This window comes from Muntiacus reevesi, chromosome 1 (assembly GCF_963930625.1).
Source record: "Muntiacus reevesi chromosome 1, mMunRee1.1, whole genome shotgun sequence".
Lineage (NCBI taxonomy): Eukaryota > Metazoa > Chordata > Mammalia > Artiodactyla > Cervidae > Muntiacus > Muntiacus reevesi.
In genome coordinates, this window is record NC_089249.1 from 166,423,607 (window position 1) to 166,704,753 (window position 281,147).

General features: G+C 48.3%; 10 protein-coding genes, 1 long non-coding RNA gene, 1 other non-coding gene and 1 pseudogene across 19 annotated transcripts; 9 read left to right on the forward strand and 4 right to left on the reverse strand.

The window, feature by feature from the left end:
* The first annotated feature begins 17,833 nt into the window (after positions 1 to 17,833).
* Positions 17,834 to 20,676, forward strand: POU3F1 (POU class 3 homeobox 1). Its single transcript, XM_065930111.1, has one exon. It carries the CDS (start codon positions 17,854 to 17,856, stop codon positions 19,207 to 19,209), a length of 1,356 nt encoding a protein of 451 aa, XP_065786183.1. The 5' UTR covers positions 17,834 to 17,853; the 3' UTR covers positions 19,210 to 20,676.
* Positions 20,677 to 39,133: 18,457 nt separating this feature from the next.
* On the reverse strand, positions 39,134 to 50,146 carry UTP11 (UTP11 small subunit processome component). The gene is made up of 8 exons (XM_065916052.1): positions 49,989 to 50,146; positions 45,947 to 46,008; positions 44,643 to 44,745; positions 43,273 to 43,386; positions 42,660 to 42,753; positions 42,433 to 42,563; positions 40,103 to 40,213; positions 39,134 to 39,386 (listed from the first exon to the last, which is right to left on the reverse strand). Exons 1-8 carry the CDS (start codon positions 50,049 to 50,051, stop codon positions 39,303 to 39,305), a joined length of 762 nt encoding a protein of 253 aa, XP_065772124.1. The 5' UTR covers positions 50,052 to 50,146; the 3' UTR covers positions 39,134 to 39,302.
* On the forward strand, positions 43,400 to 44,048 carry LOC136153919 (transformer-2 protein homolog beta pseudogene; annotated as a pseudogene).
* Positions 50,147 to 54,294: 4,148 nt separating the features above from the next.
* Positions 54,295 to 55,618, reverse strand: LOC136164735 (uncharacterized). The gene is made up of 3 exons (XR_010662401.1): positions 55,504 to 55,618; positions 54,713 to 54,768; positions 54,295 to 54,579 (listed from the first exon to the last, which is right to left on the reverse strand). It is a non-coding gene; the product is annotated as an uncharacterized lncRNA (long non-coding RNA).
* A 647-nt stretch (positions 55,619 to 56,265) lies between these two features.
* Positions 56,266 to 63,902, forward strand: FHL3 (four and a half LIM domains 3). Of its 2 annotated transcripts, none has more exons than XM_065916073.1 (6): positions 56,266 to 56,441; positions 61,241 to 61,471; positions 61,560 to 61,734; positions 62,552 to 62,721; positions 62,839 to 63,025; positions 63,160 to 63,902. In XM_065916073.1, the coding sequence occupies exons 2-6, from the start codon at positions 61,316 to 61,318 to the stop codon at positions 63,312 to 63,314; spliced, it is 843 nt and encodes a 280-aa protein (XP_065772145.1). In that variant the 5' UTR covers positions 56,266 to 56,441; positions 61,241 to 61,315; the 3' UTR covers positions 63,315 to 63,902. The 2 variants fall into 2 exon arrangements, with proteins under 2 accessions (XP_065772145.1, XP_065772151.1); XM_065916079.1 differs by having other exon boundaries at positions 61,298 to 61,471.
* Positions 63,903 to 66,978: 3,076 nt separating this feature from the next.
* SF3A3 (splicing factor 3a subunit 3) lies at positions 66,979 to 90,111 on the forward strand. Its single transcript, XM_065916087.1, has 17 exons — positions 66,979 to 67,195; positions 67,473 to 67,520; positions 68,716 to 68,768; positions 68,876 to 68,981; positions 71,780 to 71,852; positions 72,219 to 72,310; positions 73,281 to 73,363; positions 74,303 to 74,441; positions 75,348 to 75,416; positions 75,844 to 75,911; positions 76,069 to 76,176; positions 77,370 to 77,439; positions 78,939 to 79,103; positions 79,196 to 79,306; positions 80,408 to 80,498; positions 88,882 to 88,937; positions 89,818 to 90,111. The coding sequence occupies exons 1-17, from the start codon at positions 67,100 to 67,102 to the stop codon at positions 89,893 to 89,895; spliced, it is 1,506 nt and encodes a 501-aa protein (XP_065772159.1). The 5' UTR covers positions 66,979 to 67,099; the 3' UTR covers positions 89,896 to 90,111.
* A 9,640-nt stretch (positions 90,112 to 99,751) lies between these two features.
* INPP5B (inositol polyphosphate-5-phosphatase B) lies at positions 99,752 to 154,517 on the forward strand. Of its 5 annotated transcripts, none has more exons than XM_065916098.1 (24): positions 99,752 to 99,817; positions 100,456 to 100,538; positions 100,946 to 101,040; positions 101,868 to 101,965; positions 102,100 to 102,129; positions 104,681 to 104,791; positions 110,186 to 110,332; positions 130,428 to 130,524; positions 132,284 to 132,451; positions 133,614 to 133,715; positions 135,166 to 135,280; positions 135,925 to 136,041; positions 136,680 to 136,867; positions 138,508 to 138,619; positions 141,034 to 141,143; positions 142,026 to 142,161; positions 143,857 to 143,967; positions 144,878 to 145,040; positions 146,977 to 147,212; positions 149,949 to 150,062; positions 151,475 to 151,559; positions 151,926 to 152,053; positions 153,334 to 153,445; positions 153,683 to 154,517. In XM_065916098.1, the coding sequence occupies exons 2-24, from the start codon at positions 100,482 to 100,484 to the stop codon at positions 153,823 to 153,825; spliced, it is 2,775 nt and encodes a 924-aa protein (XP_065772170.1). In that variant the 5' UTR covers positions 99,752 to 99,817; positions 100,456 to 100,481; the 3' UTR covers positions 153,826 to 154,517. The 5 variants fall into 5 exon arrangements, with proteins under 5 accessions (XP_065772170.1, XP_065772177.1, XP_065772163.1 ...); XM_065916105.1 differs by having other exon boundaries at positions 100,456 to 100,532; positions 100,940 to 101,040; XM_065916091.1 differs by having other exon boundaries at positions 99,756 to 99,817; positions 100,456 to 100,532; positions 100,940 to 101,040; positions 110,186 to 110,581.
* Positions 154,518 to 155,590: 1,073 nt separating this feature from the next.
* Positions 155,591 to 197,767, forward strand: MTF1 (metal regulatory transcription factor 1). Of its 3 annotated transcripts, none has more exons than XM_065916126.1 (11): positions 155,591 to 155,685; positions 157,417 to 157,875; positions 172,212 to 172,450; positions 173,300 to 173,431; positions 175,996 to 176,069; positions 176,525 to 176,661; positions 179,807 to 179,884; positions 185,948 to 186,044; positions 186,768 to 187,363; positions 190,903 to 190,966; positions 192,143 to 197,767. In XM_065916126.1, exons 2-11 carry the CDS (start codon positions 157,468 to 157,470, stop codon positions 192,568 to 192,570), a joined length of 2,253 nt encoding a protein of 750 aa, XP_065772198.1. In that variant the 5' UTR covers positions 155,591 to 155,685; positions 157,417 to 157,467; the 3' UTR covers positions 192,571 to 197,767. The 3 variants fall into 3 exon arrangements, with proteins under 3 accessions (XP_065772198.1, XP_065772205.1, XP_065772215.1); XM_065916133.1 differs by having other exon boundaries at positions 190,906 to 190,966; XM_065916143.1 differs by lacking the exon at positions 179,807 to 179,884.
* Positions 197,768 to 197,951: 184 nt separating this feature from the next.
* C1H1orf122 (chromosome 1 C1orf122 homolog) lies at positions 197,952 to 199,105 on the reverse strand. Its single transcript, XM_065916181.1, has 3 exons — positions 198,988 to 199,105; positions 198,696 to 198,897; positions 197,952 to 198,428 (listed from the first exon to the last, which is right to left on the reverse strand). The coding sequence occupies exons 1-3, from the start codon at positions 199,020 to 199,022 to the stop codon at positions 198,333 to 198,335; spliced, it is 333 nt and encodes a 110-aa protein (XP_065772253.1). The 5' UTR covers positions 199,023 to 199,105; the 3' UTR covers positions 197,952 to 198,332.
* A 28-nt stretch (positions 199,106 to 199,133) lies between these two features.
* YRDC (yrdC N6-threonylcarbamoyltransferase domain containing) lies at positions 199,134 to 202,816 on the forward strand. The gene is made up of 5 exons (XM_065916169.1): positions 199,134 to 199,637; positions 200,203 to 200,317; positions 200,439 to 200,558; positions 201,479 to 201,621; positions 201,955 to 202,816. The coding sequence occupies exons 1-5, from the start codon at positions 199,255 to 199,257 to the stop codon at positions 202,022 to 202,024; spliced, it is 831 nt and encodes a 276-aa protein (XP_065772241.1). The 5' UTR covers positions 199,134 to 199,254; the 3' UTR covers positions 202,025 to 202,816.
* Positions 202,817 to 203,017: 201 nt separating this feature from the next.
* Positions 203,018 to 209,865, reverse strand: MANEAL (mannosidase endo-alpha like). Its single transcript, XM_065916157.1, has 4 exons — positions 209,177 to 209,865; positions 207,872 to 207,981; positions 205,843 to 205,919; positions 203,018 to 205,200 (listed from the first exon to the last, which is right to left on the reverse strand). Exons 1-4 carry the CDS (start codon positions 209,718 to 209,720, stop codon positions 204,564 to 204,566), a joined length of 1,368 nt encoding a protein of 455 aa, XP_065772229.1. The 5' UTR covers positions 209,721 to 209,865; the 3' UTR covers positions 203,018 to 204,563.
* Positions 209,866 to 219,342: 9,477 nt separating this feature from the next.
* LOC136156732 (U6 spliceosomal RNA) lies at positions 219,343 to 219,445 on the forward strand. The gene has a single exon (XR_010661216.1). It is a non-coding gene; the product is annotated as a U6 spliceosomal RNA (small nuclear RNA).
* A 14,108-nt stretch (positions 219,446 to 233,553) lies between these two features.
* On the forward strand, positions 233,554 to 277,210 carry EPHA10 (EPH receptor A10). Its single transcript, XM_065930134.1, has 17 exons — positions 233,554 to 233,659; positions 235,810 to 235,874; positions 236,566 to 237,244; positions 243,401 to 243,556; positions 244,167 to 244,517; positions 261,925 to 262,058; positions 264,438 to 264,609; positions 268,773 to 268,881; positions 272,398 to 272,459; positions 273,018 to 273,143; positions 274,179 to 274,364; positions 274,813 to 274,874; positions 275,112 to 275,315; positions 275,553 to 275,702; positions 275,946 to 276,139; positions 276,765 to 276,920; positions 277,096 to 277,210. The coding sequence occupies exons 1-17, from the start codon at positions 233,554 to 233,556 to the stop codon at positions 277,208 to 277,210; spliced, it is 3,027 nt and encodes a 1,008-aa protein (XP_065786206.1).
* Positions 277,211 to 281,147: the final 3,937 nt, after the last annotated feature.

Sequence of the window (281,147 nt, forward strand, 5' to 3'; positions counted from 1 at the left end):
AAAAAAGATAGTTGGGTATCATTATTTCATTGACTCTGAACTTGGGCAGGCTTCTTCCTTTCCTGGGCTTCAGTCTTTCCATCTATAAAATGAGAGTGTTGAACCAGGTGAGCTCAAAGAGCCTTCCACGTGTCAGTGGGATTTTCATAATTACAGGGCAAGAAATCATAGACCAAAGGTGGAATTTCAGAAGACCCCAAAACACCCCACTCCTCTGGGAGCCCCCTGTCTGGAAATGTCCTGCCCCCAGAATACACGTGTCCTGAGACACAGAGTGCCTCTGTGGTTCTGGTCCTCTCTGCCTCAGTTTCCCTAGTTTGATGCAGAGACTGTAATCCCATCTTGGCTCCCTGGGGAAGGGGTGACCACAGGGCAGGAGAGAGGTAAGAGCCAGAATGTCCCTGGGAGGGAGAAGGAGCCTTGATTGTGGGTCTTCAGCAGAGAATCAGTGGGTTGGGCCTGGTGCCCAGGGAAAATTCAGTCCTTTTCACCACACTCATGCACACACTCATTCACTCATCCCATAAATACTTAAGGAGCCCCCTTGAGGTTTCAGTAGCAGTGGTCTGTCTAATTCCCCTTCTGTCTCTTTTGGCCCCTCTGAGGTTCCTTTCCAGCTCGTTTTCCCCAACTGGCCTTCTAAAGGAAGGGTCCCCAGTTCTGTTCTTGATACTCACCTCCTCTCATGCCACACACTCCCCTGGGCCTTCTCCCACTCCCACAGATTTACCTCTCTCTTTGCCAATAACCCCCAAACTCCTTCCCTGGAGCAAACTGCCCTCCAGAGCCGGGGATCCAATTGCCCCCAGGGCATTTCTATGCTGAAGCCTCACAGGCACCTCCAACTCAACCAGGCCCAAGTCCGACTTACCGCCTGCCCATGGCCTCCCTAGATCTGGTCCCTCTGACTGTCCTACCTCCACCTTCTCTGAGCCCTATGGTTTCCAGGGCTCTTCTCTCTCCCTGCTTCTCAAACCTGAGTCTCCTTGCTCACAGCCGTGACCCCCTTCCTATGCCCCACACTCAGCATCAGGCAGACAGTATTTCTTCCCCCTGGGGAGACTATACCTCTATTCCCCTGGAGTTTCCCTGTTCCCCTCCACCGTTATCCAAGGGCCTTCCTTGAACTGGGGAATCTGAGTGTACAGGGGAGGGAAGGACAAACGGGCAGCTGAGTGCCTGAAGTCTCCAGGACTCAGAAAATCAGAGGTGCCAGAAAAACAGAGTCTGCGGCCTCTCTGCAGCCAGATGCCCTCACTCCAAGGCAGTGCCTGTCTTCCCATGGATGGGACCAGGAGGAAGGAAAGAGGCTTCAGACAGAGCCTGGGTCTCAGCCCTGAGCTATTCCCTGCTCTGTTCCTGCCTGGCTCTGTGGCTTTGGGCACAAGTTCATCTTCCTGGATCAATTTTGTCATTTGTAAATTTCAATCACTTGACCAATACTCATTGACCATCTAGTCTATCACAGGCCCGGTTCTAGACACAGGAATATTTTGGTAAGTAGGACAAACCAAGTCTGTCAGACTAAGACAAACCAAGCTTTATGAAGTTTACATTCAAACTGCGGAAACAATCAAAATGTAAACACTCAAATAGATAATGTAATGTTGCACAAGGAAAAATGCTCTGCCCCAGACGTTAGAGAGGGAGGCAGCTGTTTTAGCCAGGGTAGACAGAAAAGACCACTCTGGGAGGAGTTTGAGCATGCGAAGAGGTGGGAAATCACTCCTGGCAAAGGGAACAGCAAGTGCAAAGGCCCTGAGGTAGAAATGAGTTTAACGAGTTTAAGGAGTGGCTGGTGTAGCCAGTGTGGCTGGAACAAGGGAATAAGGGAGAGGATGGCAGAAGGGAAGATCTACAAGGAAGAAGAGGGTAGGTCAGGCAGATTTTAGCCTGTGTGAGATGGGAGCATTTAAAGGGCTGTGAATTGAGGAGGGACATGGTCCAACCCAGATTTTAAAGGATCCTTCAGGCCGCCATGGAATAACAGACCATGCAGCAGAATGGAAGCCACAGATATGATTTAAAAGTTTCTAATGGCCACATCAAAAAGTAAAGAAACAGGGACTCCCCTGGTGATCCAACAGTTAAGACTCTGGTCTCCCAATGCAGGGGCCTGGGTTCCATCCCTGGTCAGGAAACTAGATGCCACAAGACACAATCTAAAGATCCCACATGCTGCAACTGGGACCCAGCACAGCCAAATAAACAAACAAAAATAAACATTTTTAAAAGGTAAAGAAGAAGGTAAAATTAATTTTAACAATACATTTTATTTCATCCAATTATTATCCTCTCAACATGACATCTATACTGAAAGATTATTAGATGGTTTGCATTCTTTTTTTTTCATACCAAGTCTTCAAAATCCAGTGTGTATTTTATACTTGCAGCTCATCTCAATTCAGACGAGTCACACTTTAAGCGCCCAGCTAGCTGCCTGTGATTACAGTAGCGGGCAGCTCCGCTGTAGAGTGGCAGAAGCAAAAGCAAGAAGACAAGGTAGCAGGCATTGCCAGGTGCAGGAGGGACTGAGAGCTGGGTGCAGACGGGGATTAGGAAGAAAACAAGGATGCCTGGCCGGGGAGCTGAGCTGAGCCCAGGTGGTGCCCAATGGCTGGAGTTAGTGTCATAGGTCAGACTCCCTGGAAACGCTCGGAGGCTATGAGATCTGAATAAAGGATGTTTACAGGAGAAGACTCTTAAGACAACTGCAAGAGAAGGAAGCAGCATTGGACAAAGGGAGACGCTGACGTGCAGTCCAATCACAGCCAGCCTGACACGGACGTCAGGGGCTGGGACGGCCCTTCAGAAAGGTCCCAAGTTGCAGCAAGGGTACCTGGCCTTTGCACAATCCCCTCCAACTGACCAGTCATTGGAGGCAAGCTGCCCCCAGGGAAGGGGCTAATTTTGGGCAAGGTGCCCCCTCTTCCACCAAAGGCAATTCCCAGACATGGATTCATCTGGAAGCCATCAACAGCCCACACTCCCATATTACAGCCAGGCAGCCAGGGGAGACAGGAGGAAGGGGACCAAGGGGAGGCCTCCTGACCAGGAAGACTTCTTTCTCGTGGGAAGAGGAGCAGTAATGCCCAGCGCCAGGAGGGCCCGGCACCAAACAGGGCCTCTGAGCACAGCTGAGGAAGACTCGGTTGCTGGAGGGACCCAGGCCCAGCCGGGGGCTCTGTCTCCAAACCCCTCACTGTCTACTCTGTAGGACCCATCTCACAGCCAGTCCTCGGGTTCCAGTTCCAGTTTTGCAGCTCCCTCTTCCCCTGCCGCTCCACAACGGGGCACATCCCTGCCCCCATCCTTGGAGGACTCCAAGCCCATCTCAGCCAGGCTATTGTGAATCTTGAATGAGCTTAAGCAAGTGGAAAAGTTTTGTTCACTGTGGGGTGCTATCCACATAGGAGGGGGCTGTTATTAAGCTCCATACTTCCTGCCTCTGGAAGAGCTCTTCCCCCTGGGCCCGCCGATTTCTCCTCTTACCCTGGACTCCCTCCCCCAACCCTCCTCTTCAGGGCCTTTGAGTCTTTCTTCTCTCACCCAGTTCGGTCTTTCTGAGTCTCAATCTCTCCCTCCCTCTCTCTCTTTCTCTCTCTGAAGCCTCATCTCTATAACCCTCAGCCTCTCTGTGTCTCTTTGTCTTGAATGTGGGTGTTTGTCTAAGCCCCTCCTCCTTCAGTTTCACCTCCTACCAGGGCAGCTCAGAGCTCCCCCACAGGTCTGGTCTGGGCAGGGAGGAGGGCAGGGAGAGTGGCCTGAAGTCTCCAGCCCACAGCAGCAGCTCAGTTCAGGGTTCGCCCACCCACTCCTCTGAGCCCCCATGAGGCTCCACCTCTTGGCAGCAAGGGCCGCCATCCCCGACCCAGTTCCCGCCTTAAGTCCCAGCCTGCTTGTTTGTTACAACAGCAACAGAAGTGTGGAGAGGCTCCGTAGCCACACAACATGACCGGCCAAAGGCTCGGTGCTGGCAAGAGGCCAACAGCCCCTGGCGGTGAGTCCCTGCCCCGGGAGCAGCAGGGCATCCTCCAAGCTGGGTCACAGTGAGGGTCACAGGCCCAGCCCAGCAGGGGTGGGAGCAGCATGCAAGATTCCCCACGACCCTAGTCCCCCAGGGTATCTAAGCCAGGCAGCTGCTGACAACCCCACAGCCAAGACAGAACCCTTCCTCCTGGCTCTATAGGGATGGGGACCCTGAGTTCTCAAGGAACTTCTGTAAGAACCAGGCGGGGAAAGAAATTACATAAACAAAAGGGTCACAAAAGTATAAACACTGACCAGCTCTCCAACATACACACTCAGTAAACATAACTGAATGGTGTCTGTGTTAGGCATTCAGTCAGTGGATGCATGGATGCATGGGTAGGTTGAGGGATGGATGGATGGATGGATGGATGGATGGATGGATTGATGGGTGTGTTGGGGGATGGATGGATGGTCTGAGGGATGGATGGATGGGTGGGGGATGGAGGGATTGATGGACTAGGGGATGGATGGGCAATCTAGGCGGTGGATGGATGGGTGAATGAATAGACAAGTGGAAGAATGAATGGGTAGATAGATGGATGGGTGGATGGGAAGACATATGGAGTCATGACTTCCAAGTTAGCATAGCCCATCAGGACAAGATCTTCCTTTTCCTTTGTGCTATCCAAAAAGCCTTCTTTCCCAGATTTCTTTATCCACCAGACTCCTTCCTCGGCCTCTGAATTTTGTGCAACTTTTCCATTTCCTCTTCTCTGTTCCTTTTCCTGCAGGAGATGTTGAAGAGCCCAGGTCACGGGCACAGATGGACGGTCAGGAACCCAGAAGCCCGCCCTGGCTGAGGCCTGTGTGCTCACCACCTGGGAAAGGGACAGAGGGAGCCAGGCCAGGTGGGCACCGTCCCTGCCACCTCCATCAGAGTCAGCGAGGCACAGCGAGTGCGTCAGGACAGTCCCACCAGGAAACAAGTACAGAGCCTTCTCTTCTCCCTGCCAAGAGCCGGTAATCCAAGCCCTAACTTGGCTCCCTGCGCAGAGCCCAGAAGACAGGGCTTAGCTAAGCAGGGAGCTGCCAGGGGACCAGGAGCTAAGAGATGGAGGGGATATAGGGAAGATGTGACTGGGAGCCCCAGGGAGAGGAAGTTCTGAGGCAGGCCTGGTTGGATGGGATTAATGTGGGCACCCCACCCTCTACTGGGTGGCTTCCAAGAGGCTCAGGGCCTGTTCCTGGGCAGGGCCTAGCCAGGACATGTAAGACTCCAGAGCCAGGACGTTCTCAGGACCACCCTGCCTCACCCATTGTGTGGATCCTGCCCTGTCTAAGAGGCAGACACTGGTGCCTGAGGTGGTTAGGAGGTGGGAAGAGTCTGAAGGAACCAGAGGAAGCCCAACTATCTCCCCAGGATTCCTTGTGGTGCGTAAAAAATACATGAAATAATATACTAAAGTGCTAAGACAAAGAGTAAGGGCTCAATAAATGTTAGCCATCGGCACTTAGTGCCTGGCACAAAATGAGCACTAAATAGTTGTTGAATTAATATACGAATGAATGAAGGAATCCTGCTCCCACTTAGCTCCTCCACCCCAAACACCAGAAGATATAAGTCAATACTGTCTCCATAACTACTGGGGAAGATACACATTAAGCCCATTCTAACCCCAGAGCCTTTGCACTTGCTATTTCCTCTGTCAGGAGTGACTTTGTTCCCTCCCTCACTTGATTTATCTCTGCTACTGGAAATGAGAAAGGGCCCTGACCTCTGTCTGCTAACAGAGCTCTTAACGTTGTTTCTCCTTTCCCAGTCAAGGACCCTCACCAAGTATGTACAGACACACACACACACACACACACACATCCAGGCAATTCTAACTAGACCACTACAGAGTCCCCACCATACCCAGGGTTAGGACGAGAGCTGGCAGGGGCTCTGGCCTGGCAGGTGCCCCCTGCCATATGCAGATGGCCAGCAGCGTCCATGCACAACAAGAGCTCACACAACCCACAGGAGAGGTTCTGCTCTGTTCCCAACCAGCCTTGGCAAGAACCACGGTACCATGCAAACAGTAGAGTCCACTGGACCATAATTTAAAATCCTAGCTCTATCACTTAATGAAAAAAACTTTTACTGAGCACTTACTGTTTGCCAGTCACCGAGCGACGCTCCCTACATACTTGAGCTCATCTAACCTTCACAACAATTAAGCAAGGTGGGTGTGGTCCTTATTGTATACATGACTGAAGCAGAATAAACTAAGTGCTCAGACTATAGAATGAAAAAGAACTGGGTTCAAATCTGAGCTCCTTCCCTCGTGGTGTGACCTTGGGCAAGTCACTGCAGCTCTCTGAGTCTCTGCTTCCTCCTCAGTAATGTGGAGATAAGACAGTCACTGCCTTTGATCCTGCTGACGATCAAAGGAGATAATGGATAAAAGTGCATGCAGCCTTCAATCAAGGCCAGGGCCCTGCCCTTCCCGCCTTATCTCACTGGCTTCCCTGCCAAGGTTTGCAGGCTGGGACTGGCCTTCCCTGTGGTGCCAGGCACAGGGCTGGGTGCCACCAGCACACACAGACTATTCCTGCTAATGAGCAGATTTTCCCAAGGCCATGATTGCAGAGAGCGCGCCCTGTCCCAGAGCAGCCAAGCAGGGGATCCCTGCCCTGGACAGCACCAGGAGGAACACTTCTGGAAGGAGGCTCCTTCCTGCCTCTCAGCTTCTGCCTCATTTTTTCTTTTTAACTTTTTATTTTGTACTGGGGTATAGCGGATTAACAAACAATGCTGTAATAGTTTCAAGAGAACAGTGAAGGGACTCAGCCATAAATATACATGTATGCATTGTCCCCCCAAACTCCCCTCCCATCCAGGCTGCCACGTAACATGGAGCAGAATTCCATGTGCTATACAGTCCTTGTTGGTTATTCATTTTAAACATAGCAGTGTGTACATGTCCATCCCAAACTCCCTAACTATTCCTTCCCTCCATCCTTTCCCCTGGCCACCGTAAGTTCATTCTCTAAATCTGTGAGTCTCTTTCTGTCTTGTAACTTCATTTGTCACATTTCTTTTTAGATTCCCATATTAGGGATGTCATAGTATATTTCTCCTTCTCTGTCTGACTCACTTCACTCAGTACGGCAATCTCTACGTCCATCCAGGTTGCTACAAATGGCAAGATTTCATTCTTCTTAATGATTTCTGCCTTGTTTTAGAAGCCCTCACCAGGTTAGACCAGGTGTCCTAATCTGAACCCCACATCTATTTCCTAGGGCTCCTAGAGTATGAGTTCCTACCCAGAAAGTCTGACTGATCCCTTGGCTTATCTAGGACCATGGCCACCTAGAGGCCCACCAGTCACCCACCCCAGTGCCTGGCACTCTAACTCTGCCCCAGCCCCTCAGTTGGATCCTGCCTTAAGCTGACAAACAGCCCCCACTCACACCAGCTGCCCAAACCACCCATTCCAGAATCCCAAGCTCCAGTCTACCTACTCAGACTCCAGGCTGCCATCCTCCTCTCCCCAGATGTCACTTTCACCTCATCCAATAGCCCCCCCATGCAGGCACATTCAGAAACTGCAGCCAGTCCACACTAGCCCATGCCCTCTACAGGGCCCTGAAGCCTGGCAGAAAAATCACCGAAACACTTTGACATTAATCAAAGACACTCATAAATAAATATGTGTAAATCAAATGCAAACCAAGGTAGGAATTTACATCTTTCACTGCTGAGTCAGCATCTCCAGACACAGGAGAAGCTGCCTGCAACTCAGGAGGTTTGGGACAAGAGCCCTCCCATCTAGGGGTCCACTGAACAACTCTAGATGTATCATCTGAGATTCTCAAACTTTCAAGCTGGAAGCATCAACCCCAACTTATTGATTGCCTACTACATGCCAGGCATTCTACATACTATAGGCATTCAACGAGATAACATGCACAGTACTTAGAATGGCACCTGGCACCTACCTAGCAAGCACCCAATGTACATGGGCTATTATTAATGTTAATAGGAACTGTTATTTCTCAGTTTCTCCATTTGTAAAATGAGAATTAGAGTTGCACCTGATTCAGAGTGCTGTGGTCAGGATGCAAGGCAGAAACCCAGGCAGAAGCACTGCACAGGGTAGCACTCAATAAATCTCAGCAATTTCATTAAACACTGTGTGTCTATGCAAACAAGTTCTGGAAAGATAGAGCCTTGAGGAGTGGTTAACAGAGGGGAGGCAGAGGGATGAACAGAGGTCCTCCACTTTCTCTTTCGTATATTTCTGAGGCCAAGAATATTGACAAATGAGTTTGCATGGCTTTCACCAGCAGTAGGAACAAGAAAGCTACTTCTATTTGGTGGAATAAAAGCCACCAAGGCAGAGACCCTGTCCTGGGAGCACCCACCTCTTAGCCACCTCCTCATGGTTCTGCATGCCTCCCTACTCAGCCTCTGTCCCCAGACATTCTCCTCCAAAAATGGTCAGGGAGAGCAGTCTGCTCTGGGCACAGTGTTTATGATAACAGCACTTTATGTGACTTTCTCTCTCTGGCAGGATCAGTAAGCCCAGGAACCCTGAAACTTCCCCAGCAAGCTAGGCCAGGTCTGCCTGGACTTAGATGGGGTCCCATCCCCAGAGCCCTCAGACAGGTCACTAGGTCTGGATTCATGGCTGCTCCCTGGCCACCACTGCTCTCCCCTGCTCCCGTCAGGAGCGTATGTTTCGAATCTTCATCCAGGTCACAAAGAGAGAATGGAATGAGATGACAGAAGCGTAACCATGTCATCATCCGACAGGCCTTTCTTACTGGCACCACCAGAGACCAGGAATTGGGCGGGGTGCTGGGGAGACAGACATGAACCAGAGCCAGCTGCTCCTCGGACCTCACAGCCCTGCCAGGAGAGACACATCTGCAAAGGGCGATGGCAATGGCACGCCAGCCCACAACCGCTAACACAGAGGTGGTCTTCACAGTACAGCGTGGAGGCAGGGCAGAAGCTGTGGCTCAGTCTAGAGAGGGAGCGAAGAGAATGGCCAGAGCAGGTGCTCCTTGAACTAGGACCTGCAGGGTGGGATGTGAAGACAGGGGAGGGGGCAGAAAGAAAGGCGTTCCAAGGAGAGGGAGCTGTGTGCACAAAGGTAAGGAACCATCAGGACCCTTACCTATGAGTCCTATGACCTCACCTCCATACTCATGTGTTTGTGGGAAAGAAGCTCCATGCTGCTGGTTCAGAGGAGAGGCAGGGGCGGGACCAGAGAGGGCTTTGGGTTGGATACTATACACCATGGGGAGCAAGGAACAGCTTCTCAGGAGGCAAGCGACATGTCCGAGTGTGTCTTGGTGTGGGGGGCGGGGGGGGGGGGCGGCACTCTGGTTTGATTCAACAAAGGGACTGGAAAAAGGAAGAATGGTCCTAGCCCAGGCCCTCCCAACTTGCACAGTAGCTAGATTTTATCACCTATCCAGTCGCCCTTATTCTTTTAACTTTGATTTCCTGGAGTGTAGGCTTTGGCTGTCCCTTGAGGTGCCCAGAGCTAGCAGGCCCATGGGCCTACAGATGGAGGTTAACTGAGGCACTCTACAGAAGAGCCCTTTCCTGGTCAAAATGAGAGCAGAGACGTGAGTCTGGCATATACTCTGTTCTCAGCCACAAACCAAAGTTGAGACTCCAGGGTGATTTTATCTGCAATGACAAGTGCACCCCCAGGCTCAGACAGGTATTGTTCTGGGCTCAGCAGACATCCCCAAGTCAGACAGATGTCCAGGACTCAAACAGACATTGCCCCCAGGCCAGGAGGATGCTGCACCAGGCCCAGACAGATGCTGTGCCAAGTTCAGACACATGTCCTGGGCCCAGACAAAAGCTTTCCTGGGGCCAGATAATGTTCTGGGTTCAGCCAGGTGTTCCAGCCTCAAACAGATGTTGTCTCCAGCCCAGGCAGATGCTACCCTAAGCTCAGACAGATGTCTGCCACCAGAGATATATAAAGATGCTAAGAGGTCCCTGGGAAAATATAATTCCTAAATTCTCCTTTGCCGCTTCCACCCTCCACCTGCTACTCTTGAGAAAGCTGAGGAAGGCCAGCACTGAGCCCAGCCAGCTCTTTCCAGGCCCTTCCAACTTGCACAGCCAAAGAGCTATATTATTCTGTCTTTCCCCCTGACTCCAAGCTGGCCTGCTGCAAGGAGGGAAAGAAGGCACATACAGTGGGGCAATGAAGGAGGCACATGGACAAGAGCACAGAGCATCTGCGCCATCTGTGGCATGGTAGACAATGGTACCCAGGCTACCGAGATGACTGGACAAAGAAAGGGGACGAGGCGGGGATCAGAGCTGATGTAAAGACTAAGCCCTCTTAGTCTTACCTCAAAACCCACACTCTGGGACTGCAGGGAAGAAGTCCTATGACCTCACCTCCATACTCAAGTACTTTGACCAACACCCTAGAAATGCCATTGCTGAGTCATTTGAAAGTAACTACTGCTCCAAAGTTGGACTGCACTAAGCTAGGGACAAAGACAGAAATTAGGAAGTGTGGACATTAAGTGAGAATGAGTCCCATTCATCAGCTTGGTCCTGGCTAGAATGACCTTCTTTCCCCAAGAGCCCTCATAGGGGCATCGCAGACCAGGAAGGAAAAAGAGCTTTCCCAGCCGTGCCGCACCCATCAGGAGACAGAGCTATGTTAACTGCAGCTTTGCAGAAGTTGAGGTTCAGAACCATGGGTTTTCCCATTCCAAGCCACTCGACTTGGGTACAGGAACGAGAGGGGTTACAGTGAGACTTTGAACTCCCCATTTCCCCATCTGCCATAAGGGGCTCCCCCACTAGACTCAGTCTATTCTGAAGGGGAGTTCCTAGAGGCAGCAGCTCATGCATATGTAAATAAGGTATAAGCCACGCCCCCTCCCGCAGGTGAAGTCAGGACCTCCCTCCAGCTCTACCTCCTCCTCCTCAAGAGCTTCCTGGAGACTAAGGAAGGGGAGGTGTGGTCTTTAAAACCACTCTCAAAGGCAAGCACTGTCCGAAACAACTACAAACACTAGTGCACACATATTAATACGAACCAAGCACAAACACCCTAACACAAGCACAGAAATACGCGCTTCTGTAAAATACAAAGAGGAATCCGCGCAGGCATGCTAACCTACAGTCACCCACCTGTACAAGCACGCCAAGCCCCCAGCTCACTGTTGTAAACACTGTAAGGCACACAGACACAAGGAACTCCCTTCCAGCTCCCTCCCTTCCAGACTACTCACCTGCCCACCCCCAGCCTCAGCCGGCCAGAGGCAACACCAGGCCCAGGAAGGCGCATCCCTTGTCTAACAATGATGACAAGAACTTAAATTATCACTCGTTGCTCCCACCCCACCCTTGTGTGGTGAATTTTGCAGCCATCCAGACAAAAAGTGTGTTAAAAAAAAAAAAAGTGAGAGAGAGAAACTCAAATCCAGCCCCAGCCTTTCAGAGTGATTAATCCCTGCTAATGATTTACCGATTTGCAGAGAGCGTGTTCTGCATAACCGGATTGTGGGCATTAACACCAGCTCAGAGGCTGCCGTTCTGCTAAAAATGAAAGTAAATTTCAAGAGCAATTGACCACCCCTAATTTGAATATCCTACTGATGCACTGGGAGGACCCTCACCCCCACCTATCAACCTAGAAGGCTGAGGCAAGGGAAAAAACACAAGGAAAGGTTCATTCCTAAAAGATATCTCACCTTTCATCCTTCTTTCCCTTCCCCAAGACTGAGACAGAGGGAAACTTAAATAAGTGAAACTGCTTCTTCCTCCTCTGCCAGAGGCAGCTGTGCCTCTCCTACTCTCCGCTCCCCTATACGAGGCTCTCAGGAGCACAAGGACGAAAGAGGAAGATAACTGGAGGGGCTGAGTTCAGAGGGAGAGAGGAGGGGGTTTGAGAGCTCAGAATAGAGTGATCTCATCCCATGTGGGAAAGATCTCTTGATGGTGGGGAGCGCTATGAATCTGTCTAGCTGGCACCAACCTGCAAGGAGGAAGTGGATGTACCTACCCAGGCTGGGCTTCCCAGGTGGTCCTAGTGGTAAAGAGCCCCCCCGCCAATGCAAGAGGCATAAGAGACTCAGGTTCAAGCCCTGGGTCAGGAAGATTTCCCCGGAGGAGGGTATGGCAACCCACTCTCTTCGTTCTTGCCTGGGACATCCCATGGACAGAGGAGCCCGGTGGGCTACAGTCCATAGGGTCACAAAGAGTCAGCCACGACTGAAGCGACCCAGCACACAGGCAGGCTGGAATCTGAGGCAGCCGGGACCCTGCCAGATGCTTCCAGTCAAAACCACATTCCAGCCCAGAAGCAGCAGGGTGTGGGCGTGGTCGCTCCCGACACTGCTCAGCAAGGACTGGTTGAGGGAACAGGCAGGTTCTGCTCCTGCTCTCCAGCCTCTTACTCACCCCTGGCAGCCAGGCAGGAAAACCAAGCCACGCTCTCCCTTTCCAAGTTTCCATCCAGGCAGTGATCTCATCCCGCCTCCACAGGTACCCAGCAGAGACCGTCCTGCCCAGCTTACAGATGAGGACACTGAGGTTCACAGAATCAGGAGAGCTGAGATTGGTGTCATCAGGCAGGTCTGAGTCAGGATGGAACCTAGGGCTCCTTGACACTGAAAACACAGGATCTGGAGCATAAGGGAAAGACTAGTGTGCTGAGAAGGGAACGGAAGCAGGCTGCCCCCATTTTGCCCCCCTTCCCACTCAGACTGCCTTGGACCAAGACTTCAAGCCCACGCACACAGGAGGGCATCCTAGGACACGAGCTCCTCCCAGCAGCCCTCCCTACCAGTCTGATCTCTCCTCTCTTTAGCTCCACCAGGCACTCCTGACTTGCGAGGAATTCAGGTAGTGTCCAGAGCCCCTTTTCCTCCAACACTGAAAAGGCCTTGCGGACTCCCCTGGTGGCCCAGTGGCTAGGACTTCACACTCCCAATACAAGGGGCTCAGCTTTGACCCCTGGATGGGGAGTTAGATCCCACATGCCACAACTAAGAGTTTGCACGCCCCAGCTAAAACCCAATATGGTCAAATAAATAAATAAAAATAAATATTAAAAAAGAAGAAGGAGAAGAAAGGACCTTAGGTCTGTGGCTGCATCTGCTCTCAGGGCTCCCCTGGACTCCGAGGACCCACTGACCCACTGCAACAAGACATAATGGCAGGAGCCCAGACACCAAAGCGGGCAAGCAGCTGGGCCCAGCTGCCCCCCCTTCCTCCCTCCCAAATCTCTCAGCACACCATTGTGCGTGCTCGCCTGTCTAGGATGTGCATCTAGAATATTACAGTGTGTGTGTGGCTGCCCTGCTGCTGATGGCAAGGATGGTCATATTCTACAGGCCACTTCTGAATCTCTCAGGCGGGAGTGTGAATATAGGTTGTGGGGTTTGTGTCTCTGACTTGAGACTTTTGAGAGAAAGGATATGGGGGCTTGTGTAGCTGCAGCTCATCCCCACAGAGCCTTCCCCCTGCAGCCCCTCCGGCTCAGAGACCCCCCACAGCGAGGGCCCCATCTGCTGGAGGCTCACTGACCTGTGCCAAATGAGCAGGCGCTCGGTCACACTCCAGGGCCTGGAGGAGGCCTCGCCACTCTGGGAAAGCCTGGCAGATCCTGGCCTGGGGGCAGGCTGGGTAGGGGCCCCCGCTGGGGAGGGAGGCCAGGGAGCCTCTGAGGCTGGCGGCGGCCTGGCTGGGAGCTGCCCTCCACAGACAAGGAGAGTGGGGGGGAAAAAACATGAAAAGAAAGGGCCTTCCTGCTTCCTTCAAATGAATGGGGCCGCTGAACTGCATGGACTAAGCTCTGGGCTGGGCAGGGCCCCCTCCTGGGCTTTCTGATCCCTTGTGTAGATGGGTTAGTTCCTACAGGGTATAGGTGTCTATGTGATGCCTGGGATAGGAGAGTGCATGCTAACGATTGTGAACACAAGAGGGTACGCCCATTTGTGTGAACTGGCATACCAGCTGACAACCTCCATGCTTGTCACCCCAGGGGCCTGTAGGTCTCCTATAGGTCTGGGTCTAGTGGGCCGAAGGAATGCCTGCTTGAGCCTATTTCAGCCTCGGTGTGAACTCTGCAAATGTTGAGACACATGTCTGTATTTATCATCATGTGTTGGTTTGTGTGACTTTGAATATCCAACCTAATGATGTGAGTCCATGTGTTCCTATTATGAATCTGTATGTCTGTCCCCAGGCTAAATTTCATGTGTGTATCTGCGTGTTATGTGTATCTGTGTGTGTGTGTGTGTGTGTGTGTGTGTGTGTGTGAATGCACATCTGCTCACATGCCTAAACCACTCTGTGTCTGCATGGGTCAGGTGGGTATCTGACTTCCGTCTTCCAGGTTTTCTCTATGGTCTACAAGGGCAGGGCTCCTAGAGAGGGGAGATGCTCTGTAGCAAGTATTCTGCCACTAGCCATGTCATTGCCCCCAGTGACCTACACAGAATCTCAAGGAGCAAGAGCAAAGGGGCTAGGACTTCCCTGGCAATCCAGAGGTTAAGACTTTCCCTTCCAATACGGGGGGTACAGGTTTGATCCCTAGTTAGGGAGCTAAGATCACACATGCCTCCAGGCCAAAAAAAAAAAACCAAACAGAAAACAGAAACAACACTGTAACAAATTCAATAAAGATTTTAAAAGTGGTCCACATCAAAAAATATATTTTAAAAAAAAAGAGTAAATGGAATACTAAGACTTCCTAGGAAAAACTTAACTCTCAAATACAAGAAAATTGTGACTCAAGACCAAACCCATATCATTGTAGAAGAGCTAAATCTTTGAAAGCAGAGAAAGAAATGTTATCTTTTCCTAGTTCACGCTGTTGTTCAACCCAGGGCAACATCTCATACGAAGAGGGCATCTAAATTACACGCTTTGTTTCATCCTTATAGCTCCAAAACAAACCTGAGAAGTAGGCATTTCTGTCCTTGTTTTTATATGAAGAAACTAAGGGTCCAACAGGCAAAGCAAAGAGCAGGGCTTTTAAAGGGATTAATGGGATTAGGACTAGATTTGCTAGCCAAGAAGCTGGTAACTTGCTTAGGAGCCTGGTTTTGCTGCAGCCACCCCTCAATTCAGCACAGACTTGGGAATTTACCTTCAGGAACACCAGTTGGCCAGAGGCAGGGCAGTAAGCCTTCTCTGCTGAGAAAGCCTCCACAGGAAACTTCCCCATTCCACAGCCTGGGGAGAACAATGGGGAGCCATGGGGAGTGGGACTTCCCCATCATTCTTCCCAGGGTGCGGCTTGTTCTGAGCCCTTGGACAGGCCTCAGTTCCTTCATCTGTGCAATGGGAGAACAACTCTAGTTCTCTCTCTTGGGGCTGAGAGTAGCAGGTAACATCATGAATGAAAAGTATTTATTTGTTAAAACATCCATTGCTCATGGTGACCATTCCAAACAACATCTTGTCCACTGTCCAGACATTTCCCTTCCTCCAACAGAAACTGAGACAGGTTCATAGACTCAGACCATCAGAGCTGGAAGGGAGGTTACCAAAGAGGTCATCTGGTCCAAACCTCCACATCCCCACTCTGCAGATGAGGGAACTGCGATTGAGTTAGAGTGGGGGAGTAACCTCTTCATTCACTGGGTGCTAACAACAGAAACAACAAGAGTAAAATCCTTTCTGAGTCCTGTTCCCTCCCACTGTCTTGTACCACCCTATGACTTACCTTAGTGAGACAAGTGGACTGCCTATGGTACTGTTATTCCCAATTTACAGGTAAAAGAACAAACCAGGAAGTTATTCTTGCCCAGGAAGATAGTGGCAGGTCCAGGTTGGAAGCCGAAGCTTCAATGTCACACCGTCCTGGTTAGCGCTGAAGTGAGAGGGGACTTCACTACAGAATTCCCAGGTGTGGTCCTAACTCCTGGGCCTGGGAGAGAGGTAAGGAAGTCCTGGGATGCTGCAACGTGACAACTTCCTTGGCCAGAGTCCAGGAAAGCCCAGAATTTTTAGCTAGGTTCAGACACCCAGCTCCATCACAGCTCTTGCAATGGAGATGGGACCTAAGCAGCTTGCTCAGGACAGTGGCCAAAGGCCACTCTCCCTTGCAGGCTAGCCAGAGGCTAGTCCTGGGGCATTCCGGGCCTGGACGAGCACATCTGTGCCCTTGTCACTGTTGACTCTGCCCCAGTCACCCCCCCCTGCAGCTGCCACCTGAGCCCCCATCATCCTTCACACACTGAGGCTTTATTCCCCTGTCCTGACCTGCCAGTAGGACCCTAGCTGGGCCTCCAGCTTGGTCCTTCAGTCTGGGGCCCTGGGGCCCTGGGATCTATGAATCCACTGGAGGCAAGGTCAGTAACGAGGTGAACTGGCAGCCGAAGACTCCCTGTGAGGCAAGCCTCCGCATGGGAAGAGTGGAGGCTCAGCTCATTCCACACAACTCCCAGCCAGCGTGTCACAGAAGAGCTGATGCTGAGGCCTACGTCCACTGAAGATCCTTCAGGGAGCCCTCAAAGACCTGGGGGATGAGGAGGTACCCCAGCCTTGCCAACAAGGCCTCTTCAATCCCAGTGCCCTTTTCAGCAGCCCCCGGGCAAGTGGGTTAAACTCCAGCCCAGGGTTCCCGGCAAAGCTGGACAGCTCCCGGCCTTCACTCCGGATTTCTGAGGCGCCAGTGCCCTTCCCCAAGTCCACGCGGCTCCTCACCTAGAGCAAGTTTCCCCCGGGCGTGACCCCGCCATGACCCAGGCAAATGAGCCATGCAGGCAGGAAGGAGAAGGAGCGAGAAGGCGGCAGCGGCGTGGGTCAGATACCCATGGGCCCTGTTTGTCCACCAGCCCTGTCAGCAGCGTTTCCCCGGAGCCAGTCTCCACCTCGAGGTCCTCTCATTCAGGAACCGCGGAATCGGCCTGGTTACAAGAACTCCGGTCTCCCCCACAGCATCGCTGCCGCCGACCGTTCCGGCGCGGAGCCACCCGCGCGGTACTCACCTGGGCCACGGTACCCTGGAGGAGAGCCCATGAGAGGCGTGAAGTCGAGCCGGTCCGACTCTGCCCACGCCGGATGCTCTCTCAGGACCGCGGAGGCCGACAGAGTTGCGCTGGGTGATCTAGAGGACGAAGAAGGGAACCCGAGACGGGCCGGGGAGGCGCGCAGAGGAGAGCTCCGCGCCCGCTGGAAGCCGTGGGAGGCGAGCCGGGCAAGGTGAGCAACCGCACCGCAGCCGAGCCGGGGACCCGCGCCGCCTGCAGCTCGCAGCCGCCTAGACCAGCGGGAATCCCGGCCCGCCGGCCGCGGCACTGAGGAGGGAGGAGCGCGGGGCTAAGCGGCTTCTCGGAGCCCGAGCGCCTCTCGGAGCCCGAGCGCCTCCCGGAGCCCGGCATCCCCGCCACCGCCTCTGGCCACCCGGGCAGGAGACCTGCGGGAATTCTGCTCGCGTGGAGCGTGGGGCCCGCCGGGCTCGGAGTCTCCAGAGACGGGGGAAAGCTGGGCCCACGCAGCCAGGACGAGAGGGGGTGCGGTCCCAGTACCACCCCCGCGCCACTCCCCACGTGGCGGCCGCGCCCCCGGGGCGTGAGTGTGTACGCGGACGGTAGGGGGGCTGTGAATGAAGCCCCAACGGCCAATCAGCGTGGCCGGCGCGCGGGACCCCGGGAGTGAGGCCCAATGGCAAGCTCTGGGCGGCCCGGCCGGGAGGCAGGCGGGCGCGGGGGGCGGGGGCCGGGGCCGCGGGGGGGCGGGAGGCGGCTCCGCGGGCAGCCAATGGGCGGCGGGTGGGGTGGGGCTCCGGAGCGCCGAGCGGGTCCCGGCTTTAAGCCGGCGGAGCGCGGCGGCGGGGCCCGCAGACGGAGAGGAGCGGCGGCGCGGCGCGGCGCGGGGCGCGGGGCGGCATGGCCACCACCGCGCAGTACTTGCCGCGGGGCCCCGGCGGCGGAGCCGGGGGCACAGGGCCGCTCATGCACCCGGATGCCGCGGCGGCGGCGGCAGCGGCCGCGGCCGCCGAGAGGTTGCACGCGGGGGCCGCGTACCGCGAAGTGCAGAAGCTGATGCACCACGAGTGGCTGGGCGCGGGCGCGGGCCACCCGGTGGGCCTAGCGCACCCCCAGTGGTTACCCACGGGAGGCGGCGGCGGCGGCGACTGGGCCGGCGGCCCGCACCTGGAACACGGCAAGGCGGGAGGCGGCGGCACCGGCCGAGCCGACGACGGTGGCGGAGGCGGCGGTTTTCACGCGCGCCTGGTGCACCAGGGGGCGGCCCACGCGGGCGCGGCATGGGCGCAGGGCGGCACGGCACATCACTTGGGCCCCGCCATGTCTCCGTCGCCGGGGGCCGGCGGGGGCCACCAGCCCCAACCGCTGGGGCTGTACGCGCAGGCGGCCTACCCCGGGGGCGGCGGCGGCGGCCTGGCCGGGATGCTGGCGGCGGGCGGTGGCGGTGCGGGGCCGGGCCTGCACCACGCGCTGCACGAGGACGGCCACGAGGCGCAGCTGGAGCCGTCGCCTCCGCCGCACCTGGGCGCCCACGGACACGCACACGGACATGCACACGCTGGCGGCCTGCACGCGGCGGCGGCGCACCTGCACCCGGGGGCGGGCGGCGGTGGCTCGTCGGTGGGCGAGCACTCGGACGAGGACGCGCCCAGCTCGGACGACCTGGAGCAGTTCGCCAAGCAGTTCAAGCAGCGGCGCATCAAGCTGGGCTTCACGCAGGCCGACGTGGGGCTGGCGCTGGGCACGCTGTACGGTAACGTGTTCTCTCAGACCACCATCTGCCGCTTCGAGGCCCTGCAGCTGAGCTTCAAGAACATGTGCAAGCTCAAGCCGCTGCTCAACAAGTGGCTGGAGGAGACCGACTCGTCCAGCGGCAGCCCCACCAACCTGGACAAGATCGCGGCGCAGGGCCGCAAGCGCAAGAAGCGCACGTCCATCGAGGTGGGGGTCAAAGGCGCGCTCGAGAGCCACTTTCTCAAGTGCCCCAAGCCCTCGGCGCACGAGATCACAGGCTTGGCCGACAGCCTGCAGCTGGAGAAGGAGGTGGTGCGGGTCTGGTTCTGCAACCGGCGGCAGAAGGAGAAGCGCATGACCCCGGCTGCCGGCGCCGGCCACCCGCCCATGGACGACGTTTACGCCCCCGGCGAGCTGGGGCCGGGCGGGGGCAGCGCGTCGCCGCCCTCGGCACCCCCGCCGCCCCCGCCGGCTGCTCTGCACCACCACCACCACCACACACTGCCGGGCTCCGTGCAGTGACCCCGCGGGCCGGGCCCCCCGCCGGTGCGCGGCGAGGCGCCGCGCGGCCTGAACTCTTTTTTTGTTCGGTTGCTTTGGATTTTACAAAAAGCCCACAAACTTTCGAATAAAACCAAACACCCGGACCACCCTCTCCTGCGAGCGGTGAAGACGGCCGACAGGCTGCGTCGCCCGAGCCCCGAGAGAGAGGAGCGAAGATCCGGAACGCGCCAACTCACCCCGGGCTTCCTGCCCGCCGCCTGCTCCCTGCCCCCAACCCCTCGACGACCCCCGCCCCTGCCCCCCGGGCTGTTCGGGGCCGGATCCCGGCAGCGGCCTCCCCACAGCGACAGGTAACGCGGTACGGGGTTAGGGATTCCCCGGGAGAGAGGACGAAGAGAGGCGAGCTCCCCATCCCTCTTCCCCGCGCGGATCCCCGAGCCTGCGGGTCGCGGGTGGGGAACTGTCACCTTATTCGCTCCACGCCTCTTCTCTCCCATAAGGATGCGCCCCATCCCCCTTACCCTTCCTCCGGGCTTGGTTTTTTATGGTTTTTATTTATTCATGGAGCCTCTCGGCTCCTGGGGTCCTTCTAACTCCGCCCGCGCCCTTAATTTAAATCGCTGTATACTGTATTTATCGGGGCCCCGGAGGGGAGGCCGCGAGAGCCGCGTCTGTGTATAAAAGCAGGAAATAGCCAAAGCTTTAATCTAGCCTAATTTATTTTCCCCCTTACCTTCCCTATCTTAGCCCTCAAAAAAAAAAAAAAAAAAGCAAAACAAAAAAAAAAAAACACAAAAACTAACAAAAAAAATTCGAGTGTTCATTTTTCGTTTCGTTTTACCCGAGCTTCTGCTCGGTTCCCGGCCACGCTGGAGGAGTCTGCGCTCCCACGCACACGCGGATGGGAAGGGGCTTCTGCCCCGCCGTTGACCGACCAGCAAGTAGCAGGGCCCCGGCTCCCCGCGGGGCCCTGCCCTCCTGGCCACAATCAAACGAAACTTGGAAAAGTTGGAGATATTTTTTAACCAGCTGTAGAAATAAGCCGTTCCCTGAGAACCTTCTGCCTGAATCCGCTCTCCTTCCAGCCCCTTAGGATACGGGATGCTGGGGGAGGCCTGGAGAGAAATTCCCCAAGTTTGGGGTGAGGTGGGAACCATGTAAATATGTGAGATATGTACACACTGGCGGGGAGAAAGAAACATTTTGTGCTTGGTTTTTATTTTTGGTTTTCCGGGTTGCCCTCCCTATCCTAAAGGATTTTGTACACTCACTAATCCGAAAAAGATATTTTAATATGATTTCCAGATTTCTGATCCATCTCTATTTATTTTCTGGATGTGTTTGGAGCTTCCCCCTTCTCCATTTCTTGTTCTGTTACCGTTTGGATTTAAATTTTGTTATTTTATTTTTATTATTTTTTGGAACAATGTTTTGGTGCATTCTCTTTGTATCCTTATTGCAAAAAAAAAAGTAATAATAATGTAGACTGGGAAGTTCCCTTTATATTTATGTTATAGTAAATATTTTATTACTCACATAAACATGTACCCCAGGGTTGTGTCCTGTCCTCCTTACTACTAGGGCCGGGTTGGTTCGTGGGTGATGTGATGGGATACCCTGGCTTGCCTCCCCCAAAGTTCTGGCATCACTATCTTGGAGGAAGGTGACCACACAGACCTTCTTGCAGGCCAGTATCAGGGCAGCTTGTTACCTGAGCACCACTTGGGCCCCTGCCTCAGATGAGTGAGGTTAGGGAAGATGAAGCCACCTCATATCCCCCTCCCATAAACAGACCATCTTGGGATCTGACCAGGGCATAAGACACTGCAGACAGTGCACCGAATTCGGATCAACCATTCCTCAGGCAAAACTCAACTGCCCTGCTGAGCCAAGGAAGAAGCCTGCCTCTCTCTACCTGGCCCACCAGCCAGGCATCTCTATATTTACATTCCCCCGATACACACACCCACCCCTGACTTTGACTTCACTTTGCACTTCCTGGGTGGAGCCCAGGCCAACTTCATCATTCCAAGTCTTGGGGCAGGTGGAAGCGAGTCAGGCCCCACCAGATCACCCCAGCTGGTGTTCCACCTTCAAACAAATGGTACCCAAACCTGCCCGGATCCACTGAGAGCCCTAGCAGCTCAGACAGGGGCCTGCAGGAGTTGAATGGCCTGGGGAGGGACTCCAATGTGTTTGTTTGAGCAAAACCAGTACTCCCTCTCTACAGGCAAACGACCTGCCCCAACTTCTCTCGGGGAGGAGTGGGGGCAAGAACATCTGTGCCACCGGAAAGTCCCAGCATCTCCTCTCCAGGGCTGGGTCCCCAAGGGAACCCCCACCCCCCCACTCCTCAGGGAGTGGTTGCCTCTGCCTATGGAGGACTCCAGGGCCGTGCACTCATGACCTGGGAAGAGAAGCAGCAATGCTCAGACATCCCCCTGTCGAGCCTTCAGCACAGCATGGCCCCCTTCCCCAGAGTCAGGATGGTGAAGGCAGCTCCGGGCTCCAGAGGCAAAGCCCCTGACTGTCTGTGTCCCAGCGAAGATCCTTTCTCCTTTAAAACAACTCCTCTTAAAAATACTAATAAAACAGCTCTTCCTGTTTCCTCCGTAGATGCGGTTCTTTTCCCATCTTAAGAGAAACCACGTGAGGTTTATCTTACTCTTGGTGGAGACAAAGCTTGAAGGCGCAATTGCTCGCCGGGGGAGAAAACTGTGTCCCTAGCAAGGGTGTGTGTGTGGTTTCCTCGTGCCGGGGAAGCTGTCAAAGCCCAGGTCTGTGAGAGGCCTTGGCTCTAGCCGACAGAATCTTGGGTGCCCAGAGAGGGGTTCCCAGGCCCCCAAGTTGGCTGTCTCTGGCAGGCTTGGGTCTCAGGATGACTTGTTCGATGCTGCGGGTTCCTGGAGACACCCAGAGCTCTGCTCCGGTCAGTCTCGGGAGAGTTGTCCCTCCAAGTACAGAGGCCACCATGGTTTTCACAGGCTCAGCCTCTCACAGGTTGTTTCTTTTCCCCCTTACACCTTCGGTCCAGCCTAGTAAGCAATTAGCCCTGCGTTGGCACCCGTGTCCCAACCATTCCATTTCCCAAATCGGCAAGCCAGGGAGCCTCCCCAGGCTTTTTACAAGGGGGGTTAGAAACTTTACCTGCCGGTGGGGTGACAACATAACCAGGAGCCGCTGGCCACCCCACCTAGGCCTCTCATCTCCAACTTTGAAGGAATCGCATGCTCCCCCACACTCCCTCCTTGTTCCTTCCTTCCTGGATTCGTCCCAGCCTCAAGGCCCTGAAATGGAAGCCAACATAGCTCAGAGCTCCCTGCCGCCTGAGCCGCAGCAGGTTTGGAGGTTGGAAAGTGCGGCCGGGACCACGGGGGGCTCTTCTCTGGCCTTTGCCTGCAGCTGACACCAATTGATTGATTGATTTCCTAATTGTCTGCTTAATCCGATCCAAGAGGGTGGATTTATTATTTAAGCAAGTCAACTCCAAAACAACCAAACAATGCGGTCCCCCAAGATCCAACAGCAGCTGAGGAGTAGAACAAAAAGAGGGGGAAAAGTGGGAAAGGGGATGGAAGAAAATCTTCCATTTGGCGGCGATTTTGCTTAATGAGACACCAGCCTGGGACAGCTACGCGCTGACCCACCCCTCGGTCCCAGAAGGCCCCAGGGGGCTCCTTCCCCCAGTCTCCAGCCTGGGCTGATGGTAGGAACCACAACATGTCTGACAGTATAAAAAGGAAACCACAGGACCTACGGAGCAATATCTTTCCCTGGAGTCTTACTCCCCAGGTAGAATAGAGTTTAGAAATGGCAGTCAGCTGTGAGCTTGACCTCGGTTTTTCCAGCCCATGTATATGGGGGTCTACCTGCTCACTCCTGAGAGCTCCAAACTTCCCTTTGTTCAAGAGAGCCAGATGTCCCTAGCATTGACCTCCCACGAAGCCCAAACTTTCCCCAGCAGATTTGGGATTTTCTCATCCCATCTTCCTCCTCTTCTCACCAGAACAAAATTCTTTTCAGAGATCAGATGGCCACCGATTCTGGTAGATAAAGAGAGCCTCCCTCTCCCCACAGGAACCTATGGGTGTTGGTGTGTGAAGGTGCACGGGTGCTCCTGTGCCTATAAATCCATAGCTGCTCCCAGAGATAGGAGCGGGGGAAGAAAGTCCATGCTACACTGCCATTGCTTTGAGCTGGGAGAATATTTGCAAGGTGGGAGTTGGCTAAAATGCAAAGAAGAAAGGTGGCCACTGTGGTTGCCTGGGGTCATCAAGGCAGATTCGGAAGGTGCCCGCCCCTGAATTTCAGGGATGCCTGTATTCCCCACTACCACTTGCCCCAGGAGTTTGCACTGGCTTCTATGTTGCATAGCTTAGAACCTGTGCCATCATCTTTTGACCCCAGGACTCCACTAGGGGTCCACAGGACTAGCTGACCCCCAACTGCAACTGCCCACTTAGGGCTCTTTAGAATCAGTTCTCCTCCGAAGAGGCTCTGGGCCAACATGGGGGAGGGTCAAGCCCCCCGTGACATGTCCAGGCCCAGGCTTTCGCCAGCAGGGCTTGAGCTCCAGAAAGGAGACCCACCTGAGCAGGGAGAGGAGAAAGAGGAAGTTAGTTACCTGGCCTGGAGGTTCCCCCTAAGCTTAGCAAAGGGGATTCATCAGGGTTTTCTGGCTTAGGGACCAGAGGAGCCATCGATGTGTCCCTGCCCAGCATGTGGGAAGGCCCTGGAGTTAGTATTTGCCCTCCTTCAAGGCTCCCCTTGCCACTTGGGAGGCCTCCGTGTGGAAGGACTGCCCTCTATTGGTCCCTGAGCTGGGACGTGGCAGCAGTCGCCAGGGCCACCTCACGACTGAGCATACCCCAAAATCAGCATTAAGTTGGCTACACGCTGAGGGGTGCCAGGTAGAGCAGAGGCAACCTGAGCCTTCGAAGGAAGCCATCTGGCTTCACACACACACAGGCTTGCCCATGACCCTTCCTTCTCCATCTTCCACCCAGCCTGTGCCTCCAGCCATTCTCAGAAACTCTCCATCACGGCTACCTCCTCTGCTTCTGCCCCACTCACACCCATCACCACCACTTCTCCTCTCAACCAGCTAAAACCCTAATGCACACTCTGCCAGCTTGCTCACTCACGCACAAGCTGACACTCGTAGGCACATCCCTACCACCGTCTGGCTGTCCGATGCCAGCTTCAAGGCCTTTAACACTGAGCTCTCCAGAGGTGCTGGGTACCTGTGCCTGTGCTTATTTGATTTAACACACGCAGCCTCCTTTCCATCCCTTGCCAGGGTCCCCTCCTCTCAGGATTTTCAAACACTCACCCCACAAGCTGCTTTCCAGACACATCCCTGCCCATCATTGTTCCCAACTCCTCCCAGATCTCGCCTGCTCCCTTCAGATAATTAAAGTTAGGCTGTGTGTTTGTATGTATGTGTGATCTTATTTTTTAAACACACACCCCCACACATACATATGCGTGTATATATACAAACACACACAGCAATTAGATCTATCTGTTCCTGCCGTCGGCCCTCTTGTGCTAAACACATGTCCCCCATCGCCACGCCATGAACCCAGCATCTCGTAGTCATGGGCTCTTGATCTTTCTCTTTCTCTCTCTCTCTTTCACACACACACACAGACACACACTGGCACTTTCACACACCCACCCCCAGCTCCTTGGTGTTTCTCCAGGGGCACGACCTATCTCCCACCCACCTCCAGGACATCTGAATGGGCTCCGCTCAGAAGAGCCAAGTACCAGGAGGACTCTGCTTCAGCGCTCCCCCCCCTACGCACACACCCCCAGTGGACATGTCTCTGGCTGAGCCTGACCAGGGTGGGTCTGGGTATTATTAGGCTGCAGAGACAGCACGGAGGCATATGGTCTCGTACACAAGAAATAATGTTCATGTTAAATCAGACCTCATGCATAATGCATGGTGCCTGATCTCACATTATTTTGGGTGTTCGTCAAAATCAGTGTTCTTTCTTGTGAGGGCTCCTGGAAAGAAGGGGGAAAGGCGTTTGCTAATTGCACCCACAGCCTGGACCAGGGAGCCGAACGTGCCCGGAGAGCCTCTCTCTAGCCCCACTTCACCCACCAGTGGGTCTCATCCCTCTGTCCCCCTCTGTCTTTCCATGTGAAAGGAGGGGCTGACTGGGGTTTGGAGCAGGCGTAAGGCCCCGTGTTATTTTTATTTCTTTTCTCTCGGCTCTCTTGTCCCCGGAGGGTTCTGGGGAATAGCAGTGCCTCGTCGTTCACACACCCGATTCATTTGCCGTTTTATGAACTCCCCTTTGATTCATCGCCTCCCTAAGTCAATGATTCACTCCTGATGGCTTTTCAGAAATCCTTCTTCAAAGGCTCCAGATTATTCAGCTCTGAGCAGGAGCAGACCTGGACCCTGCGCTGCAGCCGCCATCCCTGCTTAGGGTGGGAAGTTGTCACCATCCTCGGCCTCTCCCAGGGGCTGGCCAGCCCGGGGAGGAGGGAGTGCCCTCACAGAAGCTGCTAGGGTTGACCCCAGCAGCTCATGGACAGACCTGGCCTTCCAGCAGGGCCCCCTCCTGCCACTGTAGGTCACCTGCCTTTCCCCAGTGTCATCAAAGTCCCTGGGGATGCTCTCCATGTCTCAGGAGAGGCCGAGAGTGGAACGTGTGACACACACATCTGTCTGTACCCAGACAGATCTGGGTGCAAACCTGGCTTCACCTCTCATCAGCTGTGTGACTTTAGGCCAGCTCCTTACCCTTTCTGGGCCTGTTTCCTGATACGGTGGTGATGGCAGTCCCTACCTCACATAGTTACTTCAAGGATTAAGGGGCATGATGTACACAGAGTGCTCAGCATAAGTAGGTGATGGATGAGTGAAAGCTGTTTTAATGTGGGACCTGAGCAGCGCATCATACAAAAGCAAGTGAGCGAGGAGGACAACCAAAATGTAAACTTTTACCACACTCCCACTCTGTCTAAGGCACTCTGACTTAACACTTACCCAAGCACTGACTTTGTGCTTTGTTTTCGTTATCTCACATTAACTATTGCTATTTTGCAGATGAGAAAAGTGTTGCCCAGAGAGTTTGAGTGACCTATCCAAGGCAGCAAGACTAGTTAATTATAAGGCCTAGAAGAAAACCCATTTTATCTGATGCTCAGATATATGAACATCAACAATGACAGGTATATGTTGTTTTTAGACTCCCTGCTGAGGTGAGCAGCAGCGTCCACTGCATGGGGGGTCTGCCCAAAGCAGAGGGAGTTCCAGAACTCAGGACTGAACCAGGGGAGAAGTGGGGACCATGGGTTTTGGAGTTAGCTGGCTGGGATCTGTCACCCTCTTCACCTGTGCAACAGGCAAATCCCATAAGGCTCAGGGAAGTTGGATGAGCCGCCTAGAATCAGCAAGAACGTCGGGAAGCCTCTCGTGTGTCCGTTCAGAGCACTGCGCGCTGACAGATGACATGCATATGGTGGCTGAGAATGTGGGCCTTGGTGTCTGTCCAGATTTCTATCCTGGCCGCACCACCTACTGCCCATGGGACCTTGGGCAAGCTACACATGCTCTCCCTACCTCGGTCTCCTCGCATGTCAAAAGAAGAAGACGACAGTACCTGCCTGGTAGGATTGTTGTGAGAACTAGAGGAGAGATGATATACATAAACACTTAGAATGAGAGCCCGGCACAGTGTAAGTGCACGTTAAATGTTAGCTACAAAATCAATTTTATATGTACAATATATATTATCATGTTATTGCTAGGGCTGAAGTAGTGCAGAAAAATAATGCTTAGTGCTTCTTCTCCCCCCTCCCCAGAATTATTTTTCTTCATTCTCAGAGCCATCCTGGGAAGAAAAGTTCAACCTCTCCACTCCCCAACCATAGAAGAAGAAACAGACCCAAAGAGGTTGAGGCACTTGTCCAAAATGACCCAGAAAATCAGTGGCAGATGCAGTCTCCTAGCTTGTTCCCCCCTTCTGATTCTTTGTGTCATCACCCTGGTGATGTACTCTGAGCCCCTTCTATGTACTAAGGCGTTGTGCTGGGTTTTGGGGAGAGAGCACCCAGAGGGTCAGGGAAGACCCCATAGACACTGGTACCACTAAGCTAGGTCATGAAGAATGAGTTGGGAGTTGCCTCTGGGGCTTCTAACTCAGGGCCTGATCCCTAAGAGGTAAAACAACTCAGCCCCAATGCCCTCAGACTCCACCAGTTCCGCCTTCCTGAAACTTCAAACATCTTCCTGCCCAGCTCAGAACCCTTCTACATACCTGATCCCAACACAGAAGATTCAACTCAGGGTCAAGGCTGCTAGACTCTGGGAAGCCACCTTTCAGGGCACTAACACAACTACAGATTCCCTTAGGTCCCAACTCCTGCTTCCACTGCAGCCCTGCCCAGAGATTGACCACCAAACCATGACCCAGGGCGTCCCAGCCTCAAAGTCAGGGGCCAGGTACCTGGCTCCAGACTTCACTCCACTGTTTATCTTTAGGATGACCCAAGGAGGGTCACTTGTCATCTCTGGACCTCAGTATATAAAATGAATCATTCCCTCGCTTACCCACCCATCCATCCTGCATCCATCCATTCACCCACTCGCCAGCCACCCGTGCACCCAGGCAACCATCCATTCATCTGTCTACCTACCCATCCACTCATCCATGCAACCCTTGATCACCTCTTCAGCTACCCACTCTCCACTCACACCCAACCACTCCCCATCCATCCTCTCATCCAGTCATCCAGTTTAACAGGTCCCATGTTGAGAAGTAGGAACATGGAGGTAAATAAGACCAGTCCCCCTGTTCTTAAAACGCTCCTAAGCTAGCCTCTTCCTTCCCCACCTCTCAGTCATATAGAGTAGGCATGTGAGAGCCCAAGTGAGATCACCGACTGGGAGGAAACAATGAAGTCTATTGTTACATCGAGGGACCTTGTGTGTCAGAGTGCTGGCAACCTCCATGCCCCACTCATTTCTTCATGGCCCTACAGAAGATGGAGGCAGTATGGCCTTTGCATGGCCCTAGGACTCCCCTTAGCTCCAAATTCTCATTCCAGGGATGCCAGGTACTGACCTGAACTAGAGGAATTTCAAAGCAAGTGAGGGAGAGGAAGGAGCTTGTGGGTATAACTTCCGGCAAGGCTGAAGATCACCACTGGGTCTGTTTTTCTACCAGAAACAGCAGCAGCATCTCAGCACCAGATAGGTCTAGGGAATATTCTCGACCCAGGCCTGTCCCCACCAAGCTGTGTGATCTTGACTAAGTCCCTGCCGTTCTCTGGATCCCAGTGCAGTTGGGGTGGGGGTGGGGGTGTCCTGGGTCCTCCCCACTCTGAGGTGACCCCTCTGCATCCTCACTTCCCTTCCGGCCTGGGTGGGCCTGCCCTTCGGACAATGGAGCCTGTCTGAGCAGCCCACACACGAGGGGGAGTATGAAATGACGTGGTCGGTGTCCACAGCCCCGAGTCCTCTGGCTATTCAGCCCCGCCCTCTCCTGACACAAACAACCCTCAGTCACCTCCCCCTCCCACCCCCCAGAATCCGGGCACAGCTGGGGCTTGCTATGCCCTGGTCACCCCATGAATCACCCCTCTATGGTCCCCGGGGGAGTGGTCCAGGGCGCATCCTACGCCCCAAGCGGGGTGAGGGCCAGAACCGAGGCCCTCAAGTGGGCAGTGTCCACAGGAACAATGGGGGCCTGTGGCTGGCAGCCGGAATGTGGCCATTGTCCCGCCCTGGCCCCCAACCCCAAGGCCTCAGGTCCCCAGGCTGGGCAGGCTGGCGTGGGTCGGTGCGTCAAGCGCTCGTGTGCCAGGGCCAGGACACACAGCCTGCCGCTTGCCCTCCCTGGGCAGGCGGACGGGTGGGCCGCCAGGCCAGAGCCCACCTCCGCACCCCAGCTCACAAAAGGATCACATGCGCAGGGTGAGGAGAAGCAAGACTGGACCCAGGGAAGCCGAGCCAGCCTCGGACCCACTCATCCCTGGGGTACTTGGAGCAGACTCGGAGAAGGTGCCTCATAGCTCCAAGACCCAAGCTATACATCACAGTGGGGAGGGGGACCACATTAGAATAATGCAGGATTAGAGTGGGGTTGCTATAGCGACGTATTAGGGCAATACATCTAGGGAGCCCGGCCCCTTGGTGATGTATGACTCTGCTCAGCCGAGGGGAGCAGGGGGAGGGGACCTGTCCCGCCCCTCCAAGGGGTGAGCAGACGTCAAACATGCTCTTCACTGGAGGAGAACACCTGCCTTGGACTCCAAAAACAGGCTCCTCAGAATCATGTCAAGACTAAGACAGACACCCTGCAACCCAACCTCCAACAGCCCCCACCGGGGTCCACACTGAGCTCAGCTTCCAGTCCAGATCCCAGCTGCAGCCTCTGTCTCAGTCCCAGCCTCCATCCCTGCCCTCCAGGCCCTCTTTCTGCTTCAGTGCTGAGGACCATTCCCATACTGTGTCCCCAGCATCCAGTGGGGTCAACAGGACTATATGGGGGTGGGATGGAAGAGGCAAAGAAAAAAACAGAGGGGGGAGGGGTAAGAGCATCCAGAAACACCCCTTAATCCAAACACTCAAAGCTATCCATTTGAGAGGTTCAGGGTGCCCATGCTGGTCCCTTGTCACCCACGGGCCTCCCCATGCCAGTGTCTGGGTACCCTACCCCCACCTTATCCCAGATCTGGGAATTTAACTTCCCTCTACATACCCCCTGGGCCACCAAGGGGTATTGGTGTAGATTAGCCTTAGAGTCAGACTTGGATGAGGCTCCCAACAAAGAATGTGGTAAAACATCTCCATGTAATGTTTGTAATAAATTGCGTGACAAAGTCAGACCGTGGACTCGCTTTCCAACTTCCGTAGCGTGTCATTTGTCCTGGCTTGCCCCATTTCAGAGGCCCCAGTTCTCAACCCCCTGGGGACTTCAAGTTTCTCTTCAGATAACCTGCTTGGCTGTATCCACCTTGGTGAGGAAGAAGAGGCAGAATGGATAACCGCCTTCAAGAATCATAGCTGTGAGAGAGAGATAAATTAGGAGGCTGGAATTAACATACAAAAGACTATCTATATAAAATAGATAATCAACAAGGACCTACTATATAGCACAAAGAGCTACACGCAATACTCTATAATAACCTATGAGGAAAAAGAATAGATGTAAGAATATAACTAAATGACTTTGCCAATCACATGAAACTAACACAGCATTGTAAATCGACTACATTCCAATATAAAATATTTTTTTTAATATTTTTTTGACATTTATTTATTTGGCTGCATCAAGTCCTGGTTGTGGTGCCCAGGCTTCCCTCCAGATGTGGCATGCGGGCTTAATTGCCTCACAGTATGTGGGATCCCAATTCCCTGACCAGGGATCGAACCAGCAACCACCCCCCACCCCGCCCGCCCCCCCCAGTACTGAAAGGCAGAGTCTCAACCCCTGGACCACCAGGGAAGTCCTTTAAAAATTTTTTAAAGAAAAGAAAATGCGTTAGGACCTTTCCCTAGCTTCTCAAAAGAAAAAAAAAAAAAAAAGAATCATTAAGTGTGCGTATATCCCTATCTACCTCTCTATATATCTTGACTTTCCATCTGTGTAAACATGTCTTGTGTGTAACTCATTGTGTGGGGGTGTGTGTGTGTGCGTGCACGCGCACGCACACACCTTGCCTCCTAACTGAATGATAATTTTTGGCTAATTCAATTGATTACAATAATTACACTATCCCCCCAAAGTCTTCCTTTTTCCTTGTGAAAGTAACACTCTGGCCCAGTGCCAGAGGGTGGGGGAGTGTGGCTCCAGCCCCAGCTGGAAAGTGCTGACCTAGACTTCCCCCACTCTCACTGGAGGAGGGCATAGGTCACAGGACAAGGCAGGGTAGAGGCCTTGGCCTCTACATGCCCGCACATGCACCCCCTGTGCCCACGAACACACGTGGGCAAATACACACACACACACCTTGGTCCTACTCTGCTGGTGTCCCCACGATGGGGAAAACTTCATCCCTATGAAGGACGCTTCTTCCCTCACTGTCCTTCATCCTCTGGGAGCCTCCTTGCTCACACTCACATGGACACACATGTTCACACACAATTTATGCACACACAGAGCAGGGGGGAGGGGAAAGGCCCAAAGAAGGTAGATGAAGAGATCACGTGTGCCCAGAAGGCAGCTCCCGGCTGTGGGGAGCAGGGCGCCCGGGCTGCATGGAGTAGGAGGGGAGCTTCATGGCTTCCTCTCTTCCCCAGCCAGCAACCAAAGGTCAGCCCAGGCGGCTCGGCCACGTGCGGTCCACCCGCCCCCGTTGGGTCATGTGAGCCCAGGACCAAAGCCTCATCAACACACCATTGTCTTCCAGAGCCCAGCCTCATGCTGGAGGGAGCAAGGGCCCTTTCAGAATCTGTGGTCCCCTCCTGAAGGGACCCTCTCAGCCCTCACCTCGAGGACAAGCCGCCTGATGCTCAGACTAATCCCAACCTCTTGAGGACCTCCCAGCCACTTCTGAGACATGGGAAGTAAAGAGCCTTCCACTTGCACTGAGAGTGCCTGGGGTGGGAGCGGTGAGCAGGTGGAGGAGGAAAGGACCTCTTTCTCGTGTGCCCTCTGAGGGCTGCACACACCACCCCTGCCACCCCCATCCCCTCCCATACCCCACATATTCTGGAGAGGAGAAAGAGGGAAGTGGAGAAGGGCCCAAGAGTTGCCCTGAAGGTCATCTTGCACGTCAGCATGGGGATGGGCCCCAGAGTCCCTTGCGCTCTGGCTCCCGGCCTGGACCACAACACAGGCTCCATTGACTCCTGGGAACCCTCTTTCCCAAGATGCACGCAAAACTGTGGGCTCGTGGTTCCGGCCCACGGGTCCCGGAGTCCCACACGGCTCCACAGGGCCTGGCCCCACAGGACTAACCCTGGAAAAGAGGCCAGAGCTGGCTGGCTAGACGGCGTGAGTGGATGCACCTCCTAAGAAGCTGGCAGAAGAGAGGAAGAAGGGAGGGAGGGACACTTCGCAGGATCTTCATGATCTGGACTAAAGGTCCTTGTGGTGCACCCCTGAGCCCCACCTACCCCACCAGGAGTGAAGTCAAAGATCACAAGTACCCAGCTAGGATAGATTCTCCTCTACCCACCCCTCTTCCCTCCTGACTCCTTGCAAAAACTGGGACTGCTGCCCCTCCCACCAAGACTAAACCTGGGACAAAGCCACCCTGGCCCATCCTCTGTCTCCTGCAAGGGAAGTCAGGTGGAAAAGGATGGTTATATCTGGGGGAGGGGGACGGGAGGAAAGCCAGGCTTCAGCAAGGGGAGGGCTGCCCCAGCAGGATGACAAGGAGATGATTAAACCCACAGAGAAGATTGATAAGAGAGCTAAACAGCTGCAGCTCTGCAAGGTGGGCTGGGGACAGATCTCATCTTGTCCGGGCGTCTCTCAGAGCACTCGGGGGGCTGGGCAGTCTGGCTGAGCTTATGACATACCCAAGCTCCCCAGGACTAGGGGTTGAGGGAGGCTCACACCTCCTTCCCCCACCCCTCAGGCCTCTGGTGGTGACTTCCCGAACCCAGTGCCCACTCCCACCAGCCCGGAGTTGCCTCCCCTCTCGACACCCCTCTGCACCTAGGCAGCACACCCCTTCCCACCAGTGCCCCCTTCACCCACAGCATCTCGACCACAGCTCTCACTCTCGTTATTATTAGATGTGATTTACAGCGGAAATGCTGAGTCAGACAAACCAAGACTCCCCAGCAGAGGCAGTGAGAGAGGAGAGGTCCAGGGGAGGTGGCCCTGTCGGGCGCAGGGTTTTCAGAAGAAAGTCAGGAGACGGGGATCCGGGTTGAGTTGAAGGGTCATCTCTCCTGTTTCTCCGGTCTGTTCCAAGCCCAGGATCCTCAACTGCGTCTCTTGAACTTTCAGACCCCTTTTTCTGATTCCCCACCCAGCTTTTCAGCCTCTGATCTTCCTCGACAAGTTGGAAGCGAACAGCCCAGGGATCCAGAAGACTTGACATCAAGGTCGTTCTGCTGGGCCGTTTCTTCACACCACGGCTCATGATCCCAGAGATGGAGAGAAGCAGGAAAAGTGCATTGCTGGGGCCCCAGCCCCCCACTCTGCAGCAGAAAGCATGGGCACTGTGCGCTCCTGTGGGCATCCAAAGGCACCAGGGCACGTGGGGTGCACGGCTCTGCTCCCACCTTGCGCCGAAGAGCTCAGTGGGCAGGTCCGTCTCCGCTCCCTGGGTCTCTGACTCCCTGGCAGGGAGGAACTGGGCATTGTTGCCAAAAATAAACGTTCGCTCTCCCGCTCCCTGGCTCCCGGCTCCCGCTCATTAGGATGCGTGGCGTTTGGCTGCGGTCCCACACCTTGCAGCTCATTATAAATATGCAGTCGCTGCTGGCGCTACCCCAATCATCTCTGCAATCAGAGCTTTTAATTAGGTTAATTAAATTGTATCAAATCTCGCAGGGACGCAGTTCACTGATGCTGATGAGGCAGCCAAAACAGACCCCAGCTCCTGCGCTAATGAAGGCCGCTGCCTGCCTGCGCAGCGAGGGAGCCCGAGCGCATAATAAACGGGCGCGTCCTCTGGGAGGAGCTGCTGCTGCCCAGGCCCTGGGCTCTGGGGACCTGGCGGGGGGTCTGCCCCAGCCCACCAGGCTCCAGCTGCAGCAGAGACTCCTGCTGCGGAGGACCATCGCCTTCATTTGAGAACTAACACTCGAGAATTAACCTGGGCAGCTTCAGGAGGCCAGGCAGGTGGGCTGGGTCAGGGCCACCCTGAGAACCTGCCACCCCTACACGGCAAACTTAGGAATGCCCCCAACATCTACTGGCTCCATCTGGGATTCCCTCTTTCCCTCTCCTCCAGCATGACCCAACAAGGCCAGGGCCCCAGCCCCAGCCCCTAAACACATACACACACACACACACACACACACATGCACACACCCCTGCCACTGCCCCTCTGGATTGTCTTATTAGCCAGGGAGGCCAGACTGAGACTACAAAGCTCATCCAGTCACTGCTGGCCTAGTCTCCATCTGCCGTGGAGGCCATCTGCCCCAGTCGAGGAGGGGTGGTCATGGTTTATAACGCTACCAGCCAGTAGCAGGACAGGGTGGTGCCGGGGAGTCTCCACGTGCCAGATGGACCCTAAATCTCCCCACATACCACTCCACCTCAAGAGCTCTCTCTGAGAGAGGGACACTTGCCCTCCAACCCCCTGGGATCAAATTAGCTTGAAATGCAAGAGGGCCACCCTTTCCCCAGCCCCTGCCCATCCGCGTCCCCTGGCAATCCACAGCTGGCCACAGACTCCAGAAGCAGAGGGCCCCGCATAGGTCCTCCCCTGTCTTTATGCAGGAAGGCAGGTGCTGCCACCCCTAAAGGGACTGTCCCCAATGCTCTACGCAGCCTGGCTCCAACCCCCTCCTCTTAACCCCTCTGTCACTGGCCCCAATGTCGCCGAGCAGCTGAGAAGAGAAGATGGGGAAATTTTCAGTGCTCTCGGGACATGTTTCTGCTGTAGAAGCTGGTTTTTTGGTTTGGAAAGGTTTTTTCTTTTTTTTTTTTTTCCATCCAGTAATATGAAAACATGAAACCTGAAACCAACCCCCCCCCCCATATTTGTCACCTCAGAGAGAAGCCTTTGGGGGAACTGGGAGAGAGCTGTAAATGAGTCAGGCTGATTCAGGGCAGGGGGGGCTGCCCAGCTGCCTCCGGGGCACCACAATTCATTAACACTTATGATCTGGGCTTGGCCGTCAGGTGACAGACGACAGGAGGAAAGGAAAGGGCTTCCTTTCCACCCTCTACCCCAAAGAGCAGTCCCCCGATAAACTCCTCTTGGTGAGAAGCAGTAGGTCCCTGGCTCTGTTTGGAACCTGCCTCCATCACTACCCTCAGCACCACCACCCCACCTGGTCAGCTCGCCTCGCACCAGAGAGGGAAGGGCCATGGCCGTTACCAGGGCCACTGATGGCAGGGAGAATGAGGTAGCCCCTTCAGTTAGGAGAGATACAGGTTAGACTGCACTTTCCCAAAAGTACTGATGATGCATCTGGAAATAAGGAACAGGGAGATTCCTTACAGGGAGTCTGAAGAAGCAGCAGAGATTTTTTCCGTCTGACCAGAGAAGTCAGGAACGGAGAACAAGCAGAAGCATGAACCGGCAGCCTCTCGAACCTCCTAAGTCTAAGCACTGGACTTGGGGAAGGAAACTCTGCCTCTTGGAGTTCCATAGCTGCTCTCTGCCTCCTCCCTGCAGTTCTGCTGAGACAGACCCAGGGAGCCGGGCGGCGGGAGCCCTGCCAGCAGGGAGGCCCCGTGACCTGGCTGGCAAGAGAGCGCACCCTCTGACCCCAGGAGACAGCTGCACAAGAAAGCTGCAGGCTCAGCCCCGAGACGGTCTTTCAGGTCCGCCTTCGACTCCGCTCACCTGGGGCTCTGAGCCAGGACTCCCACCCAGGCTTCCCCCGCCTGTCTGACACCGCGTGCATGAGGCTCTGTGAACTGGCGCTGGGAGAGCTCGAGAAGGAAGGGAGGCCAGCACCAGACACCCACTCACCTCCCTGTCTCAAGTCCCAGCAGGCCCGGCCTCGCTGGCCTCCACGGGTCGGCGGAGCCAGTCTGCACCTACTTGCAGCCTCCCCTGCTGGGGAGTGCAGCTCTCATTGCTCGCTGCCCCACAGCCAGCAGCTCAGGGAGCGAGCAAGCTGTGAACACAACTGCACACGGGCAGCCCCCACAGTCTCAGTGGAACCACCCATCGGTGGACCACCTGGGACGCCGACACAGGCTGCCTCCATGATCCTCACCAGAAATGTGAGCGGAAGGCCCTTTCCTGCCCAGTCCCTTGGGGGCCACACCGATCTCAAGGTGGGGAGAGGGGAGGCGGGGAAGGAAGGGGACTGGGGTGGAGAACATCTTTTTTCACAGGAGCTCACTTACATGGCATTAACTCCAATAACCAAATGCCTACTAAGCACCTATGTAGTACTGGGTGCTTTCAACACCAGCACCCTGAGAGCTAACCTCAGCGAAGGGGCAGCAGCTCCACCTACTGGGCCCTTCCCCACTGTGTTGCCAGGGATGGGTCCAGTATGAGGTTTTCTTCAAACAAACCCAGAACAGGGGTTTATTATTATTATATCAAGGGGTTTATTATATCAAGTCCAGAATAGGGCTTGATAGGCTACTGCTTCAATCAGAAGGGCCCTAAGAGGTGTCAATGGACTACGATGGAGCTGAGTTAGCCGGTTCTCTGTGCTGGAGAGGCCTGTGGCTTCTATGTCGCCTGTGTAGCTGCTGCTTTGGAAACTTGGGTTTGTACAAGAGATCTGATTCACATGTGTTCTGCCAAGAAAAATGCTCTCCACCTCTGGAGGCTGCCACATTCTCCTTGGCACAGCTAGAACAGATGCCACCAAGAGCCCAAGCACCCTCTGGACCTGGATGGGATGGATCCTAAAGAAACAATAGTCTCTTTTCCAAGCAAGGAGCCAGGAGTCTGAGATTCCAACAGGCACGAAAATGTCAGAGCCCTTGGCCTGTTTTCAGGACCCATGAAGCTGGAGCCGCTTAGGTTCATCAGAGGGGCAGCCAATCTTTCCCCTTAGAATTCTTGGGCCTCAAAGACAGCCTTCAGTTTAAGAGCAGCTCTGGACCCCTAGGCTTCCCAGGTGGCACTAGCTAGCGGTAAAGAACCCACCTGCCAATGCAGGAGACCTAAGAGACGCAGGTTCAATCCCTGGGTTGGGAAGATCCCCTGGAGAAGGAAATGGCAACCCACTCCGGTATTCTTGCCTGGGAAACCCGTGGACAGAGGAGCCTGGTGGGCTACAGTCCATGGGGTCCCAGTCGGGACAAGCTGAGTGGCTTTCAGGATCCCCAGCTTTACCCCCGTACAGAGCTAGTGCTCCGATGACTTCTACCCGGGAACTTACTCGGTGAGGATGGACCTTCCTGCTCCATTTGACCTGTATGTATCATGTGAGGACTTGTGGGTGAGTAACCTGTGTCTAGGGGCTTCCCTGGCAGCTCGGTTGGTAAAGACTCCGTCTGCAATGCAGGAGACCCCAGTTCGATTCCTGGGTCAGGAAGATTCCCTGGAGAAGGGAGAGGCTATCCACTCCAGTATTCCTGGACTTCCCTGGTGGCTCAGAAGGTAAAGAATCCGCTTGCAATGTGGGAGACCTGGGTTCGATCCCTGGGTTGGGAAGATCCCCTGGAGTAGGGTACGGCAACGCACTCCAGCATTCTTGTCTGGAGAATCCCCATAGATAGAGGAGCCTGGCGGGCTACACACAGCCCATGGAGTCGCAGAGTCAGACATGACTGAATGACTAAGCACAGCACAGCAACCTGCACCCATGAAACCCTAGTGTTTGTGAACCAGACGGCATGCAGACATGCACACACCCGTGTTTCAGCCTGAGCGGTTGGTACCATGTGCATCTGTTAACCCGAGAGTCTACAGTGTGGGCAGCTTTGTGTGGGAGCGTGCTCCACCAAAAGCATTTAGGTGTGCTCCCCACCCTCCTCCCACCTTTCCCCCAAGCAGGGACAGGGAGTCAGAGCAGCAGGATCAAGCTGTGCCGTCCCAGGAACAGACTGCTGCTGGATCGGCCTGCTCCTCTGTCCAACACCCATGTGATGAGTCCTTTCCTGGCTCAGGTCTCAGCTCTCCAGATGCCTTTGTCATAAGACTATCAACATTCACTTAGCTCAGCACCTTTCCAGACTGGGAAGCGCTTCCTTCCTGAAGGCAAAAGCTGCTGGCTTCTAATCCCTTGGCTCTTCTTCCTGTTTTCCAGGGCCCCCAGATCTATATCCCACCGAGTACACCCTGACGAAACAGGCTTTCATTTTAAGCTTTGTACAGAACCTAACAGTCATGGAAATTAAGTTTTAACTTCTTTTTTTTTAATCTTTAGAATCTACACAGAGCAGGTCCCCCTCTGGGGAGTGAGGTGTAAGCAAGCCTCCCAGAATCCTGCTCCTCCCACACCTGCTCTAAGCATGCTCAGCCCTGTCCTGACTGGTCTCAGCCTACCACCCCTGTATGGGCAGGGAAGGGAAGGGTGAGACTCTGGGAAGTCTGTGTGTCTGATGCACACACCCTGGGGCTGGGGTCTGTTTCCAGGGCGAAGGCTTGTACCAGGCCATTTATAGCCTTGCCATCAAGAACTGGCCAGGAGGGCAGGAACACAGAGCCTGGTCTGAGTTTCAACAATAAAGAAGTGCCCCTCTGAGTTCCTGATTCCAAGGGTTTCTACCTGCAGCTGTAAAGTGTTAAAAAAAAAAAAAAAATCCTTCCTGGCCAACTTATGCAGCCACCTGAATATCCAATAAGTGAAGAATGAATGAGGGTAAAATCAGTCTATCCACTGTATAAAACACTATGCAAATAGTAAAAATATTTAATTTTTACTGTGAGCATATATTACTTTTAAAAATTTAATGATGTAACCAAATGGAAAAGAGCTAATGATTTAACAGTAAATGAAAAAAGTAGGCCATAAAAGTTTAATTACGACTCCAAAACACAAAAAGCAACAACAGTGCCAACTTTCACAAAATGGAGGAAATAAACCAGGATGCTCTTGGTAGCTGTTCACCCCAACTCCCCTGATGTCCTAGCCTGTAAGTATATGCAAGTTATCTGCTGTCCTTGAATAAGTATTGGGCTTAGGGATGAACTCATCTGTTTGCCAAATTTGCTATATAAAAGATTATACTCCTTATAAAATGAAAAAAATTAAAGTATATAAAAATAAGACTGGTGTCAGGAAGTTCCATGGTGGTCCAGTGATTGAAATTTGGCACTTTCATTGCCCTGGGCCTGGGTTTGATCCCTAGTAGGCAAGCTGGGATCCCAGAAGCTGCACGGCTCAACCCAAAAAAAGACTGAATTCAATAACCCACAATTCAGATGGGGGGAGGGGCTTTAATGTTGTTCGTATCAAATGTCAAATCTGCAAAAAAATTATGGTTACAAACAGGAAAACCAAGTCACTTCGACCAATGGAATTTGAAGTTACTGGGAAAAGAAAATGTAAACTCTGTTCCATGTGGAATGACAAGGCTTATAACACCTCAACGTTTTCGACGACTCTCAAATTTGTAAATAGCTGGGGAGTTCACTGTTTCTTTCTTCACTTTCACCTTCCGAGTTTTATCCTACAAAAGAATAAAAAAGTTACCAGTAAGTCACAGGAGAGGGCTGTGTAAAATAGAAAGTTTTATAACTAAAGCCCCTAATTCAGCCCATCTCAACATTCAAAAGAGACAAAGCCCTTCGTTCTAAGGCATCCCTGACTGGATGACTCAAGTCCTCCCCCAGGCTTCCATAATGATGTTGGCTGTGCAGAAGTTCTTGTGAAAACTGAGAAGAAAGGTCCTCAAATCATCTTTTTTTCTTTTTTGGTAGGGCTTCTCTTATGGAACCCCAGTTGAGAAAGGCAGACCAAAATGATCTGCAAAGTCAAAGAATTTGACATTTAGAGGAATGATAATAATATGAAAGGGGCATCTTATATTCCTTAGCTCTGCTATTTAACTACACGATGTTGTCTATTTTTAAATACCAGTGAATGACACGCACTGTTTTGTTAACCTGTTTAAATGTTACAGATAGCTGTTCATAAGCTATAAAGTTCACATGCCACCCGATCCTACCCTTAGCTGTTCCAAAGCACGGACTAATAAGCCCCTTATTACCTTCTTAATCAAGGAACATTTCAAGACTGTCAGAGTAACAGACACTGGCTCAAACCACTGCCCCTGAGGAGCAGACATTTTCATTGGGGTTGATTTACACACAGCTGAAATCCAGTTTCAGTTAAGACCTTTACAAGGAAAAAATAAAATGAATGCCTAAGACTCTCTCTCCTCACCAGAAGATCTTTGCGAGTCTGAATTTTCTGTGCAATAACGAACAATTTTTTCTCACGCTCAATCCGCTGTGTCAGGCAGTCATACTGCTTCTGCCTCTCTCTCGCTATCCGCTGCAGAGAAAGCACATATTTTCAGTGAAACAATTAACAGGATAAAAATGAGTAAGAAACTGTTTTTGAGTCCACTTAGGCCCAAATGCATAAATGGTTTCATCAATTCCCTCCTTACTTCAGAATCAATGTAACAAGACACTCTGAAGTTGTCCATTTTAAAAGTACCGCATTCCAGAGGCCAGCGGAAACTTGGAGACTTCCCCAGGGACACACGGTTCACCTGGAGCAGAGGCAGGACTGCGCCTCGAGACTCACAGATCCCAGGATCTTTCCACGACTACTCAGAGCTGCTTCACCCTTTGAGTGAGCATCCCAGTCACCTAATGGGACACAGTGTATAGAGAAGCAGAGAAGGGTCCCTGGGCAGTGACCGCAGAACTCAAGAGAGCAGAAGGACTCTGTCTGTAAAATTCTCACTGCTGATGACCCCTCACAGTCCAACAGTCCTTCATTCTTCCATGGTGACACCATGGACAGGAACTCCCCTGCCAGTGTAGGGGACACGGGTTCGAACCCTAGTCCAGGAAGATTTCATGTACCACAGAGCAACTAAGCCCACGCATCCCAACTACTGAGCCGGCAAGCCCTTGCGCGCACGCTCCAGAATGAGAAAAACCACCACGATGAGAAGCCCTTGCACCACAACATGAGAGCAGCCCCTGATCGCCGCAACTAGAGAAAACCCCCATGCAGCAATAAGACCCAGAGCAACCAAAAAAAAAAAAAGAAATGGTCCTTCAATACGAGGGAATTATGGACCTCTGAGAAAGCTTTGGATTCTTTCTTTTTTTGGAGATTCTTTCTTGACATAAATGTACATATATGTTTGTATTCAATTCATGCAAACATATATACCTAGTCACATAAAATTTTAAGATGGGAAGAGGATGTTCACAGACTTCCTACAGCCCATTCATGGATTCCCCAAACCCTCCAAGTTACAGACTAAAAATTCCCTCGTAAGCCACCACTAGCAGTCTCTTAATCAAAATAATTTTGCTTTAAATAAGAGATTTAAAATGACCACCACACCCAGACAGAAGGGCAAGACTCAAACTTTCCCAGCTTCTCCAAAGGTACGTTGGTGAACTATCCTACACAGGACCAGTCTCTTTAGGGACTACTGCAACACTTGAGACGTGTCAGTAAGACAGCTACTGAAAACACAACTCCCGGACAGACAAAGTGAGCACTGGAACACTAGGTCAGCCAGCTCTTCAGCTGGAAGTGTCAGCTACAAAGAGGGGGGTATCACTGGGCCTCAGACTTGAACGATCCACCGAATCTAGCACAGTCTCACAGCAGTGGTTTCAGACAGCTTTTGTTTTCACTTCATTGCACAGACTGTCAAATTTATGGGATTACCCAATATAGTCAAACTAATTAGGGGTATTTATATTACCAAAGCAAGTTTAGCTGCCTCTGAGCTAGAGAAGCTGCTGTGAAATTAAACATTGGAAGCAAAGCTGATGCGGTGTAAATGATTCAAATCAAAACAGAACAGCTGTCTGCTTGAAACACATTGACAGCAGTTTTTTAAATGAATCAGTCAGAAGTGAGAGTTCAACTCCAGAAGACTTGGAGAAAAAGCATGTCTTCTACATGAACCCAGTTATAGCAATGGAAAACACCATAAGGACAAATTGATACAAAATCTGGGCTACAAATGCAGAACATGAAAGACCTTTGGATATGCACAGGCACTGTTAAAGGTTTACTATCAAAGTATACCAAATCCCTTCATCTTCAGTGTCCACCCCCCTCCATATTTTAAAACTGTTACCATCTGTTACAGCACTGAAAGCACAAGCCCAGGGTCAGAGGTGGAGTCAGATGCAGATCTAGGGAATTCCCTGGCGGTGCAATGGTTAGGACTCCGTGCTTTGCTGTGGCCCAGATTCAATTCTTAGTCAGGGAACCAAGATCTCACAAACTTCACAGCATGGCCAAAAAAAAAAAAAAAGAAGAAAATAAATGCAGACCTAAAGACCAGAACCTATGCTCCTGACCACTATGCCACACATCCTCCAATCTCAGAAACTAAGAAAACTTCCTCCACTTCCATTCCCATCACCAAAGTCTCCTCCTACTTCTCCAAGAGAACTTAGTACTTTTTCCACAAATAATCTTATGGAATGCTGGGGGGGTAGCGGGGGAGGAGGAAAGGAACCTAGATTCCCATAAACTCCGACCTGAAGAAAAATGGAGAAACTTACCTTAAGTCGAGCTTGATTGTTAACTCCTTTCACTTTCTCCTTCTGCAAGGTCTCTATCGTGGGTCTGTTAAAGACTCTGTCAACTAGCTCTGGGGCTGTTCGCAGGTGAGTGGCAATATCAAACTGTTCAACTGCAAGTCAAGGCAATCCTTAAGGTGCTGTCTCCAACACCAAACAACACAGACCAACATGCTAGACTGTCCCAGAAACCTTCATACATTTCATACCTTCCTTTTTGGTGTCAAAAAAAAACACATGTTTATTCTGTTGCTTCCCCTGGAAATCCAGCAGATGGAGCTCTGCTTTTAGTCTTTCAATTTTCTGGAACACAGAATATAGTCTCATTTTATGTTGGGTTCTTCTAGGATATCAGAAATGAGTTTGCAAAAGTTTAGACCATTTCACATCATTGTCACCAGCTAGCAAAGAATTCTGAATTTGAAAGAATTCATTCTTTCAAAAGAAAGGACCACTAAAATGTATCAAGCACCAACCATATGTCAGCTACAAGCATAGCCAGGCACTGCACAAAACTCATTTAATCCTTACAACAATTCTATGAGATAGAAATAAGCAAACAGCCCCAGGAAGTTCATTTGTCCATAATCATGGGGTTAATAAAAGGCAGAGCCCAAATTTAAACCTAAATTTGTCTCATTCTCAAACTTGACCTCTTTCTACTCTACCATGCTAAATATACCTTTAAAACATTATCATAATCAAGTGTACTTTAAGATTAGAAATGCCAGAAGGAATCAACTTATAACTTGAGATCAATGGATTTCTATTTCTCTTCTTAACCAAGAAAAACATATCAGGATAAACATTTTTAGCTGTTACCTTTGCTTCTGCAACCCTTTTCATTTCTATATATTTGATGTCCTGAGTTCTCATTAGCTTGAGCTGCTCTGGAGTTACTTCTTCCTTTGTCTCCTTAATAACATGAACTCCATCCTAAAAATCCAAATCGAGAAGATACAGTTCATATTAGAGTAAAATCATTAACAAGTTGTTGGCACAGTTCATGGCTGGACCAAAGGCTACATATGACAGTCACTCAATGCACCAGGCCTCTAAGACATTTTCAACTCAGCACCTCCTGTCACCAACTCAGAACAGCTCCAGCAGTATTTGGATTGAACCCGCACACTACAGATAGAGGTCTAAGAGAAGTGTTCTCTAAATATGGCCCAATGACTGACACGTCTATTGCACTATGACCAGCAGTCTAGACGTTCAAGTTTGTATACTTTGAAAATGTAGATGATGCCAAGGAAACAGAGTGTGCCAATGGAATGGAGCTTGATGAACATAGGATCAGAGCTGATTACTCTACAGCAAAAAAAACACATAATCCTACGCCAGGAATCTACACGGGGAGATCTACCTGTGGGAGCTCATGCCGTCAAGATTACTACAACAGAGGATATGCTTGAGGCTATGATGTTCAGGACTGTCATAGTGGATCATACGAAGGAAGTGAAGGCAGAGGATGGGGAACTGCTCAAGACAGGGATCAGACCTACAGAAGACAGTGACTGTCTTCTCCCTACTGTAGTTGTGGAGGATACAGATCACATCCCAGATCGTGATCATATTCGCCTCACTGCTACTAAGCAAGAAGTTGAAGACTTTCTAAAGCCAGTCCTAGAGTTAGGATATTGTCTGTGGATAATATTTTTTAAAAAGTGAACAGTGACTTTTTACACCTTCTATGATAACTACTTTTGGTGGAATTGAAATGTTATTTTCATTCTGCACTCAGTGCTTTTTTCAGTGTTTTCAGAAAAGCATGTTCTGCATATATTTTTTTACAGTCTAAATTCTGATTGCTGAGAAGTTTCTACTGTACAAAATTTCATTTAAATGGTTTTTCTACTGAATCCAGGGTATTCTGAAGATTGAAGCCTGTGTGTAAAATCCTTCCAAAGGCAAAAAGCAACAATAAAGTTTGGATTTTACTTTTCTAACATAAAAAAAAGGAAAAAGAATGGGAATGGTTCCAGGCATCAAACAACTGAGATTCAGGGGCAGAAACACATGCTGCTCGTGAAAGGGCAGCTTCACCCTGGATACTGACCAGGAGCACCTGACCAACTGGAGAAGAGCTAAATAAAAGCCCAAGATCCTCTCTCTCCATCTCCTCCCTCATCCCTATTTTCCTTCTTGAGTTGGAGCTCAAAATACCAACTAATCCATTAAGCACTCACCTGGAGTTTAACCCGGGTCATTTTATAGTAGAATTCATCTGGATTTTTTTCCAGAGCCTTTTTCCGGAGAGCTCTGAGGTATTCTTGCTTTTTCCGGTAGTCACTAAAAAGTAGGTTAAACAAGTTCACAGCAAAAAAGAAGAAAATAACCACAACAAGCAAACTTTACAAGCATTTAGTGATATATACAAAGTGAAACTCAAAAGAGCCGAAGAGGTGACTAGATTCAATCCACACTCCACTGCTGCAGACCTTGTCCATCTCTCTGTGGTTTCACTCCTATCCCGGTTCTACCTGAAACTAATAACAGTCCTTTTTTCATGTAAGTTTTAGTGCCATTTACATCATTACAGGGAGAGACCCAACAAAGCACAAATTAGAACTACTCAGACAGGATCATGAGGCAAGTCTGAGCACCAAGTAACCAAATAAGTTTCAGAAACTACCCACTGCAGTACAGCACAGCAACTAAAATCGTGGGCTCTGGAGCCAGACAGTCTGCGTTCAAACCCTGACTCCACCACTGCTGGCTGAGTAATCCTGGATAAGTTAGTTAACCACTCTGCGTCCCAATTTAATTTGGGAAATGGGTGTGATAATAGTATCCCCTCAAGATTGCTAGGTGGAATAACTGAGTATAAAGATGATAACTCTTGTAGAACACTGTCTCAGTTATTATTATAATTTGCCTGAAAAACTCTGGGATCCAGAGCAACCCACTGAATCCATCACCATCTGCTCTGGGAGCATAAAAGAGGACCTCAGCTGACATGCATGGCTAACAAATAATCATAAAATACTCTGCAAATAAAGTGCTAAAGAAAAAGAAGAATGGGGATAATTGTTTTATGAGATGTTTTCAGAGTTCATTATCACCCACGCTCAGTCCCATGAATCCATCTTTCACATCTCTTCATTCCACACCACACATGGTGATGTAAGAGACGCAACAACTGGAATGTTAGATTTTTATCTTGAGCGTCAAGAAGAGAGAGAGAAAAAAAGATTCAGCTTTTGGCTCAAACACCAAGGCAGAAGCAAATCAAAGCCATCATGAGAAAACGATCTGGAACAACATAATAAAAAAAATTCACAATGCAACGACAGTTAGATAAATAATGCTCCGCCTAAACAAAGAGAGAAGTTTAGGGTCCCAGAAAAGTATCTGACAGGCTGCCAGAGCTTTTGGCCATTTTATCAATGGCAGGAAATTATCCCTTGTTGGACACTCAGGCAATTCAGCTGCAATACAGGGAGGTTGTAAGCTTTTTGGGCAGCACCTCTGCTAGAAGGACTACACTCACTCTGCACGAAGCTTGTAATCTTTCTTTTTCTCCAGCAGGCCCAGATGTTTTCGAAAGCCAGGCTAGAAAACAAAAGGGAAAAAAAAATGCTTAGTTTCCTCAGCAAGCACATATCCGAATCAACATGACACCTGCCAGGAACAAGAGTCTCTGGAGCGCTCAGTAAATCCCCGTCCCGGCAGCCAACGTGCTACCCTGTTTCCTCCCTCCCCCGACTGGGCTCTGCCAAGGATGAGGGCCATGCAGGCGTCAGAGAGGTCACAAGTCCGGCCATAGTAGGCTTCTTGGCCTATTAAGGACAGAGAAAGGCAACAATGACTCGGCACTAAGCGAGCAGTTGCCAGTTGTACTAAAATTACTACGGACTTAATCCAAGGGTTTATAAAATACTATGAAGGGAAAACATAGTAACAGGGAAGCAACTGTGGTTAAGAGAGCTAAATTTAGAGTCTGAAGAACTGGGTTCAAATCCAAGCTGCACCTCTTAAAATCTGTGACCTTGCGCAAGTCACTTCACTTCTCTGAGTTGCTGTTTCGTAACTATAAAGTGCTTCAAAAGACTGAAGACAAAGGAAAAGAGGGTGGCAGAGAATGAGATGGTTAGATAGTATCACCGACTCAAAGGACATGAACTTGAGCAAACTCCGGGAGATAGTAGAGGACAGGGAAGCCTGGTGTGCTGCAGTCCATGAGGTCGCAAAGAGTCGGACATGATTAACTGAACAACAACTCTAAAGTGAGAATAACAGGACCTACTTCTCATGATTACCCTGAGAATTAAATGAGACTTTAAAGTGGTAGCTACCTGCACACAGCAGGTGCCCAACATATGTGTACTGTTATAATTCTAATTTTGGTACAAAGCATGAGAGAAAACCAAGAATGACAGAAAATACTTTCTCTAATAGAGAACTTGGATAGCACGGTAGGTACGAGGATTAAACCTTGGTATTATCTTTCTACAAGCTATCACTTGTTCAGCACTTAACCTATTGCAAGGTCAGTGCTAGCAAATTTTGCCTACATCATCATAACAGGCCACATCTGCTAAAAATTACTATTACATCTTAGGCAATTTTGAAAACAAAATTAAAGGAAAGAAAAAAATCATTATAAAGAATTTGCATGTACTCTTACTTTAGTTTGTAACATCTAGGAGCTTTGACATTCTCAGAAGGTTTAAAAAAAAAAAAAATGCCTATTCTCCTATAAGGATGAGTATATAACATGAGTAAATAAAATTTTTATCAATGTGGAAAAAAAAAAAGAATCACTACTACAAAGCAATCTGCTAGGCTCATTAAACACAATCTCATTTATCCCCAAACAATCATGGAAAGCAAATAAAGCAGGCACAACTGTTACCCCATTTTTCCAAAAAGGGAAGGCAGTTTAACGAACAGCTTGCCCAAGAACACAGACAGAACTACTAAGTGGCAAAGCTAGAACTAGACCCATTCTATCTGGGGCCACAGTCTGCTCTTCCCCACTCTGCTACACTGCATTCTCTTCCACCCTGAATGATCTTGATCTTTGAGGAAGTACATAAACTCACTGTTTAAACTTCTATAATAACTTGGACGGGATTTTTAAGTCTGCTTTCTCATCCTCTATCCCTGAAGTGTTGCAAGAAATAACTCAGTATTTAAAATAATACCCAAGCCCTCTCGTGATCATTATTTTAATTACAGCAAAGGGAGGCTGACAGAGAGTAGAGAGAGAAAACCCAAGCGTCAAAAGAGCAACAAAGTGAGGCAGAGATCTTGAAATCTGTCATGTCCACTTGAATGTACACCTGCATTACAGGAGGAAGCATGGCATTGAATCTGAAATAGTTCACATAATTACCCCCTCCATACCAACTATCTTCCAGTGCTCCCCCACTGCCGCAGTGAGGACCGACAGGAAAGGGTCCAAACTTTACCCAAACAGGGACTGCTCTCCTCAATGTGTTTACCACCTTTTCCAGTATGGCCTTCTCACCTCTCCCACAAAGACCCTCTACTCCCACTCACACATGGCCTCTGTCTTCTCTATGAATCTAAATCAACTACTCAAAATTGTGCCTTTGGTCACACTAGTCAGGCTCTTTAAGCATCAGATTCCTCATTTGTAAAATGAGGATAACATCCTCCTCACAGGGATGTAGTAGGATTACAAGAGATAATCCTTATACAGCACGTTAGGCTGGACCTAGCATATGGTCAGTGCTCAAAGAGACAGCTATTATCATTGCCTTCCAAGTCCAGCAGATCTCATGGTGATGCTTTCTCTCATCATCTCTCCTCTTCCCACTCATGTTTCTTATTGGGAATTTTTGCTTTTCCTTTTTTTAAGAATTTTTTTTCCCTTTCTTTTCTCCCCCTCTCATTGGGCATTTTTTACACATCTCTTACAAAGCTACTTCTTTGTTCAACCTTTGGTGGCTTTTGGATTCAGAGATCTGATCCCTGACTTTGTCAACTGCCAGCTATAGATGTCTGTCTTGGGGCAAATTATTTAACCTATATGAGCCTTAGCTTCTCCATCTGCAAATGTAACATAACAGTAGTGCCTACTTTCACACACCACTGACAGCTAAATGAGATAACAGAGTAAAGCATTCTGCACTTTGTCTGGCTCTGGCACACAATAAGCACTTCTAGCTGTTATTACTTTTAGATAGATATATGTAGATCTATCTATCTGTCTGTCTGTCTATCTATCATATCTATCTTGTTTGTAGGTCCAAACAAGGTGGCAAATTACACTAGTCCCAACACACCACTGAGCACACAGCAAGTGCACAATAAATGTCTGATAAACACTATTAAGCCGGAAGACTAAACTGTGGTTGGGAGGCCTTAGTTCCATCCCATCCCATCAGTGACACAACTTTAGATACATCCTTCTCTCTTTCCCATCTGTAAAATGAAGTTGGACCAGACATCCCTAACGGCCTTTCTGGATCGGATATTGTGTGATTCCTGATTAAATGAATTCCCACTCAAGTTCCTCACACAGAGACAACCCCCACAAAAGTCCTACAACTGTTTACCTGGCCCGAATTTGGTGTTTGTGACCAGGCAAGCCAACTCTCTTCTTTGAACCTCATTTTTCCCACCTACATAATGGGCTATCAAGAAAGCTGAACACCAAAGAATTGATGCTTTTGAACTGTGGTGTTGGAGAAGACTCTTGAGAGTCACTTGGACAATAAGAGATCCAACCAGTCCATCCTAAAGGAAATCAGTCCTGAGTATTCATTGGAAGGACTGATGGTGAAGCTGAAACTCCAATACTCTGGCCACCTGATGCGAAGAACTGACTCATTAGAAAAGACCCTGATGCTGGGAAAGATTGAAGGCAGAAGGAGAAGGGGACGACAGAGGATGAGATGGTTGGATGGCATCACGGACTCAATGGACATGTGTTTGAGTAAACTCCGGGAATGCACAGGGAGGCCTGGCCTGCTGTAGTCCATGGGGTCATAAAGTACCAGACACGACTGAGCGACTGAAATGATAAAATGGGCTTGGAAAACATGAACGTTAAGGGGAAGACATAACAAAAAGCGTAAGTGGCAGATCTTCAGGGACCTCAAAACTCAGGCATGATGATGATACTGCATTAGTAACATCAATCTCTTCGGGCTCAGCCGACAGACGCAGTGGACAAAGCTGAGCATCTTTAAATGCGAATTCCAGTTTCAGTCAGGACACTTAATGGCTGTGTGAAATTTGACCTCAACTTCCCGTAAGAAAATCAAACACTTTACACACAGTATCTTATTTAACCACCTCACCGAAACCTTGCAAGATAGCTTTATCTCCCAAGAATAAGGACAGCCGTTCTTTTCCTAAAGAGAACGACCATCCCCTCCTCCCAAACGGCGAGGCTCCGCCCCAGCCACGCCGGCGTCGCTAGCATATATTTACATTTACTTATACCATTCCCCTCACGGAAAAGGCCAAGATCCGCAGGTGGAGGGGTGAGGAGGGCTGGGGTGAGAATAGCACATGGGCCCACCAGCCAGCGCTCAGTGGGGCCTGTGGGACCCTACCTGGCTTCGCTCTCGGTGTTCCCGCTGCCGGGACTTAGCCGCCTTCCGAAATGCCGCCGCCATGTCTGCCCACTCCTGGAAGAGCTCTCTACAACAACGCCGGTTTCGCACCGCTTCAGCCGCCGGACCACCGATCCTACCGGAAATAAGCCAAGACACCAGCGACCTAGAACCGCCCACTTCCTCCCTGCAGCCTATCCAGCGCCTGTCTTTCCGGAAATACGTCATCTAGTAAAGGCGTCCACCACAGGCTACTTCTGGGAAGTGTAGTTCTCTAGGTCTAGTCTCGTGATTCTACAACCTCCCGTTCTTATTCGCCAGAGCTTGTCCTCGTGTACCGAAACCTCGCCTTCGCGCTCGGCTCCGCGTTGGCACCTGGGAACACGTGGCTGGCACAGCCCTCGGGCTGAATTGGGACTGGAGAGTGCGCATGCGCGGTCTCCTACAGCTCTGCTCCACTTGCTGTATTTAAGCGGTACGTTTAAAGCTAGGAGCCTTGTGAATTTCCCGGTGTATCGGGAAGACAGCTCTAAAGTTTGCTTTGCCACTTGTTGGCTACATAGCTTCGGACAGGTTACTCTGATACTGACAAGGGTTCTTGGCCTTCCCCAATTCAACAGAAATTGACTAGAGGTATGGATGTGAGAGTTGGATCATAAAGAAGGCTAAGCGCTGAAGAATTGATGCTTTTAAACTAGTGTTGGAGAAGACTCTTGAGAGTCCCTTGGACTGAAAGGAGATCAGACCAGTCAATTCTAAAGGAAATCAATCCTCAATATTCATTGGAAGGATTGATGCCGGGGAGTTGGTGATGGACAGTGAAGCCTGGAGTGCTGGAGTGCTGTAGTCCATGGGTTTGCAAAGAGTCAGAAAGGATCCAGCGACTGAGCTGAACTGATGCTGAAGCTGAAGCTCCAGTACTTTGGCCACCTAATGTGAAGAGCTGACTCATTAGAAAAGACCCTGATACTGGGAAAGATTGAAGGCGGGAGGAGAAGGGAATAACAGAAGACGAAATGGTTGGATGACATCACCGACTGGACATGAGTTTGAGTGAGCTCCTGGAGATGTTGAAGGACAGGGAAGCCTGGCGTGCTGCAGCCCACGGGGTCACAAAGAGTCAGAATGACTGAACAACAAGAAGCTAGACAAGAAATTCAGGGAGAACTTTACTGCGGCCCTTGTCGCTCCAAGTGGGAGCAAAAAAAGTAACAGATTCCTTTTCTGGGGAAGAGCTGGGAGGGGAGGCTGGTGCCTTATTTGGGGTGAGGGCAAGGTGTGTCCAGGGTTCAGGCCAGAGGAGTGGCTTAGGTGTGTTCTGCCCACCCCTTTATGGTGTTGTGTGCAAGGGGCTACCCTGCCTTCTTAGCTCTCAACACCCGATTTTTGCTGCTGCAACCCAGGAAGGGACAGTTGGATTTTTTGGTCTTTTTATATCTTTTGGTCCAGAATTTGCACCAACTACACACACACACACACACACACACACACACACGCGCAGTTATTTAACTTTAATGGCATCAATTTTCTCATGCATAAGCCAAGGATAATAATAGCATGCACTGCTTGCCTCCTAGGGCTGTCAAAGGGCTCATAGTTTAACAGAGGAGTCATATTATGGCACTAGTTACAAAGTTCTAAGTCCCTCACACCCTCAAGGTGTGGCTGAAAGAATCTCAGAGGCAGTACAATGTAATGATTGGGACCATAAACCACGGAGGTGTGTTCTGATCCTGTTACCAGTCAAGACACAGTTAGCTTCATTGAACCTTAGTCTTCCATCCTTGAAATGGAGGTAATAATACTATACCTACAAGATTGTTATGAAGTTTAAATGAAATAACATGTTTAAAGTCCTTAATATTGTGTTCACTCATTTGCAAATTCACAGTCAATTGGAGCTATTATTGTTAATAACTAAACATACTTGTAAGAATAGAGAAAAGGTTGGGCACAGTAGGACATTCCAAAGGCATTTGACTTCTTTTCCACCACATAAAGCTAACCTTCAGTGAGTTCTGTAATTGCACCCATTTTCATGATAGGGCTCACCCCTCCAGCTGTGGAGCTCTGGAGAAAACCTCTACTCAATCCCCAGAAGTGTGAACCCAGTAAGCCAGTGAGCATATAAAAGCTGAAAGTAGCTGAGATCTGTGTGAAAAATTTTTTCCTGCCTCTGAGTCTGAGTCTTGCCAAACTAAGGCCACTATTGTTAACAAAATTCAATCTCACTTGTTACTAATCGGTGACCATCGAAAGACAAGGACCTTCATGATCTGGCCTGAACAAGCCTCACCTCAATTAAGAAGCCCAGCCATCAGGGAGAGTGACCAGGTGGCAGCCCCTTTTCCTGAAGAAGGCATTTAATGGCAGAGACGTTCAGGAGAAGGCAGCTCTGCACACTCGATTTGAATTGCACATCCACAACCTATCAGCTTGTGATCTGGGGCCACCTTGTCAAACTTTCTGAGCCATGTGTACTACTCTGTAAAATAGTGATAACAATAATAACCACCTCATATGGCTTTGGTGGGGCTTCCCAGGTGGCGCCTAGTGGTAAAGAACCTGCCTGCCAACCCAGGAGACATGAGACACAGGTTCTATCCCTGGGTCGGGAAGATCCCCTGGAGGGCATGACCACCCACTCCAGTATTCTTGCCTGGAGAATCACATGGACAGATGAGCCTGGTGGGCTACAATTCATAGGGTTGCAAAGAGTCAGACACAATCAAAGCGACTTGGCATGCACGCAGGCATGGCTTTTGTGAGAACCAAAGGAAGTAACACTGGCACTTAGCATGGTACCCTGCATATATTTGGCATTTAAGCATTGGTTAGTTCTTCCTGTGCTCTGTAGAAGTCAGTCATTTCACCCTCTGCACCCACAGACCCATTGCAAGGCTTGAGGTCATGAGGAAGGTGTTTCTGGGCAATCTGAAAGAGGGTATCTGCTCAGATAAGAGGCCTGCAGAGGCTGCAGGCAGTCCAGCGGGCAAGAATGAGCAATACAGCAGAGAAGGAAGGGAGTTTTCTCACTAGGGGGGAGGAGGGCTTGTGGTTACAAGCATCAGAGAATGATTCAGCAGCCAGAGGAAACCACGAGAGGCCTGCCAGTCACCAGGCACCCAGGGCCTCCTTTTGTAAACTCTTTCAAGGTGAGAGAACAGCTGGGAGACACTGAATAAGCCGCCCTCTATCCCAGAATAAGGAAGGTGGGGACCTCTAGGGTTGGGGGGAGGGACAACCAGATCCCACTCACCCAAGGCCAGTTGGCGTAGCCAGCGTTCAGGGTCTGCTTCCAGCCCCAGCTCAGACACACCTGTTCCTGGGAGGAGGGGTGGGGGATGGGGAAGACTGATAGGAAACAGGAACAGGGAGTCCATGAGGCTGATCCCTAGACCTCCCTGGGGCATATCCACCTGTGTCAAGGGAAATTAGAGCAAGCAGGGAAATGTGAGCCTGCTGGCAATGGAGAGGGGAAAGGATACAGGCCTGCTCTACACCAGTCTTCCTCCCTTAGGCTGGGCCAAGTCAAAAATCTCCTAACTTTCCAGGGCTTCCAGATTCCAAGAAGCAGAATCTTACCACTTGACAAGGAAAGAGAGTGTTGGGGGAGTTGGGGGGTGACTGGGGGTAGGCAGGGGGTTGAGGGTATGTCCCTCATGTTGAATAACTACTGTGTGTTCTCACCCATTCCTCACAATTATGCGATGAGACTGGGAGTCCACCACTCTGAACAGATGAGAGTTGGAGGGTTCAAGAGGTTAAATGACTACAGAGGCTATAGAGCCTAATGATTAAGCTAGCTCCCTTTGTTTGGCTGGGTTTTTTGTTTGTTTGTTTGTTTTTTGTTTTTTGGGGCATAAAGAGCTTTGACATTTGATTGTCTGGCTTTGAATCCAGGCTTTGCTGTTATTAGCTGTGTTACCCTTGGCAGGTTACTTACTCTCTCTGTGCCTCCATGTTCTCATCCTTAAAGATAAAATTACATATTTCACAAAGTTGTTGGATAGTCAAGTGCATTAATATATGTAAAATGCTTAGGCGGGGACTGGTGCAAAGTAAGAACTCAGAAAATACTGACTCTTATTCAGACTGCTCATCAGAGATTCAAACTGAGTAAAACCAGAGACCCCAAATCACTTTGCTGTACAAGCAAAAAGTAATGCAACATTGTAAATCATTTATTGTTGTTCAGTAGCTCAGTCAAGTCAGACTCTTTGACTCTTTGCAACCCCATGGACTGCAGCATGCCAGGCCCCCTGTCCTTCACCATCCCCCAAAGTTTGCTCAAACTTTGTCCATCAAGTCAATGATGCCATCCAACCATCTCATCCTCTGTCATCCCCTTCTCCTCCTGGCTTCAATCTTTCCCAGCATCAGGGTCTTTTCTAATGAGTCAGTTCTTCGCATCAGGTGGCCAAACTATTGGAGCTTCAGCATCAGTCCTTCCAAAGAATATTCAGGGCTGATTTCTTTTACGGTTGACTGGTTTGATCTCCTTGCAGTCCAAGTGAATCTCAAGAGTCTTCTCCAACACCATGATTCAAAAGCATCAATTCTTCAGCGCTCAGCCTTCTTTATGGTCCAACTTCAATTAAAAAGAAAAAAGACCCACAACGCTACCTTTGACCTAGCACCTTCCTTATTCACTCATAACCACTTCATTTCTGAAGGCTGCTCACTTTTACCTTCCCCTCAACCCAGAGCAAACCCTTTTTTACCATCTCCTCCAACCAGGCAGTCTTCCCTCTATTCGCCAGGGCTGAGTCTCCTATACCTGCAAGGCAAATTCCAAAGTCTGGACTGGCTACTCCCTCCCTGGACTCCAGGTAGTACGTGCCTGTGGACCAATCTGCAGCTTGGGGGGTCCAAACAGAGGCAGTGTCTGTGATTCATTCATTCCTCAGATATTTGTTGAGTGCTAAACATTGGAGTAGATACTGGGAATGCTGTGGTGAACCAGAATAATGCAGTCCCTGCGCACAGAGTAGGTGTCAGAACAACAATAATTAATAAGCCATTAGTTAATCTTGAAAGGAAACGTGGCCTCAAGGGTGACTTGGGACCAGGAAGGCAGATACGTGACTCAGAAGTGGGAGAGCAGGGTGCTCGGGAGCACCAGTTTGGGAGGGAATGAGTCTCTGAGTGTTTGGCCGGACCAAGGCTGGGGGGGATGGGAGCGCCTCTGTGGGCACCCGAATTTTTACTCTAGACCCTGAGGTTATTTCCAGGGTTGGTTTGTTGTCTCCTGTTTTGCAAACAGCGCGGCAGAGCCTCCTCCTCCCTCCCCTCCCCTTCAGATGGAGGCTATTTATTCCTAGTGACAAGCCTGAGGATCCCAGGGGGGGTGGCCTCAAGGACCTGGAGGGGCCTGTGTCCCTGGCAGGCGCCAGTGCTCCCTCCCAGGCAGGGCACGGGGAGGAAGTCAGAAGGTTGGGAACTGCAGAGGTCGGGGAGAAGGACTTCCCTCCACCGCCCCTTGCAAGCGCCCATCCATGCACACTCCTCATACCCCTTCTTGAGAAGCTCCAAAGTCACGGGGCCTAGGATATGAGTCTCCCCTGGGCCTCAAAGGTCAAAACTATTCCTGGGCACTGTGGAGACCAAGGGAGGTCCTCTGCTCCACGATGAGCTGGAGAGGAGGCGGCGGTTACTTCTGTTTTCGCCACTTCGGAGTTGTGAAATAAAGCCCTTTGAAGGTCAAGGCCCTAGAGAGGGGGTCCTTACTTCATTCGTTTCCAGGGAACACCTTGGTTCCCACTGACAGCAGGGTAAACACCACCCCCTCCTCCAGGATGGCCTAAGTCTTCTTTTACAAATTCGGGCTGAGTGTGATCCCTGGGGGTAAACTGGGAGGGGGCGGGAACACGAAGTGGACACGAAGGAGGACTCTCTCTCGGTCCCCAAATGGACCTTGGTCTGCTGCCTCCGGGTATCCCTTGCCTGAGATTGAATACAGCTAGCCGCTGGGGGCGGCGGGGGGAAAGGAGATGAGGGGGGAGGGAAGGGACATGGGGGAAAGGGAGGGAGGCCAGCAAAAGCTGAAGGGAGGGGACTGGGGCGGGGTCCTGGAGGCCCTGGAAGGTTGGGAGAGCCAGGTTAGGCCGAGCGGGCTGGGGCCGGCTCCAGTCTAAAAGGGAGGTGGGGGCGGGGTTTGGCCCCCAGCCTCCGGGACGCGGGCCGGGGGCGGGGTCCGCACCCCGCGGGGGCAGGGGCGGCCGGGGGCGGGGTCCGGGCGGGGCGGGCCCCCGCGCTCACTTCCTCGGGGAGGGATTGGGGCCGCGCTCCCACTCGCCCACACAGTCCGTGTGCCGCCGGCAGAGTCGCCGGCTGCTCGCTCGGCCCCGGCTCGGCCCGCTGGTTGGAGCCGCCGAGGGACGCGGCCCCGGCTGCCCACCTTCCCGCCCCCGCGAGTGAGCGCCGCGCCCCGCTCCCGCCGCCCGCTTCGAGGTGAGCTCCCCGCCGAACCTGGCTCCCCATCCCCGCTCTCTGCCCCCGCCCTCGGGCGGGAGGGGAGAGATGGTCAGCCGGGGGTTAAAGGTAGCCGCAGCCCCCGCCCTCTGCCCCGGGGCCCCGCCTGGGTCCGGCCGCGGGCGCCGGGAACACGCTGGGCTCGCCGGTGGCGCGCGGACGCCGAGCCCCGGGGGCGCCCCCCGGACCGCACCGCCCCGGGCCGCCTGGCCGGGGCGGGGGCTGCTACGCGAGTTAGGCGGGGGAGGGGTCCAAGTTTGAAATGGAAAAGCGAGAATCGAGAGAGAGGATGAGAGAAACCGGCTTCCAGAAAGTCCGGTGGGAGCAGGAGACCGAGACTGGACAGGAGCGGCGGCGAGCTTAGACCGGAGGGTGCAGAGATACCCGAAACAGGGACAGAGACCGGGGCGTAGGTCACCAGGAGGCAGACCCGAGGCTTTGGGACGGACCCAGGGTTTGAGAGCGGAGCACTTTAGGAAAAAAGCATGCAGTGACCCCAGACTTGCTGTCGGCCCGGTCTAGGGTCTTGGAGGATTCCGCGCAAATGAAGGACCCCGGAGCTTAAACTTCATTAGTCTTGTGGTCATGCAGCCTCAGAGAAACCTAGAGAGACATCCAGAGACTGGAGGCAGAGACACTCAGACATACAGAGATGCTAAGAGATAGAGAAGGGCCGTAGGTAAGAACCGAGACATTCCATCCTTTGGAGATACTGAGATGCCAAGACTTGAGCGGAGGTAGAAATCCACAGAGGCTGAAGTTGGGAGATGGCCGGTCAGAGATACAAACAAGAGAGATACAGACACGAAACATACAGACAGCTGCTGAAGTACAGACACAGACGTCCGGAGTGGAGCAGAGTTAGATGCCGAGAGACAGATGTCAGGGAGGGACGGTGACAGTTTCCAAGACAGACCCCGAGGGACTCAGGCCCCGAAAGATTGGGAGGGGAGGACATGGGGAAACAGAACTAGGGGGGCAGCGGACCTGAGACAGTAAGGCATCAAGAAGGAGCCTCACACACTGGTGGAGACAGCCCCAACTTATTTTTAAACTCCAATCTTGGACGCTCTGCTTCAGCCCTGGGGGACCTGGGGTGAATGAACTGTTCCTCTTCTGTCCCTAGAGCAGCTGCTGGATCCTGCTTCCCACCAACCCCCCCCCCCCCTTCTCCCAAACTGCTCTGACTCCCAGGCCCCATGGTGGAGGGAGAGGGGGGAGAAGAGAGTGAAGAGTTTGGGGTTGATGCCTGGTAGCAAGGATGAAGTGGGGGGAGTTTAATTTCTCCCCTCAAGTGCCCTGTCAACTCCTGAAAACTGGGGGAGGAGGGATCAGTTCTGATTGTGAGTCACAGCTGTGGGACCTGGCCTGGGTCCTCCTGGACAGTGGGGGGTAGAGGGGGGCAAAGGGGTTGAGCGGTTGGCATGGGTACTTGGAAAGACTTCTGGATGTCTTCCAGTCTCAGGGCTGGCAGCTGGGGAGAAGAGCCAGGCTCTTGTACAAGTGACACCACCCAGCATCTCCTGTCCCCCTGCTCTTAAATGTTGACCACCCCCTCCCCCACCGTTTCTAGGGAAATCAGAAAAGGCTCCCGGCTGGGAGGCAGGGGACCTGGGCTCTCTGATACCTGAGTGATTTGGGGCATGCTTCTGCCTTATCCCTGGCCTCTGTACTCAGCTGTAAAGTGAGGGTGATACCCAATCCTGCCTGCCTTATGTGTGATCTGATAGATGGTAGGGGCTTCCCTGTGACTCAGCCATAAAGAATCCGCCTGTAATGTGGGAGCTGCAGGAGATATGGGTTCAAACCTGGGGTCGGGAAGATCCCCTTGAGAAGGGAATGGCAAACCACTCCAGTATTCTTGCCTGGAGAATCCCATGGACAGAGGAGCCTGGCAGGCTACTGTACATAAGGATGCAAAGAGTCAGACACGACTGAAATGACTTAGTGTGTATGCGTAGATGGTGGGTGGGCTTTGTGAGAGGCAAAACTACATGCAGGCATGTATACCTGCACACCCATGTTGGAGCTTTCAGAGTTATGCTCACTGAAGTCAGACTTGCCCCCACTGGTCTCAGTGAGCCCCGAAGCCTGGGCCTCCTCAGTTTCCCCAGCAGAACTAGGGGGTTCCCTTTTAGTTCTCTCTCTGGGCCCACCCTGAGAAGGTCAAGGTCAAGGCCCAGCCGGGCCCCCTGACCCAGGCCTGGCTGAGAAACTGTAGTCTAACCCCACTTTGAGTAAGGGGCTAATAATATCAATAAAAACAGTAAGAACTACCATTTACTGACTACTTAGTATCTCCCAGATGCTTTCCAGGTACCATCACGTTTATTTTGTTTTCATCACATCAAAGTCTGGCAACAACCCTAGGAGGTAGGAGGTAGTATTAGATGGGAAAACAAGCTGAGGGAGCTTAAGTGACTTGCTCGAAATCACGTAAGTTTATATTTCACAGTTCAGGCCTTTCCATACCACATGCTGCAGCCATTTAACCAGCCATTCTGAGATGCAGGTTTGCGGGGAGGCGTGTCAGATGTGTGTGTCTGAGTCAGGTGTAGGGGTGTCTGTGTGTTGGTGGGGGCAGCGGCTGAGCGCCATCTGGCACACTGAGGAGTCTCCCCCGCAAACCCCTCCCAGCCATGGAGGAATACAAGATGGGCTCCCTTTAGCTCCCCAACCCTGCCAGGGAAAGGGGGCAGGGGGATGGGCAGAAAAAGGGCAGAGACAGGTGGGCCTTGAGAGTGCCCTTCACTCTGTCCTCATCGGAGCCCAGCTGGACAGACCAGGGGACCAGGGGATTCTGGGAGAGAAGCCGACGCCACGCCCATACCCTATTTGGGGTGCCCCTGTCTCAGAGTGGTGACTGCCTCCCAGGGGCGGACCTAGGACTAGTCTGGGCCTGGGAAGGTGGCTGCCAGGGGCCAAGCCAGGAAGGAAGGGGAGGCCCAGGGCTCTCCTGGAGCGATGCATGGCCACTCTCCACCTGTGCGGCCCCCGGCTGCCCAGTGGCCGACAGCCCAGGCAACCCTCAGATGTTGGGCCGGAAGAAACCCAGGCCTGAATGGTGGGGAGTGGACTCCCCCTCCAGCAAAGCCCCCAGCCCAGGAGTCGCCAACCTGAAGACCCCAGCCCCTGGTGTCTCCTGGCCTGGAGTGTGAACTGAGTGTCCTCCCGTGAAAGGAGCTCGAGCCACCCTTCAGAAGAGCCAGGCCCTCCAGGCTGGGGCATCCGCTGGTGCCTGGAGTCTGAGTAACGCTTGTTGCTAGAATTTTCTGCTGGGGGTGGCTGAGAAAAGGAGGGCTTTTCCTTCAACTTGAGCCAGGCCAGGCTCTGGGGACTGCCAGTTCCTGGGGTCTAATGGGGGGTGGGGGTGGGTCCCTTTTTGCTGCTCAGACTCATCTGCATCTGTGAGAAGATCCCCTTCCCAGGGTCCTGGTGGTTCCTCTCCACCCAGGATCCCAGTCCTCAGAGAGCGGGCTTCTTGATGGAGGAGGCTGGGGTGGGGAGCTCTGAATTTGGGCTCAAGATGGGAACCAGGGGCAGCAGAAGGGACCCGGAACCCCACTTCCTAACCCTCCCTACTCCCCAAGCTCCTGCTGCAGAGGCAGCTGTGTGGATGACCTCATCCCACAAACATGCTTTGTTCCTGAGAAAATGGAAAGTGTCTGAGGTTTGGTGGGGGGCTGGGTGTCTGCAGCAGCAGCTCTCCGTGCTCCCCCTTGCCTGACTGCCCACCCTAGAGGGGGCCCAACTGGAGAGTAAATGTCTTCAGTGGCTCCTACTCGCTCACCCTTCACTCCCCCCAGCCCCAGACCCTTAGAAAAGCTGGAGAGAGGCTGTCTTCTCCCAGAGGCAGGGGGAAGGAAATAATGACCCAGGGGATGGAAAGACTCTGGGGCTCTGCCAGGAGTGATGCCCAGCAGGAGAGAGGGCAGAGGGCACACTGCATCATCGCCTGTTCCCCTCTCTGTCCCCAAGCATCTCGTTTCCCTTTTTTTCCTCCCCTGTTGCTGGCAAAGCCTGACAGCTGGCCATCTGTGCTGTCACAGCTGCGGCAGATGTTGCAGGCCAAGGCTGCCCAGGCTCATGTGGCCAAAGATGCAGAGGGAAGTGGTGTGGGGTGAGGGCAGAGGGTCCAGCTGGGGAAGCTTGACTGTGACCAGCTTGCAGGATTTCCTTCCTGGTTAAACCTGGGCTGAGCCTCTGAAGTCCTTGTTGTTGGATTCTCCTGGGAAGGGAGGCCCAATGTTATTTCTCCCATCAGCCTCCTCCACCTCTACCATTCACTGGCCCAGCATCCTTCTTAACACTCTGCTGTTTCCTGAATGGGGTTGAGGCAGGGAGAGGGGGGTGGTGCAAATAGCCCCACAGTCATCCCAAAGCGCCTCACTCCAGGCCTCTGGCTATGTCCCTTCCTGGGAGTCAGGAGACGGTGAGAGTACTGTTCAGAGGGGAGAGAGTGGGGTGCCTCCTTGCCCCTGCTCTTACACCCTCCTGGAGACAGTAAAGACAGTGGAGGCTAAACTCAGGCTAACTGTAGGGGCAGGAAATGAGTCACTGACCCAGGAAAAGCCCCCTCCCCCCAGTTCTGCCAGGGCCCAGATAAGAAAAGAACTTCTGCTTCCTGATTTTTTCCTGACCCCCCTCACCCCCAACGTTAAATACAGAAATAAACATGCAGGACTCTTGTGTTCCCAGAAGCACCCAATCCCCATCACCATCTGCTCTGACCTGGCATTTCCTATGCCCAGTCTCTTGTTTTTTTTTTTTTAATGCAGTGTGGCTAAGCCACAGCCCCTGGGGGTGACCACTGCCCCACCGTGTGCCCCTCGCAGGGCTCACTCACAGCCACCATGAGCGAAGCCTTTGACTGTGCCAAATGCAGCGAGTCCCTATATGGGCGCAAATACATCCAGACAGACGATGGCCCCTACTGCGTGCCCTGCTACGACAACACCTTCGCCAACACGTGTGCCGAGTGCCAGCAGCTGATCGGGCACGACTCACGGGTAAGAACTGGACCACGCAGGGCAGGGAGTGGGTGGAGGCTGGCAGGAGGGGGCAAATGTGCCAGTACCCTTGCCGCGCTCCCCCCAGGAGCTGTTCTACGAAGACCGCCACTTCCACGAGGGCTGCTTCCGCTGCTGCCGCTGCCAGCGCTCCTTAGCCGACGAGCCCTTCACCTGCCAAGACAACGAGCTGCTCTGTAATGACTGCTACTGCAGTGCCTTCTCCTCGCAGTGCTCTGCCTGCGGGGAGACCGTCATGCCCGGTATGTTCCCAGGGGCTCACTGTGCGTGGGACTGGCATGCCTGGCATCTACGTAGGATCCGTGCATGTGCATGGGACTGGCATGCCTGTCTGATACATACAGGGAGGCTTGATAAAGACCTGCCCGTGCCACACGTTCCTGGAAATTGTGTGCAGGATCTGTTGTGCCTGTTTGCTCTGGAGCTTAGCACGTGCAGGGACTGACACGCGTGATACACACCTGGAGGCTTAACACGTTTGGCACACGTAGGGTACTGAGACTGTCAGTGTTTGTTGCATTGGGGCTTGTTGTGTGCAAAGACAGAAAAGACAGATACATAGGACCTAACACGTATGGTGACCTGCATGACTGATAGAATGTGACGATTTAGAACACATGGATATTGGCACGATGAGGATATGTCAGGGCTTCCTGTGTACTGAATCTGGCATGTCCAAGACATTGGACTCACTTGCCTCGTAGATGGGGGTCTTTGTGTGTGTGCTCACACTATCATATCTGGTGTATAAGGGCTTGCTTAGCATATACTGAGTCATCGCACCCATCACCTAGAGGCCTGGTAGTAGCTGAGGTCGTCATATTCTGGGACAGGTGGGGACTTCACTTAGGCCAAACCCTCAGGTCATGTGCTCAGCCAGCATGTCTGGTGTTGGGGGAAAATTAGCATGTGCAACATACGAGGTGGGGACCCCAATGAAAATGCATGGACACCACCTTCAAGGCTGCGGGAGCAGCAGGGACCCTCCTGGAGGGTAGCAGAGGGTGGCACTCAGGAGCTTGGGACACAGCCTCTGAGTGGGACCCCTGTTCCCCGCAGGGTCCCGGAAGTTGGAGTACGGAGGCCAGACGTGGCATGAGCACTGCTTCCTCTGCAGCGGCTGTGAGCAGCCACTGGGCTCCCGTTCCTTCGTGCCCGACAAGGGTGCCCACTACTGCGTGCCCTGCTATGAGAACAAGTTTGCTCCTCGCTGTGCCCGCTGCAGCAAGGTGGGGGCGGGGCGTGGCACTCCACTGCACTCAGGGGAGGGGGTGAGCAAAGCTCTGTTGCAGGGTGGAAATCCCCACGCCCCCCCCTCCCCCGGCTGATAGAGGCTGCCCCCACAGACACTGACGCAGGGTGGCGTGACATACCGTGACCAGCCCTGGCATCGAGAATGCCTGGTCTGCACTGGGTGCCAGACGCCCCTGGCAGGGCAGCAGTTCACCTCCCGAGAGGACGATCCCTACTGTGTGACCTGTTTCGGAGAACTCTTTGCACCCAAGTGCAGCAGCTGCAAGCGCCCCATCACAGGTGGGTCAGAGGGTCCAAAGACTGAGTGGGTCGGGGGTAGACTGGGGTGGGAGGATGGGGAACCTGGTCTCCGTGAGGCCAAGGGACAAGACCCACCCTCCAGATGGCAGCACTAATCCTCAGCCTCCCTCCAGGACTCGGCGGAGGCAAGTATGTGTCCTTCGAAGACCGCCACTGGCATCACAGCTGCTTCTCCTGCGCCCGCTGCTCCACCTCCCTGGTGGGTCAGGGCTTCGTGCCGGACGGAGACCAAGTGCTCTGCCAGGGCTGCAGCCAGGCTGGGCCCTGAGCCAGGGCTCCCGGACTAAGGCTCCTTCTCCAGACCGCCTCTGGGACCCAGCCTCTCCCCAATCTGGGGCTCCCCTTGGGCTCCAGGATTCAGCCTCCCCACTCCAGCGTCCTCAATCTGGTACTTCCTGACCCAGGGCCCCCAAACCTGGGCTCTCCCGGAGCCTTCATCATCATTCAAATCCACTCCCCAAACCTGAACTCCAGAACTCTCTCCTCCCCGCTTCAGGTCGGGCTTGTTTCCCAGACCAAGCCCTTTCCCCAAATCAGGGCTCTGGGACCCAATCCCCCTTCAATCTAGACTTGTCTCCAAAGACTTTAGGTCTCCTATGGGTGCCTGAGAGGTCCTCAAAAGTCGAACATACTGAGGCTTGACGCTCCCCACCCCTGTCCCACCGGGATCCCCAAGGATGGGGCTGTCTGGGCAGCACTGGTTAGGGGGTCCTCGGGTACAGGTTTTTGCCCATCCCGTGTTGTGAGTGTTTTCTGTTTTCATTTCAGCTCCATTTTGCCCAGAGATGGGCAGAGGGGTGGGTTTGGCTCGCCCCCCTCTTTCAGATTCTGCAATAAAGCAGTATGAGAAAGTGAAGGCCTCTGTTTGGCTGGGGGTTGGGGGAGCAGGCGGAGGTGGGTGGAGGGGCAAGGAAGGGTCCTTGGCACCCAGGGACTCGGAGGCTCGTCCCACCTCCTCCCTGCAGGGCAGGAGGAAGCTTCCAGGCGGGGTGGGAAACCTCTCCCGAGAAAGGGGATCCCCGCCGCTGCTACCGTCCGTCTTTGGCTTAGTCGGCCTCCCTTCCACCTCCCCCGCTTTCTGGCAAAGGACTTTTTCCTCCGGTGAGGAAGGGAGGGATTTAGGGAGGTTGCGGATCGGAGCCTGGGCGGGGGCGGCTGGTGTTGGCTTCCCCGTCAGGTACAAGTCTCTCCCGTCCCTTAATAACCACCCGCCCCGAACCCCACGAAGCATCCAATGCGAATCCCCAGTCTGGGCCCAGACCCTCAGCCCCCTTCCCCCTCTTCCCTAGGATTAGCGGAGGCGGCCCGGGATCCGCTCGCGGCCGCACGTTTTTTGCCAAAAAAGGCAAGGATGCAGCTGCACGCGCCGCGGGAACATCTGGATCCGATTCCCGGCATGAATGGGTCATGGCCCCGCCCCACCGTGATTCAAGGGCGGGGGCGGGAATAAGCCCGGGGGTGGGGGGGCTGTCCCCCAAAATGAGGCGATGGGGCGGAGCGCTGCTCCCCTCTCCCGGCGTCCGACGCCCCTGCCCCTGCGCTCTCGGCGGCCTGCGGTGTGGGCTCCGCGGTCTAGACTGGCGGAGCCGGACTCGTGCGCCCTGGCGGCCGGCGCGGGCTGAGCCACTGACGTCCCGCCCGCGGCCTCCCCTGGGTGGGGGCCCCCCGGCCGGGCGGGCGAACCTTCGGCGCCCAGTGGAGGAGGGGCCCTCCGGGCCGGCAGAACCGCGTGATTATATGTATCTGAAATGAAATCCTCCCCGAAATTCTATGGGGCGGGCGTTTTTCCGTTTCACAGAGGTGGAGACTCTACTTGTCAAGTTCCCGAAATAGGTAGATCCGGGGTTCTACTCCTTTCCACACTGCCTTCCCGGCCCAATCTGAATCCTCAACTTTGACATTTTCAACAAACCTTGATGAATGCCCACCACGTGTGCTTATCATTAATGATTGCATGTTGACATTTTCGCCTCTTTCTTCCACCAGCCTCTGAGGGTTGGATTCACGCCTGCCTTGCTCACCCCTCCACACTCAGCCTCGGGCACTTAACTACATGTTCAAAAAAGAACTTACCGAGGAAGAGTAGTCCAAGCATAGGAAATAGCTAATGCAAAGACCTGGAGGCCTGAAAAAACATATGGTGTATTTTGAGGAAGCAGCAAGTAATTTCATTTGGAGGAAGTGCCGAAAGACTAAAACAGTAGGCAGCAGCCAGGTCATGAAACGCCGAAAGCCAAGTGAAACAGACCTCACCCTGTGGGTAAACCAGGCAGTGGAAATCTTTAAGCAGGGGCGAGAGATGATCACTTCGCTGCATAGTGAATAATGGATTGGAGGGGTAAGATGAGTAGGCTGGGGAGGAGGCTGGTGCAGGGGTGCAGGCAGGAGATAATGGAACAGGTGGCAGCTGGAGTGGAAAAGACAGGACTTGGTGACCGGTCTGGAGGAATGAGGAAGGAGAAGGTTTCAGGGGAAGGAAGGCATCAGGTGAATGGTGCTCAGGTGACCTAAGAGGAAAGAGATGTGCAAGTACAATAATGGATCATTGATTTCAAGATAAACATTTTTCAGATTTATGACCTCAGAAACCAGATGCAACCATATAATCAACCATGTGACGTAGCTAAATTGAAAAAAAAATTTTTTTTTCTTTCTTTCTTAATGGACCATAAAACAATGCTGGGGTTAACACTTGATAGTGTCTCATATGTGTTGAAACATGGTGAATCCGAAACCTTTACCCTCCCACGCCCACCCCTCAAAAGATACACACACTGAGTCTGCAATCCAGAAGAGGAACTTCTTACCTCTCTCCCAGAGGTGCAGGAAAAATTTCTGGGGATTTGTTGTGTCTGGGGGTCCTATCCCTAAGTTGGAGGTCTTGCTTAAATTTTTAGACACTAGCAGCAGGCAACCACTCACCTACTTTCTATCTGTATAGATATGCCATCTGAACACACACTAATGTGATTTTCTTTCCGTGTCTGCCTTCTTTCACATAACATGATGCTTTCATGGTTCATCCGTATTGTAATATTCCTTCATTGCTGAATGATGTTCCATTGTATGGATACATCATATGTGGTCTGTATATTTGCCAGTCAATGACTTTGGGGGCTGCAGCTTTGTTGATAACCAGTAGTGCTGCTCTGAATGTCTGCACATATGGACATAGGTTTTCATTTCTCCCCTAGATGTGGGCATGTAGAGTTGTTTCTTTTTTTTTTCTCCAGTTATATAGTATTTTACTGCTTGAATGCACTATATTTTATTTAACCAGTCCCTTGGGTTTCCCAGATGGCACTAGTGGTAAAGAACCTGTCTGCCAATGCAAGAGAAATAAGAGATGTGGGTTTGATCCCTGGATGGGGAAGACCCCCTGGAGGAGGAGATGGAGACTCACTCCAGTATTCTTGCCTGGAGAAACCCTTGGACAGAGGAGCCTGGCGGGTTATGGTCCATACGGTCGCAAGGAGTCGAACATGACTGCAGCGACTTAGCATGCACGCAGCACTGCTGATAGACAATATCAAAACAAAGGAAGGGAAGGAGAAAGAAAAGAAGAAAGGAAAGGAAAAAACCCGCGATCATCCTCATTTTACTGAGGGAAAAACGTTGTCACAGGTCACACTGAGCTGGAGACTCAAGTTCCGATTCTCCAGCTCCCATCCGTGCTCCTCAGTTACTCAGTCCAGCCTGGCCGCACAGCTAGGGAAGTCCCCGCAAGCCAGGTCAGATTTCTTACCGCCAGGCTGTTGGAGTTCTGTGTGCCCCCTAGAGGCACCTGCAAAGCGTTCGGTATCGCGCCACACACCCTCGGCCGGCAGGGGGCCCTGCAGCCGTCTCCATAGCACGGACTGGGTCTCTAGCGGTGCTCACTTTCCCTCGGGTCCCCGAGGAACTTCCGGCAACCGCGGAACTTTGCCGCCGCCGGACTCGTAGCTTGCGGACGCGGGCGCGCAAGGCGGCAGGGGTTGTTTCCGGTCGTGTCGGTGGTCTGGCTTGGGTTGCGGCGGCAGCGACGGCGGCGGCGGGGGAGGAGGAGGAGGGAAGATGGAAACGATTCTGGAGCAGCAGCGGCGCTATCATGAGGAGAAGGAACGGCTTATGGATGTCATGGCCAAAGAGATGCTCACTAAGAAGTCCACGGTGAGTGGGCCTGGGCAAGGGCTACCCTGAGGCCGGACCCCTGCCCGGGTTTAACCGCAGAGCTTTTTTCAGCCCTCAGACCCGCCCCGCTCTGAGCCCTTCGGGAGATTCCCTCCCCGAGCTCAGGCCTAGGTAACCATTCCCCGGGGCCCAGCGCCCAGAGGCCTCTCTGCTTGGGCCGCTAAGACCCTAGCGGGTAAACTCCGCCCTCGGGCGGCCTTCCCCCACTCCAGAATTCCGACTAACGACGTCCATGTCACCGTTTGCCTTTCTTCAGCTCCGGGACCAGATCAATTCTGACCACCGCACACGGGCCATGCAAGATGTGAGTGTCCCGCTGTCCGCTTCTCTTTGGGCGCGATGGACTGGAAGAGGAGGGAGGGGGTGCAGGGACAAAGGTAGCCGATTGGCCAGTCGAGGGGTTTGTATAATTACTAGAGATCCCCTTTATAGCATCCTGTGTCCCATGGATGTGCAAAGAGTAGTTATGAGGTATCAATGCTTCGGGCTTAGAAGGTACTCTCCTCCCGCATAGAAAAGAATAAAAGACCCTAATCAGAGTTTCTGATTTAGGGTAGATAAATGAGTATTACAAGCCCCTAATCCCTTATCTAGATTCCCAAATCCAAAGTACTCTGAAAACAAAAAGATTTGTTAATTTGTTTTGGAAATTACTTGGTGGCAAAAATCTGACTTGATCTGATCAGATGAGAGGTTTTTTATGGCCTTTATTCCATTTAATAAACAATATAACTTTCAGTGCAGAACTAATTAATGTGTTTTCCAGATCTCACTAGGGATATTTCATGTAGTACCTTCCTGAACTTAAAAATTCCAAATTCTGAAGCAAACCTGGTCCCAAAAGTTTTGGAGAATGGGCTGTGTACTTGTGCCATCCTGAATTTGAACCCAAAGGAAGCTGTGTGATGTTTTACTTAGCCTGAGCATTCCTTAGTCAAGCCTTTTGAAATAGTGAAAGTCATCTTGAACTGCCCTTTTATCTTTGAGGGTCTTTGATGGGAACTGCTGTTTTCCAAAGAGTGACTCTCTTACATGACTCTCTTTTACAATACTTCTATTTTTAGTCGATAACTTGTATCAGACTCTTGCAGCCCAACAGACTGTAGCCCATAAGGCTCCTCTGTCCATGAGATTTCCCAGTCAAGAGTACTAGAGTGGATTGCCATTTCCTTTTCCCGACCCAGGGATCCAACCCACCTCTTGTGCAATGGCAGGCGGACTCTTTACCACTGACCCACCAGGGAAGCCTGTGACTTTTCTAGGGAAAGTTAAATATAGGAACTCTCTGTCACCCCTCAAAACACATCACTTAGGTAATCTTCAGAGTGACCTATTTTAAAAATTAGCTAGGAGCCAGTGCTCTGTTTAAGGGTACCAGAAAGCATAAGAACTTTTAATATTGATATTTTCTTGGGATTTGACTAGAGAGCCCTTGCTGGTTGCTTGGGTCTCAGTTGTACGGATTGCTTCATTCTGATGGATTTGTGTTTGCCTTTCAGAGATATATGGAAGTCAGTGGGAATCTGAGGGATTTGTATGACGACAAGGATGGGTAAGTGACAGTCACCTCCAGTGACAGGAATTATTGCTTTTGAGGGGCCATGGTTAAAGGACTGACTCTGTGCTCCATGTTTTCTGGATTTTTTTCTGAAATTGCAGGTTACGAAAAGAGGAGCTCAATGCCATTTCAGGACCCAATGAGTTTGCTGAATTCTATAACAGACTCAAACAAATAAAGGAATTCCACCGGAAGCACCCAAATGAGGTATGACCTTGGAAAGTTTTTTCTCCAGACCTGTCCAAGGAGCAGACAAAGGACATGTGTACGGAAAATGGAGACTGCCACTTAGATGTATGGAGACTGTCACTTAGATGTCCTTTCAAAAAAGAACTTAGCAGTTAGCTATAAGCAGTATAGTTAGGTGGCATCCTGCAACTCCCAAGTTCTTTTAGAATCTCCCTGAGCTTTAAGCTAAAGCCATTCTCTTTGGGCTTCCCAGGTGGCTCTGGTGGTAAAGAAGCTGCCTGCTAATTCCCTGGTGGCCCAGTGGTAAAGACTCTGCCTGCACTGCAGGAGCCACAGGTTCAATCCTTGGGTCAGAAAGATCCCCTCGGGGAGGAAATGTCAGCCCACTCCAGTATTCTTGCCTGGGAAGTCCCATGGACAGAGGAGCTTGACAGGCTAAGTCCATGGAGTCACAAAGAATTGGACTCGACTGAAGCGGCTGAACGTTCATGTTCTCTTCTTGGGAAGCCTGTAGCCAGTGGCTGAGCCTGGCGGGAGGGAGTGTATCACAGCTTGGTATTTCTGCCCAATGTGAGACTTTTAGTGAGTAATCTTTGCTCCTCACTGAACTGGTCAAGACTTTGTCTTATCTGCATCATGGTCTAGGCTCTCCTGCTCCATCGTTCCATCCTGCTCTCTTTCTCTTATTTTTTTTTTTTTTTGTGGCCGCACCTCATAGTACATGGGATCTTAGTTCCCCGCACAGGGATCAAACCTGTGTCCCCTGCATTGGAAGCATGGAGTCTTAACCACTGGATTGACAGAGAAGTCCCCCTTTCCTTTTTATCTTTCATGGGTAATCCCTCTTCCCCCCCACCACACCCCACCCCACGGGCCAATAAACTGCTTGTGTTCCTATCTTGAAATCTGCTACCTAGAGGAACTGACTAACACAAAGAGGCTTTACTCACTTCCATTGATCATTACCCCTTCATGATTCAGCCCAGAGACCCACTCTTTCATGAAAATTGCTTCCTAGTCTGTCTCACTCCCCTAGTTAATCCCAGTTAATCCTTCCTTTATGATCCTGTCACGCTCTACGACAGTGAATGTCTGCCCCACTGTATTGAAAGATTATATGGAGCAGGGATTACATCTCAGTTGTTGAGAACTCATTAAACATCTTGCACAGCTGACCAAAGGAATTCTAGGGGAAAGTGGGAGTGAGGCATGACTATAGAAGTGGAGAGATGGGTCAGTAATTGCACTGAACTTTTATGACTCTGTACCTGAAAAGTTGTTTTTTCCCTTGATAGAAATAAGGAAGAAAGAACCCATATGCACTGGAAGTGGATTTTTATGTATGTAGATTTTCAGGTGATGATACACCTAGGTAGAAGTGTCCTATGAGCAATTGAAGTTAGTGACTGGGGCTTGAGAGTCATCACGTGGACTTGATGGTTGAAGCTGTGAATCATGGAGTTCTGGGAGGGAGAGTGTGAAGGGTCAGCTTCTGTGCCCTGGGGCACACTCACAGTAAGGCACTTCACGGAAAGGGGGCCTGGGAAGCCTTACAGCATAGGTCAGTTGGCAGCTCCAGGTAATGTCTTATGGAAGCTCAGCAAATGAGCCTCAGAAAGGAAGTGACTGCTATCAGCTGTTACTGATTGGTAACTGCCAGGATTGCTGCTCGGTGGAAGTGGCGGGAGTGGAAATTTGGGAAACCTGGTCACAGGGAGCACTTGTGATTAGTGGGGAAACGGTAGTGTGTAGTGTTTTAACATGCATTTGAAAGACTGGCAGGAAAAAGGAGAGGAGAAGTAGAAGTAGGATCATAGGGCAGATAGGAAGGTGTCCATATGTAAAGGAATGGGTAGAAAAATAAGAGACTGAAAATACTAGGCAGGAGAGGTTACTTAGTGGAGGTACATAAATGTCTCCTCACTCCCTTTGGAAGGTAGAGTATTCAGTCTTTTGCTAACCAAGAGAGAAGACGTGAGTACCATTTTGGTGTGTTAACCTTTTCCCAGCTGTGGTGGGAAAGTGATAAGGGATAAATGGTTAAATAAATGATTAGAAGGATGCTCAGGATATACTAAGGGGAAAAAAATTAAATCCAATTATGTGAGAAGCAAAGTAATAATCTTGGCACTTGTCAGTGTTATGGTTGCACAAATACATATATATAAATGCACAGAGCAATGGTTTCCGAATTTTGCTGTGCATTTGAATCTGAGGGTCTCTAAAAAGCGCTGGTACCTCCCCCCAACTTCTCATTTAATTGGTATCAAGTATGTCAGGACTTTTTTAGTGTTCTCTCAGGTGATTCTAATATGCAGCAAAGTTTGAGAATGGCTGACATTTAAAAATTTTTAAATGGTCTGTACACAGTGGTTATCTATTTGCGGTACAATTTTTTTTTGGTGGAGGAAGGTTGGTGCCCACAGGGTGGGAGTGCTCTTCAAGACATGCGGGATCTTAGTTCCCCAACCAGGGATCGAACTCGTGCCCCCTGCATTGCAAGCGCCGAATCTTAAACACTGGAGCACCAGAGAACTCCCTCGCAGGAGAACTATTAAAGGGGAACCTTGATTTGTTTTTTCATTCTGTCTTTTTATGTTATTTGAACTTTTGTGAATGTTATTTTAGCAAATTTTAGTTAAACAATGGCAGAACACAAAGGAAAAAGCAAGGTAATTGAAAACAGAAGTAAACTCCTAATGAAAAATCCAAGCCAAGTAAAGCATTAGAAATCCAACTTTCTCTATAGCCCATTCTGTGGTATTGCAACTTTTATGTTGAAAAATCCGCCTGAGCTTTTCTCTTTTTTCCATCAGATCTGTGTTCCAATGTCAGTGGAATTTGAGGAGCTCCTAAAGGCACGAGAGAATCCAAGTGAAGAAGCACAAAGTAAGTAGGGTTTAATGCTTCTCTCCAGCACTAATAGAAGTTCAGGTAAATAACAGAGCTCAGATTTGCCCTCAGAGCCCTGGGAAATGGCCCCACAGAAATGTATAGCTGGGTTCTCCTACTGATGTTCAGTTAGACTAAAGAAAAGCCTGGACTAGATTGTCATCCTAAACTGTCGTTGGACACAGTATTCATTTTGTGCTCATCCAACGTAAATGCATTGGCCGAGTCCCTTTTCAGTCTGCGAGCAGAGACAGGGTGTTTGGGTAAAGGGCTGCATTATGAAACAGTGCAGTCCACCTGAAAAGCCAAGTCCAAGAAAGTGGTCTTCAGTATCTGAATCATTGATACCTCTAATTGCTTCAGACTTGGTGGAGTTCACAGATGAAGAGGGATATGGTCGTTACCTGGATCTTCATGACTGTTACCTCAAATACATTAACCTGAAGGCCTCTGAGGTAAGACCCAGGATAGGGGAGGGTGGCTCTGACTCTCAGGGTGAGTCAGGACACTGGGCCGGGGCTATTAGACATGAAACAGTGTCTTCCTTGTGTTCTGGAACTGTTACATAAATATTAAAGTGGTGATGTGCTTTCTTGGAAGGAAACCATTTTCAAAGTGAAAATCGGGTTTCTGCAGTGAACAAATAAATCTGTTCTACTTACTAATAAATTTTGTCTTATTATTACAACAATCCTATTTTGCTTTTGTAAAAATAAATTTTTAAAACTCCCAAGTACACATCAAGCATCTGTGTTAGGTACACATAGTAGTAGATACATAAAGATACAAAAACATAATTTCTTCCAGGAATGACTATTTAATATCTTTAAAAAGATGCCTAAAAATAACTTACCATAAGAGATGAGATTTAATGTGACAGCCTCAGGAAAGTCGCAAGGAAGTATGTGATGAAATTCCTCTTGGAGTTGTAAGGACATGTCCCAAAAGTTGTCTCAGCTATATAAACTCCGTGAGTCCAATCCTGCTGCATTGGTCTTGTTCTCATGTGTATCCATGCACTTGGTCCAAAGATATTCAATAAGTGATTAAATAAGGGGGAAAAAAGGGCACCTTCCGGGACCTTATTTTAAGATGCAGTGGATGTCAGTCTTTAAACAAGTGGCCTGGTATGTAGTAATGTTGAAGAGATGTTTCTTTTAGCCTATGGTTTATTGATTTGATCTTTATTTTTCCAGGTTAATTTTGTGTCTCATATTCTACTTAGTCCAGTGGAATTAACACCTAGTTAATATAGGAATTAAATGATAGGGGGAAAAAAAGGCTAAAGTGAGTTGGGCTCAATTTTGATCTCATTTATCGGAGATTATGTTGTTAGCCTCAATTTTTATCTCATTTATTGGGATTACGTTGTAACTTGGTGCAGACACCTAACTGAATCTCTTGTCATTTCTTTTCTCTTTTCAGAAGCTGGATTATATCACTTACCTGTCCATCTTTGACCAGTTGTTTGACATTCCTAAAGAAAGGAAGAATGCCGAGTACAAGAGGTAGGCATCACTAGCTTCCAGGCCTCTACTGAATGTGACTAGGAGATTATTTTAACAAGAAGATTTGAGGGCAGTTTTGAATCTTGTTTACGAAAGGCATATGTGAATGACTTCCAGGTTTATGGGAGAATATGAATTTTAAAGATATGGTTTTAAAATCATAACACTTTGGGACTTTCTTGGTGGTAGAGTGGATAAGAATCTGCTTGCCAATGCAGGGGACATGGGTTAGATCCTTGTTCCTGGAAGATTCCACATGCCATGGAGCAGCCCCTGTACCACAAGTATCGAGCCCACCCTCTAGAGCCCAAGTGCCGCAACTAGTGAGTCTGGGCACCCTAGAGGCCACACACCGCAACTGTTGAGTCTGTGCTGCAACTGCTGAAGCATATGTGCTTAGATCTTATGCTTTGCAACAAGAGAAGCCCCCACAATGAGAAGCCTGTGCACTGCAACGAACAGTAGCCCCCGCTTGCCGTAGCTAGAGAAAGCCCTCACAGCAGTGAAGACCCAGTGCAACCAAAACAATAAATGATTAATTAATTTAAAAATACAATTAAAATCATAATACTTTGGCTCTGGAAGAATATGTGGTTCTCAGAGGTGCCTGGGTCTGATGTATAGATGTTACGTTTTGTTTGTGTTGTTTTGCCCCGTTAGTAATCTGTACTCTGCCTTCCTCTCTTTTTCTCATTTTCTTTTCACCTGAAATCTTTCTTATGTGTGAGTTAAAACTATAGTATTTGGAATTGTATCTTGGGGATGAAAGAAGATAGGAAAGGTCAGAATCAAGATGACATATTAGAAGAAAGCCAATTGTAAGCTCATTTTTATTACTTTAAAAGACTAGTACCACTGGAGTTATAAGTATATTTTGTAGGGCATAACAGTATATCAGAATTAGAAACCTTGCTGTCTCTATTACTTATTCCTCTATAGATATCTGGAGATGCTGCTTGAATACCTTCAGGATTACACAGATAGAGTGAAGCCTCTTCAAGATCAGAATGAACTTTTTGGGAAAATTCAGAATGAGTTTGAGAAGAAGTGGGAGAATGGTACTTTTCCTGGATGGCCGGTGAGCTTCAGTGGGGGGTTTGGGTGGAGGACATTTCAGGGAAGTGAACTATTTTACTTTAATCTTGAGCCTCTGCTTTAGGCATTCAGATGCTGGTCCCTTGGGATCAGTTGTAGCCAGGAGGTGTTCTCTGCCAAGTATGCCGGGTTTTCCCTGTGTACTTTGGAAAGAGATCTGTCAGGGCCCACTCGCCGTTGGTTGGGTCCAACATTTTCACCAACCGTATCGTTACTGCTCTGTGGTCCCTACTGACCAAAGGCTGATATAATTATGTGCTAGAAATCTTTACTACATATTTTCATTCCTGGGGACAAACGTGAATTTTTTCTGAAATCTGGGAGAGTTGGACCATCTAGTTTTAGTTGGTTTTTTTTTCTTCTTCTTTTTGCTCTTCTCTTATAGGCATTTGATTTTCACTTATACATGTTTATAAGGGGCCAACCAGCACCTGGTACACACACACCTCGTCTTACTGCACTTAGCTTTCTTGCACTTCTCAGATGGTGCTTTTTTTTTTTTTACAAATGCAGCAACCCCCTCCATCAGACAAGTCTATTATTGCCACTTTTCATTTTGTTATGGTGGTCTTTGATTTTTATTACTACCAAGACTCAGATAGTAGTTAGCATTTTTTCACAATAAAATTTTTTTAATTAAGACATGTACATTTCTTTTTGGACATATTGGGATTGTGCAGTTAATAGACTACAGTATAGTGTAAACATAACTTTTGTATGCACTGGGAAACCAGGAAGAATCATGGGACTCACTTCATTGTGGTAATTGTTTTACTGCAATGGTCTGGAACTGAACCTGCAATATTTCTGAGGTATGCCTGTAATTGAGATGACTCCCTTGCCTTTGTTCTAATCCTGGGTCTTAATAAACATCATATTGCTTTTCCAGAAAGAAACAAGCAGTGCCCTGACCCATGCTGGAGCCCATCTTGACCTCTCTGCATTCTCCTCCTGGGAGGTATGTTTTCTTTAGCCTGTGCTGGTCTTGCCTGTTCACGCCTCAGAGGGGTCACTTGATCTCCTAACACTACAGACTTATTATGGTAAGACATCAATCCTTGAGGCAAGCATCTGCGAAGAATGTAGAAAGATGTAAAAGGGGAAAAAAAGCTTATCCAATTTCTTTGAAAACTGTTAACTAAAAATTAACCATCCTAAGCTATAGTGGAAGTAGTGGAACACAGTAAATATGGTTACCTATGAACTTAACCGCAGAGTCGGTCCTTTGGAGAGTTGGAGCATCCTGCTAGGAGACTGGCCATGGAATGCGCGGTCTTGCCACTGTTTTAGAAACACCCACACACCAGCGTGCAAACCTAAGTTTGAGCATTTGTTGTTTCTCCAAGTCTATTTATATAAAATTGTAATTTGTTTCTTTCATATAGGAGTTGGCCTCCCTGGGTCTGGACAGATTGAAATCTGCCCTCCTGGCTTTAGGCCTGAAGTGTGGCGGGTAAGAGGCTTTTTCTGTCAGGACTGTCTCGTGTCCTTTGTGTTTCACGATCTTAAGTGGCTCCAGTTCCATTCTTTCTGTCACTGCACACTGCAAAGAGAAGCAAGCCTAGATGGTAAAGTAATCCTGAAATCCTTTGCCCCATGTGTCTCCTTAGGACCCTAGAAGAGCGAGCCCAGAGGCTATTCAGCACCAAAGGAAAGTCCCTCGAGTCACTCGACACCTCCCTGTTTGCCAAAAATCCCAAGACAAAGGGCACCAAGCGGTGAGTGGGGGGGCGGGGGCACCTCTGCTTACACTTTAAACTTTTTATACATCACCACTATTGATCCATCGAGCTCCAGTCTGCTCTTTTTCTCTGCTAATGGCAGACAGTTCTCTCATTGTTATTGTAAACCAAGGGCAGTCTGTACTCAGGTGTCTGAGAGTAGGTGACATTTCTAAAGTTGGAACTGTGCCTCAGCTACATTTTGTTACCTCTGTAGGTTATAGAGGGTAGATTGGTTCAAAAATGTTCATTTAAGTGCATTTTTGCTAGTAACAGTTGAATCCTTTCCTGAGCCACATGCTCGTACTGCTGCTGCTAAGTCGCTTCAGTCGTGTCCGACTCTGCGACCCCATAGCTGGCAGCCCACGAGGCTCCCCCATCCCTGGGATTCTCCAGGCAAGAACACTGGAGTGGGTTGCCATTTCCTTCTCCAATGTAGGAAAGTGAAAAGTCAAAGTGAAGTCACTCAGTCATGTCCGACTCTTAGCGACCCCCATGGACTGCAGCCCACCAGGCTCCTCCGTCCATGGGATTTTCCAGGCAAGAGTACTAGAGTGGGTCATCAGTGCCTTCTCCGACATGCTTGTACAGTGTATTTTTTTTTATATGTGATTTTGCTAATTCTCAAAACAACCTTGAAAAGTATTTGTTATCCTCATCTTTGACAGATAAGGACTTAGAAAAGTTATACCTGTTATCTCACAGTTACTAAGTAGCAAGGTCAGGATTTGGGCCCAAGTCTGCCCATTCCAGAGCTTCCCTTCTGTACCACATTTCCTTTGTATAGGAAATTGATAGGAATTTAAATACGTGAATATGCCTTTCACTCTCTAGAATGAGGTCGAAGAGGAAGCTTCCTTGCATTCTAAGAAATAATCTCAGGGGAATTGCCTGACAGTGCAGTAGTTTAGACTCCTCACTTCCACTATAGGGGGCCTGGGTTTGATCCTTGCTTGGGAAACTAAGATCCTGCAAGCCACATGGCATGGCCAAAAGTATTTTTTTAATTAAAAAAAAAAAAGGAAATATCAGCAAGTCCTGAGCAGAACAGAACATTTGCTTTCACAACATGGTATTTCTCTTGTGCTTGTAATTTTAAATGAACCTATGGAATAAATGTTACCAGATATAGAGAACATGGCGTTGGGTGAAAGAACCCTTGAGTGATATGGTTTGTTTCTTATTTCCAGAGACACTGAGAGGAACAAAGACATTGCTTTCCTTGAAGCCCAGATCTACGAATATGTAGAGATTCTTGGGGTAAGTGACTCTTCTGAGGGCTATAAATGCTCCAAGTTATGGAAGTAAGAGAAATATGAACTTGTAGGATATTTTTTAGGATTGCAAGAAAAGAGGTACATATCAAACTACTTCAGCAGAAAATTGGTGTTCTCCCAGGGTACTTAGCCCTTCACTGAGACCCTGTTCTGTTGTTAGGGGTCTGTTGTTAGGTGACGTTCCTATTTGCCCAATCCCCTGAGGTTAGGTGGGAGAGTAGACTCCCCTCTCAGGTTCTTTCCCTGAGCTCCAGAATATAGCCAGGGGTGGCCTAGGAAACAGACACTCAAAAGGCAAGTAAGGTATGACAAGAGTCATCCGTTGGCTCCCTGTGTTACAGCTGCTTTGGATAAAAGGTTAGCCAGACTTTGGGTACACGGGTTACGTATACTCTCCACAGTGAACTGGGACTGTGCTAGTGTGGGCAGCAGCCTGAGTTGCCAGTCCTTTGAAACGAACGCAAGGCTCTCTGTGCCCCTGACATGAAGTGTGCCCACGACTTCTAACTTTGAGAGCATTTTGCTTTCCCTGCCAGGAGATGGCAGTATTCTCCTTAGAATTCCAGCCACTTCCAGCCAAAGTGATTTCCAAAAGTTGATGTTGTTATGAATTGGTATTATTTTTACCATTTCTTCACCATTTACTGACACCTGTTGGTTTCCAGATATTATGCTAAATCTTTGAGTACAGTTGTGAATGTGACAGCCTCTTACCCTTGAAAAGCCCAGTTTGTGATTGAGGGCTACAGATAACTGCAGTATAATGTGATGTTTACTATAATACATTGAGATTGGGTGTTCTAAGTAGAGAGAGGGAGATTAAGATGTTCCAGGTAGAGGAAACAGCGAGCATGAAGGTAAAATTACTGTCAAAGGAAATAATGAGAAAACAAACTGTTGTCCTTGGGTGTGTCTGGTGAGGGATGGTGTAGTCAGAGAAAAACTTGGGAAGTTATTGTATGTTGGGAGGTTGGACCTTGTCCTTTAAGTAGCAGAAAGCAGAGTAAGGCTTTTTTAAGCAAAGTGTGCCCCTGGATTGGTTTTCTCCAGCTGATAAATCTGGGGACAACATGGAAGCTGGACTGGAGTGAGGACAGACCCTGGACAAGTTAGAACGTTGTCCTCTTGGTGAGGGTGATAACAGTAGGAAAGAGAAAGGAAGACTGGATCAGGGAACGGTTTAGGGGCAGAAGAGAGAAGACTTCTGTTCTGCGATTGTCTCCGGCCTCAGTGAGGAACCTAGGCGAGTGCTAGGTTTAGCTTTTCCTTTTTTTTTTTTTTTTTTTTTTTTGACTTTTTCCTTTCAGGAAAGGTCTACTGAAGAGGAATTCTATTTGAAAGCAAGACTTTCCTTTTGTTCTGCAAGAAGGAAAACTTGATCCTTAAAAGGGAGGGATCAACAAGGGTTATAGGAAAATAGGAAATTTTCCTTCTTCTGCACTATTCTCTCACCTCCCTTTTCATTCATGGACCTGCCCATAGGAGCAGCGACATCTCACCCATGAAAACGTACAACGCAAGCAGGCAAGAACTGGAGAAGAGCGAGAAGAGGAAGAGGAAGAGCAGATCAGTGAGAGTGAAAGTGAAGATGAAGAGAACGAGATCATTTACAACCCCAAAAACCTGCCCCTCGGCTGGGACGGCAAAGTAAGTCTCCCACTGCCATCTTTCCCCCTTCTCATTTCGGCAGCAGATGCAGACACTGGTCTAATACTGTTTTTTTGTCTGATTTCTTCTAGCCCATTCCTTACTGGTTGTATAAGCTTCATGGCCTAAATATCAACTATAACTGTGAGATTTGTGGAAACTATACCTACCGAGGTCCTAAGGCCTTCCAGCGGCACTTTGCTGTAAGAAATTCGGTGCTTCTCCTGGACGTGGAAGTTTGAAACATGAGTCTTTTAGAGAAGAGGATAGGAGCAGCCTGAGAGGATCACTAGTGTCCAGAGCTAAAGAGAATCAGAGGAGTGGACATAAAGTCCAGCATGTGGCCTTTGGCCTCTGGCAGCGGTGCCAGCCTCGGGTAGCACCTGAGACAGTTTCTGGAGGCATTCCACCACTATTATTTGAACCTCGTTTCCGTTTTCTCTTGCTTGCTTTTTCTCTCTGCCTTTCTGACTCCTTGGTCATTTCTCTCTCCTGTTGCTAGTACTTAATACCAAAGAAAGGGCTGACCGCCTTCTTCTTTGGGTCTTAAATGGGCCTTTGCCTCTTGAAAAAAAAAAAAAAAGAGGATGACATTTATCAAGCTATTCTTGAGAGAAGGCATTATCTGGGTGGTATTCCAGTAAGTGAACTCACGCTTGTTTTGTTTCTGCCTTCAGTTCTTAGTACTTGGAGGGAAATTCTACAGAATAGAAGGCATGCTAGATGTAGCCAAGAATGGAGAATGTATGTGAATTCCTCTTTCTCTTCCTCAGATGTGCGTGTTACTGATTCTGGGGTCTTTTCTGCCAAACTCCAGTAGTCTCTCAATCTTTCTCAGTACCCCCTCCAGTGAATTGGAATTGGCATCCAGGGCCCGTGCCATCTGCCATTCCTGAGCCATAGTGTCATTGCATCACCATCCCTCCCTGGTCTCTTTCATATCCTTGCTTGTACCTGAGAAACACTCTTCTCCTTTACTTCTAAAGATGACACTGACTTGCCATCAGTAATGCCTACGCATGCTGGTGGGGGTTGCATAGGAGCTAAGTGATGAGTTAGAGCTGTGGCCTTGACTCAGATTGTGTCTGGATCTGGGTTTTATAAACCTGCCAGTGAGGCAGACAGTACAGTGCTGCTTTGAAGTGACTGCCTCTTGTCAGTCGTAGCCAGCTGTCTACAGACAGGAGCGTCAGAAGGAACACTGTCTTTAGGTGGAGCCTTTTGCAAAGGATTAGGGAATGGGGTTAGTGCTGAATGTTCAGTCAGTCCTATTTCATGTTGTCTTCTTGCTGCTTTTCTCCCAGGAATGGCGTCATGCTCATGGCATGAGGTGTTTGGGCATCCCAAATACTGCCCACTTTGCTAATGTGACACAGATTGAAGACGCTGTCTCCTGTAAGTAATTATTTATTGTTCCCGAGGCCAGAGCTACAGTTCACTGTCCCAGTATTGTCATGTGTCCAGGCCTAAGGGCAGCAGGTTGTGGGTACATACAGACTACTACAGTCCTATATTTGTTGCTTTTTCAGGGGATGGATTAGCCAGGAGTACTGATTGTTTCCCCCTTGAGAAAAGCTCTGTGCTGAGTATAACACTGCTTTTAACTGGGGTCTGTGAACTCCTGGATATGCAAGATTTTGAGTGAATGAGTGTATGTGTATTTTCTGAGTTGATTTTACTGTGTTAAGAACTGCAGATACAAAGGAGGAAATAGAAGTGATCTCAGTAAGCTTATTTCTGAGGTGACAGCAACATGTCAGCAAAGTACCTCTCAGAGAAAAAGCCAAGTTCAACGTGTGTCCAGAAATGTGTTGTTGAAGCTCCCAGGAACCTTAGGCTTCCTGGCTACTTGGCCATGATAGATTTTTCCATCTTCCTCACAGTTTTATTTCTTTTCTTTTTTTTTTTTTGGTCATGTTTTCATTGTCAGTGGGTTAGACTGTTAGGAAAAGAATTTTACCACTCCGCTTTGCTAAATTTCATGCACTGCCTCTTAGCATACCACACGACGCTGTTGCCTGGTCAGCTAACTGATTTGGCTTCCCCCTCTGGGGTTCATATCCTCCATGGTAAAGCCAAGTAGAAATGACCTTCTAATGAGTTCCCCAATCCCTGACTTAACCCGTGAGTTCCAGGGACTCTTCCATTGAGTTTCTTGTGCATGGCAAGCTTTGGGGACTCCTTTTTGCTGTTTGTTTACGCATTTACAAGTCAGGGTCATACAGTTCCTCTGATCAGAATTAATATATATCCTATATCAGATTATCCAGTTAGCCTCTTTTCATTTTTGACCTTCAGTCTGTTCGGAGGAAATTAAAATAGTAATGAAATTTCATAGAATCATAATGCTGCATTTTGAATGCTGTCACATTTTTAGATTTGTTTTCTAGCTGTATATAGTTAATAAGTAGATCATGATTGGGGTTGGGGGCGTATTTTCTTAAAATACATGCTGCAAATTGCCCGAGTTGATTTATTACTTGATACCTTGAAGTTGTAATGTAATGTAATACCTTACGTTATTTTAGGCTTGCAATCCAGTTCAACTGCAAAACATATTTAATTAATTTTGTTCCATGTATTTATTTTTCCTAAGTGTTACCCCCAAATATTAAATGTTAAATAGAAGCAGGCAATAAGTCTTCCTTGCCTGAATGCTGTTTTTAAAGACCATGTAATTCAGCCTCACTAATTTTAAGGTTGGCTTATGATTTTATTCGGAGAAGGCAATGGCACCCCACTCTAGTACTCTTGCCTGGAAAATCCCATGGACAGAGGAGCCTGGTAGGCTGCAGTCCATGGGGTCGCAAAGAGTCAGACATGACTGAGCGACTTCACTTTGACTTTTCACTTTTATGCATTGGAGAAGGAAATGGCAACCCACTCCAGTGTTCTTGCCTGGAGAATCCCAGGGATGGGGTCGCACAGAGTCGGACATGACTGAAGTGACTTAACAGTAGCAGTATGATTTTATTATCATATTCCACGAAAGAAAGGTGGCAACATTTTTACTACTTTTGATCAGGCCTTGGATAAAACAGCATTTCTGAATTATTTCATACTGAGCGGTAGTTTTTTTAATGTAGTTATTTATCCTGTTAGAATTCTGTTTAGAAGTTTTGTTTTTACATTCATAAATAAAAGGTGTGCTTTTTGCTTTGCTTTCAGACGCTTGTCAGATTTAGGAATCAAAACCATATTTATGTCATGAAGTTGATCTGATTACATGCTACATTCTCTTCTGTCATTTGAAACTTTAGATGGAGATTACGTCCTCATAGAAAGGGACTGTACTCTGAGAAGACTCTTTAGTTAATAGCCCATATGATTCCTTGATTTAGTGTGACAAAGTAGAAAACTCAATATTTTTATTCTGCATTTTGCTATTTCCTTTTTCCTATTAATACTTCCTTTGATCCTGTTACTTTGTTCCTTTTTTAAGTCTTTAGTCAAAAATTTACTTTTTTTGAAGATACGTTGATATCGTATTAGTTTCAGATGTATAACAGTGATTCAAAATTTTATAGATTGTGCTCCATTTAAAGTTATAAAATACTAGGAAATTCCCTAGCGGTCCAGTGACTGGGGCTCCCTGCTTTCACTGCAGGAGGGCCCAGGTTTGACCCCTAGTCTGGGAACTAAGATCCTACAAGTCACACAGGAGGGGAAAAAAAAAACTTATTGCTTGTACTGTACAACATATCCTTGTAGCTTATTTATTTTATACATTGTAGTTTGTACCTCTTAATCCCCTGTCCTTATCTTGCCACTCCCATCTCCCCCGCCCTTGCCTTTCCCTGCTGGTAACCACAAGTTCTCTCTATCTGTGAATCTGTTTCTGTTTTGTTATATTCATTTGTTGGTTTTATTTTTTAGGTTCCACGTATAAGGGATAATATTTAGTATTTGTCTTTTTCTGCCTCACTTATTTCGTTAAGCATAATGCCCTCTAGGTCCATCATGTTGTTGCATATAGCACAGTTTCATTCTTTTTTTATGCCTGAGTTGTGTGTGTGTGTGTGTGTGTGTGTGTGTGTGTGTGTGTGCATGTATATCTGTGTATCTATCTGTATACACCACATCCTCTTTTGGGCTTCCCTGGTAGCACAGATGGTAAAGAATCTGCCTGCAATGCAGGAGATCTGGCTTTGATGTCTGGGTTGGGAAGATCCTTTGGAGAAGGTAATGGCAACCCACTCCAATATTCTTGCCTGGAGAATCCCACGGACAGAGGCCCCTGGCTGCTACAGTCCACTGGGTTGCAAAGAGTTGCACCTGACTGAGCAACTGACACATACTCCATCTCCTCTGTTCATTCGTTGGTGGACATTAAGGTTGCTTCCCTGTCTTGGCTATCGTAAAGAATGCTGCTATGAATGTTGGGAGTACATGTATCTTTTCAAATGAGTGTTTTTGTTTTCTTCTGTTATATACCCAGGAGTGGAATTGATGGATCATATGGTAGTTCTGTTTTTAGCTTTTTGAGGAACCTCCATACTATTTTCCATAGTGGCTGCACCAGTTTACATTCCCACTAACAGTGTAAGGGTACCACTTTTCTACATTTTCATCAGTATTTGTTATCTGTGGTATTTTTGATGACAGCTATTCTGACAAGTGTGAGGTGACACCTCTTTGTGGTTTTGATTTGCATTTCTCTGACGGTTGGTGATATTGAGCATCTTTTCATGTGCCTGTTAGCCATCTGTATGTCTTCTTTGGAAAAATACCTATTCAGATTATCTGCCCACTTTTTAACCAGGTTGTGTTTTTTGTTGTTGTTGTTTGGTTTTTTTTTCCCTATTAAGCTGTATGAGTTGTTTACATATTTTGAATAGTAACCCTTTATCTGTCATATCATTTATAAATATTTTCTCCTATTCAGTAGGTTTCATACTTGATGTCTATCTGTTTTGAATTCTGGTATGGACATGTTGATTCCAGTTGTAATTAAACTTTGTGTCTTGCATTTCTGCCAGTTTTGTGTTATTTGAGCCACATAAACTCAATATTATATTGTAACCTTATTTATCACTCCCATTTTCTTTTTGAAATTCCTGTTCTCTGATAGCTTGTTTGTTCTACTGTAATAGACCATTTACCCAGTTATCAAAATATTGGCAGCAAATGTGGGCTCTTTTTTACCCTAGTTGTCAATATTCATCCTTGTATGGGGTAAGCTCTTTACACGCAGTGTATTAATTGATCTATTTATTTCTATTTAACTCCTTGTTTTCTTGTTGGATTTCTCACAAAGATTATATAGTAAATTGGAATCTGTTCCTTCCATACAGGTGTTTTCTAACATTTCTAACTTTAATGTTTCATCTAACAGTTTATTTCTGCTACTAGTTTCTGTTATCTATTATTAGTATGTGTCATTCTGTTGAGTTATTTATAGAAGGTGATTATATTGGTGATCTGAAACAGTAAATTCTATACATCTTACTCATAATGATTCAGTAGACTAAGTGTTTATTCTTATATGAATATTCTTATCACCTTGTTTACAAAAAGTGGTTTTTCTGCTTTCAGATTCCCATTATCTCCTTTTTTTCACTTTAAAAAAATTGTAGTTGACTTAAAATATTACATAATTTTCATGCATACAATGTAGTGATTTAAAATTTTTAAAGATTATACTCCATTTATAGTTACTTTAAAATATTGGCTCAATTCCCTGTGTTGTATCCTTGTGGCTTACTCATTTTATACATGGTAGCTTTCACCCCCATTATGTCTTGTCATATTGTTTTTACCCAAGGACTTTGTTGATGGATTCCCTCAAGTTCTTTATGTTTTCATCTGTTCTGCTTCAAGGGTAAAGTTGGTTCAAAACCACATTCCTAGTAGTGAAGACTCTGGAGAAGCCACCTGTTAGGGTCCAAATTGTACCTCCACCACTTCCTGGCTAGGGGACACAGGGCAAGTTACGTCTTTTAGTGCCTTGGTTTCCTTTATCTATCAATTATAGGTGTTAATAGTATATCTACTTCAGAGAGTTGTCTCAAATGAAATAACATATAGATTAAATGAAATAATATAGGTGAAGTGCTACAGCATGCCTGACCACAATGTGGAATGTATTCAGTGAGAAAGCATGAGCTGCCATCAGCAGCAGCTTCCCTTGTGGGCTCCTCTACAGAGTCCGAGGCATGAGATCCAAAGTCACCTTTATCTTTCATGTGGAGTTTAATCTTCCTATTGCTAGCTACCATATGCCAGATGCTTGGTATATGCCAGGCAAATGGGAGATTTTTACACTCATTTAATCTTCAGAGCAATCAGTGAGGTAGAAGATCACCCACACTTTCAGAGGAGGAAAAATGAGGTAAGTCTTCAAAGGTCATGTAGCATAAGAAAAGAAAGCCAGGGACTTCCCTGGTGGTCCAGTGGCTAAAGCATTGGTCCACTTCCCAATGCCCAGGGCCCAGGTTCAATCCCTGGTCAGGGAACTAGATCCCACATGCTGCAACAAAAGACCCCACACAGCTAAATAAATAGCTATGTATAAGGAAATAAAAAAAAAAGAAATTATCTTAAAAAGAAAAGAAAGCCAGGGATCAATCACGTGTCTGTTCTACCACAGTCTTTTCTCTTCCCATAATCCTATACTGCCTTCTTTAAATTACCCCTGTAGATGTTTTTGAGTTGATCATTAAGGGCATTTCATAAAGAAACTTTATAAATTGTCTCTTTAGTGATACAAATTTTTAGAAAAGAAAAAAAGTTTTTTTCCAGAATATTATTGGCAGCTTCACCATTCAAAATGTTATCCACATGTATCTCCTTGTTCAGTTGTCTAGGTTTATCACTTTCTCTCATATTATTATTGCCACATCTTTGATACGGTATGTCGTTTCCACCCATAATGACCTCCCTTGATACTTGCAGGTCATTTGTGTAGCATTTATAGTTTCACTTCTATCTCAGTATCACTTTCTCTTTTCATCACCTCCCCTCTCCTTTTTTTCCTCAGGGATTATTCCTCCTTTTTAAATATCTTAGATTAACTCTATGGCTTCCTTTCAGACTTTCAGTAACAGGTAGTTACATACATCTTGACGCCCACAGGATCATGACAGACTGTTATCTCAGGTATCTCACTACTAATAGGCATCAATTAATTATTTTTTAAATTAAATTTATTTTTAATTGAAGGATAATGACTTTACGATATTGTATTGGTTTCTGCCACACATGAACATGAATCAGTTATGGGTATAATCAATTAATTATTAAATTGAATTTAATTCTATTATTCTGTAGAGTGTGTGCAATTTTTCTTCATTTCCCATTGGTAGAATAATTATTTTTTATTAAACCTGAATTTCATGTGTGATTTTTGGATTTGGGTTTTTTTTTTAAGCATCTAAACTAGACATCTTAAGGATTTTTGGCTGTGAGGAAGAGAGCCCCTTAAAACCTAACTCCGTGCCCTCCCTTCCATCCTGTGAGGAAGAGCATGCTTTTCCAGCTGTGCTTTCGTCTGCGTGTACGCCTTCTCCACTTTGCTGTGTCTTCTCTCTGAGCCTTAGCTCACAGCGAAAGCAACTCTAGCCCTTGCGCTGTGTGACCTGTTTCAGTGTTCAGAGCCTACATTCATGCAGTTCATTCTCTCAGTGTCTCAATTTCTAATATCAGGGAAGGACAGTAGGAAGATGCACCTGGGTTAGGTTCCATCTGTTGTACAGTCAGCTTTCACTTTAGTAACTGGCAGCAGAAGTAGCTCCTTGTTAGATCAGGATTGCTGCTTCCAGAGCACCTTGGGAAGACAGGTGCCCTAGTGGGAGTGGGCAGGGAGCAAACCACGGGCACAGCTGTCATGCTGGGTTTCCTTGTCTTTGTTTTAGATCATTCTGTTGAAGTTTTTCTTTGGCATTTTTAGCAGGAGGGATTCAGTACAGTAGTTTTTTATTTTTTATTTTTTTTTTTTAACTTAAATGAAAGATTTGACGTATGAATTCATTATTTTAATCATTCCATTGTTCCAGACTTATGAATCATAAGTTGAACAAAAGACAGCTAAGAAAGAGCCCTGTGGAACTTCTCACAAGAGATTTCTCATTTAGGTGGTTAGTCACAATTGACCAAAATTCACTAGGTATAAGTCTACTAAACTTAATGAACTAATGGCATCAGCTTCAGATATCATCATCTTGTTTATGACAATATCATGAGAGATACATTTTCATGGATTCAAGGGACATTGCCTATGAGAGCAATCACTTTTCTAAAACCATGATACCCTGTGTCTATAGCTTTTATTGTATTGGCTATTCCATCAAAAATAGGAAATTCAGGGACTTCCCTGGTGATCCGTTGTCTCAGAATCTGTGCTCCCAATGCAACAGGCCCAGGTTCTATCCCTGGTTAGCGAACTAGATCTCACATGCTGCAACTGGAGATTCCTCACGTTGTAGTGAAGGTCTGAGACCCATGTGGCACAAATTAAGACCTGATGCCAAATGAATATGCTTTTAAAAAAAAGATTTCAGCTAATTTAAGGCAATTAGCAAGGAAGGAAAAGATGATTAGTTGAGTGCCTGTACACCAGGCAGAGTTAAGCACTTATATATTGTCTGATTTACTATTAATATTTCTTCACCCATCTTAGACTTCAGCTTTCTCTATGATATTTCTTCTAATCTTGTCACATTTAGAGATTGTTCTACTTGATGAGAAATGGGAAAGCTTGTAAGACTCGAGTGGTTGTTCCGTTTCACTGTAATCTTACCTTTGTAGCAGCGACCTGTCCCATCTGTCATACATAGCCCTTTGTTCTAAGGGTGCACCTTCTAAACAACATTCTTACAAGTTTAAGTTGTTCTTTCCCTAGTTTTGTGTCTTGTGTCTGTCCTATCTTTGCACATGTCTGATCCCTTCCTCTGGAGCTGTGGTAGTGTCTGTAGATGTCTTTCCCTCTTTGTGTTCATTAGACTTGAACTGTCAGAATTATTCTTCTAATGTCTTCAGTGTTTATTGAGCCATCTTATCTTTCAGACTCTTTGACCATGATATTTCAGTGTTTTTTTTTTTCCTCTGAATTTTTTGAAATACATGCATCAGACCCCAAGTAGACATATTTGACAATGTCTGGTGTTCTCTTGGACCTTCCCTGATTAACTCAGCTGGTAAAGAATGCGCCTTCAATGCAAGAAACCCTGGTTCGATTCCTGGGTTGGGAAGATTCCCCTGGAGAAGGGATAGGCTACCCACTCAAGCATTGTTGAGTTTCCCTGGTAGCTCAGATGGTAAAGAATCCACCTGCAATGTGAGAGACCTGGGTTTGATTCCTGGTAGGAGAGATTTCCCTGGAGGAGGGCATGACCACCCACTCCATTATTCTTGCCTGGAAAATCCCCATGGATAGAGGAGCCTGGCGGGCTACAGTCCATGGAGTCAGACATGACTGAGTGACTAAGCACAGCATTCTCTTTCTCTTTATTATGAACTTTAAAACAGTGAGGTCACTTTTTCCAGTAACTCCTATATTTTGTACCATACTAACTTTTCCTTTGAGAGTATCAGTTCTCAGTTCTAAGAGGTGTTTGGTTATATATGATCCAAGTTTTATTTTACAACAAAGCAAACATTATGGTAAGTTTTGCAATGAAAGAGGTTTGTCCACAGGCAGTCTAGAACCAGAATTGCCATTTGGGGTAGGCAGATGTCTTGAGGACAGGCACTCGGGGATCCTAATGAGGGATTGTTGTAACACCCTGTACCCAGTGGATACTCAGTGGAATCTGGTTGCTGATCATTTCTCGTCCTGCAGTGTGGGCCAAGCTGAAGCTGCAGAAGGCGTCGGAACGATGGCAGCCTGACACTGAGGTGAGTGCTTATGTAGCATCGGGTGTAACGTCAAGCCACAGAGTCCCTCATGGTGCAGAAGGGAGTGAGAGACGGCCTCTGGTTCACTGTAGCAGGAAGTGTAGTGAGACAGTATCTCTAATCGGCTCTTGACTTGTAAGCCTAATTTATTTGTGATATTACATGTGTCAGACTTCAAATCTGTGTCTTAAGACAGGTTATATTCTCCCATTGAAATTTTGAAGTGGCAAGCAGGAGTACCCTGTGTCTTGTCCTCCCTCAGGATTCATAAGCTAAGAGGTTGAAAATCTGTCATATGTTAGATCTCCTTTGAGGAGAGCATCTGATGAGATTGCTCATGGGGTGGGGAGGCGCCTTGTTGGCCTTGGGATGGTCATCCCTAACAGCAGATTTCAGAGATGAGGAGTGGTATGTATGTGAGATATGGTAGCTGCTTCCTCTTGGGTCAGTGGCGTTCAGTGTTCCTTTTTTTAGCAGCATAGCCCTTCTCAGTAGAAAAAAGCAGAACTCCTGGATGCGGAGAAGCTCAGTCCTCTTGGCCTTTATCAACTGTAGTGGCCTCTTAGGCAGAAATCTAGGGTTCTTGGGACCCATTTAAAAACCATGTCTTAAATGAGCCTTTCTCAGCAGAGTTCCTCATCTTACACACAGAAAGTGATTTGAATACACAATTTTCTCAGATATCCCCAAGGATAGGTCATAATTGGTACCATTCTAGATGTCTAGTGGATGCTGTGGGCAGTAGAGCAGAACCCCAGTTGAGAAAGGCTGCTTTAGATGAATGGCATGGAATCAGGCCAGGCTGAGCTCAGCTACCCAGAGGCTGGTCTGAATATTTCTCCCAGGAATTGTACTTAATGGCATCCTTCTTCCCTTTTAGGAAGAGTATGAAGACTCCAGTGGGAATGTTGTGAATAAGAAGACATATGAGGATCTGAAAAGACAAGGACTGCTCTAGTGTTTGGGGATGTGTCTCAGCTGTGGGCCTTGCCCAGGCTTCCCTAAGATCTGCTTTTTCTATTTCTCCCAATCAAATACTCCTAAAGACTCTTTGCTACTTAGTCTTAACGGACTAGCATGCATCTTGTAGAAACAAGGCATGCTGGCAGATTGCAGGGTTAAGATGTGTTTTATCTTTGTTTTGTATTAAAGAAGATTCTGTTGGAAAATAAAACCAGCCCTCGTTTTGAATGTGTCTTCTTGTGAAGCCAAAAATCTGAACTAATTCGGTCCTCTAGTTCATAACACCTCCTTACTTCTTTCTCACAGACTTGAGAAGCAACTAAATTGATGAGCACCTATTATGTTACATATATTATGCTAGGTGATTCTGACCTGGCCTCGTTTCCCACCCCCATTTGCTGCCACCTCCCCAAATGAGCAATATCCCAGGAAAGCCCTGCCCTTAGTTGAGTCAGCCATCCGTGCACATCCTATACTAGGGAAAGGTGGAGGGGGGGTGAGCCAGGACCTCTGCTGAGGGCAAAGTCGTGCCACCAAGGTTGCGTTTTAATTTGCAGAAAGGGAGGACTTGGGCTTGGAATGGGCCTGCAGCCCTGCCCCTCTCCACGCCTCAGCAGCCTGGCACACAGTGAAACCGGGAGCAGCAGTGACCTGTTTGCTGCTTCAGAACGAGAGTTTGGTGATCCCGTCGGCCTTTGTCTTCTGCAAGATCCCTGCCTGACTGTGAAGTGGCTCCAAGCCCAGAGTGCTCTCCAAGCCCCAAGAGCCATTGTTTGGGTGGACTCGAGCTGCTGCCTCAGGATCTGAATCTGGTATCCCAAGTGGAGAGAACTAGAGTAGTCAGGGGTCCCTGATCTGCCCACAGGCACAGTCATCTGAATGGCAGGGCCTGGTCCAACAGGATCCCACAGAGGCTCTTTTTGCTGCTTAGCACCCAGATCTTAAGTTCCCTTGTCATATATCCACTGGGGAAGATCCCAGCTCCAGAGCTGGCCTCTCCCTCACACTCATCTGTTGCCCTAGTCATCTCCATGAGTAGGGTTTCCACACGCTTGCCCCTGTGGTCCTTCCCTCTGTATTACTTTCCTTCCTGGTTCAACCTATCCCTTGGGCAACTCTTCACACTTTTCATGTGCACTTTGGCTCCTCCAGTTGCTTAAAACCCCAATTTGATAACCTCTCCAGGGCTTAGCTTCTAAAGCAGAGAAAATGGATAATTAAACCTAATTGAGCCAAGTAAAAGCATTGATTACTGAAAACGGGCCTAAAGTGCAAGGAGATGTTACCATTTGGGAAGAGATTTAAAGCCTGGAAAATGGGGAACAGGGACAGATGTCCCTCTAGCCTTCAGCCAGGGCCTCTCTGGAACACTCCTGCTGCTTTCCTGCAGAGTCCTCGAGCCCCCTCTTCAGGAGTGGGTACATGGGACTCCACGGTCAAACCCAAGAGTCCATTTTTTTTTTGCTTTACAGTGTGAAGAGGCAGTGGGACCAGATTCTAAGGAGTCTTGCCCTCAGCCTTGCCCAGATGACTGCAATAATCCTGTGAACTTTGAGGAGAGCATCTGATGAGCTGCCTTAGAAAACCTAGGGCTTCTCTGTCACTGTAGAGACTGCTTTTTTTTTTTTTTCTGGTAGAGGCTTTTGTTTATCTCTTCCATTTATCCAAATATCTATCTGTTAGTGCTTTGCATGTGCCACGCACAGCTAGGTTTATAAATCTTGAGACTTGAGTGGAGGTGGGAGGGCGGGAGCAGACCCAGAAGTAAGGAGGTCCAGTCACACCTGGGCCAGCAGGAATTGCTGTGTGGCCAGCTTATCCTGCCCTGAGTGGGCACATAGCTACTGGGGTGGGACCGGCAAACTTGGATCAGAAGTGATTTCCCCAGGGGTGCTTCTGTGAAGTCTGGTCTTTTTTGTTCAGTTGCTCAGTCATGTCTGCCTCTTTGGTCTTTGGGGGTTTGCTATAGGAAGAATAGGGTTTCAGCTAAACCCCCTGACCAGGCAGGGGAGAATGGAGAGGAGCTCTTTCTGGGTTTAGATCAGTCGTTCTTAGCCTTTTTAGGATCATAGTTTCTTCAGAAATATAAAGACACCTGTAGACGTTCTCCTTAGTGCTGTGCTGCACTTATCGCTCAGTTGTGTCCGACTCTGCGACCCCAAGGGCTGTAGTCCGCCAGGCTCCTCTGTCTGTGGGGATTCTCCAGGCAAGAATACTGGAGTGGGTTACCATGCCCTCCTGCAGGGATCTTCCCAACCCAGGGATCAAACCCAGATCTTCTGCATTGCAGATAGACTTTTTACCATCTGAGCCACCAGGGAAGCTTTCTCCTTAGTGTCAACTACAAATGGGCACTTGTCATCTACCTATCTACCTCTACAATGATTAAGTCATCTGCTGCTGTAGCTGCTGACCTTCCCTACCACCTGCAGAAATGAGGCACTTTATGCTTTGGTAGAGGAGGGGTGGAAACTGGCAGGATAGGTCTTAAGATGTTTTCGGGTGCTGATTTTATAAGCCCAATTCTTGAATCTCCCCTTATCTAGAAAAACACTAAAATCCTTCATGATGACGATTGTTTCTCATGACTAGCAGAAGCCTCATGAGACCAACAGAAACCTGAAAAAATATGTGCTTGATTGCATATATTCCCCCTTCACCAAAATCACCTATATACTGTCCTTACCCCTAATCTCTTGGGAGCAGTTTCTCAGAGCTATCTGAGGTGCTGTCTCCCAGGGTACATTTTGCCCCAAATAAAATTTAACTTGTAACTCACATGTTGTGCATTTTTTTAAGTCAACGTTAGAAAACTACATGCATGTACGTTTTTCTTTTTTTTCTTTCTTTTTTTTTTTTTGCCATGCTGTGTGTTACATGGCATCTTAGTTTCTTGACCAGGGATTGAACTCACACTCCCTGCAGTGGAAGCTTGGAGTCTTAGTGGCTGAACCGCCAGGGAAGTCCCTGCATAAACATCTTGTATAGTCAATCCCTGGAAGTGCAACCTTGGTTTCTGAGTCTTTTGCGAATCTCTCCCTTAAACCTGGAGTCTGAGCCTCTGCCAGGGCACTGCCTGCCAGGAACAGATGACTCAGCTCGCTCTTCAAGGAGGAAAGCTCCTCCATCAGAGAGGCTGCAGGTCTCTACCTGCCCCTTCCGGCCCTGGGCAGGAATCTAGGATTGACCTCTGGATTGGCGCTGCTGACCCCTGGGGCTGACTTGGGGATGAACCTCCCAGAAGCAAGAGGACTTCTGAAAGCAAGTCCCTGCTTCTGAAAGGAAAGCCAATAAATAAAGTCTGTGTCCAGCCTCACCTATCATCTCTTTCCTCCACTTCCCTTCTGGTCCCCTCGCTGGGTCAGCTTACGCTGGAAGGCTCCATGAAGAGAACACCCTAAAGGTAACCCAAGTGTGGGAAAGTGAGGGGCAGACAAAGGTGAGTTTTTCATCTTCCCTCTGCATTATTTTTACATTTTTTTTAATCCTTGAGATAAATCCTTTTCCCTTCATTCTTCCAGTCTTGCCTGGCAGCAGCCTCACCTCAAAATTCTCTTGGTAGGAATGGGCCTGTGACCTCTCCCCACCCACTCCCCTTCCCTCTATCAGTCTGACAGACTTTCATTGCAAATGGGCCCTGACCTCCCCTCCCTTCTGAGAGCCTGCTCCACCTGCCGGCTTTCTCATCTACACAAATAAGATACCTACAGGCTTTCTTATCTACACAAATAAGACACGTCCCAGTGGGGCCCTTCTATCTGCCAACTGGCTTTATTTTCTCCTTCAGCTTCCCGTCTGAACATCAGCTTCCTTCTTTCGCTTCTGTCCCCAGTGGTGGCAGCAGTGTCAGCGGGAACTCCCAGAGCTGACAGATGACAGGAGGGGATGCGGGGCAGCCACCAGCTTCCAAGGGCTGCACTTGCAGCCTCCCGACTCAGAGACACATGCTGGCTGCCCTCCACACGTTCAGGCACGCAGGTAAATCTACAGCTGGGATGAGCTGGGGCTCGGGGAATATTGGAACTCCAGTCATTGAGGAGTGCACAGACTAAAGCAGATGGGCAAGGAGCCAGAACTGACATAGACCAGCTGTAACCATCTAGGCCTGGCCCAGCTTTCCATCTTGGTCAGGGGTCTGCTTCCCTCCCACTCCTGAGCTGTCCCTCCAGCCTCAGCTGTTTCCAACCAAGGAGGGGCAAAGGAAGGGGCTGTGTGGGAGGCCTGGGGCCCACAGGGGAAGGAAGGAAGGAAGGCCCACAGCCCCTTCCTTTCACAAGGACACAAGGGCTAGGGAGAACTTTGGGATCCCCTCTTGACCTCTCTTGGAGAAAGAAATGGCAATCCACTCCAGTACTCTTGCCTGGAGAATCCCCAAGGATGGAGGAGCCTGGTGGGCTACAGCCACGGGGTCGCAGAGAGTTAGACACGACAGTCAGACACGACTGAGCGACTTCACTTTCACTTTCTTTCACTTGACCTCTCTGCCTTTGGAGACTGAAGTTCCCCTTGAGAGCTGTTGACTAGATGAAACACTTCTTGAGTGTAGCCTTGGAGGGGAGGGAGCCATAAAGAAGCTGAGGCTCCTGGTGATAAGAAGTGGCCCCTGTTGCCAAGGGGTCCTATCCTACCTCACCTCTGTATCTGGGATTCTGAGCACCGCCCCACTCATGCATTGAAGACCACTGCCAGAAGGGGCCTAGCCCAGACAGGATCTAGTCTCCCTTCCATACCACATCACCATGGCAACCATCACCTAAGAGACCCAAGGGCTGATGGAGGACCAACCCATGAGGACAGGGAAATATGCTCTGTTAATTCCAGGAACTTTGGGGGCTGGATTGTACTCCGCCTACCAGGGTTGGGTGGGAAGATGAGAATAATGCCCTCCTCTCCCATCTCCAGCAGTTCTCTGCCTCACATGGAAAAACTTGAACCTGGGCTTAGCAGACCCTTACAGATCTGATCCCTTCATACTGGGAGAGGCAGAGCTGGGATCCAGCTACCCAGGGGCTGAGAGCTACCTCCTGTCCTTGGCTCAACTCTGATTAGAACCCTGAAGATTCTGGACAAAGGAACCCTGACTTTCAACTCTCTCTGTGACCCAGCATTTTCCTGCCCTGGGTTCTGAGGAAGCCTATCACCCTCTTCTCCCCACCCTAGCATCTTCTGATGTCAGAGGCAAATGAGGGCAGATCAGAGGCACTGGGTGTCTATTTCCTGTCACTGCACCTGCTCCAGCTCTATGTCCCCTCGGGCGTGGGATGTTGCTGTTGCCATGCCAACAACAACATTCAGTCTCAGAGGGGCTGTTACTGGGCTGCAGGCCCCTTTGTGCCAGCCTCAATATCACCAATAATATGACTTGCAGGAAGTGAAAGCTCAGCCCCCAGGACCCTTTATTCCGTATAAGAATCCCCCACTCTCCCAGCCTTAGTTTACTCATCTGCATGGTCCAATATGGGAGCCTCTGTTTGCAGCCCTCCCCTGGGCTGCCCAGGACTCTTCACTCTCTCGGGCTCCTGGAGTACATAGTCAGAGACGTCTGTGACCAGTAGTAGCCATCAGGCTGCTTTGCTCAGAGGTAACTGTCCACAGCCCAGGGACAGCAGCCTTTCTTGGTCCCTGTAACCAACCCTAACCTGTCAGGACTGTTGTGCCCTGACACTGCCCCTTCTTTTTTCCCTTATGTCATGACCTTTTTGACTTAACCGTGGAGTGACCCTCCCTTAACCTTGACTCTAGAGTTGATTACTTCCTGCAGTGGTCTTCTCTCCTTTTCTTCCCACTAGTCCTCCTGCAGGTCTTACTAGTAGCCCAGAACCACCACCTGGTGAGAAGCTAGCTCCGCACCCCGCGCACCCCACCGCCTTCTGTCCCTAAGCATCAAAGCAGCGGACAGAGCAGGAGAGAGCCTCCCGGATGCCTTCTCCTGCGGGAATAGGGCCACAGCGTTCAAACCCTCCCACAGACATGCCATAGCTCCCACTGCTTCCGAGAGGCATGCTACCAGGAGGCATTGCTCTCCAATGGAACAGCAAGAGTGCAGCCCAGGGGAGAACTCCTGTGAGGTGTGGGGCAGGGCTGCTATAGGGCCCAGGCAGGATGCTGCCGGGAGAAGCTGCTGCAGGGCTGGAGGGGTGCTGACAGCCGGGTACCTCCAGTACGGTGCTGGGAGGGAGATACAAAGGCCGGAGAGAGAGGAGTCACTGCTTGGATTGCCCTGAGAAGCTGAGTTGCAGTCCAGGACCGGCTGGCCCCTCCTGAACTGGCTGCTCCTGAACTTGCAGGCTCTCTCTTCACCCAACCGACCCTACTCAACACTGCACCACACGACTCAGCGCAGCCTGTTGGGAGGGGAGGGATGAAACGGGTCCCAGCCCTTGCCTGCAGGCTCTCCGCAAGGCTGCAGCGGTGGCATCCTCTGCCTGGCGCTCAGCCAGTCCGTCTCAGGCGAGACAGCGCCCCCCAACCTGCAGCTCTGAACCCCTCCTCTGTGCTCCTTCAACTCAGAGCCCTTCCTCCCGTTGGCCCCATAAGTTCAGAGCCCCGCCCCACCTGCCCCCTAGCCCTGAGCCTTGCCCACTCACTAATACCCAGCTCTGAGTCCCACCCTTTGACAGGCCTCCAAAGCTGAGCTGTTTTCACCAACCTTCCCAACCTCTAACACCCCAACCCTCAACCTTGTCAGGCTGACCCTTAGCTTTGAGGTCTACCCTCCTCCCCCATGACCCTCCCCTTCAGGATTTCCTGTAACCCTAACTCCCCGGCCCACCTCACCCCACTGTAAAGCAGTTCCTGTGTCTCTCCAGGTGGCAGAGATGTGACAGTTTCAGGTCGTGACATCCACGCACAGGATGCTTTCCCCTTGGGGCAGGGGTGGGGACTTCGCAGAGGACCTGTCCCCCAGCACATGTGTCACCGCACTTCCCTAGGCAGCCCTGCTCTGCTCCAAGGCCTGGGCCACCTGACCATCCCAGAGGACAAGCCGCTTCCCACTCCACTCCTGGTGACCATCACCCCTCCAGCTCCCCCCAAAAATGTGAGTGTCTGCCCACACCTGCCTGCTCCGGGTGGTGGAGTCAGGAGTGGGCATAGTGGCTGAGGCCAGTAAGACAGGCAGCCAGCCCCCGCCACAGTCCAGAATTCGCAGGGCTCCCCACCTGCCACTCTTCTTTCACTTTCTCTTCCAGAGGAAACCCTGTCCCACCTTCTCCTGCCAAGGCAGTGACTGCTTCAAAGGATAGAGTGCCCTGAGGGCCTGCATTTCTGTGAGGTGGGGCCCCAGAGTGCGCCAAGGCCGCGCTGCCCTCCCTTAGAACTGCAGGCCTCCTCCTGCCTGGACAGAGGGGGGTCAGCAGCTGAATCCGGCTGGAGCTAGACCTGCTGGGGACCAGGCTGCCGGACCCCCCTTAGCTCCACATAATGCTGAAATCCAGGATAGCAGCTGGAATCCTCCAAGTCCTCATGACATGCCCCCTTGTTTCTGATTGCCTTGTATGTTCTCTGGGGACTGGCTGGCTGGGAGTCAGCGGCCCAGTGAAGTTCAGCTCAGCCTACAGCCCCACTTAACTTTTTTTTTTCAATATTTATTTATTTGGCTGCATCTGGCCTTAGTTGTGGCATGTGGCATCTAGTTCCCTTATCAGGGATTGAATCCTGGCCCCCTGCATTGGGAGCATGGAGTCTTAGCCACTGGACCACCAGAGAAGTCCCCCCACTTAGTATCTTTTGCCTCTGTGAATGGGGGACGAAGGCAAGGGGAGGATGAATAGTTCCATCTTTTCTTGTAGCTGAAACAATCCAGCTCAGGCCACACTGCAGGGTGCAGCCAGGCCTGCATGACAGGGACCCCCAGGTGTCACAGGGCTGTGGTGCTGCCAAGCCTCGGCCTGTGGCAACTGCCTCCAGCTGGATGGGAACCTCCATTTCAATGGGGCAGCACCAGGGGCTGCCAGGAGCCCCCTGCATGGGACCCTGGCTGGGGCTGCTGCTCCTTCACTCCGCCCTGCTCCTGGTCCTGCTCCTCTAGCTAGGCCAGGCTGAGTCAGGGAGCAGCAGTCAGGAAGACCCTTTAGGCCCTGAAAGTTGCCAGGCCCACCGCCAGCTCTGATTCCTGTGATTCTATCTTTTGTGAAAGGGATTTATCAAGCCTGCAGCTCTGTGCTAGAGGTTCCCAGGGCCTAGGCCTGAACCTGATGCCCTCCAAGGGAGCAGGCTGGAGTTTTGCCCGGTAAAACAGAACAATCTCCTGTCTGATCCCTATCAAGTGCAAGAACCCCAATGTCCTACAGGGCAGTTTCTTTATCTGTAAAAGGTGCCCAGTCCTGGGACTTCCCTGATAGTCCAGTGGTTAAGACTCTGCCCTTCCAGTGCTGGGGGTGCAAGTGTGATCCATGGTTAGGGAACTAAGATTCCTCTGTGTGGTCAAAAAAAAAAAAAGCAGAAGCAAAAAAACAAAGTGCTCATCCCTGTCCACTTTTCCCTGATTCTCCCCAGACTTTGACACAAAGAGGGGGGCTGGAATTGGGGTTCCCCTGATTTCCTGAAGTGACCTCAGCCCTCTTTATCTCGAAGAGTCTGAATCAATCCCCTTTCCCCTCGTCCTCAACCCAACTTTGAAACCAAATTCAAATAAACTTGAGCTCCATTTGTGCTATGGATATTTCCAGGGAAAGAAAATTGGGAAGAAGTTACTTTCTCTGGAAGAGATTTACTTATTCAAACTAGTCACTAGGGCAGCAACTCTGAGCTTAGGGAAAAAGGACGGGGAATGGACTAGAAGTCACACAGTCACTCCTTCCCCAGCACTGACCCATCAGTTTGGGTCAGAGCTTAAGAGAAAAAGTACTCATTAAGATAACTCACTAACTCAATAAACATGTTCTCAGGGTCAACTTGTGTGCCAGAAACTACACTGGGATGATAAGGAAAAGATCCAGCCTGTCCTCAGGGAGCTTACAGCTTAGTGAAGTGGCCAATAGGCTGAAAGAGACTGGTCCTGGACACCCCAATCTGAGCTGGCCCTTCTGTCCATCTAGAGCAGCCTCCTTATCTTAGATGGAGAAGGGCAGGCCCCCAGGGAGGAAAGCCTTGCCCAGTGGCCAGTGAATCAGGGGGAAGGGCTGGAAAACAACAAAGAGCAGGCTCAGGCTGTCGTGAGAGCTGAACAGGGTCCCCTTCCCTTGATGTCTCTCCTCCCGAGAAGGAGAGAGGATGGGGCCTCAGCACAGGCGCTGCACACGAACACAATCATGCCCTTGACAACGCACGTTGCCTCCCTTTTCCCCACACAGCCCCATGAGGCAGGCAGGACGGGCTGGTCCCGTCACACACCCCTGCTGAGGCTAAGCGAGGACATGCGGCTGTGTGTGGCAGTGTTCATAGCATGGAAGTTGGAGCCACACGTTCTAGTTGCGAGACCTTGATCAGAATGCTTAACCTCTCTAAGTCTCAGCTTCTCCACCTGGAAAACGGGGGTATGTGGTTCTTCACAGTGCTGTTCTCCCTGAAGCGAGGACAGGTCAGGCCCCTGGGGAGGAAGTGTTCCAGTAGAGGCCAGTGTCGGCCTGCCTGGAGTGCAAGGAGCTGAGGATGAAACTGAGAAAGCGTCTTCCCTTAAGGTGACCATCTTCCTTCCGGGTCCTGGACGAGGAACTCTGGCCGCTCGAGGGCTGAGGATGTCGAGGGCAGTCCTTAGGAAAAGCTTTCCAGATTAGGGAGCCGAGGGTACCACAGGACTTAAGGAGTTAACCGGGGGCAGGGTGGAGGGCAGCCCCCTCCAGCCCCACATGGGCACAGCATGCTGGGACTTGCAGGCTGGCTGACCTTCGTGTGGCGTAGGGGCTGCTGGGAAATGTAGTCATTGACCGGGTCCCGGCCGAGGTTCCGCACACCCAGCAGCGGTGACAGCTCAGGAGGTAGGCGGCAAGAGCAGGGGGCCAGGAGTGAGTGCGGAGCAGGGAAGCCAGGGCAGGGCTGGGCAGGAGGGACTGGGCAAGCTGAGGGCTGGGTGCCCTGTCCTGAGGCTGTCAGAACCGGACACCTCCGGCCTTTGGCTGATGCAATGTGGCCTGCTGGGCTGTGGGAGGGCCAAGGAGTAACGGGACACTTGCCCATCTCCAAGGAAAGAGGGACCAGACTGGAGTCCTGGTCCAGAATGAGACACTCCTTTCCCAAGATACATGCAGATACACCCCTGACACCTCCCAGACAGCTGCTAGCAGAACTAACACTGCTCCCCTGAAAGGGAGGCAGAGCCCCCATCCTGGACCCATAAAGACCGTATCCTCCTCTCCGGTAACGGGACAGGGCACCGCATGTCCAGCAAGTAGACTGGACCGCACTAAGGAGTGACTGGATGCCCTTCAGGACAGAGGACGGCATAGCAAATTGCATTTCCCACCAGAGGGAAAGGATGGCAAAGGCGGAGGGGGAGGGAGAGGATGGGGCCTCCTCCAGCAGAGCCCGTCCTCCCTGCCTGTGGTCCTCAGAGGCAACTCCATCACATCCCGGGTGACGTGTTGACCTAAAGAGCCTCCCTTCTGCCCTTCCCCAGGGTGTGTCCGCTCAGCAGGGGCCAGCATGGACCAGTCAGTGGCCATCCAGGAGACCCTGGCTGACGGGGAATATTGCGTCATCATATCCTTCCCTGCAGTCTGCAACTCCCAGCCCCAGGGCCTCCCTGCCTGGGCTTGGGAAGTGGAATGGCAGGTGCCTACGTGTCTTTCTGGTTGCCTCCCTCTCTCTTTGCCATGGGGGGTGGGGTGGGGGGAGGAAACCAGTACTTACTAAGTACTCAGTTCTGGACTCTCTGCCTTGTGCTTTAAATACTCAGCTATCCTCCCACCCCCTGTGAAGCTGGGGGTTGTTATCACCATTTCGCAGATGAGGAAGGGTCAGAGAGGTGAAGTGACCTGCCCAGGGTCACACAGTAAACCTGCATGGGTGAGGGCAGGGCAAGCCAGGGCAAGGCTCGTGGGGCGGGCTGGGTTGGGCGAGTCCTGGAAGCAGGCTTCCTTTCCGTTTGCCTTGACCCTGAGCAGCAGGCGGTGCAAGGTGTGCTGTGTGAGGGCGACAGCAGGCAGAGCCGCCTCCTGGGACTCGTGCGCTACCGTCCGGGGCGTGGTGGCCAGGAACACGCGTAAGTGATGGGGTTGGACCTTGCCTATCTGGCCCTGGGGTTTATTATTTTCCATTGTCCCTCCAGCTGGATTTCAAACCCTTTAGGACAGAGTCTGAGGCTTCTAAAATAATTATAATAATGATAGTTAATAGTTTCTGAATACTATATGCCCAGCTCTATATATTATTAGCTCATATAGTCCTCAAAATTTGATGAGAAACTTCTTGAGGTTAACATACTGCTCCAGATCTTGAACCCTGTGGCCTGACTGTCTTGGATTCAAATCCAAGCTTTGTTACCTCTTGAGCAAACCTCAATGTGTCCAAACTGAAGATTAAAATGAGTTACTGCATATAAAGTAGTTAAAATGTTGTGAGGCACTGTAAAAAGCGCTCCATAAATGTTGCAAGTAACACCCACCTGTTACTCAGAAACAGAGCGAGAATAATGATCAAAAAGCCAAAAAGTAACCCTCAGGGTCTCAGATCTGGGAAGGAGGAGCCTTAGACATTTTTTAACCCATCACCCTTCCTTTACAGATGGCAAAGCTGAGGTTCAGGGAGGGAGAGGAGGAGGTGAGGATTGCCCTCTTCTTGTCACACACAGTGCTAGAATGCACAAGGGGGCGATTATGCACAGAGTTTACAAACAAAGCGGGGTTCCCCAAAGTGAGGCAAGTTCAGCCTTGATGACCCATCCGTCTCTGCTGGGCACCATGTGCAGAGAGGCCTGAGCACAGCCCCAGGGCCCAAGGAGGAAACGCGAGCCGAACACCCTGAGGCTTCCACGGCGGACCTGAGGGGCAGCCACATGCCCCCTATCCTCACTCTGCTTCCCGCCCTCAGTCTCTTCCTGTATACGCACCGGAGGATGGCCATTACCGGGGACGACGTCTCCTTGGACCAGATTGTGCCAATCACTCGGGATTTCACACTGGAAGAAGGTGCCACAGTGGGCGGGAGGGACTGATCCCTCTCCTTGGGACTCCCAGGTCATTTCTGCCCTTGTTGGGGGTGGGGCAGTGGGAGCAAGGATGATGCTCAATGGCTCAGGGCCTTTTCCTTTCCCTCCCTGCAGTGACCCCGGATGGTGAGCTCTACGTTCTTGGTGAGTGGTTCTTTCAGTTTAAATTGGGTCCGTGGGCACAGGATCTGCAAAGAGAGGAGTGGGGTGAAGGAGAGCACCCTCTGATCACCTCACTGTGGCACACAAGACCCTGTAGGATTAGCCCCGCTCATCAATCCAATCACTCTCTTCCCTGCTTGCTGAACTTGGAACCCTCTGCTTTCCAAGCACCTTACACGTGACAAGTTTTCACCACGGAGCCCCTGCACATGCAGCTCCCTCCTCCTCAAAGCCCTCACTCCTTCAGGGCTTCACTTCACACTCAGTTTCCCCAGAAAGCCTTTGTTGAACTCCTGAGGTTGTCTGTATCCTGAAAGTGGACCTCACACACGTTCCTTTTTCTCATCCTTGCCACTTCTCTGTCATTCACAGTGATTTAATTATTTATGTGCTGTGCCAAGTCACTTCAGTCATGTCAGACTCTTTACTATGCAGCCCACCAGGCTCCTCTGTCCATGGGATTCTCCAGGCAAGAATACTGGAGTGGCTTGCCATGCCCTCCTCCAGGGGATCTTCCCGACCCAGGGATCAAACCTACGTCACTTAAGTCTCCTGCATTGGCAAGTGGGTTCTTTACCACTAGTGCCACCTGGGAAGCCCCTAATTATCTATAGTGACCTGTTTAATATCTATCTTCATTGCTAGACTGTTCAGTTCAGTTGCTCAGTCATGTCCGACTCTTTTTTAGCCCATGGACTGCAGCACACCAGGCTTCCCTGTCTATCACCAACTCCTGGAACTTGCTCAAACTCACATCCGTCAAGTCGGTGATGCCATCCAACCATCTCATCCTCTGTCGTCCCCTTCTCCTCTTGCCTTCAATCTTTCCCAGCATCAGGGTCTTTTCCAATGAGTTAGTCCTTCGAATCAGGTGGCCAATATATTGAAGCTTCAGCTTCAGCATCAGTCCTTCCAATGAATATTCGGAGCTGATTTCCTTTTGGATGGACTTGTTTGATCTCCTTGCTGTCCAAGGGACTCTCAAAAGTCTTCTCCAAAAAAAAAAAAAAAAAGTCTTCTCCAACACCACAGTTCAAAAGCATCAGTTCTTTGGCACTCAGCTTTCTTTATGGTCCAACTCTCACATCCATACTTGACTACTGGAAAAACCACAGCTTTGACTAGATGGACCTTTGTTGGCAAAGTAGTGTCTCTGCTTTTTAATATGCTATCTAGGTTCGTCATAGCTCTTCTTCCAAGAAGCAAGCATCTTTTAATTTCATGGCTGTAGACATCATCTGCAGTGATTTTGGAGCCCAAAGAAATAAAGTCTGTCACTGTTTCTGTTTTTTCCCCATCTACTTGCCATGAAGTGATGACTGGATCCCATGGTCTTAGTTTTTTGAATGTTGAGTTTTAAGCCAGCTATTTCACTCTTCTCTTTCACTTTCATCAAGAGGTTCTTTAGTTCCTCTTTGCTTTTTTTTTTCCGCTACACTATAGTCACAGTAGTGAAGTAGTAGTCATAACAAAAATATTGATAATAGAAATGAATAATTGATCAATGATGATCTTAGCCAGGTACTATGCTAAGAGCTTTACACACATCAGGTGGTGATTTCCTCACAATTCTATGGGGTCATCACTGCTTTCATTCCTATTTTATGGATGAGGTAATGGACACCCAGAGAAATTAAGTAATTCAGTAAGTGGTGGGACCAGGATTCAAACTCGGACTACAGACTCTGGAGCCCACACTCTTGATGAGTCTGCTAGATTGCTCCTACTTATTCACTAGCTCAGCACGTGTTTTGGGTGCTCAGGCTATGCTGTAAGTCAGACATCATCCACAGTCTGATCCCTTCAGCATGGTATTCCCAGTGCCTAGCATGTCCCGGGCACAGTTGGGGAGACTGACTGACAGACAGCCACTCTGTCCACCTCTGTGTGCTTTTCATTCCACTTGGGTAGTGGTGGTGGGGTGGGGGAGTGGGTAGACTATAGTTCGAGAACTTGGTCTCTACTGTCCCCATCCAGGAGGCTGTGGCAAGGCTTACTGGCTTTTCAGAGCCTAGGTCCAGCCCCTCTTGTAGACTGAGGGTGATGTTAATTTGGAGCTGGGGGTACAAAGGGCTCCCTATTGTCCCACCAACAGTCATTGCTGCTGCTGCTGCTAAGTCGCTTCAGTCGTGTCCGACTCTCTGTGACCCCATAGATGGCAGCCTACCAGGCTCCTCCGTCCCTGGGATTCTCCAGGCAAGAACACTGGAGTGGGTTGCCATTTCCTTCTTCAATGCATGAAAGTGAAAAGTGAAAGTGAAGTCACTCAGTCGTGTCCGACTCTTCACGACCCCATGGACTGCAGCCTACCAGGCTCCTCCGTCCATGGGATTTTCCAGGCAAGAGTACTGGAGTGGGGTGCCATTGCCTTCTCCGAGCAACAATTATTAAGTTGACCTATAAGTCAATTGCTTAAGGGTCAAAGGGGCTTTGGGAGCTTGGGCTGCTGACACTCCATTCTGAGGGCTCCAGCCCAAAGATGCCCCTTAGCATCTCAGAAGCCAAGAGCTCACGTCCTGCTTCCCCTGCACAGGTTCAGATGTCACCGTCCAGCTGGACACAGAAGAGCTCAGCCTCTTATTCCAGCTCCCCTTTGGTTCACACACCAGAACATTCCTCCAGGAAGTCGCCAGGGCCTGTCCAGGTAGGTGAGACCCCAGGCTCCCCGTGGCAGGGGGGAGGGAAGGGGTGGCTGGGCATTGACCTTCCCACCACCAGTTGACTTTGCATACTTTGAACTCACACTCCACAGCTTCTGTGCCCTCTTAAAGCTATCGGCATGAGGCCACAGTGCCCCCAGGTCACCAGCTGGCCAGGGTGTTTGCATTTCTGTTTTCCCCTTTCTGGATCTGAGTTTTAACTCCAGCAGGGCCCCTTTGCCCTCCTCACTCTGAGCAGGGCTGAACGGGGTGAGGTGTGATTCTGATACAGAGTCTTCTGTAAATTAGCAAGATCAGCAGCTTCTGGAGGCCCATCTTCCCTCTCTCTGCCAATGACAACTAGAACCAAGGCAGGTCTGCCCTTGAATCCTGTGCCCCACTGCAACTGAGAAAATGGTCTAGCTTTGCATTAGCAGGGAGAGGTCAGTGGCCTCGAGGGGAGAATTTGTTTAGACTAGGAGATTAGCCAGGCAGGTAAAGGAGAGTTCTGTTCAGAGCAGATGATCAGTCAGAGAGCATGCAAATTCGAGCCACCAGGTGCTGGAGCTTGGCTGTTTACCCAGCACTGCCACTTCTTTCTTTTCTAGCCAGCATCTTTGTTCTGCAGAAATGGCGGGGGTGGGGGTGGAGGGGGGAGGGGGAGGGCTCCCTTTCTTTTGCGGTCTCATAACGGAGCCTGAATGTCTGGCCCCTCCACCTTCGTTTGCCTGGTGTGCAGGAAGTGGACTGACTGGATGCAAACAGGGGAGTGTGCGAAAAGGAAGCAAAATTATAGAGCCTTGAGTGCTGGGTTAAAGGATTGATTCTCTAAGCAGCAAGAAATTAATCTCCAAAGCTTCAACTAATAAGGATACCTTGTTTTATGATTGTCATTGGTAGTTGTATGAGAAGCAAGAATACTTTATAGTTCTTGATTGATACCTTTGCCTGCATAAACACAAAAAGCCTTCAGTATATCTGCAGCAAAAATGAATTCTTTAGAAGACAAATGCTCTGATAGAACACTGAGAAGAGAAGATGGATAGTGCAGAAAAGAATACAAATGAACAATATCTTGAAGAAAAAGAAAAAGAAAGTATTTGATAAGGTTTATTTTAAAAAGTAATAATAGCCATAACAGTCAAGAGTATGGACTTTGAAGCTATATGACCTCTTGCATTTGAAACCTGTCTTTGCTGGTCCTTAACCGTGTGACTTTGGGCACACCACCTCACCTCTCTGAACCTTGGTTTTGCAGACATTTTTTTCCTTCCAGTTTTTTGAAAAAATATTTATTTGGCTGCACTGGTCTTAGTTGTGGCACCCTGGATCTTTCATCTTCATTGCAGCCTGTGGGATCTAGTTCCCTGACCAAGGATTGAACCTGGGCCCCCTGCATTGGGAGCATTGAGTCCTAGCCACTGGACCACCAGGGAGGTCCCTCCCTTTCTTCCAGTTTTATTGAACTCTAGTTAACATACAGCATTGTGTAAGTTTAAACTGCACAGCATAATGACTGGACTTACATACCTCATGAAATGATTTCCACAATAAATTTAGTGAACATCCATCATCTCATATAGGTATAAAATTAAAGACATAGACAAAATATATTTTCCTCATGATGAGAACTCATGATTTGCTCTCTTAACAACTTTCATGTATAACATACATTAGTGTTAGTTAGATGTATTGTGTTGCACATTATATTTCTGTGTGTGCTCAATCTCTAAGTCATGTCCGACTCTTTGCATCCCCATGGACTGTAGCCTGCCAAAGTCCTTCTGTCTATGGGATTTCCCAGGCGAGAATACTTGAGTGGGTTGCCATTTTCTTCTTCAGGGGATCTTCCCTACCCAGGGCTTGAACCTATGTCTCCTGCATTGGCAGGTAGATTCTTTACCACTGAGTCACCAGGGAAGCGCCATCATATTCCTAGTACTTAATTATCCTATAACTGGAGCTTTAGACCTTTTGACTACCTTCATGTAATTCCTCCTCCCCCCGGCATGTTACCCTTCCTTCTGGTGACCACAAATCTGACCTCTGTTTTGAGTTTGCTTGATTGATTTCTATATGTAAAGAATATCTTCCTAGGAATTCCCTGGTGATTCAGTAGTTAAGACTCTGAGGTCCAAAAAAAAAAAAAAGACTCTGAGGTCTACTGCAGAGGGCCTGGGTTTGATCCCACGGACTGCAGAGCAAAGCAAAAAAGAAAAAAGGGAATATCCTGGGGCTTCCCTGGTGGTTCAGTGGTTAAGGATCTGCCTTGCAATGCAAGGGACACAGATTCAATCCCACATGCCTTAGGGCAACTAAGCCTGGCACCACACTACTGAGCCTGCCTGCTCCAACTACTGAAGGCCGAGCGCCCTAGAGCCTGTGCTCTGCAACAAGAGAAACCCCCGCAAGGAGAAGCCTGCCCACCGCAACGAGAGTACTTCCTGCTCTCTGCACCTAGAGAAGGCCTGAGTGCAGGGACAAAGACTCAACACAGCCAAAAATAAATAAATATTTGGGAGGAAAAAAAAGAGAGAATATGTTCTGCAGGGAACTGTGAGAATTAAATGAGATAATACATGTGAAAATGCCCAGCACATAGTAGGAACTCAGAAAATAATTCCTCAGCTAACACTCATCACACACTTATTGTGTATTAGACACTGTTTGAAGAACTTTCAGCACATTGTCTCATTTTCTTTACCACAACCCTTCAAGGCAGGTATTATATCTCCATCTTACAGATGAGGAAACTGAGGTTCAGGAAGGGTAAGTGCCTTGTATAAACAATAGAGGCAGAATTAGACTGGATTAGAGAGTCTCCTCCAGAGCCTACCTCTTGAGTTTTGATCTCATGCATTCTAAACTCATGCCAACCCATCCCATCTAAACTGCTCAGAGAAGATTTCATGTAGGAGGTGTTGTTTAAATGGAGACTTGAAGGACAAGTGAGGTTTCTCCCAAGCAGGCAACAAGGAGGAAAAGAGACATTTGGAGTTAAGAGCAAGTCACTGGGTGGGACTGAAGTTGGGGTGGGAGGAGGCTGTGGAGCGAGCTGAGCCAGGAGAAGCCCACAGAGATAGTACATGAAGGGTCTTAAACAACCAACAAAGAGCTTTTACTTTTCTATAGCCTGTGGACAGCTGATGGAGTTTTAAAACGAGGAATGACAAGTCAGGATTTGCATGTTAGGAAAATTCCTCTGGCAACTGGTGCAGAAGGGGGGAACATTGAACAGGGAGATCAGTGGGGATGTATTTGCAGTGATTCAGGCATAAAAAATGAGACTTGGACCAGGGCCATCATGCGAATGGGGAGGAGGGATGGACTGGAGAGATCAAACTGATGAGCACGAAGGTGCCATGGGAACAATGAGTTTGGGTTACGTTCACAACTTAACCCTCTGTGGTTACAACAGTGCCTAGATGTGTGCGTGTGCTCTGTCGTGTCCAACTCTCTGTGGCCCCCATGATTGTAGCCCGCCAGGCTTCTCTGTCCATGGAATTTTCCAGGCAAGAATACTAGAGGGGGTTGCCATTTCCTACTCCAGGGAATCTTCCCAACTCAGGGATTAAACCTGAGTCTCTTGTCTCCTGCATTGGTGGACGGATTCTTTACCATTAGTACCACCTGGTAGGCACTCAATAAATATTTGTTGAATGGAGGAACAGAACTTGATGTTTGTCTGTGAGAATGAAAGAGAGAGAAGAGTCGATGATTTTCCTTCCTTAGGCTCACTCCTCTTCCCTACTCCTGGGGTCTACATGTGAGGTAACCAGCAAGGAAACCATACTAACTCAAGTTCTCCGAGTAGCTGTCATGATGGACTTCCTCAGAAAGGAATTGGGTGAGAGGGGACTCTCAGAGCCGACAGACTCTTGGAAATCTACCTGCCCAACCCTTGCATTTTATAGATAAAGGGACCAGAGTCCAAGAAGAGGTTATAGGTGAAAGTAACTAGGTTTTTCCCACTCAGTCCTTGGTGAATAATGTGCAGCACAAAAGGTCAGGGAGTGGAAGTGCCTTGGTCAAGAGGTTGCAGTTAGAGAAAAGAATTAGCCAACATGAATTGAGTGTCTACTGTGTGCCATACATTTTTCTAGATAGCCAGACAACATACAGCAACCATGTTCTTCTGTTGAGTTTTTTGAGCAATGCTAAAGTATAAGTATCTGTATTATACATGATAGAGTAAACTGATACACAGTCCCTTACCAGAAGTCATTCATCAATTGAAGTAATACGACCAGGTTTGGAAGCTCAAGTCATACCTCCAAAGCCCATGGAGTCCAGAGATTTTGGTTCAGATCCCAGCTCTGCCACTTCCTAGTTGTGAATGTGAACAATATATTTAATTTCTTTGAGCCTTGGTTTTACTGTTGTGTGTGTGTTTGTGTGTATTTTGTTTTGGGCTGCACTGAGCAGCTTGTGTAATCTTAGTTCCCCTACTGGGGATTGAACCCATGAAGTGGAAGTGCAGCGTCCTAACCACTGGACCACCAGGGAATTCCCAAGTCTTGGCTTTATTATTTGTACAATGGAAATATGAACTTGCCTTACTTACTACTCAAGAGTTTTGTGAGGATCAGATGAGGTGCAGTATGGGTTAATAGCATGTAAATGCTGAAAATAATTTAAAACCCATGTCTGGCAGTGTTGTAATCAGTCCTGCAACCCAAGTCTTTTCATTTATTATGTTCTTACAAATCCAATTCAGTTTGGACAGGGTCATGCAGTTCTACAAGGGGGACAGGAAGGATAGCATAGGAAACAGCAAGTGTTTGGGAGTCAGGCATACCTGGGTTTGAGTAAGAGGCAGAGAGGACTCAAGAATTTCTAGGAAAGAGGAATGGCAATCTGGTTAAGAGGGAACCATGGAGCTTCTCTTGAGGTGTATTTCATAGCAAGCACACTGCTTTTACTTAGAGAGTGTGTTTTTTGGAGAGGCCTGAGGGTTGCTGATGGAGATCATGGGTAGTTAAAGCCTCCAACCGGCCCTCTAGTACTGACAACTATTTGAATTCCCACTCTGCCACTCACTCTTCCACCTTAGACTGCACCTGAGCTGAGTTGCCATGCGATAATCATTGCCACGGAATAACAGTTTCCTTCCTCCTTAAATTCGTTGTGAGAATCAGGGACGTAATATACTTGTGAAGCACAGACCTAGGCACATAGTTACCACCAGGTCGGAGGAGTGGCGCTGGTCTATCTCGGTACAGCACTTTGTCTTCATATTTATTATTGTATTTGAGTCTCAGGTGCACCCTATGCGAGAGGGAAACAGTTGGAGCCTCCCCGAGAGGCTGATCGATTTGCTCACGGACGGACAACCGTGCCGAGGTGGAACCGGCTCTTCAAGCCCGTGGCTCAGTATTCCCTCCTTTTTCCTTCTACAGGCTTCGACCCAGCCACCCCAGATCCTGAGTTCATGTGGCTGTCTAGATACAGGTGCACTGAGCCGGAGCCGGAGCCTGAGCCGCCCACGCCGCAAGCCTGGAATTCGGCCCCAGGCACCTGGCCGGGGCGTGCCAGAATTGGAGGAGGCAGGTATCGGTCTCGGAAGGCGCGAAAGGGATTGGAGGAGACCTGGCCTCAGGGACGGGCCCCGTTCTGTTTGGGGGCGGGGCTACGGAGCAGGCCGGCCTTCGATTGGCGGGAGTGGCACGCGGGGGCGGGCCCCTCTGGGGGGGCGGAGCTGGGGGCGGAGCGACTCGGGCTGCGAGATGAAGAGCTTGAGGAAGCTGGCAGGGAAATGTCCGCCGCCGCCGGCTCTCGGGAGCGCGACTCTGCAGGTCTGGCGGGAGGTGGGAAGCTGGGCTAGGGCTTTGAGCCGGGGGCGGTGGCGGGCCTGGCCCTCGGGCGAGCGGGGTCTGCGGGGTTGTCCGGCGGACGCCTGGGGCGAAGACCAAGGTCCTGGCCCTACGGAGGCGGGACTTTGGGGCTGAAGGGCTGTGGGGTTAGTTGTTCTCAGCCCGCCGTGATGAGGGCAGGCGCGGGCCAGTGGTGGTATTCAGGAATCCCGAGGCTGGGATTGTGGTTGTGGTAAAACTCTGTTCCTGCTTCGCTGTGTGACCCGGGTCAGGCGGCTGCCCCTCTCTGAACTTCAGTTTCTCCATCCTGACGTTCGAGTCTGACTTGTGTGGGGGTGCATTCCCCATCACAGAGCGTTCCTTTGGATGAGGACTGGTGTGTGTACTGGGGCTGCCTGGCTCTCCTGTCGGTCCTCAGCCCCTCTGAGAGATTGGACTCTGCGCAGATCCGGAGTCCAGGAGAGCCCTGCCCACCCTGGGCCTGGAGGCCACGGTGAGGTTACAGGTAAAAGAGAGTAGGTTTTTGGTTTTGTTTTTTTTCCCACCCATCCCTTGCTGGATAAGGCTGTGCAGCACAAAAGGCCGATTGTTGAGCAGAAGGTTGTCTTTTGGAGAGTAAGAGGCCCCTGGCTGAAATTTGGGTCAGTCTGGTGCTGTGGGAGGAGGTAGTTTTTGTCCAGCTCCTGGATTTTCTGTCCAGGGCTCCCTGGTATTTTTTATTCCTGGGTGTGCCTGTGCAGCTCCTGTTACGTCCAAGCTTTGGCATGACCGTGAGTACCCACTTGTGTCCCATTTCTCAGCCACTTGCTAGAGAACTGTCAAATACCTGTGTAAGCGTGGGCCGCCACTCCACTTGCTCTTACCAGGCTTGAAAACTGTGAGGGGCGGAGGGGAATGACACATTGCACAAGTTTGTAAAATGAGAGGAAACGAAGCGAGCAAAAGACTTCCTCTGTGCGTGTGCTTTACCTTCTTTGCGGCCACCACAAGATGCGGTCACGGCACCCGATGGTGCTGATATTTTGCGTCTCATGGGCTTATCTCAGTTCGTGAAGTGCTCATCTTGAGACAGCTTTTGCATCAGTTTCCATGACATTCTGGGCTCTGGTACTGGGACAGTGAGAATTTAAGATTAAGAACATATCCTTCCCTGGCCCCTTGGAAAGAGGCTGCCAGCATTCAGACGGAAGACAGGCCCGATGGCAGCAGAAAGAGGTGGGTTCTGTCTTTTCGGCCAGCACGCTGGATCCTATTGAAGCGCTTCTTCTCCTTAGTGGAGGGAGGTCTTCTGTGAGGAGTCGGGATGGCTCTGAAGCAGTTATCTGCTGCTGGGTCGTGAATGCAAGGGGATCTCAGACTCTTTGGTCTTTCAAAAATCCCAAACTAGCTGCATGCTGGTGAAGAGTTGCTGTCAAGGTGCTGGTTTCATTTTTAATTTGAAACGATTTGTCCCTGTCGTAATCCCTACAATAAATGGGATTACACTATCCAACGCTAAGTTGCTCATGTTACAATTGGTAAGAAATGGCAGCAGACCTCTAGTTCTGTTTGGGTAGCTGTGTTTGCAGAGTTCTTTGGTCTCAGAGGAGAGTCCTGTCATCTACAACAAGTAGGGGGAACTCTTGGGGCCTCCTCTGAATGAACCAGACAGTCCAGACCCAGCGGGAAACAGATAGGGAATTTGGTGCTTCCTACATGTGTATAATCAAAATACCCACTTCCTGATGGCTCGGGGAACCAACCCGAGCATTGCTTTAACATGCTGTGTATGATATGCCTCAGGAGAAACAGGGCTTCTCCAAGAAGCTGACAGTGACAGAGAGGGATCTGATGATTCACAGAGGTGAGTGAGTGTGGGGTCAGCTCAGCAGGAGCGGGACCTTGTGGGGCTAGTCAAGGTCTAGCTATCTGGGTGGCAAAGTGAATCTGGTTTTCACTCCCTGCCTTTGTTTTGGTAGAGAAAGGCAACATCTCACTTGGATGCATCTCTCCAAAATGTCCATTTTTTTCCCCTTGATTTCTCTTTCCTGCATTCAGGAGTGTCAGGCCAAACTTGGTAGAGGTTGTAGAAAGGTGAAATGCAGCTAGTTTTCATCCGGGGTCAGTGTTCTCAGGTTCAAACCAGGATCTCTGAACTAAGTTGTAATGTGGAAGTGAGATATAAGCCTTCTGGTTGAGTGAAAGCCTGTTCATCTGATTCTCTTGGCCTCTTCAGGTGCCAAGACCTCACATGGGTCCCAGACAAGTAGCTGTTGTGAGTAGGGGATATTTCTGCTTCTTCACTTAGTTAACTGCCCTGTGGTGTAGCTTTTTCTTTTCTTAAAAAGAAATAAAGAGAGATGCCTTCTGTTTCTGTCTGGCCAACTGAAGGTGCTCTTATCCAGAAAACCCCTTGGGGAATCTGCGTCTGACTCAGTGCTCACCCTGTCATTGTGTGAAATATCCACCTGCCTCATCCCACACACACTCAAAGACCTGGAGCTGTGTTCTGGAGGACTCTGAGCTATGGGCTAGAGAGGAAGCAGCCACTCAGAAGTCCCACTGGGGTTGTTCTGGGCTAATTTAACAAAATGGTAACAGCAGACTCATCTTGGTATTTTGAAGTGGTTTTCTGATTCCATGGTTGATTCAAAATGAGATGGCTTTGTAGTACCTCAAATTCAGAATGAGATGCGCTATGGGTATTTTTTCCCTGGGACCTAGGAAATAAAGCATTGAAGTCTGTGTGGCCTGAGAAAGGAAATGAATGCTATTTATAACTCGGGGTAGCATAAAGGGTAACCTAGATTACTAGGGTAGAAGCCAGTGAGAATGTTGGAAAAACGGCCCCTGGGATCAGTCAGTCTCCTTGCTCCTCCTCCTCTTAATAAATAAAATCTGTGTGACTGACATACCCTTTTAGCACAGAGAAAATGAATTTTCCTAGATGTTTATCTTACACGTAGAACTCTTGCCCATCATCTCCACCTTTGTGGGAAGCTCTGCTGGCTCCTAAGCAAATTAATTGGGCTCACTTTGTTTCTTTAAACAAAAGAGAACTGTGTTCCTTTTTCTTCCTTCTTGTATTGTTCCCTTCTCCCTTCCCCTTGTGTTTGTTTCTTGAACAGGAGAACCCCCTGAAGACTTCTCTCCTTCAGAAAACAGGTTGTGGAATTTTACAGTGGCAGCATGGAGCAAGTGAGATGACCCACAAACATTCCCTTAGAAGGGGCGCTTTGCACAGGACAGAAGGTTCAGGAAGAGAGAGGCATCAATATTTACTAGAGGAAAGACAGTCTGGAGACATAGACACTCCCTAGTGCTTGTTTTGTTTGCTACTTAAAATCTACTGTAACAAACTTGTAGGTTTTACCAGTGGTACATATGTGAACTAAAGCTCCAAGTATGAAGGCTGAGGATTTGAGCAAAGTGTATGTCTACGTGGCCTACTTTAATTTTTATTTTCGCTACTGTATATCAGTGTCACACTGGACATACCTCTTGACTTTCCTATCTTCTGTCTGTAAGATAGGAGTGAAAGTTTGCCTCCTAGAAGGTCTCATAGGACCACAGAAATTCTAACTTAGGGGGGACCTTCCTCTGGGAAACCCGTTTAGGATTTGCAGATGCCCACCTCCAAGAAACTGGCTGCCCTCCTCAGGGCCTTGCCTAGGCTGGTTTGTTCCAAGTTACAACATTCATTCTCTTCTTTGCTCCTTTCCTTCCTCCAGTTTCTTTTCTGTCAGTACAATCACTAAAAACGTCAATCATCCTTGACTCTTCCTCCCCATGTCTAATAACCAAATTTGGTCCATTTTTTTACCTGCAGTTTAAAAATCTTTTGAAAATTAAAGAGATTAAATCCCAGGAGTTGACGTTGGTATCCTCTTACTTGAACTAGTGCAGTGCTGTCTTTACAAGCCTTCCCCTAGGTCTCCTTCTCCCTTGGGGCTTGCCTTAGAAGGTAACTTTATCACGCCCTGCTATTTTGTTTGTGAACTTGAATGCGGCACCACTCCCTGTAGCCTGCAGAATAAAGTTCAGACTCTTTAGTGGGGCATCTAAGCCCTGCAGGCCTGGCCTTAGCCCCTCCGTGGAGCCTTATCTCCCCCACCTTACCTTCGTTTCCTCTTACTTCAGACCTGATTGCTTATTATTTCTGTGCTTTTTCATCTTTGTGGGCTGTTCATTCGTCTGCATTTGTACAAGCTTGAACGTGCTGCTCTTACCATTTTGCATCCTGTCTCCTCCCCGAATGCCAGCCCAGTGCCTTGTATATCAGCAGGTGCTCAAAAAATGCCTTGTCTTCGAACCTTCGAGACCTGAACAGTCCCTAGCTCGAGTGCTTTGTCGCTTGAAGGATGCCTGTCCCCTTCCTCTTTAAGCGGGTTCAGCGCTTCTTTCCACCCCTCAACCCCTTCCTGGTTGCTTTTGCCCACTTCTCTTTCAGTTTTATCACCAGACCACAGACAGTTCACAGAAGGCCAGCGAAGAGAGAGCCTGGAGGAAAAAGTCAAGTCATCTCTCCAGCAGCCTGTGAACCATTATAACTTGTGGCCAAAAAGTAGTTGCACGGTCGTAGTCTTCTCCGGAAGCTAAGCTAGTGATATTTAGTCCTTGCTAACCTGAATTGGGGGCTTCCCTGATGGCACAGTGGTAAGGAGTCCACCTGCTAATGTAGGAGATGCAGGTTCGATGCCTGGATTGGGAAGATCCCCTGGAGCAGGAAATGGCAACTCACTCCAGTATTCTTGCCTCGGAAATCTCATGGACAGAGGAGCCTGGTGGACAGAAATCTCATGGACAGAGGAGACCATGGGGTCTCAAAGAGTCGGACACGACTGAGTGATTAAACAGCAAGAGCCCAAGTTGGATTTGCACAGGGGGAAGATTGGATTTTGAGACCAGGGCTTACAGGTTTGCAGGGCCTGGGATGTGTTTTTAGAGATGCCTCTCCTCACATGAATTGTTAAAATCTATGGTGTTTTTTCCTAGAGACATGAGATAGTGGGATTTTTTTTATTTTTTTTAAAGGAAGGAAGGTGGAAAGGAAGGAAGGAAAGGACTAAAAAGCATGGTTATCTGATTTTCAAAAAAGTAACAGCTGTTTGGGATGGTTGCCGGGTTGGAATAGGAATCACTGATTCTTTCCTTCTTTTTAATGCTGGGTACCCTGGGCTATGGGCTTCTCTCAAGAGTTCTCTGCCCTGTGTGTGCTATGTATTTAGTTCTCTTTGGTCATAAGAGTCAAATCCAAACTCCACATGGCATTCAAAGTCTTACAGTTTGGCCTTAATACATATAATAAAAATCTAAACAATAAAATTGTAGTTATAAATAAAAATCGATTACTATTATGACTATTATTATCACTGGCAGTTAACATTTAGCAAGCGCTTAATAATTGGAGAGGGAAATGGCAACCCACTCCAGTATTCTTGCCTGGAGAACCCCAGGGTCGGAGGAGCCTGGTGGGCTGTCGTCTGTGGGGTTGCACAGAGTCGAACGTGACTGACGCAACTTAGCAGCAGCAGCAAGCACTTACTGTGGGTCTGTGGACCTCATCTGTGTGCACAGAGAAGCTCTGTAAGAGGATGTCTGTTTTTCACACGGAGAGACTAAGGCTCAGAGAAGGTAAGTGACTGTGGGAATAGAATTCAGGTCATCTGTTTGAATCTAATGCTTGAGCCCTAACCCCAACACTCTTCTTTTGTATCCCCTGATGCTTCTCAAACAAAACTTTGCATGTCTACTTATGTATCCTACTTGTTATGACTTATTTCCGAGCATATCATGATGCCATGTCTCTGCTCTGGAATTGTTTCCTCTGCCAGAAATGCTTTCTGCATGTCACCTTTTTCTGCTACTATAGTTTTTGATTAAGAGCACAGACTCTTGACCCATATGCCCTGGGTTTGAATCCTGTCTGTACTGTTTATTAGCTGTGTGTTCTTGGGCAGGTTACTTACCCTCTCTGTTTATCTCAGTCTGTACAGTGGAGATAATAATGCCATTTACCTCATGGAGGAGTTGTGAAGATTAAGTATACATACGGAGGTTAAAACCATGCCTGACATGCAGTAAGCCTTAAGTGTCATTGTCATCGTTAACACAGTCTGACTTCGGATCTGGGTAACTGGATCGGGGTCAGTCTGATTCCTTGTAAAGTGAATGAATCCCTTGCTAGTATGTGTCGCCTTGTCTAAGACTCAGAGAGGCCGTGGGGCGGCCCCCTGGTGGTGTGTACCCAGCATCAAGGAGCATTAATCCTGCCTGTTGGAACTGCCGAGTAATGCGCTCACATGGTTTTGCAGGTTCTTCTGGTGTGCTCGAAGTGGAATGCCAGGGCCAGTGACGAGGAGATAGGGAAACCGCCTCTTAGCCATATCTTGTAGATGCTCAGAAAGGGGCAGGACATGATCTTTACCCAGTAGTGACTGCCACCCACTCACACAGCCTGTGCAGACCAGGGTGGTACTTTTGCTTTGTTATCCAAGCCGACTTAATCCTTCTCTCTGGATAGTAGTTACTCCTAAGAGTTCATAGTTTCACTGAAGATGTTGTGCTCATGTTGGCAAAAGGGAGGCTGTGGAGCTCTGACTGTTGATGTCAACTGTGCCATTTACTGGTCTAGCTCTGTGTTGCTGGGCATGTCTGCTCCCTGTTCTGGACCTCAGTATCCTTATTTGTAAAACGAGGCCAATAATCAGAAATAACACATGAAGCATGTGGCGCAAGCCCAGCTGTTCATTAGAAGGGACTCGGTAAATGACCGTCATCGTTATCAAGGCTGAGGGGGATGAGGAGTGGCAAGGCAGAGGGAAGCGAACTAACCATTCCTGCGTATGTGCTGTGTACCTGGCATGGTGCGAGGTTCTTGATCTGTTTAGAATTTCATTTGTTTATTCTTTTGGCCTCTCTCTAAGTGTAGTGGTGTTATCGTCATTTTACAAATGAGGAAACAAATGAAGTAATTTGCTTGAGGTTTCCTGTGAGGTTATGGATGGAGCTGGTAAAATGGCCAGGTCATTTTATTCCAAAGCCCCATGACTTTCCCGAAAACACTCGAATGACCCTTAAAATGCTAGGCAAGTCATACAGACTGGAAGGCCTTCAGAATTCAGAGAAATGACTGCCGAGGGCTAGTGTGGTTGTGGAGGGCTTGGTGGTGGGGGAGTTGAGGCTGGACTTTGAGGAGAGGGGTCCAGAAGTCAGAGTGAGGGCTACGTGCACGGGGGACCTGTCTGTTTATTAAATAGGCTGTCTTCAGGTGGCAGATGTTGAAAGGGCGCAGGACCAATTTGCAAAGGGCCTCTCCTGTGCCAGTCCAACCAGTTTTGGACCTTCACCTGCAGGCAGTGGTGTAATACTGGAAGTTTTAGAGCAGGGAGAGATGAAATCAGAGTTTAACCTGGCCAAGTCCGGAGACAAAATTGGCAGATCGGGTCAGGAGAAGCCGGAAGATCTCTTGTTGGGAGGCTCTTGTTGTAACAGGCGAGGAGAGGATGGCCTGGAGGAAGGCAGCGGTGAGAATGAAGAGACGGATGGCTGACTGGCCCTGGCAGCCCAAGGAGAAGGGTGAGAAAAGGGCGGATTGGGAAACCAGGCTGACAGGGAGATGACGGGGCTGTGATGGAAGGGAGAGCCCAGGGGAAGCCCGGAAGTCAAAGCACAGCTTTACCTGGGACCGACCTATGCACAGAGCGTCCTGGAGATGTGAGCAGCAGAGGGCCTGATCCCAGGCACAGCTGGGTAGCTCTGTTTAGAACTGACTGGGATGGCCGATGATTCTTGGAGAAGAGAACAAGATCTAGAACTGCAGTGGCCCATGTGGTAGTCCCTAACATGTGGCTATTTCAATTTACTCTTAATTTTAAACAATTCAATTTCTCTTTCACTCTTTTCATGTTTTAACTGTTCAAGTGTAGCTAGTAGCTACTCTTTTGGCCAGTACAGTTATAGAGCATTTCCGTCATCTGTTGGATTGCACTGGTCTGGATCTTGGGAAAAACTTTTGAAAAACTGGCGGACATGCAGGGGGAAACCAGGGCAAGAGGAGCAATTGAAATAAGAAATAATGTAGCTGCCTTTTGGGCAATTCTCAAAAGAAATAAGAGTACTTGAATTTTGATATGAATTTGCTGGTTTGACTTTTAGAGCCCCTGCTGATCGTGCAGTGAGGGGTAGCCTCGATTAACCATAAGAAAAGAAGACAGCAGTCATAGGCGGATACTGTTATCTTTGTTCAGTTCAGGAAGTGGAAGCTTAGAGAAGTGAGATAACTTCTTCAAGGTCATAGAGCTAGTAAGTAGCAGGGCCAGAAATGGAACCAAGTCTGACTCCAAAGCCTCTGTGTGTGTGTGTGTGTGTGTGTGTGTAGTGCTATGTACATATATGTACATGCTATGTACAAAGGCTAAAACCTTTGACTGTGTGGATCACAACAAACTGTGGAAAATTCTTAAAGAGATGGGGTTACCAGACCACCTTACCTGCCTCCTGAGAAATGTGTATGCAGGTCAAGAAGCAACAGTTCGAACTGGACATGGAACAACGAACTGGCTCCATATCAGGAAAGGAGTACATCAAGGTTGTATATTGTCACCCTGATTATTTAACTTATATGCAGAATATATCGTGTGAAATGCCAGGCTGGATGAAGCACAAGCTGGAATCAAAATTTCCAGGAGAAATATCAGTAACCTCAGATATACAGATGACACCACCCTTATGGCAGAAAGTGAAGAGGAACTGAAGAGCCTCTTGATGAAAGTGAAAGAGGAGAGTGAAAAAGCTGGCTTAAAACTCAACATTCAGAAAACTAAGATCATGGTATCCGGTCCCATCCTAGATGGAGAAACAAGGGAAACAGTGAGAGACGTTATTTTTTTTGGCTCCAAAATCACTGCAGATGGTGACTGCAGCCATGAAATTAAAAGATGTTTGTTCCTTGGAAGAAAAGCCTAGGCAACATATTAAAAAGCAGAGACATTACTTTGCCGACAAAGCTCTGTCTAGTCAAAGCTATGGTTTTTCCAGCAGTCATGTATGAATGTGAGAGTTGGACTATAAAGAAAGCTGAGCACCAAAGAGTTGATGCTTTTGAACTGGGGTATTGGAGAAGACTCTTGAGAGTCTGTTGGACTGCAAGGAGATCCAACCAGTCTATCCTAAGGGAAATCAGTCCTGAATATTCATTGGAAGGACTGATGCTGAAGCTGAAGCTCCAATACAGAAATCAATCACTGGCTACCTGATGCAAAGAAGTGACTCATTGGAAAAGACCCTGATGCTGGGAAAGATTGAAGGCAGGAAGAGAAGGGAATGACAGAGGATGAGATGGTTGGGTGGCATCACCGACTCAGATGTGAGTTTGAGCAAGCTCAAGGAGTTGGTGATGTACAGGAAAGCCTGGCGCACTGCAGTCCATGGAGTCGCAAAGAGTCGGACATGACTGAGTGACTGAACTGAACTGAACTGATGTACATATATACTTCCCAGGTGACACTAGTGGTAAAGAACCTGTTGGCTAATGCAGGTGATGTAAGAGATGCTGGTTTGATCCCTAGGTTTGGACGATCCCCTGGAGGAGGGCATGGCAACCCACTCCAGTATTCATGCCTGCAAAATCCCATGGACAGAGGAGCCTGGCAGGCTACATACAGTCCATGGGGTCACAGAGAGTTGGCCATGGCTGAGCAACTGAACTGAACATATTTGTGTGTATGTACTCAGTTGTGTCCGATTCTGTGCAACTCTATGGACTGTATCCTGCCAGGTTCCTCTGTCCATGGGACCTTCCAAGCAAGAATACTGGAGTGGGTAGCCATTTCATACTCTAGGATGTATATATATAGTACTTATGTATTTATAGTACCCTATATATATATATATATATATATATATATATGAAGTGAAGTGAAAGTAAGTCCCTTGGTCGTGTCTGACTCTTTGCGACCCCATGGTGTACAGTCCATGGAATTCTCCAGGCCAGAATACTGGAGTGGGTAGCCTTTCCCTTCTCCAGGGAATCTTCCCAACCCACAGATTGAACCCAGGTCTCCCGCCTTGCAGATGGATTCTTTACCAGTTGAGCCACAAGGGAAGCCCATGTGTGTGTGTGTGTGTGTGTACATATATATATGTGCACACACACACCAAAAAAATATCTTATTTTATCTAACTTTGAAAGTACCTATAAGCAAAAAGAAAAAAAATTACCACTGAGAAATAACTACTATTGACCTTTAGTGTATGCTTTTCAGACTTTCCCATGGGTATATGTGTGTGTCTCAATCTATACATATATATGTATATTTATAAACATGTGGTATATATGTACATAGACATATTCCAATCTTTTTATGATGCATGTAGGCCATGCTCTTAACTACCACCCTTAATCCTTTATCAGCATTTCTGAAGTCCTAAAAACTCTGAAGATGGGGAAAAAAATTTTTTTTTTCCCTAAGTTTGGCCCAAGGTCAATTTGGCAGTTGAGACTTGTGTGAACTACCAGGAAGCTATTTATAGGCTTTATTTATCCCACTAAGCATTACTACTCATAAGTTGCACTAAGGAGATTTTGAAGTGATTGATTTCTGGATGTTCCCTCGACTCTGCTGGGTGCTGTGTAACATACAACACAGATTATGTGTTACCTTTCTAAAATGCCCCAAATTTTCAATTCTAAGGTATACTTGGCCCCAAGGGTTTCAGACAAGGGATTGTGGATCTGTATTAGGTTATACTACTGCTTTAAGAATTTTCCATAGTTTGTTGTGACCCACACAGTCAAAGGCTTTGGCATAGTCAATAAAGCAAAAGTAGATGTTTTTCTGGAACTCTCTTGCTTTTTCGATGATCCAGTGAATGTTGGCAATTTGATCTCTGGTTCCTCTGTCTTTTCTAAATCCAGCTTGAACATCTGGAAGTTCACGGTTCACGTATTGCTGAAACCTGGCTTGGAGAATTTTGAGCATTACTTTGCTAGCCTGTGAGATGAGTGCAATTGTGCAGTAGTTTGAACGTTCTTTGGCATTGCCTTTCTTTGGAATTGGAATGAAAACACCTTTTCCAGTCCTGTGGCCACTGGTAGTTTTCCAAATTTGCTGGCATATTGAGTGCAGCACTTTCACAGCATCATCTTTTAGGATTTGAAATAGCCCAACTGGAATTCCATCACCTCCACTAGCTTGTTCTTAGTGATGCTTCCTAAGGTCCACTTGACTTCGCAGTCCAGGATGTCTGGCTCTAGGTGAGTGATGAAACTAAAGAGCCTCTTGATGAAAGTGAAAAAGTTGGCTTAAAGCTCAACATTCAGAAAACTAAGATCATGGCATCCAGTCCAATCACTTCATGGCAAATAGATGGGGAAACAATGGAAATAGTGAAAGACTATTTTTGGGGGACTCCAAAATCACTGCAGATGGTGACTGCAGCCTTGAAATTAAAAGATGCTTGTTCCTTGAAAGAAACGCTATGTTCAGCCTCAGTTCAGTTCAGTTCAGTTGCTCAGTCATGTCCAACTCTTTGTAACCCCATGAATCGCAGCACGCCAGGCCTCCCTGTCCATCACCAACTACTGGAGTCTACCCAAACCCAGGTCCATCGAGTTGGTGATGCCATCCAGTCATCTCATCCTCTGCTGTCCCCTTCTCCTCCTGCCCCCAATCCCTTCCAGCATCAGGATCTTTTCCAATGAGTCAGCTCTTCGCATGAGGTAGCCAAAGTATTGAAGTTTCAGCTTCAGCATCAGTCCTTAAAGTGAACACCCCGGATTGATCTCCTTTAGGATGAACTGGTTGGATCTCCTTGCAGTCCAAGGGACTCTCAAGAGTCTTCTCCAACACCACAGTTCAAAAGCATCAATTTTTCAGCGCTCAGCTTTCTTCACTGTCCAACTCTCACATCCATACATGACCACTGGAAAAACCATAGCCTTGACTAGATGAACCTTTGTTGGCAAAGTAATGTCTCTGCTTCTTAATATGCTATCTAGGTTGGTCATAACTTTCCTTCCAAGGAGTAAGTGTCTTTTAATTTCATGACTGCAATCACCATCTGCAGTGATTTTGGAGCCCCACAAAATAAAGTCTGACACTATTTCCACGTTTCCCCATCTATTTCCCATGAAGTGATGGGACCAGATGCCATGATCTTAGTTTTCTGAGTGTTAAGCTTTAAGCAAACTTTTTTACTCTCCTCTTTCACTTTCATCAAGAGGCTTTTTAGTTCCTCTTCACTTTCTGCCATAAGGGTGGTGTCATCCACATATCTGAGGTTATTGATATTTCTCCCAGCAATCTTGACTCCAGCTTGTGCTTCTTCCAGTCCAGCGTTTCTCATGATGTACTCTGCATCTAAGTTAAATAAGCAGGGTGACAATATACAACCTTGATGTACTCCTTTTCCTATTTGGAACCAGTCTGTTGTTCCATGTCCAGTTCTAACTGTTGCTTCCTGACCTGCATACAGGTTTCTCAACAGACAGGTCAGGTGGTCTGGTATTCCCATCTCTTTTAGAATTTTCCACAGTTTATTGTGATCAACACAGTCAAAGGCTCTGACATAGTCAATAAAGCAGAAATAGATATTTTTCTGGAACTCTCTTGCTTTTTTGATGATCCAGCAGATGTTTGCAATTTGATCTCTGGTTCCTCTGTCTTTTCTAAATCCAGCTTGAACATCTGGAAGTTCACCGTTCACGTATTGCTGAAGCCTGACTTGGAGAATTTTGAGCATCACTTTACTAGCATGTGAGATGAGTGCAATTGTGTAGTAGTTTGAGCATTCTTTGGGATTGCCTTTCTTCGGGATTGGAATGAAAACTGACCTTTTCCGGTCCTGTGGCCACTACTGGGTTTTCCAAATTTGCTGGCATATTGAGTGCAGCACTTTCACAGCATCATCTCTCAGGATTTGAAACAGCTCAACTGGAATTCCATCACCTCCATTAACTTTGTTCGTAGTGATGCTTTCTAAGGCCCATCTGACTTCACATTCCAGGATGTCTGACTCTAGGTGAGCGATCACACCATCATGATTATCTGGGTCGTAAAGATCTTTTTTGTACAGTTCTTCTGTGTATTCTTGCCACATCTTCTTAATATCTTCTGCTTCTGTTAGGTCCATACCATTTCGGTCCTTTATTGAACCCATCTTTGCATGAAATGTTCCCTTGGTATCTCTAATTTTCTTGAAGAGATCTCTAGTCTTTCCCATTCTGTTGTTTTCCTCTATTTCTTTACATTGATTGCTGAGGAAGGCTTTCTTATCTTTCCTTGCTATTCTTTGAAACTCTGCATTCAAATGGGAATATCTTTCCTTTTCTCCTTTGCTTTTCGCTTCTCTTCTTTTCATAGCTATTTGTAAGGCCTCCTCAGACAACCATTTTGCCTTTTTGCATTTCTTTTCCATGGGAATGGTCTTGATCCCTGTCTCCTGTACAATGTCATGAACGCCCATCCATAGTTCATCAGGCATTCTGTCTGTCAGATCTAGTCCCTTAAATCTATTTCTCACTTCCACTGTATAGTCATAAGGGATTTGATTTAGGTCATACCTGAATGGTCTAGTGGTTTTTCCCTACTTTCTTCAATTTAAGTCTGAATTTGGCAATAAGGAGTTCATGATCTGAGCTACAGTCAGCTCCCGGTCTTGTTTTTGCTGACTGTATAGAGCTTCTACATCTTTGACTGCAAAGAATATAATCAACTAACTTCGGTGTTGACCATCTGGTGCTGTCCATGTGTAGAGTCTTCTCTTGTGTTGTTGAAAGAGGGTGTTCTCTATGACCAGTGCGTTCTCTTGGCAAAACTCTATTAGCCTTTGCCCTGCTTCATTCTGTACTCCAAGGCCAAATTTGCCTGTTACTCCAGGTGTTTCTTGACTTCCTACTTTTGCATTCCAGTCCCCTATAATGAAAAGGACATTGTTTTTGGGTATTAGTTCTAAAAGTTCTTGTAGGTCTTCATAGAATGGTTCAACTAGCCTAGACAGTGTATTAGAAAGCAGAGACGTTACTTTGCCACCAAAGGTCTGTCTGGTCAAAGCTATGGTTTTTCCAGTAGTCATATATGAATGTGAGAGTTGGACTATAAAGAAAGCTGAGCACCAAAGAATTGATGCTTTTGAACTGTGGTATTGGAGAAGACGCTTGAGAGTCCCTTGGACTGCAAAGAGATCCAATCACTCTATCCTAAAGGAAAAGAGTCCTGAATATTCATTGGAAGGACTGATGCTGAAGCTGAAATTCCAATACTTTGACCACCTGATGTGAAGAACTGACTCAATAGAAAAGACCCTGGTGCTGGAAAAGAGCGAAGGTGGGAGAAGACGGGGACGACAGAGGATGAGATGGTTGGATGACATCACTGACTCAGTGGACATGAGTTTGAGTAAGCTCCGGTTGTTGGTGATGGACAGGGAAGCCTGGCGTGCTACAGTCCATGGGGTCGCAAAAAGAGTCAAACACGACTGAGCAACTGAACTGAACTGACACTGTTGCTTGGGCCAAAAAAGGTGCCAGTGCCTCCAGGAGCAGTGTTACCTATTTAGACAGGTGTGTGAGAGGGGTGTGGTTTCTGTAATATGAGCAGTGCACGGAATTCACATGAAAAATGGTACTTCTGCACATCTAGGTCAAGCTGCAGTTGTCACTCTTGATTTACCTACTAGGAGTTTCTTACTCAGAAATGGTTTCAATTGTAGGTGTGAAAGGTGATATCAGAAAGCAACCAGAAAAAAAAAAAAAAACACCCAGAAATGACTTTGATCTTAATCCTTGCCCTGAGGCTGTTTGTTTAGTATGTGTTTGCTGACTGCCTGGTACATTTCATATGTTGTGGCAGGTCAGGATAGGGGCTTCCCAGGTGGCTCAGTGGGTAAAGAATCCACCTGCAATGCAGGAGATGCACCAGAAGAGGGTTCAGTCCCCAGGTCCAGAAGATCCCCTGGAGAAGGAGATGGCAACCCACTCCAGTATTCTTGCCTGGGAAATCTCATGGACAGAGGAGCCTGGCAGACTGCATTCCTTGGGGTCTCAAAGACACTACTGAAGTGACTTAGCATACATAGCATGCATGCATGGTAGGCTCGGGGCCACAGAGGGAAAACATCAGTCCCTGCTCCCAGAAGCTGGGGTCTAGCTAAAGAAAAAAGATGGATGAAAGGAGTTAAAGGTGGTTACAATTCCTTTGTGATAAATAAATGCCTTAGAGGTTAGCACTAGGTATGTAAGAAGGAGAGGGCCCCAGAAGGCTTTTCAAAGAAGTTAACTCTTGAGCTTAGTTTGAAGTTTGCCACATGAAGGTGGGTTTGAGGGATGGTTAAGCTATACCGAGGATCAGGGGCGGGTTGAAGAGGCAACATTTAAAAAGATAAATGTCACCCACCACCCTCGGCAGTGAAAGTGCAGAGTCCTAACCACTGGGTTACCCTTAAAGAGGTAAATGGTTTAGGTGTGACTGGATTAGGGGTGAGAACGGAGTGTTTGTTTGTTTTAAAATCTCTGTTCTTTCACAAATCTTTTTTAAAAGTTATTTATTTATTTATGATTGTGCTGGTCTTTGTTGCTGAGCACAGACTTTCTCTCGTTGAGGCGAGTGGGGATTACTCTTCCTTGCAGCGCGCGGGCTTCTCACTGCAGTGGCTTCTCGTGTTGCAGAGCAGAGGCTTTAGGCACACAGGCTTCAGTAGTTGTGGCACACGGGCCTTGTTGCCCTGCAGCATGTAGAATCTTCCCAGACCAGAGATCGAACCTGTGTCCCCTGCATTGGTGGATGGATTTTAACCAACCACTAGACCACCAGGGAAGTCCCAAAAGGAGTAGTTTGAGTCGGGGGTTGCGGAAGATGGGTCTGGAGAGGTAGTCTGGGGCTAATTATAAAGGTCTTTGTATGTAATACTTAGAGGTTTGGGTTTGTTGCAAAGGTGTTAGAAGTTATTAAGCCCTGCTTAATAAAGACCTGCTCAGATCTGCCTTTTCTTCGAGCAGCTGGCAGAATCCACTGCAGGGGATGAGAATGGCTGCAGGAAATCCCTGAGTGTGCTTTCCAGGCATATGAAGGGCCTAAACTAAGGCATAGCAGTAGGGATGGGGAGATGGTCAGGTATAAAAATATTTAGGAAAGAGGACTTCTAGGACTTTGGGAACATGGGAAGACAGGAAAACAATCCAGCTGTCACCTGTTAGGATGAGTGACAAGGGATTGGAGGTCTGAGGTTGGAAAAAGAGCGGAGTGGGAGTAGGGAAGCAGGAGAAGAGGAAGGGCAGGAAGCTGTGGCCAGAGAGGGAGCCCTGGGCTGTGCGATGGTGAACTTGGTAAAGAGCTGCTGACAGCCAACTTCCTTCCGTGCCAGATTCAGGAGAGAAGAGATTCCGAGAAGGCTGCCCTGTGGCTGGAAATTCCCCCAACGGCGCCTTAAAGTTTCCACACATGAAGTCATGAATGACGCCGTCCCAGTTCTTACTGGACTGAGCCCTGAGAGAGATGTGGGGTGGAGGGATCAACAAGATACAGGTCAGCAAGGTGGTTTCCCAGTTTGTACACTGCCTGCTCTGGATGGAAGCGGAGTCCACAGGGACAAACCACTTGTTCCCCGAGAGAAAGCCTGGCGGAGTCCTCAGAAAGTACTTTCTAAGTGTGATTCCTAAGTTTGCCTTTGTCATGAAGTTTTTCTTTTTTTTCTATAAGTTTTTCTTTTTTTTAACTTTATAGATGAAGTAAGATCCAAAGAGAGGAAGTAACACAGGAAGATGATGGTAGAGCTAGACTTCAACTTAAGTTTCCTATTGCTTACATTTAATACACTGAGAGTCCGCTATGTACCTTTACTGCTCCAAGTCCCTGGAAAGGACCATAAAGATGACAAAGGCCTTATCTCATACTGTTGGTCCCTTAATGGACCGGAACCTGGTGGTCCGGAGTCGACGATAAGAAAGTAAGAGAGAGAAAGGCTGATAGAGCTTATTGGTCCTTTAATGGAATGGAACCTTGTGGTCCGGAGACTAAGAGAGAGAAAGAGGCTGATATCGCCTGGTTTACGCAGAAAGCCAGTAGAGCCCTGTTATTAGGGCTCGCGCTGCTGCACGTAGACACCAGGCGCCCTCTCGAGTGGGTGAAGGCACAGTGCGCCTTCTTGAGAGGGTCTTAGAAGCCTGGGCAAGAAAGTGAGCTCAGCGGGCCTCCGTGCTCCAAGGAATTAGCCAGAAAGAGAGAGAGAAAGACAGAAAGAAGGAATAGAAAGAAAGAAAGACACAGGGATCAAAGCTCTGATGGAGCAAAGGTGTTTTAATCAACATGGCGTGGGCATATATACTGTCTTACAAGGTGGTTATTCTCAGCAAAGATAAAGATTAAAATTCCAGACTTACAAAACATAAGACGATCCCTATCAAAGAGAGAGAGTTGCAAGCAATCACCTTTTACCGTATGGCTCATAAAAAGGAAGAGGGTACTTATCACTGTAAGGAGAAATGCCTGGATTCGTCAGCCCCCGGAAAGGCATGCCTCTCCTCTTAATTCCTGAATATTCAGGAATCAATAAGGGACAGAGGGTTCCTGACAGATCCAAAACAGCACACAGGAAGCCTTTTGTTAAATGCTTCCTGACATCATACAGCTTACATTTTAGTGGAAATAGCATCCAATTAAAAAAATGAATACAGATGTATAAGATTTGATATCAAATGGGATTAGTACTAAGGCACAGTCTTATCCTCCATAAGCTTACAGGCTAATGGGGAGACAACACACAGCCATCAAAGCTGTGATAGGAGAAGGACAGGGAGCTATGGGAACATCCATGTCAAAGCATCTGAACCAGTCTGGGAGGAGTCAGAGAAGGCTTCTTAGAAGAAATGGCCTCTAAGATGTGCCCTACACCAGGGGTTGGCTAACTATAGTCCCCTGGGCCAGAGCTGCATGCTGCCTGCTTTGGTACAGCCCATGAACTAAGAATAGTTTCTACATTTTTAAACATTTGAAAAGAACTAAAAGAGAATAATATTGTGTGACATGTGGAAATTATGCAGCATGTAAACATCAGTGACCATAAAGTTTTCTTGGAATACAGCCATGCTTATAGTTGCTTTAACACTCTAATGGCAGAGTTGAATAGTGGCAGAGACTATGAGGCCTGCAAAGCTAGGTTGTTAACCCTCTGGCTGTTTACAGAAAAAGTTGTTTGCTAGCTCCTGGCCTAGGAGTTAGCCGTGTAAAGCAGAGTGAGGAAGAACGAAGTTTGCTTCCGGTGGGATCCTTGTATAACTGCAGTAACTTTAGTATACTTGGACTACGGCGTTCAAGGAGATGGGGGCTGTGGTGAGTGATGTGGCTGGAGAGTTGGATGGGAGCCAGACTGACAAGACGCTTGGAAGCTGTATTAAGGGATTTGATTTATCCAATGGGGAGCTTTTAAAAGGTGTTATGCCATGTTATCAGATTTTCAAAAAATCCTCTGGCCACAGTGTGGAGATTGGATTAGAGAGGGTAGGGTGAGAGAGGAGTCAGGGAGATTAGTTGAGGTCTGTCTCAACTAGTTCCAAGGAATTGTTGGTAACCTAGACTAGTACAGAGATATTGGAGAATATATTGACTTGAGATGCAATTTAGGAAGCAGAGTTGAAAGCCCTTGGTGATTGATTAAGGCATTGAAATGTAATTATTTTCATGTTGTGAATGACTGTGTTTTCTTTCTCAACTCCAAAGTTGTTTTTTTTTCTCCCATTGCTGTGAATGCATGGTTGACAAATCCATGTTTAGTAATAGTCTTCAGAGCAGAATTCCTCAGTGATGCTTCACGCCCACAGTGCTCCATGTACCTTGTGTATCAAAGCAGCATCTCTCTATGACCTCTTCACGCAGTTCCCTGTTGACAAGGAATCTGGCTTTTAAGGAGCAAAGAAGCAATAAATTGGCAGATTGATTTTCCTTTTCTGGTTTCTCTTGGTTTGACAGCTTTCCCAAAATATTTCTTTGTTGCAAGTCCTTGGGCTCCTTGGTTTTCAGGGCAGTTTGTTGACAATGACAAGAGCTACTCATGTTCTAGAGCACTTTAGGACCTTCCCGGTTTTACTTCTCTCATCCTTGCCTTGTTTGTCCTTGAAGCTGAAGTCTACAGTAAATGGTAATAACATCACTACATTATATTTCATAATATGTTGTGTGGTTTTCAAAGTGCTTACTCACATGCCAGCTATTTTATCCCCAGAATAAATCTATGAGGAAGGCAGGACAGGTCAGGTTACTGAGATCAGGGGATGTTAGATGGTTGCCCAAAGTCAAAAGATTAAAAAATATCAGAGCTGATGATACAATTTAGGTCTGCAGATTTCTTAGCTTTGTTCCTTCTGTAATGCATTCCATCTCCAAGAAAAGCGAGTCAGACTAGTTGGGAGAGTTGTGTTTTCAGCCCTAAACACATCTGGATGAAATACCTCCCGCCACCCACCCCCACCACCCCGCACCCTGTCCTGGACCTGCTCTTTGGGAGCTTCATACAGACACTAGTTTAGGCCTTTCCTATGCCTTCAAGCAATATGTAAACCACCACTCATTCCCAGACCAAAGTTTGAGAAGCTGTGGTCTGTATGGTAGAGCAGCAGTCCCTAACCTTTTGGCACCAGGGACCAATTTCATGGAAGACAATTTTTCCAAGGGCCAGGGGGTAGGGAGATGGTTTCTCCCCGCCCTCTGATGATTCAAGTGCATTACATTTTTTGTGCACTTTATTTCTATTATTATTACATCAGCTCCACTTCAGATCATCAGGCATTAGACCCCAGAGGTTGGGGACCCCTGTATTAAAGCATATGTGTGTTTTCATTCCTTCCCTCTCCCCACAGGTGGTTCTTCCTCTGACGAGCTGAGACCAAATGGGAAGGGCCTGCCTGTGGACCAAAGCTCCTGGGGTCAGAATAAACCAGAAAACTCGCTCTCAAGGTAACTCAGCTCTCCCTTCCCTTGTGCCTCTTGGGGCCGTGGTTTTCCTCACTGAAGAGCTGAGGCCACTACTGTGCATAATGTACATTGTCCCACAGTCGCTGGCCTCGGACATGGTAGACTTTTATTGAGCATTTACTATGTAATGTGCCACGCATCATACACTTACATGGATTATCTTCCCTTAACCTAAGAGGTAGGTACCATTATTTTCTCTGGTTCACAAGTAGGGAAACAGGTGAAGAAGAGACGTTATATAACTCACCCAAGATCCAGAACTAGCAGGTGGCAGATCTAGGATTCAAAACTGAAGTCTAACCCTACCGTGGAAATGTAGATTAGAAACATTCAATTTCTCCCTCTCATTCTTTTAGAAGTTTCTTCACTCTGAAGATAACTTCTTTTCCCCTCGTTTTTATTTACTCCTTTCTTTTTTCTAATGGCATTATGTTTAGTGTATACTCCAGTTCCCCCTACTGATCATAGCTGGAATCATCTGGTCAAGATAAAAGCTTCCTTGTGTCTGGCTTCCCAGCTGGCTCAGACGGTAAAGAATCTGCCTGCAATGCAGGAGACTGGGTTCCATCCCTGGGTTGGGAAGATCCTCTGGAGAAAGGAATGGCAACCCACTCCAGTACTCTTGCCTGGAGAAGTCCATGGACAGAGGGGCCTGGTGCACTACAGTACATGGGGTCACAAGGACTCGGACACAGCTGAGTTACTAACACTTGCACTTTAAATTTTGCACCTAAATAGCAATGAACAATCCCTGCGCTTTAAATGTAGCTAAACCTTCATTCTCAACTCAGTTTTGAACCTTCCTGATACATATAGATGCATTTTTACATAGCCTTCATTAGTATGTGTTAATACGTGACCATCTAATATTAAGCACTTAAATGGCATTTATTCAATGTCAGAAATTGTCTCGTGTTTTATATAATATATCTTAGTTCATTAAGTAATTTCAACAAAAGGTTTTTTAGCATTTATTATGATTCTGTTATATAAATATGTCAAATTTTCCTTAACTTTATTTTTCTTTAACCTTAAATGTTGGCATTTGAATAATTTTTAGTATGGCTATGAAAACTACACAAATAATAAAATATAAATTTTTACTGCTTTTGTTTTTTATTACAGATTATTCCTGTGGAATAGAGATTCAGTAGAATTATCAAGTCAAAAGATCTAGACAGTTCTAAAGCCTTGTTACATGAGACCCAGAGTCCAGAAAGAGCACTGTCTAAACTGAGTTCTAATTGACAGTCTGCTGCCGTCCAGCCTCATGAATCATTCATGATGCTGGGTCTCATTTTTCTCATTTGAAAAATGAAGGGTTAGATTAGATTATCTTCCAGGTTTCCTTCTGGTCTGAGATTCTATAAACTTAATATCTCTGGATCAATGTACTATATAATCAAAAATATATAAGGGGGCTTCCCTGGAGGTCCAGTGGTTAATACTCTGCATTTTCACTGCAGGGGGCTTGGGTTCGATTCCTGGTCGGGGAACTAAGATCCTGCATGTTGTGTGGTGTGGCCAAGAAAAATATGATAAAAACTTATTTCTTTCTCTGTTTTTCTGCCCCCCCCCCACCCCTTTTTCTTAGGCCCATGGGCTTAGTTGCTCCACAGCATGTAGGATCTTCCGGGATCAGGGATCAAATCAGGGTCTCCTGCATTAGCAGACAGATTCTTTGCCACTGAGCCAGTAGGGAAGCCCTAATAAAAACATTTTTTTGTTGTTGTTTTTCTAGACAGAACAAGTCCAAATCTGAAATAACCAACATGGTTCGCTCCTCCACTATCACAGTATCAGACAAGGCTCACATTTTATCTGTACAGAAGTTTGGACTGCGAGATACAATCGTGAAATCACATCTAATACAGAAAGAAGAGGATTATACCTACATCCAGAACTTCAGGTAGCTTGCTGGATCTTAGACTGTTTCCACAGCAAAGTGATCGCTCAACTCGTGGAAATAGAAGGGCTTCCCCTGTACCCTACAAAATCGCTCCCATCATTTTCTGAATGAGTGATTCCTTTCACTCTTCCTTAGCAGGCATTTATTCTGTGCCTTTTCTGGCCAGGCATCGTGGGAGGTGTGGTGTGGTGGGAATGACACAACTTGCAACAAACAGTTGCAGAAATATTTGAAGAGATACCCCTGTGTGGAAGGAGGAGAGAGATCTTGATTTTTGGTTATGCCTCTGTGTATCTCTTGGTCATTTGGGGCCTTTGAAGAAAGTTGTTTGAATTGAAATTAATCACATGAAGTTAGTGATTGGTAATCTTTTTAGACAAAATGACTGAAAGTTACATGAATAAAGGGTGCCAGTTTTCCAGGTCTTTTTAAATCATTGCATTGGGACTATAAGACAAAGTAATGTTGCTTCTCGGGATCTAGATAGTGAATTGTCTTAGGGAGTTTGGGAGGACATGTACACACTGTTCTGTTTAAAACGGATAACCAATAAGGACCTGCTATACAGCACATGGAACTCTGCTCAATGTTATGTGGCAGCCTGGATGGGAGAGGAGTTTGGGGGAGCGTGAATGCATGTATGTGTATGACTGAGTCCCCTTGCGGCTTGCCTGAAGCTATCACAACATTGTTAATCGGCTATACCCCAATACAAAATAAAAAGTTTCCAAAAAATGTAAAAAAACACAAAATTAAACAACAGCGAACAACAGAAAAAACCCTAGTGAATTATCTGAACACTGGTATTGCTTTCGTTCCAAAAGTAGTTGCCAGGGTACTTTTCTTTTCTTTTTTCATTTTAGTAGCACACACAATACATAGTCATTTTGTGGATTGTGGCTCTCTAATGGCTATTAGAGCTAAGTAGAAATGTTCAAAGTGGGTCTCTACTGTCTGAAGTTATCACAAAAGCAACAAATGTCATGCTAGACTGCAAGTCACCCCTTGGTGCCACAGTCACTTGATTAGGAGAGCTGTGACGTTTCTTAAGTCTTCATATTCCAGCCCAGAGAGACTGAAACCAGCCAGAATCAGCATCCAGCGCTCTCCCCATCATGTCCATAGTCCTCCCAAGTGACCAATTGATTGTCTTTGGCAACAGATTTTTTGTAGGAACGTACAATGTGAACGGACAGTCCCCCAAGGAATGCCTCCGGCCCTGGCTCAGCCATGATACCCAGGCCCCAGATGTGTACTGTGTGGGGTGAGTGCTTCTCTTCTAGTTGTCTCTGCATTTTCCAGAGTGTGTCACTGTGGTTGAAGGGGTGGGGGCATGAATCTGTAATTGAGACTTTGCAGCAGGTGAAGAGATTGAAAAACGAGCATATGCTTAATAACAGCTGCTCTTCTGTTCTGCGTGCTTCCTCATAGTAAACACATTTCTGGCACTATTAAAGTGATGTGCCTGGCACTGGAATGCTAATATTTAATTTTGAGTGCAACCCTCTGTTAAAAGCATGCACCTTGAACTGAATTTCATTACTTAGACATTCAACACTTTGTTGGTCACAAAACAGAAATATCTTTTGTGAGGGAAAGAAGGTTAGCTTAAAAGGAAAAAAAAAGGCCCCATCCAAGGACTTCCTTGGTGGTCCAGTGGCTAAGACTCTGTTCTCCCGAGGCAGAGGGCCTAGGTTCAATCCCTGGTCAAGGGACTGGATCCTACAGGCCACCTTGAAGATCCTTCATGCCACAACTAAGACCTGAAAGTGAAAGTGAGAGTCACTCAGTCGTGTCCAACTCATAGTCCATGGAATTCTCCAGGCCAGAATACTGAACTGGGTAGTCTTTCCCTTCTCCAGGGGATCTTCCCAACCCAGGGATCAAACCCAGGTCTCCCGCATTGCAGGTGGATTCTTCACCAGCTGAGCCACAAGGGAAGCCCAACTAAGACCTGGCACAGCCACATAATTAAATATTTTAAAAGGGAGGGCCCCATTCATCAATCTTCTTTATTTTTTCCCACACCTACTATCTTCTTACCACTGTACCAAATATTGTTGTTGGGGAGGGAGCAGCAAAGAAGCCTGGGCGGTAACGTGTAAAGGGACTAGAATTTGGAATTTATATAGAGCTAGGTTTCAATCTTGGAGAAGGCAGTGGCACCCCACTCCAGTACTCTTGCCTGGAGAATCCCATGGATGGAGGAGCCTGGTAGGCTGCAGACCATGGGGTCGCTACGAGTCCGACACAACTGAGCGACTTCACTTTCACTTTTCACTTTCATGCATTGGAGAAGGAAATGGCAATCCACTCCAGTGTTCTTGCCTGGAGAATCCCAGGAACGGCGGCGCCTGGTGGGCTGCCGTCTATGGGGTCGCGCAGTCAGACACTACTGAAGCGACTTAGCAGCAGCAGCAGGTTTCAACCTATTTGCCACCTGGTGCTTATGTGAGCTAGTGATCTCGGATGTAAAACGGAGACTCTTCCGAGTACTTCAGGCTCATATGAAGGCGAAAAGGGCCACTGCTTGAGAGAACCTGCTAGGTTCCTGGGCCTTTAGTCCTTTGTCTCTGAGTGTTTGTTTTCCTTCCTCTTTGAGGGTCCTGCAGTTTAGCTAGAAAGGTAGGCCTTACACAGCTTAACCAATCTGAGAATGTGCCATCTCCCACATTACCCTTCTCTACTCCCTGACTGGTTGCTTCTCCTAATAGGTTCCAGGAGCTTGATCTGAGTAAGGAAGCCTTTTTCTTCCACGATACCCCAAAGGAGGAAGAGTGGTTTAAAGCTGTATCAGAGAGTCTTCATCCAGACGCCAAATATGCAAAGGTATGAGAGGAGTCCGGGACCTTCTGACTTTGTGTTGCCATGCAGGGAAATGCTAAGACAACTTTTCACTTTTGCTGCGACTTTCATCAAAAGCCAGCCCTAATGGGTGGTGGTCCCTTCCCTGGTGGTCCAGAGCTTGAGACTCTGCCTGCCAATGCAGAGGACACGGGTTCGACCCCTGGTCCGGAAAGTTCCCACATGCCTCGGGGCAAGTAAGCCCATGAGCCACAACTGCCAAGCCCACACACCACAACTATGGAAGTCTGCATGTCTTGAGCCTGTGTTCCATAGAACCACTGCAATGAGAAGCCCGCACACCACAACAATGAGTAGCCCCCACCTCACAGCAACTAGAGAAAGCCCCTTCACCGCAGTGAAGACACAGCTAGCTAGAAAGGAAGGGAGGAAGGAAGTCCTATTGATGCTGTGATGTTAGTTCCAGGAGAGGCGTCTCGGGCACCGTAACCTCGGCAGCTGTAGGCTGCTGAGGTTATCACAGAGTGCGCTCACTGAGCCGCTCGGGTAATTCCCCTGTTTCCTGGTGTGGAGCAGGAGATGCAGGAATCCTCGCAGCCAGCTTCCTGTCCACTTTTCCTTCCAACTCCCCATTAATGCCATGACTTGAATGCATGCCTCTCTTCCAGGTGAAGCTCATCCGACTGGTCGGGATTATGCTGTTGCTATATGTCAAACAGGAGCATGCCGCGTACATCTCAGAAGTGGAAGCTGAGACAGTGGGGACAGGAATCATGGGCAGAATGGTGAGTTCCTGGTTGATACAGGGAGGGCTTGGTCCCTAAAGTCTTGAGCCTGCTTCTCATGATACCACGACTACCTGTGTCCCAGCTTGAGGGTACTGGCATCACGAGATGAACTGTCCCCTCATGATCTAGCAGGGCTTGATGGAGGAGGCCATTCCAAAATCGTGTTTTAGTGACTTACTGGCTGATTTGCCCAGTTAGCCCGCATCCTCACAGCTGCTCCACTGGAGCCTCCAGTGGGTCCTTCCATTTAATGCATGACCCATGTCGCAGAAGCTGTATTGGATCACCAAGGAAAAGAAAGAAAGAATGCTAATAATAGGTTTGCCGTTTTTCTTCTGGAAGCTGTTAAAGTCCTCCTTTTAGGTTCTCCTTCAAGAGCTTAGCTTCCTGGGGGAAGGAGAGTGTGTGGCTTGCCTGTGATCTATTGCAGAATGGACTCGTCTTCACCGCTCGCCACTGGTCCTTCTGTCCTCTTGCATTTGTTTTCCCACCTGTAAATATGTAACCCTGCTTTACGCATGTCCCAGGATTGTGACACAGACCGCCTACAAGAGAACGGTTTTGAAAGCCCGCGGGTTTGCATGACTATCACAGTGCGGTTGGGAACCGTGCCTTTTCTGGGCTCCCTTCCGCAGGGTAACAAAGGGGGCGTGGCCGTCCGCTTCCAGTTCCACAACACGAGCATCTGCGTGGTCAACTCCCACCTGGCAGCGCACACGGAGGAGTACGAGAGGAGGAACCAGGACTACAGGGACATTTGCTCCCGCATGCAGTTCTGTCAGGCCGACCCGGGCCTGCCCCCGCTCACCATCAGCAAGCACGAGTGAGTCCGGCCCTCCGCCGCGGCAGCGTGCCGGCCGCACGGTCCCAGCCCGGGGCTCTCTGCTTCATTAGGGCGGGGACCGAGGGAGGCCTCCCACCACCTGAGCGGGAACTCTCGGCCAACGCTCGGTTATGCAGGGATTACACCTCTTGGAAATTTTTAGTTTCCCCACTTACCATCTGGCCAACCTCTCGAATTTTCGCAGACACCATTTGTTCCTGGAAAATGTGTAAGATGTTTTTTTTAACACAGTCCGCCTTGATGCAGCGTCATGAGAAAAGCCCTGCCAGAGCGGGCGTCTCGAGCGCAGGTTTTAGAAGTATGGCTCAGGGTTCTGCCTGCCTATTGTGTCCAGAAGCATGTGCGGTTGAGGATGGGGCTGCATTTCCCAGTCTTCACGTCGTCTTTTTCACCTCTCGATTCAACATTTTGGAGCCGTGGTTGCAGCTGCTTGGGGTGTCTTGTGCTGGTGTTTGTTCTCTTTATTTCATTTATCTCCAGTACTTGCTCTCTGTCTAAACTCAAGGCATATTGGAATTTCAGGCTTTACAGTAACACTTGAAACTTACGCCCCTTCTTCTTATAACAAGGAAGAAGCCACTGGGGCTGCGCTGCCTGCCAGGGAGTACACAGAGCCCAGCCTCTCGTCCGCCTGCTGCGTCCGTAGGACCATCTTGATTGGTGTGCTGGAAGCTGCCAGAATGGCTCTCCATCTCCAGGGGACCTGGCAGGGACTGGGTCTTCCATTCTGCTGACACGGCAGCATTCCAGTGTGTGAGGCTGCATGTCAGCTTGTCTGCATTTAGCTCGAGGACGCATTCATTTTGGTGTGTGTCTGCTGCCATGCGGCTGCTCTCATAAACCTGGCTCTTGGCTTCACACAGAGCAGTATTGGTCTTCACAGAATGTGCACTGTCACCTGGGAACATCCAGTGATCATGTTCCCGAAGCAGCAGGTGTAAGAAAACGCCTGTCACATTCTGCAGAGAGAGCCAGCCAGTAACACAGTGGGGGTTAAACCGAGACTCCACTGGACAGGTTGGGCTTTGTTTCGGAGGAACTCTGCTCCAGAAACAAAGGCTAAGAGCGTGCTTTGGGGGCTGGAGTGTGCATGGAGGCAGAGGCAGCATCGTGGCATCATCTGGCTTAGGGTTCCTGAGTGATTGACAGGACTCCCAATACTTGATCTTTTCTCCTCTTCCCAGGAGAGGTAAATTATTGTCTTGCTTTTAGATCTTGTTAGACTATCTTTCCAGCTGTGCTCAGTCGCTTCAGTTGTGTCCGACTCTTTGCGACCCCAGGGACTGTAGCCCGCCAGGCTCCTCTGTCCATGGGATTCTCCAGGCAAGAATGCTGGAGTGGGTTGCCATTTCCTCCTCCCTTTCCAGCTGTACGGGAATAAAATAGTCCAGGAGAACACAAGGCTGTTGACAGTGAACTTGGACCAAGATGATTGAGTAAGCGGCATGTTAGACACACCGTTTAATGGGATGGCAAGAGGAAAAGAGACCCTGCGCAGCCAGGTTGCTTCCCCATGCAGCTCCCGAGAGCCTGAGCCTCCGGGGCCTCTGTCAGAAGCACCCCGGATAGGGTGGGCGACGCCCCTCCTAACCCCTGTGCTCTCTGCTCTGTCCTCGCAGTGTGATCTTGTGGCTGGGGGACCTCAACTACAGGATAGAAGAGCCGGATGTGGAAAAAGTGAAAAAACTCATCGAAGAGAAGGCCTTTCAAACCCTGTATGCATATGACCAGGTACCAGCGGCCACCTGGGCCCTCTTCAGGCAGCTGTCGTTCCCCCTGCCCCCGCCCCACGGGAGGGCACAGAGAGCCTGGCTGGCCAGCTCCAGCCTCTTCTTCTTCATCTTGGGAGGGTTCCCTGAGGAGCTGGTGCCCATCATTCCTTCCTTTCCTCCATCTGTGTTCCCTCTCCCACAGCTGTCTGCCCCTGGTCCTTCCCTTGAGGTTTGTCTCTGCTGGAGGCGAGAGCTGTTCTCTTTCTCTCTGTCTCGTGTGTGCCCATTCATTCAGTCATTCAAGTTGGGGCCAAAAGGGAACCAACCTTCTCCTCAGGATGATATTAATCCTTGGCATATTTAAAATGATTTACTGATGTTTTGAATGGGTTACCCATGCCCCCTGCCCCTGCCCCTCGGCACACCTGTGCTGTGTACAGGACCACTCTTTTTCTGAAGGGCTGTCTTCACTTCTGCAAAGAATCTGTTCTGGCTCCTGCTAGCCTCTACCGTTGTTTGGTTTATCATACCTTTCTCAGAGCATTAGCTGTTTCTCTCTGACCTTTTTCAGGGTACTCCTCCCAAGAGATTCTGAAACTGTTCAAGCGGTCAGAGTTGTTTGGGTTGTCACAGTCCTTTTTCTTTCTAGCCTGTATCTCCCTTTTAATCATCTTCGTATTGCTGTCAGTCTAAATCTTTCTGTTATCTTTATTTTTCTCCCAGTGAGATCAATTAAGGGGAAAAAAATCCCAAGTCCGTTATGTCTTTCTTTATAGAATAATCTCTTTAGTGACCCATTTTTTTTCTCCCACTCCTTTCCTTGGTAAATTAGTCTGTTTGTTCCCCATTTCAGCATTATCCCTTGTCTCTGTTTTCTAGACTGCAGCATTCTCATTTCCCTGGGAGTTCAATACCATCTCTTCTTCCCTTCTTTTCTGGTCTCTCCTTAAGTAATAGTACCCAGTTTGTGTGTTTCCCTGCTTTCCAAATGGTTTCAAGATTTATGTTTACCCATTTTTTAAAATTTATTTTTTACTATTCTTCTTTTGGGTACGCTCTGTCTTTGTTGTGGCTTCTGGGCTCCAGGGCATGCAGGCTCAGTAGTTGCCACGTGAGTGCTTAGTTGCTCCAAGGTATGTAGGATCTTAGTTCCCCCAACCAGGGGTCAAAGCCAAGTCCCCTGTACTGGTAGGTAGATTCTCAGCCACCAGACCATCAAGGAAGTCCTCATGTTTACCCACTTAAGAGTCATCTTGGACTTCCCTGGTGGTCCAGGAGTTAAGACTCTGTGCTTCTGTTGTAGGGGCGTGGGTTCAATCTCTGGTCTGGGAAGTTCCGCATGCCATGCAGTGCATCCATAAAAAAGCAAAAAGGAAAGAATCATCTTACACTATTTTAATTTCCTGTTGCTTTTTCCTTAATATTTTTTTTTTTTTTAGAAATTCCTATTTGGGGGTTTGTCAACTGTTGTCCCCTGGATAGTTGAGCCTTTCACCAGAGTTAGAGCTTACAGTTCTTCACCAGGCCACACAGCACCAAGTTTGGTGCTCCAGGGAGGGGGCAGGAACAGCCGTGGTTTTTCTCTCTTGCTGAGAAGGAGCCCTTAGAATCAGTGCAGTGGCAAGGGAGGCCAGTTATTATCGTAATGTGTCAGGCCCTGTTCTAAGCTGACAGCTTATCTTTGCAACAATCCCTGTGAGGCAGATTCTATTATAAATCCAGAATTTACAGATGGGAAAACCAAAGCATAGAGCTCCCCCCAGTTCATATAACTGATTTGACAAACCTCTTTAAAGAATTGTTTTAGTTTAAACTTAATTCATAATGGTTTGGTTATAACTCTGCTATATATTTCTACATACTTGGAGGTATCCTTTCGCTTTTTGGATTGTATCTTTACAGACCTTTTTTTTTTTTTTGCAGTTTTACCCCTTTGTATATTGGAACAAACTGTGCTACACAGATGATGTGTTTGATACCTGGAAGAGAAACTATATCCATTGGTACCTAACCCTCCTAGGGGCATCTCAGTACGATGGAGCTTAGGCCCCTCAGATGTGGATACAGTTTTATAAGAGCCTTAAAAATTGTACAGCAGGCAGAAGAATAGTCAGCATGCTCCTCTTCCTGGGAGTTAATTAACTCAAGGTCTTACAGAATAACTTTCTTTCTGTTCTTTTTTTTTTTTTTTTGACATTCTGTGCAGCATGTGGGGTCTGAGTTCCCCAACCAGGTATCAAACCCATATCCCTTGCAGTGGAAGCATGGAGTCCTAACCAGTGGACTACCAGAGAATTCCCGCAGAATAGTTTTCTCATGGGCCTTTCCTTTGGGGTTAGGGTTTAGATTCCAGATTGATTTCCTTTCTTCTGCTAATTCAAGGTTTGACCTTTTATGCTGAGATTTTTTTTCTTTCTTCCATCCTTTGTGTAGCTGAGAGCTCAGGTGGCTGCGAAGGCTGTCTTCGAGGGCTTCAGTGAGGGCGAGCTCACGTTCCAGCCCACCTATAAGTATGATACTGGCTCCGATGACTGGGATACCAGGTAGGTCAGAGAAATAGAAACTCAGAAAGTTATGGAAGTACTTTCCCTCGTGGACCTACAGAAGAAGATAGGATTCCTGTCACTTCTTCCTCAGGTTAAACGTTTTCTCTCAGTATCTGTTCATTAAGCAGACGGCTTTCCTACACTTAAAAAAAAACCAAACGTATTTATTTGGCTGGTCTGGGTCTTCATTGCAGCATTCAGCGTCTCCGTTGTGACAGATGAGCTCTCTAGGTGTGGCTCGGGGCATAGTCGTCCTGCGAGGCATGTGCAGTCTGGTTCCCTGACCAGGGATCGAACCTGGGCGCCCCACATTGAGAGCCTGGAGCCTTAACCCCTGGGGACCCCCAGGAAAGTCCCCACAATATTTCTCGAGACTCGTTTCCCTTCCAGCTATGCTTAGTGTGCTCATTCCAACAGACTGAGCTTGTACTCAGTCATTACATGGTAGTTCATATTTTTATTAGGGCCTAGGGGATGCTCTTCAGTACTTATATTTTCTCATGTAATCTTCTCAACAGCCCATTGAAGTAGGTATGATTTATTATCCTCATTTTATAGACTGGGGAACAAAAGCCCCCCACCCCCAAATTCAAGATCCTCCCAAGCAGGCAAGTGTCGTAGCAGGATTTGAAGCCAAGCAGTAGGAATTCACAAGCTGTTTCAACCAGCATCTTTTGAGGCCCACAGAGTGCTTACCCTCAGATGGCTGTGACTCTGGCCTGATCCCCATGGGAAGGTGGAAGCAGAAATCATCCTGAACACCGTTTGGCTTTGAGTGCTCGCAGCTGTTTGGGGGTGACAGCCGCAGGATACACGCTACCCCAGGCATCAGGTGCCGCTGTGCCTCGGAGGGCTTTCAGCGTGGGCTTTGCGTTTCAGCGAGAAGTGTCGTGCTCCCGCCTGGTGTGACCGGGTCCTCTGGAAAGGGAAGAACATCACTCAGCTGAGCTACCAGAGCCACATGGCCCTGAAGACCAGCGACCACAAGCCTGTCAGCTCAGTGTTTGACATCGGGGTAGGTGGGCAGCTGGGTCCAATTGCCATCGTCCTCTAGGGAGTTGGTCCCCAGCTGAGACCACGTTTGTCTTTCTGGTCTCCTCCCACCTTGAGCGAGAGGAAGCTCCTTTTAAAAATGGTTTTAATTTAAATTTAATTCATGACTGTTTTGTAGACTTCTACTTTATGTCTCTACATACATGGAAGTTCCCCTTTGCTCTTTGGATTGTTTCTTTCCAGACCTTTTTCTAGGCACGTGTGTCAGTATTCTATATATAACACAGAGGAAGTTTCTCCCTTTTTGTAAAAGAGATATATCACACCCATGGTTCTGAGAACATCATTCCCGCCCACTGGCTATTTTTTAGGAGATCTTTTCATGTCGGTAAAGGTAGAGCTCCCTCCTCATTATTTTTACGGGCTGTAACATATTTTTCACAGTATGGATGAACCATGTTTGCACTGATCTTTTAAGTTGTTTCCAAAATGGTGCTATTATATACACTGCTACAGTGACCAGACCTCACATATATCTTTGTGTGTCAATGTGAACGTTTCTGTAGAATGAAATTCCTAGAGTTGAAATTAGTGGTTCAGAGAAAAATGTATTCTATATTTATTTGAACCTACAAAATTGTCCTCCCAGCATCCTTGCCATTTTACTCTTCTGCCAACCATGGATAAACTTCTTTTCCCACAGTCTGGCTAATACTGGATTTTAGCAATCTTTTAAATTTCTACCAATCTGGTGAGCCAAATGAGAAAGATAACTCCATTCTTTTAGATTATACTTCCCGGATTACTAGTGAAGCCGAACATCTTTTTTTTTTTTCCTGTTTCTTTTTTTTTTGGTTGAAGTATCATTGACTTACAGTAAATATCATTTTTTTTAAAAGACACCTTTTTATTTATGTATTCTCCACTTGTGTCTTCTTTTCAGTGACTTCTCTGTTTCTTTGTATATATATTATCAGTTCTCAAGGGTGCAGGCAGAGGTGCTTCAGCATCCACAAGGGTGTAGGTGGTTTGAAAAAAGCCTAATGAATATTATAACCAAGGTTTTATTTTTGGAAGATGACAAGAATTGTAATTCAAAATATAGAAGGGAAAGCCTGACAAAAGCCTCTTGGCTGATGGAGCACAGGTTTAAAAAGCCTGTGAAATGCTTTGACTCAAAGCCCTAGAGAAGCTCCTGCCTGCCGGCCTGTCAGCAGCAGCAAGCATAGCAGAGACAGGCAGGGGTGTCCCTCTGCTCTGGGCTTTAGGCCCTGCAGAACTTCCCACCCAGCTTTCACTCCCATGTCTTTTCTCTGCTAATCGGGAGGCAAAGAGGCTTTGCCTCTGGGGGACCCTTGTATGTCTATTGTTAATTGACTTCTTTGTTCATTAATTAAATCTGTTTAGTATTCACTTTCTGCGTTGCTATCAACTGCTATTTCCCAAGGCTGTGAATGTCCTCTAAAAGCAGCAGTCACCAGCCTTTTTGGCACCAGGGACTGGTTTCGTGAAAGACAGTTTTTCCATGGATAGGGAAGAGCGGGGGATGGTTTGGGGATGATTCAGACACATTACATTTACTGAGTACTTTATTTCTATTATTATTACATCAGCTCCACCTCAGACTATCAGGCATTAGATTCTAGAGACTGGGGACCCTCAAAAAGAGGAAGTGGGTAGACGCCAAGGCACTAAGTCTCTGCTGTTTCCCTTCCAGGTGAGGGTCATCAATGAAGAGCTGTATCGGAAAACTCTGGAGGAGATTGTTCGCTCCCTGGATAAGATGGAAAATGCCAATATCCCTTCCGTGTCCCTCTCCAGGCGAGAGGTAGAGAGGATGTGATAACACATCTGGCCCTTCTCTTCGCAGAACTAAATCTCACCTGCTAGGTCTCAGAATTCGAAGGGGCACCTGTCAGGCTCCTGGACTCTATAATCTTCCTTGATTGGCTGCTTCTAGAGAAAGTGAGGCTGATGCTGCCAGCTGACAGGAGAGGCGGTGTTGGTTTGGATTTGGTTCACCTCTTGATCTTTTAAACCAAAAGCCTGTAACCTTTTGTGGTTCCTATATTTCACCCATACATGGGCCCTCTGTGAGTTAAATAAGTCACAGAGGATCCAAAATGTGTTTCATTTGATCTTAGTGTAGCTGTGTGCATTCTTGCCCTGGGTTTGTCTTCCTCCTGATGCTTTGCTTTGAGATTGAGTCCAAATGTGGGGTACCTATGAGGTGATGAGAGGGAAGGCAATATGGAAAAGTAACAGGCATTGGGAGAAGTCAATTTAGGGCTAAAGATTTTTCAGAGAAGTGCTACAGCATAGATCATTCAGAATTGACAATACCAAAAGTCAATTAAATGAGGATTTATGGTGAGGGTATTTTTAATGCCCTAGATGTCCAGCTTCAGAGATGGAGGAGCTTCATTTTCACATTTGGGAGTGGAATGTGTGAAGGATATTTTTGATATGGTCTTTGGGTACAGAAGATTTAAACTTAGATTCTGGTAGGGAATTTTCTGTGTTTTTTGAGTTTAGGCTTTCTGAGTTAAACACTAACAACTGGTCTTTAGTAGTAGCAGCTGTGGTCTCCCAGGTAAATACTTAAAAGCAAAAGCATGATTTGAAAGAGATGGTCCTTCGTTTTCTTCCCAGGAAGGGCAAGGATTGCCCAGTTGGGATGGTCGGGCAGGTTGCTGAGGAGAGGGCACTGGTCTGACTGGCCGCTGGCTTGTCCCCAGTTCTGTTTTCAGAACGTGAAGTACATGCACCTGCAGGTGGAATCCTTTACCATTCGGAATGGACAGGTGCCGTGCCAGTTTGAGTTCATCAGCAAGCCTAACGAGGAGTCCTACTGTAAGCAGTGGCTGCGAGCCAGCCCCAGCCGAGGCTTCCTCTTGCCAGGTAAGGCCTCTGCCCCTGGCTTCCTGGTGGCTGCTTTGGGGAACACCCTACCCTGTCTTTGGCTCATTCTCCTAGAGTAAACTTTTTGTTTCTGAATGTTTTGCTGTTTGCTTGAAACTTTTTCAAAGCCCTGTGGATGTTCAGTTCAGTTCAGTTGCTCAGTCGTATCCGACTCGTTGCGACCCCATGGGCTGCAGAAAACCAGGCCTCCCTGTCTATCACCAACTCCTGGAGTTTATTCAGTCTCATGTCTGTTGAGTCCGTGATGCCATCCAACCAACTCATCCTCTGTCATCCCCTTCTCCTCCTGCCTTCAGTCTTTCCCAACATCAGGGTCTTTTCCAATGAGTCTTCACATTAGGTGGCCAGAGTATTGGAGTTTCAGCTTTAACATCAGTCCTTCCAATGAATATTCAGGACTGATCTCTTTTAGGATGGACTGGTTGGATCTCTTTGCTGTCCAAGGGACTCTCAAGATGGAGATCCATCCGTAGATAAAATGTAAAATAGTAAAGGGCGTGAGTTCAATGTCAAAAGCATTCTCAGTCATGTGGATGTTCTGTAATTTCACACAGAGAAAACACAAGAGTTCTGTGAAGCAGGTGCGGCTGTAACAAGAACCCTTTCACTTTCTGTCTCACTATAATCAACTCCCAATTGTCTGCTCTTGTGGCGAAGATAATAGGATGGTCATCCAGAAATTATTGCTGGCCCGACCACCCATATCACTCTCCTAGCTTCTCCTTGGCGCTGTGTTGTGCTATGAGGCAAAGGGGTTAGCCTGTTTTGTGGTCAGTTGACGTGTCATATACAGAAGTGAGAGCTGGACTGTAAAGTCTGAGCGCTGAAGAATTGATGCTTTCAAATTGTGTTGCTGGAGAAGACTCTTGAGAGTCCTTTGGACAGTGAGGAGATCAAAACAGTCAATCCTAAAGGAAATCAATTCTTGGATATTCATTGGAAGGACTGATGCTGAAGCTGAAGCTCCAGTACTTTGGCCACCTGATGTGAAGAGCTGATTCCTTGGAAAAGACCCTGATGATAGGAAAGATTGAAAGCAAAAGAAGGAGATGGCAGAGGATGAGATGGTTAGATAGCATCACCAACTCAAAGGACATGAATTTGAGCAAACTCTGGGAGATAGTGGAGGACAGAGGAGCCTGGTGTGCTGCAGTCCGCGGGGTCGCCAAGAGTCAGACACGATTTAGTGACTGAACAAAAGCAAGTGGATAGTTCACAGTCTAATAACATGTTATATTTTCTGCTAGATCCACACCTTCTTATTAGTTGTTTCTAGCTTGAGCATGAAGTGAAGTGAAATTGCTCAGTCGTGTCCGACTCTTTTCAACCCTATGGACTGTAGCCTGCCAGGCTCCTCTGTCCATGGGATTCTCCAGGCAAGAATACTGGACTGGGTTGCCATTTCCTCTCCAGAGGATCCTCCCAACCCAGGAATTGAACCCTGGTCTCTCACATTGTAGGCAGACGCTTTATCGTCTGAGCCACCAGGAAGTAGAACCTAGCTTGAGCAGTGCTACCTAGAATGTGAATTTAATAGCAGTTACCTATTCATGTTTTTGTTTACTGTTTTCAATTCCCCTTTGGACCATAAACTCCTTGTTCACATGTCTGTTGAGTATGTGCACGTGTGCACGCTCAGTCTCTTCAGTCGTGTCCAACTCTTTGTGACGCAATGGACTGTAGCCTGCCAGGATTTTCTGTCCGTGAGTTTCTCCAGGCAAGATACTGGAGTGGGTCGCCAAGCCCTCCAGAGGAGTCTCTTGAGTCCTGAGCATGTAATTCTTGCTAGTTGGCTGATACCTCTTATTTTCTTCCCCTAACTCTGTATGTCCGACCCTCTGCTAGCCCGTCTTCTCTCCCCCTTTCCTCTTGGCCTCCCGCCAACTGGTATTTCTTTTTACATTTTTTTTTTCAGATTCTGCCGTTGAGATTGAATTAGAGCTATTTGTAAATAAGACCACAGCTACAAAGCTCAACTCGGGTGAAGACAAAATCGAGGACATTCTGGTTTTGCACTTGGACAGGGGAAAGGATTACTTCTTATCTGTGTCTGGGAACTACATGCCAAGCTGCTTCGGATCGCCCATTCACACGTTGTGCTACATGAAGGAGCCAATTTTGGACTTGCCGCTAGAAACCATTAGAGAGCTGGTGAGTTGCTTGCCACAAGAAAACATCTAGAAGGAGGTAGCAGCCAAGCCAGTCAAATGAGAGGTTCTCATGCCTACCCTCCCAGGGACCTGAGGATTCTCTAGCCTCCATAGAGTTTGCCTATGCTGTCAGATATGTACTGCTGTTTATCAGACATCCTGACATTTTTTTGTGGTTTGAAACAACAGCAAGTTATTGCTTCTCATGTGAGTTTCCAGTGTGGCTTTTTCTGATCTCACTCAGGCTCATTTTTGTGGTCCATGGTAGCTGTGCTGGCCAGAGGGTTCAAGGAGACCTCCCTCTCTTTTTTTCTTTCTTTTTAAAAGGCTTTCTATTTGTTTATTTTGTTTTGGCTGTTCTGGGTCTTGCTTGCTGCATGGGCTTTTCTCTAGGTGTGAGCGGGGCCCGCTCTCTAGCTGCGGTGCTCGGGCTCTAGGGCGTGTGGGCTTCAGTAGTTGCAGCACGTAGGCTCTGTGATCGTCATTTTCAGGCTCAGGAGTTGTGGTTCCCAGGCTCCAGGTCCCGTTGTGGCGCATGGGCTCCGTGGCTCCACGGCATGTAGGATCCTCCTGGACCAGGGATGGAAGCTGTGTCTCCTGCATCGGCAGGTGGATTCTTTACCCCTGAGCCACCGGGGAAGCCCCTCCCTTACTTTCTTGGTGTTGGCTGCTCACTGGCCCTCTCCCTCACTATGGGCTCTTGTCATTCAGTAGGTTGGCCTGAGCTTCCCTCAGTAGTGGCAAGAGTTTGAGCGCAGAAGCGGTAAGGCCCCCAGTGGCCCAGGCTCTGAAACTCACATGGTACCACTTCTGCCACATTTTATTGATCAGAACAAGTTGTGAGATCAGCCCAGATTCTAGGGACGGGGAAAGACTACCTCTTGATGGGAAAACTGTGAAATGTTTTGCTGTGTTTTTCGATTCTTCATAATAATTATTAAATTCAGCCACAGATACCAAGATAATGCATGTCCCTGCTCCATGATAGTTATTTCCTTTCCTGTTTTATTCATCACTTTTTGTTTTGTTTTGTTTATTTTGTTGGCTGCACTGTGTAGTCTGTGGGACCCTAGTTCCCCAACCAGGGACTGGACCTGGGCCCTCGACATTGAGAGCTCAGAGTCCCAGCCACTGGACCACCAGGGAATAATTCCCTGTTTTAATCATCACTTGGTTTATTATCCTAAAATAATTTTCTGAGAGCTAAAAAGATTCATATGCAGACTTACAGATATTGAACACAAACTTAGGGTTACCAAAGGGGAAATGTGGAGAGAGAGAAATCAAGAGCTTGGGATTAACATATACATGCTGCTGCTGCTAAGTCACTTCAGTTGTGTCCGACTCTGTGTGACCTCATAGATGTCAGCCCACCAGGCTCCCCCGTCTCCAGGATTCTCCAGGCAAGAACACTGGAGTGGGTTGCCATTTCCTTCTCCAATGAGTGAAAGTGAAAAGTGAAAGTGAAGTCGCTTAGTCGTGTCCGACTCTTAGCGACCGGATAGACTGCAGCCTACCAGGCTCCTCCATCTACGGGATTTTCCAGGCAAGAGTAACATACACATACTTCTATATATAAGATAGATAACCAACAAGGACCTACTATATAGCACAGGGAAGTCTGCTCAATATTCTGTGATAACCTGTATGAGAAAAGAACCTGAAAAAGAATATATATATATGTATAACTGAATCATTTTGCTATATACCGAAAACAAACACAAAATTGTAAATCAGCTATCAGTTCAGTTTAGTCACTCAGTCGTGTCTAACTCTTTGCAATCCCATGGACTGCAGCATGCCAGGCTTCCCTGTCCATCACCAACTCCCGGAGCTTGCTCAAACTCATGTCCATCAAGTTGGTGATGCGATTCAACCATCTTGTCCTCTGTCGTCCCCTTCTCCTGCCTTCAATCTTTCCCAGCATCAGGGTCTTTTCTAATGAGTCAGTTCTTTGCATCAGGTGGCCAAAGTATTGGAACTTCAGCTTTAGCATCAGTCCTTCCAATGAATGTTCAGTGTTGATTTCCTTTAGGATGGACTGGTTGGATCTCCTTGCAGTCCAAGGAACTTTCAAGAGTTTTCTCCAACACCACAGTTCAAAAGCATCCATTCTTTGGTACTCATCTTAATCAACTATAGTCCAATAAAATTAAAAAATAAATAAAAAGTTCCTATGGAAATAATTCTAATACAGGGGCGCTAGTTTGGAACAGATTTTTGGCAATAGGTATGCTTTTCTTTTTCCTCCATTTCATTTTTTAATTTAGGGACTCCGGAACTCTATTCTCTCCATTTTATAGATGAAAACGGAGGTCTAATAAGGGGAGTGATTTTTGTCACGGGTCTGTGTGGTGAGTTAACCCTGGACCTCAGCCTTGCTTTTGGGTTTTGGGATTCCCAAGTCTGTGCTCTTTTTTTCACCAGACTACACCATCTTTCTGGTTCTGACAGTGAAAGTGCTACAGGCAGGATGTTTGTTTCTAAGAAGCTACATATTTCACCTGATTCATTGAAACTGCTTGCCATAAGCCACTCCCATTTCTCAAGAGTCACTTTTCATACCTTGATCATGCCACCTGATTTCATTTTTGCCTGATGAGCATTTGCTTAGGGACATCAAAACAATTCCCTTCTTCCACGGGTTTACTGTCCCTATATCCTGCCTTCTCCTGAAGCCAGCCTGGTGGAAGCTCCATTGGTGGACCTTCTGATCATGGTTTTTATTTCTATTCAGACTCTGATGCAACTCCAGACTGAAGATAATGGGAGCCAATTGGAGAAACCCATGGACATCCCCAAGGAGCTCTGGATATTGGTTGATTACCTGTACCGAAATGCCATCCAGCAGGTAGGTGGTGCTGAGGTAGTCACACCTGACAGAGGCCATGCTGCCTTGAGAAAGAGCATCAGCCCCGAGAACTCTGGGCAGAAAACACTTTTCCCCTGCAGAACCTGTGGAACGCTGCTCTTCCACTGGGGAGTGAAGGTTGACAGGTTCACGCGCCACACCCCCATGGGGCCCCGCTATGACATACAGCACCCAATTCTTCCTAGGGGAAGCAGCCTCACCTGGGAGGGCCTTCCCAGCAGAGCATACTCCCTCCCCGGGCCTCTGGGGTCCCCCAGGTAGAAAGGCATCTGGAACCTTCTCAGAACATCAGCCTGCTCTCCTTTGTGGGAACTCGCGACGGCTTCTAGGATGGGAGGGGCTCACTTGTTGACAAGCCAGACGGGCAGGGGGACCCGTGGAACCCTCAGGCCATGAGTCAGGAAGCCTGATTTCTAGAGTGGGTTGGGCAAGCCTCCTGCCATCAGATTGGTCGGTTTCACTGGCTGGTTTTTCTGGGGCCCAGGGAGACCCATGGAAGCTCTGATCTGCTGCAGCTCTGCCACTTCAGGGCGGTGTACGTTCTTAGCATCCTCTCTGTCTGCTTTCCCCTCAGACTTATTGAGCATACAGTGTCCCAGACTCTGTTCTAAGTGTTTTTCAGCACCACCTCATTTAGTTCTCACAGTAGTTCTCAAATGAGGGAACAGATGCTCAGAAATGTGAAATAATTTGACCAGGGTCCCAGAGCTGACAGATGGGCAGGATCGGGATTTGAACCCAGGGAATCTATAGAAGTCACCTTCTTAAGGACTGTGCTAGTCTACCTTCTCTTTAGAGCTCCTTTCAGGTGTAACTTTTGAGCAATACATATAATATTATTACTGTTCACAGTTATTGGGCATTGAGTCATTTTGTAAAACAAATTAATATAAGGGATCCTAAGGCTCATGGAAATACCTTTATTGCCATAATCTCATTTTCTCAAAGCACTGAGGAACCTTTTTAACTTTCTCCATCTTATAAATGATATATCTTCTTCAGTTTTGTTTTGTTTTTTTCCTCTTTCTGGTTAATCCCTCTTAACACTGCAGGAACCATAGCTACTTTAAAGTTTTCCCTTCGGTCAGATCACCAGGGATTGAACTTGCACCCCCTGCAATGGAATCATGGCATCCTAATCACTGGACTCCAGGGAATTCTCTCATATAGATATATTGTCGTGCTTAAGACCTGTTATGGGAGCATGACTGGGAAGGCCTGAGAGATGAATTAGCCACATCAACCTATATCACATTGTCTACTAGGGTGATTCAAAAGTCTCAACGTGCTCTCTCTTTCTGTACCCTGCTGGTGATTATGTTTCTATGTCAGGAAATCATTGCTGCCTTTCTGAGAATAGAATTATTTTGTGACTGTCTTCCCTTTTTCAGGAAGATCTGTTTCAGCAGCCAGGCCTGAGGTCGGAATTTGATCATATCAGGGACTGTTTAGATACTGGGACGATTGATAACCTCTGTATCCTTTCAGATGTTCCTGTGCCTGTGTGTATATGTGTGTGTGCATATGAGTAAGAGAAGTGAGCAAAAGGAAGGGGTGATATTTTAAGGCTCAAAATCAGACATTGTGACCTCAGCTGGCATGTTTTTATTTAAAGTTTGCATAGAGAAGACTTTACAACCTTAAGCAACCAATATGTCAGGAATTTAGGAGAGCCCAGCTAAGCTAACAGTTTGGCCCCTTCATGATGTCAGTCCGGCATCTGAGCGCTGAGCAGAGAGCCTGGCTGGGCATGCAGCACTCTGGCACGTGCTGGCTCCCGGGCCTTTTCCTAATGGTGACCATGGCAGCAGCGTCATCTGTTCCTTAACGATGGGCCCAAAGCTGCTAGCAATCATTCCGTGGCCGAAGCCCTGCTGCTTTTCCTGGAGAGCCTGCCAGAGCCTGTCATCTGTTACAGCGCCTACCGCAACTGCTTGGAGTGTTCCGGCAACCTCACAGCAAGTAAACAGGTGAGGGCAAGCGTGGAGCATCGCCGTGTTCATGTTGTAACCCTGGGTCTCATGGGGCCTACAGGAACAAAGTGGCTACCATCCCCCAAATGCAATGTCTTAGAAACTCAACTCCAAGTCTTCCCAAACCCATTCTTCCTCTCATGTCCCTTCTCCTCTTAATGGCATCACCATAATTCCACTGACTCAGCCCAGAAAACAGTCATTTCTTTCTCCTCCTCTTCTCACCTTCCACATGTACGATCCCCTTACTCCGTCACTCTTCTTCTTTCTTCCATTCTAGCTCCACTTTCCTTGGTTCAGAACCCTGCATTCATGCTCTGCTTCTACTAATTGGTTTTGTGTACTGCCGTTAGATTTGGTGTTCAAAAGTTCTCATCAGGTCCATGTTCATCAGAAAGGCTCTCCATTGCCAAATAAGGATTTTCTTAAACCAGTATTTGGGACTTTTTATGATCTCACCTAGTCGTACACATAAGTAACCTGCCAGAGCAGAATAATCTAGAAAATATGCCAACAATACAGGTTCCTGAGCCTTACTCCACCTCCTCTGAATCAGAATCTCTTTTGAAATATATATATATATATATATATATTTTTTTTATCCTCCCCCAGCCCCGGCTCTTTTGAAATATATTTTGTGCAATAAACTGCTTCGCCACCAATTCTGAAATGCAGGCAACCAGAGTACTTTTTGAATTCTAACCTGATCAACCAGGCTTCAGTTCAGTTCAGTTGCTCAGTCGTGTCCGACTCTTTGCGACCCCATGAATCACAGCACGCCATGCCTCCCTGTCCATCACAAACTCCCGAAGTTTTCTCAAACTCATGTCCATTGAGTTGGTGATGCCATCCAGCCATCTCATCTTCTGTCGTCCTCTTATCCTCCTGCCCCCTTAGGGCCTTTTCAAACAGTAGTGCTCTTAACAAAACTGACTTCTCACAATGGGTTCTCTCTTTTTGTCTCACTGTCTTGCCTTTTTCTACACTTTCTTTTGCCCTAAATGCTTTAGTCCCTACCTCTACAAGTCCAGTCTTCACTTAAATTCAAGACTCAACTGAGATGTTTCTGACTTTTGAGAACATGCAGTTAGAAATTTGACCTCTAAAATCATGTAGCACTTGATCTTCTTTTGGCACCTGTGATGAGTGATCAGGGTTTTCTACACACAGTCTTTCTCATGTACCTGGATCGTGTATACTCAATTCCTGGAATATAACAGGCGCTGGAGAAATGATTGAATGAACAAAAAGACAAATATCAATTCTCCCTCTCTCAGGTCATTACTACCCTTCCTGCGTGTCACAGAAATGTCTTCACCTATTTGATGGCGTTTTTGCAAGAATTGCTGAAAAATTCAGCAAAAAATCATTTGGATGATAATATTCTAGGTAAGCCAAGGATGTGTGGAAAGCACTCTGCAAACTGACTCATTACAAGAAGTGTGGTTGAGGAAGGTCCCAAGTCCACTGCAGTGGAACTAAAACCTCAAGCTCTGGGCAAAGTTTACCCTCAGATAGTTATTTTAAAGCAGAAACTATTGCTATGGGGGCACCCCTCCCCACTCTTTAGAACATGAGAATATGTAGTACTTCTGCTGAATTCTGTGTTTTCTGTTTTTCATGCAGCCAGCATATTTGGTAGCCTGCTGCTTCGAAACCCAGCTGGTCACCAAAAGCTTGAAATGGCAGAAAAGAAGAAGGCTCAAGAATTTGTTCACCAGTTCCTCACTCACCCCGAGCCTCTCTCTCTCCTCTCCTACTCTGCCTGAGGCAGCCAGTTACCAGCCCCACCTGTTTCAGCTCCAGAGCTGCCCTAAGAGGATATGAGCCCAGAGGGAAGCCTGAGTGGCAGCTGCCTGTTTCCTGAGCCCAGACCGCCCTCTCCACCATGACCATCACACTCAGTGCTGCTGCGAGCTGTGAAGACATTGAGGGGAAATCCACCACAATAAAACTGACATGCAGCGTTCAACTTTAGTTTTTTAACAGATTTTTTTTTTTTTAATGTTTAAACAGCCATACTCCTTGTACTCAACCTGCTTCCGAGGCATACAGTGCCTTCCCTGTAGCTTGGGCCGAGCTCCCCACGATCAGATATTTGAACAAACTTTGGAGTCCTGAAGGATGAGTGAGGATGCAGACACAAAGAATGTAAATGGAAGCTGCTGGATAAACAGGCCACACAACCTCTCCAGGTGCTTTCAGCGCTCTGTCCAAGGACATGGGTGTACACATATGTAAACCCTGCCCCGCTTCCCACTCATAAATATGGCTCAACAACTCTGGAACTGGCCACTCAGCCTCCAATGGCAGTACAGTGGCTTGAAAATGAAAATGCTGAAGAAACTGGTGTTCTGGTGAAACAAGTGGAGTTTACCAGACCAACAAATCCTCCCAACTGTATATAATGCATTCCCTCTATGTGTAATATATTTTAATGATAAATATATTTTTAACAGTGGTTGCTTGTTTTTCTCTTTTGAGATGGCAGGTCTCAGCAGCTGGACATTTGTGGCTTAAGCACGGGGGACAGCTGGTCAGGGGCCAGAGAGATATTTGCCTGGCAGTCTGGTGATAACCACTATTTACATTTTTCAAGGAAGAGCTAGTACAGGCATGGCCCCAACCCCTTGACCCCTGACCTGATTTCTGAGGGTTGCCCCACTCTGAATATTCTAAGAGAAGTAGCTTATAGGGAAGACGGTTGTAGCTGATAAGACGTTCTGACAGCTAGATCTAAGAGGAATTTACAAGACTGGAGCAGAATGAAAGCACGTTCAAAATCGTTTCTTGGAACAGCACCACTCCTTGGCAGTGTAGTGACTTAGATACGGGCAGGTTCTTTGACAATGTGAACGGTTAAAGAAAGGGAATGGCCAGTAGGTGGCGTTGCCTGGCCCGGGTGCGTGTCCGGAGGAAGCCGGCAGTCCTCTGGAGTGGAAGAACTTGGGAGACACGGCCTGGGCAGGCGAGTGAGGAGGGAGAGCCTGTGAGAAGGGAAAGGGGTGGCGGCGCCCTCTGGCCAGGCTTCGAATACCCCCAACTTCTGCCGTTTGGGTCCAGTCTTCCTTTCTGGAGCCCTCCTGGCCTACTTTTTTTGGGTGAGGAGGGGAAGCTGGAGCTACAGGAGAAACGCGGGAATGCCACAACTTTCCAGGTTTCCCCCTTGCGGTCCCGGCCGGAATTCAGCGGCTAACTGTGGTCCTTCCCGTCGTGCTTGCGGCTGCCAAGGAGACGGCAGCGCAAACCCCGCTGAGGCGACTTTGGGTTAGTGATTAGCGGCTCTGACCCCTCTTCTTCGCGTCTCGTGCGTCTAGAGCGGAACTCCGAACCCGCGCAAGCAGAACACCAGGCAGGCTCTCCACCGCGCGAGCTGAATTCGCGGCCCCGCGAGGTCTCTGCGGTGCCCGCCGCACCCCGCCCCTTTCGCGCTCGCCAATTGGAGGCTCGAGCTCAGCCCCCACACTGACTAAACCAACCAGAAGCTTCAATGGGAGGCGGAGCCGTATCTTCTCTTTCCTCCGGAAAGCGGAAGCGGAAGTGACGTTCGGGGAAGGTGGGGGCAATCATGGTGCCGCTGGGGAGGGGAGAAGCTGCTGCCGCCGCCGCCGTTGCCGGGAGCCGCGGAGGTAAAAGGCGAAACTAGACGCGGCCTGGGCTGGGGACTTCCCGGGAGGCACGGGACTTAGGCTTCCTTCTGAAGCATTTTCCAGTAGGGACCCCAGACCGGTTACCATAGGGACCCCACCCCTCCTCCGTTTCCATGGGGATGAGTATCCAGCCCCCTCCCCTGTTTCCATGGAGATCCGGACCCTGCCCCTCTTCTCCCGGCTTGGAACCCCCCAGCCTGACTTCGGGTTTTTTCTTGTAGCGCTTGACGGGGGACTATCCCAGACAGGTTCCTTTTCCCGGTCTCCTCTTGAGGGTGCTTCGTTTGTACTCGTTTGCCACCCTCAAAGCTCCTGGTCTTGTTTGTTCCGGACAGTTGGTCTCCGCGTTGCCGCCTGTGGTGCTGGGGCAGCCCAGTGGGGCCCCCGGTGCTCTTATCTCTCCTCTCAGATGCAGCGAAATGTGCATCTATCGGGTTGCGTAAGCCAGGGCAAGGGGTCGGGCCGGTTCCTCCCGGATCAGATCCCCTGGCCTGTCTCTGGTAACTACCACTGTGTCTAGCCGCCCTGCCGAGTAAAGGTTCACTTTCTGATCCGAAGCAGAAGAGAAAGATAAAGTGCAAAGCCAGACTGAAAACTAAAAGTGATGTACTAATTATTTGTAAATTCTCTATTCTGTCTGCCAAACCCGCGTTTGTGGAACTGGTGTGTTTGCAGGTAAAAGAGGAATCACTATTCCAGAACAGGAAAACTTCAAGTTTGGTATTTTTCCCAAGAGAGTATATCATTCCAAGAGGGTATATCTGCAAGTCTTTCATTCATTTAACTGACATCTCCTGAACTCCTTATGCCTAGGGACGAAAATAAGACTCATGATTCCCTCTCATTTCAGAGAGCACCCTATAAAACTTAGCTTCTAGTGGGCACCAGATTGTTTTAAGAGAGAAATAGATAAAGTGATCTCATTAGATATCCCTGATTAGGGGTCAGCTCCACTACCCGGAAACTGAAACATCTGTTCTGGGATGGAGAGAACAGATTCACCCTTGATTCCTTTGCTGTAGTCAGACATTGCGTTTTAACATACATTATGTCTTTTACTCCGCATAACAGTTTTGTGAGAACAGGAATTACCAGTCCCACCCTACGTAAGTGAAAAGTAAGGCACAGAAATTATCCAGGGAGTAAGTAGGAAAGCCAGGATTTGTGGCTAGGTGACCCTACCTTCAAAGTCTTGCTTCTTCCACCATAGACTCACTGCCTCACTGTTTCATTTGGAGTTTCCTTTCTTTAAGATTTATAACAACTCAACCCTGAAACAGTTTGTCCCTGTTTCCCCTTAAGTATTTTGACTAACCTTCACACTGTTTGGCAGTAAGGCACATTTGAAAGGTCTTATGAGCTGCTACTTATTACTTCCATTAAAAATTTTTATTTTATTTTAAAAATTTCTCTGGCCGCACTAAGCAGCTTGTAGGATCTTAGTGCCCAAACCACAGATTGAACCTGGGTGCTCTGCAGTCCTAACCACTGGGAATTCCCATTACTTCCATTTTTTAAAAAAAGGCATTGTTTTTCCTTCAAAATGACTTGATAGTTTTCAACTTAAAGAAAAAACTCCCAAAGAAGATGTTTTTCATTACTCTGGCCTGCTCTTATATGGTGAGGAAAAAAAGAGTCTTGTGACTGCTGCGGAGGTGAGGTCCCTGGGTCCTGTGGTATGACTCTGACTCTGGCTTTGTTCTCTTATAGACAGGTCACTACCTTTCCATTTCTCACAATTGGGCTGAGCACAACTGAACCATGGGGGACCACAGTCCAGACGACAGCATCAGCTACTTTGAGGTAGAGGAAGATGAGCTGGCCCCCGAGGACAAGATGCTCAGGTTTGTGGATAAGAACGGACTGGTGCCTTCCTCATCTGGAACTGTTTACGATAGGACCACTGTTCTTATCGAGCAGGACCCTGGCACTTTGGAGGATGAAGATGACGATGGACAGTGCGGAGAACACTTGCCTTTTCTAGTAGGGGGTGAAGAGGGCTTTCATCTAATAGATCATGAAGCAATGTCCCAGGGTTATGTGCAGCACATTATCTCACCAGATCAGATCCATTTAACAATAAACCCTGGTTCCACGCCCATGCCAAGAAATATTGAAGGTGCAACTCTCACTCTGCAGTCGGAATGTCCAGAAACAAAACGTAAAGAAGTAAGTAAAGCAGTGGGTGAGGGCCCGTTTTGGCTTTGGGGAGGGTCCTTAAACCACACTAGATGGCAGTTTCAGCCGGGGAGTATCAGAGCCCCTGGAATTAGGACCTACAGTGGCTTTCCTTAACAGTGTATGCTTCATGTTTTATTGTGACTCTTTTCTGAAACTTTCAGTGTGTATGGCTACGTTGAAATCTGGGAAAGCTAAACTGCTACTTTTCCAAATTTCCTCCTCAGATCATGAATAAAATAGACATTTCATGGAGGTAAATTCATGTCTCTGATGCGGAAATAACTGCATTGTGTAAAAATGCTTTGTTTTGGAGAAATGAGTGTTTGCTGGAGTGTGCTTTATTAGTGAACATGTAGTGGATAATAAAGGCTAGTTTTCTTTTGTAAGAAACTCAAGTAAGAGGCAGTATATCTAAAAGTTTTCATGCTCGTATTTGGATAGTGTGCATAAGGTAACTCATTATTACAATGCTTTGAAAACGGTAAAGCATGATACAAAGTGGTGATAATTAGCAGCGTAAAAGATGTGGTTTAAAGGTAGTGATACACATTTTCCAGGAACTAATTGCAGGTCAACTCGTAGATCCCTGGTAGTTGCAATGCCGGGACTAACTGTCAGATGTTGCTAAACAGCCATCGGGTAAATCGTTTCGCAAAATATTTTTCTCTTTTACTGTAACTCAGGTCTTGAAACTATAGAATTTGATTATTCGTGGCATATGGCTTTCCTTTGCTAGGCTTAGAATCTCAGAGCTGGAAGGGAGACCTAGTGAGACCATCGTGTCGTACCTCCCACCTCATACAGGAATCTCTCTGGGCAACAGTTCCTCTGGTCTCTGCTTGAATACCTCCAGGATGATGAGAGCACAGTGTTCCACAGTTCAGCCTAATACAAAGTTTGTTGGCCAGCTCTGATTGTTAGAAAGCTTTGGCTTATATGAAGCCAAGAATCTGCCTTCCTGCAGCTGCTGCCCGCTGGTTCTAGATCTTCCATTCTGAGCAGTGAGCTAAACCTTCCTTCCACAGAGGGCAACCCATCAAGGTAGTTAAACGTCGTTGGTTTCTCTACATCTTCTCCACTGACTTTAGTGTCCCTCTTATGACATCTTCCCCTAGTTTCTCATCATCCTGGTCACTTTTGATTGTATGAGTTCCAGTTTTCCAGAGTCCTTAAAATTTGTAATTGAACACAGTCTCACAAGTGTGAGTCAGCTGGCACCGAATACCGTGCGACTCTTATCTCTTCATCTGGACACTGTACTACAATTACTATATGGTCTGTATTTTATTAGCAATGACATCTTACTGTTAACCGACGCTTGAAAATCTCTAGACTGGTATTTCTTAGCTGGGGATAGTTTTGTCCCCCAGGAGACATTTAGCACCATCTGAGGACATTTTTGGTTTTCACCTTGGGGAAATGTTACTGGAATCTATTGGGTAGAGTCCAATGATCCTATTAAACATTCTAGTACACAGGAGAGCCCCCTACAACAAATAATTAATTGTTTGACCCCAAATGTCATTTAGCTGTATTCCAATAAAATTTTACTTACAGGAGAAAACAGGCGTTGGGTTTCCTGGACTACCCCTAGACTAGAACACAGGGAGCTGTAGAAGAGAAGGATGGAAAGATAGCAGACATCCAGACGTGGAAGGCAGTGATAGCGTGCAGAGGGTCTGGACTGTGTTCTGGAAGTACACGAAGGTGTCTGAGCCAAGGAGTGATGTGTTAGAGTGGCATTTTAGAAATGTTGCTCTGGTAGCCTTGGCAGCTTGATTGCCCAGTTAGGAGATGGTTTCAGTTTAGTTTTGGGATTTCCTTTGAGTCTGATGAAGGTTAACGTGGAAAGAAGCCAGAGCTTTTGTTGAAGTTGAAGAGAATGTGGTTTATTATTGAAGTTTGGAGAACGAGTGGTAAATTGAGTCTGATTCAAAGGATTTATCTATTTTTCCAAGCTTGTTAAGTGTCTTCTGTCTCTTAGCGCAGTGGCCACGCAGATGACTCATGGAGCTTCAGATCTCAGTAGTGAGTTAAGTAGTTCACATCCACTGTGATAGGTACTTAGAGGCCTCTTCAGAGTGCTCTGTGCAGGCTGAGGAGAAAGCGGCTGACTCTCCTGTCCCCCTTGCCCTCCAGGAATGGTGATTCCGTAACAGGAATCAAGAGGAGAATATTTGGTGGGGAAACTGGTAAACTGGTTGGAGTATATTGAATGTATAGTCCTTGGAGAAAAGTAAAGTGAACAAGTTGAGAAGCTGTTTGGAAATGTGGATTTGAGGTCAAGGAAGGGGTTTGGGATGAGAATTGTGGATCCATGAAGGTGCAGTAGTTCAAACTGTGTGCAGATAACCCAAGGGAGAAGAAGTGAGAATTGTTCTGAGAATTTAAGGGTTAGAAAGAGAAAGAGGAACCAGAGATCACATAGTCCCAGAGATGGGTAGAACACAATGTTGTGGAAGCTGAGGGAAGAGAGATTTAAGAAATATGAATATTCTTTTGTGACCCTGAAGAGGGATCGAGGGGCTGAAGATGAGCCGTTAGTTCTGCTGCTTGTGCAATTGATCACCTCATGGGAACACGTTCACTGGAGGCTGAGGCCAGATTTCAAATGATGGAGAAATGAGTGGGAGGCAGGAAGCATCAAGTTTTCTCTCTCTCTCTCTCTTTTTTTAATAGGGTAGTTGGAGGAAGAAAAGTGATGAGGCAGTAGTAAGTAAGGGGATTGGATCATTTTTTTAGCAGAGGAAGTCTGAACATGGCTTAGGCCCTAAGCTTTGGGCCATCCTCAGTTAATGATTACTGTGTGAGAGTTTTTCAAGAGCAGATGTTTCGGAAACATTTACGTTAAATCAAGACAGATTTGTTTATTAATATGAGATTTCTCAAGAGCCTTTGATAACAATAAGAAGGAAGGAAATGCAGAATTCTCCAAATATTTTGAACTTGGGAAACCATTTTTTCAGGTCTTACTTCCATGGTCAGTGTTTTGTGGAACACATTTTGGGAAATGCTGATCTAGGCAGAAAAGGAAGAGATGGTAGGGAAGGGAGGATTATGCAACCAGTGATATGAGCTGTCACTTTTCCACTCCGTCCTACTTGCAAGCTTGGTTTACCATTCATGTCTTTTGATCCTTGATAATTGTGGTGAATAAGACAAGTACCTTGTTCAGTCCCCCATGGATTTAGCTCACTGTACTTTCTTTTCCTCCCACCATGTTTTCCCATTCTATCCATGAGACCTACATGGAAAGTTCTAGAACCTTATTGAAATCATTAGGTGTGGGGTTGGTTGGGGATTGAGGGAGAAGCAGCAGTGGCTTTCAGCCTTTGAAAATTGTGCTAAATGACCAGACATTCAGTAGATTCACCTTCCGGGAGCACCATCATAACTGTAGCTTCTGTTGTAACAGTGGTGTTATTTGATTTCTTGGTATTTAAATCCATTTAAGTGGTATGAAGAGGCCAATGTTTATGACTGTCTGATAGCACTCTTCATGATTTCTTTACATTGCCCCTACTTCCACCTTAAAAAAAAAAAACATGACAAAAAACTGTGGTCTTTTTCTCTATCTCTATACCCAGGTGTTACTCTTAAGAAATCAAATCATTGGATAGCTAAGTCTTCTTGGCTTCCTAAGCAGCTTATTTTCTGAGTCAGATTTTGGCTTGATTTTCTTGTTTACCTTAGATTGTTCCATTGTTTGCTATAGTGTGTGGTTGGCTTGCCTATTACTTCATTTTTTTCTCCCTTGTGCTTGTTTTGTGCAAAAATAAACCAGCCAGAACCTTGCTACAGATCCTGCCTTTTTCCACAGGGCCACTGGTCATTCCCATTCAAAGTGCACCTGTCTTATTCTTGTACTTGCTACTTTACTGCTGTCTGCCTGTTGACTTCTTGTTGTTGTTTAGTTGCCAAGTTGTGTCTAACTCTGCGACCCTGTGGATGGCAGCTTACCAGGCTTCCCTGTCCTTCACTATCTCCTGGAGTTTGCTAAGACTTAAGTTCATCGAGTCAATGATTTAGAAACTCAAGAATCAAAACATTGTCACTCTCATCTGTCAGAATGAGAACATGGCATTCTCAGGGTCAGCATTCTTAAGAATTGCTCCTTTAATACCTTTGTACTCCTGGTTTCTAAGCAGCTATGTTTCATCAGTTCATGCAGTCACTGGTTTCCCAAACTTTTTTACATCTGTGCCCTTCCCAAGACCTTTTCAGGACTGGCGGGTTACTTGTTCATCTTTCTCTGAACCACATCAGTGAATGTGTCTCCCCGCACCCCCAAGCTGACCTTGCACTTCTCTGCTGCATGGTTGGCCAAGAAGGGTGAAGAAACCCAGGAGTTACATACCAAATATGCTCTTTATGATGCACCAGAGTGTTCCAGAGCATTGATTGGGAGAAAATACATTTTTCTACCAAGAAACACAGCTACAGGGATGCTTAATGAATTCGGTTGCTTGCTACATTGGTCAGTGACATTCCAAGTGATCTTTTTTTTTTTTTTTTTAGTGTGACAAATTTTAAGATATAGAATAAGGGGGGAGATTTGACTCCAGTGTTTCCAAGCCTTTTTGCAATGTGCCCTTTACCTTGGGGACCCAGTTCCAATCTCACTGCTCATTATCAATCCCTCAGTCAACGTGAGCATCCTCTCAGATGCACCGGGTTGTTGCTGACTCTGCGGAGGAGACCCGCCCACCGTGATTATATTCCTTTTCAGGTTCCCTTGTGAACTCTCACAGAATTGCCCTGCAGAACTAGGACAGAGACAGTTTCTGCTTGAAATGCTAGTGTTGAGGATCTGTTCATTCTTCCCACAAGCTTTTACTTATTGAGTATCATCAGCATTTGTCAAATATCAGGCAGGACAGAGAAATAATCCCTGCCCTGAGGGACTCTGGGGAGTCCGGAAGGAAGACCGCCGAGGCCGGAGGCGAGGGGTTCGGTGGGAAACCAGGGTTGGAAGCATTTTCCCTTACCAGCAGATGAAGCCAGTTGAGCGCTCTCCCGCATGCGTGCCACATACTTCTCTTCGGCCATCAGCATTTCAATCACTGAGGCCCACTGGCTTGAAAGAGAGACCAGGGTGACTTTACATTCTTACTGGTTTTCCAGCATAATGCTCCAGGAATGACAGTTCTCGGATTTACATCATACATAGACTGTACCTGTTGAGTATTGCTAAGATTTCGATGTAGGACGTAGGAGAAAGAATCTGAATGTTCATGTTTTTCTCTTATTTAAATCTAGCTTATTCTTAAAGTTTGCTGTGTGATGTGCACAGGGATAAGTTAGACCTAGGTTCCGCCTTTGTTCTGGTATATACTGAGTGGCCTTGGGCAAGCTGCTCCGTGTCGTCTTTTGTAAAATTGAAATTAAAATATCCTGTCGCTTTTCGTGAAGGTGAAATACGATTTACTCATTTACACATACACAACAGGGGCTGCATAGAACGTTCAGGATCGTGTCTGGTGCCTGGTGGTTGTTTGGTGAATGTCCATTTTCTTTCTCTTCCTCGAAGGCCCACGTGGTTCTTTTTTCTTTCTTGTTTTTTTAAATTTACTTCTGGCAGCACTGGATCCTTGCTGCTGTGCTCAGGCTCTGTCTGGTTTCGGAGTTGAGAGGAGCCCCTCTTTGCTGTGGTGCACGGGCCTGTCCCTGTGGTGACATTTCTTGTTGTGGAGCACGGGCTCTAAGGCGTGCAGGTTTGAGGAGCTGCGGTTCCCAGGCTCTAGTGTGCGGACTTAGTGGATATGGCACATGGTCTTGGTTGCTTGGTGGCATGTGGGATCTTCCCGGACCAGGGATTGAACCCGTGTCCCCTGCATCAGCAAGTGGAATCTTATTCACTGTACCACCGGGGAGGGTCCCCCATATGGCTCTTGAACGATATGTGGAAGGACGTATCCTCCGGTTAAAGAAAAGGTTAAGCTGTCTTTGTTTGGAGCTCTTTGGGAAGCGTTTTCTCCTGAAACATGGTTACAGATTGTGTGTTTGGGTACCCTGGATCCCAGTCACCCTTGACTTGCTGACCCGTCGTATTAATACGGTTGTGGAGTGTGACCCACCATTTAGAACCGTGTTTTACAAGGAGAACATGTCCGTAGTCCCTCTGCAGGGGCTCTGGGTGCAGCTCTTGCCACAGGTAAGCTTCCACGCCCATTCTCTGCTCCCTTGGACTTCTTGTCCTTCCTGAGCAGCAGGCCCCCAAAAGTTTCTTCCATGGTGGGCAACTAGGGTACCAGGCGAAGCTGGGACTCTTTTTAAATATTGTTTTTAACTTTTTACAATTGAGATAAAATTGATGTGTAACATAATGATTCCGTATTTGCATATATTACAAAATGATCTCCATAGTAAGTCTAGCTACCATTTTTTTCCTCGTGATAAGAACTTAAAATCTACCCTGCAAGCAACTTTCAGATAGACAATACATATCTATTAACTGTAGTTACAATGCTGTACACTGCATCCCCATGACTTACTTAATCATAAGCTGAGGGCTCTCATGGCTAAAGAATGAGGACTCCTGTTTTGCTGGCAGTGGCAAGAGGGTTAGGTGGCTGGCATCTGTTGAGTGCCTGCTATGTACCAGGCACTGTGTTCAGGATTCTGATAGATTTGTATTTTTGTAATAATCTGAGGCAAGAATCGTACACTGAAACCCGTTAGCTGTGAGAAGGGCTGAGACGTGAAGGGCAGCAGGGTGGCTGGTTCCCTAAGGGTACAGGGTTGAGGCGTGGGGGCTGTGTGTGAATCCAGCTCTGTGGTGGACCGTGCAGAGCTCTTCTGTTTCTCCTTTGAGTTCTTTGGTTGCAGATGATGGAGTGGGAGAGAGATCACTGACAGTGTGGGGATAGAGCTGGTGCTGGGGAGAAGGATGGGGAGGAAGGGGCAGCTCCTACAGTCATAAGAGCCAGGCTGAGCATTGATTTATAAGTATGTTCAGATGCCCGGTGTTCAGAATCAGAGACTCCCTTTCCTTACTGAGAAGGGCGCTGTTAGTGTGTGTTGGCATCTAATTCTGCTGGACTTATTTCTTTTTCCTCCAGCAGAAACTCAGCTTTTTTTCTGTTCTTAATTTTTTTTTTCCCCATGCACCACGTGGGGAGCCTAGTTCCCTGACCAGGGATTGAACCTGCGCCCCCTGTAGTGGCGTCTTAACCAATGGACACTAGGGAAGTCCCACTTCTGAATTTTTTTTGAAGCTTTTGTCTCCTAGAATTTCAGTGTTTAATTTTTTCATTTTTGCTTATCTCATTTCACCTTTCCTTTTCTGCTTCTGTTGACTTACCAGGGCAATCATCTTTGTTAAATATTTCTCTATTTTAGAACTACTCAGAACACGTTATAAATCAACATCTGAAAACTTTTATGCCTCCTGCCCTTTATGAAACATTAGACCCCATCCTCATTGATCCCAACCAGTGCTGTATCTGAGCTCCCTAACTCCTTAATCATCAGCTGTTTAAGTGATGCAGTGCTTAAGTTCTTTTGGAGAAACGTGTGTCCCAATGGAATCTTTGTTGACATGTTCATATTACAGGTACTCTAGTTAATTTCTTAAAAAAATTTTTTGTAAATTTTAAAATTGTTTATTTGGTTTTGGCTGCACCGGCTCTTCTTTGCTGCACACAGGCTTTTCTCTAGTTGCGGAGAGTGGGGGCTACTCTTTAGTTGTGCACTGGCTTCTCACTGCAGTGGCTTCTCTTGTTGTGAAGCACTAGCCCTAGGCGCTCGGCCTTAGTTGCTCTGCTGAATGTGGAATCTTCCCAGACCAGCAGCAATCGAACCTGTGTCCCCTGCATTGGTAGGCAGATTCTTATCTACTGCACCACCAGGGAAGTCCCCTACTCTGGTTCATTTCGACAGGCCAATTAATTATGTGTCCCTCAAGTTCTTTAAATTCAGGTTGGACATCACCTCCTTTGAGAAGTTGTTCGTAGTCATCCCCAACCTTGAGTTTTTCTTCAGTCAGTTCAGTTCAGTTCAGTTGCTCAGTCCTGTCTGACTCTTGGCGACCCCAGGACTGCAGCACGCCAGGCTTCTCTGTCCATCACCAACTCCTGGAGCTTGTTCATATTTATGTCCATCAAATTGGTGATGCCATCCAACCATCTCATCCTCTGTCATCCCCTTCTCCTCCTGAGTTTTTCTTAGTCTTTTTCTCTATATTTCCCTATACTCTAACATCTGTACATTTTCTTTCTTTCTTTTTTTTTTTTTTTTTGTACATTTTCTTATACCCTGTTGTTCTCATCTGTTTGGGTCTCCTCTCAACTGAGCTTCTAGAGAGCAGGAGCCATTTTTTTCTGTGTTCCTATCTCCTGGGACAATATAATCTCTGGAACAGAACTTGTTTTGAATGCGTACATGCGTGATAAACTTTAATTGTATTTAAATGTACCAAATGTTGCAATACCTCTGCTGAGTAAGGAGATTTTTTGCAACTTCCTGCTCTGATCCAGTTTGAGGTGGTTTGTTTTCCCTTTTTGTGAAATTTGATGCTGTTTAAAAACGATTCTGAAAGACAGTCTTGGTACTTCCATTTACTGCCTTCTTCCAGATAGGGTGAGATCACAGGTTTATTCAGTGTGGCATTGGGGAGCACTTGCTTTGACCGTCACGTGTCCCACCGTTAAATCCACATACCTTCCTCGGGCTGTGCCCTCTCCCCTGTCTCTCCCCCCCGCTGTTTTGTGTAAGGGTAGTTATGTTCATTATCCCCACCTCCTCCCTTTTCTGCAGCTCCTCAGCCTGCTAAGCCCTGGCTTCTGCTCCTACCCACCAGTGACGCTAGTCCTGCTGGACTAGCTCTGACCTTGTGAGCCGAGTCTCGGAAGCGCTTCCTCTGTCCCCTCTGCTGTGTCTGACCTGGCTGACCCTCCTCCGTGACACTGCCCGCTTGTCACTCACAGCCCTTGCCCCTGCTTTCCTCCACTGTGAGTCCCGTTGGTTTGCTTTTGTTTGTTTCCTCGTCTGTGCCTTCGCTCAGCAAATCTCAGTCACTTCTCCAGAGGCTGGTGCCTGAGGCTGTGACGGTGAACTGGATGAGCCCCATGTGGTCCTTGCTCTCACTGGAGAGTATCTGTTCATTGTTTAGCTTTACAGATATCTACTTGGTGCTTTCTGTTCTCTAGCTATTGCTGTGTCTAGCATCGAAATAGATGATTATGTAAATTATTTAATTACATAATTATTTAATCTTACTGGTATTCTGTGCTTTAAAGACATACCAAAAAAAATAAAGACATGCAGAATGCCATGTGCTGTGCTGAGTCGCTCACTCGTGTCTGACTCTTTGCGACCCCATGGACTGTAGCCCGCCAGGCTCCTCTGTCCATGGAGATTCTCCAGGCAAGAATACTGGAGTGGGCGGCCATGCCCTGCCCTCTTCCAGGAGATTGTCTCAACCCGGGGATCGAGCCCAGGTTTCCCGCACTGCAGGTGGATTCTTTACCATCTGGAGCCGCCAGGGAAGCCCAGGGTGCCGTGAAAACCTGTAATAAGAATTGTTGTTCAGTCGCTCAGTCGAGTCCAACTCTTTTGTGACCCCATGAACTATAGCCCACCAGTCTCCTCTGTTCATGGGATTTCCCAGGCAAGAATACTGGAGCGGGTTGCCATTTCCTTCTCTGAGGGTTCTTCCTGACCCAAGGATCAAACTTACATCTCCTGCTTGGCAGGCAGATTCTTTACCACTGAGCCAACTGGGAAGCCCCTGAAATAAGGATACCTCTTCTCATTCGTGCAGCGGGTAGGAATGGGTCAGGGAACAGATTCCTGAGGAAGGAACACTTAATGGAAGCTTGAATTGGCCAAGTAAGAAAACCTAGATGAGAGCAGCAGTTGGCAGGGCAGAGAGACAGTAATGAGTAGTTAATTTCACTTGTTACTTAGGAAGTTATCAACTGCTGTAGCATCTTAAGAAGGAAATTCTGCTCTTGTCATTCACCACTGTCATAAGCTCTATGACTGAGACTTGCAGACTCCTTAATTAGAGCATTCACAGTCATGGTTCTCCTCCCTGGTCAGTGATCATTTTGAAATCTCTATCTCGAAGTACCAAAGAGGTTTTCAGTCTTGAGAAATCAGGACATGTGCATGAGAGGATAATTAACTGCATAAGCTGAGTGTCAAGTGAGTGGTATAGTTAAATATTGGGATTCAGAGAAGGACACTGTCACGTAGATATGGAATGATAGTGGAGGGCCTTGGAGGTGGTGAAGCTTGAGTGGAAGAAACTGGGGAAAGCAGAGAAGAAAGGAACTGGACATTTCCAGGAGAGAGAAAAGAGAGAGCAAAGGCAGGCAAATGGGACTCTAGTGTTGTAGTTAGGGAAGAGGGTACTGTCCCTTGTGGGCCTTAACAGCTCTCTGCTGTCGGCCTGAAGAGGACCCTGAAGGAGTTTGAATACAAGGCTAGGGAATTGGGACTTTATCATTTGAGCAGGGAAGTGGCATGTGTGTGCACTGTTTTAGAATAAATCTGGTGGTGATTGGCTTCAAAACTAGGCCCTGAGACATGAGAATGCCTGGTCAATAGTTCAGTTCAGCAGGTATTTATGGAGTACCTCTGGGGTGGCCTAGGGAATGGAAAGGGGTGAATGAGCAGGAGAACCCTTGTCTGGGGAACTTAAACTCCTGTGCAAAATCCTACTAGGGATTGGGCTTTTGAGAGAAAGACCTGGAGCCCAGGGGAGATGGGAGGACTCAGGGCCCCTCCCTCCCCATCCGCACAGGTTTTCAGGGTTTGGGAAACAGATGCCTGTTTTTGTAGAATGGTTTTCACATTTAAAAATTACTTTTACTCAAAAGAACATTATTTCATGATATATGAAAATGATGAAATTCAGATTTCATTGTCCATAAATAAAGTTTTTTGGAGCACAGCCTTGCTTGTCCATTTATGTCCTGTCTGTGGTTACTTTCGGTGCTTCCCAGACGGCTCAGTGGTAAAGAGTCTGCCTAAACCTGGGTCAGGAGGATCCCCTGGAAAAGGAAATGGCTACCCACCCCAGTATTCTTGCCTGGAGAATCCCATGGACAGAGGAGTTGCAGAAGAGTCAGACACAGCTTAGCGTCTAAACAACAACAAATGGTTACTCCCACAGACATAGAGCAGTGGAGTTGAGTAGTTGTAAGAGACACCACATGACCCAAAAGGCCCTTGAGTCATCACATCCTAACGTCAGATCCTCCTTCTCTGAAACTGAATGTCCTCCTCCCTATTACCCGAGGCCTTTCCCTCCACCCAGGCTTTTAAATATCCTTGTCATCTTTATGTTCCTCCCAGATCCTCAGCTTCTTTCTTCCAGGACCTTTTTCCTTCCAGATATGCTCAAAACCTGTCTTATGTCAAACAAACAAGATTCATCAACTCAGAAGTCCACTGTGCTTCTGCCTCTCTGCATCTCCAGCCTCTCCCCCTGCCTTCATGATCCACCTTAAGCCAGACTTCTGACCTCATCAGTCCACTAACACTAGTCTTGCTGAGTCCTTGGTGAATTCTAGCTGCTGGATCCTATACTTCCCCTAGTCCTTCCTGTCTTCTTTGTTTTCTCTGAAAACATCCTGACCATTCTCTTTTCCATAAGACCTTTTATGTTTTGGCTTCTGTGACGTCCATCTCCTTTGCATTCTCTTCCCAATTCCCCAGTCCTGTCACCCATTCACCCATCAATGGCATCTCTTCTTTTTACCAGTTCCCTAAACATTGGTGACGTTCAGGAGTCTGTCCTTTGGCCTTGTGGCCAAGATTTTACTGAGCATCTACTATATGCCAGTCCCTGTGTTGAAATACTTTACACGAATTATCCCTAATCCTTATAACAACCCTAAAAAGATTGATTTTCTTTCCTCCACGTTGTAAATAGGAGCTGGAGACTTAGCTTCAGTAATTTTCCCAAAGTCACACAGTAAGTAGCAGAGTTGGGCCTTGAACCAGCCTGCTTTGTCACATAGTAAAGGCAACTATTATCTATGTACCAGAAACCCCTGCGCTAGACTTCATTTTTTAGCTTCCAGCCTACATGTGTGCCTGCTAGACATTGCTACCTGGCAGTACCTCAACCCAACTTATCACCTCTCCCCACCCTCTGTCCAGTCCAAAATTGGTATGTGACCATCTGTTCTGTCATTCAGGCCCTTATCTTGGGAGTTGATCTTGACTTTGCCTTTCCCCATTGCTACCACGCCCCAGCACACTGTTGTCGCTAGAGCCACTCATTTGACCCATTTTATTTTCTCTGGAATTCATCTCTCATAATGTCCACTGTCGCTTTATTTTTTTATGCTGTGTGGCCTGCGGGATCTTAGTTCCCTGACCAGGGGTTGAACCCACGCCCCCTTTAATTGGGAGCACAGAGTCTGACCCCTGGACTGCCAGGGGAGCCCCATCACTCCCCTAGTTTGGGTTCTTCTCGCCTCTCTCGGGCAGTTGTCCCACTTCGCTTTAACTCTACTACCCCTTCTGTTCGCTTACCCTTCCAGGCGGTCTTCCACAGGCTTCCAGAATGATCTCTTGTAAACCCTTCATCTGGTTGTATTACTATCTTGGCTAAAACCAAGATAGCTTGGCTCCCTGTTGTCCTATTCCTCTACTTCATAGCTAAACTTAGGAGGCGTCACTCACTTTTCTAGATTCTTTTTCCAGTTTCTTACCGACTGAGGTGTGTTTGTGGCCTCCGGGGCAGTGTTCTCATTCATCCCTGCGTGTAGTTCTCAAGGTGTTACCTCTTCTGGAATGCCCGTCTCTTCCAGTTTGTCTAAGGAACACTTTTTCAGTTAATCCCTGAAAAACAGACCACTAGGCAAACCAAAACACATCCTCAGTTCAGACAGAATGCCTCAGTTTCCAAGCCTTCACTGCGTCCAGTCTTTCTGAGAAGGATTAGGTTTCCCTTTTTTATGCTTCCCAAGCACCGTGGGTGTGTGCATTGTCCAGCTCAGCACAGTCTATAATCATCTGTGCACATGTGCCTCCTTAAAGTGATCCTCCTTAAAAAGAAAGCTTTTTGTCTCGTTCACCTTTTTATCTGTGGTATCTAGCTTGTTGTCTGGGATATAGGCGTTCGTTAACTGTTGATTGAATACCAGTAGTGTGGCGAGAGCAGTAGACGAAAGCTTGGAGAATGATGAGGACTAAAGGAGGAAGGTGTCCGCTAAAGCTGAAGAATAGGCAGAACTAGCACCCTGATACATATAGCATCAGGACATTGACTGAGTCTTTTCCAGATGCTTTATCTCGTTTTGTTCTGCTCACAAGCACAATGAGACAGCAGGGCATTCAGTTCTGCCGTGTAGAAATAAAGAACCTTTAGTTCAGAGACTTGGAAAGACCTGCTCAAAGTCCTGAACCCGAGCGCCACTATTCGTTTTTCTCTGGCCAAGGCTGTGATGCTTCCCCTTCCCCAGGAGAGAGAAAGGGAAGGTTTGGAAGATGAGAGAGAAGCTTTGGGCTAAACCTACATGTCAAGGTTAAAGAAAAGGAGTGAGTGACTCAGGGAAGAAGATAAAGAGCCCCATGGAATTGCTTTGTGGTGTAGGACACGTTTTCAGAAGGAGAGGGCATTGGTGAGAAATTTTTTTCAAATACTAAAGGATAATCGGGAAGGAGGAAAGAGTTTGAACACCAGCAAGTTCAAGAGCATGGTTTCGTCCAGTGAAGGCACCTTGCCGAGTGGTTCCACGGGCATTGAAGGAAGTGGACGCTCCTGTGGATAGCACACTTTCCAGGAAGGGTGGTGAGGGAGGGAGACCAAGAGGATGGCAGTTTGAGAAATGCCATACTACCAAATATTCCCAGAAATGCATGACACTTTTTTTTTCATTTTGTAGATCTGAAATTAGAGAAGAGACTGTGCTGGTATATAACTGAACTAGTACATTTATGACTGAGTGTATACATTTCAGAATGTTTTAAACTCAGTTTTACATTGGTTAGTTCTCATCAGGTTACAGGCCCAGAGGACAGGATGTTGAGTCCAACCTTAAAGTCAGATTGTATTTGAGTGTGGGTGACTGTAGCAGTGACTGCCCACCCTTAGGGGGTGGGTGTTGAGTGGACACCGGTCTCGTTTTCATTTAGAGTGTTTGACTACCTCTGCCTTGTCTCTGCCCATCGCTCTCATCATTTGTTGCCCCGGTGTAATTTGCTCAGCAGGAAGATTTCCCCACTCGTGTTAGACGCTGCTTTCTGTGTCGACGATGGAAGCCTGTGTATCTCGCCTGCCTCTCCCGAGAGCCAAGCTCTGGGGGGAGTCGGGCCCTGGGCAGCTCCGTTGTCGCGCTGACGAGGTGTCCTCCGTCTGCCAGGTGAAGCGGTACCAGTGCACCTTTGAGGGCTGCCCCCGCACCTACAGCACGGCAGGCAACCTGCGCACCCACCAGAAGACCCACCGAGGGGAGTACACCTTCGTCTGCAATCAGGAGGGCTGCGGCAAGGCCTTCCTCACCTCCTACAGCCTCAGGATCCACGTGCGGGTGCACACGAAGGAGAAGCCATTTGAGTGTGACGTGCAGGGCTGTGAGAAGGCGTTCAACACGCTGTACAGGTCAGCCGCCCCCCGCCCCCAGCTCCGCCGGCCTCCCAGCCCGGCTCTGCCGTGACCGCGGCGCTCCCCCTGCGCCGGGCGGGCGTTCCCGTGCAGGGCGTTAAAGAGGGCAGCGGCGCTCAGCTGCTGACAGCTCCGCAGAGCAGCTGTTACTTAAACAGGGGCGCCTCCTGGGTCGGTTACAGTCAGAGAAGCTTTGTGTCTAGATTCGTATCTCCTGGAATGACATCCCGGCCTGAGGACGTTAGTAGTTGGTATGGAATAATATCTCCTGTTGGCTCAGGAGCTTGGTATTTAGGATTCTTTGATTTCCTTCCCAGCCTCAACTTGAAGATTAACTTTTTTCTACCCCCAGGAAGTGGGGAGTGGACTGCTCATTAGCTATTTCTCTTTTCTACTGTTTATATCAGGAGACTTATATTAGTCTTCAGCATTGGCTGTCACAGAGCAAACATAATAATAGCTAACACTGGCGGGCTCCAGTCCATAGGGTCGCAAAGAGTTGGACACAGCTGAGTACATGAACCTAAAAAGCTCTCACTGTGTGCTAGGCAGTGTTCCCGTGTGCCGCAAAGGGAGTGGACGCACAGAGAGCTTTTGTAACTGGGTCAAGGTCCCCCTCCAGTAGAGGAGACCAGAATTTGAATCCCAGGCAGCCCGGCTTCAGGGTCACACTCAACACCACTCTGCTGTATAATTTTTTGAATTTCTCTTTGAGCCCAAAATGTTGATATTAGCGTATTATGACTGTAGAATTCTTATGTACTTGACCTTGATGCACATTAAGCTGACGTGGGAAAGCTCTGGCGTGCATCATGACAAAGGGGATTTCTCTGGGGTATCTTGCAGGCTGAAAGCACATCAGAGGCTTCACACAGGGAAGACGTTTAACTGTGAATCTGAAGGCTGCAGCAAGTACTTCACCACACTCAGTGATCTGAGGAAGCACATTCGAACCCATACAGGAGAAAAGCCATTTCGGTGGGTCTTGCTGTTTTCTATTTATCACTGACCGGGTTTCAAGGAGATGTCTTGAGGTACTCTAGTATTTTTCAAAATGGGAAGGAAATTCCCTTTGCTCGTTCTTTGGGCAGTGTTTGCTCTCCGCAGGATAGCTGTGAACGACTGCAGGCTGAAGTAGGGGTTTTGGGGTCCAAGAGCGTCCCTGCCTGCCCTGTGGGTGGTGGCTTCTCTGCCTCATTCTATGCCTTGACTTTCACGAAGCGTTGATTGAAACTCCGCCATCAGTACTAGAGAAATGCTAAGATGTAGGCCCTCCTCCTGAGAACCTTAGTTTGCTCTGGTGGAAAAGAACCACAAGTAACCAGACAGTGTGAGACTGAGAGGCCCAGCACAGGGCAAGGATGCCTACCTAAGGAGAGGTGAGGGGGGAGAGGATGAGGGGTAAGGATGCTCAGGCTAGTGGTGCAAGGATTGTTGCTGTTTTTTTAATCACTTGTTTGGTTGTTGCTTTGTAATATGTCATGTGTACATACATATAGGAGCATCTTTTTAAAAAATTAGTTAATTTATGTTAATTGGAGGTTAATTACTTTACAATATTGTAGTGGTTTTTGCTATACATTGATATGAATCAGCCATGGGTATACATGTGTTCCCCATCCTGAACCTCCGTCCCACCTCCCTCCCCATCCCATCCTCTCAGGGTCATCCCAGTGCACCAGCCCTGAGCACCCTGTCTCATACATCAAACCTGGACTGGGGATCTATTTCACATATGGTAATATACATGTTTCAGTGCTGTTCTCTCAAATCATCCCACCCTCGCCTTCTCCCACAGAGTCCAAAAGTCTGTTCTTTACATCTGTGTCTCTTTTGCTGTCTCGCATATAGGGTCATCATTACCATCTTTCTAAATTCCATATGTATGCATTAATATACCATATTGGTGTTTTTCTTTCTGACTTACTTCACACTGTATAATAGACTCCAGTTTTCATCCACCTCGTTAGAACTAATTCAAATGCATTCTTTTTAAAAGCTGAGTAATATTCCACTGTGTATATGTACCACAGCTTTCTTATCCATTCATCTGCTGATGGACATCTAGGTTGCTTCCATGTCCTGACTATTGTAAACAGTGCTAGGAGCACCCATTTTTATCTATAGATTTCCATATATATATATATATATATATATATATGAACACATATATATTTAATTGATACATGTATAAATATAAGCTTGAAGGAAGGAGTTGTATCATCTACTTTCTCCTGTGCTCACAGCATATAGCGTGGTTCTGGGCATTCAGCAGGGATTGAAAAACAACTTTGGAGTTATATGATGTTTTTAACAAGGTAATCAGTTTGTAAGGATTTGTCCTAAATATAACAGATATATTACTGAAAACTGTCTATAAACATGTCTCTGAATTTAGGCAGGAAGGATTGCTGTTACATTCATGGCATTAAATATGCTGCCTTTCTATTCTCAAATCACTCATCTCATTAGGATACCTGAAAATCGGAAAGTCTTCAGGGACCAACTCTTAAACACCAATTAAATGGAAATGTGTTTTTAAGAATTACAGATACGTTTCTGAGTCATGGCCCCTCTAAAGGCAAGAATATTTAGATCCTAGTTGGTTACTCTTCAGCTGCTGTGAAGCTTGGGTTGCTTTTTTCCCCATAGGGCTGTCAGGGGTTTCTGATTTCTATTCAATTACACGTGTTTTTGTCATGATTAAAACTGCTAATTTTTCTTGAATGTTAGATGGGGCTTTAGACACAATGATTTTATGTACTTAGAAAGTAAAATGCTTTAGAGAAGCTTTCTATTTAAAGAAATAAAATATTTTGGCTTGTAAGTATATGCATTCATTCATGTAAATAGTGACCGAATGCCTGCTATGTGCAAGAACTACAGCAAGTGTGAAGAACTACGTGGACCCTGCCCTCAAAGGAATTGCAATCTAGGAGAAGAGATAACAGATGTATGCACACAGAGATAAAATCAGATTGGGAATGACAGGTGCCATAAAAGTAGCATGTAGGTAAATGCCCTTGGAGTCCTAAGGAGGGAAATATTACCTTTGGTTTTAGTTATCAAGAAAGTAAAAGAGAAAAGTTCTCTGAAGATGACAGATAATTACATTGTAGCCAGTGTATTCTGACTAATTTTGCTCTAGTGTTGTATTTCCAGGCCTGTGCCTATGTGAAAGCCTCTGTACCCATCACTGGTATTCCTTATGTTTCATTTGCCATAGTAGATTTTCCATATGCGTTCTCATTGTCAATAGAATTCTGTTGTGTCATTCATCAAAAGAGTTTTATTGTTCGGGCTTTCAGCATGAGCCTTATCTGTAGGACGAGAAACACGTTTCCTGGACCAGCCTCTCCCTCTGATCCCAGATTTGTCGCCTTACTTTTCCAGGGACCTGTCATTATTCCCATCTGTAAAACCCGTTTTGTCAATCTGATCATAGTGTTCTGAGCAGTTTTAATTGTATTTACAAGAGACATTGAAGATAAAGGGTTATTAGCTAATGACTGCTATCCTCTCTGCTTAAACAACTTCCTTAGGTGTGATCATGATGGCTGTGGAAAAGCATTTGCAGCAAGCCACCACCTTAAAACTCATGTCCGTACACATACAGGTGAGTTTAGGCTAATTTTTATCTTTTAACCTTCATTGAGCCAATAAATACGTGTGTTTCCACTGAGACCTGTACAGCTTTGTGGAGAGAGCAAGTCTAATCAGTTGGCCTTCACCTATAATGTTTGAGTTCCTCTCAGATGTTAAGAAGGATCTAAAGGCTGGACTCAGGAGCTTAACCTTAAGAAATAAAACCAATTCAGAGATACTCAGTAAAGAATCTGAGGGGAAGAAAGAAACTAGTCTTCTCTTTCCACTTCCTAGGAGCAGGCCATTCTCAGTGCTTTACTCTGCATTGAATTTTAGGACTGGGATGATTAACTTGTGGGTAATTGATCCAGTGTATTACTTGAACCCTCATTAGCATATTTACTTCCCTATGTTAGGGGAAAGTAGATGTCTCAATCCAGTGAAATGATTTTATGGTGAAATTAACACCTCCTTTCATTCTTGCAGGTGAAAGACCCTTTTTCTGCCCCAGTAATGGCTGTGAGAAAACATTCAGCACTCAATACAGTCTCAAAAGTCACATGAAAGGTCACGATAACAAAGGAAACTCATACAGTGCACTTCTAAATCACAATGGATCAGAGGTGTGGAGTGTTTTGTCTCTCGTTTTGATCTGGGCGCCATAGAACAGTGACAGTTGTTTGTGTCTCAAAAGGTTAAAATGCCTTCTCTCTAAGTCTGTTAGCGAGAGAGAAGGAATCAGTGTCAAGATCTATGTCTTTGTGAGGGGGTGGCAGAAGCCAGAGGTTTCACCAGGCTCCCTGCGCCTTAGCCCCTGATTGGGCTGCTCCTCCCCTCCGTCAGGTCTGGTGGAAGAGGCGTCTTGGAACCAGAGGTCTCAGAATGGCTACCAAAGGGTTGGCCAGGTGCTCTCAGAGGGTGTTATTTTCCCATTCATGTTGTGTAAAATGAGACATTTGAACTTGAGTTTGGGACACGATTTAATGATTTGCTTCACCCTTCCATTAATCCATCACTGGAGAACCAGGTGGAGTCTGGGGCAGGGGGATCCCCTGCCCTTTAGAGTTGTCTGCGGACTTAAAGGTTCGATAACCACTGCCTTTAAGGCACTGACCCACAGATAGGCCTCTGCAGAGGTTTAGGTGGTTCTGTCTGGTTTTTACCAAGCCCTCTCCTCTGCGGCTTCTTTCCAGAGAGATTCTGGGATACATTTACTGTTTCTACTTCTGATATGGTATTGGGCACTCACCTTACGTCTTTTGCACCCAAAAAGTGAGAACTGTTATTTTACTATTTTATAAATAAAGCGGAAGCTCACTGACCCCCTTTAGAATAACAAGGTTCTTAAAGTATGTAATATGGTTTTGATTTGGGGAGAGACAGCATGATTCTGTGGTTTCTGATTTTTAAACAGCAAGTGAAGTGAAGTTGCTCAGTCGTGTGCGATTCTTTGCGACCCCATGGACTGTAGCCTACCAGCCACCTCTGTCCATGGGATTTTCCAGGCAAGGGTACTGGAGTGGGTTGCCATTTCCTTCTCCAGGTGCAAAGGATCCCTTTAAATGGACTCTTCCCCCTGTATCTTATTGGTAATAATAACTAATATTTACTGAATGTTTATGCCAAGTACTGTGCCAAGTTTTCTTCATGAATTATCCTGCTTACAAGAGGTCAGTATTATTATTCCCATACCACTGATAGAGGTAAGGAGGTAAGGAGAAATAAATAACTTGCCTGAGTATCCAAAGCTTGTAATTAGCGCCCTTTAGGCAGACCGTCTGATTCCAGAGCCTGGTTCTTGACGCCCACATCATAGGAGGCAAAGCAGCATTGGTTATGAAGAGTCTGAATTCACATCCAAGCTCCACCACTAGTCACATGACCTTAGGCAAGTGGCTTCTTTGTGCCTCAGTCTCACTGTAAAACCAGATGAAAACACTAAGAGTTGAGAGTCTTTGTCTACAAAGCTGCATTTATGAGGTCACGATCAGTTTTCTCGGTTTTGTAACAATCACAGTTTCTCACCAATAACTTCTACGCATTGGAGGTCCCAGTGCACAGGGTCCAGACTTCGCATCTCTTGGCTGACTGTTAGCTCCCCAGTGAAGGGAATCTGCTCTAGTCTTGGGCTTTCAAAGCCATCAAGATTGCCTTTGAGTCCTAAATTTATATCTCTAGCCCAGATTTCTTCCTGAACTTTAGACATGTATTCAACCTCCTACTCGATGTCTCCACCCAGCTGTCACCTACGTTTCCCAGTCCTGACGCGTCCAGCCTGTTCCTCCTGCAGTCTTCCACTTCTTAGTAAATGGCACCTCTGTTTTTCTAGTGGCACAGGCCAAAAATACTGGAGTCATTCTTGACTCCTCTTTTTTCCCCCTCATTCCACACACCCACCAGCATCTCTTGGTTCCATCTTTCTAGAATCTGATCTGATTAGTTCATTCAAGCCCTTGTCATTGTTTGGCCTGGATTCTTGCAATGACCTGCTTGCTAAGAGGTTTTCTTAGCACCTTTCCCCTCCCTTCTCCCCACTGATACTCCACCCTTATCTTCCTAAACAGTGAGGCAAATCCTGTCTGTTTTCTGCTTATAACCCTTCAGTAGCTTCTTATATCACTTAAGTTAGCAGTCAGAATTTTTACAGTGGCCCAGAAAGTCCTGGACACTCTGGCCTGGTCACTTCTCTCTTCATTTACCTCACTTCATTTCACTTGAGCCGTACCATCCACCTTGTGGTTCCTTGAACTGGGGAAGCCCACCTTGCCTCCAGGCTTTTGTGCACACTGCGCCCTGTGTGTGAATCGCTTTCCCCACATGTGTGCATGGCCCATATCTTCTTCAGTATCTGCCCTAAGGCCACGTTATCTAAGAGTCCCTCCCTAATCTGTTGAAAGAGCATCTCTTACCCGGGCCTTCCCCACTCCCCTTACCCTCTTGTATACTGTATATTTATTGGGTTTTTTTGTCTGGCCCCCCCCTCACTGACTGTAAGTTCTCTGGTGGCAGGGGCTTTATTATTGTATCCCTGGGCCTGGAACAGGGCTTAATACATATTAGATGCTCAGTGAGTATTTGTTAAATACATGCGCGAATCAGAACATGTGATGCATGAGGTAAAGTAGGGCAACCACATAAAGTATGTGAATCACAACTGGCATTCTAGGAATCCAGAATTCTGAGTTAGCCCAGACACCTGTATCAGAATAGTAACCCCTCAGTACCACTCTAAGTGACAGTCCCTGAGTGACATACCCATGCTGGGGACATAGTGAAGTAATGGAAGGAAGTGGACTTCCAGTCAGGAGCACTGGGTCTGTGTTATGTTAATTAGCAGTTAATTATGTTAATTGGACCATTCCCTGCTAATCTTAGCATTAATTTTCTCATACTTAAAATGGAAATGTGGAATAATAATATAGACGATTATATGAATAGTAAATGAAGTCATGTAAAATTGCTTTGTCAATGACAGACCAATATTGCAAATATTATTGATTTCATGTTATTATAGCTTTTGTTACTCTGGAGCCTGAGTCATGAGATAATTCTTAAACTACTAACCATGTTTAAGAACGTAAACAATTTCTTCTTAAGAATATCAGGATTTTAAAAATTGAAGTAATTCATGTAGCCTTTGTTTTTAATGGTTTTTTATTTTCCAGACATTTGGAATCTTAGGGATGCTGTAATCAAGTGTTTTATTACATAATAGAATACAGTAAATCCCAATTTTTGGTCAATTAGAATTTTTTTTTTCTTTCACAGGATACAAATCACTCACTTTGTCTGAGGAATTTAAGCCTTCTGTCCACAGATTCTGAATTTCAAGAACATTCTAATACAGTAAGTGTACCTGTGAAACAGATGTTATTAAAATAAGTACAAGAATTGAGCCTCCCTTTGGTGGGAAAATTGAGTGAGGCCAGTCTTGGAAGTTTTTCAGATTGAGTTGTGTTCAATTACTAACCACTCTTAGGGTGTTTTGATTTTGTTTCCTGATAAGAGCTCTCATTGGAGAGGTTGTTCTCTCTGACGCATAGTGCCTTTTGACCCAGATCACTCACTTGATAACCTCCTGCACCAGAAAATAACTTTCTTTGTTTATTTAGCAAATATTTATTGAGTGCCTACTCCAGTTGGGCAGAGTGCTGGTACTGAACTGGTAGTGGTGAGGAAGTAAGTGTGGTCTGTCCTTGAGTAGCTTAAAATCCATCCACTGTAAGGGAGAGCCAGGATTCCAGTTTGCAGACTTCTTAAGCCCTGTCAGCCTGACCTGAGTCCGTGCTTCCCTCTCTCTGCGCGCACTGCACAGGGGTTCTGAAGGAGGCCACGTCTACAGGCCCACTGCTCGGAGACAAACCCAGCGTCTCTTGACCTGCTTGCTTTGGTTCTCTCTGCCATCCCCATGGCTCCATGCTGTGTCTTGCAGACCACTGAATCAATCCTGAGCTTGTGCTCCTTCAGGAAGATCCATGAGCTTTATTGGGTCACTGACACTGCTGGTTAACTATGCATTTTTGGTTGTTTTTCTCTGGTAAATAAATATAGCTTAGGTTAGGTTTTCTGTGAGTATATGCATAATAAATAAGGAGGAATCAATGTGATAGGAGGTATTTGAACAGTCTTTCTACAGTGTAGGCTCTTGAGCTTCACCCAAGCCTACTGAGTCAATCTCCTCTGGGAGAGGTGCCTGACACTGCACAATTTTATACTAGCACACCAGGGCCTGGGTTCTCCTGGTAATGGCAGAATTGCTCTTATCAGACCAGCCCTCCCACAGAAAACAACTGTGTATGCTGGGCAAAATATGAAAACAAGTACTTGAAGGCACCAGAGAGCAACCCAAACAGGCAGAGGTAACATTTGAATGAAGGGGTCACTTGGAAGATGGCAATGGCACAGGATGGGTCTTCAGGCTTTATGGCTTATCCATCTCAAACCAAGCCCAGTTGATACTAAACAAGAGGGCTCAGGCTCAGCAAACACTCACTCTTACTGGAGTGACTACCCAGAGGACAGAGTTCAGGGCTACTGCAGCACCTGGAGAGTTGCAGGGGATGACCTGGAAAGGAGGAAACACACAGGTTGAGTCCCAAGTTCTGTGTGTGAGCTGTGTCCAAACCTCTAGTTGACCCCTGAACTGTGGGTGTGTGGGGCAGACCCCAAGCAGTCCAGCTGAGGCTAACAAGCTGGATAAAGATGCCAGCTGCCATCCATTGCAGGGAAGACAGAGTTTGGAGTTTAGAGCATAGCCAAGTCCCTGGAATGTTACAGCAAACAACCAAACACTCTTCCAGGAAGTGTAACAGAATCCTGAGTCTCTGCAGCATATCATTTGCAAATGTCCAGGGTTAGTAAACATCAGACATAGGAGAACATTACCTCTACTCAAGAGAAGAGGTCATTTATGGACTACAGAGACTGACCCCAAGATGAGCCAGATGATAGAATTAGTGGGCAGGCATTTATAAGTAGCTCTTAAAATGCTCAAGCATATTAAGGATTACTTGTAATGATTTAATAAATAGGAACTCTTAGCAGAGAAATAGAAACTATAAAAAATGTGCCAAATGGGAATTCTGGAACTGAAAATATATCAAAATTTACAAATTCACCAAATGGGCTCAACAGCAGACTGGAAATAACAGAAGAAAGAATCAGTTGAATTGAAGAGAGATCAGTAGGTATTAACCAATCTGAAGGACCCCCCCACCCCCACCAAAAAAAAAGCACTTTGTATGATTGTTTGGCATATTCACATTTCATAGCTGATGCTTTAAGAGTACTGGGCCAAGATTGCCCTCTAAACCACATAGTGTAAGATTTCTGGGTATAATGTCTCCTTAATATCAGAGATCTTGGGAAATGGTTGAGGTATCCACTCCCTGACTGGGACTTGACACATGACTGAGGAGCTTTCTGGAGCCCTGAGGTCACCAGGTAAGGAACCATATGAGGGAACATTGAGTGAGTGAAGTCGCTCATTCGTGTCTGGCTCTTTGTGACCCCATGGACTGTAGCCTACCAAGCTCCTCCATCCATGGGATTCTCCAGGCAAGAATACTGGAGTGGGTTGCCATTTCCTTCTCCAGGGTATCTTCCCAACCCAGGGATCAAACCCCGGTCTCCCGCATTGTAGGCAGACGCTTTAACCTCTGAGCCACCAGGGAAGCCCCTGAGGGGACACTGAGTACTTGTGAAAAAGGAAAGCTTTTTTTATCCATAATTTACAACAGCAAGAGAGAGGCCTGTTTTTCTCCCTTGGGATCAAATTATATGTTGGGTCCTTGTCCTCCAGCGTTGAGTCTTTCAGACTAAGACCAAAGTTCCTTGAATAGGATGGATTTTGCCTTGCTTGCTTTAAAAGAAATGATAATGAGTTGTTGAAATTAAATGATATATTTTTATGAGACCATCATTTTCCAGGTTCCTGGGCCTGGTTTCTGTGTCCTGCAGGTTTCTGTGTGTCCTAGGTGTGAATTTGGGCTGAAGTTCTGAGGAGCGGCCCACTGGGCCTGTTGGGCCCTGAGCCTCAGGATCCATCCTGTTCCCAGACAGCTCAGTGTTCTCAGGTCTCTGCTCCAGGCCCCAGAGGCTCAGCCTGTTCTCTCCTCACTTGTGGCAGTGGTTGCCACTCGCTTTGCCCCCAGGATTATTGCCCTGAAGCCTGGCAGTGGCTGAGTCAGTCCCGTTGGCACTTACCTTTTATAATTAAAAAAAAAACCAACCTTTTTATGGAGGTATAATATACATACAGAAGAGTACACCTGTCATAAATGTACAGCTTGATGAATCATCACAGTTCATCATATTCCTGTAACTGTTGCAGGAGGGAGTGTGGGGCACAAGAGGATGGTCACACCTGAGTCCCTGGGATGGCCACCACGTGTAGGTTCTTGGCTTTGTGCAGGAAAGAATTCAAGAGTGAGCCATAGTAGACTGAAAGAAGGTCTGTTCAGGGTGGAAACACTCGGTATACAAGAATGTGGGCCATCTCGGAAGGTAAGAGAGGCCCAAGAGGCAGCAGGGCTGTCAGAATTTATAGGGGTGGGTAATTACATAGGCTAATGAGTAGGAGTATTCCAGCTCTCTTGGGGAAAGGGTGGGGATTTCCAGGAATTGGGCCACTGCCCACTGTTTGACCTTTACAGAAGAGACTCATGGCCATTTTGGACCTAGTTGCTTCTAATCACTTTATATTATGTCCTCAGGCCATGCCACTGGGCTTCCCTGGTGTCTTAGCAGGGAAGAATCCGCCTGGGAATGCAGGAGACACAGGTTCCTGGCTCAGGAAGATCCTCTAGAGAAGGAAATGGCAACCCCCTCCAGTGTTCTTGCCTGGGAAATCCCAGGGACAGAGGAGCCTGGTGGGCTACAGTTCACGGGGTTGCAAAAGAGTTGGACACAACTGAGCAACTGAACAACAACAACAGGCCATGCCATTCTTCTAAAGGTTGTGCCCTGCCCCCTTCCTGTAACCAGCACGCAAATCAACAGATAGAACATTCCCAACAACCTAGAAATGGCAACCCACTCCGGTATTCTTGCCTGAAAAATCCCATGGATGGAGAAGCCTGGTAGGCTACGGTCCAGGGGGTCGCAAAGAGTCAGACATGACTAAGAGACCTCACTTTTCACTTCCAACAACCTAGAAACCCCCATCAGGTCCCTTAAGGATAACCACTTAGGTTATCCTTAGGTCCTGGCTTCTTACTACCTAAGATGAATTTTGCCTGTTTTTATGTTTTCTATAATTCGAATGTGGCCTATACTCATTTGTCCTGGCTTCTTTCTTGCAACATTTTGTTTGAGGAATTAGTCCATGTTATTGCATATATAGATTATTTGTTCTCATTGTTGAACAGTTACTACACTAAGTGAATATAAGAGTATGTTCTATCTCCTGCAGAGACATTTGGAAAGTTTCTAGTTAGGAGCCGTTACAGTAGTACTGCTGTGAAAATGTGATTCTTGTACATCATCTTCTGAAGTCACACAGACTCATTCCTTTTAAACAGTGTTATTCCTGTAATGATTCATAAACAAGTAGAACAAAAAATAACAGTCATGAAGAAATTGCAAAGCTTGCAGCTTAGTGGTAGTTGTTAGCTCACTATTTTTCAGACTGGGTGGTGCATCTTTATTGGGTTATAAAATAGTGGTTTATAATCAACATTTTGAGGACAACAATAGAATAGAAAATACAGAAGACATTGCAGATCATAAGGATAGGCTCTGTTGCATAGACTTTTGTTTCAGTTATACATTCATAGGTATGTAATATATTTTATAAATTATATATAATATAAATTATTATATATACCCACTCCTGGAGAAGGGAATGGCACCCCACTCCAATACTCTTGCCTGGAAAATCCCATGGACAGAGGAGCCTGGTGGGCTGCAGTCCATGGGGTCGCTAAGAGTCAGGTATGACTGAGCAACTTCACTTTCACTTTTCACTTTCATGCATTGGAGAAGGAAATGGCAACCCACTCCAGTGTTCTTGGCTGGAGAATCCCAGGGACGGGGGAGCCTGCTGGGCTGCTGTCTATGGGGTCGCACAGAGTCGGACACGACTGAAGTGACTTAGCAACAGCAGCAGCATATACCCACTCCAGTATTTTTGGACATCCCTGGTGGCTCAGATGGTAAAGAATCCGCCTGCAATGCGGGAGACCTGGGTTCGATCCCTGGTTTGGGAAGATCCCCTGGAGAAGGGAATGGCAACCCACTCCAGTATTCTGGCCTGGAGAATTCCATGGACAGAGGAGCCTGGCAGGCTACACTCCATGGGGTAGCAGAGTTGGACACGACTGAGTGACTTTCACTTTCATAAATTTTTATAAATTATATAATTTCCTATTTTGTATCATGATGAAAAGTTTCAAGGCATCTTCTTGGCCTGTGATTCCTAATTCCCTCTGGACTAGAGACTGGAAGCCTTACATAGGTTTCTGCCTTCGTGTTACAAAGAATGCAGACAAACTTTTTGGCCAGCCCTATATCACACTGGTCGTCAACTTCACTGAACTTCTTGGAATCTTGCTTTTGTCACTCTTGCTCTACAAAATGCGAAGTGGAGGTGGACCACAGAGAAAAGAATTACTCTTTTTCCCCTTTGCCTAATAAACAAAAGGGAAGCCTAGAGGTGGTCATTTTATTTGGTGCCTGGCAGGAGTCAAGCCCTCAGGGCACTAGGTGTTTCGGTTTTTCATAGCTTTTCAAAATGCCTCTGACCTTTTCTTAACTGTAAGTTAGAAAAAAATGACTTGGAATGACAGTGATGAGGATAAGGCCATTATTATTGTCTGTTATTATAAGTTTCTTTATATTGTTTGATTCACCACCATGTGTACATATTAGAATATTATAGATGTTATATAATAACCTTGAAAGATATTCACAGTATATTATTATTATTATTATTACATGAGAAAAGCAAATTCCAAGTAATAGATATTATACAACACCACTTTTATGTAGAGTTTTCTCTTTCAGAGCAGGGATCAGCAAACTTTTTTTTTTTGGTAAAGGGCCAGATAGATAATTTCAGCTTTGTGGCCCATACATTCTCTGCACAACTCCTCAGCTCTGCCATTGCAGTGCAGAAGCTATAGAGATAATTCAAAAGTGAACCAGAATGCCTATTCCAATACAACTGTATTTGCAGAAACAGGCATTCAGCCAGCAAGTCAGTTTGCCAGCTCATGCCTTAGAGTGTTTGAAGACCCAGCTCTTCAGTGTCTGGGGCTTAGGGGGATAAATGTCACCTTAGGAGAAGAGAAGTTAGAAACAGGAAGCATGGCCAAAGATGCTTCTCATCCTGCCGCTCTGTGCTGTCTCGTGGTGCAGACCTGCTTTTGGATGGCACGCCTCATACGTTTCTCTCTGTCTCTGACACAGGGCCAGAATCTCAGCACTCTCTCACCAGCAATCATTTTTGGACCAATGTTCCAGAAGTCAGATGATCCGGCAATTCAGGAAGATCCTCAACAGACAGGTTTGTTACACAGACTCTCTCCCTGCTCCGATCTCTGCACTGGGAAGGAGAATTCACACTGTTGACACAGTAGATGTCAAGCACAGTGATGTATTTCAGGTCCTTTGAATGAAGTGTACTTTCATTGAGGGATCAGAGAAGGATGGGCTTTTTAGCTCAATTCCATTTTTTTCCCCCTGCTTCCCTCATCAAGGGTTTACTTGAGGATCTACTTTTCCTGGACCCTCAAATGGAGAGGGTCCCCTTTTCCAACAGCTTTCGTTGGCTTCAAAAAGTGAGAGGAGTCATGAACACTTTCTTCTGATGTGACTCCCCATTCATGAGTGGGCAGAATCCACAAACCAAACTTCAGATATGTAGATCAAACTGTGTTTGAATGAAAATATGTCCATGAAGCTTCACAGTAGTTAGAAAGTGTGTTCAGTGGTCATATGCCAAGAAAAGAATATCTAATCTCTTTTCCACAAAAGCCACAGGACACTTTTTTTTTTATGGTTAGACCTATATAGGTCTTCACGTTTAGAAAGTGAGGTTGATCGTGAAGCCTGGTACTTTGACCAGAGGGGTCATTACATGAAAAGCAGAGAGCCAGCCTGTCTGCAGTGAAGGAATCAACCCTGACAGACTTCAGCTGTCTTTGGTGTAGCCCGTAGAGACTGTGTTTTTGTGGCTTATATAAGGGTTGGAATGTGTATCTATATTTCTATTTCTTTTTCTTGCCAGCTGCCTTGATTGAAAGTTTTAATGGTGATGCGGAGTCAGTCAGTGATGTTCCGCCATCCACAAGACATTCAGCATCTTTATCTCTTCCACTTATACTGCAGCCTGGCATCTCCGAGCCACCTCAGTCTCTACTACCAGCCTCAGCACCGTCCGCTCCTCTGCCTGCTCCCTCCCTAGGAACTGGTTCCCAGCAAGCTGCATTTGGCAACCCCCCTGCTCTCTTACAACCTCCAGAAGTGCCTGTTGCCCACAGCACGCAGTTTGCTGCTAATCATCAAGAGTTTCTTCCGCACCTCCAGGCACCGCAGCCCGTCGTACCAGGACTGTCTGTCGTTGCTGGGGCCTTGGCGTCAGCAGCAGCAGTGGCGTCAGCCATGGCAGCACCACCCCAACCACAGAGTACTACTGAGCCCCTGCCAGCCATGGTCCAGACTCTGCCCCTGGATGCCAACTCTGTCCTAACTAGTAATCCCACCATAACCATCACCCCGACTCCCAGCACGGCTATCCTGCAGCCCAGCCTAGTCATGGGAGAGCAGAACTTACAGTGGATACTAAATGGTGCCACCAGCACACCGCAGACTCAAGAACAAATGGTAAGTATGATGTGGAAAGGGATCCAGTGGGGTGAAGTATATTTCTGTGGGTGACATGTTCAGAGGCCTTTACTTCAAAAAAGGAAAACCGCTGTCATTTCTACCCTGAAACACATCATTCTACCAGTCATTTCCCCCATAATCAGTGTAAATCTGGGAATGTTGCATTCAATACTTATATTAGAGGGCCAGAGAAACAATTTTCAAATTTACCTAGGTATTTCAGCTGCGGTCTGATTCTGTCAACTCCGACAGGATAGCCCAAGAACGATCTCCAAGGCAGAGTCCAGCCTAGGCTGAGGGACTGATGGGACCTCATTAGATGGAAGCAGACCGCAGTGGCCAAGGCAGAAGTAATCTGTGCTCCCAAAGTCCATCGTAGGGCCATATTCTACCCAAGTGTGTGGTCTCCTTGGCTAAGGAAATGATGTGGTTGTTCAGCTGAGTATATTTTGAGGGCCTGCTCAATACCAGGTACCACACAGGATACTGTTGGGAATCTGGAAAAGTGAAAAGAACATGATTTCTTTTTGATAAAAACTTATATTCTAGTTAAAGAGGCTAAAATGCCTAAAAGAAAGTTAATGCTACCAGTAGATAAAGTGTTAAATAATAAAAATAATGGTAATAAAAAAATAACAATGGCTGTGACTTATTGAGCCCTTACTATATGTATGGGCTTCCTATGCTAACTAACTCATTAAAATTGAGGATCTAACGTGCCAGTCATTACCTTAGGTACCTTATTTTTAGATTATATTTTTTAGGTTTTATTGAATAGATAGTAAGAACTTCCATACACTTCCTGCTCCCTGCCCACCCCCAGCCTAGTTTCCCTCATTATTAACAACTGATATCAATGTGGTCCTTCTATTGTAAGTGAATTATTATTGATAAATGGTTATTAACATCTCTATATGTTTGTATCTCTAGATGTGTCACCCCCCCCCTTGCTAAGTATTTTAATCACAACAATCCTAGGAAGTAGATATGATTTTATCAATGGAGAGCTGAGACCCAGAGAAGTTAAGTGACGAGTCCAAGGTCACACAGCTTATAAATGGCAAAGCCCAGACAGACCGGTCCCAGAGTCCATGCTCCTGATTGCTACCTTGTGCTGCCAGATGAGGGGTTCAGAGTAAAGGCTTGTTGGGTGGCCATACAGGTCAGGTGAGACTTCTTGAGGTGTGAGTAGGGATTATGTGGAGGAAAGGTCGCACTATGTAGGAGTAGGTCTGGGTGGATGTATGATGCTATCACACAAACTGGAAAGGTAGGTTAGAGCTAAATGTAAGAGCACTCAAATTCCATAAATGGGATGATGCCAGCCACCTCTGGAGGCACCCTAGTTTCAGTTTCAGATGGCCAGCATCCCTGGAACTGTCTCTTCAGCATTATGATCCAATCTGCCTCCAGGTAGTTGGGTTTTTTGGTTGTTATTATTGTTTTCATTATTTAAAATTATTTTCAGGGGTTTCTCAGGTACTCCAGTGGTGAAGGCTCCGCACTTGCACCGCAAAGGGCAGCCAAGCCCTGCTTGGGGAACTAAGATCCTGCAGGCTACACGACACGGCCAAAACAAAAATTTTTTTCCCATTATTTTTACTGTTCTTATATTTGCTGATGGCTGTATACAGAAAATGATCCTACTACCTCATATATGATAATGGCCTTTTTTCTTTTTTCTTCTAGTTTTATTGAGATATAAATGATAGAGCATAAGTTTGAGGCATACAGCATAATACTTTGCCACAAGTTTAGTGAACATCCATCATCACATGATAGATACAAAATTAAAGATACAGAAAAAAATGTTTGTGTGTGAGAACTTTCAGGATTGACTGTTTAGAGAGCTTTCCTATGTAACCTACAGCCGTGTTAATCTGCTATTCGTGTCCATCACATGGTGCACTGTGCCCCTAGTACTTTATCTCCTAACTGGACGTCTGGCTCTGCGGCTGCTTTCATCCAGTTCCCCCTCTCCCCTCCCCACTCCTGCCTCCTGTAAGCACAAAACTGACCTTTCAGTGAGTCTGTTTGCTTGTTTTGAAGTACGACAGACCTGCCTCTGTTCCTGTTAAGACAACATAGTGATACTTCTGTACATTTCAAAATGATCACCATGATAAGTAGTCACCATATGTGACACCACGACATATGTCACCATTCAGAGATTTACATACTTATTGACTATATCCCCCACACTGTACATTTCATACCCATGACGCATGTGTTTTGCAAGCGGACTTTCATAGTTCTTAACCTCCCTCGCCTGTTTCTCTCCTCCCCTCTGGCAGCCACATGCCTCCTCTTTCCGGGTCTGTGCTGCCCTGGGGAACTGCATGGAGCAGCTGCTTCTTTTTTCATCCAACTCGTTTCCGTGTGGGCTTCCCCGGTGGCTCAGACAGTAGAGAATCCGCCTCAGTGTGGGAGACCTGGATTCAGTCCCTGGGTTGGGAAGATCCCCTGCAGGAGGTCATGGCAGCCCACTCCAGTATTCTTGCCTGGAGAATCCCCTGGACAGAGGCTACAGTCCGTAGGGTCGCAAAGAGCCGGACATGACTGAAGTGACTAAGTACATGGACATTTTCCTGTATTTGTATGTGAGTCTCATCCTCCATAATTGTTTTATAATGTCTTCCCCTATGACTTAGCCAGAAGCGTTCATATTTCTCCTAGACTCATCCCAGAGGCACTTTTATTTTCCTTAAAAGGACGAAAGATACAGCCCTCTTTAATATGACTTGGAGAAAGCAAAAACCCTACAGCCAGTTGAGTAGGAAGTGCACTAGAGTGAGGGGTGACTTCTGGGCACAACTTGATGGTCCTACGTAGTAATCACACACGCAGCTAGTGTTTGCTGAATCCCATGGGGTGCCCCAGTCCTCACATGCACATCTCATTGCATCCTTTTGGGGCCTTTGGGAGAGTCTTTGGATTGTCATCCCAGTTTTTACAGGTGAGGAAACCAAGACTAAGAGGTTAAATTACTTGCCTGACATCAACTAGTAAGTGACCAAGCCTGAACTTGAATCCTGGTGTGGCTGAGTCCAGGGCCCCCCCTTCGGCACCACCCTGTGCAGCTTACACCATTCCGCCCAGGGCCTTCATTGTGAGAGGAAGTCTTGGCCTTTCCTTAGCCTGCAGCTTAGTCCTCAAGGGGTAAAAAGAACTTTGGGAGTCAGCAGGGAGTGGAGAGCTTAGAGGGGAAGCTAGCCCTCGGGCTCCCCCTGAGAAGACCGTCCACTTGAGAAAAGCAACCTTGGAGGAGCCTTTGTGCACATAGAACCTACTGGAATTAAGCAGCTGGGAGACAGCCAAGGAGTAGGGGACAAAAACGGCTACATTGTTAGCACTGAATGTCCAGCAGTGTGGTGAGCTCATGTCAGAGCACAAACAAAAACCGCTCAGGGCAAAAATCCCTAAACACTGAGGGTTTTCTGTCCTCTTGGATGACTGTTACAATTGGGGAGGCGTCATGTCCTTGGGGATCTATCATATTTGAGTAGCCATAAATGTGATTTTTTTTTTTCCCCCAGCAGCAAGCATCTAAAGTTGAGAAGGTGTTTTTTACCACTGCAGTACCAGTAGCCAGTAGCACAGGTATGTAATTCTGTGTTAGCTTTAAATGGAAGTCAACTCTCTGGGCCCCCTGAGGCACAGTTAGTTAATCTTGCTTTGCCCTGGATTTTAATTTTTTTTTTAATTAAATTTATCGTGTATTATTTTTCTATTAGAATATTTCATATTCTTACAGCTATTGAAAGTTACTGCACTTACAGCATAAATGCTGCATTTAACATTCTTTAACTAGTAATGGTTCTTTCCCTTTTACATGTAGTCTTTAATGTAGCCAGAAAAAAGTCTAAATCACAGTTAATGCTAAAGAGAGAAGTTATTAATTCACTGGACTCTTCTAATTACAGTAAGGAAGAAATAGCATCTGGGTCAGAAACTCCTATAAAGCTAAAGGGCCCTATTTCTCAAACACTTTATTTTATACATTAAAAAACTCAGGCCCTGAAAGATGAAACGCGTCCCCCAAAGGCATCAGTGAGTTTGTGGCAGAGCCAAAGCACTAGTTCAGGCAGGCCTCGCCCCCCACCTGTTCTCTTGCCCCGTGGTCTCTAGCTCTTTTGAGACACATGAAGCCTGTCTGAATTCAGAGTGTGCTTGTGCGCAACAGACATGTGCAAGAGAGAAGGAAGTGTGCACAAGTGTGTCAGAGACCATGGCTGCAAAGTTGAGCAGGATGTCCTAAAGGAGGTCAGAGCCTCTGGGGCAGGCAGGGCTAAATGGTAGAGTGTGGACTGGCTCTTAATGCCCTTTGGCCAGCCCTAAGGTATAAGCCTGCTGCAAACACTGCCTGGAAGCACTGGGAGAGGAGGGGAATGAACTCAGAGATGAGTTAAGTTCTCCAGAAGAATTGAGGCAGGACGAGCTCTTGAGCCCAGAGCTTTGAGGAACGTGCAGAGAGAGAGAGGCATCCACTGTGGCTGGCATGGCGGGTGCCTGGGAGAGTAGCCAGAGATGAAGCTAGGAGAAAAGGGTGCATTTAGATGGTGTGTGGCTTTTCTGTCTTGGAGGGGATGGGGAGTGTCAGAGGCTTCTTAACCTGAGGAAGAACGTGGTCCAGTTTAAAGCAGAACAGAGCCTGGAGCGTGGCACCCAGCCCTTGCCATTGCTCTGCCTCGGCGGGGCTCCACTAGTCTCACAGCCTCCCGCCCTGCCCTTGCCCCGTGGCTCCGTGAAGAGCAGTCTCTCTCGCCTCTCTCGCAGGGAGCGCGGTTCAGCAGATCGGCCTCAGTGTTCCTGTGATCATCATCAAACAAGAGGAGGCCTGTCAGTGTCAGTGCGCGTGCCGGGACTCTGCCAAGGAGCGGGCGGCCAGCAGGAGGAAGGGCTGTCCTTCCCCGCCCCCTCCCACGCTGAGCGCCCAGCCTCCTGACGGGCCCAGCCTGAAGCTGCCCCCCCAGACTTTCTCCCCACCCCCGATCCCCCTGTCCTCCTCGTCCGCTGCTGCCCCTCCCTGTGAGCAAAGCAGACGGGCGGTGACTCCTTCAGACCCGCAGACAGAGCCGCTCCGTGCCATAGATGTGTCAGAGTTTCTGTCCCTCCCGAGCCTGGACACCACTTCCAGTCTGATTCCCATTGAAGCACTGCTGCAGGAGGAAGAGACGGGCCTGGCCAGCAGCTTCTCCAAGTGAAAGGCCTGCGTGCTCCCCTCCTGGAACAGGCCGAGCAGGAAGCAGGAGGTGTGTGATGCCTGACATCGTGGGGGTCAGCAATTTGAAGGATGAAGAAATCTACTGTTTGAAATCCTCACCTTTCAGACGTATTTTCTTTATTCCTATCCCAGGAGCATCCATTTTTAATGAACTGATCTTTGGAAAAAACAAAACAAAAACACAAAAAAAAGCTAAGTTATAAATGAACTGTTTGGCTGCACTGTATGTCACTTTTGCTTATTGTCATGTGAACTTGGAAATTAAGGTTACTCGTATGCATAAAAATTCTAAATGAAAGGGTGTGGTTTCCATCAATCTGATGCTGCCCATCACTTGCACTGGGGTCTTTGTAGTCTGGGCAGCGGAGTTCAGTGTGTTGGATGTTGCGGTGCCCTGTGTGTCTTTTGAGGCTGAAACTTGCTTGCAAGGCCAGACCCTCACTCCATCCAAGAGGCAAGTGGCAAACGCAGGTCAGATGGCTGTGAGCTGGACAGGGACCGGGCGAGGTGGTTTTGTGGTCTGTAGTTGGTGATGGTGGAGTTGAGGGTGACTATGGCTGATGTCACCCTGCAGCCAGCGGCATCACAAACGGGCATCCAAAATCCTGGTCCGAGGCTGTGGGGACTGTCCGCTTCCGCGGGAGCCCTAGACAAGTTGTTGACTGCTCTCCGTTCGCGACACCTGTGCAGAGCAGGCTCTATCAACGTGATCATACTCTTTGCTCTGGGTTCTCTCTTCTCTCTCTCTCTGCTGGTTGCCAGGGCTTGCAGATCACAGTGATGAATTTTTCTTGGGGAACATCCCTGCTTTGTCCAGAGTGGACATGTGGTTTATGGCCAGTTGATGGTTGGTGGTCTGCCTTCCCTGAATGGTATCTTCTTCCTCAGAGCAGAAGAGCTTCATTTTGCTGATCAGGAGAAGGTGCGGCTTGATGGGAGTGATGTTTGGTGGCATGTCATCGGCAGGCCAGGTATCCTGGTTCTGGGTTCCAGCCAGGCTTTTGGTTGCCCCTCCGCCCCCAATCTCTGCCTGTCACCCCTCTGGATTTTGCATACAGCCTAGTACAGTGCAAAGAAGGATGTGACTTGCTTGGCTTAGTCATATGATTTCTAAACAAAAAAAAGAAAAAAAAAAAAAAAACACAAAGCGATGATCTTCTACTCAGGGTAAAACAAAAAATTCCCCTTCCACCAAAAAGCCTGAAATGTTGCAATAAGTTATCTCATTTGGAATGTTTCATTAAGTTGTGTTATAGGGAAAAAAATTTTTTTTATTTGTGTGTAGAATTATATCCATCTCTCTGCCTTTGGCTCCGAGTCAGTCATTGCCTCTTAAAATATACAATCCACGCTAAAATGGAAAGTTTCTCTTAACTGGCTCTATTAACGTAGTCACGAGTGCTCCCCACACTCACTGAACTCAGAAGCTAGGTACGACCCAAGGCCTAGCGAGGTCTGCCTCCCAAGGGCCTCGTCGCTGCCTGGCGCGAGAAGCAGGGTGCCACACACAGGGCTGCCCTGCTGAGTCAACGCCGTCGGGCAGAAAGCAGCTGTAGTTTTGCCTTCCTTTTTCACTCCCCAAGGTGACGAGATCTGCATTTGTCACTGTCCTGTCCCCTGCACCATTTCTCAGGGCCAGCCAAGACAGTATCTAGAGTCATCATTTACCTGGGAGCCAGGGGCCCTGCCTTTAACAGGATGTTCAGGGACAGGTTCGGATGAGAGGGCAGAGGTGGTACCTGTGACTGCCGAAGAGAAGTGGGCTTAACAGCTGGTGGTATCTCTCTCCTGGAGTCTAGTCAGGAGAATCCATTTCTTTTTTGACCCTCTGCACTCTCCTGTCCAAAAGGCTGGTGGGTTCTGGGTGACCACTGACCTCAGCAGAAGTTGATGAGGCAGGGGGAGCCTTGTGTTACCACAGTGGGTTCGTCTCCCTGGAAAACAGCTGCTGAGCATGGGTTGTCCTCTGCTGTCGCTAGGCCTTGAGCTCGTGGGAAGCTTTGCGGTAGGTTCCTGGCTGTTTTCTCCACAGCTTCTGAGAGAGAGCAGCTCGGTGGGGTCCCAAGTGACCTCCCCCTGCGCCCACCCTAGGCTCACCTGAGATGTGGCTCCTGGGAGCTGAGGTGGAAAAGAGGAGCCCGGTGAAGGCCGTCGGAAGTGCCCGTGGTTGAAATATCACTTCCCCACTGCTGCGCTTGTGTTGGGTCTGCTCAGGTCAGTGACTTTTCTGCTCTCCTAAGGTTGAGGGTGATAAAGAAGCCGAGTTTTAGGCTGACAGATTTTTCTAGTTGAAGTATCCGCCTTTTGAGGGTGACCAGAGATTACAGGGGGGCCTTTGAAAACATCAGGGACGTGCTTAAAATGCTCGTGAGTGAGTGTGAAGAGCAGGTTTACTCCACAGGGTAGGCAGTCTCATTTCCTTCCTCTTCTGGCACTCTTCCCCGCCCTACCCCGCTTCTGTCAGCCTGGTCTCTAGTGCCAAAGGCCTTGGAGAAGAGAGGGCCACTGAAAATGGAGCCACAAAGAGCCTTCATGAAGAGTGGTTTTCAAACCCAGGAACGATCCTAGGGTGAAGCTAGGGAAGGTGTGCAGACTGCCAGCAGGTAAAATCATGCCTTTTTTCTTCCCATGGTAACCTTAATCATATTCCCCCTGTAGACTGAGACTTCCGGCTCCCACTGGCATCTCCAGTTAGACTGCCCCTTTACAGGGTGCTAGTCAGCCTGGGGAATTTGGAGGTTTGTGGGCTTGGCAGGTGGCCACAAACTTTGGCCAGTACCACCAAATTGCCTTAGTGAATTTGGCCCTTCCCAGGTAGGTGAGGGAGGCATCGAGGGAAAGTGGCCCTACCTTTCCTGGCAGTTTGGCCAACCTCACGGGGGCATCAGTAGTTTGATGACAGGAATTGCTGTCACTCATTGAATCCCATCCCACTCTGCCCCACTCCACCCCACCCCACCCCACCCCCCTTTAGAAGGAGATCATGGTACAAAGCCCAGGAGGGGCCTTAAGGTGTGAAGACTGCTCTGGATAGAAGCAAGGAACTTCTTTTCACCATCTCTGGAGAGTTAATAGACTGGAGAGTTTTACTTTCAGGGTCAAGGCAGCAGACTGACGGGGATAATGGGCAGGTGGGTTTTTCTGAGAGATTTTGTATAATGCTGAATGTGTCCAAAGGGACGGGTTTGCAGAACCTCATATTGGTATATTAAAGAAATAATTTTAAAAAAAGCACTTTAGGTTATTTTATCTTTAACTCAATTGCTGCAATTTCTTTTGTGTGTGTATATATATATACATATATATACTTTCCACAAAGTTTTATTTTTTGCTCAGAAAAAAAGTTAAATTGAGGTGTGACAAGAAAAGCACTTACCTTGGTGCAATATGTGTAGCTTGACGGTCGTTGTCCCATGTGACCCTGGCCTGGCCGCGTTTTTCCATTCTATCAGCCCTGTGCTATGAGGCTGTCCATAGGGAAACACTATTATGCATTCTCAGCAACTGCTCAATCTATGCAAGCCTTCCCTGTGTGCCCAAGGGCACCCCCTCAGGCTCTCTGAAGAACTGCTGCGGGTCCTGTTTTTTCTGCTGACTGTTGAGGCCCTTTTTCATCACTTCTGCTTGGCCCTTTGCCATCTTTCCCCCCTTCACCATTACACAATGATGCCTGAAAGGAAGAAACCGGTTGTTCCTAGGTAGACACCTGGCACTTTCTAGACTTTTACATTTGTAATCAGGTCCATTGTCCTTAATCTAAAGACTTCTCCAGAGTCACTGAAATCATGGATTTGTGGAACTGCAACAATATTGCTAATGAGTTTACAGTTTTCCTACACCACCAATCAGAAATATGTTTGGGGAAGGTGGTGGGGGTCACAGGGGTACAACCCGCCATCCTGTCGCTCTTTAAGCAAAAGCCTCCAGCCCTCATTGAATCCAGTAAACAAAGCTGTTAATAATCTGCTTTATGAACTTTCTTCCATCTCACTCCTCTCCCCCTCCCATTTTACCTTCAGTTTTCAGGCTACTAACGAATAGAGAAGTTTTAAAAACATACTTCAGCCAAAGCAGAAAGATTTCCATAGATCATATGCAAATAGTTCTGCTATGACATAGATCAGAAATTGACCATTCCTAAATATTGGGGAGGGGAGAGGCAACAAAACTGAACTAAGCATATTTCTGATTGGTCATCAGTTTAGCCTTTTTTCTCTTGCATATGTTGGGAGGCAAGAGAAGGGTTCCCATTTTCTTCTCACACCTTTTGGGGAAGCTGATGATCACTGTTTGGGCATTTCTGTTACTCCTGTTCAAGAGAGGGCTTCACAGTCTGCACTGAAAAATGCAAATTAAACTGGATCTTTATGTCAATGTGTACATAGTACAAGCTTTTTTTTACTGGAAGCAAAGTTTAAAACCACACACTGCCCTTTTGGTGGTGTGCTTGCTGGGCCCCAAATTGGGTGATGATGTCATGTCACTTTCTCAGCTCAATGCAGTTTCTACTCTTTTTCTTACGGGGAAATTTTTCATAAAATCTTTTCTTCACCAAACCCAGGGGTGTTTTCTGCAATATCCTTATTATCCTCATAGTGGTGCCAAGTCCAAGAGGCCTCTCTTGCCCTTTCCCCCTGTGTCCTCAGGCCTCCCCAGGGCACTGTTTGACTCAACAGTCTACATCCTTTGTTGTGTTCTGGAGAATATGGGGGTGGGAGGTCGGAGTTCAAGGTGGCTGTTCTCTTTCCCTGTAAACTCCTAGTCCCTGTTTGGGGAAGGTGGCTGGAAACAGGGTTTTGCTGAATCTCTGGCTCAGTTTTTCTGGCCAGGAGAGGCAAGACCCATGACAACCTTCTTTTTTTGACACACACTAGTCATTGGCCAGAGGTCTTGGTTGAAAGTTCTTTAAAATCCCAAATAGTTTTATTTGGATTATGTAAAAGCCTACCAAATTTATTTGTGAAACATGGGAACAACGGACTTCCACTGAGCGATATGAAAACGTTACAGGTTCAGTACTTCCAAAGGAAGAAACCTCTAAACCCAAAAAAGAGTAAATATGAATTTGTATTTTTGAAGAATGTGAAATAATGGTGTTTGCTTAATTGCTCATTTTGTATAAACTTAATATTGTACTTTAAAATATCTGCTAAGAAGTGAAAATTTAACTTTTTTGAATTGAAAAAAAGCAATATTAAATACTAATGAAATCCTAATTAAATGCTTATTTAAATCTGGTAGTATCTGTGGCGTTTCTTCCCAACCCTACCCATGGCTGACAGTTTTCAACCACTTCCCCCCTCCCCAGTCATCAGAGTCTTTAGAGAGGGGACAGAAAGGAAAGGTCGGTCACCAGGAGAGTCTGCAGGATTCCTTTTAATAAAGGCTCTGCTCAAAGTGTTTTGTGGGGCTAGGAGCCCCCAAAGCATGAAATGGACATGTAACACCACCTGGATCCCCCAAAGCAGGCCAGATAATTCTGGCGAGCACTGCTGGTCTGCCCAAATCTGGGTAATCAGACTGGGTATTCATTCGTCGGCTACATTTCCGAGCTCAGCACTGCCTTCAGCCAGGATGAAGTGGGAGTGAACCCAGCTGCTAGCCGAGCTGCCTCCCCAGGCTGAGAGCCAAATACCAGCCATTGCCAGTGAAGACTGGCCCCTTTATTGAAAGGGAGTTGTTCAGAGTCCAGCCACCAGCCCCGGGGAGAGAGAGAAGATAGGGCGCCCAGCTCGGGGATGGTCAGGGCTCCGCAGCTCCACCGCTAGCATCCTTTGGAAAGCCACCTCTGGAGGAGACAGCTGGCTGGGAGGGCGCTCCAGGTTTGGCTGAGACATTCTGATTTGAACAGGGGGGATAAAAAAAGGAAAGAGAGAAAAGAAAAAGTGAGGTTGGGAGGAAAGGCCTTGGATTAGGCCCCGAAAGAGATGGCCATTTGGCGTATGGATAACACTTAACTTTTTCAAAGCCTCTCGTCCAGATGAAAGGCAGTAGGGGGTAAAGCGGTGGGGATACTCGTCCACCCTCCAGGGGAAGCCAGGGCTTAGCAAGTGCGGCCAGTGGGCAGTCCCCACCTCCCAGGCCCAGCCCGGGGTGGGCACTGACCCCGCCACCAGCCGGCTCCGGGCGCCGGCGGCCCAGCTGCCGCAGCATCTCCTCGCAGGCGGCGATGGTGTCCAGGAGCTGCCGCTGCCGCTGCTCCACGGCGTCCAGCAGCTGCTGGGCGCGCTCATCCCGGGGCGGCTGCGGGGGTGGCCTCCCGCCGAGCCCCAGCCCCGCCTTCCCACGGTCCACGCCGGCAGCCTCCCTGCCCGGGAGAGAGCGAGACAGACGGTCAGGGCCGGCGCTTGCGCCGGGTCAGAACCCCTTCCCCCCGCCCCGACGGGCCCCCTCTCACCCCCGTGACCAGTCTGAGCCCGGGCCCCATTCCATCTCCGCCTGCGCGGCCCGACCACCGCCCCCCTTTCGGCCACCCCCACCCCCCCGCCCCCAGCGCTGCGCTAGGGCTCCGCAAAGCAGCGCCCCGCCCCGTCCCCACCGGTCTCCTTCAATCCTCCTGGGGGTCGCGGTCCCTTTAAGTTGCCCGGCGCGGAGGTGGGGCCGAGCCTCCTGGACCGGAAGATGACTGGACGCGTCACTTCCTCCCGGAAGCGGGCCTAGGCGGATGTCTCCGGCTCGTCCGTGCAGGGGGCTGAGGGCCGCGGTGGCTGCCAGCATGGGGTTGAGCGAGGGGCCGGCGGGCTCAGCCCGGAGCGGGCGCCTCCTTCGCCCGCCAAGCCCGGCGCCGGGGGCCCGGCTGTTGCGGCTCCCGGGGAGCGGGGCCGTGCGGGCCGCAAACCCGGAGCGCGGCGGCTGGACCGAGGCGCTGCGGGCCGCCGTGGCCGAGCTGCGCGCCGGCGCCGTGGTGGCCGTCCCCACCGATACGCTGTACGGCCTGGCCTGCTCGGCGAGCTGCTCGGAAGCACTGGGCGCCGTGTACCGTGTCAAGGGCCGCAGCGAGACCAAGCCGCTGGCCGTATGCCTGGGCCGCGTGGCCGACGTCTACAGGTGAGGCCGCCCCGACCCGGCCCCAATGGGGGCGGCACCGCGGGAGGGGTTTCCGGTGACAGGCTTGGGAGACTGAGGCGCAGAGAGCGGGAGGGGCTTGTCCAGGCTCACCCAGGAATCCGGAACTGGAAATGTGTATGGAGCAGTTAGCGTCTGCCAGGTCTTGAACGTGATCGGGGACTCGGCGCTGAAAGAGGCAGGCAGAGTCCCCTATTCTCCTGGCGTTTTTTGTGATAATGGGTTGGTGGTGCTCCTACGGCTTAAGAAGAAAGGAGGGGGAGCACGGTAGCTTAAATTAACAGAGGGAGTACTTTGAAGAAAATAAAACTCGGAGCGCGGTAGCGGTGCAGCTGTTGTAGTCTCCCAGACCAGAGACCTGTGGGATCCAAGCCTGGAGTGCACCTCTGGAGCCCTGCCTTCTGCTCAAGCTCTTGGGGGTGAAAAGGGAAGACAGGCGGATCCCATTGTAGTCCCTCAGGTCACCTTTCCTAGATCTTCCTAGGTTCTGGAATAGGACCAGCAGTGCCTTTCATTTGGTTGGATTTGCGCCCCCTTTGTTTGCCAGGTACTGCCATGTGAGAGTACCCGAGGGGCTCCTGAAGGACCTGTTGCCAGGACCAGTGACCCTGGTAATGGAACGCTCAGAGGAGCTCAACAAGGACCTGAATCCTTTCACTCCAGTGAGTCAGATTTTCTCTTGTGTCCCCAGACTCCTGCCATTGGCTTTCGCTAGGATCCAGGCCAGGCCCATTCCCCATCACTTCTAACCTTTTTATGATCCCCTTTCTCCTTGCCTCATAGCTTGTAGGCATCCGGATTCCTGACCACGCCTTCATGCAGGACTTGGCCCAGGTGTTTGGGGGCCCACTCGCGCTCACCAGTGCCAACCTCAGCTCCCAGTCCAGCTCTCTGAATGTTGAGGTGAGAGTAAACCCAGTCCTCTCTGCAGAAACATCAGCCAGGCCAGTTTCCTCTGAAGGGGGGCGGGGGGGGGGGGATGATGGTTCACTGGAATTGCTTGGCAGGAGAGCCACCCTTTCGGTTTCATACTAGGAAGTCTGCCCATTTGGCAGGGGTGGGAGAAATCCAGAATGACCTCAGAAAAGTTTTAAAGTTGGAGAATCAAGGGGGAGAATCGATTTTTCTTCCCCTTAGTGTCTTTTTAACAATAATAGACATCATAAGTATGTCCCCCCCCCCCCCCCCCCCCGGCCCAGCAGAAGGCTGAAAAGTTAAGTCACTTATCCCAGGGACTCCTTTTTCTGTTCTCTTAACTCTGCCACAAGCTAGGTAATTTAACAATTCAGTCCACAGCTCTGAAGGGAAACTCCTTTCCACAGCCCAGGGGTTGAGTGCCATTGGCATGCACTTGCTGAGTTCACCTATTTCTCTTTGCTACCCTGATCCAGAGTTCTGCTGAGATTCAGGATTATAGTAGAGGGACCAGAGTGACCATCCAGTGCAGCCAGGATAAAATAACTTGCATACAGTCACACAGAGTTTGGTGGAAAGTCAAGAGTAGAGCCTAGGGCTTTGGATTCCCACCGAGGTCTCCAGTCATTTTACTCCTCCCTCCCAAACTGAAGCACCGTGTGGAATTTCCTCTTGCCATAGCAAGATTATCTTTAAGCTCTCAATAGGTGCTCCTTGGGGTACTAACATGGGGAGCTCCACACCTCATGGGATGCGGTATCCGGGGTACAAATGCAGTGTCTTTGTCACAGCTGACCCTGAGTTTGCTTCCCCTGCTTAGAGGAAGATGCCTGCTGCTTTAGAGCTGTGTGGCCTCTGCCTATGTGCCCTGTTTGTGGTGTGACACTGCAGATGCTTCTGCCTCTTAGGAATTCCAGGACCTGTGGCCTCACTTGTCCTTGATCATTGATGGGGGACCCATTGGGGACGGCCAGAGCCCAGAGTGTCGATTAGGCTCAACTGTGGTGGACTTGTCTGTGCCTGGAAAGTTTGGCATCATTCGTCCTGGTTGGTGAGTCGCTTTCTGTTTTCCTGGGGCACAGGGATAGGATTTGGGGGGGGGGGGGGAGTTGTAAAATGCAATTTACAAAAGCGCCTTGACCAGGAAAAAAAAGTTTTCCCTCCTATCTTGCCCTGAGTGGGGTGGGAAGTTTGAAGAGGTGGTGGGTGGAGTGGAACTAAGTTTGCTAGTTGTTTCCTGGCTCTTTCAGGATTCAAAGGGTCCATCACAGGTTTGACGAACACAGCATATTACAAAGAGTTTAGAGGTCCCTGATCTCCAGACTCTGGTGGGCTCAGGGCTTTAAGAAGTCAAACCCTAACTTGTCCTCCATTTCCTCCCCAGTGCCCTTGAAAGTACTTCAGCCATCCTCCAGGAGTATGGGCTGCTCCCCTCACATGGATCCTGCTTGTGACACTCTGGAGGAGGATGGGCCCAATGACTGGTACTGGACACTATGTGTCCGACCGCTGGTAGCTGGCAAGGCCTCATTTGCAGAGGCTGCTAGGGTTACAGTGTTAGTAATCTGACCTTTTAAGGCAGAGTTTCTTTCTGAACTGTATAGACCAGAACTCAGAAGCTGCTCATTAAGCCTCACACCTGGTTTGGGAGGTTATATTATCTATAATTTCCTATATTAGCTAAAAGCTGAATAGAAATTTTAAGTCCATTCCTAGGATGGCCTGGTTCGGTTAATAGATAGGTTTCTTCTTCCTTTGATTTTTGAAAAATAAATAACCAGTTTGCATTCTAATGAGAACCTCTTCTCTGGTGGGTAGTGGCATTTAAGGTCCAAATCAGCTAACGCATCAGTTGATGCTTTTTTAAGAGTCTCAAGTGACCAAAGGCACTTTGTGCTTCTGAAGCTGGAACCAGGTTAGGGTAAAACCTGTGGAGCCATAGGCCAAACACTGCTTCCTCTGAACCAGGGCTGGTTCTGTGCTGTAATTGCCTGGCAGAGTCATCGTTTTGGTCTAATGATGGGAAGTAAGCTCAGTTGGGGCAGGGGGGGGTCCAAATTGTTAAAGAATGTTGGAAAATCTCTGCTGTTCTTTTTAGCCACTTTTTTCTTATTTATTCATAATACAAAGTATAATGACTTACACCTGTAGTACCTTTATTTAAATCCAGTGTCTGCTCTGCAGCTTTTATTTACATATATATATCTCTCTCAAGTATTAAACATAATTATTGTTGGGCATTTGAACTTTGTTTTTTCTTTAATAGAAAAGAATGCTATTAAACATCTTTGTAAATGTTTTATTTTTCTTCTTTTGAATTATTTCCTTGGTGTAGGAGTACTGGGTCCAAGTATATGGACATTTTTATGGCTCTTGATACAGGTTAGCCTTCAAAAGAACTGAATCAAGTTGCATTACCATCAGCAGTGTGTGAGAACTACTGCCTCTTCCCCCTAGTCCGACTGTACTTTTAGTGTTTTTAAAAATGTGTGTGTGTGGGATGAAGCCTCATTGTCACTCCTTGTAAATTACTGCAGGTCACCATCCAGCCCTTTTCACCTATCTCTGCCTGCCTTGGTTTCCTTCCCCAACTGAATCACAGCAAGGGGACCAGGCCTGCCCAATCCATTGGTGGGGTTTAGTACCTGTTACCTAAAGGAACTGGGGACTCCTTCTGGTGACCAGTAGGGTCCACTTCCTTCCCTCCCCCCTCACATCCCAGTTCTCAGAATTGGGATTCAGTCTTATGCCCATAAACTCAATACAGTGGTTTCGAATGCATGTTTCCAAGTAGATTTTAAGACTATTGCCAGGAGGATGTCCCAGGGCCTGCTTTGAGCATCCCTGCAATTAGCATATTAGTTTGTAAAGAAGCCTTGGTTTGTTAAATATTCCCTCTAGAAGTCATGTAGAAACTACTAATTTCTTAAGCAAAGTCGGCCTTTCCATTGTGTTAATATGGTAGCCAGCCCATCCCACTTGTCAGTTCATCACAGAATCTTACTGAGGGGTCAGAGTTTGTTGACCTAAAGGGAGTAAAAGGAAAGCTGGCTGGAGGATAGGAACAACACGTCATATTTAATACAAATCACAGTAGCACTGAAAACGGCTCTAGTGAGTGGGCCTCATTCAGTTCAGGCAGCTAATGGGGAGGGGGGTGTCCTAGTCCTCTCCTGGAGCTAAATGCTCATCTAGGAAAGTGAAGGCTCTGGAGCACAGAGTGTTTTCTTCGAGGAAAATGAAGTGAACTCACAGCACTGGGGAAAGCTGCAAAAAGGAAAAACTCATAGCTGTGCTCAGGCACTAGCTACAAGGCCACACCAAGTAAGGAATAAGGAAAGCTGGCTCCTAAAGTTTAGGAAGACAGGAGCCATTCCTGGTCACGTTTTTCCCCAGCACCTGGCACGTGGTAAGGTGCTCGCCGAGGGTGTGTTGAATAAACGTGTGAATGCTCAGGATTATTTCTTGATAATCGGGTCTGGGAATCTACTGGAAAGAGCTTAAACCAAGAATTTTCCCTTTTATAAAGTCTTAAGTATGGTTTCTTAACTTGGGGAAGACAGCCAATGTGGGAGGGAGGCCTGGGAAGGACGCAGGCTGGCAGAAGAGCGGGTGCATGCTGGCCCAGAGCCCTGACACCCTTCTACGTGCAGTGACTTGGTGACTCCAAACACCAGCCAGCTGAGTTCCAAGCTAGAAGGAATTGTTTTAAAGTGTTGTGACTGACGACGTGGAGCTGCCTGGGGGTAAGTGCAGTCCCCTGCCAGCCCCTGGGGTTCCCACTCTGGAACACCCCCTAGTTTTCCTGTCCCTGCAGGACACCCACCTGCCTGAGGAACTAGCTCTGTTCCCCATGGGCCCTGACTTGATGGGCCCAGAAGCACCTAGCTGCTGACTCGGGAGCAAGTGCCTATAACCTCAGCCGAGCCCCGCGTGGTGCCATCTTCCAGAGAGGCTGGGATTCAGCACCTCCCACCCTGGCTTCGAGGCGCCTCACATCAGCCACTGCTCCTTCTCTTTGATGAAGTGCTCCGCCCAGCGGCGCGTCAGCTCCAGGTACAGGCTGGGCTGATGAGGCAGGTAGTCCAAATACAGCCGAGTCGGCGTCTTCTTGGGAATGGCCTTCTCAATCTGGGTGCCCTCATGCCACTCGTTGAAAGAGGTGATAGAGACAATCTCGGGCCTCACAGTCAGGGCTGCCTGCAGGGCCGTCTCATAGTACTTGCCATTGACCCTGTTCCGCGTATTGTGGTTGTTCCAAGGCCTGATGCTGGTGTCAATGTAGCCAGGCCCCACGCTGGGAATGAACATGAGATTGTTGGCATCGCAAAAGTTCTTCACAGCTTTCCAGTTCTGATGGGAGGAGCCGAAGGAGAAACCGTTGGAGGCAAAGTAGGTGTACATGCCATCAAATCCAGCGGTCAGGATGTCATGGGTGTGGCCCTCCTCCACCAGCAGTGCTATGAAGACCCCATCATAAGGGGTGTTGCGGATTGAGTGGGGCCCGCTTGGTGTCAGGAGGTGGGCCCAGGCCTCAGGGGATGTCAGGTAGGAGTCGTAGATATAAAAGAGTGGGAGGCTCTTACCCATGCTGTTCTTGTAGCGGTAAAATGCACCATGGGAGCCGTACCTGAGGAGCAAGAAGAAGAAAGGCTGAGCCAGCAGCCTAAGAGGAAAGAAGCCAGCACACCCAGAGGACTGGCCATGGATGAGACCTTTCCTGATGCCCAGGCACAATTTTGGATCCAGCTGGATTCATCATGCCTCTAAGCAAGAACCCAGTTCTGCCCCTCCCCCCAGCCTTGTCATTCCTCTGTTCAAGCCTCACTTCCCTGTCCCAGGGCTTCACTGGTGGCTCAGACAGTAAAGAATCTGCCTGCAATGTGGGAAACCCGGGTTTGATCCCTGGGTCAGGAAGATCCCCTGGAAAAGGAAATGGCAACGCACTCCAGTATTCCTGCCTGGAGAATCCCATGGACAGGAGCCTGGCAGGCTGTGATCCATGGGGTTACAAAAGAGTTAGACACGACTTAGTGACTAAACAACTCTCACAAGACTCAAAGGTTAAGAGGCTTGCTTCTGATCACAAAATCGAGACCAGAGAACCAAAATTCAATCCCAGCTTGCTGTCTCCAAGCCCAATGCTGTTTCACACTTTTTAGATGCTGGGGACACAAGTATTCTGCCCTTTTGTCTCTTGACCTACACCTCCAAGCCTTCTATCCCCGCCCCCATTTTGATCCCCACCAAAATCCAAGTCTTGGAGCCTTACGTGTCAATAATGTACTTGATGTTGTCATGCAGAGTGATGTCATCTCGGCCCTTGTATGGCTGGATGTGGAAGGCCACCTGCCACAAACACAAGGGATATCGGTCAGGTGAGTATCTTTCCAGGGGCAAAACCTATGAAGTCTGTGCTCCAGCCATGGCCTGAAGAAGAGGCAGAATTCAGGAGAGACCTGGCAGTGGTGGGGACAATGTAAATAAAAGCAATCACTGCCCTTCAGGCCCAAAAAAAGAGGAGTGAGAAGTTTCCCCATCTCCCACAGCAGAGCCTTAGGAATCATTCCGATGGGCTATTACAGGCTAATAGATTTCAACTTAATGTGCCACCTCCCAGTGATCGGCACTAGCTGCCTGAAACTACGGAAAGAAGTTTGATCTGGTTTGATCTTGCAGTCTAAGGGTTTGTCAAGAGTCTTCTCCAGCACCACAGTTTGAAAGCATCAATTCTTCGGCACTTAGCCTTCTTTATGGTCCAACACTCACATCCGTACATGACTATGGGAAAAATCATAGCTTTGACCATCCAGAACTTTGTCAGCAAAGTAATGTTTCTGCTTTTTAATATTCTGTCTAGGTTTGTTATAGCTTTTCTTCCAAGGACTGAGCATCTTTTAATTTCTCAGCTGTAGTCACCATCTGCAGTGATTTTGGAGCCCAAGAAAATAAAATACATCACTGTTTTCACTTTTTCCGCTTCTATTTGTCATGGAGTGATGGGATCAGATGCCATGATCTTAGTTTTTGGATGGTGAGGTTTAGGCCAGCTTTTCACTCTTCTCCTTCGCTCTCATCAAGAGACTCTTTAGTTCCTCTTCACTTTCTGCCATTAGAGTGATATCATCTGTATATCTGAGGTTGTTGATATTTCTCCCGGCAAACTTGATTCCAGCTTGTGATTCACCCATCCCAGCATTTCACATGATGCACTCTGCATGAAGTTAAATAAGCAGGGTGACAATATACAGCCTTAACATACTCCTTTCCCAGTTTGGAACCAGTCCATTATTCCATGTATGCTTCTAACTGTTGCTTCCTGACCTGCAAACAGGTTTCTCAATGTGACAGGTAAGGTGGTCTGGTATTCCTATCTCTTTTAAGAATTTTCCAGTTTGTTGTAATCCACACAGTCAAAGGCTTTATAGCATAGTCAATGAAACAGAAGTAGATGTTTTTGTGGAATTCCCTTGCTTTCTCCGTGATCCAATGAATGTTGGCAATTTGACCTCTGGTTCCTCTGCCTTTTCTAAATCTAGCTTGCACATCTGGAAGTTCTCGGTTCATGTACTGCTGAAGCCTAGCTTGAAGGATTTTGAGAAGTACCTTGCTAGCATGTGAAATGAGCATAATTGTATGGTAGTTTGAACATTTTTTTGGTATTGCCCTTCTCTGGGATTGGAATGAAAACTGACATTTTCCAGTCTTGTGGCCACTGCTGAGTTTTCCAAATTTGCTGGCATTTTGAGTGTCGCACTTTGACACCATTTTCTTTTAGGATCTGAAATAGCTCAGCTGGAATTCCATCACCTCCACTAGCTTTTTTCGTAGTAATGCTTTCTAAGGCCCACTTGATGTTACCCTCCAGGCTGTCTGGCTCTCCATGAGTGACCACATCATCATGATTATCTGAGTCACTAGGACTTTTTCATAGTTTTTCTGTGTATTCTTGCCACCTTTTAAAAATCTCCTCTGCTTCTGTTAGGTCCTTACAATTTCTGTCCTTTCTGCATTCAGTTGAGTATACCTTTCCCTTTCTCCCTTGCCTTTATCTTCTCTTCCAAGTGATATTTATTTAGTCTCCCATTTATCCTCTATTTATTTTTCCCAAAGTATTTTTCCCAGAACTCAAAAAATAAAGAGTGACACAGGCAGTATTTATTAGATCCCTGTCTCCCAGCATCACAATTACTATGTATATGCATACCTAGACTAATGCCAAGAGGCACCATCCCTGTGGAGGAGGAAGGGACATCTCCAGCATGGGCTACAGAGCACTTGCCCTCTTCTTGGAGACTCACCTGGATGTTGTACTGATGGGCGGTGTCCAGAATGGCAGGCACCAGGTCATCTGAGGGTTCCCCGTTATCATCAGCCATGCCGGGTGGGTACCAGGACAGGACCAGGACGCCTGAGACACAACGCAGAGAATACTTCAGAGACACACGGTACCCCACAACAGAGCTTTGCTTCCTCACAAACCAACTCCAACTGCCAAATGGTTTCTGAATGAAATCTTGATTGAGGCTCCTGCTAGGTTCTTTTCTTGCAGATCAGATCCCTGAGCTGGGAGTCCGGGAGCTGTCCACGCTTGCGGTGCTGAAGCTCTGGCTGCAGGAACCCTAATGTTCCAGGCCAGGAAGGAGCCTTAGAGCCCTGATGGCCTCTGGCCTGCATTAGCAAGTGGTTAAACAAAGGGGAATGGGTGGACAATGCCTCATTCACCTGGAAGATAGGAATCCACAGCCCTATCTCTGAAGGAGAGGAGCATCTCTGAGGTCCCTGAGGGAGAGGAGCCCTGAGCAGAGGTCATCTTCCCCTTCACAAGATTTGTCTCAACTGTCGACCCTCTGTCTGTCCTGAGGGACAGCGTCTGTGCTATCTGTCTGTGAATACATCCCACCATTGTCTCTGGCATTCAATCCCCCCCTCCAACCTCCACACTCATTAACCATTTCCAGAGAAATTGAAATGTACTGTAAAATCCAGCGGAATTCAGTGACAAAATCTGAAATGTCAGCTTCCCCACTCTAGCCTGCCTACAGATGGACTTCTATTCAAGCAGAGTATCTGATGAAAAAGCCCCCAAGACTCCTTACTGCAAATAGAACAGGGTCTGTCATACAACATGTACAAACTTTCCTTTCTGCTGCCAGAAAAAGTAGGAAGGGCTGAGGCTCTACCTTGTCCCTGGTGTGAAAGCAGAGGCCATCCCAGGTGCTACTGCTTTGAACTCCAGACTCCTTCGGGGACCAGAGTACCCAGGCCTCACTTACCCAAACCTAGAAGCCCAACAGCCATGAAGAATGCCCTCCTCTCCTCACTGTCCCTGGGACAGCCCTGGTGCAAACGCCTTCCACTGACCCTCCCAGCAGCTCCGCCCTCGGAAAGGGCCCTGGATTTGGGGGTGGGGAGAGGGGGTTGTCAGAGGGCAGAGAAGGAGGGGTCGGAATACAAGAGATGGGGGCGGTGCCTCTTGGTAAGCATGGAATTAGAGTCCTGGAAGAGAAGGGGTAAGAAGGGGGATAGGAGCAGTGGAAGTTGGGGTGTGGGGACGAAGAAGGGCGAGGCTGGGGGCCCGAGCGATGGGGGAGGGAGGAGCTCACCGATGGCAGCTTCCTTCAGTTGGGTCATGTGCTCCCGTAGCACGTCGGGGTCCCGGGAGCTGTAGGGCCCCAGCTCCGGGTAGAAGCTGGAGCCCAAGTCATCAGGAGGAGTGTGGCGGCCGCGGGGGTAGCTGGCCGAGATCTTGGGGTCCCAGTGCGGCACCATGACGTGGTCCCAGTGAATGTAGTGGCCTTCGCGCCCGGGGCTCCCGTACCACGAGTAGTAGAAGGCGTGCAGGTCCGAGTAGACGCGCAGACTCTGCCCCGGGGCGGGTTCGGCCTCCGCTGGGGCCGGCCCTGGGGAGCTGCCCGGGCCCGCGGTGCGGGGCGGCGGCGGCGGCGGCGCGGCGGGGGCGGCCGGGGCCCGGGCGGCCGGTGCGGGGGCCCCCTCCGGGTGTCGTTCAAAGGGCGCCAGCTCCAGGCCCGGGCCCAGCGCCGGGAGTCCGTCCGGAGCCTTGAGCGTGCGGAGGCCCATGAGAGTGCCGAAGGCGAAGAGCAGCACCAAGAACAGCGCGATGCAGGCGCGGCGCCGCCGCCGGGCCATGGCGGGCCCCGCGCTCCCCGCGTCCCGCCGGGCTACCTCCGCGCGCGCCGCGCCATGGCTGCCCGCCCGGCTCCGGCGCGTCGCGCAGCCGGCGCGCGTCCCAGGGAGACGGCGACGCCGGGAGCGGCGTGGGCGGCTCCCCGCCTCTCCCCCGCAGTGCGGGCGGGCCCGGCACACAGAGAATGCAGGCGGCGCAGACCAAGTGGTCGCGAGCCGCGGGGGTGTGGAAGGGGCCCAGACCGAGAGTGGCCGAGCGGAGAGGTCCTGGGCCACGGGGCCGGAGTCTGAGTCAAGGCGGACGGCCCGCGGAGGGTTTGTCGCCTTTCAGCCTGGGGCAGCGGTGGAGCAGCCCGCTGGGGTACGAGGACTGCTCTCCTTCCGCAGCCCAAGAGAAGGTCTGGGCGATGGCGCTGGAGGGCGTGGGAGCAGAGGGCAAGGTGGGGAAGAAAGTGTCTGTGATAGTTCTCTCTCCAGTGACCTCCTTCTCCGCTGTACCCTCTTTACTGACTTCACCTTGTCATCTCCGAGATCTTCTTTGCCCCGGATCCCGCGGCCCTCGGACCCCTTCTCAAACACCCCAAGCAGAATATGAATCCCGGGTTAAAGGGGCGTCGGGAAAACCCCAGGTAAAACACTACAGACCCTGGCGAGAGCCTGGGAGAACCAGGGAGACCGTGACTTGCGCAAGGTCACACGGACCGGGCCTTAGTCCAAGGATCAGGACTGTCTCCTTGCCAGAACTCTTCTCCACCCTGCCTGCTCCCAACCCAGCTGTCCCAAGCACTCTGTCCTTCGACAACCTCCTATAGTTAGTGAGGCCTAAATGAGATGGCTATCATAAAGCACTTTTGCAGGGCCTAACAAAATTAGCACTCAACACTTGCTGGAAGTTCCTTCTGGACTCCGAGCTCCAGAGGGCAGGCCCTGGGTCACATTTACCTTTTACGAATCCAAGGGCTTGAAGAACAGGGTTTGACACTCAGTTCCCAGGGTTGCTTGTGGAGTGAATACTTTGGTGTAATATTCTATAGACAATGATAAGTTTTTCACTCAACGTTAAGTCCAGACTCTGCATTATATATTATTTCACTTATTCAGAAAAAGTTTTGTTTATGTGTGCCTCCTTCTCTGGTCCATGAAGACAGCAAGTTTGTTTCATGAGCAACTGTATCTACAGTGTCTAAAACAGAGCTTGGCATAGTAGTAGGCTCTGGATTCTTATTTCATGAGTAAGTGAATTGTAGGAAACCCAGAAAGAGGAGGAGCAAGACTGGGAAATGTGGGTAGCTTTGGAGCCCAGGAAACTGCATTCGAGGAAATTCGTGGTACTGTTGCTGAAAAGTTAACCAGGTGATCTAAGACAGAAATGGAAAATTTTCTTCGAGCAGAATTTGAGTACTAGAAATTGGGAGGAGCCTCTCAGAAATCTGAGAACTATTTCATTCATTAGAAATCAAGGCAGAGTTAGGCCTGTACATTAAATGATGTACCGTTGACAGTTTGCATAATCCAGATCAAAACCTCATGTGATTCCTTAGCAAGAAGGAATGCTATTCAGATGCTGGAGAAGGTGAGGAGAAAAGGGAACCCTCATACACTGTTGGTGGGAATGTACGATGGTGCAGCCACTTTGGAGAACAGTGTGGAGGTTCTTTAAAAAAAAAACTAAAGTTACCATATGAACCTGCAACCCCACTCCTGGACATATATCTGAAGAAAACTCTGACTCAAAAAGATCCATGCACCCCAGTGTTCATAGCAGCACTATTTCTAATAGTCAAAACCTATAATAAGCAACCTAAATGTTCTTCAGCAGATGAATGGATAAAGATGTGGCGTATATAGACATTAGACTACTACCCAGCCATAAAAAAGGATGAAATAATGCCATTTGCAGCAACATAGATACAACTAGAGATGATCATATTAAGTGAAGTAAGTCAAAAAGAGAAAGAAAAATATCATATGGTATTACTTACATGCGAAATCTAAAATATGACACAAAGGAACCTACCTATGAAGCAGAAACAGAATGAGGGACATAAACCAGTGGTTGCCAAGAGAGAAGGGTGGGAGAGGGTTGGATTGGGGCTTTGAGATTAGTGGATGCAAACTGGTACATAGAGGATGGATCAACAACAAGGTCCTATCATGTAGCGTGGGAAACTATATTCAATATCCAGTGGTAAACCGTAATGGAAAAGGATACGAAAAAGAATGTCTATCTATGTATACTTTGCTGTACAGAATACGTGCCTGTAGTCATTTCACTGTACAGCAGTAATTACACAACATTATCATTCAACTATATGTCAATAAAAAATAAACTTTTAAAAAGAAAAAACAGTGTGAAGTAGAATTTTAATTTCAGCTCCAATAGCAAACATCTGAATCAAACTGACTTACCCAATGTGGAAATATACCATCTCACAATGCTGGAAACCCAATAGGAGAGCAGAGTGGCAGAAGCTCTGGTTCAACAATGTCATCAGGGACCTGAGAAGCTTTTATCTCACTGCTCTGCTGTCCCCATCATTGACTTCATACCAAAACTGGCTCCACTCAAAACACAGAATGATGGCCACAGACAGCTGAGGCTGCATGCTTCCTTTTGCCTTTCAACAGACAACAGTAAAACTGATTTCTCTTTCCCAGCAGTCCAAAGCAGCATTGGTGGCATAGTGGTGAGCAAAGCTGCCTTCCAAAAGTCCTAAGCAAGCATTTCCTTGAATTACATTGATTTAATATGATTTAGGTCTGTTTGACTCAAACAGATTTTTACCATGGGGAATGGAATGACCATGACTGGATTAGATTAAATTTTTGGAGTTAATTAAATGTTGGGGAGAAGACCATAATGTCTTCTGGACATTAGATGGAATTAGATGACTAATGAATTAGATGACTTTGGAAATGAGTAAAAATAAGAGGAAAAAAATACAGATGAAACTCTTGGGAATACCAGCATTTATAAGTTGGGCACAGGAAGAACACATGAAGTAAACTGAGAAAGAATCATTAAAGAGGAAGAGAATTGGGATTGGGTAGTGGTTTTAGATAACCAGTGGGAAGGTTTCCCAGCTGTCAATGATTTCACTATTTCTGGGACTGCCCTGCAATGCAATAGTGGTCCCCATTGGCCATGCCTGGAGTCCTTGACACTACCACCCATCCATAATGGTTTGATCCGAGACTGGAATTCTGACCCAAGATGATCACTGACCCAAGGGTCCTCGATTACAATCCTTCTTTGGAATTTTTCTCTCTGGTGCTGAGGATAGATTCAGTCTTTCTCTCAAAAGGTAATGCTATTAAAAGAGAAGGAACAAGGGACAGAGAAGAACTTAGTGTTATGGCGTTCCTGATTTGTTTTCCTTGAGGCCTGGCTCCAGTGTGAGACACTGAAATTATCTAATAAGTTATCTTTTGATTCTAAGCAAGATGAGCTCACGGAGCAGACTTTATTGGTTGCCCATATTAACCTAAAATAGTGAAACAGCCAGTTGTTTCATCTGAAAAACAGGTTTCTTCAGGAGCAGCAATGAATTGCAGTTTGGGACAAGCAAGTATTTGGAGAACCACATGCAAGTCCTGCTAAAACAAAGGAGAGGAAACTTTATAGGGAAGGGGGAGTTGGGAGGGGCCCCTATAAACCAAACCTTGTGGCTCAGCTAGTAAAGAATCTGCCTGCAATGTCGGAGACCTAGGTTTGATCACTGGGTGGGAAAGATCCCCTGGAGAACGGAAAGGCTACCCACTCCATTATTCTGGCCAGAAGAATTCCATGGACTGTATAGGCCATGGGGTTGCAAAGACTCAGACATGACTAAGTGACTTTCACTTCCACTATAAACAAAAAATCCACTGAAGCAAAATGGGAGCTTGAAATATAGTGACTTTTCAATGGCTTAGTTGTGCCAGTCTTTTATTGGCTGAGTTGTTGCCAGGCAAAGAAAAAAATCTGTATTTCTGCTGAAACAGGAGGGAAGGGGACAGGGCAAACCTTTAAAAGAATGACATAGCTGTCAGTCAGTTCAGTCGCTCAGTTGTGTCCAACTCCTTGCGACCCCATGAACTGCAACATGCCAGGCTTCCCTGTCCATCACCAACTCCCAGAGCTTGCTCAAACTCATATCCATTGAGTCAATGATGCCATTCAACCATCTCATACTCTGTTGTCCTCTCCTCCTTCTGCCTTCAATCTTTCCCAGCATCAGGGCCTTTTCAAATGAGTCAGTTCTTCACATCAGGTGGCCAAAGTATTGGGGCTTCAGCTTCAGCATCAGTCCTTCCAATGAATATTCAGTACTAATTTCCTTTAGGATGGACTGGTTGGATCTCTTTGCAGTCCAAGGGACTCTCAAGAGTCTTCTCCAACACCACTGCTCAAAAGCATCAATTCTTTGGCGCTCAGCTTTCTTTATAGTCCAACTCTCACATCCACACATGACTACTGGAAAAACCGTAGCTTTGACTAGATGGACCTTTGTCGGCAAAGTAATATCTCTGCTTTTTAATATGCTATCTAGGTTGGTCATAGCTTTTATTCCAAGGAGCAAGTATCTTTTAATTTCATGGCTGCAGTCACCATCTGCAGTGATTTTGGAGCCCCCCAAAATAAAGTCTGTCACTGTTTCCATTGTTTCCCCATCTATTTTCATGAAATGATGGGACTGGGTGCCATGATCTTAGTGTTTTGAATGTTGAGCTTTAAGCCAGATTTTTCACTCTTCTCTTTCAGTTTCATCAACAGGCTCTTTAGTTCCTCTTGCTTTCTGCCATTAGGAAATAGCTGTCAGACATTATATAAACTGGTTTGAACCAACTAGGTCTAAGATGGCAGAAGATTTGACTTCCAAATGGAACCTGAGCCTCATTATAATACATTAGCATGAAAATATAATGCATTAGTATGATAAATGATACACCCACCAGCAATGTGACAGTTCAGAGCTAACTATAAAAGCCCCAAAAGTGGGCAATGGCCCTATTACTAGAAATCCCTACCCCTTTCCAGAAATAGTTGGAATAATCCTCCCATTCATTAACTATGAAATCACCCAGCCCATAAAAACTAAACCCCATTTTTGGGGGCCTCTCACCTTCCAAAATGGCCTATACTCTGTAGAGTGTGTTCCTCTCTAAATAGATCCACTATTTACCTATCACTTTTGTCTCTTGATGAATTCTTTCTGTAATGAGACATCAAGAACTTGAGCTTTATTAAGTCCTGAGACCAGGTTTGTGATCTCAATATCTCAATTAAAAGACAGTGGGGGGCTTCCCTGGTGGCTCAGCGGTAAAGAATCCACTTGCCAATGCAGGAGACATGGGTTCGATCCCTGGTTCAGGAAGATCCTACATGCTGAGGAGCAACTAAGCGCATGCGCCACAGCTACTGAGCCTGCATGCTGCAGAGACTGAAGCCTGCACACCCAGCGCCTGTGCTCACAAGAGAAGCCACCACCACGAGAAACCTCTGCACCACAACAAAGAGCAGCCCCCACTCGCCACAACTAGAGAAAGCCCACGCAGCAACAAAGACTCAGCACAGCCAACATTTTTTTAAAAATTAAATAAAAACAGTGGATTCTAGTTGCGTTTAGGTCCTGGCCCGTGGGGGCTGGGTGTCCCGTTGTTGCCGTTGCACGATTTCACTCCTGCTGGCAATATGATGAAGTAGCGTCACTTCGTGTTGGAAAATCAAGGTACCTTCTCTTCCTGTTGGGGTCTGTCCTGATGTCGAATGGTACGTGCAGAAGAGCTCCACCTGTGTGTCTTCTGACTCCATTTTACTTAGGTTTCCTTTTAGTAACTTTTACACTGCCAATTTCAAGCAGAGACTGAGAAAGCGACTTGGGAGCAGGGAGGTCTTTGGGAGGAGATTGTTGGAAGCAAGTGTGAGGAGCTGAGAATGAGACAGGAAAGAAAGAAAAGCCAGTCTAATGATGTATTATGGAAGCTGCTGCTGACACCAAGCAGGACCCTGTGGGGCTCCTGGGCACAAAAGTCTCTCTGTGTTCTCTTTCTCGTTTGGAGGAAATAGGCTTCATTCAGCCTCCACGACCTTCCCTGAGTTCCAGAGGATAGGTTCAAAAGGTTGCTAATCAGGGAAGGGAGGGGATGCAGAGAAAAGGGAGGAAGAATTGAGAAACAATAGTGCAATTATACTCCAACTAAAAAAAAAAAAAAAATTGATCTGCATACTTAATGCAATTAAAGAAAAAACAATAATGCAGCTGTGGGACAGGGTCCTGGTGCCCCCTCAAGGGATGTACATAATAATATCTTTGAGCTGTTTTGCAGATACTGAATCCCCCACCGGGTGAAACAAGTTAACTGTATGCAGCCCACAAGCACGCAGACCCTAGACCAGTGGGAACCAGAATGTTGAAAATGCTAACTCCCAGTTACCACACCACTAACCAGCCAACCAGAAGGATGTCCACAAGCTGATCACGCCCTCCCTCTTGAACGATGATAAAACTTCTCCCTACGCTGTCCAGGTTGGGATGCACAGCTTTGAGGGCATTGCCCCACTAAGGCCACTTTTGCCTGACAAAGCCATAAAGCTATTCTTTTCTACTTTACCCGAAACTCGTTCTCTGAGATTCAATTTGATGCCGGTGTACAGAGGCCGGGTTTCAGCATCACTGCTGTGGATAATGGGGTCTTGGTTCTAGCAGGACCACTGAGAAGTGTACAAATACCACCCAGAATTAAGAAGATCAAGACTAAACCAATAATCTACAGCCCCCCTCCATCTGCTGGTTGAGTTTTCTCTAGGGCTATTAACTTCCTCACATTTCTGATCTCCTTTGTGACAAGCAGTCTCCATGGTATCAGAGGAGGTCCTGAGGCTGGCCTTAGGACAGAAAAATGTATCTTTGAAGTGGGATGCTGCCAATGAGAAGTAAATTTAAGCTCTCACAGAACTATCTACCCTGACTGTGCTGATATAACAAATTGCCACAAACTTCGCAGCTTAACCGCACAAAAATGTATTGTCGTACAGGTTCTGGAAGTAAAAATTCTGAGCATAGTGTGGCTCAGCTGGTTCTCTGCCTACAGTCACACAAGACCAAAATCAAAGTGTTGACAGGACCAGGTTCCCTTGTGGAAGCACTGAGAATGAATCCATACCCCAGATTGTTGTCAGAATTCAAGTTTTATGCAATTGTAGAACTGAGGTCCCTCCTGTTTTCTCTTTAACTGTCAGTGGGGGATCTTTCTCACCTAGAGGCTCCCTGCATATCTTGGCTAGTGACACTTTCCTCCATCTTCAAACCCGCACCATCAGGTCTAGCTCGTCTCACCCTTAGAATCTCTCAGACCTCCTCTTCTGCCTCATCTCACCTGCCTTCCCCTTTTTATACTTTTAAGAGTTCATTTGATATATTAGGCCCAACTGGATACTCCAGGGTGATTTCCCGTTCCCATAAGGTTGCTGTGTGCTGTGTTTAGTCGCTCAGTCATGTCCAGCTTTTTGCGACCTGCCATGCTCCTCTGTCCATGGAATTCCCCAGGCAAGAATACCAGAGTGGGTAGCCATTCCCCTCTCCAGGGGATCTTCCAGACCCAAGAACTGAACCTGCATCTCTTACATCTCCTGCATTGGTAGGCAGGGTCTTTACCACAACTGTCACCCGGGAAATCTGCAATTAAGAAGAGAAATAGCTAAATACAGTTTAAAGTAGTGCTTCACAGTCCCTTGAGGATTCTTTTAAAATGTAGATTCTGATTCAGTAAAGGGCTTCCCTAGTGGCTCAGATGGTAAAAAGTCTGCCTGCAGTGTGGGAGACCCAGGTTTGATTTCTGGTTGGGAAGATCCCCTGGAGAAGGAAATGGCAACCCCCTCCAGTATTTTTGCCTGGAAAATCCCATGGACAGTCCATGGGGTTGCAAAGCGTTGGACATGACTGAGCAACTTCACTTTCACTCTGACTTAATAAGTCAAGGGCGAGGCTCAAGATTCTGCCTTTCTAGTAAGATCTCAGGTAATGCTGATTCTGATAGTCTCAGACCCCATTTGGGGACTTAAAATATTGTGGGCTTTTTTACTCCCCTTTTTGAGGCGTCTTTAGGTTAGGCTGGCTTTAGGGATGGTTAATCCAGTGGTGCAAAGACCCTAGGGCATCAGATCATGTCTGAGGTTTCTTTGGCCTTCTTCTCATGGTTGAAAAGAGAGGGAAACAGTTATAAGCATCACATGCCCATGTGACAATCTTCAGATGCAGAGGATAAAATGGCTGTTTGGAACCCTCTTTTTTTTTTTCTTTAAGTTTTAAAATGTGTTTATTTTTATATAAGTTTGGCTGTGCATGGGCTTTCTCTAGTTACGGTAAGCAAGGGCTACTCTTCCGTGTGATGTGTGGGCTTCTCTCTTGTCGCAGAGCACAGGCTCTAGGTGTGTGGGCTTCAGTTGTTGGGGTTCACAGGCTTAGGTGTCCCATGGCCTGGAATCTTCCTGGACCAGGGCTCGAACCCATGTCCTCTGCAGTGGCAGGTGGGCTGTTAACCACCAGACGCCAGGGAAGTCCCTGTAACCTTTTCAAGAGGAAAAGAAACTCTTCAAGAAGCTCCCACTCAGTGTCCCATCAGTTCCCATCGGCCAGAATTGCGCCATAGGCTCTCGGCTGAGCCAACCCCTTGCCAAGGCCATTAGAGAAGTGTGAACAAAATCAGAGAGAGGGGAGGAAATAGGGCGGGCTCAACAGCCAAGAGTATCCCCCACAAGGGTCCCGAGTCTATCCTCCTCTTCTTCCTCACAGAACTTACTGTGTTGAGAGAACCATGAAACGGACTCTTGGCGACCTGATGGACTGTAGCCCGCCAGGCTCCTCTGTCCATGGGATTCTCTAAGCGAGACTACTGGAGTGGGTTGCTATTCCCCTCTCCAGGGGATCATCCTGACCCAGGGATGGAACCCGAGTCTTCTGCACTGCAGGCAGATTCTTTACCAACTGAAGCACCAGGGAAGCCACTCCGGTAAGAGATGGCAGATTTACTCTGTGGAAAAGGAGCAAGAAAGCCTCCCAATGCAGGGGCTCCAAGCAGCAGCTAAGGTAGAGGTGAGTTGCCGCGTTGAAATTCGGGGGAATGAGTAAAAATGTGTAAATAAATATAGGAAGACCAGCCCCTAGAACACTTCCTTCTAAGCAGAAGTCCAAGTGACTCTTCTCTGGAGAAAAAGAAAGAACCTTGAGAAAAATTCTACACCTACACACACCTGATCAACCCAGACTGAAATGCATAAGTCAGCAAATCTGCCCCTCATTTCAGGTCTTTAATCAGCTTCTTAGTGCCTCACTCTAAACAAGAAGAAGCAGCCAAGATTCCCAGACATTGAGGGAAAGCCTCTTGTATGAAAGGCAGAGATTAAAAAAATAAGCAAATGCACAAAAAAAGTAAGAAAAGGGGAGGAGAATGAAAGAGCAAGAGGGCAAGAACAACTAGATTGGAGGAATCAGAAATAATTCAGCTAACCAAATAAACAGCCACCACCTAATACCTCAGAGATGTTTAATTCATAAAACAAGAACAGAATGATTTATAAAGTGGGGGTGGGGAGTGGGTTACAGAGCAAGAAAGAGCTTCAGGAAATTAAAAGCAGGAGAACTGTGTTTGCTTTGGCAGCACATACCAAAACTGGAACGGTACAGAGAAGATTAGCATGGCCCATTTGCAAGGATGACACGCAAATTCAAGAAGTGTTCTATATTTTTTTGATGTATGGCAGACACCAACACACCATTGTAAAGCAATTCTCCTCCAGTTAAAAAGAAATACATAAAAAAAAATTAAAAATAGCACACTAACCAAAGAATTTTTTTTAAAAACTGAAATTTAAAGTGTTAATAGAAAATTTGGAAGATAAAGCCAAAAAATCTCCTAAGAAGTAGAACAAGAAAGCAAAACAAACTTGTAGGTGGAGTTTGGAAGGAAAAATGGGAAAATTAGAGAACCAATCCTGGAGTTCTATGCCTAATACAAATTCCACAAGGAAAATATAGATAACATTGAAAGGAGAAACTATTAACTAATGCAAGAAAGTTTTCTAGACAATGACTTTCTGGATTTTAGTAGCCCTCCCATTGAGAGATGAATGAAAAGAGATCCATGTAAGATTTATCATTATGAGATTTGGGGATATTGAAAACAAATAGGAGATCCAAATGCTTTGGGGATTAAAAAAAAAAAGGATTTGGAGTTAGAATGGCACTGGAAACCAATAAGATGGGAGAGTTGCCTCCAAAATTCTGAGGAAAAGTCCTACTGAATCGAGAATTCTATGACCACTTTTTAAAGTGTGAGGAGTGAATGAAGACATTTTTAGATATACAAGGTCTCCATTTTTTTTCTCCTATACCCTCTCTACCAAGAAGCCAGCAAAGGATATAATAAGGTAACTTAAAGAGGTGAGGGGAAACTTGGAACCTGGTGAAAAAAGGAAATCCAACAGACTTGAAATCCAATGGACATGAGTTTGAGCAAACTCTGGGAGATAGTGAAGGACATGGAGGCCTGGTGTGCCGCAGTCTCTGGGGTCACAAAGGGTTGGACATGATTGAGCACCGGAACGATGAGGAAGACAGCTGTGGAAGTCCAAAGAGCAGTCTGCCCCAGAGGAGCAGGAAGACACCGGGATGGGCGTCTCCAGGAATGGCTGAAATGACTCCTTTCACAGTTCTCTTTGATCGCCCCATGTGGTCATATTATTATTTTAGGTTGAGTCTCCAGTAAACTTAATACTTCATATAGTATTTTTCACTATTGTTTCGAGTGTGAACTGTGATTACACTTCCTTTCTTGTACAATTTTTGTTTCTTCTGGTGTTAACAGTTCCTCCTTTTTTCACCACTTGATTTGTTTTCTATATCTTTATTCATCATTGTTTCCCCCAAACTCTCCAGCCCAATGATACCTTTGAATACTGTTTCTACATAGTTCCCATATTAGGATGCCTATCAATCAATAAATTAAATGGAATGGCCAGCTGATGCTCAGTGCTACAGAAAAAAGCAAAAGCAGGAGTAGGGGAAGAGGGAGTGTTAGATTGGGGAAGCTTTGTAATTTTTAGTAGGTTAGTCAGGGAAGACCTCACTGTGGGGGTGACCTGAAGGGAGACATCAAGGACACAGTGCAGATACTTGAAGGATGAGAGTTTCAAGCAAAGGAAATAGCAAGTTCAAAGTTCTGGATACGGGAACATGCCTGATCTATTCTTCGTGCATCTACTAGAATTTTCCCTTGCATGTTTTATCGTCACTTCCACTACGCACTTCCCCACTGAAGGGCACTCCAATCTCAAAGACACCCGTATTTACACTTTAGTCACTCTTACTGCACTTTTTCACTCTCAGTGTCCAAATGGTGACCAAGTCATATTGACCCTCTTTGCCAGTTCCTTCTTTTTCCATGTTTCAGCTGTCACTACATAAATTCTAGAAGAGAATTACAGAACATTAGGACTGAAAGGGTTCTTAGAGACTATCTAGATAACTCTCTTATGAGGCGCAAGCTAAACTGCCTCTCTGAGAGCCCTCTCAACCAGGTCTCTGGAGAGCCAGCCAAAGCTTGGTTGCACCACACCTGAGTCTGCCTGTTGCCTGAATTCAGTCCGTTTGGCCGCTGCTCAGCAAGTGCTCTCTGCCCTCTGCCTCATTCCTGCCTATCCACCCTAAGGAGTAATCTGTGGTCTACCTGGCAGAGCTTTCCTCAGCAGCCTGTCTGACATGACCTCCTACTCCTAAAAGAATCCAACATTCAGTTACATCAGTCGACTTCCACTATTCCTCCAACACACTATCTTCACCTCTGCCTTTAAGTCTGCTCTTCAATTCTTCTCTTTTATGGAATAGCCTTTCTTTTTCCTTCCTGTTCAAATTCACCCATTTTTTAAGACCTCTTCCAGACCTGGTTTCTCTGTCTGGTGGAATGAAGCAGAAGCTAAGTTTTAGGATACTTGGTTGTCCAGACCCACACCCTTATCTCTGTATCAATCTTGTGTCATGAGTATTGTCCTCCCATTTTACAGGTGAAGAAGTAAAGGCTTACAAAGATAGAGAGTGGGGTAGGATTTGAGCCCACATCTGCTTGTGCTCTTAATCACTGTGCAATACTGTCTCCTGAACTAGTAACTGTTAGCTGAGTTGTTCATGAACTGCTTCATATATATTAATGGACTCATCACCCCCAGTTGACCATGCCCCAAAGTTTGTAGAGCAGAATAGGAAGAAGAAAGAACCCCACTTGCAAAGGATCCACTTTGTATCAGGTTCAGCACCTTCTGCAGCAAATGTGAGGTAATACCAGGAGATACAACCAAAAATGTTAAAAGGAGTTGACTCTGGCGGAGGAAACTCAGGAAGTGGGGAGGAGAGAGGCTGGGGCTTTCTATTTTAAAAAGTTGACTTTCAACATTACATATAATTTTGATTAAAAATGAGAGTGCATTTAAAGAAATTAAATGTGTAAGTGAATGGAAATAACCCTTGTAGAATCTTGGATGGGAAGGGAAGAAGGAAATGTAGGGCAGTAGCCATTATATGCAATTATACTGGGGCTTCCCTGGAAAACAGAATAGCAACCCACTCCAGTATTCATGCCTGGGAAATCAGAGGAGCCTGGTGGGCTACAGTCCATGGGGTTGCAAAAGAGTCAGACACAACTCAGAGTCTAAACAAACACATTTGTCGTGAAGATTAAATGAAAACAAGGCGTCTAGTGTATGGTTGGCATAGAACCACAGCAGCAAGTCTTGCTGTGATTTTTCTCCATTGTCTCCTCTGTTTTATTTTTTATTGGACTGTGGTTTCTTTGCAATGTTGTGTTGGTTTCTGCTGTACGATGAAGTGACTCAGCTGTATGTTCACATGTCTCCCCTCCCTCTTGGACCTCTCTCCCAGCCCTCACTGCACCCTCATCCTACTCCTCTCAGTTCAGTTCAGTTCAGTCGCTCAGGCGTGTCCAGCTCTTTTTGACCCCATGGACTGCAGCACACCAGGCCTCCCTGTCCATCGCCAACTCCCAGAATTTACTCAAACTCATGTCCATTGAGCCAGTGATGCCACCCCACCATCTCATCCTCTGTCGTCCCCTTCTCCTCCTGCCCCCAATCTTTCCAGCATCAGGGTCTTTTCCAATGAGTCAGTTCTTTGGATCAGGTGGCCATAGTATTGGAGTTTCAGCTTCAGCATCAGTCCTTCTATTGAATATTTAGGACTGATTTCCTTTAGAATGGACAGGTTGGATCTCCTTGCTGTCCAAGGGACTCTCAAGAGTCTTCTCCAACACCACAGTTCAAAAGCATCAATTCTTTGGTGCTCAGCTTTCTTTATAGTCCAACTCTCACATCCATCCATGACTACTGGAAAAACCATAGTTTTGACTAGATGGACCTTTGTTGGCAAAGTAATGTCTCTGCTTTTTAATATGCTGTCTAGTTTGGTCATAGCTTTTCTTTCAGGTAGCAAGTGTCTTTTAATTTCATGGCTGCAATCACCATCTGCAGTGATTTTGGAGCCCCCCAAAATAAAGTCTGACACTGTTTCCACTGTTTCCCCATCTATTTCCCATGAAGTGATGGGACCAGATGCCATGATCTTAGTTTTCTGAATGTTGAGTTTTAAGCCAACTTTTTCACTCTCCTCTTTCTCTTTCATCAACAGGCTCTTTAGTTCTTCCCTTTCTGCCATAAGGGTGGTGTCATCTGCATATCTGAGGTTATTGATATTTCTCTCGGCAATCTTGATTCCAGCTGATTCACTTGAGTAGGTTTAAATATTTCTGTTTGGGAATTTCCCGGGTGGTCCAAAGGTTAAGAATCTGCCTTGCAACACAGGGGATTCAGGTTCGATCTCTGGTCAGGGACCAAGATCCCCCATGTATCAGAGCAACAAAGCCCATACGCAACTACTGAAGCCTGTGAGCACTGGAGCCCTGACACTATGATCAGAGAGGCTGTAGGCTGCAAGGAGAGATCTTGAATGATGCAAGGAAGATTCTATAAGCCACAACTGAGACATCATGCAGCCAAACAATTAATTTTTAAAATATTTAAAAATATATTTCTGTCTGTGGCAAACAGATCGTAGAGCAGTCCCCATGATTCCTGTTTCCTGGTGTTCATGTCTTTTTGAAATCCCCTCCCCCTGAGTGTGGGTGGAATCTGTGGCTTCCTAGCCAATAGCCAAGACATTCTGGAGCTATAATTAAGGTCCCAAATCACTTGATTCTGTGTTAACTGAAAGGGAGATTATTCTTTATTAATTATGAAAAAAGTCCTTTATAAAGGGACTGGATGCCCCCTGAGATGAAAGGCTCTCCTGTGGACATGAGGAAGTGAGCAGCTGTGTTGAGAATCTCACATGATAAAGAAATCCAGGCTTACAGTCAGGCTTCCCTGCTGGCTCAGTGGTAAAGAATCCGCCTGCCAATGTAGGAGATGCAGGTTCGATCCCTGGGTCAGGAAGATCCCCTGGAGAAGGAAATGGCAACTCACTCCAGTATTCTTGCCTGAGAAATCCCACGGGCAGAGGAGCCTGGCGGGCTATAATCAACAGGTTCACACAAAATCAGACATGACTTAGAATGCACGCAACTATGCACATGCATAGTTGTTCACAATGTTGTGTTAGTTTCAGGGGTACAGCCAGGTGGTTATATATATAATATATATATTATATATATAATATTTTCAGAATATTTCCCTTTATAGGTTATCATAAGATACTGAATATAGTTCCCTATGCTATACAGTATGTCCTTATTATCTGTTTCATATATAGTAGCGTATATCTGTAATTCCAAATTTCTACTTTATCCTCCCCCATCTCCTAGGAGTTTTGAATAAGCTAAGGGAAGATGCTATGTGGGAGAAAAGGGAAAGAAGAAGGGAGTGACGGAGAGAGAGGGAGAGAGAGGTTGAAAAATGGATATTTTAAAGACACTGCGAGGTAACTGGGAAAGTAGAAAGCATGATTTTTTAAACATAATTTTCAAATAAAGTCATATACCAAGAGAGAATATATTTTCCTCTAAGGATTTAGGGAATCTGTGTGATATAGAGAGCGCTCACTAAATATTCTGTGGGCTTCCCTACATTTCCCATTCTCCTTATGTAATAGGTAAGAAACTTCATGTTCTATTACAAGTTAATCACTAAAGGGATGTTGCCTATAAGCTTAAATTATACTTAATAGCCCATCTCTGGGAACCCTGCCTCTCAGGTAATGAGTGTAAAGCTAAATTACCTTTATTAAGCTCACAGGAAACATCCTGACCAGGACCACCTGTGAATGGCTGCAGGAAGGAAGAAAAGAACACATTCACTCTGGAATCTGGCTGGAACCAGGACTAAACTCTCCTCCCTTTCAGAAGCCTGAATTCTAACTCAGGGAAGATGATTCTTTGGGACACTGGCCCATCATTTTCTCCATCTGTTGGCTTTCCAAATAAAACTGCTATTCTTCACCCCAACAATATTTTGGCCTGTCCTGCAATAGGCAGTAAGAGCTTAGACTCAGTAACACTTGCAGTTAGAAAGGGTCTATGTGACTGGATCTAGCCAATGATGCGTGAGCGGACATGACTTTCACTACTTCTGAGCATTCACTTGTTAAGAGTTTGTGTGTCTCATCCATCACCCTCCTTCCCTATCACATGTTTGTTCCCAGCGGTGCTGGGTCAAGGTGTCAAAGATTCTGTCAGCCTTGTTCCCTGAGGACTGTGAATAGAGAGTCCCAACTTACCAGACACGTAATGAAAACTAGAAATAAATTTGCTGTCACTGAAATTTGGAGGTTTGTCTGTTGCAGCAGCTGGCAGTTAAATTACATGGATACTCTTAGGCTATGTTCACATCCCTGGATGCACTCTCTTCCACATTCATTCCTCCACACAAATTCTTTTTTTCCAGATTCCCAGGACTCTTAGTTCATTGCTCTTCATATTGCACACCTGGAGGTGTGATATGTATGGTGTGCTTTCATATTCTTTGAGGATACTGTGTTAGTTACATACAAACTTAGAGTTGTTTTCTTCCTAGTTTATTGGCATTTTAGTCATTATGCAGTATCTACTGATGCTTCTTGCCTTGAAATCTAATTTGTTGTATATTAGTTTAGCTTCACTGATTTTCTTTGAGCTACTCCTTGTATGGTATGTCTTTTACAACCTTTAACATACCTGTATCCTTATATTTCAGATTTTTTTAAAGCAATAAAAAGTTGCTTTGGGGGACTTCCTTTGCGGTCCCATGGCTAAGACTCTGCACTCCCAATGCAGGAAGGCAGGGTTCGTTCCCTGGTCAGAAAACTAGATCCTGCCTGCTGTAACTAAAGATCCCATACGCTGCAACTTAGACCCGGCACAGCCAAATAAATTTAAAAAATAATTAAAAAACCAGTCTAACACTTTCGCTCTTTAAATTTATTCCACTTACGTTTAAAATATGTATCTATGCATTTGAGTTTCAAAATATCATAGTGCTTGTTTTCTCCTTCTCCCACATGTTCAGTGTTCCTTTTTCCCCTCTCTTCTTTTAAATCTTTTTTGGATTGTTTTTATTATTCCATATTTTCCTACATTCACTTGTTTCATATACAGGTATACTTTTTTAAGCTATTTTTCCATGATTGCCATGGGTGATTACAGCAGGCATCCTTAATTTGTTAAAGTTTAATATAAATTAATTCTTTTACTACTTCTTGAACAATGCAAGAATCTTAAAATATTTTAATTCCATTTATCAGTTCCCACACTGTGTGCCAGTTTTGTGCTGTGTTTTAATTTTCTATATGTTTAAAGCTCTGCCAGACATTTTTTGCTTTATACAGTCATTGTTCATTTATTTTTACCCATAGGTTTACCTTTTATATTGTTCTATATTTCTTCCTTCGTAGTCATACTTCCTTTTGGGTTTATTTTCATTCTGCTTGAAAAATTCTCTTTAGCATTTCTTTTATTTTTATTTTTTTCCATTTTTTTTATTAGTTGGAGGCTAATTACTTTACACAGCATTTCTTTTAGTGTAGGTCTGTTGATGAGCAAAATTTTTTGTCAGATTTTGATTGTCTGAAAACACACATTTTTCTTTCATTTTTGAATGATATTTTCACTGGGTATAGAAGTTTAGATTAGCTGTTATTTTCTTCCCACACTTCAAAGATATCACTTCAGAGACTTTCCTGGAGGTCCCGTGGTTAAGACTCCACATTCCCAATGCAGGCCGCACAGGTTTAATTTCTGGTTAGGGAACAAAGATCCTGCATGCTGCTTGGTGTGGCCAAAAAACAAACAAACAAAAAATTCCATCATCTTCTGAACTGCATCATTTCTATTATAGAGTCAGTTGTTAGTCATAATGTTGTTCTTTTGGAGATAATATGTCTCCCCCACCCTGCAATTGCTTTTAATACTTCGTTTTTGGTTTTCAGCAGTTTACTATGAAGTGCTTACAGTTTTCCTTGTATTTATTCTGTGTAGGACTGGGCATATGTTTTTCATCAATCAGAAAATTTTAAACTACTCTCTTCAAATATTGCTTCTTTCTCACTCTCTCTCTCTCATATCTTTCCAGGACTCTAATTTATTGTATTAAGGCTTTTTCACCATGTCCCACATGTCTGTTACTCTCTCTTTTATATATATTTTTAATTTATTTCTCTTTCTGTATACTTCAGTAAGGATGTTATATACTGATTTATCTTCTAGCTCTTTAGTCCTAGAATGAGCCATGTCTAATCTGATGTTAGGTCCATTTATTGTATCAAATTCATTGTTGTATGTTTGAGTCTTAGGATTGCAATTGTACTTCTTTGGCGATCACCTAGCACCCTACCACAATCCCAATGGAAATGCTTGCTGTTCTACACAGATCTATCCCACTCAGTTACATGAACCAAAACAAAATCCGTAACTTTGTTTTAGCCAGTTTTACTCAGTTTTCCAGTTACAAACAACTGAAAACTCTTAAAGTGTTGAGATATTTCTCTTGATGATGTCAAGATGGCTGCAGCAGCAGCAGGTGTCAGATTCAGATATGATTTAGAGAAGTGGGATATTCCTGGTCACATATCTCTTTTTATTAGGAGGGAAAACCTTTTCAAGAACCCCCAATCAGAATATCTGGGTTGTGTCACATATCCATGCCTAAGCTAACCATGACACATGGAATGGGATGAAAATGATTAGCCAATAACAATCTTTACTCTTCCCTGAATTTGGTGAGAGGGTTGGTCATCTTCTCTGAGCAAAGAACTATAGAAGATGAACATCCAAACAAAGCTGGGGCTCTCTCAACAATTCAAAGCATGAGAAGAGCAAGGTCTTGGGTAGATAATCAATGCTGTTTACGTGACTAACAGATTTATTAGTGTGTGTGTGTACAGAAAATACCAGAGGGTCTTCCAGAGAGGTCCAGTGGTTAAGAGTCCACCTTCCAGTGTGAGGGACTCAGGTTCAATCCCTGGTTGGGGAACTAAGATCCCACATGCTGCAGGGCAACTGAGCCTCCCTTTGCAACGAGGAGCCCTCACACTGCAAACAAAGACACATTGCAGCCAAAATAAAATAATTAAAAAAAAAGAAAATACCAGGTAGAGTATATATTAATATGTTAGCATGGTTTAAATATTGAAATGGGACTATATGGGATGGAATGAATGGGTATTTTCACTTTTTACTTACAGCATTTTATTAGTTTATGTTTGGTTATTTAAATTTAAAAGGACTGGAATTCCCTGGTGGTCCAGTGGTGAGGACTAAGTGTTTTCTAAGTGTTTGCTAGAGAATCCCACAAGTCACACAGCAAAAGAGAAAATTAAATAATAAATAAATACATGTAAAAGGATTGCTTTGATCTTAAAATGGGCTCTAAGAAATGGAACAAGGATTTAAACAGCAAACAAACAAACAGAGAGAGAGAGAGAAGCATATGTTAATGGATCCCATCCCCAGCTCTGGCCCCTGTAGAGTCACTAGGAGCCAGCAGCAGTATTATTCTTACTGGGGATTTGGAGGCACAAGGTTCTCAGAGCCTGATGCCATCAAATATTTAAACTGTCCAACTCCCTTCTCACACACTTTCCAAGCAGCCGTCACATCATAAATTGACTTCCTATGCACATTTTCTACAGAAGAATTTGCTGGACATGGCAATGTGAGCATTCTGGCCCCCTTGGCAATTCCATTTTTCATCGCATATTAATACTTTTTTTTTTTTCTCAAATAGCAGGCTAAGAGCTGAGCTAGTATTATCAATTTCCCCCCGCACCCCCCACCCCCACCCAATATATGGGCTCTCTCTTAGCGCTGTTAGTCAAGTTTATGAGCTTGGACCATGATGAATTCAGCAAGGTAAATGTTATCTCTGAGGCCACTTGGCATCTGGCTAGCCAGTCTGCCCTAATGACATTCCTGTCTCTTCAGGCACATTTCCTTCAGACACCTGTGCCTTCTAGCCACAGTCATCCCAGCCAGCTCTCTGTTTCTTTATCTTTCATTCTGTCTTTTCCTCTATGACTCTCTCTCTCTTCCTACCTCACACCTTAACTTCCTTTACCCTTTCCTTTTTTCCTTCTGTTTTTTTTTACTTTAATTAACCATGGAGTTGAATCATAAAATATACCAGAAAAATGTGCCAGGCACTGAGCTGGGCCACGCATGTAAAATGTATTTTGACCTAACAGTAACTCTGAAAAGTGTTTTTATCCCTATTTCACAGATGGGAAAGTAGAGGCACATAAAAGCTAAGCACTTGTGTTTGATAATTTAAAGTTTTACTGCTTAATTTTCAAAGCCAATAAATTTAATGTGTTATATTCCCTTTGTCTTAGACAATAAAATTTAAACTTTATGTTTGCCTGGGTGTCCTATGAAAAATTTACCTTTAGGTATGTTTATTTCTGGTCCCATCACTTCATGGCAAATAGATGGGGAAACAGTGGAAACAGTGGCTGACTTTATTTTTTGGGGCTCCAAAATCACTGCAGCTGGTGACTGCAGCCATGAAATTAAAAGACACTTACTCCTTGGAAGGAAAGTTATAACCAACCTAGACAGCATATTAAAAAGCAGAGACATTACTTTGCCAACAAAGGTCCGTCTAGTCAAGGCTATGGTTTTTCCAGTAGTTATGAATGGATGTGAGAGTTGAACTATAAAGAAAGCTGAGCACCAAAGAATTGATGCTTTTGAACTGTGGTGTTGGAGAAGACTCTTGAGAGTCCCTTGGACTGCAAGGAGATCCAACCAGTACGTCCTAAAGGAGATCAGTCCTGGGTATTCATTGGAAGGACTGATGCTGAAGCTGAAAGACCAAAACTCTGACCACCTGATGCAAAGAGCTGACTCATTTGAAAAGACCCTGATGCTGGGAAGGATTGAGGGCAGGAGGAGAAGGGGACGACAGAGGATGAGATGGCTGGATGGCATCACCGACTCGATGGACATGAGTTTGGGTAGGCTCCTGGAGTTGGTGATGGACAGGGAGGCCTGGTGTGCTGCAGTTCATGGGGTTGCAAAGAGTCGGACACTACTGAGTGACTGAACTGAACTGATTTCTTTATTAGGCTGGAGAGTGGGAGATGGAACAGAAGAGGAAAGAGACAAACTGGAAATGTTTCTTTGAGCAGTAGGGGCCCCCACTGTTTTTTGCACCTTCCCTGTCCTTTTTCTTGAGAGCAGGTCTTGACCCTGATTTCTCTGGAGCAATCTTGGTCTTCTTCATGAAGGAGATGATCTTCTCTGTTCAGCCAGGACAAATGTACTTTCTGCATCCGTGTGAAAGGAAGAAATAAAAATTTCAGCCCCTAGATGTGTAACTTTCAACAACTTGGAGATAGAAGTTGCAGGAAAGTTGGATCTGCTCCCTGGAAGACCACTTCTCTATATTTGGATGTTGAATTAAACTTCTCAGCTCCACCAAGTATTCTCTCAGCATCCTGGACAGTGAGGTAGCAGAGAGAAGCATCCTTGCCATCATTATCTCAGATGGGGTTTGAGAGGAGTAGCAGAGAAAACTGGAGTTTCTAGAAGAGTCCCAGGACCCTCCACTCTTATTCCGGGAAGTAAGGCTGATTGTCTTCTGGAGACTTGAATATTTGGATCTTGGTAATAGGCTGAAGGGGCAGGCAGAGAGACCTGGGCTGAGAATCAGTGCAGCAGCAGAGAAGTCCCAGGTCCAGTTGAAAATGGAGGGTCCAGACCCTGGTAGGTTCAGCACCATGGAAAAAAACAAGACTGCCATTAACCCTTGGTCTCATAATTAAGTACCATGGACAGAATCCCCTGCAGCCCCCCCGACGAGCACCGGTTTGCTGTTCTATGGAGGGATCTAACCTGGTTCCTGGTTGACTGCCTCTAGCACTTAAAGCTCACAATAAACCACAGTTCAGTTTCCGTCTGAAGCCCTCCTGAATTTCTTTACTGAGATGTCTATTCCACAGCCTCCTGGTGAGAGTGGAGTCGCCTTAGAGCGATTCTTAAGATCCAGCTGATTTGCATATATCTGCATACACAGGGGGCTTCTCCGTTCTGCTTTTATTACAGATGAATTGTTCAGAGGAAGAAAGACAAGGTTTATTTCACTTCTTCTTTTCCTCTTCTTTCCCTTATTCCTAGGGTCTTGATCTGGTGATTTCCCCAAGAAGCCTGCAGGGGTGTGTGATAGGAAAGATGGGAAACAGACTCCGGACAACCAGGGATTTGTTGGGTCACTCTATGTGGTTTTCCTTGGATAATTTCCTCCATCTGCTTGACTTCTGAAGGATCCTTGTGAGGATTATAGGGAGGCTGCATTTTGTTTTAGCACATGGGGTCAGAACCTCTGGGTTGAAGTCCCTGGAGTTCAGGGAAGAAGCCGTGGCTGGAGCCTTAGAGATTGCAAAAAGGATGGGATCCCGTTTTGAAGGGAGGGATGAGGAGTGGTTGAGTGAGGACTCATTTTGAAATGAAAGGAGTCCTGGGTCTCTAAGCAGCTTCTAAAAATACCATCTCCCAGCGCTGGGGAAAGGGGGAGGGGAAAATCGAGCGTGTGGAGAATAAAGATGGGAAGGAGGTGGGCGTGTGAGAGCCCTTCTTCAGGTAGATCTGATTTCAGAGCTTCCGCCTGTATCCAAGGGCCGGCAGGATGCCACACCTCCCTATGCTTCTTCAGCGAGCTTCGGTCTTCTGCGGTCTCTGAGCCTCAGCCTCTCCTGATGACCTTTCTTTGTACGGGTGAAGGAACTCAATTCCTCCCAGCCTCTCTTCCTACTGTTGCTGTCCAGCAAGTATGTCTGTGAGTAAGCTTGTACACATACCACACACATACACACACGAAGTGACACATGAAAGTGGCTTGTAAATGACCAGTGCTCTATGATGTCAGAAATTTTCATTCCGTTTAGTGCTCATAGAGGTATGGACTGTGCAGAGACAAGGGTGATTCACTCAGGTATTCTCAGCACAGAACATGGCACCCAGTGAGTGATGGCTGAAGGATGTGGAATACATATATACAAAACGCACAGACATCCAGGCCATGCAGCACTCACATTCATTCTCAAGGCTTCTCTGGCTAATATAGCCTCCAAAGGAGAGGGGTTAGGCCCCCCAAGAAAAGAGGTCTGAAAAGCCACCGGGTGGGTGGAGCTTTCTCTGCTCACGTTCAGTCCAGACGGTGGCGCTCAGTAGCCGCCTCCCTCATCCTGGAGGGCTCCAGCCCTTCCCACCATCAACGCCTTAAACCCTCATCCAGCACATAAATGACCTTCACAAGACAGAGGTCGTGCTCCACATTTCCTTTCGACTCTTTCAGCGCTGGGTGAACCCTGCGAGGATTACTCCCCCTCTCTCGCTGATGCCCGGGAGTCTGGCCGCTGCTTTCCTCACGAGTCCCTGGGGTGGGCGGAGAGCGTTTATAAAGAGGGAAACTCCAGGCTCTGAGCAGACTGGGGAAAGGGGTGGTCGCGGAGAGGGCTGCCTGTGTCCTGGCTGCAGAAGTAAGAACCTGGGGAACCAGTCGTTCATGCAAAATCTATCAATAGCCCATCCTGGCGTCCACATGGTTCCCCCGCCTCGGAAGAGCTGCTGGTAGGGTGGCACTGTGTCTGCCACTTTACTCTCCTTTCTCGTGTAGCTCTCGGGCTCGTGCCTGGCCTCTTCTTCCCCGGTGTGTGTGTATGTGTGTGTGTGTGTGTGTGTGTGAGAGAGAGAGAGAGAGAGAGAGAGAGAGAGAGAGAGAGATGAGGGCGGGGAGAAAGGGGGCGGGGTGGAGCCACGAGATATCCAAAGCTGCAGATACAGGAAGAAGATAAGGGCTAGGAGATAGAGGAGCTTCCCAGAGCTTGGGGTCGGGACACCAGTCTTCAAAACCTCCTGCAAGTCCTGGGTACTAGGGGTCTTCCAGGTTAGCTCAGAGGTTGTAAGTGTCGCTGCCTCCCCGCGTTTGCTCCTCCTTAAGCCACGCCCACATTGCCTATTTCTCACGAATGAGCTGCTAAGATTCAGCGCTCTGGGCCACCCACGCCAGGTCATCCCTCTCCCCGTGAACCGAACCGGGTCTCAGCGCTGCCCCACCCCCCATGGTTTGGAGACTGGCGGGACCCCTTCCTTCTCCCCCTCCAATTTGCTGTTCCGCCCCTGGCCTATGAAACTCCACCTCTCCACCTTCTGCTGGCGGGGATTGGTGGACTTCCCGCGGTGGTACATAGGGATTGGTGCCCATGGATTATGGTCACCGACGAGATCCCGCCCCCCAGCCAGCGCTAGGGTTTGGGGGCACTGCTCAGCGGTGCTGGGGCTGGCGCGGCTTGAGCCGCTGCCGCACTGACAGCTCGGTCTGCGGACCATGGAGACCGGCGCCTGCCCACATCCGCTGCGCCTCTTCATCTGCCTGATGCCGCTGTGTCTCGCCTTGCTTTTGGGGCCGGGGAGGCCCGGGACCGCCGAGGAAGGTGAGATTGGTGGCTGTTTGGGAGGCTTGGATGCCAAAAGATAGGAAGCTGAAGAACTGCGGTGCTTGGGGAAGGAGTCGTACGAAGAGACTGGAGTCTGTATTGGGGTTTAAAGCAAGCGGACAGCGAGAAAGCAAAGAACTGGAGAGAGAGGAAAAGGTGGCTAAGCAACGGAGAAGAGAGGAGCACTGAGGAGCTCGGGGGCTGGAGACCTGGGAGGCTGGGGAAGAAAGAGACCAGGAACCGTGGGAGCCAGAGGCGACGGTTCAGGGGCCGGTGAGACGGATAGGCCGAGCAATTGGAGGTGGGAGGTGTGGGGGCAGGGAGATGCAGAGGTGAGATTGGAGTATAAGGAGACGGGATGGAGCCGGAACAGTGGGGAGTCTAGGGGACCACTGCGTGGCGAACAGAAGGTAGAGCGCTGGTGGGGCGACGGGGGCGGGGGGCGTCTGGTGGCGTGTTTCGGAGAGGGCGTGGGGTCGGGGATTGGGGGAAGAGTCTGGGAGCTGTCCGACGTGCTGGCCAGGGAGCTGTCCGCAGTGCTGAATTTGGAGTGTAGACTAACGAGCGCGATCGGCGTTGCCGGGTTCGAGGGTGCTCGCTGTACCAGCGGCCGCGTCCTGCTTCTGACTCTGAATTTGGGGGAGCTGTACACTCAGTTAAATCCAGAGGCGTAATATCCAGGTGCAGGAGCTGGAGGAGCTGGAATCTGAGGCGTTGGCCTCGGGGTTGTTCTGGGCGCTAGATCTCTGATGCTTTCCAATATGCAATTCCGATGTGCTGTCGGTTACACCGAAATTGGGAAGCTGTCAGTGATCCTGCCCATTGTCGCTGACACTTCTGGGGCCAACCCCCTTAAAGGGCTCACCTTGGAGCCCCACCCCCTTGCTTAAGCTCCAGATGAGTAATCTCCAAAGATTTGGAGATGGCCTGGGCTTCTGGCTCTGAGCAGCTGCCGTGCTTCTAACCAGTGTTTCTCTGGGACCGATCCTGACAGCAGGATTCAGACTGCATGTCAGACGCCTCATGGGGGAAGAAAGTGACCACATGCATCTCTGGTTTAGAATGGGTCATGTCTTTATGTATTAAAGGAATTTGGATAATCTTTCAAAAGCAGTGGAGATGACAGCCCCTGGGAAAGGGGCTGGTTGAGGAGATAAAGATTTTTACTTCTTTTGCTGGTGACAGGGTCTCTCTACTTCATTTTCCCCAGAGACCCTGGGAGTCAAACTAAAAAGTTCAAGTCTCCCCTATCCCTGGTGATCCTAGACCTCAAAAGAACCCATGAGTATGACTGCCTTCAGGAATGTGTATAAGAATTCTCAGATATGATCACTTTCTCCCTCTTATTGACACTCACTTATAACTTGGGGGATCTGGGAAGGTGGGGGGGGGTCACTGATCCCATTTTAGAGCCAGTCTTAGAACACATGTCATGGATTCCATGCCAGCCTGAATAATGACTCTCCAAATATTTCCATACCCGAATCCCCAGAACCTGTGAATATTGTCGTAAATGGCAATAAACTTTGCAGGTGTGGCTAAGAATCTTGAGATGGAGAGGTTACACTGGATTATATGGGTCACCCAATTACAATTACAATGGTCCTTAGAAGAGAGACACAGAAGTCAGAGTTCTTCTGTACAGAAGGAAACAGAAGTAGAGAAGGAAACAGAGGCTGGAATGATGTGTTTTGAAGATGGAGGAGGGGACCACAAGCCAAGGAATTCAGGTGGCCACTAGAAGCTGAAGGAGGCAAGGAAATGGATTCTCCCCTTTGAACCTCCAGAAGGGACCAGTCTTTCCAACACCCTGACTTTAGACCAGTGAAACTGATTTTCAACTTCTGACCTCTAGAACTGTAATGGAATAAAGTTTTGTTGTTTTAAGCTACTAAATTTGTGGTAATTTGTTACGGCAGTCACAGAAAACTAATACAGGCTCCCTCCCTAATCATTGTGGCTACCTTTCTTTAGACTAGATCTACTCATGCCTTCTCATGGGGACATATGAAGTGGGAAAAGCTTGTCTGTATCCTTCACCACATTCTCTGTTTTCTCAGTCAGCAAATTTAAAGTGAACTCACCAAAGGTTCTCACTGCCCCCCTGCCCCGAACTTTCTGATATTTCTGTTCTTCCCTCTCTTTAGTCATCCTCTTGGATTCCAAAGCTTCCCAAGCTGAGCTGGGCTGGACTGCACTGCCAAGTAATGGGGTAAGTGTAAACCTTTCCCTCTCTGTCCCAAGGAGCCCCTGGTGGTCCAGGACTCAGCCCCTTTATCTCCCCATGGCTATATCAGATCAAAATGCTCCTGAGATTGTAGTCTCCAGAAGCCCTGGCTTCAAGCCAGAGTGGCCTATTAGAAAATGTTGACTCTTCAGTCAGACTGAAAAGAAAAAAAAGTGATAAGAGAACTGGGTGTGTCTAGGAACAGACACAGCATTTGGATGGAGCCAATGCTGGATGGTGCCTTGCACCCAGTAGGTCCACTAAGCAATGTTGTTGATTGATGGGCTGACAGGACAAGCAAGACTTGGAATCCTAAAAGAGGCTTGGAAACTTGGGGTAATCGGGGGAGATGTGATGGTGTGACAGCAGCTTGGTGTTGTGGAAAGAGCAAGGGGTGGAGAGCCAGGAGACTCCCTACTTTTGCTATAAGAAGACATGTCTATCCACTCAAGTCACCCCTCTCTGGAGCCTGTTTCCCTGTTAACTGAACCTCAATCGTCTCCAAGGTTTTTCCCAGCTCTGCGTCTTATAATTTTAGGGGTGTGTATGGGGAAGGAGAAGAGAAGAGGATGCAGAATGATGGGGAAGGGGGGCTTCAGCCGCAGTCAACGCCAGGGCTCGACCTCTTGGGAGCGCCTCGGCTCTGAGATGCCCACATGTTTGCTCTCTTCCCCAGTGGGAGGAGATCAGCGGCGTGGACGAGCACGACCGTCCCATTCGCACATACCAAGTGTGCCACGTGCTGGAGCCCAACCAGGACAACTGGCTGCAGACTGGCTGGATCAGCCGCGGGCGCGGGCAGCGCATCTTCGTGGAGCTGCAGTTCACACTGCGTGACTGCAGCAGCATCCCCGGAGCCGCGGGCACCTGCAAGGAGACTTTCAATGTCTACTACCTGGAAACCGAGGCCGATTTGGGCCGCGGGCGTACCCGCCCAGGGAGCAGCCGGCCCCGCAAGATCGACACGATCGCGGCAGACGAGAGCTTCACTCAGGGCGACCTGGGTGAGCGCAAGATGAAGCTGAACACGGAGGTGCGTGAGATCGGTCCGCTCAGCCGGCGGGGTTTCCACTTGGCCTTTCAAGACGTGGGCGCATGCGTGGCTCTAGTCTCTGTGCGCGTCTACTACAAGCAGTGCCGCGCCACGGTGCGGGGCCTGGCGGCGTTCCCAGCCACCGCAGCCGAAAGCGCCTTCTCCACGCTGGTGGAGGTGACCGGAACGTGCGTGGCACACTCAGAAGGGGAGCCCGGCAGCCCCCCGCGCATGCACTGCGGCGCCGATGGCGAGTGGCTGGTGCCCGTGGGCCGGTGCAGCTGCAGTGCGGGATTCCAAGAACGCGGTGACATCTGTGAAGGTATCCAGCGCCCTGGGGGTGTGGTGTGGGAGTGTAGCCCGCAGGTGGCAGTTGGGAGAGAGTGTGTCCTAGATGAAAGAGGCAGGAGGGGGAGTGGGGAAGTCACGGGGTGTGGAGCCGGGAGTCCTGACTTTTTGTGGTGCTTCCAGTGGGTGTAGCCGGGACCAGTAAGTGAAGTTAATGAGAGATGGATTTGACTCCATACAAGGGGGCATCAGGGACCTGTATTTCAGGCACCATGATAAACACCTCACACAGGCCTTCTCATTTATTCACAGCAATAAAATCACCTTTATCCCTGTTTTTCAGATAAGGAAACAGAGGCTCAGAGAGATTAACACCTCGCTTGCAGTTAAGAAACAGGGAACTGAGTTTTAAATCCAGATTTGCCCAACTCTCAGGTTCTTTTTACTACACCATGCTGCCTCCCCTGTGCATAGGGAAGAAAGAACTCTACAATAGCCTAACTCTGTTAGCTAGAGGCTGCTGGGATTGGTTACATTAGAGGCAGTGAACTCCCTGTCACCAACAATATACAAGTCAGAGGCTGGCAGGAGGATTCTTGAGCTGGAGAGAGAGATTGGGAAGTTGCATTAGGTGACTACTAAGATTCCACCCAACTCTCTGAACTAGAGTCACTGTGCCCGCGGGGGAGATCCTTCATATTGAGGGTTCTGTTAGACTCTCTGGTCTGTGGGGGCACCAGGAACAGGTCTCTCCTTCCCTGTCTGTAGCTCTGAGGACAGGGTAAGAATGGGGTGTGGACCATGTGCACTTAATGAAGAAAGACCAAGTGAGACTTTTTCTAAGCCAGGTCCTTCTCTGGGTGCCAGGGGAACAGAGATGAATCAGGCATAATCTCAACTCTTGAGAAATTCATAGTCTAGGTGGAAAGATGCAAACATTTAAAAGTCACAACAGGATGATGTATGAGCTAACAGAGAGATTGATACAGTGATGGGAAGACACTGGGAGAAGTGACTAAACTTGCTCTCATTTCTTTGTTCAGTCATCCATTCAACATGAGTTGAGAACACCTCACCTGCATTTATTGAGGGTATATATTTATGAATGAATGTCACCATCTTTTCCCTGGGGCTCTTGTGGTTCAGTAACAGACTTGGAGAGAAAAACTTTCCTGGGCTCTTCAGGTAAGGTAGGGATCCACTTCTGGGCTCTCCAAACCTCTATTTCTAGAGGTTTTTACCTCTAGATGGTTATTTACCCCATGGTCTGCAGTGACCGCTAGTGTTTCTACCACTTGACTAGGAACTTCTTGATCTCAGACAATGGATTGTATTATCTTAGCAGCTCCAGTATCCATAATGGGACATATGGTAGGTGCTCAATGGAAATGTACTGCGTGAGTGAGAAGTTAGCATAAAGGGTGATACATATCAACAGAAATCTGAGGAATCCTGGAGACAGGAGAACCCAATTCTAAGTGTAGAGAGAGATGCTGATAAGGCCTTTCTTCCAGGCAGCCAAGAGATTTCTGAGGTAACAGATTGTGTCTGTAGAAGCATGGAGGAGGGAGAGAACAGGGCATGCTTGGGGCTCAGCAAGTCAGCATGGATACAGAAGAGGGCATTTGGGGATGTGAAGGTGATGGGGCTGGAGAAGAGGAGAGGCAATTCATGAATGGCCTTGAGTGGGGATAAAGAAGGGATAAAGAGCTTAGACTTTATGCTTTAGACCATTAGGGAGAGTTTGAAGCAGAGATCTGACAAATTCAGATTTGTATTTTCAAAAGATCACTCGAGCTGCAATTACAAAGAAAAAGCTGGAGAAGGAAGGATTAGAGGCCAGAAGTTGAGGAAGAAAGATGATGTAATAGTCCAGGAGAAAGAGCACAAGTTCTGAACCAAGGCAGAAGCAGAGCTCACTGAGTGACAAGGATGGATGTAATAACAAGATCTCCACAGCACTTGGTGACCATTGATTTAGAGGAAGGAGTCCTTGTTGACTTATCTGCATCCAGAGGATGGAATGCACAGATGGTAATTCACTGGAGTAGAGAACACAGGGCATGAATGCACAAAAAGATTTGATGGTGTTCATGGTGCACTCAAATAGAGGTAGCTAGAAAGTGGGTCTGGAGCTCAGCAACAGAGAGATAGATGCTACTCGAAGTTATAGGTTTGGTTGGGACAGACCAGGGAGAATGTGTGGGGTAAGAAGCAAGGCAGCCATTGATGAAGTCTCACAGAACAGCAATATACAAAGGGGAGCTATAAAGAAGACTGCAAGGCAGTGATCAGAGGCTGGAGGAGAGTGTGATTTCATGGCAGCCAAGGATGATGGAGGGCTTTCTGGGTGGCTCAGTGGTAAAGAATCTGCCTGCCAAGTGGGAAACCTGGGTTTGTTCCCTGGGTCAGGCTGACCCCCTGGAGAAGGAAATGGCAATCCACTCCAGGATTCTTGCCTGGAAAATCCCATGGACAGAGGAGCCTGGTGGGCTACAGTCCATGGAGTCAAAAAAGAGTCAGACGTGACTTACCAGCTAAGCAACAACAACAAGAGTGATGGAGGTTCCAGGAGAGGATGGCCTGCAGTGTTGGTGAGCCATAGGGAACACGAGGATTGGTCAATGTCTGCCTAGTGGCCCTGGTGAGAGCAGTTTCAGCTGAGTGATGGAGGTCTTACCAGCTGCAGCAGGTAAGAGGATGAAGGAAATTGAAGAGCTAAAGGCAGGGAATGTAAATACTCTCTGGAGGTTGGGTTTGAAAGGTGAGAAGAGGGCATGATGTCTTGAGGAGGACATTGGGTGGAGAGAGGATTTTTTTTTTTTTTTTTTTTTTTTTTTACTGTAGATGAGAGGGAGCCTTGTTTATACAGGAGGTAAGGAGCCAAAGGGTTACCAAGTGTGGGGCGGCAGTCGACCTCCAGGGAAGAAGTATTTTATTACTGATGTGGATCAGAATTGCTGATGCATGCTGCTAACAAAAAGCAGGCCACGTTTTAGTCAGTTTTATTGTTTTTAAATACAGTGCCCTGCTGCCCATACCTTAAATGGGCTGCTTTTATGGCTCTACTCCCTGTACTGTTACCGGAAAGAGCTGATAGAGAAGAGAATTACCAACCCATGGCCTCTCCTCTCCCTGTGGTACAGGAGGGGACACCTGTACCAGTGGATAGGGGAATCTTGCTCTGCTTTACTCACCGCTGCAGCTCCAGAGCCTAGAACAGCACCTGGCTCATAGCCATGCTAAAAAATTGTTGAATGAATGGATCAGGGACTGGAGGAGGGGATTTAGATATACATTCTAGGCAATCACAGAGAGAGAGAGAGAGAGAGACTCAGGAACCCAATCCCACTTCTGACTTTGGCTGAGACCAGACAAAGGCCATTTGTAATGGCATCAGCTCTGCCTTAGGGAGCAAGCACGTGGGGAGGATGCCAGGTAAAGCTTCACAGGGGAGGTATTATTTTGAACTAGGATTTGGAGAAACATAGGCATTTGCCAGGAGAGACGTTGTATAAGACATTATGGGACAAGACGCAGAGGTGGAAAAGGAAAAATTCAGTGTGGTATGGGTGGGGTTGGCATTGGGGAGCTGTTGGAGGGTTTTTTATAAAGGGAAATGAAATGGTCAGGTTTGTATTTAGAAAGGGAAGGCCTTGCAATTGTTTTCTGTAGCTATTATAGAGCCCTCTCTGAAGGCAGACAGACAAGGAGGCATCTCTCTTTAATGACCATGACTCTTGCTCCTCTCCCAGCCACCAGGGGAATTATTGAAAGATGTGGGGTTTCCCTTGGGGGAAAAAGTCAGAGTGTATGACTCGTGTCTTCAAATCTCTGTACTGCCCTGGAGCAGAGGAACTCAAGCAGACATGCTGAGGCTCCACAGGTTACATCAAGTCCCTGCAACAGAGAGGCATGAGGCGGGTTACAAGCAGGGAGGCTGATTTGGGCTCAGCATGAAGGCATGAATGCTCAGTCGCCAAGTCGAGCTACGTTATGTCCAATTCTTTGCGACACCAAGGATTGTAGCCCACCAAGCGTCTCTGTTCATGGAATTTTCCAGGCAAAAATACTGGAGCAGGTTGTCATTTCCTTCTCCAAGGGATCTTCCTGACCCAGGGATCGAACCTGTGTCTTCTGCATTGCAGGTGGATTCTTTACTACTGAACCTGGGAAGCCCCACCACCTGCTTACTGAATGCCAGTGTGAGCCAGGTGGCAACCTAACAGCTGTGACTTGCTATTCCCACTCCCCCACAGCGCCCCCTACAGGGAGCAGAGGCCCGCACTCAGATCCCAGCTCCGCCTGGTACTGAGGGGCTGTGAGAAGTTACTCAATCAATCTCTCTGGACCCCCCTTTCTTCTCAGAGCTGGGGGAAAGTACCCTAGGGGGCTGATGTGAAATTTAAATGGAAGCACTTTCAAACTGCCAGCGTTGTTCAGCAGAGGCCGTCGCAGAAGGAGGTGGGGTCCCATTACTAGGTATTTGAGCAAAGACTGTGGCTCCAGCTAGGAAAGCTGCTGCAAGATAGGCCAGAGGGCGTTCAACTAGAGCACCCCTGAAATTCTGACTCTGACTGTGAGGAAGAGAGGGAGGGGGCCGGTACTCAGGAGTCCCTTCCTGAGTCTGTCCCTCAATACAACCTCTTCTAAACAGAGCCTCTCAAAGTAGACATAAGCAATGCCGTCTCTGATTGGACCACCCACCTCTGGGACCCCAGACACACATACACACGGAGAAAGGAGCTTCCCACATTCTTTCTCTCCTGCTGTGTGATCCTGCAAACACATCCCTCTCTTACTTCTTGATGGAGGTGGGCAGGCCATGCCTAGTGTTTGCATCTGTTTGGTTTGTTGAGGCCAGAGAGGCATAGGAAGTAGCAAGGCTAACACTGGAACCCAGGCCTCCGGAGTCTGTTGCCCAGACCAGATGTTTGCGAGCCCCGTGCTTTGTTTCAAAGGCAGGAACTTCCAAAGACTCCTGAGCTTTGGAGGCCCTGCCCAAAGCTGCCCAAAGCCCAGGGCTCTAGGCAACAGGGACCCATTGCCAGACCTAAGCTTCCAGATAATGAGAACCCTCAGCCCCCTGCCCTCTTCTCCCAGACAGCTGGAAGTTCTCCCCAAGCGCTAGTCTACATCCTTTCTGTTGTACTGTCTTCTTGGGGCTGGAGAGCCGCCAGCCTTCCACAAAAAGCTAAACCAGAGGAGAGGGATAAAGAAATCCTGGCAGGGTCAGGGAGCCAGGTGAGGACCACCCAAGCTCTGAGAGGAGGGCCAGAAGCCATTGCCTCCCTCTCTGGCCCAGCTGGTGAGAAATTTTTTTAAGTGGGTGTTGAGCTGTTTCCACTTTAAGCCTGTGCTGGAGGAAGAGTAATTACTAGCATTAGTGTGCAAATGTTGTCTGTACTGGGCTCAGCGGTTTGCATCTTTTATCTCAATCCTCCAACCACCTTTTTGAGGTAGGTATTCTATGCAAGGCTCAGAGAAGTGGACCAACTTGCCTAAGGCCACACAGCAAATAAGTCATGCAATTCAGCTGCAAACCCAGGTAGATAGAAAAGCCTGTGCTTTTAACCACCAACTTCTAGGGGAGGCGAGGGAAGTGAGAGAAGCCAAGTAACTGAGGAGGTGTCAGAACCAAGGAACTTGCATGGTCCCTTTTCCCACTCCACTTGAGTGGCTGGCTCCACGCTTAAATGGGGACCAAGTGCGTCAGTAGAGGATTTATGATGCATTAACCCTCAAACAGTGGAGGTGGGAGGAAGAGCTCTGACGAGTGTGTGTGTGTTTGTGTGTGACAATGTTTTTACTGGGAGTGTGTGGGTGTCTGTCCTTGAGTAACTGGGGAACAACCCTCAGAGGCCTCTCCCTTCTGTCCTCACATCAAAACTGGAAAAGCCTGGCTCCTTTTCTTCTAGTGGGCCTTAGGGCAGTGTGGTGTGGGCTCTGAACCAGTCGGCTGCAGTTGGAATCCCTCCATTTACTAGCTGTGGGACATCTGGCAAGCTACTTAACCTCTCTGAGCCTTAGTTCCCTCATTTTTAAAATGAGGATAAAGTGCAGATCTTACAGGTTGTTATGAGCATTCAGTGAATTACTAAAAGTAGCAACGCAGCCCCACCCCAACCGGGAAAGTGGAGAAGAGAGAGGTTGTGGTGTAGCCCCTTGCTCACGTAGTTCCTCCCCGCAGCCTGCCCCCCAGGGTTTTACAAGGTGTCCCCGAGGCGGCCCTTCTGCTCGCCGTGCCCAGAGCACAGCCGGGCCCTGGAAAACGCGTCCACGTTCTGCGTGTGCCAGGACAGCTACGCACGCTCGCCCACCGACCCGCCCTCGGCGTCCTGCACTCGTGAGTCCGGCTCCTGAATGCCTTACCACGGGCAGGGGGTGGGGGGCGGTCTGTAAAGGCGGAATCGAGGCGTGGTGAGGGCAGGGGTTCCACACTGGGGAGCGCCAGGGCGCACGTGCGGGCCGGCCCCCCAGACGGCAGAGTGGAGGGAGGGGTGGTGACCGCAGGCTGGGGCCTGAGGATGGAAGAACCAGGACACCAGAGAGTCCAGGCGAAGGGATGAGGTTAGGCTTGTTGGGCGGTCACCCTGTGGGCCACCGGCCACCGCTCCCGCCCTCACCTCTCCTAACTCTCCAGTCAGGAGGGGGACTCCAGCCCCTTACACTCTGTAGGGTCCCCAGATCCGAAACTTCATCCCCTCACTAACGTCCACCCACCCCATCACTGACCGCGCCCCACTCCCACATCCCGCCCCTCACCGGCCCACGCCCCGCCCCTCACTGGCCCAAGCCGCGCCCCTTCCCGGCCCCGCCCCTCACTGGCCCACGCCCCTCCCCTCCCACCTGGCCCCGCCCTTTACTGGTCACGCCCCGCCCCGCCCCGCCCCCGCCCTCCTCTGCTACGCGGCCGCCCACCCCCACCCCTGACTGCGCCCACCCGTCTCCCCCAGGGCCGCCGTCAGCCCCGCGGGACCTGCAGTACAGCCTGAGCCGCTCGCCGCTGGCGCTGCGGTTGCGCTGGCTGCCGCCGGCCGACTCGGGCGGCCGCTCGGACGTCACGTACTCGCTGCTGTGCCTGCGCTGCGGCCGCGAGGGCCCGGCGGGCGCGTGCGAGCCATGCGGGCCCCGCGTAGCCTTCGTGCCGCGCCAGGTGGGGCTGCGGGAGCGCGCCGCCACGCTGCTGCACCTGCGGCCCGGCGCGCGCTACACCGTGCGCGTGGCCGCGCTCAACGGCGTGTCTGGCCCGGCGGCCGCCGCGGGAGCCACCTACGCGCAGGTCACGGTCTCCACCGGGCCCGGGGGTAAGATCTTCCGCACCCTGCGCGCTCCCCTGTGCCACCCACCGCGAGCATCCCCACAGCCCGCAACCACCCCAGATAAACTGCGATCGCTGGTCTTACACGAAGATCCCCGACCCCGGCGACCCCCACCGAGGTCAGCTCCCTTCCCGAAGGGCACGCGGGAGGGACTGAAGATGCCGATGACTCTGTGCCTCGGGGCTACAGAGGTTATGAGTGTTCAGCGAGTCTGCGGGAGCCAGAGCGCGTTCCTCTTTCCTGACCTGGAGTGAGCCTTTGCCCCACACCCACCTCTTCAGTTCCCGGAAAAAAGAGGTGGAAGATTCTGCAATCTTTTGCCCTCTCTGTCCAAAAATTTCAGTGGGAAGCCAAATCATACCTCCATATTTCCTTTCTCAGAAAGAGGGACCCCTGTGTGTCCCTTGGCCTCTACAAGGATTCTACTGCCTCACCCTCTTTCCTGGCCCTGGAAAAGAGCAAGGAAGCACGAAGGGTCGGAGGGTAGGGGCAGTAGAATTCACTGGCCAACACATAACAGTCCCTTTTGGGAGTCTGGAATTTAGGTGAATAAGTGAAGACCTGCACTCCTTAATATCACACCTTCCTCATTCTTGACTTTTATTAATACTTTTGATTTGTCTTACTCAGCTGGGGTACAGCTTCAAGTAATCCTCCAAGTATCCTTTGCAAGAAATGAGTGTATGAGTTCTGAGTCTTTTCATGTCTGAGAAGATATGATCCTTTTGTGACTGCTTCCTTGTCTAATGGCAGCTGTGATGCAGAGAAGTCTGAGGCCGGGGTAATTTTCGTTGTTTTGTAGGTAACTTGGGTACAAAGGTGTGCACACATGGATGTTTGTATAATTCTTTAGCCTACTGGTGAAAATAAAATCTAACCAATATTGACTTCTTTTCATTGAGTTTGGCTATAACATCGTAAAACTTTCAATCTGCGTACCTCTTTTTATTTCTGAAAGTTTTTTTCTGTTATTACTTTGACTGGAACCTCTGATAACTCCAGTCTGTCTCTAAGAATCTTTCTAAGCCTTGAGTTGTATGTTCATTTTTCTGATTCTCAAATCTTGTCACTTCTTTTGTCATTTTCAGCTCTCAGTCCATTTCCTCTGCCTTTTAGGAGAGTGTTCCCAACTTGTCTGGTTTTCTGGAAGAACAGTTTTTTTTTTTTTTTTTTTAAACTATCCCTATCTAACATTGGCTATTGCATTTACATTTAACAATTTTTTTCTGTCTCTTCTTTTTTTTTTTTTGGCTGCCCTGAGCCTTTATTGCTGTGTGTGGGCTTTCTCTAGTTGCGGAGAGCAGGGGCTACTCTTCCCTGTGGTGGCCTCTCTTGCTGAGGCAGGCAGGGCTTTAGGGCCCTCGAGGTTCTGTAGTTGCCCCATGGCAAGTGGGATCTTCCCAGACCAGGAATCACACCTGTGTCCCCTGTATTGGCATGGGCCTTCAGGAAAGTCCTGCATTTACATTTAAAAAATTCAGTATAAATGAAAGAAAGCACCCAGAATCCTGTTATCCAGAGATAAACACAACTACTAATATCTTGGAGTATATCCTTCCACAATTTTTTCTATATTTATATCCATACTTAGAATTATCTACTATAAACCCCCCACTGCATAATATATGTAACACAAATTTTTATCTAGTATTTCCTGATAACAATCATATTATGATATAGATGGATTTAAAAATCGTGTTAAGGAAATAATCTTCTGTTCCCATTTTATTAATAAAAACACTAAACTCCACTGATTGAGGGCTGCTCTGTGTTGGGTACCATGCAATATGATTTTCTACATTAATTCATTTAAATTGAATTATAATCATCTTTCAGATGATAAAACTGAAGTCTGAGAGGCCAAGTGAATTATCCGAAGTCAACCAGAATGCAGGTCTGTCTATTACCAAAGCCCTGCTTTTAGCTCCTTGGCCATATAAAATGCTTTTGGCCATAAAAATGCTTTTGCTTAAAAAAAGTCAGCAATGGATGTTAATTTTACAAAATGCTTCTTAAGCATCTTTCAAGATGACCACATGTATTTTCTCCTTTGAACTTTTGATATGATGAATTCTGCTAATGGATTTTACAATGTGATTTTCTGCATTCCTAGATTATACCCTGCTGCAGATGAGTGTCTTATTCTTTTAATATTTGCTGAATTAATTTGCTTATATTTTAATATTTCCCATCTATATTTATAAAAGAGATTAGTTTTTGTGTTCTTTGTCGAGTTTTAGCATTTTGGTAATGCTGGCTTTGAAAAAGGCATCAGGGATAATCTTTTCTTTTTCTCTACTAGGGAATAGTTTAAATAGCATAGTTATCATTCTTTGGAGACGGGCAGAACTGCCTGGGAAACCACTTTTTTAGTGAAAGTTTGCTGATGGCCCAGTCTTTTCTGTAACTTCCTTTTGAATCAGTTTTGTTAATCTATACTTCCACAGAACATCTTTTGATGATCTTTTTCTAACTTATTAGCCCAGAAATGTTGATTTAAAAACTTTCTGTAGTATCTAGAGTTTACTTTCTCTTTCTTTGTATTGTGCCCTGTGATTTCTTTTTAAAAAATTATTCTTGGAAGGAATTTATTTTATTGGTTATGACAGATAACCAGCTCTTGAACTCATCAAATTTCACTGCTCTTTACTTTTGTCAATTATTTTATGATTTTATCTTTCTTAACACCATCCTTCTGCTTTCCTGAGGTCTTTTTCTAGGTAAGTTCAGTGCTTAATTGTTATATTATAGTTTTAATATTTTAAGTCTAAGAAATTTCCTCTGAGAATAGCTTTGGTCACATCTAGTATGTTTTTATACATAGCACATTGTTCATATTGTCATTTTCTTTCTAGATATAATTCACATACCATAAAATTTCACATACCTTTTAAAGTGTGCAATTTAGTCATTTTTTCCTATATAACTATCACAGACTCTAATTCCAGAACATTTTCATCACCCCCAAAAGAAACCCCATTAACAGTCACTCCCGATTCCTCCCACCCACTCTAGCCCCTAATAACCACTAATCCACTTTCTGTTTCTATGGATTTTCCTATTCTGATCATTTTATATACATGGAATTATACAATGTCTAGACATTTGTGTCTGGCTTTTTTTCACTTAGCATAATGTTTTCAAGGCTTGTCCATGTTGTAGCATGTATCAGTATTGCATTCCTTTTTATGGGTAATATTCCATTGTGTGGATATACCACAAGTTTCTTTATTCATTCATCAGTTTATGGGATTTGGACTGTTTCTGCTTTTTGGCTATTAGAGTAATGCTGCTATGAACGTTCATGTACAAGTTTTGTGGAAACATAAGTTTTCAGTTCTCTTGGGTATAAACTTAGGAGTGGAATTGCTAGGTCATATGGTGTCATAGATTGAATTATCTCCCCCAAATTCATATATTGAAGTCTTAACCCCCAGTGTGACTATATTTGGAGACAGGGCCTTTAAGGAAATAATTCATGGTAATGAGCCCACCTTTGGCCTCCTGATGGGAAGAGCTGACTCTTTGGAAAAGACCCTCATGCTGGAAAAGACTGAAGGCAAGAGGAGAAGTGGGCAACAGAGGATGAGATGGTTGGATGGAATCACTGACTCAATGTAATGAGTTTGAGTAAACTCAGGGAGATGGTGAAGGACAGGGAAGCCTGGTGTGCTGCAGTTCATGGGGTCGCAAAAAGTTGGACATGGCTTAGCAACTCCGGCTGCGACGGACTGCGCAGAAGCGTGGCTGTGAGGAGCTACCCCCACCCAAGGTCAGGGGCCGTGACTGAGACGAGCTACCCCACGCCCGAGGTCAGGGGCGGTGGCTGAGAGGAGCAACCCCACGTCCAAGGAGTGGCAGCTCCGCGGGCGCAGGGGGGCCGAGAGGAGCTACTCCACATGCAAGGTCAGGAGGGGCGGCCATGAGGAGATACCCCTCGTCCAAGGTAAGGAGCAGTGGCTGCGCTTTGCTGGAGCAGCCGTGAAGAGATACCCCACGTCCAAGGTAAGAGAAACCCACGTAAGACGGTGGTGTTGCAAGAAGGCATCAGAGGGCAAACACACTACAACCATAATCACAGGCAACTAGCCAATCTGATCACACGGACCACAGCCTTGTCTAACTCAATGAAACTAAGCCATGCCATGTGGGGCCACCCAAGACGGTTGGGTCATGGTGGAGAGGTCTGACAGAATGTGGCCCATTGGAGAAGGAAATGGCAAGCCACTTCAGTATTCTCTTCTTGAGAACCCCATGAACAGTATGAAAAGGCAAAAAGACAGGACACTGAAAGATGAACTCCCCAGGTCAGTAGATGTCTAATATGCTACTGGAGATCAGAGGAGAAATAACTCCAGAAAGAATGAAGGGATGGAGCCAAAGCAAAAACACTACCAAGTTGTGGATGTGACTGATGATAGACGCAAGGTCTGATGCTGTAAGAGCAATATTGCATAGGAACCTGGAATGTCAAGTCCATGAATCAAGGCAAATTGGAAGTGGTCAAACAGGAGATGGCAAGAGTGAATGTCGACATTCTAGGAATCAGCAAACTAAAATGGACTGGAATGGGTGAATTTAACTCAGAATGACCATTATATATACTACTGTGGGCAGGAATCCCCTAGAAGAAATGGATTAGCCATCATGTTCAACAAAAGAGTCCAAAGTGCAGTACTTGGATGCAATCTCAAAAGTGACAGAATGATCTTTGTTCATTTCCAAGGCAAATCATTCAATATCATGGTAATCCAAGCCTATGGCCCAACCAGTAACGCTGAAGAAGCTGAAATTGAATGGTTCTATGAAGATCAACAAGACCTTTCAGAACCAACACCCAAAAAAGGTGTCCTCTTCATTATAGGGGACTGGAATGCAAAAGTAGCAAGTCAAGAAACACCTGGATTAACAGGCAAATTTGGCCTTGAAGTACAGAATGAAGCAGGGCAAAGACTAATAGAGTTTTGCCAAGAGAACGCATTGGTCATAGCAAACACGCTCTTCCAACAACACAAGAGAAGACTCTACACATGGACATCACCAGATGGTCAACACCGAAATCGGATTGGTTATATTCTTTGCAGCCAAAGATGGAGAGGCTCTATACAGTCAGCAAAAACAAGACCAGGAGCTGACTGTGGCTCAGATCATGAACTCCTCATTGCCAAATTCAGACTTAAATTGAAGAAAGTAGGGGAAGCCACTAGACCATTCAGGTATTACCTAAATCAAATCCCTTATGACTATACAGTGGAAGTGAGAAATAGATTTAAGGGACTAGATCTGATAGACAGAGTGCCTGATGAACTATGGACGGAGGTTCGTGATACTGTACAGGAGACAGGGATCAGGACCATCCCCATGGAAAAGAAATGCAAAAAGGCAAAATGGTTGTCTGAGGAGGGCTTACAAACAGCTATGAAAAGAAGAGAAGTGAAAAGCAAAAGAGAAAAGGAAAGATATTCCCATTTGAATGCAGAGTTCCAAAGAATAGCAAGGAAAGATAAGAAAGCCTTCCTCAGCAATCAATGCAAAGAAATAGAGGAAAACAACAGAATGGGAAAGACTAGAGATCTCTTCAAGAAAATTAGAGATACCAAGGGAACATTTCATGTAAAGATGGGTTCAATAAAGGACAGAAATGGTATGAACCTAACAGAAGCAGAAGATATTAAGAAGAGGTGGCAAGAATACACTGAGGAACTGTACAAAAAAGATCTTCACGACCCAGATAATCACAATGGTGTGATCACTCACCTAGAGACAGACATCCTGGAATGTGAAGTCAGGTGGGCCTTAGGAAGCATCACTATGAACAAAGCTAGTGGAGGTGATGGAATTCCAGTTGAGCTATTTCAAATCTTGAAAGATGATGCTGTGAAAGTGCTGCAGTCAATATGCCAGCAAATTCGGAAAACTCAGCAGTGGCCACAGGACTGGAAAAGGTCAGTTTTCATTCCAATCCCAAAGAATGCTCAAACTACCGCACAATTGCACTCATCTCACACGCTAGTAAAGTAATGCTCAAAATTCTCCAAGCCAGGCTTCAGCAATATGTGAACCGTGAACTTCCAGATGTTCAAGCTGGATTTAGAAAAGGCAAAGGAAACAGAGATCAAATTGCAAACATCTGCTGGATCATCGAAAAAGCAAGAGAGTTCCAGAAAAAGATCTATTTCTGCTTTGTTGACTATGCCAGAGCCTTCGACTATGTCGATCACAATAAACTGTGGAAAATTCTGAAAGAGATGGGCATACCAGACCACCTGACCTGCCTCTTGAGAAATCTATATGCAGGTCAGGAAGCAACAGTTAGAACTGTACCTGGAACAACACACTGGTTCCAAATAGGAAAAGGAGTACATCAAGGCTGTATATTATCACCCTGCTTATTTAACTTATACGCAGAGTACGTCATGAGAAACGCTGGGCTGGAAGAAGCACAAGCTGGAGTCAAGATTGCCGGGAGAAATATCAATAACCTCAGATATGCAGATGACACCACCCTTATGGCAGAAAGTGAGAGGAACTGAAAAGCCTCTTGATGAAAGTGAAAGAGGAGAGTGAAAAAGTTGGCTTAAAGCTCAACATTCAGAAAACTAAGATCATGGCATCTGGTCCCATCACTTCATGGGAAATAGATGGGGAAACAGTGGAAGCAGTGTCAGACTTTATTTTTTGGGGTTCCAAAATCACTGCAGATGGTGATTGCAGCCATGAACTTAAAAGACGCTTACTCCTGGGAAGGAAAGTTATGACAAACCTAGACAGCATATTAAAAAGCAGAGACATTACTTTGCCAACAAAGGTCCATCTAGTCAAGGCTGTGGTTTTTCCAGTGGTCATGTATGGATGTGAGAGTTGGACTGTGAAGAAAACTGAGTGCCGAAAAATTGATGCTTTTGAACTGTGGTGTTGGAGAAGACTCTTGAGAGTCCCTTGGACTGCAAGGAGATCAGTCCTGGGTGTTCATTGGAGGACTGATGCTGAAGCTGAAACTCCAATACTTTGGCCACCTGATGCAAAGAGCTGATTCATGTGAAAAGACCCAGATACTGGGGGCAGGAGGAGAAGGGAACGACAGAGGATGAGGTGGTTGGATGGCATCACTGACTCAATGGACATGAGTTTGAGTAAACTCCGGGAGTTGCTGATGGACAGGGAGGCCTGGCATGCTGTGATTCATGGGGTCGCAAAGAGTCAGACATGACCGAGCAACTGAATTGAACTGAACTGAACTAGCAACTGAACAACAGTGAGATCATAAGGGAGAGACCCGAATCCCAGGAACTTACAAGGTGTCCTTCCAAGAAGAGGAACACACACCAGAACTCATTTATGCCCTTTATCCATACACAGGGGAAAGGACAGGTAAGGATACAGCAAGAAGGTGGCTGGGAGCAAGTCAGGAAGAGAGCCCTTACCAGAATACAAATATGAATCTGTGAGCATCATCTGGAATTTCTAGTCTTTAGAACTGTAAGAAAATAAATTTTTGTTATTTAAGCCACCCAGTCTGTAGCATCTTGTTATGGCAGCCTGCATGGACCAATATATATATGGAAACTTTGAAAAATTCTTTTTGAGGGGCTGCTTAACTTTTTGAGGCATTGCCAAACTGTCTTCCAAAGCAACTGTACCATTTTACATTCCCACCAGCAATGTACAAAGTTTCCAGTTTCTCCACATCCTCACCAACACTTGCTTGTCTTGCTGATTACAGCCATCCTAGTCGATGTGAAGTGCTACCTCACTGGTGTTTCAGTTTATTTTTCTGTAATGACTACTGATGTTGAACCTCTTTTCAATGTGCTGGGTTTTCTTTTTGTCATTGAGTTATAAGAGTTGTTTTCTTGTTGTTTCTTTTTGTCTAATATATCCATATATTCTGGATACCTTTGTATTACTTCCTCGGTTTGCTGTAACAAATTTCTAAAAGTTGGATGGCTTAAAACAATCTTATTGTTTCACACTTCTGGAAGCGAGAAGTTTGAAATCAAGGTGTCAGCAGGGCCATGCTCCGTGTGACTGTCGTAGGGGAGAAGGGTTCCTTCCTTCCAGCCCTTGGAATTAGCTGGCAGTCCTTGGCCTTCCTTGGTTCACAGATGGATCACTCCAGTCACATGGCCCTCTTTTCCACATATGTCTTCACGTCATCTCCCCTCCATCAGTGCCTGCCTCTGTGTCTGAACTTTCTCCCTTTCAGAAGGACACCAGTCACACTGGATAAATCCCACCTAAATGACTTCACATTGACTTGATTACCTCTGTGAAGACGATATTTCCAAATAAAGTCACATTCTAGAGGTACTGGGCGTTAGGACCTCAACATATCTTTTTTAGGGAACACAATTCCATACATAACAACCATCATACACATGATTTGCAAATGTATGTTCTATGGATTGTCACCTACTTTCTTTTTGGCAATTGAGGCATAACTGACATATAACTTTAATTTGTATATACTGTAGAGTGACCACCACAATAAGTCTAGAGCATCCATAACCGTCCATAACCACTCACAGTTATGAATTGTTTTTCTTATGATGAGAACTTTTTAGGCCTACTCTCAGCAATTTTCAAATATACAATATAGTATTTTTAATTGTAATCACCACACTGGTTACCACCCTGTACATTACATTTCCAGGACTTATTTATTTTATAACAGTAAACTTGTCCATTTTGACCACCTTCACCCATTTTGTCCACCTCTCACCCCCTGCCTCTGGCAACTAGCTGTCTTCCACTTACTTTTTCTGTCTGAGTCCTTGGCAGTAAAAGCATGGATTTCTAACCATTGGACCATCAGGGGATTCCCTGTCCTTCACTTTCTTAGTACCATCCTTTGGAACTCAACATTTTAAATTTTGATGAAGTCCAGTTTATTTTTTCAAGTTGCTTCTGCTTTTGGTTTCATATCTAAGACATCATTGCCTAAATTAAGGTAGTAAAGATTTGTACCTATGTTTTCTTCTAGTATTGTCATTTTGACTAAAAGTGTTTTGGAGAATGTATTTTAACTTCTGGATGACTTATTTTTGTTATGTTTTTGTTTCTGATTTTACTGCTTCATGTTTAGAGAAGGAGGTTTGTAGAGTGTTTACATTTTTATTTTTTTTATTTTTTGCTGCATGGTTTGTGGGATCCTAATTCCCCAAGTAGGGTTTGAACCCAGGCCCTGGCAGTGAAAGCACCAAGTCCTAACCACTGGACTGCCAGGGAATTCCCTGCAGTGTTTACATTTTAAAGGAGCTGGTGGAGTTTTCTTTGTGGCTTAAGACATGGTGACCATTTTAACTATTCCATGGCTACTTTGAAGCGATGCATACTTCGCTTTTTATTGTACTGCAGTGTTCTCTCTCTCCCTCTCTCTCTCATCATATATACTAAGTACTATATTATTCAATTTTTCTATTTCCTTCTTACTGTCTACTTGATGTTCCAAAGACTAAGAAGTTTCAGTTTCCCATTCCGCTTATGATTTTGTTAAATTCCATGTACTTATAATGACTTTTAAATATTTCGATTTTGCTAACGCATTTTTAGTTTCCCTACAAGCGTTTCTCACCTTCTCCACTTTTATCTCATGTCATCCTGTTTCTTTTTCTTCTCCATCTGTTTTCCCTTCATTGCCTTCTGCTTCTATTTCAAGAGGCTGTGTTTTCTTTCATCTTCTTGAAGATGCCAAACAGTCTCCTTACTTGTTCTTCTAACTGTCATATTAATCACTCTTCAAGATCTGTTCCTCCTGAGTTTTCAGAATAATACTTTTTTTTTTTTTGCTAATTCAGAAATATTTTTTCACATGCCCATTTTCTTAGTTTTTTTCCTCTTTACTTATTCCTGAACAAGGAAATAGCTGATATCAGCCCCCAAAACCTCAAAAACCAAACCAAGACCATGACACATGAATTGTCCTTTGGATTGGTTTGTGAAGCTTTCAGCCGCAGGTAACAATACAATTCAGTGCAAGTGACCTTTGACTGAAACGACTTCTCAGCCTACCTAAGAAGAGTAAAATTGGAGCTTGGTTAATTCAGCAACTGAACAGCGCTCTCAAGGACCCAGGTTCTTCCTTTCTCTGGAGTTTTCTGTCCTTATAACCTAGGCTGGCTCCCTTATGGTGGCAAGATGGATATAGCCACTCCAGACATCACATCCTTACCGTGCAGGGCAGAAAAATAACTGTTTCTTCCTTGTTGGTGTCTTTTTAAGAGCAGGAAGGCTTTCCCAGGCACTTCCCCGGTGGTGCAGTGGGTGAGAGTTTGCATTCTAGTGCACAGGATATGGGTTCCATCCTGGTTGGGGAGCTAAGATCCCCCGTGCCTCGCAACCAAAAAACCAAACCTTAAAGAAGCAGAAGCAAAACTGTAACAAATTCATAAACACTTTTTTTTTTTAAAGTAACCTTTCCCAGAATCCCTCCTCCTCTTAGGTGATTTCTCCTTTTCTTGGCCAGAATTGGATTATGAATCCGACCTTGATCCAATTATTGGCAAAGGGAATGAGTGCCCATGAATGTTTTAGGACAATCAGAATCAACCCGAGTCATCTGAGGGGAGACAGTAGACCCTGAATCCAAAACTGGGCTTGGTCAGCAGGAAAGTGGGGCATGGCTGTTGAACAGCCAGTGTCTGCTGGACTCTTGGCCCCACTTGGGTGCTGGCTGAACTGCATCACAAGTGTACGGCGGGAGAGCAGGTGCTGGGGCTCTGTTTTTAGCTTCGTTCTCAGGGTTTACAGGCTTTCATCTACTGTCACTCTGCAGGGCTGAAATGGAACCTTCTCCTGTCTCTATATCCTGGCCATCTGATAACATTCAGAAGATGTAGTTTTAAAAAATGGCATTCCCGGCTCTTTCCTATCTCTGCCCTCCATCTGTATCTACAAGAGGTTGCACCCCTTCCTAGGATATCTCATCACTCCTCTTCTGTTTGTGCCTGTGTCTTTTCTGGGAGCTGCCATCTCCAAGTGTATCTAGGCTGAGAGGCCCTCTCAGGGGACAGCGGAAGCAACTACGCAGTGAAGTGATGGCTGTGTGCTCATTGTCCAGTCGACAAAGACCTTGCTTTTAAAAAAAAAAAAGGGTCAGACAGTGGGAGGAAGGATAAAGGATCTTTCAAGTTATTTTTAGGATGGGAGGCAATGTCACTCTGTGGGCAGCATAGCCTGGGGGTTCACTACAATGTATTTTTTTGTCCAGTCCCACAGGCTTTATCATAGGTGGAAATATGCCACTCTACTCCCCATCCCCCCATTCTGGCAATCAGCTGTCAAGACTCGTTTATGGTGACATTTCTGCATTTTCCGTATATTTGGGTTTTAATTAGAATTTGGAAGAGAGAGCAATTAATGGGGGCTGTTAGATGGTGACCATTTAAAACTGGAAGCCATGTTTATATGCTTTTCAGAAACAGCTCCTTACGCCCTTGTCTCCATTTCCTTGACTCCTTGCTACCTGCTGTTCTGTTGTTGCTCAGTCACTAAGTTGTGTCCAACTCTTTGTGACCTCACAGACTGCAGCACACCAGGCTCCTCAGTCCTTCACTATCTCCCAAAGTTTGCTCAAATTCATGTCCATTGAATTGGATGTGGTGGTGCTATCTAACCATCTCATCCTCCACCACCCCTTCTCCGTTTGCCTTCAGTCTTTCCCAGCATCAGGATCCAATGAGTTTGCTCTTTGCACAGGTGGTCAAAGTACTGGAGATTCAGCTTTAGTATCAGACCTTACAGTGAATATTGAGGGTTGATTTCCTTTATGATTGACTGGTTTGATCTCCTTGCAGTCCAAGGGACTCTCACAGGTCTCCAGCACCACAATTTGAAAGCATCAGTTCTTTGGCACTCAACCTTCTTTACAGTCCAACTCTCACATCTGTACATGACTACTGGGAAAACCATAGCTTTCACTGTATGGACCTTTGTCAGCAAAGTGATGTCTCTGCTTTTTGATATACTGTCTTTGTCATAGCTTTCTTTCCAAGAAGCAAGTGTCTTTTAATTTCATAGCTGCAATCACCATCCACAGTGATTTTGGAGCCCAAGAAAATAAAATCTGTCACTGCTTCCACTTTTCCCCCTTCTATTTGCCATGAGGTTATGGGACTAGATGCCATGATCTTCTTTTTTTGAATGTTGAGTTTTAAGCCAGCTTTATCACTCTCCTCTTTCACTCTCATCAAGAGGCTCTTTAGTTCCTCTTCACTTTCTGCCATTAGAGTGGTAACATCTGCATATCTGAGGTTGTGGATATTTCTTCTGTCAATATTGATCCCAGCTTGTGATTCATCCAGCCCAGCATTTTGGACTACTCTGCATAGAAGTTAAATAAGCAGGATGACAATATACAGCCTTGGTGTATTCCTCTCCCAATTTTGAACCATTCTGTTCCATGTCTGGTTCTAACTGTTGCTTCTTGACCCAAATACAGGTTTCTCAGGAGACAAGATAAGATGGTCTGGTATTCCCATCTCTTTAAGAGTTTTTCAGTTTCTTGTGATTCTCACAGTCAAAGGCTTTAGCATAGTCAGTGAAGCAGAAGTAGATGTTTTTCTGGAATTCCCTTGCTTTCTACATGATCCAGCAAATGTTGGCCATCTGATCTTCGGTTCCTCTGCCTTTTCTAAACCCAGCCTGTACATCTGAAAGTTCTCGGTGCACGTACTGCTGAAACCTAGCCTGAAGGATTTTGAGCATTACCTTGCTAGCATATGAAATGAGTGCAATTGTACATTCAAAGAAGTTTGAACATTCTTTGGCATTTCCCTTCTTTGGGGTTGGAATGAAAACTGACCTATTCCAGTCCTGTGGCTACTTCTGCTGTCTACTTCCTCTGAATGCCCTGAAGACACTAGGAACCTCCACACTGTTAAAGCCAGTGGCACTTTGAATTATTTTGTTACCTGTCTTTGCTCTGCATATGACACTGCCAACCAGCATCTCCTTTTGTTGGTAAGTGTGGAATTGAGTGCTTGTTCTATGTCAAATATAGTGCTAAGCTCTTTATATGTTATTAATTCATAAAATTCTCAAAGCAAGTATGAAGAGGTCATTATTGTTTCCTATCTACATGTAAGGAAACTGAGGCTCTTGCTTGTGGACCAGTAGCTAACAAAAGGAAGAGTCAAGCGGGAACCTTCCTAAATGTTCTTTTTCCTGGGTTTCTGTAGCCTCATTTGTTCCTGGTTTTTCCTCTCCTCTCTTTGGCTCCTCCTTCCCAAGCTGCTCTTTCTTTGCCTGCCTCTTGAGTGTGGTCATTTCTTGGGCTTGTTTCTTGATAGCTTTGCCTTCTCTCCCTTTCTGCAATTCCCCTGGGCAGTTTCATCGAATCTCCTTCAAATGGCTCTCAGATCTCCATCTCCGTCCTGGATACCTCTTGTGAGCCTTGGAACCACTTGTGGGGTTAGTTGCTTGTGTCTGACTCTTTGTGACCACATGGACTGTAGCCCGCCAGGCTCCTCTGTCCATGGGATTCTCCAGGCAAGAATGGTGGAGTGGGTGTTCATGCCCTCCTTCAAGGGATCTTCCTGACCCAGGAATTGAACCCGCGTCTCCTGTGTCTCCTGCATTGCAGGTGGATTCTTTACCGGCTGAGCCATCAGGGAAGCCCTTGGAACCACTTACCCATCCACTTTCCTAGCGTCTTCTCTTGGGAAACCCTCTGTTCAACACACATTGGAATCACCGAGAAGCTTTTTAAAAAGATAGTAATGCCTGAGTCCCACTTCACAGAAACTGATTTAATTGCTTTGGGTTGTGTGACCTGAGCGTTACTTTTTTTTTTTCATTATGGTTAAAAACAGGAAATTTACCAAATTAACCATTTTTAGTGTACAGTACAGTAGCATTAACTATATGCATGTCATCGTACAACAGACCCCTATAGACTTTTTCATCTTTCAAAATGCAAACTATTAAAATAAATGCACTCTATACTCCTTGAGCAGCAACTCCTCTTCCCCCATCCTCCCAGACCCTGGCAACCACATTCTACCTTCTAAGAGTTAAGTTACTTTAGATAGCTTACGTAGAAGTGGAATCATGCAATATTTGTCTCTTTGTGACTGGCTTATTTCACTCAGCATAATGTCCTCAAAGTTGATCCATGTTGTGGCATATGATGGGATTTCCTTTCTTTAAGTTGAGTAGCATTCCACTGTATGTCTATATCACTTTTTTTTCTTGCTGCCTTTTTGAGACATCATTGACATATAACTCTGTAACTCTAAGGTGTGACGATTTGGTGCATGTGTATATTGTGAAATGATTGCCATGGGAAGGTTAGTTAACACATCCATCCTCTCACATAGTTACATTTTGTGCATGGTGCGAACACTGATGATCTATCTTAGCAGCTTTCAAGTACACCATGGTATACACTAGATCCCCAGATTTTATTCTTCTTATAATTGGAAGTCTGGATCTTTGACCAACATCTTCCTGTTTCCCCCATGTCCTATCTCTTGGCAAAAATCCAATCTATTCTCTGTTCTCTGAGTTTGGCTTTTTTAGATTCTATGTATAAGTGACATCAGGCAATACTTGTCTCTCTGTTTTATTTTGCTTAGCATAATGCCCTCAGGGTTCATCTGTGTTTTTGCTAATGGCAGGATTTCTTTTTTTTTTAAATGACTGAATAACATATCATTAAATATATATGTATACAATTTTGTCTTTATCCACTCATCTGTCAGCAGATACTTAGATTGTTTCTGTATCTTGGCTGTTGTCAATAATGCTGCAATGAACATGAGAGTGCAGTAGTCTGTACAAAACTGTGATTTTGTTTCCTTGGGCTATATACTCAGAAGAGGGATTGCTAAAAAAAAAAAAGAAGAGGGATTGCTAGATCACATGGTAGTTCTATCTTTATTTTGTTTTTTATCAATATTTTTGTTGAAGTATAGTTGATTCACAATGTTAGTTTCTGCTATACGGCAAAGTGACTCAGTTATATACATGTAAGAAGTGCTCATTTCCATTGTGGTTTACTGGAGGATACTGACGATAGTTCCCTGTGCTATACAGTAGGACTTCGTTGTTTATCCATTCTCTATGCACAAGCTTACATCCTCTACCTCTAACCTCCCACTCTGCCGCTCTCCAGACTCTCTCCCACCGTGGCAACCACCGGTCTGACTTCCATATCTGAGATTCTGTTTCATAGATAGATTTATTTGTGTCGTATTTTAGATTCCGTATGTAAGCACTGTCATGTGGCATTTGTCTTTCTCTTTCTGACTGACTTAACATGATTATCTCTAGTTGGATCCTGTTTTTATGTTTTTGTAAAGACCCTCCATATGTTTTCCATGGTGTTTGCACTAATTTACATTCCCACCAGCAGGGCCAACAGTGCACAGGATTCCAGTCTCTCCACAGCCTCACTAACACTTGTTATGTTTGGCTTTTTGTTTATTTTTGGTCCTGACAGGTACGAGGTGACATCTCATAGTTTTGACTTCCATTTCCCTGATGATTAGTGGTATTGAACATCATTTCATGTGCTCATTGGCCATTTGCACATCCTTGGAGAAATGTCTATTCAAGTTCTCTGCCCATTAAAAAAAAAATTTACAATTTATTATTTTTGGCTCTGTTGGGTCTTTGTTGCTGTTCACGGGCTCTCTCTGGTCGAAGAGAGCACAGACTCTCTGTTGCGGCGTGCAGGCCTCTCTTTGTGGAGGCTGCTCTTGTTGCAGAGCACGGGCTCTAGAGCGCATGCTCACTAGTTGTGGCGTGGGGGCTCTAGAGCGCATGCTCACTAGTTGTGGCGTGGGGGCTCTAGAGCGCAAGCTCACTGGTTGTGGCCTGCGGACTCCAGAGCGCATGCTCACTAGTTGTGGCGTGGGGACTCTAGAGCGCATGCTCACTGTTGTGGCGTGGGGGCTCTAGAGCGCATGCTCACTAGTTGTGGTGTGGGGGCTCTAGAGCGCATGCTCACTAGTTGTGGCGTGGGGGCTCTAGAGCGCAAGCTCACTGATTGTGGCCTGCGGACTCCAGAGCGCATGCTCACTAGTTGTGGCCTGCGGTCCTCACGGCACGTGAAGTGTCCCGGGAGCAGGGATCGAACCCGTGTCTGCTGCACTGGCAGGTGGATTCTCAACACTGGACCACCAGGGAAGTCCCTGCCCATTTTTAAATTGGGTTATTTGTGGGGTTTGGTGTTGTTATTGTTGAATTGAAGGAGTCCTTTTTATATTCTGGACATGAACCCCTTATCAGATATGCGGTTAGTAAATATTTCTCCCATTCCATAGGTTGCCTGTTCCCTCTGTTGATTGTTTCCTTTATTGCCCAGATGTTTTTAAGTTTGTAGGGCCATTTGTTGTTCTTACATTTGCTGTCTATGCTTTTTGCTTTTTGTGTCATATTCAAGAAATCTGCCAAATTCAGTATCATGAAGCTTTTTTCCTCTATATTTTCTTCTATAAGTTTCAGGTCTTACATTTATGTCTGTAATTCATTTTGAGTTCATTTTTGTAGGTAGTGTAAACTAAGGGCCCAACTTCATTCTTTTTCATGTGGGTGTTCAATTTTCCTACCACCATTTGTTAAGGAGACTTTTTTATTTTGTAATATTTAGGAATAAACTTAAGTAAGTGGGATTGCTTTGTTGATTTTCACTTCATATTGTTCATTGTTAGAGGGTGGAAACGCAAATGCTTTTCTGTGATTTGATTTTGTATCCTGCAATTTTGCTAGCAGTTTTTTCTGTGGAACCTTTAGTGTTTTCTACATATAAGATTATGTCATCTGTGGACAGAGATCATTTACTTCCTCCACTCCAATCTGGAAGCCTTTTATTTCTTTTTCCTGCCTAATTGCTCTGTCTAGGACTTCCAGGACTGTGTTGAATAGAAGTGGCAAGATTCCTAATCTTCAAAGGAAAGCTCTCAGCTCTTCACCATTGAGTATGATGTTAGCTGGAGCTTTTCATATATGGCCTTTATTTTATTGAGGTAATTTCCTTCTATTCCTAGTTTATTTGAGTATATTACCTCTTGACCAGACTATTAGAATAGTTGAGTAGCTTGTCTTCCTGCCTGCTGTGCTTTCTAATATCTCCAAGCCACAGAGCGTGTAGAAATAGCCTGGGGGAATTAGAACCAGCCACCTGAAGGGAAGCTGGAGTGTAGGGGGTGGGCAAGCAGCACGTGGCCTGCTGCTTTCCTGCTCGGAACCAGGGAAGCCAAGAGCTGTGGAGTCAGAGCTTTCTCTGTCCTCATGAGGACGCTATCCCTCAGGCCCCGCCCCTCAGGAGCCTCTTGCCCCACCCACAGCCCCTTTGGGCCCGCCCCATTTGGCTCCCCACGCCCCCCTGCCCTTCCAGCCCCCTGCCCCTGCCCTTGCCCAAGAGAACCTCGCATTATTCAACTTTCAGCGCCCTGGGAGGAGGATGAGATCCGCAGGGACCGAGTGGAGCCCCAGAGTGTGTCTCTGTCGTGGCGGGAACCCATCCCCGCGGGAGCCCCAGGGGCCAACGGCACCGAGTATGAGATCAGATACTTCGAGAAGGTGAGTCTGGGTCTGGGAGGGACCTGGGGTTGCATTGCCGCCTGCGATCTGTCCCCCTCTTCTGCCGGCTTCCCTTTCTTTACAAGCCCCTCCCAAAGTCAGTCCTCTTGCTTTGTGTCTAAACGTCTCCACTGGCCCCATAAGTGGCCTCCCCAGCTGGAGCTTCTCCCTGGCCGCCCCTCATCGTGGACACACAGCTCTCGCTCTTTCCTCGGGTCTTCTTTCGGTAACCCGTCATCGTGTCCATTTTCACCACTAATGCCTGGTGTTTACAGTTGACAAAAAGCTTCCTCTGGGGGCTGATCCAGACTTTTATGTGGCTGGATTCGGTGCATAGTTTGCAACCCTTTTAAGAAAAAGAACGCAGAGACATATTGTTTCAAATTTTATGGAAAAGTACCACTGTGGGAATATGTTGCCAGGTCTGGTGGTGTGCCAGAGCTCAGCATAAATAATATGCTGATACATAATGTACTGATAAATGTTTAACAGCCAGCTCTCGCAGCAATGAATGTATGCATTCACATTTTAATTTTATTGATGTGGAGACTGTGTAACCAATCATTTACAAATACTAATAGAAAGTATACAATGTTCCCTATCGTAAACTCTGTAGGACCAGTTGATTCTCCTAGGACACTTTTTCTTGATTTTGGCTGACTTCTTGTATCTGTGATCAGTCTATAGTTGCAGCTCAAGGTACAACAAGTGGACTTAGGTCCAGATCCACTATCTCTTTTCTGCATAAGTTTATTGTCTTTGAATTTGATAGGTAATCTAGAGTTAAACTGTTCTCACTCTGGTGCCAATTGTATTCGTTAAAGCAAAACTTTGCTTTCAATTTAGCACTACATGTGTTAGAACCTCACTCCCTCCTCAGTGACTCCAGGGAGTTCTTTGCTGAATCAGATAACAGATTTTGAAAAGAGAAATCTGGAGAGCTGTGAGCTGAGAGAGAGAGAGGAAGTTGGGGGCTTTCAACCCAGAGATAGGAGCTGCAGCCAGAGGACCTGAGGGGATGGCCGGGGAGGGGGGCTTGAATGAGAAAAGTGGCTGGGACGGGGTTCTGGGGGTCCCTGACTCAAGGAGACCACAGCAAAGTCCCTGGGAAGGAGCCAGGCAGGCAGCAGTTGCTCAGAAAGGGCTCACTGAACTGACACTCGGGGATCAGAGCATAGATACAGCCCGAGTGCTGAGCTGGGTGGGCGCTCCCTGGCCCACAGGGAGTGTGAATTTGCTGGGAACAAAAACCCTTGAAAAGAGGAGCCAGCACAAAGTGGGCTGTGTTTGAAAGGCTTCAGGAGCGTCTCGTGGAGCCTGAGGACCAGAAGCGTGGCAGGAGTCACCAGCCCCTCATCTCTGAGTTCTCTCCATACCAACCCCACCTCCTCTGCAGGGAGGCTTGTTCCTAGCACCTTGCAGCCGCCCAAGCTGGCAGCCCCCTTTCCCTTCCCCTCCCCAAGCCTGCTTATAAGTTCTGCAGCTAGGGCCTCACTGTCTTTCCATGGTATGTTCAGACGCCCAGAAGGAAGATTCTGATTGGCCCAGCTTGGGCCAGAGTCTGCCCTGATTCCTGATTACCGGGACCGTAGAAGTGGGGCCACAGGTATAGGGGAGATGCACCTTTGGGGGCTGTGAGTGTGGTAGGGGCTCTAATCAAGGGGTGTGCGCAGAGATGAAATGATGGCAGCGTGTCCAGCACGCACCATTATCGGATGTGTTGGGGGCAGGATGACATAGTGCACAGAGCACGGGACCTAAAGGAATTGAGAAGGTGTCTCCCCGCCCCTTCCCTGATGGGAGCATCGCCTATACAAGGAGATAGGAATGATGGTGTGAGGACTGGAGGATGTCGGCTCCTACAGGGTCTAGCCCAGCAGCGGGCAGTGAATGGGCCCTTGGTGGGGGGCCGTGGGTGAGCCTCTCAGCACCTCTGATTCGAATTCCTTATCTGTGACTCCACACCTTGCAGGACATTGTGAAAAGAAAAGCCAGCAAGGGTCAGACGGGTGTCAGGGCTCATTTCCTTCTTCTATCCTCTGAGGGGTCAGGTGTAGCTCCTCCTCTAGACTGCCAGGCTCCAAGGACCTTCATCCTAGCATCCCTGAGAAGGCCAGCATCTTTTCTTACTCGGAGGTGGGGCTGTTCTCAGTTAAGGTACCACTGGGTACAGGTGGAAAGTCTTGGTGGAGAAAGGGGCTGGGGATCTTCTGGAAGAAAGCTGTGTGATTCCCCCCAAGGTGAGTGGAGTTATTCCAGCAGCCCCGGCTCCTCCCCTCAGGGTACCTCTGCCACCTCCCTACCCCTTCCCCCCACATTCTCCCAGGAGCATGGGGCCAGCCCTGGGTCTGGGCCTCATGTGTCTCTGTCCCTCCCCAGGGTCAGAGTGAGCAGACTTACTCAACGGTGAAAACAGGGGCTCCTGCGGTCACTGTCACCAACCTGAAGCCGGCTACCCGCTACGTCTTTCAGATCCGGGCAGCTTCCCCAGGGCCCTCCTGGGAGACCCAGAGCTTCAACCCCAGCATTGAAGTGCTGACCCCAGGGGAGGGTAAGTGACACGTGCAAGAGGAGAGAAAACCCAGCCTGGGGCTGGAGCAGGGAGGCAAATTGAGGGGTTATCTGTGCAATTAAGGGAAGCTGCAGAGCAGTTCGGTTACAACCTAACGAATGAATGTGACTGGAATCCAGTAACTGTGGCTTAGATTGGGTACCCGTCCTGAAAGAACTCAAAGAGGAGGGATCCATGAACAGCTAGAACCCAGGTCTCAGCTGGTGTCTCCCTCTCATGTCTCGAGGAAATATCCTCTGCCCTCTCCAAGATTCCTCTCTTTTCTTGGGAGGACTTTTCTTTTCCTGGTCACTTCTTGTCCTCGACCACTAAATTCTTGTTCCCATCCTGCTGCTTTCTCTCTGTTGTGACACAGACTCAAACGCGGGCACCATCCCTCTTCCCACTGCGCCTTAGAGTGTGAAGCCGAGGGGTCAGCCCAGCTTACCCTCTGGACTGCCAGGCCCTGATGTCCATCACCCCAGCATCCAGCCTTCCCTGAGGGTTGGGGCACACCAAGGGAGTGTCACCTGCAGCAATAAACCAAACGAAAACACCAGAAGTGGTTAAGACTCCGAGCTCTCAAGCTGGTGCCCGGTTCAATCCCTGGTCAGAGAACTAAGATCCCACAAGCTGCGTGGTGCGGCCAAAGTGTAACAAACCAACACAACACCAAGAGAACTGCACACTTTGAATGGGCGAATTGTATGGTGTGAGAATAATTTCTCAATAAAGTTGTTATCAAAACAAAGCAAAACAAGAACTGAACATCAGATATTCCTGATCCTAAAACAGTTCCAGCTCTTGGCCATGGTGCGGTACCACCCCTCCTCCCCTGGTTTCCCTGCCCTGGTTCCTCCTCCCCCCCCCACCCCCCAACTCCCCAACCCCCCAGGACCCTTCCTGATGTGCACAGAGCATCTAGTGCTTTCTTTTGGTCTCCTGCCGCTAACCCAGCCCTCAGGATCTCACCCCTATCTTCCCCGAGCAGCTCATGAAAGTATTTTTCCTGGACAAAAGGCAGTTTGCCCTAAGGGGCATCCTGGCACCAGCTGTCAAGATAATAATTCTTTCCAACCTGCTACACGAGTCGAATCCAAGATAGAAAGAGTTCTGAGCCCAGAGGGAGGTGGAGATAAAGTGTTGAGGGAGTTTGCCTTCTGGGAAGGAGACAGCACTTCTTGCTCAAATGCCTATCTGTGCTAGACCTCGGCCAGGTGCTGGTGAGAGGGGATTAGAGCTGGGTCTTGAAGGCTGGGGAACATTGGAGTTCTCCGTGGGGAGGTGGGCAGGGAAGGCATCTTGGAGAGTGACAGGCATCAGAACAGAGACTCGTGAGCTGGGCTGGAGTGGATGTGGTGGAGGGTGGGCGCTGGGGGCTGGTAGTTGAAGAGGACTGATGAGTTCTGTTAATCTGGTGCTTCTCTTGTCAGTGGATCCCTGGGTCTGGAAGATCCCCTGGAGAAGGAAATGGCAGCCCACTCCAGTATTCTTGCCTGGGAAATCCCCTGGACAGAGGAGCTTGGCGGACTGCAGTCCATGGGGCCACAAAGAGTCGGACCCAAGTGAGCTACTGGGCGCACACAGTCGGCAGAGCACCGAGTCGGCTGTCAGAGTCAGAGCTGCCTGAGCCTCAGCTCCTGGCCTCCTCTGCTGTGGCCCTGACTACAGAGAGTGGTCCCCCAGGTGCAGAGCACTTTTTCCAGTGAGCTGTGACCCCAAGTCAAGATCACGAGGAGAACCATGCTGCACCGCTGTACTAGTTAACCTCTGCTGTGTGGCAAATTACCCTCAAACTCAACAGCCAAAAACAACCTTCATTCATCATCTCATGGTTTCTGTGGATCAGGAATATGCGCATGGCATAGCTGGGTGCCCCTTGGGTAAGGCCCCTCACTGCAGTCTAGGTGTCCTCTAGGGCTGCGATCATCTCCAGGCTTACCTGGGGCGGAGTGGAGGGGACCTGAGGGAAGGAGTGTGTGCTTCCCTAGTTGGGCTCTTGCTGGCTGCTTGCTGGAGGCAGGTACAAGATTCCTAGGCTTCTCCAAGGGCTGCTCATAACCCAGCAACTAGATTCTTGTAGAGACTGTGAGAGACAGAGGGAGCAAGAGGGCGCCCAAGACAGAAGCTGATCTCTTGTAACCTAATCATGGTGGTGACATCCCATCACTTGTGCTGTATTCTGTTCATTAGAAGTGAATGACTGTGTTCAGCCCAGGCTCATGGGGGAAGGAACACCAGGGTGTGGAGAATCCTGCAGGGCCATCTCAGAGGCTGCCGGCCACACCGATTTTCTCTGCATCCTCCAATTCCATGTCCACCAAGACAACTCATTTTAAACAGTCCTTGGCAACTGTTCCGTCTTCTGCCACCAGCCAGGCCTGGGACCCTATTCCCCATCTCTGAAATCTGTTCTTTGACCCTGACCTTGTTGGCCTCTGACCCTCCCTTTCTCTCCTGTCGCTCTTCCTCACTTGCTGTGTGGCGTCCTAATAGCAGCTCTTGGGATCTGACCACATCTGTCGGGCTCCCAGCCCCTCCTGGCCCCACGATCATCTCTCCCCAGCCTCCGTGGACTCTCCTGGCTGAAGCGCTCTCCAACCCTGCTGGCCCCCGTTCCCCAGACATTATTTTGCATGCACCCCACTGTCCCCAGGACTGGATCTCCTCTATCATCCCTTGCCAAGGCTGCCTGCTAAAGTGTCTTTTTCTTTTCTTTTTTTTTTATTATTTGTATTTTTAAAGTGTCTTTTTCTAATCCCAGTTTATTCGTCAGGGCTGTGTAGCATCTTCCCCATTCCTGATAGTTATCCCAAACCTTTATCTCTTCCAAGCACCCCCTCTCCCTCCCCACTCCTGACCCAGCAGATTCCCTCATTCCTCTCCTTGTGGGAAGGAACTCTGTCCACCGCTCTGGGCTCCCTGATACCCTCAAGATAAAGCTCATCCTCCTGGCCTAGCAGCATTCAAGGCCCTTCTGGTTCTGTCTCCTCCCCCAGTTCCCTTCATCTTCCTGCCTTCCAGCTTTATCTCTTCATATCTTGCATTTCTGCCTCCGTGCAGCCTGCTTTCCAGCCACATAGGATTCCCTGTTGTTTTCCAGACCGAGCAAGTGCATCTAAGCATCATCAACAACCCTGTCCATCTTCCAGGTCCAGTGCAGATGATGCCTCTTCTGCAAAGCCTTCCCCATTGGCTTTAGGAAGAAATGATTGTGCCTCTGCTCAGCTCTGCTCCTGTTTCTGTTTCTTTTTCCCGTTGATTTTTCATTTCTGTCTCCCCTGCTGGTCGGTACACCCCTCCAGGGCAGGGATTCTGGCTCATCCATTGCTGACTCCCCAGGACCACTGTCAGCCTGGCACATGGGTTGGATGGATGGATGAGTGGATGGGGCTGAGGCCCTGGGGTCCTCTTGGCTCCTCTGCTGGAGAAATAGTTCAGTGCAGAGGCTTTGGGAATCAGGTTTGAATCTTAGGGTCACTGTTTATTGGCTTTGTGACCTTGGGCAAATTACACAACTTTTCTCGATGTCAGTTTCCTCAGCTGTAAAATGGGGATAGTTCACTTTCCTGGCTTCTTGTGATGATGAAACAGGATTGTTTAGTTATGGCACATAAGTGTGCATTAAATGTTAATTCATCATTTTTATTGTTAGAGAGGATGAGGTGGTTAGGTAGCTTCACTGGCTCAATGGACATGAATTGAGCAAACTCCAGGAGATAGTGGAGGACAGGGGAGCCTGGGCGTGCTACAGCCATGGGGTTGTAAAGAGTCGGACGTGACTAGCAACTGAACAACAACAAAAATTGTTGATGGCAGTTCTGGATTGGGGTTGGGGAGCTCAGAGAAAAGGCCATGCCCCTGCAGAGCCACTGTCCTTGTGCATCTATAAGGCAAAAAGGAAGGCCCGCGTCTGCCTGTCTGGACGCCCGCTCCTTTCTCAGAGCTGGGCTGCAGTAGGAGTGCCCCGCCCTGGGAAAGGACGAAGCTCCAGGTGCCTCTGCGGTTCGTGGGGGCAGCCTTGGTCCCTGGCCACTGGGAGGCTGGGCTGAGGGTGGAGGTGCTGTGGAAATCCTGCTGTGGGGTGAGGACAGGCATCTGTTCTGGGGCTTACCCGGGAGCCTGGTCCTCTGCCTCTCTCAACCTCGTGGTTTTCCTCCCAGCTACCTCCGGGTCCAAGGACCAGAGCCCCGCGGTCGTCGTCACCGTGGTGACCATCTCAGCCCTCCTCGTCCTGGGCTCTGTGATGAGTGTGCTGGCCATTTGGAGGAGGTAGGTGACTGGTCCCAGCCTGGCTGTCCCCTGGCGGGCTGTGTCCCTGCCCTCAGGCGCCTGTACCTGTATCTGCATTTGCACACGTGCGGGTTTGCACCGTGGGAGCATACCGCCATGTAGAGACAGGCCTGACTGGTGCTGTCCTGGCCCCTCCCCCCACGCCCTGCTCCTGCTCAGCTGCTGTGGGATGAAGGGGATTTAGCTTCTTCACTCATTAAATGTCAGAAGGCATCGCTGCGGAGGGAATCAAGCTCCGGCTGCTCCGGTGTGATTGGGAGCCTCCTGAGGCGCTCAGAGGCCCCCAGCCCCTGCCCCCCAAGGGATCTGGAGGCCCTTGAACACAGGCAGAGGGAAGAAGGGCAGAAACTGTGTGTGTGTGTATGTGTGTGGGAGCAGGGAGAACAGGGAGGGGAACTCATATGCCAGAAACCCCCAAGCCCCAGAGGAAGGAGGCTGGCAGGAGAGTGGGCAGAGAGAGGGAATGGGCAGAGGGGGAAAGATATGGAGCTTGGGTCTGGCTCAGCAAAGACAGAGTCCCTCTGGCAGAGGCACCCCAGGTGGGTTCCAGGCTGGGGCTGAGGTCGGCAGACCGGAGGGGTTGGGAAGGCCGCATGTGACAGGCTGGAGTAGGGGGAGAAGAGAAGAGGCATGAGCTGGTCCGGGAGCTACACGTCAGCATCCTGGAACTGCCTGCGGGCCGGAGGGGCAGCGAGATTTCATCTGGCTCAGATGAGATTATTTGCTTGGCCTTAAGTGAGGCACTGAACGTGACTGAGGAGGAGAGGATCTGGGAGCCAGCTCTGCCCTGGCCAGGTGAGTCAGGAAAGCAGGACAAGAGTAGAATAGCCTTGATCACGGAGCTTAAAGGTCCATAGATGAGACCCGTTAGAAAAGCGGGAATGGACAGGAGCTGGGAGCAGCTTGTGTTGGCCGTGAGCTCAGGAGAGGATGAGGGAGAGGTGAGCCAGAAGGGCATCTTTGGGCAGAGGCTGCAAGACAGGAGCGGCTGCCCAGGAGCACCTCGGAGACCGCTGTACTAGAGCAGGCGGGGCAGGCCAGGCGTGGATTTCAAAACCTACTCAAAATCAGACGGCACCAACATGGGAATCTGCCAGGTCTAGCACTGATGGCAGGGACACACGTCTCCAACACGCATGTCCCAGCGTCCCTTGCCCATCTCCTCTGCTCCCCGTCTCTGCAGTACCCGGCTCTGTACAGTGGGCTCCTCACCTCCACTTGGCCTCCCAGTTGATCCTGGCTCACCCCAGTTCTCACCAGGGGGTGTTGTCATCAGGTGGAACTGTCTTGCTTACTCTGCCACTTCTCTAGCCACCCAGCCTTGCCCCCTGCACCCCTCCTCAGCTCTCCCAGATGTTCGTGGAAGTCCTGTTCCCACGCTGGATGACCTCACTCGCCATTGGACAGCCTGCCCCAGCCCTTGGCCGCTGGGGCCTTTGACTTCGTTTCCACAGACCCCCTCTCCTGTCTCCTGGGCCAGCACCCCAGTTCTCCTTGTGTCCTGCAGACTGCCGGCCCTCGCAGCTCTCTCAGCCGTGTCTGCTGCACCTGCTCTTTACCTGCACCGCTGAGTCTGCGCACCTGCCTGTCTCTGCATCCGTCCTCTCCCTCCGTTTCTCTAGAGGAAGTGCCATCCTCCCGGCTGGGATCAGTCCTTCTACCTGAGGCTGTAACTGCCCCTTCCTACCTTCTCAGGAGCCCTTACTGTTGATCACGTCCACTTCTTCCCTGTATGCTGGCTGACATTTGTTGAGTGCTTAAGTAAGCTCTTGGCACCAGTGTGATCAGGCAGGGCTGTCTTGATCCTCATCTTATTAAAGAGAAAACCAGCCATCTGGTCTGCAAACAGTGAGGGAAGGTCCTAGGAGCTGGTCCACGCCATCAGATTCCAGAGCCCACGCGGGGGACCGCCGTCATGACCACTCCATCCTGCATGATCGCTTCCACTGGTATTGACACGTGGCCATTTCTCTTGAGTCTCCCTCACCTTTCCTCCTTGAGTCTCACATGACCTTGCTCTTCTGATCCTGTTTCCTGTGACATCACCCCCTCCCTTCCACCCCCTCTTTCCCTCCTGTTTCCCTCCAGTTTCTCTGGTGGTTCTTTCACAGTCTCCTCAGTGGCTTCCTTCTCTGTTGTGCTGTTAGTCACTCAGTCCAATTCTTTGCGACCCCATGGACAGTAGCCCACCAGGCTTCTCTGTCCATGGGATTCTCCAGGCAAGAATACTGAAGTGGGCTGCCATTCCCCTCTCCAGGGGATCTTCCCAACCCAGGGATGGAACCTGGGTCTCCTGCACTGCAGGTGGATTCTTTACCATCTGAGCCACCAGGGAAGCCCTCCTCTCCTCTTCCCTATCTCTAGATGGTGGGGGTCCTCAGACTTGTTACCCATCCCATTTCTCAGGTTCCCTCCTCTCGCTGGACAATGCCCCCAGCTCCAGAACTTGTATCTCCAGAGCAGACCCTTCTAAACGGCCCCTGCCACCCCCACCCCCGCCACACATAGCTAACTCCCTGCTCACTGATCAGCCCTGCTTATCCCAGAGGTGCTGTGAACTCAAATGTCTAGACAGGAACTTGTCATCGCTCCATCTTGGTAAATGGTACCTGCCTGACTTCACTGGGCAAGCCGGAACACTACCGTGGGTCCTACCTTTCCCCTCTCCTTTTCTGACCTCTAGCCTTACCCAAGCCCTGTGGCCCTGTCACCTCAATGTCACTCTTTTCTCCATCCATGGTCACCCTGTAGCCTGAGCCGTCTCCTGCCATCTCCTGGGGGGACAAAGCAGCAGCTGGGATGATCTTTCTAAAGTGCGAATTGAACCGTGGCACCCCCCTGCTCAAACCCGCCTCCCCCGGGGGCTTTCCTCTTCCCCACCCCCAGAATAAAACCAAAGTCTTTATGTGGGCCTGCAGGACCCTGCCTCAGGGGGCCCCGGATGCCAGCCCATGGCTTTGTTGATCGTGATGCAGTCCTTTGGCCCGCGGTGGCCTCTCTCTCGGGAAGCCAACCTTGATGGTCTCAACCCTGTCTCAACTACATGATCCCACAGTGCACCGCCCTTCTCCTTTGCTTGGACCTGTGAGTGGGCTTGTGGCTGCTTCTCAAGGTCTGTTTTCTTGACTAGACTGGAAGCTGCCCGTGGCACAAGGCCTGCCTGTTGTGTTCAGCTGTAGGCAGGGAGGCAGCTTGGGTTTGAAGTCAGGGTTTGGACTTGAAGTCTCTGAATTTGCAAGAATTCATGGAGTCTCAAAGTGAAAGTAACTAGGAATGCGGAGGGGGTGAGTGGTTAGGTCTGGGGCTGGGGTTACATGTGTGCTGGGGGGAGAAGCTTCCAGACCAGCAGGACAAGAAAGTCCCTCCCCTGGGGCACAAACCCTGTCATTTTGGGACAAAGAGGTGCTGCCCTGGGTGCTGGTGAGATGGGAAGGGCTGGGACAGCCTGGCTCAAAGGATGACTGTGGACACCCTCACTCCCATCCCCTACCCCAGGCCCTGCAGCTATGGCAAAGGAGGTCGGGACGCCCACGATGAGGAGGAGCTGTATTTCCACTGTGAGTTGTCTGGGCCTGGCCCGGGCGGGGCGGGCACCACCTCACCTTACTTCCTCAGTTCTCTTCCTGACTGCCCTTGCTTCAGTTCAGTTCAGTTCAGTTGCTCAGTCATGTCCGACTCTGCGACCCTATGGATTGCAGCACACCAGGCTTCCCTGCCCATCACCAGCTCCCAGAGTTTACTCAAACTCATGTCCATTGAGTCGGTGATGCCATCCAACCATCTTATCCTCTGTTGTCCTCTTCTCCTCCTGCCTTCAATCTTTCCCAGTATCAGGGTCTTTTAATGAGTCAGTCTTTTGCATCATGTGGCCAAAGTATTGGAGTTTCAGCTTCAGCAGCAATCCTTCCAATGAATATTCAGGACTGATTTCCTTTAGGATGGATTGGTTGGATCTTCTTGCAGTCCAAGGGACTCTCAAGAGTCTCCTCCAACACCACAGTTCAAAAGCATCAATTCTTTGGTGCTCAGTCCTTGCATACCCGCCCCACCGCCCCCCACTGCTCCAACTGCAGAGGCCCTTTTCCTCACTCCCATCTCTTTCTCCTCATTGCCAGTCAAAGTCCCAACTCGCCGCACATTCGTGGATCCCCAGAGCTGTGGGGACCCACTGCAGGCCGTGCATCTGTTTGCCAAGGAGCTGGATGCAAAAAGCGTCACACTGGAGAAGAGCCTTGGAACAGGCAAACTGGGCACCCGGGGAAGCCTTGTCTGTGGGGAAGCCCTGCCTCCACCCCCTGCCAGCCCTCCCTGGAAGCCCCTCCTCCACCCCACCCCACCTCTATCCTGTTAGCCTGCCTCCACCCCAAGTCCTGTCCCCATCTCTGCAGGCCTGGCCTTCATCCAGTCCCCATGCTGTCCAGGAAGCTCCCGCCTCCACATCAAGCTGGGCCTCTGCCCACAGGGTCCAGGGAGGGAGGTGGCAGAGGAATCTGTGACCCTGCCTTCCTCCCCTTTGCCTGCCCCCAAGGTCAGAACTCTCTCCCTTCAAGCCCTTTCAGGGCTGGCTCTGCAGACTGCCCCTGGCTGAAGTCTGGTCCCGGGCTTTCAAGGCCCAATGGGGAGGGCCCTTTGCAAGCTTGGGGTCCAGGCATACCTGAGTTCTAGCCCTGGCTCTGCCACTGCTTCATGATGGACGGGCTCATCCGTCTTCTGCTCCGGGCCTCAGTTTCTCATCTGTTAAATGGGCATGATATCTGCCTCAGAGCTGATGTGGGAGCATCCCAGCACTCTGCCCAGGGCTTAGCTCCTAGCGGGTGCATGCTCTCTCACGATCAGTGCCCTGGCTTCCTTGCTTCACGTCTGCAAGCCCTCCGCCCCTATGCTGAGATGGCAGCGCTTTCACCAGGAGCCCAATGCACTGTTGGCAGATTCGCTGGGCAGAGGCCAGAAAGGGGCAGTGTGGTGGAATAGATGTCATGGTTACCCAGCATGCCTTTGATGTGCGGGCACATGCATAGTCCTCTCTTTGAGGCTTTGAAATTTCCCACCGAGGGAGGCAGGGAGGACTCCCCATTTCACAGAGGAGAAAACTGAGGCCAGAAGAGGGGCAGAGCAGAAGTCCACATCAGGCAGTCAGTACTCATTTCACCAGGATTGAACTCAGGAGGCCCCAGTCCCAGGCCAGAAAAGGCCCGTGAGCCAGAAGCTGCTCACCCTGCCCGGGTTGGCTGAGGCAGCGGCCTCCGGGGGGTGTCTGAGGTGCTGTTCTCCCCCAGGGCGGTTTGGGGAGCTGTGCTGCGGCTGCCTGCAGCTCCCGGGCCGCCAGGAGCTCCCTGTGGCTGTGCACACGCTGAGGGAGGGCTGCTCCGACTCACAGAGGCTCAGCTTCCTGGCCGAGGCCCTCACCCTGGGCCAGTTCGACCACAGCCACGTGGTACGACTGGAGGGCGTGGTCACCCGAGGTAGGGCCGGTGCTCCACCCGCGTGGGGGGGGGGGGAGGAGCCCGCGGCGTGGGAGGTGGGGTGCGCCGCGCCGCCAGGCCCTCTCTGCTCAGTCATGGGAGGGCACCCCGACCGCGGCCCAGCATGAGGAGAGGAACTCAGGTCTCCATCAGTGACTTACGTGGCCTCTGACCCTGCGTGATCTCTGGATACGTGGTGACACTCTGGGGGTGCATCCCTGGTGATGTCCCCCGGCTTACTTGCTGCGCATCCTCACCTTGGCCTTTGTCCCCCTCAGACGCCACCTCTCCGGCTGTTCAGCAGAAGGGGGCAGGCAGGAGGGTGGCGAGACTCAGGGAGCTGGGCCTCGGTCCTGGCCACCTTGGCACGGGGCGGGGAGTGGGGAGCACATGTGCTCACAGAGGGCAGCAGGCACCTGAGCGTGTGTGTCCCCCTCCCTGACCACAGGAAGCACCTTGATGATTGTCACCGAATACATGAGCCATGGGGCCCTGGATGGCTTCCTCAGGGTGAGTGGCCTGGGCCCCAGGGGCTACCGATGACCGTGGTTCTCTTGGTCCCTCACTTTTCCCTTTGGTGGGACTTGGGGTCGGCCTCATCCTCTGTAGAGATGCCCTCTGGCCAGGCTTACCTGGCAGGTGACGCGGCCTGACCGAAGCTCAGAGCAGGCCAGTGAGTTCCCTGGGGTCACGCAGCACCAGGGAAGCGAGGGTGCAGCCGGGCCTCCGTCTCCTCCTCCCTCCCAGCGGCATGAGGGCCAGCTGGTGGCCACACAGCTGATGGGGCTGCTGCCTGGCCTGGCGTCGGCCATGAAGTACCTGTCGGAAATGGGCTACGTCCACCGGGGCCTGGCGGCGCGCCGGGTGCTGGTCAGCAGCGAGCTTGTCTGCAAGATCTCTGGCTTCGGTCGGGGCCCCCGGGACCGAGCAGAGGCGGTCTACACCACCATGGTGAGGGAGCCCTCCCCCGCGTCCCCCTTCCTGGCTGTGGCAGGGTCACTCCCGCCCCTCCCTCCAGCTGTCCGCGCCAGCATGGGCCCCGCCTGCGGTCCCCGTGTGGGTTCTCCCTTAGATGAGCAGCTGGGGGCACAGCAGGTGGGGCTGGGTCCCGTGGCGCTCTGCAGGTGGGGAATGCTGGCTGCGACTCCGGCCCCCCTGCCCCTGACCGGCTGGCCCGGCTGCCCGCAGAGTGGCCGGAGCCCGGCACTGTGGGCCGCCCCCGAGACGCTTCAGTTTGGCCACTTCAGCTCCGCCAGCGACGTGTGGAGCTTCGGTGTCGTCATGTGGGAGGTGATGGCCTTTGGGGAGCGGCCCTACTGGGACATGTCTGGCCAAGATGTGAGTGACCGGGGTAGCTCCAGCTCCTTGTCTTCCGATCCTGTCGCCCTCTGACCTCAGGCCCCAGCTCCCTGACCTCTGCCCACGAACCCCTGACCTCTTAGCCCCAGGCCCCTCTTCACTGTCTGTTTCCAGTCCCTGCCTCATCACCATTTGAGTCTTCCTGGGGATGGGGTAAGTGTGTGTACTGGGGAACCTAAAACCTCCTGTCTGCCCACCACTCCCCGCCACCCCACGGCCTAGGTGATCAAGGCCGTGGAGGATGGCTTCCGGCTGCCGCCCCCCAGGAACTGCCCCTCCCCGCTGCACCGGCTGATGCTTGACTGCTGGCAGAAGGACCCGGGTGAGCGGCCCAGGTTCTCCCAGATCCACGGCCTCCTGAGCAAGATGATGCAGGACCCGGAGCCCCCGAGGTGTGCCGACACCACCTGTGCCAGGTACAGCGTCCCCTCGCCTGTCCCAGGGGCCTTCCCCTCTGTGCCGAGACCGCTGTGCTCTCACCTGTCCGTGCATGCCCTCCCACCCCAGGTACGGCCACCCTCCTGTCCTACCCCACCTGTGCAGATACGACTGCTCGCTCAGGTGCCCCAGGCAGATCTAATACTCCCACCCGCTTCAGGCACATACAGCTTTTCATCTCAGTCATTCTGCTTGCCCTGGGTTTTGCCCCACGTATCCCGGGTACAGTGACACGTAAGTAAATGTGGTGATAGTCCTAACAAATCTGTAGTTCAGATAACACAGGTCACCTCCCCAACCTGCCTGCTATCCTACCCCAGACCGTGTCAGACACTCCCGGCGCCTTTAGCTGGCTCCTGTGCGGCGCCCTCTCTGCCTGCCCTGGTGTCGTGAACCCCCGCCTGGCTCTGAGGACACCCAGAACCCAGTGTGAGCCAGGCCTGCCCCGGGACTCGGTCAACTCCTCGGATATCCTGCCCTCAGATGACCCGTCCATTATCTCCTCAGATGACATCGCCTGCCCTTTCTCAGAGAGAGTGACTGGGTCTGGGCCCCAGGTCCCTACTGTTGCCTGACCCCAGCTCCTCCACCCCCCCCACCCAGGCCTCCCACGCCCCTGGCGGACCGTGCCTTCTCCACCTTCCCCTCCTTTGGCTCCGTGGGCGCGTGGCTGGAGGCCCTGGACCTGGGCCGCTACAAAGACAGCTTCGCTGCTGCGGGCTATGGGAGCCTAGAGGCTGTGGCCGCCATGACTGCCCAGTGAGTCTGAGGAACCCGGGGGCCCTGCCCCTGCCTGCATGGGATGCCCCGCCTGTCCTCATTCTGGGTCTTTCCCCAGGCAGGGGGGAAGGTGGAAGGGAGAGAAGATGGGGAGGTGGAAGGGAGAGAAGACAGCGGGGATGAACAAGCTAGGTCTGACCAGCCTTCTTCCCAGGGACCTGGTGAGCCTGGGCATCTCGTCGGCGGAACACCGGGAGGACCTCCTCAGCGGGATCGGCGCTCTGCGGGCCCGGGTGCTCCAGCTGCAGGGCCGGGGGGTGCAGGTGTGAGCAGCCCCACTCTCCCGGCCAGGACCCCAGGGGGGCCCCAGCCCCCAGCCCCACCCAGGACCCCTGCTGGCTGCGTTCCACCTGCGCGGAAGGGAGAGCCCAGAGCTTGAGTGGACCCGCAGTCTTTCCCACCTCCCTGCCTGTTCTCACTGCCCCCGGTCTGAGCACCTTGGCTGACTCAGCCCGCCCCCCGTCCCCACATAGAAAAAAGGTTCAAATCCTGGGGAGGACCTCTGAGATACAGTGGAAGGAAATGCAGGGTCACAGAGACCCAGGTGGGCAGGGGCAGGGAGGAGGACCTAGCTTTATATGGCCTGATTCATGCCCGTCTTCTGCACCCACTGGAGTCTGGGGCCCACCCCAAAGGGTGCCACACTTTCCCTCAGAGCAGCGGGCAGCCTGGGTCCCTGAGGGATGGGCCGCTCTGGGACCTAGCAAGGATACCTGTCCTCGTGGGCCGTGGCTCCTCAGCTCCCTGTGGTCCAGCTGGGCCCTGTCTGGACCCTGGTCCTGAGACCCGGGTAGGCAGAGGTGGTGCTGAGGGCCCTGAGGACCCCAGACTCAGAAGCTGATTTCTGCATCCCCCACCCTTGGGCCAACCATTCTGGGTGAGGGGCCCGGTGCTCCCCTGAGGTCCCACTAGGCGTCCCCTGCTACTTTGCATTCCTTTTATAAACTCACTGGGCAGGACATCTGGGAGGAACATGAGGAGAGAGGTTTTCTGCCCGGGACTCTGAGAGCTTTGCTCCCAGCCCTGGGGATAATGAAGATGTGACTCTCAGAGAAGGAGCTTCTCTAACGGGCCAGTTCAGTCCTTACTGTACCAGTGGGAAAACCAAGACTCAGTGAGGAGTCTGGGCCAGAGCTGGGCTTGAGCCCATGGGCCCGACTCCTGATCCGGAGTGAGACTGGCTCTGGAGAGACTCCTTGGTCCTCCGCATGTCACCAACACTCTTCCCTGAGGCAGCCCAGGGGTACTCTGAGGTGACCCCTCTTGCAAGCTTCATCCCCTGTACCACCCAGCCCCCATGAAATGCCTCCTCACTCTGGGTCTTCTTCTGTGGGGCTTGTGCTCAGGAGTGGTTGCACTGAGCTGACTCCAGAGCTCCTCATCCAGGAGGGCTTCCTGGAGGTGGGGGTGATCATGAGGCCAGGGCTTTCGTAGGACAGAAGGAAGGCGACTGGCCCTGGATAGGGTCACCCCTGACATACACCTGCTCTGGGGTGTGGCTATGTGTGGGTGGGATGGGATGGGGTGGGAAGGGTTCGAGGGCTACAGGAGGGGGTGAAGGAGACACAGCCAGCCCTTGGAGGGCCCAGACGAGGCAGGGAGATGAGCTCAGGCTCCAGGAAGTACTGCACGCCCCCGATGGCAGACCTTGGGGCCTGAGGGTTGGTGGGCCAGAGGGGCAGATGGGCACTCTTGATGTGTGTACATGGAGGGGTGTCTGGGAAAGTTCCCTGGCTGAGTCTGATGCATCCATTGAATGGGACCTTGGAGGAGACAGAGGAGGACTCTTTACTTAGGGTTGATGGAGGGTCTGGGACAAAAGGAGTCTAAGCAGAGGGGCCTGCAGAGGATCCCGGAGGGAGGAAGAGGCAGCACATCCCTGGGAGTGCTCCGTGGTGGGGGTGGAGCCTCCCAACAGTGCCTTCAGCCTCATCCTGCCAGCAGGGCAGGAATCCCCCAGCCCCGCTCTCCGTCTCCTGAGCACCTGCCTCGGCTCGGTGTCCCGGGGGTGCCGGGAGAGGCTGAGGCACTGCTTCTACCTTTGACAGAGCTGGAGGGTCCCTGGCCAGTGCCCTCCAGACTCTGCCCCTACTGCCCCCAGGAGAGCCTGGAAAGGACACACCAGCACCCCGTCTTGGTGGAGGGAGCCTCACCCCACCTACAGCTGCATCAGTCATGCTCTGGAGGCCAGGGTGTCCCCCCTCCACCAGCTGTTCTGCAGAGTCCCCTGGCTGTGTTGGCAGGACTTCGGTGTCCAGGGTAGACCTCCGTTCCCGTGAGGAGTGAGGTCCCAGCATCCTGACGGGTCCCAGGCCTCAGCCCCACACAGGTTGCCGGTGTGATGTGGGCTGACGGCTTCCTGGGAACCCTCTACAGATCTATTTTTATATGGAACTTATTCAATGGATAGAGAGAGTTGGCCTGCAACCTGCTCCCAGCACCCGTATCTGAGCCCATCCAGGGAGGGAAGGGGCTGGTTGGGGGTGGGGAGAGTGGTTCCTTTGACTAATTCTGGAGATGTTTTTATATTTCTTGGGATCTATATGCAGGACACAGTAATAAAAACTTGTCTGTGGTATGGTGCCTGTCAGTGACAATTGCTTAAACGTTAAGCTTGTGTGGGAGGGTTTTACACCACCACTCCCCCACGAAGTGTTTGTCTGCAGTCTCAGCAAGAGACACATTTAGGAGATAGGGGCTACCTTAGGGGTGAGTACTGGATGGCTTCCCCGAGGAGGCAGCACTCCGGGGTGCCATTCCCTGAGATGGAAAAGACTTAAAGGGAGGGGAGCGGGTGGATAAGGGATGTGGAGGGAGCTTGGTTTTGGACAAGCTAAAATGTACATCCGATACTGTGAATAAATGACGCCAGGGTGATGTCCTGTCACACCCTCCCCAAGAACTAGCTCCTCACATGAATAACTTAACCTAACCCTTCATAGGGCCTTCCCAGGTGGCGCTAGTGGGAAAGAATCCACAAACCAATGCAGGAGATGTAAGAGACGCGGGTTCGATCCCTGGGTCGGGAAGATCCCCTGGAGGAGGAAATGGCAACCCACTCGTGTTCTCACCTGGAGAATCCCATGGATACAGGAGCCTGGCGGGCTACAGTCCATGGGGTCACAAAGAGTCAGACACAATGGAAGCGACTTAGCACGCATACACGCAACCCTTCATAAGGCAATACGTTGGCACTTCTTCCAACAGGAAGTCCCAAGTGGGGCTTCTGGAAAGATCAGGGGGTCTGTAATGGTAAAGCTTGACACTTGCTGTCCATTGGAATCTTAGGATTCTTTGAAACTCCCCTGGTGATGGGGAGGACGCCAGGCTGCCACCACCTCCTCCCTCGGCCCAGAGCAGCTCTGCTTTTTTCATACACACAGCAGAGGCTACAAAGTAAACTGCCCACAGGGATGAGGTTCCAATCCCCCTGAATGGGAAGAAGACTCGGAGGGTCAAGGAAAACTGCTACACAGCTCCTGTTGACTGTGGCCCCTGTTGCTGAATCTTATTTTTGGTGGCTAGTGAACATTTTTGTGAAAGCTCACAACTTTTAAATTGTTAGCAATTTGAAAAAAAAAAAAAAAAACTGTGAGAATATGTTTGCTGGACCTTTTTGATCTGGGGTCTGGCAGTAAGACTGACTTTTCTTTGCAGCATCCCAGCCTGGTGACAGTTCAGCCCTTGCTTTAAATCCTGGGAAGGGAAGCTAGCTCGTTCTTATCTCCAACCCTCAAGTGGGATGGACTGCTCCATCTTTGTCTATGACTGGTATTTACTTGGCACCTGTTACATACTACACATTCCCTGCAGTTGGGTCTAGGCAGTGATGCAAATGGAGTGAACCAGGGTGAGGTGGACCCACTCCAGTGTTCTTGCCTGGAGAATCCCAGGGATGGGGGAGCCTTGGTGGGCTGACGTCTATGGGGTTGCACAGAGCTGGACACGACTGAAGTGACTTAGCAGCAGCAGCAGGGTGAGGTGGCTGTGAGTAAAGACTGTTGGATCCTGTGTTCCCTTGATGTCAAGCTGTACTTAACCCTGCACTCGATGATGCGGGAAAAGGTAGAAGCCTCAGCTTTGGTGCCTTGATCTCTTGAAATGAGTAACCGCTACTCGGAATGCTGTCACTGACCGAAGGGCCTTCCCCAGAAACTGTCAACACCATGGACTTCCTAAACGGTGGCCCGAGTCTGTCTTCTCTTC

Bases quoted from the DNA above. Each gene is read 5' to 3' on its own strand.
- POU3F1 (XM_065930111.1), top strand. From the start codon at position 17,854: ATGGCCACCACCGCGCAGTACTTGCCGCGGGGCCCCGGCGGCGGAGCC.
- UTP11 (XM_065916052.1), bottom strand. From the start codon at position 50,051: ATGGCGGCGGCATTTCGGAAGGCGGCTAAGTCCCGGCAGCGGGAACAC. The intron at 44,746-45,946 runs GTGAGTGTAGTC...CCTACTTTTTAG, and splicing joins GATTACAAGCTTCGTGCAGA to TGACTACCGGAAAAAGCAAG. The intron at 42,754-43,272 runs GTAACAGCTAAA...TCTGTGTTCCAG, and splicing joins AAAGGGTTGCAGAAGCAAAG to AAAATTGAAAGACTAAAAGC.
- FHL3 (XM_065916073.1), top strand. From the start codon at position 61,316: ATGAGCGAAGCCTTTGACTGTGCCAAATGCAGCGAGTCCCTATATGGG. The intron at 61,472-61,559 runs GTAAGAACTGGA...CGCTCCCCCCAG, and splicing joins TGATCGGGCACGACTCACGG to GAGCTGTTCTACGAAGACCG. The intron at 62,722-62,838 runs GTGGGGGCGGGG...CTGCCCCCACAG, and splicing joins GCTGTGCCCGCTGCAGCAAG to ACACTGACGCAGGGTGGCGT.
- SF3A3 (XM_065916087.1), top strand. From the start codon at position 67,100: ATGGAAACGATTCTGGAGCAGCAGCGGCGCTATCATGAGGAGAAGGAA. The intron at 67,196-67,472 runs GTGAGTGGGCCT...GCCTTTCTTCAG, and splicing joins TGCTCACTAAGAAGTCCACG to CTCCGGGACCAGATCAATTC. The intron at 79,307-80,407 runs GTAAGAAATTCG...CTTTTCTCCCAG, and splicing joins CCTTCCAGCGGCACTTTGCT to GAATGGCGTCATGCTCATGG.
- INPP5B (XM_065916091.1), top strand. From the start codon at position 100,482: ATGGACCAGTCAGTGGCCATCCAGGAGACCCTGGCTGACGGGGAATAT. The intron at 143,968-144,877 runs GTAGAGAGGATG...GCTTGTCCCCAG, and splicing joins TGTCCCTCTCCAGGCGAGAG to TTCTGTTTTCAGAACGTGAA. The intron at 153,446-153,682 runs GTAAGCCAAGGA...TTTTTCATGCAG, and splicing joins TTTGGATGATAATATTCTAG to CCAGCATATTTGGTAGCCTG.
- MTF1 (XM_065916126.1), top strand. From the start codon at position 157,468: ATGGGGGACCACAGTCCAGACGACAGCATCAGCTACTTTGAGGTAGAG. The intron at 176,662-179,806 runs GTGTGGAGTGTT...TTTCTTTCACAG, and splicing joins TAAATCACAATGGATCAGAG to GATACAAATCACTCACTTTG. The intron at 179,885-185,947 runs GTAAGTGTACCT...TCTCTGACACAG, and splicing joins TTCAAGAACATTCTAATACA to GGCCAGAATCTCAGCACTCT.
- C1H1orf122 (XM_065916181.1), bottom strand. From the start codon at position 199,022: ATGGAATGGGGCCCGGGCTCAGACTGGTCACGGGG. The intron at 198,898-198,987 runs GTGAGAGGGGGC...TCTCCCGGGCAG, and splicing joins GGCTCAGACTGGTCACGGGG to GGAGGCTGCCGGCGTGGACC. The intron at 198,429-198,695 runs GTCAGTGCCCAC...TGTTCAAATCAG, and splicing joins CGGAGCCGGCTGGTGGCGGG to AATGTCTCAGCCAAACCTGG.
- YRDC (XM_065916169.1), top strand. From the start codon at position 199,255: ATGTCTCCGGCTCGTCCGTGCAGGGGGCTGAGGGCCGCGGTGGCTGCC. The intron at 199,638-200,202 runs GTGAGGCCGCCC...TTTGTTTGCCAG, and splicing joins CGCGTGGCCGACGTCTACAG to GTACTGCCATGTGAGAGTAC. The intron at 200,559-201,478 runs GTGAGAGTAAAC...TCTGCCTCTTAG, and splicing joins CCAGCTCTCTGAATGTTGAG to GAATTCCAGGACCTGTGGCC.
- MANEAL (XM_065916157.1), bottom strand. From the start codon at position 209,720: ATGGCCCGGCGGCGGCGCCGCGCCTGCATCGCGCTGTTCTTGGTGCTG. The intron at 205,920-207,871 runs GTGAGTCTCCAA...TGTTTGTGGCAG, and splicing joins CCCATCAGTACAACATCCAG to GTGGCCTTCCACATCCAGCC. The intron at 205,201-205,842 runs GTAAGGCTCCAA...CTTGCTCCTCAG, and splicing joins ATCAAGTACATTATTGACAC to GTACGGCTCCCATGGTGCAT.
- EPHA10 (XM_065930134.1), top strand. From the start codon at position 233,554: ATGGAGACCGGCGCCTGCCCACATCCGCTGCGCCTCTTCATCTGCCTG. The intron at 262,059-264,437 runs GTGAGTCTGGGT...GTCCCTCCCCAG, and splicing joins AGATCAGATACTTCGAGAAG to GGTCAGAGTGAGCAGACTTA. The intron at 276,140-276,764 runs GTACAGCGTCCC...CCCCCCACCCAG, and splicing joins GCCGACACCACCTGTGCCAG to GCCTCCCACGCCCCTGGCGG.